General features: G+C 43.8%; 1 protein-coding gene across 3 annotated transcripts; it reads right to left on the reverse strand.

The window, feature by feature from the left end:
• Positions 1–23,028: 23,028 nt before the first annotated feature.
• On the reverse strand, positions 23,029–172,644 carry plod2 (procollagen-lysine, 2-oxoglutarate 5-dioxygenase 2). Of its 3 annotated transcripts, XM_080185963.1 has the most exons (20): positions 172,458–172,640; positions 126,934–127,025; positions 124,951–125,087; positions 99,990–100,153; positions 91,004–91,116; positions 90,748–90,811; positions 84,252–84,349; positions 81,853–81,954; positions 70,091–70,216; positions 68,487–68,605; positions 66,960–67,064; positions 60,405–60,530; positions 55,856–55,997; positions 54,177–54,239; positions 48,211–48,324; positions 39,335–39,400; positions 36,061–36,165; positions 34,489–34,635; positions 29,792–29,917; positions 23,029–23,297 (listed from the first exon to the last, which is right to left on the reverse strand). In XM_080185963.1, the coding sequence occupies exons 1-20, from the start codon at positions 172,561–172,563 to the stop codon at positions 23,142–23,144; spliced, it is 2,271 nt and encodes a 756-aa protein (XP_080042089.1). In that variant the 5' UTR covers positions 172,564–172,640; the 3' UTR covers positions 23,029–23,141. The 3 variants fall into 3 exon arrangements, with proteins under 3 accessions (XP_080042089.1, XP_080042090.1, XP_080042091.1); XM_080185964.1 differs by lacking the exon at positions 54,177–54,239; XM_080185965.1 differs by lacking the exons at positions 23,029–23,297; positions 29,792–29,917 and having other exon boundaries at positions 34,537–34,635; positions 36,029–36,165; positions 172,458–172,644.
• Between the last annotated feature and the right edge of the window lie 81,336 nt (positions 172,645–253,980).

The following is a 253,980-nucleotide window of genomic DNA, read 5'->3' on the forward strand; positions in this document are numbered from 1 at the left end:
GGGGGAAATTTTAAGGGAGACGTGCAGGGGAAGTTTTTTAGGCAACTGGTGGTGGTTGCCTGGAACGTGCTGCCAAAGGATGTGGTGGAAGTAGGCACATGAGCAACATTTAACAGGCTCCTGGATGGGTACATGAATAGGGAGAGAATAGTGGGATATGGACTGAGTAAGGGCAGAAGGCTTTCCTAGTTTAGATAGGGCATCATGATCAGCACAGCCATGGAGAGCTGAAGAGCCTGTCTCTATGCTGTACTTTTTTCTGTCCTTTGTTCTTAAATGAAGTTGAGAAACAAAGGAACTTGAGAGTATAAACACACAAATCACTAAAAGTAGATAATAAATGAATATGGCCAAAAAAAGTACAAGGGTTTATCTCTAGATGGATAGAATTGAAAGTGGAGAAGTTATATCAAACTTGTATTGAAATATGGTTAGACTACACTTGGAGTATTGCCTATTGTCCTTGTTACCACATTGTAAAAAGGAGACAGTCACGTAGTGAGGGAGTTATAAAGATTTACAAGGACGATACCAGAAATGTGAGGTTAGAGCTTTATAGGTTATAGCTATCAGAAAAAGATGAATAGGTTCACCCTCTTTTCAACAGAAAAGGAAAGGTTGAAGGTGACCTCATAGACATTCTTCAACATTTTCATCAGGTGGATTCAAAATAACTGTTTTTTTTCTACTGATTGGATATGGGTATGTAGGAATCATACAGTACCCATGGAAGAATTATACAGTAAATGGTAGAACCCTTAGGAGCATTGATAGGCAGAAAGATCTGAGTGTATATGCCCACCGATCACTGAAAGCGGCAATGCAGGTGCATAAGGTGTTCAAGATGCCATGCTTGCCTTCATTGGTCGGCACATTGAGTATAAAAATTGGCATTCTGCAGATGTACAGAACCTTAGTTAGGCCTCATTTGGAATAGAACATAGAAAACTACAGCACAAACAGGCCCTTCGGCCCACAAGTTGCACTGATCATATCCCTACCTACTAGGCCTACCTATAACTCTCATTCCCATTAAATCCCATGTACTCATCCAGAAGTCTCTTAAAAGACCCCAACGAGTTCGCCTCCACCACCATCTGCAGCCGCCAATTCCACTCACCCACCACCCTCTGAATGAAAAACTTACCCCTGACATCTCTTCTGTACCTACTCCGTTATTAACATTGCTAATGCATGTAACCAACACATGTCAATACTGTGTACAATTTTGCCACACTACCAGGAGGATGTGGATGCTTTGAAGAGGGTGCAGAAGAGGTTTACCAGGACGCTTCCTGGTCTGGAGGGTATTAGCTGTGAGGAGAGTTTAGATAAACTCGGTTTGTTCTCATTGGAATGACAGAGGTTGAGGGGTGACCTGATGAAGGCTTATACGATTATGAGTGGCGTGGATAGAGTGGATTGGCAGATGCTCTTTCCTCGGGTAGAAAAGTCAAGTACTAGGGGACACAGGTTTAAGGTGTGTGGGGAAAAGTTTGAAGGAGATCTGCGAGGCACGATTTTTACACAGAGGGTGGCAAATGTCTGGAACGCGCTGCCCGAGGAGGTGGTGGGAGCAGATACGATAGCGGCATTTAAGGGACAACTAGACGAATGCACGAATAGGATGGGAACGGAAGGATATGTACTCCCCAAGTGCACACGGCTTTAGTTTGGGCAGGCATCATGATCAGTGCAGGCTTGGAGGGCCGAAGGGCCTGTTCCTGTACTGTACTGATGTTTATTCTTTTAAATCCAGTAGCAAATTCATCTTTCCCCCTGAGAGTGATGAGAATGTGGGACTCGCGACCACAAGGAGCGCAGTTTGAGGGGAAGGCTAGACCATATGAAAAAATAAGGAATAGAGGGTATAGAGATTTAAATGAGGAAAGGAGGGAGGAGACTCAGATGGAATTTAAAGACCACCATTGTCTGTTTCTTTGCCGTGAATGCAGTGAAATATTGGACAAGGTGAGTGGCCAGTCCAATCCCACCAATTTCCCAATGGGCAGGTCAGGTGGAAATTAGTCAAGAAGCAAAATGAAATGCCAATGTAGAAAATGTGAATGATAAATACAGCAACAACAGATCAGTCAGCAAGCACCAGAAGACAGTGAAAGATGTGGGGAGACAAGAAACGTAACAGGACAAAAGTATTGTGACTGAAGAATTATTTCTAAATCTTCATGGCAAACTAGAATGGGCAACATCAACATTGATCAAGTTCCAGCAGACAAAGCAAATGTCATTTTTCAGAAGATAAACTGTAAAGTATAGCAATCCACAGTGATACATCCAATGAGGATTAACAATGGGTTGACAGGAGCATCGATTAAAATGAGCAAGAATCTTAAAAGACAATATAGGCGGCATGGTGTCACAATATGGGTGGCATAATGGCACAGTGGTTAGCACTGCTGCCTCACAGCTCCAGGGACCTGAGTTCGATTCCTGGCTTGGGTCACTGTCTGTGCGAAGTCTGCACATTTTCCCTGTTTTTGTGTGGATTTCCTCCGGGTGCTCTGGTTTCCTCCCACACCCCAAAGATGTGTGGGTTAAATGCATTGGCAATGTTAAATTGCCCCTTAGTGTCCTGGGATGCAGAGGTTAGAGGGATTAGTGGGGTAAATATGTGGGATTATAGGGATAAGGTTGAGGTGGGATTGTTGTCGATGCAGACTTGACGGGCCGAACGGCCTCCTTCTACACTGTAGGGTTTGTATGATTTCTTTGGCAACATTTTGTATTCAAGTGTCAGTCATGTAGGGACAGGTCCATAATGAAGTGAAGGATAGGTGGAGAGCGGGAGAATGGCGGGGATATTAATCATGTATTTTCCATCAGTGTCCACAATCGGAGTGGAAGCTCGGATTGTGTGGTCAAAGCGGTCGAAGTGAAATGCTACTAAAGCATTTACTCAAAATTATGGTTAAAAAAAATGAGGAGAACAGCAAATGTGAGCTGAAGGAATGAAAGCTCGTGTGCGTGAATGTCAGCTAAGAACAGGAGTGATCTCAGCTGTTATGTTCTCAGTGATCGAACATTCATTGGAAATTATTGTCAGAGTTTAAAACTTGAGCCCCTTGACACATCTGCACACTGTCCTTATTGAGGATGTTCACATTAGCTTCTCTGATTAGCATGGTCATTACTTTTTTGGGTGATTAAATTTTTAAATATGCATAACTTGGAGAGTACCTCAGAGCCCTTGCAATTCCTTTGGGACCAATGGCACAGTGCTGGGAAACACAGTAAGAAGTCTCACAACACTAGGTTTACCCCAGTGTTTACCCCAGTCCAACACCGGCATCTCCACATCATGACAGTGCTGGGAGGGCAGGATGAACCTACTCCACCAATATGAAGGGGAAATTAAAGAGTGGGTAACCAAGATCCATGACATTGGTGTTTGAGAGAGTGCGGTCTTCAACGTAGTTTTGAAAATTGGGAATCCAGTAGTGTCCATTACCCCATTTTCCCTGCTCTACCACTACCCAATTTATGTGTCATGGCAGAAGGAACTCCAGGCCTCAGTGTTCAGCTGACAAATGAAGAAGCCAAATTTGTTTTTGTTAATGTTTATTTATCAGTGTCACAAGTAGGCTTGCAATGTTAATGTGAAAATCCCCCAGTCACCACACTCCAGCGCCTGTTTGGGTACATTGAGGTAGAAGTGAGCATAGCCGTCGTATCTAACCAGCACATCCTTTGGAGTGTGGGAGGAAACTGGGGCACCCGGAGGAAACCCACACAGACACGGGGAGAATGTGCAGACTCTGCAATGATCCAAACTGGGAATTGAACCTGGGTCCCTGGTTCTGTGAGGCTGCAGTGTTAACCATTGTACCGCTGTGTTGACCCATTGGCTGAGATACTGGGAGAGAAGCATTGTTTCTGAAACTGTTCCCCAGCAGGAGTGAAGCCCTTCACGACAGACAGGAAATTTTGCAGAATAAATAAATAGTAATGGCCATATGGGTGATTTTCAAGCTACTTTTGTCTGCGAGGTATAAATGATCATCTGTTAGTATTTAATCAATTTGTCTTCTTCAAATATTAATTCCAAATGTTACATCGTGACGTTTGTTGACCGCAAATTTTGAGTGAATGCTCAACAAATTTTAACCTGGCATTTCTCATCGTAAGCTTCAATACATAAGGTCAGTATGCCAATAGGCAAACATTATCCCCCTTCTGCACACATGCAAATATCATGCCCTGCTCATTGTTGCTGGGGCAACAGTAGAGTGTGAATACAGCAGTGTCTGCCTGAGTCTGAGGCTTATTGTAGGCCATCTCTCCATCAGCCTGAGGTCCCAGTGGACCGCTTGCTGGATCCCCATTCACCGCCTGAAGGTCAGAATGTTGGCAAGGCTGCAGGAACTGTCTATCGGTACTTGTCCTCGGAACGATAATGAGTTACCTTCGACTTGAATCACTGCAGCTTGTGCATTGAAAACATTTCCACAATGCTGCTGGGTATAGCACTCAGCAATTTTGAATAGCAAAAGTGAAGGAATGGCGATGTATTTTCAAGTCACGATGGTGTGTGATACAGGGAATGATGATGTCCCCACATGCCTGCTGGCCTTGTCTTCCTAGGCAGTGGAAGTTGTTGCAATGCATCCTATAGATGGTACAAACTGTACACAAATGATGGAGGGGGTGAATTTTTAATTGTTAAAGGTGAGATTGCGACGAATGTTCTAAAACATTGTAATTATAAATAATTATTCATTAGTATTCTATGCTGAAGGGTGTGAATTCTGCTGGAGAACAGAGGCATTGACTGTCTTTATTTTTTCATTAAATGAAAACAGAAAAACTCGGTGGATCTGATAACATTTGTCGAGAGAGAAACCAAATCGATGTTTCAGATCAGTGATCTTTATTAGACAAAGTTAGAAATGTAAGAGGTTTTGAGTAAACATAGAAATTAGGAGCAGAAGTAGATAATTCAGCCTTACGAGCCTGCTTCGCCATTCAATCAGATCATGGCTGATCTCTCCCTGATCTCAAATCCATCTCCCTACTTATTCGCTTTAACCCATTTTTTAAATCAGAAATATACCTACCTCCTTCTGGAAACTATTTGATGATTCCAACTCCACCGAGCTATAGGGCAGCGAGTTCCACAAATTCCCCATCCTCTGCGAGGAGTAGTTCCACCTCATTTCAGTTTTAAATCTACTGCCTCTTAACCTATACCCGTGACCTCTTGTTCAAGGTTGCCCCACAAGGGGGAACATTTGGTCTACATTTACTCCATCAATCCCTTTTAATGTTTTACATGCCTCGATCAAATCCCCTCTCGTCCTTCTAAACTCCAGCAAGTATAAGCCCCAATCCATTTAATCTCTCCTTGTACATCAACCCTTTCATCCCCGGAGTCAAAAGAACATAAGAAATAGGAGCAGGAGTAGGCCATCTAACCCTTCGAGCCTGCCCCGCCATTCAATAAGATCATGGCTGATCTGAAGTGGATCGATTCCACTTTCCCGCTTTCTCCCCATAACTCTTAATTCCCTTGCTATCAGAAACCTATCTACCCGTGACTTAAATATATTCAGCGAGGTAGCCTCCACCACTTCAATGGGCAGAGAATTCGAGAGACTCACCACTCTTTGAGTGAAGAAGTTCCTCCTCAACTCTGATCTAAACTGCGCCCCCCCCCCCCGCCTTATTTTGAGGATGTGCCCTCTAGTATCCTTTCTAAGCAGGAAGAATCTCTCTACCTCTACCCTATCTAGCCCCTTCATTATCTTATATGACTCTATAAGAACCCCCTCATCCTTCTAAACTCCAACGAGTCCATCTGGCGAACTGAGCAAATGAAAGGGGGAAGGGTGAGAAGAGGAACAAAAGGGAAGGTTTATGATAGGATGGATGGTGGAGAAGATTAATGGTGAGAGAATTTGTTGTGTTAGACAGAAGTGGTAGAGGGGTGGGGTGCAGGGTAAAGGGACAAGTTAAGGAACAAAATATGTGTCTAGAGAGAGTGTGAATGGCAGATTCCTTGAAAATTCAATCACAAGTGAAAGAAACAAGAGAGAAACAGGAGAGACAACTCTAAACCAGCAAAAAAAACCAGGAAATAAATTGGAGGCCAGAGGTTACAATCTAAAATTTTTGAACACAATGTTGCGTCCAAAAAGATTTTTTAAAGTTTATTTATTGTTGTCACAAGTTAACACTACAATGAAATTACTGTGAAAATCCCCCAGTCGCCACACTCCGGAGCCTGTTCGGGCACACTGAGGGAGAATTTAGCATGGCCACTGCACCTAACCTGCAGGTCTTTCGGACTGTGGGAGGAAACCGGAGCAAACCCACACAGACACGGGGAGAATGTGCAAGCTCCACACAGACAGTGACCCAAGCTGGGAATTGAACCTGGGTCCATGGCGTTGTGTGACAGCAGCGCCAACAACTGTGCCACTGTGCCACCCGATATCTGGTGGAAGGTGCGCACTCCGTTATACATGGTCTGTCCATTTGGTGGCAGTTGTATAAACTACTGTGATTAAAATTCAGCTGTAAAATGAGCTGAATTGTTTTGTTGGGGAATTGAGTGTCCATACCTGCTGTCCAGCACAATTAACCATTGTGTTATAATTTCCAATCTATGCTGAAGGAACTGATTCAGTCAGGCTGGCAGCATAGGTGCAAAAAAAACCCCTGAACTTTAGCACATATATGGGATGGAAGAAAATATAAGACATTAAGCTCCTCCTGGCTGTTCAGTAGCCCCTCACAATGCTTCTGGTGGCACAGTGGTTAGCGCTGCTGCTTCACAGCGCTAAGGACCTGGGTTCAATTCCTGGCTTGGGTCACTGCCTGTGTGGAGTTTGAACACTCTCCCCATGTCTGCGTAGGTTTCCTGTGAGTGCCTTGGTTTCATAGAACATAGAACATAGAACATTACAGCGCAGAACAGGCCCTTCGGCCCACGATGTTGCGCCGACCAGTTACAAAAACAATGACCCACTAGCCTATACCAATCCCTTTTCGTCCATAATCCGAAAGATGTGCTGGCCAGGTGCATTGGCCATGCTAAATTCTCCCTCAGTGTACTCGAACAGGTGCTGGCGTGTGGCAATGAGGGGATTTTCTCTGTAACTTCATTGCAGTGTTAATGTAAGCCTACTTGTGACACTAATAAATAGACTTTAACTTTATTTACTCTACTAATCTTGTTAACCTACACATCTTGGGACACAAAGGGGTAAATTAACTAATCAACCCAAACTGCACATCTTTGGAGTGTGGGAGTAAACCCAGAGAAAACCCATGCAGACATGGGGAGAATGTGCAAACTCCATACAGACAGTGACCCAAGCTGCAACAGAACCTGGGTCCCCGGTGCTATGAGGCAGCAGTGCTAACCACTGTTCCACTGTGCTGCCCAGGCTAAATACTTTTAGTTCCAAAATCTCCATTGTCATGATAACAATGTTACATAGAAACATAGAGAAACTACAGCACAATACAGGCCCTTCAGCCCACAAAGTTGTGCTGAACATGTCCCTACCTAAGAGATTACTAGGCTTACCTATAGCCCTCTATCTTACTGAGTTCCATGTGCTTATCTAAAAGTGTCTTAAAAGTCCCTATTGAATCCACCTCCACCACCATTGCTGGCAGCCCATTCCATGCACCCACCACTCTCTGATTGAAAAACTTACCCCTGACATCTCCTCTGTACCTACTCCCCAGCACCTTAAACCTGCGTCCCCTTGTGGCAACCATTTCAGCCCTGGGAAAAAGCCACTGACTATGCATTCGATCAATACCTCTCAATATCTTATACACCTCTTTCAGGTCACCCCCTCATCCTTTGTCTCTCTAAGGAGAAAGGGCCGAGCTCCCTCAATCTATCCTCATGAGGCATGCTCCCCAATCCAGGCAACATCCTTGTAAATCTCCTCTGCGCCCTTTCTATGGCTTCCACATCCTTCCTGAAATGAGGCGACCAGAACTGAGCACAGTACTCCAAGTGGGGTCTGACCAGGTCCTATAAAGCTGCAACATTATCTCTTGACTCCTAAACTCAATTCCTCGATTGATGAAGGCCAGTACACCATAGGCCTTCTTAACCACAGCCTCTACCTGCCCATCTGCTTAGAGAGTCCTATGAACTCGGACCCCAAGATCCTTCTGATCTTCCACACTGCCAAGAATCCTACCATTAATATTATACTCTGCCATCCTATCTGACTTGCTAAAATGAACCACTTCACACTTATCTGGGTTGAACTCCATCTGCCACTTCTTCACCCAGTCTTGCATTCTATCGATATCTTGCTGCAACTTCTGACATCCCTCCACACTATCCACAACATCTCCAACCTTTACAATAGATCAATGAGAGAAAGTGTATTAAGTCCTCGGAGGCAGAAGTCCTTTCACCAAAATCCCTTTACTTACACTTTTGACAACAGCATACAGACTGCTTTCAGTCAACAGTCTGCACTCAGAGTCATGACGTGGAGATGGTGGCGTTGGACTGAGGTAATCACAGTAAGAAGTCTGGCAACACCAGGTTTAAGTCCAACCAATTTATTTGATGGTAAACTCACAAGATTTCGGGGTTGGCTCTTCGTCAGGTGAATGGTGACGAAGGGACAAACCCCGAAAGCTTGTGAGTTTACTATCAAATAAATCGGTTGGACTTCAACCTGGTGTTGCCAGACTTCTTACTGTGTTTACACTCGGAGTCCCGGAGGAACTGACACTCCTGGTTAGGTACAAAGCATGAAGCCCCCTGATTTTTCTATCAGTTTTGTCCTTAATCACAAGAGGTACCTCACAAGAGGTTATTGCAGAAGGTCAGGGGACATGGAGTTGGGGGTAGGGTGTTAGCGTGGATAGAGGATTGGTTGTCAAATAGGAGGCAGAGAGTGGGGGTCAATGGGTGCTATTCGGATTGGCGGTTGGTGACTAGTGGGGTGCCCCAGGGGTCGGTGCTGGGGCCTCAGCTATTTACCATTTATATAGATGATCTGGAGGAGGGAACCGAGTGCAGGGTGTCGAAATTTGCTGATGACACCAAGATTGGGGGAAAGGCAAATTGTGCGGAGGGTGTGGAGAGTCTACAGAAGGATCTAGATAGGCTGGGCGAATGGGCCAGGAAATGGCAAATGGAATTTAATGTTGGCAAGTGTGAGGTGGTCCACTTTGGTAGGAAGAATGGTAGGAAGGACTATTACTTACGTGGCGAAAAACTGCAGCAGGCGACGGTGCAGAGGGACCTCGGGGTCCTTGTGCATGAGTCGCAAAAACCCAGCTTGCAGGTGCAGCAGGTGGTCAGGAAGGCAAATGGGATGCTGGCCTTCATAGCGAGGGGGATTGAATATAAAAGTAGGGAGGTCTTGCTGCAGCTGTATAGGGCATTGGTGAGGCCGCAGCTGGAGTACTGTGTGCAGTTTTGGGCGCCGCACCTGCGCAAGGATATTTTGGCCCTGGAGGGAGTGCAGAGGAGGTTTACTAGGCTGATACCGGAGTTGAGGGGATTGAGCTATGAGGAGAGGCTGAATAAACTAGGCTTGTACTCATTAGAATTTAGAAGAATGAGGGGAGATCTCATTGAGACGTATAAGATGATGAATGGGATGGATAGGATAGAGGTGGAGAGACTCTTCCCGCTCAAAAAAGACAGTAGGACTAGGGGGCACAGCCTCAAGATAAAGGGGAGGCGGTTTAGAACGGAGTTGAGGAGGAACTTCTTCACTCAAAGGGTGGTGAATCTCTGGAATTCTCTGCCCGTTGAGGTGGTGGAGGCTGCCTCGCTAAATATTTTTAAGAAGCGGGTTGATGGGTTCTTGATAAGAGAGGGGATTAAGGGTTATGGGGAGAGGGCGGGAAAGTGGAACTGAGCCACAACAGATCAGCCATGATCTTATTGAATGGCGGGGCAGGCTCGAAGGGCTAGATGGCCTACTCCTGCTCCTATTTCTTATGTTCTTATGTTCTTATGTTCTTAATCAGGGAGTTCTAATTCTAACAGGCCTATCTCCATTGCCTGATTAATGTCGTTACAGAAAGGAAATGTAACAAGTGGCAGATCTGAAGCTAGAAATATAGAATGTATGGCACAGTTGGTACACAATGGTGCCGATGTCACAAAATATGTTAAAACTCACTGTCAGCCAGCATTCGAGTTTTACTGCAGAATTACCAAGTGATGGTGTGGCTGCTTCCTTCAGGATCTTTCGCACTGTTCCCCCCTGAAGAGACTCTGGGGTTCTACTAAACTTTAGTGTCGCTATAAAGTGAGAAACCCATCATCGCAATATTTAAACAGATTCTGCAAAATGGAAACATAACTGAAAGCATTCACATGGCCTTAAAACTTGGGAATGAGTACATTTTTCACACTGATATCACAACATATCAATGGGTTCGTCTTCTTTATGTCAAAACTATTATTTTCAAAATAATATAGCGAATGCCCGCTGCTCGAATGCTAATTCAGAGAACAAAGAACAGTACAGCATAGGAACAGGCCCTTCTGCCCATCTAACTTGTTGTGATCACATTGTCCTATCCAGACCAACCGCCTGTATCCCTCTATATGTTCAGCTATCTATCCAGGTTAGCCTTAAACGTCAGTAATGTAACTGTCTCAACTGCCTCACTTGGCAGTGCATTCCAGGCCCCCACCACCCTCTGTGTAAAAAACTTCCTCCCGACATCTCTAATGAATCTTTCCCCCCCTTACCTTGAACTTGTACACCCTTGTAATTGCCACTTCTGCCTGGGAAAAAGCTTCCCTGCTGTTTCCAATGGCAATTTCTCGTTCCGCAGTAAAGCCGTCAATAATTTTGAGTAATAAATTTGAATAGTTTAACAAGCTAGAAGCTTACCACTCCTTTCCAATATCTTCAAGCATGGAAATAGCAGCATTTAGTATATGTCTTGGGTGGAATCACTGAAAAAGATCTCGGAACCAAACAGTGACCCATAATTTTCACAGTGAAAAGCGTAGCAACATTTTACTTTGTTAATATTTGGAGCAGAGATATTACAGCCAAAACATTAGAGAAATTGAACCTTGACTGTGTTAACTCTGTATAGTTTTTGCATGCAAGTGTACGTATATCACGTAAAACGTGAAAGTGTAAGTGCATTTATTTTATCTACATAAAATTTATTTATTTGTGTCACAAGTAGGTTTACATTAACACTGCAATGAAGTTCTGGGGATATCCCCTGGTTGCCACACTCCGGTGCCTGTTCAGGTATACTGAGGGAGAATTTAGCTAATGCAATGTCTTTCGGACTGTGGGAGGAAACCCATGCAGACACAGGGAGAACATGCAGAATCCGCATAGCCAATGACCCAAGCCGTGAATTGAACCCGGATCCCTGGCGCTGTGAGGCAGCAGTGCTAACCACTGTGCCACTTGTAACTTTATTGAACAGTTATTCATGATTTATTTTTTCTCCTGGATCAGCCATCACCATTGGTTATCCAAGAACAGTAGCTGAGGAACACGATAATAATTAGCTGTGGCACCAGTTCGGAGGGAATATGCACCTTTACTAGCACAATAAGGCCTTTGTCAACCACTAGAAGGTGAGGCAATCATTTAGAGCATTTTTCAGAATGAAACACCAACAAGAGAGATGTTATTCCCAATTGTTTCCTGACTAAGTTCGACAAAATGAGAAAGAAAGTTTACTACTTGCAGACAGAGAGGCCTCCTCCCAGTATGGTAGGAACACAAGCTGATAACTACTTAATAAAATAAATGCCTGCCTGTTTCACAGGTAACATAACTTCTAGCTTCTGACACCTACAAAGGGCACAACGGCTAAGAGCAGTCACTGCTCAGCTGAATTACACCCCACAACACTCCTAGCCAGCCATTATTCTCCGGTATATATAACCAGAATTCTTTTAACACAGAACTGTGTGACAGCGATTTAATTTCCACTCCTGAGATTGGCTATAACTCACTTCTATAGTGTAGAGTTCTCACTGGTGAAAATAAATGAATGAATAAATAAAACCAGGGCACAATCTACTGTGAAGAATCTTCCGTCTTTCTGTTGTTAAGAAGAAATCTTTTGGAAATAAGAGCGAAAGTAATTTAAACCCATAATACTGAATGTCAATATACTTAAAATAGATTTGAAAGTCTTTTTGAAGTAACTTTATTAGCTCCATATTAAAAAAAAGACACAATGCAGTGTTAATGAATGATCGCTGTCACTTCTTTGGAAACTTGTTGTATCTCATTTGTTTAAGTGGCACTCATGGAGTTTGCCATAGGCCAAACAGAACCTCAGCCATTAATTCACATTGGATGACCTCCTGCTTACACATGATATACTCGTTGGATTATATCTTACATGTGGTCATGCCATTTGTCTTTAACAGTGGATAGCTATAGGGAGGTAGTGGATCATGAAAAATAAGCCCTTAATCAATGCTGCAGTATTTAGCACACCTGGATGGTGGCAAGTGGGCTTAAACTTACTTGACAAGCAGTGGGCTTTGCAGAGGGTGCAGAAGAGGTTTGCCAGGATGCTGCCTGGACAAGAGGGAATGAGCTATAAGGAGACGCTGGACAAACTAGGGCTGTTTTCTCTGAAGTGGCGGAGGCTGAGGGGAGATCTGATAGAGGACTATAAAATTATGCGAGGCATAGTCAGTCAGAATCTTTATCTCAGAGTTGAAATGTCTAATACTAAGGGGGCATGCAGTTAAGATGAGAGACGAAAGGTTCAAAGGAGATGCCAGGGGCAAGATTTTAACACAGAGACTAATGTGTCTGGAATGCACCGCCAGGGGTGGTGGTGGAGGCAGATGCAACAGGGACGTTTAAGAGGATTTTTAATAAGCAACTGAATATGCAAGGAATAGAGGGATATGCACCAAGGGCAGGCAGAAGGGATTAGTTTAATTTGGTGCCATATTTGAAAGATCTGTTCGTGCGCTGTACTGTTCTGTGTTCTGTGTTCATTCCCAGGTTAGGTATGTAGCACAGACAGGAAAAGCTCATTCTATTCCTCCCCAATCTCAACGAAACCTAGTTCACGTGCATGTATTCCTTCTGCTCTACTTTTTCACTTGTTGAGATCAGCCACGACTCACTTATTGTATGTAAGGTAGTTCTGCAATTTGTGGTAACAAGCGAATAATTGAAAATTAGCAGAGACTGTAGCGAAAAAGTTTTCATCTTGGTGCTGTCAGCGGGCAAATCAGGGTCGGTGTTTTTGCTGTCTACATCCTGTCGGAAATAAATTAAAAAGTGGCCCAAACTCATTTCATGTGGGAAAACTGCCAACAGTAAGCAGGAGCTTTCATCTGATCAATCTAAGAAGGGTTCACATGTCACGTCAATGAGGCATTTTTCTCTCTGACAAATTGCTTATTGGATTCTGCCTTGCTGTTAATATCACACACAGGGTTAAGGCCAGCTTCTGCTGATTGGTTCTGCATGCAACAGAGACTATGACTGTTGCGGGATGCTGTTATATCCAGTCAGAATTGAGCCGATTGGCTAATTTTCCTGTTAATCACACCATGAGCCAACACCATTGCAAATAGAATCTCTGCAGTTGGGGAGGAGACCATTCAGCCCATCGAGTCTGCACCAACCACAATCCCACCCAGGCCCTATCGACCCAAGCCCATGCTAATCCCTTTGACGCAATAGAGCAATTTACATGGCCAATCAACCTAACCCGCACATCTTTGGACTGTAAGAGGAAACTGGAGCAAACACACTAAGACACAGGGAGAAAATGCAACCTCCGCACAGTCACCGGAGACCGGAATCGAACCCGAGTCCCTGACACCGTGAGGCAGCAGTGTTAACCAGTATGCCACCGACTAGACACTAAATATATTGAGCTTGCAAGTGAGTGGGAAGCAGATTCATTCATAACCTTCAAAGGAGCATTAGATTACTTGAAGGGGAAAACAGATTGCTGGGTTGTGGGGCAAGGTTCCAGGTACATTGGGCCATATGGCCTCCTATGGTACTGTGTTGATCTATAATACTCAAATAATTTGTCCTCCACTGATTGCATTTTTCTGAGACTATCACCCTGTTTTTGTAAGGAGATGTTACCATTGTTTCAATCCTGAGTTCTGTTCATTTGTAGTCATAAAAAATATTTTTAAATGGGCACTGTAAACCTTTTGCTGTTGTCCATGGGTTCACCAGGGCCCTGGGTTAATGGATTTTGTTTGCTGCGAGATGCACTTCTTTTTCGTTCATGAGATGTGGGTGTCACTGGCTCGGCAAGCAGTTATTCCCCACCCCTAATTGCCCTTGAGAAAAGGGTGGTGAGCTGCCTTCTTGAAGCGCTTAGTCAATGTGGTGTGGGCACACACACAGTGCGGTTAAAGAAGCAGCTCCAGGATTTTGATCCAGCCACAGTTACCATCACATTACGCCCAGATTTGGAACTGATTCGAGAAATAACTTCTTCACCCAAAGGATGTGAATTTGTGGAATTCCCAGCGAAGCAGTTGAGGCTACCTCATTGAATGTTTTTAAGGCAAGGATAGATACATTTTTGAAGAGTAAAGGAATTAAGGGTTGTGGTGAGTGGGTGGGTAAGTGGAGCTGAGTCCACAAAAAGATCAGCCATGATCTTATTGAATGGTGAAGCAGGCGCAAGGTGCCAAATGGCCTACACCTGCTCCTTATATCAGCCAGACCAGGTAAGGTTGGCAGATTTCCTTCCCTAAAGGAAATTAGTGAACCCAATGGGATTACCCTGTTTGCTTTCTGTTAGTTAACCAATTCTCTATCCATGCTAATACATTACCCATAACACCGTGCACCTTTGTTTTATGCAGCAGTCTTTAGTGTGGAAATCCAGATACACCACATCCACAGGTCCCCATTACCCACTGCTCATACAATGTTCTCATGTTACATGTGACTCCAGCAATGTGGTTGGCTCTCAACTGCCCTCAGGAAACTAGGGGTGGGCAATAAATGCTGGCCAACCAGCGACGCCCATGTCCCACGAATGAATAAAATAAAAGATTGCAAGAGTGCTGAAGAAGGGTGTGGGGATCATGGTCAACTTGCACCTCTTGCTTCTAATTCAGGCAACACATGAAAAGCTTCATGCGTGGCAGGGAGAAATCCCTTAAAGGAACCTGCACCTCTTAAAGGGGAGGTACATTTTAGTTGGAGCAGGTAATAGAAGTCATTAGAAGTGATTTTGTTTTTAGAATTGATTTGTTCATTGGCTATAGGCTTCACTGGCCAGGCCAGCATTTATTACCCATTTGAGAATGCCCTTGAGAAAGTGGTGGTGAGCCACCTTCTTGAACTGCTTCAGTTCCTGAACTGTAGAAACACCCATACTGATGATGAGGAGGTATTTCCAGGATTTTAATCCGGTGATGGTGAAGGAACAGTAATAGTCAGCTTAGTGAATGACTTGAGAGGAACTTCCAGATGGTTGTGTTCTCAGGCGCCTGTTGTTCTTGATCTTTAACGTGGTAGATCGTGTATTTGGAAGATACTTTGAAGGAGCTTTGGGGAGTGCATCCTGTAGATTATAGGAGTTGCCATTGTGTGTCAGTGGTGGAAGGAGTGAACTCTGAAGATAGGGTGCCAATTAAGTGGGCTGCTTTGTCCTGAATGGTGCTGAGCTCCTTGAGTGTTGATGGAGCTACAGAGTATTCCACCACACTGCTGACCTGTGCCTTGTCAATGGTAGCCAGGCCTTGGGGAGTCAGGAGGTGATTTACTCGCCATGAGCTTCCTAGCCTGTGATCTGTTCTTGTAGCCACTGTATTTGGATGGCTGGTCCAGTGATTTTATGAACAACGGGAAACCTCTAGGATGTTGAGAGGGGGAGATTCAGTAATGGTAATGCCATTGAATGTCAAGAGGAGATGGTTTGATTCTCATTGGTGATTACATGGCACTCATGTTATTTGCCACTTATCAACCCAAGCCTGGATATTGTCTGGCTGTGCTGCATATGGACGTGGACTGTTTTTGATGTGAAATAGACATGAATGGCACAAAACGATAAGCAGATTCTAAGCTTTCACAACGGTGCACTAAAGATATTTGGTATAGAAGATGGAAGGGTATGAAGTTATTATCTACCGAAAGGAGGCTGCAATACCCTCCAGACAAATTTGTAAAGCACTGCGACCAGATAACTAGCAAATGGCAGGGGTTTAGCCCAGAAGACCTGGATACACTGCCGTTCAAACCATTGACCTCATACGAGTGGTAAAATTCAGTGAATGTATCAAATTCCGCATCCCACCAACTGTGCCAACAGCCTCACACACTGCTCAGTATCTCCTTCACTCTTCTAGCAAAACTCAATCGATCATGACTCATTCATAACGGTCAGTTTCATGTCTCCACAAACCTCAAAACCACATCTCATAGGCGGGGGACATTCGAGTATAACAAGGCACCTGAGCCTAACACGTTGTGCTCTCCCTTGCAGGGCAAAATGTGCAGAGCCAGAGGCAACAGTCTCCATCTGGCAGGAATGGGCATGACCAAAGGTAATCACTGCCATTGGAGAGACTCTGCACATCATCATTGGAATGGTCATGACTGCAGCCATGGCTCAGGACTGAAAACACTGAGGATGATGGCCATATTCATACCTAATCTTCCTCCTTAAATGGCACCTACACTCCTCTGATCCATGAGCTGCAAATAGTGTAATATGGGAGGCACGGTGGCATAGTGAATAGCACTGCTGTTTCACAGCGCCAGGGACCTGGGTTTGATTCCCAGCTTGGATCACTGTTTGGGTGGAGTTTGCACATTCTCCCTATGTCTACATGGATTTCCTCTGGGTGCTACGGTTTCCTCCTACAGTCCAAAGCTGTGCGCATTAAGTGGATTGGCCATGTTAAATTGCCCCTTAGTGTCAGAGGGACGAGTTGGGGTGATAGCATCTGGATGGGATTGTGATTGGTGCAGACTTGTTGGACTGAATGGCCCCCTTCTGCACTGTAGGATTCGATGATTCTAGGATTCTTTAATCATGTACCTCCTCCTTCACCACCCTCCTCCCCTCACCACACCCTTTAAGGTGCCCAAGAACCGCAGCCAAGTCCATAAGAACATAAGACACAGGAGCAGAATTAGGCCACTTGGCCCATCGAGTCTGCTCTACCATTCAATCATGGCTGATTCTTTCTCATCCCCATTCTCCTGCCTTTTCCCCATAACCCCTGATCCCCTTATCAATCGGGAACCTATCTATCTCTGTCCTAAAGACACTCAATGACCCGGCCTCCACAGCCTTCTGAGGCAAAGAGTTCCACAGATTCACCACTCTCTGGCTGAAGAAATTCTTCCTCATCTCTGTTTTAAAGGATTATCCCTGTAGCCTGAGGTTGTGCCCTCTAGATTTTCCTACTAGTGAAAAGATCCTCTCCATGCCCACTCTATCCAGGCCTCGCAGTATCCTATAAGTTTCGATAAGATTTCCCCCTCATCCTTCTAAACTCCAACGAGTACAGACCCAGAGTCCTCAACCGAGTCATGCAGTGGTGGAAGCGATGGAGATGAAGAGTGGGAAAATGATGAGGAAGGAAGACATCCCTCTTCCCCACACTTGCAGCACCAGTTCAGAAGCTGTATGTACTTTAGACTAGAGAATTAGGAAAATAGAAAATGCTGGGAATACTCAGTGGGTCAGGCAGCTACTGAGGAGAAAGAAATGAAGTTGACATTTCAGGTCAATCTCTTATCAAAAGGCACCTATACTAACCCTCCCCCAGCTCTATCAGAATTTTATAACGGATAAAAACAGCTCCGATCCCAAATTTTCTGCATGCTTCCAGGTAAGTGTTTATACATTGACAGAAATCAAGAATTCATAGCTTGCAGTCAGAATGAGGTCTTGGTGAAATGCTTGCCAAATGAAGAGAGAGATGTGACCTTCTGTCATTCACTCTATTTTATCAGAGACTTTTATTTAGGAATCTTTCACAGATTAAACTGAAATTACTTTCGCACAAGCCTGAGAGTTTGTGTCTGTATTCAAAGGACAAACTGTGCCTGTTCCCAACGTTACTGAGTGCACACAGAGGTCTGAGAACAAAGATTCTTTCACTGGTCTGAAGGGCCCCTTTCAGAAGTACCTGGACTGATGCACGCAGACACGATCAAATCACAAGGTCTTAGGACTTATGTGTTTATATATAGACCATTTCCAGCTTACATAAGTTCCAGTTTGGACAATGTCCCATCAGCAAACCTTAAAGAAGTTTGATCTTCAGCTGGAACTTGTTTTTCTGTGTGTCAGCACTGCATGTACAGACAGATACCGGCATCAATGCACAAACTGACCCTCCATGTACTGGCCCTGCTCCAACACAGCAGTCACGTTTCCATCTTCATAGAATCCTACAGCGCAGAAGGAGGCCATTCAGCCCATCGAATCTGCACTTACCACAATCCCACCCAGGCCCTTTCCCCATAATCCCATACATTTATCCTAGCTACTCCCCCTGATACAAAGGGGCCATTCAGTATGGCCAACCCATCTAACCTGCACATCTTTGCACTGTGGGGGGAAACAAGAGCACCTGGAGGAAACCCACGCAGACACGGGGAGAATGTGCAAGCTCCATACAGGCAGTGACCCAAGCCGGGAATCGAACCTGGATTCCTGGCACTGTAAGGCAGCAGTGATAAGCACTGTGCCACTGTGCTGCTCGTGGGTGGGTGATCTTGAAGGGTGATCTATGGATATTTATTATGCAGATTTGATTAAAATATTTGTTGTGCTTAACCTGTGGAATGGCATCTTTCTGTGGAAAGGAAAATGGGTTGTATTATCACATTCAGCAGGGTTTGATGCTTGGCATCAAATTGGCTAGTATTAAACACCTTTCCATTGACTTTAACATCAAGCACTTTCAAGATTTTGCCAATCATTCAGAGACACAATGTAGTCAATCCTCATTTAATATTCAGGTTGAGTTCTTTAAAACTGCAACTTTAAGCAAAATGTTACCTGAATCAGATTTTACCACAAGAATTAATGTATTAGCTTATTTATTTATTAGTCACATTAACACTGCAATGAAGTTACTGTGAAAATCCGCTAGTCACCACACTCCAGCACCTGTTCAGGTACTGAGGGAGAACATAGTACGGCCAAAGCACCTAACCAGCACGTCCTTCAGACTATGGGAGGAAACTGGAGCACCCAGAGGAAACCCACACAGACACAGGGAGAATGTGCAGACTCTGCACAGACAGTGATCTAAGCCAGGAATTGAACCCAGGTGCCTGGTACTGTGAGGGAGCAGTGCTAACCATTGTGCTACCATGCCGCCCAGCATGTGCTGTACATCGATAAGCTGCCTGTATCTTAATCTTCACAGTACTTTTATTCTCTGCTAGGTTGACATTTCTACTTTTGCTCCAGTTACCCTTGATCCAATTGACATCAATTACATCAAAATGATGGCTTGCTTTCTGCTTTAGACTCGTTCTCAACATTTTCTGATCTGGACAGTATTTCAGATGCAGGATGGAAAAAGGTTCCAGTTTAGAAAAATGGGAGTTATCCCTGGTGTCCAGGCCAATAATTGTCCCTCACTCAACATCACAAAAACAAACTGTATGGCCATTATCACTTTGCTGTTTGTGGGAACTTGTTCTGTGCAAACTGCCTGCTATATTTCCTCTATTCCAACAACAATTACATTTGAAAGTACTTAGAACATAGTACATAGAACATTACAGCGCAGTTCAGGCCCTTCGGCCCTCGATGTTGCGCTGACCAGTGGAACCAATCTAATGACCCTCTAACTCTTGGTTGTAAAGTGCTTTGAAATATTTGGCAGTAATGAAAGGTGTCACACAATTGTAAACCTTTATTTTTGGCTTGTGCAAGCTGACTTCAAGGTTTTAATAGCAGTCTAGCTGGGAAAACCACAATCATTTCAATCAATCAGGTCAGACCCCATTTGGAATATTGTGAGTAGTTTTGCGCCTCATACCTAAGGAATGATGTACTGGCCTTGGAGGGGGTCCAGAAGAGGTTCACAAGAATGATTCCAGAAATGAAGAGCTTGTTGCATGAGAAGCGGCTAAGGAGCCTGGGTATATACTCGATGGAGTGTAGGAGGATGGGGGAGAGGGATCTGCTTGAAACTTACAGAATACTGAAAGATCTGGATAGAGTGGACATGGAGAGGATGTTTCCACTGGTGGGAGAGACTGGAATTCGAGGGCACGAACTCAGAGTGAAGGGACACTTCTTTAAAACTGAGATGAGGGGGAATTTCTTCAGCCAGAAGGTGATGTATCTGTGGAACTCTCTGCCACAGAGGATTGTGAAGACTAGATCATTGAGTGTCTTTAAGACAAAGATAGATGATTCTTGAGCAATAAGGGGGATCAACGGTTATGGGGAGAAGGCAGGAGAATGGAGATGAGAATCATATCAGCCATGATGGAATGGCAGAGCAGATTTGATGGGCCAAATGGCCTCATTCTGCTTCAGTATCTTGTGGTGTAAACTGAAACTCTATTGCAGGAATTACAGAACCACCAAGTTTCCAATGCAAATTCTATTTCAATAAATCAATCAGACAGATTAAGGCCACAGTGGTGTCAGTCCAGGACACTATAGGCTTCTAAATTAAACACATTAACTGATAATTTGTGACAGCTTTAACTTCTTCTTGGCTCGTCATTCAGTAAGTGCATTGAACAAGATCAAGCCCACAACAAACTAATGCTCGAATATCTTCAATACATCAAGCGACACAGACAGATCTCATTTTTCAACACATTATTTTTATTTAAAATTAAAAATGCTCGGCAGAATAAGTTAATTTGTCCTCCAAAGGCAGGTTGTGCACAGTACACTGTACTGTGGCCACAGTTGTCAATATTTTAGCTTCACCGAGCAAATTTGTTCTGGATATTTATCACCGGTTTAACACTGTTAACTGCCAGGAGGTTTAATTTTTCAAACAGTACAATTTTGAGTTGTGTGTAGAGGTAAAAAAAAGACATAAGAAAAACAATATTTGTAACACTGGACCATCCTTTAAAAACTCTTCTAGCTTGATGATACCAAAATTGCAACGCAAATTCTTTTCTTCAAAAAAAAGGGCATACTGTCAAATGAAAAGCTCAAATTAAAGGAAGCGTAAGTATAAGACACCCGTCTCTTCCACACTACCAGAAAGACGTGGAAACTTGGAGAGGAAGTTGAGAGAAAAGTTTACCAGGATGTTGCCTGGACTGGAGGTTTTTGGGTTTGAGGAGCCATATGAGGGATGGCAATGATGGCACGGTGGTTATTAATGCTGCCTCACTATGCCAGGGACCCATTCTGGCCTCGGGTCACTGTCTGTGTGAAGTCTGCACAGTCTCCTTGTGTCTGTGTGGGTTTCCTCCCACAGTCCAAAGATGTGCAGATTAGATGCACTTGCCATAGTAAATTGCCCCTTAGTATGAGGGGAATTTGCTGGATAAATACAGGGATGGGTGGGATTGGCTTCTTTCTGCACTGCAGGGATTCTATGGTTCTATGGAGAGGCTGGGTAAACTTGTGTATTTTTTAACACTGGAAAGACGGAGGCTGAGGGGAGACCTGATAGAAATCTACAAAATTATGAGAGGGTAGATAGTCAGAGGCTTTCTCCCAGGGTTGACCACAGGAGGGCACAGGTTTAAGGTGAGAGGTGGGAAGCTTAGGGGAGACATACAGGGAAAATTTTTCACACAGAGATTGGTGGGTGCCTGGAACGTGCAGCCAGAGGGGGGAGGTGGAAGCAGGCACTATGGCAACATTCAAGGTGTCACTTGATAGACACACGAACGGGGGCAAACAGAGGGATAGAAGCCATGTATCGGCACAGGCTTGGTGGGCCAAAGGGCTTGTTCCTGTGTAGAGGGCGGGAAAGTGGAACTGAGCAGCGACAGATCAGCCATGATCTTATTGAATGGCGGGGCAGGCTCGAAGGGCTAGATGGCCTACTCCTGCTCCTATTTCTTATGTTCTTATTGTTCTTTGTCTGCACACTCAGCAGCTTTCTCTACTTAAGGTCTCATATCCTATGCAGGTTGGTATTTAAGTCAGCATGTTCCTCTAATCATGGTGGTGTGAAGCCTATCTGTTGCCGCTGAATTGCATGGAGTTGATCTGTTTTATATGTCAACATTGTGAGCATCCTTTATGTGTCCAAGAATAGGTATTATAAGCTAGCATGTAAATGGTATAAAATACTTCTATGCAGTTTGTAGACAAATGGTATTTTTCAGCAGACTTGTTCGTGTAACATAAGGCTCGTACAACATGGGCTTCCTTCCATTGGAAACCCTTCCGCAAGTGATTACTCAACAGCAAGAGGTGGATTCTTAAACAACATGATGGAACATTCCTGCCAACTATGCCTTCTCAATGATACTTGCCTTTAATGCAAATAGTCATTCAAACTTATTAGAAATGTGATTTTAAAAAAATTACTAAATTCTAGATCATCACAAGGGAATTCAAGCATTTGTTTCAAAAATATTGGTAGAAATTCATCTTAAAATGACAACACAGTATAGGATCTGCCACTTGTTACTCAGAGGGCATCTGATATTCACCTCTAAAGCTCAATGGAATTTCATATCAGATGCAGCGGCTGGAATTCTCCGGCCATTCACGCCTGCCGCGACCAGCAAGGATGGAGGAATTGGTGCTCAACAAAATCTTGAGTCACCGCAGCGAGACCAGAGAATCCGCTAGTGTGAATGGCTGGAGAATCTCGCCCAGTATATAATGAGTGACTGATCTGTTAAGGGCTGCCTTGCGTTTCCATCAGAGACAAATTCCTACATCATTCTATCTTGATGTGAAGATGCCGGTGTTGGACTGGATGGGCACAGTAAAAAGTCTCACAACACCAGATTAAAGTCCAACAGGTTTACCTGGAATCACGAGCTTTCAGAACATTGTCCTTCCTCAGGCGACTCACCTGATGAAGGAGCAGCTCTCTGAAAGCTTGTGATTCCAGGTAAACCTGTTGGACTTTAACCTGATGTTGTGAGATGTCTTACTGTGCCCATTATATCTTGAATTGGAGGTCGGAAGTTTCAAAAGACAAGCCTCTAGTCATACTCTTTTTGTGTTCATTTGGATGCACAGACATCAGAGTTCTACGGATCAACAAAAGACACTGCAATGTATCGTGTTCCATTTGTAGTCGGAAGCCCTTCGTGGAGATGAGTTAATCTTCCTGGGTGAATGAAACTCCAGCCTTTCCTGGGGGACTCGATAAGGCAGTTATATCGATGGAATTTGCAACCTCCACCCTGTAATGAAAAAAGGATAATTTTTTAAACATTTTTGAGCAGCTAGAATGAATTTCAGTATTCAGTATTGAGAGAAAAGATTATTGCTGGAGTTATGTGTTAAGTGTCTACACACATATGCTCAGAAGGATCCGTGCTTTCATTTTTCTCAATGACTGTCACACATCTGTAGCAAAATATGAACATTTGAATGGTGGACATAATGCATGAAATCTTTCTCTATAACTAAAATAAATATGCAGTGTTGAAGTAAACACTTTTATGAGGATCAACTTTGTCCCAAAACAGAGGTAAACCATGCTGGAATATGAATTGTGTTACAGACCCCAGAAGAATTGAGGAGGAACTTCTTCACTCAAAGGGCGGTGAGTCTCTGGAATTCTCTGCCCATTGAAGTGGTGGAGTTAACCTCGCTGAATATATTTAAGTCACAGGTAGATAGGTTTCTGATAGACAAGGGAATTAAGGGTTATGGGGAGAAAGCGAGAAAGTGGAACTGAGCCACTTAAGATCAGCCATCTTGTTGAATGGCGGGGCAGGCTCAAAGGGCTAGATGGCCTACTCTTGCTCCTATTTCTTATGTTCTTATGTAGAATTGAGTTGTGTTTGTGTGCATTAGGAATAAGATATTTTAAGTTTAATTTAGTTTTTCTTATTTGTGGGATAAAAAGGTGAAACCTGGCTTTAGCTTCATGTTAGAGTGGAGACAACAAGTCTCGAGCTGTTTGTACAATTTGTATTTTAATTAGGTTTTATGACCCTTGAAGTAGTTCAAAGTAAAGTTAAAGTTTATTTATTAGTCACAAGTAAGGCTTACATTAACACTGCAATGAAGTTACTGTGAAATTCCCCTAGTGGCCACAGTCCAGCACCTGTTCCGGTCAATGCACCTAACCAGCATGTCTTTCAGAATGTGGGAGAGAACTGGAGCACCAGGAGGAACCCACGCAGGCACAGGGAGAACCTGCAGACTCCGCACAGTGACCCAGGATCAAACCCGGGTCCCTGGCACTGTGAAGTAGCAGTGCTAATCACTGTGCTACCACATGTTTGGGGAAGTTCAGAGAAAAAAGAAGAGAAAAAACTGCTATTGCCTAGCAACAAAGGTTGAGAAAGAAGGTCCCATGTAGATAGATCAGTGGTTTTTAATTCAGTTAGTGATTATTCTCTAAAGTGAAGACAGCAGTTTACGTTTCCCATTTCCTAACCAACCAGCAGATTGCTGAGAAAAATAAGTCTAAAAATCTTAGATGAGTCACTGTAGAGTTCAGTAAAAGAGTTCAGCATCTCAGTAGAGATACCAAGTTTTCAGCAATGTAGTGGGAGGGGGAACTGTAGGGAGCAGGTCCTGAAGTACAGGAGTTGGCAAATCATGTTGCAGCTTTATAAAACCTTGGTTATGCCACATTTGGAATACTGCGTGCAATTCTGGTCACCACACTGTTAGAAGGATGTGGAAGCTTTGGAGACAATGCAAAGAAGGTTCACCAGGATGTTGCCTGATCTCCAGGGTGTTGGCCATGAGGAGGGGCTGAGTAAACTAGGATTGTTTTCACTGGAAAGACGGAGGCTGAGGGGAGACCTGATAGACGTCTACAAAATTATGAGAGGCATTGCCAGGGTGGATAGTCAGAGGCTCTTCCAAGGATTAATTACACAGGTTCAAGGCGAGAGGGGGAAAGTTTAAGTGAGATGTGAGGGTGACGTTTTTCACGCAGAGAGTGGTGGGTGCCTGGAACGCCCTGCCAGAAGAGGTGGTGGAAGCAGGCACATTAGCAACATTTAAGAGGCACCTAGATGGGTACATAAACAGAGAGGAAATAGAGGGATATGGACTGACTAAATACAGGAGGTTTTTAATTAGGGCATCATGATTGGCGTGGACTTGGAGGGATGAAGGGTCTGTTCCTACGCTGCACTTTTCTTTGTTCTAAAGGAAAAAGAAGAAAGGTCCCAAGAAGACCTTTTCTAAGTTATGTCAAAGTAAAGGAACAGGAATCTGGAAAAGGTCCCGTTAAATCAAGGCATGAGTGAGTAGCAGACGAAAGCTCCAGATTTAAAGAGAGGAAACGACTTGAAGCAAACCAAAGCACTTGGAGGAAACTCACACGCCCATGGGGAGAATGTGCAAACTCCACACAGACATCCAAGGCTGGAATTGAACCTGGATCCCTGGTGCCATGTGGCAGCAGTGCTAACCACTGTGCCACCATGGTTAAGTTAGCTATTGTTGGCAGCAGAGCAAGTTATCTGGATAGGATCTGAAGGCTTTAATGGTTGCTTACACTTTACATCATTAGCAGATAATGCCAACTGTCTTCAGCATTCTTCAGGGATGATGAATAAAGTCTGTAATAGCATTGAAGATATATGGATAATGTTAATCAGGGAATTCTAACCGCTGTCACTAGTGATCTTCAGGAGCATTGTGTACAGGGAGGGTGGGGAGAAGAGGCTCTTTCATCATCTGCTTCCAAGGGCAGCAGCCTGTTAATTGATGCAGTAATTAACAATTTAGCTATTTATTACTAATTTCTGTTATTGGACAATATCTGTGACATAGAATCTTCACTTCTGCTATTTCAGTGTCATTTTACACCATCAAGCTGACACCAGACAGATTGGGGGCAATTTTAACCAAACATCTCCTTTATAAAAGGAAAGTAAAGATGTAAAATGGGTGTTACATCCAAACCAGTCAGTTTTGACCAAACAGGTTGGGTTAAAAATTACTGGCCAGTACAGTTCAGTTTCTGATCGGATGTTGCTCAGGGACATTCAGTGATGGTAATACCATTGAATGTCAAGGAGTAATGACTAGGTCTCGCTGGAGATGGTCACTGTCTGTGTCGTGAATACTCCGTCAGATGCTACCGTGATATCACGGGCAGTCACTCTCACTTCACCCCTTGAGTTCAGCTCTTTTGTCCATGTTTGAACCAAGGCTGTTATGAGGTCAGCAGCTGAGTGACCCTGGAGAAACCCAAACTGAGCTGCTGTGAGTAGGTTATGGCTAAGTGCCACTTGATAGCACTGTGATGACCACTTTCAACACCTACTGATGATCGAGAGGCTGAATGGGTGTTAACTGGCCGTGTTGGATTTGTCCTGTTTCTTGTCTACAGGACATACCTGGGCAATTTTCCATATCGTGGTTAGATGCCAGTGTTGTAACTGTACTGGAACAACTTGGCAAGGGGCACAGCAAGTTCTGGAGCACAAGTACTATTGCAGGAATGTTGTCAGGGCCCATTGTATTTGCAATATCCAGTACCACCAACCATTTCCTGATACATGTGGAGTGAATTGAATTGTTTGAAAACTGACATTTGCGATGCTGGGGACCTCCGGTGGAGGCCAAGATATATTATCCGTTTGGCACTTCTGGCTGAAGATTCCTGCAAATGTTTCAGCCTTATCTTTCGCACTGATGTGCTGGGCTCCACCTTCATTGAGGATGGAAATATTTGCGGAACCTCCTCCAGTAGTAGTTATTTAACTGTCCACCACCGTTCACGGCTGAATGTGGCAGGACTGCAGATATGTGATCTGAGCCTTTGGTTGTGGGATAGCTTGGTTCTATTATTTGCTGTTTGGCACCCAAGTACCCTGTGTTGTAGCTTCATCAGGTTGGCCCCTCATTTTTTTTTTAGATAAACCTGGTTTAGCTTCCGGGAGGCCCTTCTGCACTGAACCAGGGTTGACCTCCTGGCTAATGGCAATAGTAGAATGGGGGATATGCTGGACCATGAGGTTACAGATTGTGGTTGAGTACAATTCTATTGCTGATGATGGCCCACAGCGTCGCATGAATGCCGGGTCTTGAGTTGGTAGAAATCTATCCGATTTAGCACGATGGTAGTGCACACGATACCATGGAGGATATCCTCATAGTGAAGATGGAACTTGGTCTCCACAAGGACTGTATGGTGGTTATATTCGCCATCTTCCAATCTGATGGAACCCACCCCAAATCTATGGAATTTTGGCAAATTAAAATTAACACATCAACTATCGCAATAGCCACTTCTTTCAGAAAAGCAGACCAATAGCAAATAAGTCAGGTCACGTGGTCTAGATTTTCTGAGGAGGAGAGACACTGATAAATGAAATTTGCTTTGACTGTTAGGAGAGAAGTTTTCCTGTCCCGCCCGTCAGGAATTGTAGTGGGCGAGGGGGGGGGGGGCAGGGACCATGCAAAGGTCTGTTGACCTGGGGTGGGATTTTCCAGTTTGGGGCAAGTGCGTCTGGAAAATCCCACCCTTGCTCTTTGTGTTCAATTACTCTCCGCAAAACACAAACTGTTAAAATGAAGCTAAATCCCATTTCAAATGGGAGTGTGAAATGAGGCAAACCCAATTGACTGCCACCAGATTTTTACAATAAGGAAGGATATTTCATTAGTGGGTTCAGCTCATCGATTTCAGTGTGAGCCCACTGGGGCCTTGGAGACTGTGGGGAGAAATAAAACCACACAGCTCATTAGATAATGAATCTTTCTAACCATGCAGCAACAAAACTTATAATGAATGTTGACTAAATCAAGATATTGGGTCATAATGCATTAACATAATAGACACGACTATGTTTTGCCTTACAGCCAGACCTTCTATGTTGATGTTCCGTTCTGAGAGGGGCATTCTTTTATTAAGGTCCAGTTACCTCTGGGCCTCTGTGCACCACATGCTGGTGTAGCCAAACAGGCCATCTAAAATGGCGTTTTGTAAAGCACTCTGGGACAATTGGGCAAGAAACTAAACTGACAGGCTGCAGTTTAAAGGCAGAGACAAACAGGCTGCAACCCTGATGAATGAATAAACAGGATATGGGCCATCTCCAGGATGAGAGAGACTTTCTGGTCACACTGGGTTGTGTGCCAGATGTAAAGGCACCGTGAATCCTTATTTAGGAGGAAGGTATGTGACCTATGTGCCTACATCACCTACAGACATGGCTGCCGGGGACACGGCCAGAAATCGGTGTGGTAGCACCTGATTGGACTCTTATCGATCAGGGTGATCAAGTCCTGATCGATTGATTGGCAATGGCCAAAAAGGGGCACGAAACCAAACGGGGTATAAAAGGTGCTACACAGCCAGGAATCTCTCTCTCTCTCCCTCTGACCCCATGAACAAGCTACAACAATGGTGAACATTGCCAGCAAGAGGAAAGCCACCACACCCGAGAAGGAAGGAAAGGAAGATCAGAGCCAGAGTGCCACACCAGACCAAAGGACCCGACCACACAGACGACTACCAAGACCAGCACACAGATAAAGGCCAATATCTGTTTGGGTACTTGTCAGTCACGCAAAGTTAATTCAAGGTCTTGTATTGTACTTGAATTCGAGTATTTTCCTGTAGGATCTCTTATTGTTGGTAGGGTGGGTGATTATTGATTGTGTGGGTTTAAATAAATATTGGTTGTACTAACAAGACGTCTACTCAAGTTATTTGTCCACCGTATAAGGGTTAAAACAGACTGAGGCGGCAGGCAATACTGGTCTCCCTGAGATCGCGATTGTCCTCGTGGCAACTCCCCAAGCATTCCTCAGCCTCCGTGCCCTAGGACCCCAGCCAATTACTTTGTAGGTAACTGCGGGAGGTGGGGGGGGGGGGGGGGTGGTGGTGGCGGAATGGTGGTAGTGGCACGTTGGCATAGTAATTTGCACTGCTGCCTTACTGTGCCAGAGACTCAGGTTCGATTCCCCGGGTGACAGCCTGTGCGGGATTTGCATGTTCTCCCCGTGTCTGCGTGCGTTTCCTCCGGTTTCCTCCCACAGACTGAAAGACGTGCTGGTTAGGTGCATTGGCCATGCTAAATTCTCCCTCAGTGGGCCCGAACAGGTGCCAAAGTGTGGCAACTAGGGGATTTTCACAGTAACTTCATTGCAATGTTAATGTAAGCCTACTTGTGACACTTAATAAATAAACATTAAAAGTTGTCCTTCAGGTCCCAGGATTTAAGCTCAGGGAGCTTTGTGCAGTACCTCTTTTGGCCACGGCTGAGCTGTTGCTGGAGGGGTTGGCCAGTTGCCGGCCACTCTGTTTGGCAGGCAGCTCTCCAAGGTGAGAGTTCTTCCTGAGTAAGGAATGCAAGTCGTGTCTAATGCCAATCGCAGCTTGCTAGAGCGTAATACGGCAGCGGGGATACAGGAATTGGCATTCCCAACCAGCCCTTGCCATCCTAAGCCCAATGCTGCTGAAGGAACTGGAGGGAATTGGTGAGGGTGGAAGAGGTGAGAGAGGTGGAGGAAAGTGTTGGCTAGTAAATAATGCATGAACACGATCTCCAGATCCCTTTCAGTATGCTAAAGATCCAGCTAAAAAAAAAATTCAACTCAACTCAACTCTCACTCTGACTTCTCCTAACCAGAAAGTAGGCATACTGAAGGTAGAAACCTAAATGCACTTAAGCTTAAGACCTTTAACGAAACTTCAAGTGGGAAGACAAGGTGCTGGAATAAAATAACACAAGGAACATGTTTAACCCACCTGATAATCTATTCCTTTATTGTTTAGGGCGATGTTTATCGTGAATGTAGAGGAATCGTGATGAGGTCTTAGATAAGCTTGTCTTTCTGGTGTATACTTTACGACAAAGTTCAGCATGGCAAAACCCTGGAAAGAAAATAAACCAACAACGTTCAGAACTATCGAGTTGCTTCATCGTTTTTGTGGCAGTGTGCTCTTGGAGTGCTCATTAGTTCAAGGGTTGGATTAATTCTCAGAAACATAGGAAAACTACAGCACAATACAGGCCCTTTGGCCCACAAAGTTGTGCTGAACATGTCCTTACCTTAGAGATTACTAGGCTTACCTATAACCCTCTATCTTACTAAGTTCCATGTGTTTATCTTAAAGTCTCTTAAAAAGACCCTATCGAATCTGCCTCCACCACTGTTGCCGGCAGCCCATTTCACGCACCCACCACCCTTTGAGTGAAAAACTTACCCCTGACATCTCCTCTGTATCTACTCCCCAGCATCTTAAACCTGTGTCCTCTTGTGGCAACCATTTCAGCCCTGGGAAAAAGCCTCTGACTATCTACTCAATCAATACCTCTATCAGGTCACCCCTCATCCTTCGTCTCTCCAAGGAGAAAAGGCCGAGCTTCTTCAACCTATCCTCATTAGGCATGCTTCCTAATCCAGGCAACATCCTTGTAAATCTCCTTTTCTATGGCTTCCACATCCTTCCTGTAACGAGGCGACCAGAACTAAGCACAATGCTCCAAGTGGGGTCTGACCAGGGTCCTATATAGCTGCAACATTGTCTCTCGACTCCTAAACTCAATTCCTCGATTGATGAAGGCCAGTACTCCATTCGCCTTCTTAACCATAGTTCAGTTGGCTAGACAGCAAGTCCGTGATGCAAAGTGATGCTAACAGTGCGGGTTCAGTTCCTGTACCGACTGAAGTCATTCATAATGGCCCTGGGTGGAATCTCCCCCCTCTGTTTGCCACAGGAATCATAGCTGAGTGATTTTTCCGGTTTTGGGGCTAGCCTGGTTGGAAAATCCCACCTCCACTGCCCTTGTCTTCTCAACCTCACCCTTTGCCTGAGGTGTGGTGGCCATTAGATTAAATCACCAACAGTCAGCTCTCTCTTACAGGGAAGAGTGGCCTGTGACCTCCCCTCCGACTGTGGTGACATTTCACTTTAATTTTCACTCATTAATTGCCTTTCAGCCATTAGTTTTTGCCAAATAAAATTGATGGTTTTGTTTAAACCTCTCACTTGCTGAAAACACATTTCAAAGGACTGTCAGAACCCACAAGACTAAGTTAAACATTAAAAATGTGATATTCTGATGAGCGCTATTTTAACTGAATGTATAATTAAAACCAGCCACTGGTTCAGACATTATAATAACCAACTGGACAGTCCAGCCAATTGTACATCGTTGTTAGGTTGTTGCCAGCCTGTCTCCTTTCAGTCAAGTTTATAAGTCTGTTGACAGTCTTTACTCAGCTAAATGTTTGTTGGGGAATATATTAACAAACATGTGGAAACACTTCTGTCAGTTCCAGTAATAAAGAATTATTAGTTGCTTGGAACCAAAATTGGCAGAGCCAATCTCCTCAGTAAAAGCTTCCAAAATTTGCACTATCGAAAAAATGTCGTTTGAAGTGTTTCTGGCTTCTGTGTTTGATATTCCCCTTGTAGCTGGAGAGCATTTGCAGCTATCAGCAGCTCCCCCTCCATAACTTTTTTTCCTTTCCTCTTACTGTAAAAAATAAAATGCCTATGGCTCCTGCCGTACTGTCCACTGGTATGATTTAAATTAGGGGCTCACAGGGAAAGCATAGGTTCTGTTCTTTTCCTATCACTTGTGAACATAGTTGTGAATGTAGCCCAGTCCATGACACAAACCAGCCTCCCATCGACTCCATCTATACTTCCCACTGTCTTGGAATCAAAGACTCCACGTACCCCAGACATTCTCTCTTCCACCTTCTTCCAACAGGAAAGAGTTATAAAAGTCTGAGGTTGCATTCCTACCAAATCAAAGCAGCTTTTTTCCTGCTGTCTTCAGACCTCTGAATGGACCTACCTTAAATTGAGCTGATTTTTCTCCACACCCTAGCTATGTCTGTAGCACTACATTCTGCACCCTCTCCTTTCCCAGTCCTTGTTACAAACGTAATGTTTTGTCTGCATCGTGCGCAAGAAACAATACTTTTCACTGTATCCCAATACATGTGACAATAATAAATCAAATCACTTCATGGTCAGAATTTTCCAGGTATCTCCACCCCACCCACCAACAACAGATCTGGCAAGCCATTTAAGTCTCCATTCGTAAAGGTGGGACTGGAAGATCTCGCCAACATGAAGGGCTGGAAAGTTGTGGCCCAGGATGCAAGTTGTTACAGCATTCCAGAAAAAGTAACAGAGATGGAGCCATAGTGGAAATGTGACTGGACTCAGACTCCAGAGGCTCAGGCTCATTGCCTGGGGACGTGGGGACAATCCCGCTATGGCAGCTGGTGGAATTTAAATTGAATTACTATATCTGGAATACAAAGCTCGTCTCAGTAACGAGGTTTGCATGAAACGATCACCAATTGTCGTGCTTCAGAATGGAAATCTGCTATCCTTATCTGCCATAGCCTACATGTGACTCCAGACCCAGGGCATGTGGTCGACTCTTGACTGCCCTTTGAAATGGGCCAGCAATCCAGGACATTAAGGAATAAATGCCAGCGACAGCTACATCCCGTATAAGAATAAAAAGACTCATTGGCCTAGGTAATACCTTCACTTACTCTCCCTTTAGGTGCTAACATCTCCCTTTGTACTTTACCCTTTCTAAATGTACAATGGCAAACTTGCTGTATTTATTTGGGGAACTTAAGTGTTTTGCTAGACTAGTTCATGTTTGAATCAAGTTTTTTTTATATTTGTGGGACATTTATTGCCCCTCCCTATTTGCCTGAGGGCAGTTGAGAGTCAACCACATTGCTGTGGCTCTGGATTCACATATAGGCCAGACTGGGTAAGGACGGCAGATTTCCTTTCCTGAACTACATTAGTTCATAGATCATAGATTCCTATAGTACAGAAAGAGGCTGTTCAGCCCATCGAGTCTGCACTGACCACAAACCCACCCAGGCTCTACCCCCATATCCCAACATACTTTACTCGCTAATCCCTCTAACCTACGCATCTCAGGACACTAAGGACAATTTTAGCATGGCCAAACAACCTAGCCTGCATATCTTTGGACTAGTGAACCAGGTGGATTTTTGCTGACAATTGTGGTCATCAGTAGATTCTTAATTTCCAAATTTTTTTATTGAATTCAAATTCCACCATCTGCCGTGGCAGGATTCGAACCTGGGTCCCCAGAACATTGGCTGAGTTTCTGGATAATACCACTAGGCCATTGCCTCTCCCAGTGTTTAATATAGGACCATGGTATCAAACATCTAAATGAAAGCAATCCAGAATTACCAGCATTACAGAGACATTCCTTCAATGGAAAACCCTTTTCATTTACACTAATCTACATAGTCAATAGTGCAAACAATTACTAATTAATTAATTGATTGATCAGTACCATGGGTACCCTGAGTAACTCTCCTCAGTGTTCACCAACACATTAAGCAGCTGAGCAACTGATTAATGGGTTTAACCTCTTCCCATGAGTGTTCTCACTCACCTGTTTAACAGCCAGCTACACATCAGAGTGACAGGAGTTAGAACGGGCAAATGAAAAGAATTGCTTTCAGAAGAATAATTATTCTTAGCAGCCTGATGGGATGGAGAACCTGGGGGAGTACAGTGGGGCGGACAGGCTGAGTAGCTGATGATAAATGCTTTTGGTTAGCGGGGCAGTTATTAAGTGATCATCAGGATTCACTGATATTGTAACGTCTACGGTTAGCTAAGTTGTAACAGAGGCAATGGGCTTTGAACAATGGCATTGCTAGTAAATATTAGTACATCAAATGCCACCAATTAAACAATCACACTTATGTGATATTGAAAATCAGATTTTGATTGTGATCAGTTATTCTAGATTCCACTATTCCAAAACACCGAGGAATTTATGGATGCGCTGTAATACCTGTTATTTCTGACAATATCCGGCTGACAATGGCTGGCGGCACAATGGCACAGTGGTTAGCACTTCTGCCTTACAGCGCCAGGGACCCTGGTTCAATTCCAGCCTCGGGTGACTGGGTGGATCTTGTACATTCTCCCCATGTCTCCATGCTTTTCCTCCCACAATTGGAAGATGCACAGTTAAGGTTGAATGGTCTTGCTAATTTGACCATTTGTGTCAGGAGGATTAGCAGGGTAAATATGTGGGGTTGTGGGGATAGGGCCTGGGTGGGATTGCCGTTGGTGCAGACTCAAGGGACCGAATGGCCTCCTTCTCCACTGTAGGGATTCTATGATTCAATATCTTACCAGCCAACGTGACTGAATAAGTGGCCACACCCTTCCTTTGTCAACGAGCACCTGGAATACACTGACTAACTGGATCTGTAAGATGGTAAGAAAATTACACTCTAGAATATGACAAATAAGAGAAAACTTTCGCTGAAATCGACTCTACTCATCAGCTCCTTCCACTGTAGCACCTCTGCTTGATTCAACTGATGGGCAGAAACCTGATCTTGTCTCAAGCTACAACTCACCCTTCCTTTTTCAATGACACTTGTGAAAGAAGACCGTACCTTAGTGTGATAACCAGAGAAAAGCTTTAATGCCACTGGCGCAATGTACTCCCGAATGAAATGCAGCCACACCTGGTCCAGTCCGACCTGGGTCATGTGAATATCGTCAGTGGGAACATTTTCATACCCACCCACTAGCCGCTTGTCCTAAAACAGAAAGGAGGAGTTAGCAGGCAGGGATCTTGCAGTTTGAGAGAAGGTAAAACACAGACAGGGGCAGGGATGCAAAGATGCCATGATCCCCACGTTCCTGACTCAATTCAGCTCAAAACAAACCCTCAGTTTTTGTTAGTGTACAAATCAGCAATTTCTACAATGATACAAAGGCAAATTACTGCTGGGTGCTAGAATCCGAAACAGAAACAGAAAATGTTGCATTATCTCAATAAGTCTGACAGTATCTACGGAGGGAGAATACAGCCAACGTTTTGGCCGGAATTTTAACGCCATGCCCGCCTCGGAATTGGGACGGACGAGGCTCGCAGAATGGAATTCTCTGTTGGCCTCGGGCATGATCTTATGAGCCTCGCCCTAGTGACGTTGTAAAATACCAGCCATCGAGTCTAAATGACCCTTCGTCAGAGCTGCAATTTCTACAATGGATAAAAGCAAATTACTGTGGATGCTGGAATCTGAAACCAAACAGAGAAAATGCTGGAAAATCTCAGCAGGTCTGGCAGCATATGTTAGGAGGGAAAAGAGCTGACGTTTCGAGTCCAGATGACTCTTTGTCAAAGCTTTGTCAAAGCAGATGACAAAGGGTCATCTGCACTCGAAACATCAGCTCTTTTCTCTCTTTACAGATGCTGCCAGATCTGCCGAGATTTTCTAGCATTTTCTCTTTTAGTTGCAATTTCTACAATCTTGCTTTCACTTTTTACCATCATGTCACATTTATGTGGCACCTTTAATGGACTGAAATGTCCCACGTAACTTCACAGGGGTAATGAGTGAACAAAATTTGACACTGAGCCAAGATACTGCGCAAATGAACATAAGCACAGTTAAAGAGGCAGGTTTTATGATGGAGAAAGATGCGGGGTGGCAGAGAGCTTTAGTGAGGAAAGCTTTATATCCTGAGCTCATACGAATGAGTGACTGTACTGTAAAATGAACAAGACACAAGTTTTAAAATTTTTAACGTTTATTGATTAGTGTCACAAGTAGGCTTACACTAACACTGCAATGAAGTTACCGTGAAAATCCCCTGGTCGCCACATTCCGGCGCCTGTTTGGGTACAACTGAGGGAGAATTTAGCACGGCCAATCCGTCTAACCAGCACGTCTTTCGGACTGTGGGGGGGAACCCATGCAGACACGAGGAGAACGTGCAGACTCCACATAGACAGTGGCCCAAGCTGGGAATCACCTGTCCCTGTGAGGCACCAGTGCTAACCACTGTGCCACCGCACTGCCCCAAGCGTGTGGAGGGGAGTGACAGAAGTATTCAACAATAAAGAAACTAGAAAATAGGAGCAACAACTGTCTACTGCGATATCTACTTTTTAAAAATACGTAAGAGTAAGACAGTGCGGCCTACTGGAACTAATGCACGCCAATCCAAGGCTTCACCTCATTCTTTCCACCAGACCAGATACCATAGTGCTCCACTTCGTCCACAAGTTGATCACAGGTTGTCTCTGAAAATATGGGGAACCAGAAGACATCTGGGCATGGCTGCCAAAAAGAGCAAGGAAGTCCGCATTAAATAGCTGGAGTGGAAGGACAGGCTGTATATCTAACTGTGGATGGGGAAACAAAACTATAGCGATCAAAATGACATGGCAATTTGGTGCCGCAGTTAACGGTTATAATCAGATCTGCGGGAGTGAATTACTGCCTGAGCTCACTGCTGACCTTGAGTCATTTTTATATTACTGTAATGTCCGGACATTATTTAAGGATAGTTTGATCCCTGACTGAAATCCAGCAGAGCTCCTTAGCATGGTGGTGTGGTGGTGATTTGATTTGACTTGATTTAATTTATCACTGTCACATGTATTAGTATGCAGTGAAAAGTATTGTTTCTTGCGCGCTTTCCAGACAAAGCATACCTTTCATAGAGAAGGGAAACGAGAGAGTGCAGAATGTAGTGTTACAGTCATCGCTAGGGTGTAGAGAAAGATCAACTTAGTGCGAGGTAGGTCCATTCAAAAGTCTGATGGCAGCAGGGAAGAAGCTGCTCTTGAGTCAGTTGTTACGTGAGCTCAGACTTTTGTGTCTTTTTCCCAACGGAAGAAAGTGGAAGAGAGAATGCCCGGGGGTGTGTGGGGTCCTTAATTATGCTGGCTGCTTTTCCGAGGCAGCGGGAAATATAGACAGAGTCCATGAATGGGAGGGTGGTTTGAGTGATGGATTGGGCTATATTCACGACCTTTTGTAGTTTATTGATGTGGGAAGCTCATTAAAGGGGTAATGTTTCTTGTGTTTTTAAAACTATTGTACAATAATGACAATAATGCGCAAGATCTTCCAACAGGTTTTATTTCCTCCTCCCTGCCCCCACCCTGGCACACTTTTCTTTATTGAATATTTAACTGTGAATATCAAGGAACCTCAGATATGCAGCAGGGTTATATTGATAAACAATAGACCTATGGAGTGGGATCTTCAGATCCAGTGTTCCTGCTACACATTGGAAGTACGGATTTAAAAAAAAATCCTTCTGATCACCATATTATAGGAAGGATGTGATTGCACTGGAGGGGGTGCGTTGGAGACTCAGGTTGCGTTGCTGCCTGGGATGGAACATTCAAGTTATGAAGAGAGGTTGGATAAGCTTGTGTTGTATTGTTTTGGGGATCTTCCAGGTGGTAGTGTTCCCAGGTATCTGCTCCCTCTGTCCTTCCAGATGGTAGCGGTCGTGGATTTGTAAGGTGCTATTATGAGGATTCCCAGTGAGTTCCCACAGTGCATCTTGGAGATGGTACACACTGTCGCTAACTTTGCGTTGGGGTGGAAGGATTGAATGCTCATGGGAGGGATGCCAATCAAATGGGCTGCTTTGTTCTGAATGTTATCAAGCATTTTGAATGTTGTTGGAGCTGCATTCATCCAGGCAAGTGGAGAGTATTCCATTACACTCCTGATTGAAACTTGTAGATTGTGAACAGACTTTGCGGGGGCTGGAGGTGAGTTACTCATCAAAGGATTTCTAGCCTCTGGCCTGCTCTTGTAGCCATAGTAGGTATCTGGCTAGTTCTGTTCAATTTGTAGTCAATGATAACATCAAAGATGTTGATGCTGGGGAACTCAGCGATGATGATACCATCGAATGTCAGATAATGATGGTTAGATTCTCTCCTGTTGGAGATGGCCATTTGCTGGCACTTATATGGCGTGAATGTTAATTGTCACTTGTCAGCCTAAGCCTGGATATTACACAGGTCTTGATGCATTTGGACATGGACTGCCTCAGATCTGAGGAGTCGTGAGTGGTGTTAAATATTGTGTAGTCATCAGCGAACATCCCCAATTCTGAAGGAAGGTCATTGCTGAAGCAGTTGAAGGTGTTTGTGTCTGGGACACCACCCTGAGGAACTTCTGCACTGATGTCCCGGAGCTGAGATAATTGACCTTCAACCACAACAACCATCTTCCTTTGTGCCAGGTATGACTCTAGTCAGAGGGGAGTTTTCCCTCGATTTCCTTGGACTCTAGTTTTGCTCGGGCTCCTTGACGCCACACTCGATCACATACTGTCAGGATATTGCTATCACCTCACCCCTCGAGTTCAGCTCTTTTGTCTATGTTTGAACCAAGGCTGTAATGAACTCAGGAGCTGAGTGGCCCTGGTGGAATCCAAACTGGGTGTCAATGAACAGATTATTACTGAGTAAGTGCCTGATGGCTCCTTCCATCACGTTACTGATGAGGTGGCAATTGGCACAGATAATGAAATTGTGGGCCTAAAGTCTTATATTAGATGGTAAATTAATTTTAAATTAAATGAATTATTCTGTAATTAAACAGAACATTTCACAATATGCAATCCAGGCAGTATGCTAGGGGCACTGAAATGTAAAGTCCCACCCATAGGATCTTCGCTGCAGCATCACAATGAATGTGAAATTCAAGAAACAAAGAAAACTACAGCACAGGGCTAGGCTTTTTGACCCTCCAAGCCTGCTCCGTCCATGCTGCCCATGTGAATTAAAACCCCCTACCCTCCCGGGGACCGTATTTCTCTATTCCCATCCTATTCGTGTATTTGTCCAGATGCCCCTTAGAATTTATTATTGTATTTGCTTCCATTACCTCCCCCGGCAGAGAGTTCCAGGCACGGCCACCCTCTGTGTAAAAAAACATGCCTCGTATATCTCCTTTAAACCTTATTCCTTACACCTTAAACCTGTGTCCCCCTAGTAATTAATTTTTCCACCCTGGGAAAAAGCTTCTGACTATCCATCCTGTCCATTCCCCTCATAATCTTGTAGACTTCTATCAGGTCGCCCCTCAACCTCTGTCATTGCAGTGAGAACAAACCAAGTTTCTCCAATCTCTCCTCGTAACTAATGCCCTCCACACCAGGCAACATCCTGGTAAATCTTTTCTGTACCCTCTCCAAAGTCTCCACATCCGTCTGGTGGTGGTTGACTATGTTTTGATAATGGGCATATCATTTGTGAGGACTACACAGTCAGATTAAAAAACCTGTGTAGTGTGCTACTGAAGATATACTGGTGCGTTTGGAATATATTCTACACTGTGGAATGGGCCTTGTGTGTTAATGTATACAGATACACTCACTGCTGGTTAAGCAAATGGAAAAATTTGAACAGTTTTCAATGATAGCTATAAGGGGATCTGTAAGGAACAGCAAATGTTTGAGTGGACAGAGACATACCTCTTCAACCACATTCCCTGTGAAGATCTGGGAATAGTTTGGATGAATGTACTTTTCCTTCCAATCCTGCAAAACAAAAATTGTATTAGTCAGGAACAACTGAAAAATGAAGCCAGTGCATTTGAACAGCAGGGCCGCACACAGCAGGCTCTCCCTTCAATCCTTTCTCCCCAGAGTTTAGTGCTTGGTCTGTATCAGGCTCCTGTCCAGAATTTAACACCCAGCTGAAACTCAGCACTCCATTTTTCACCAAAACCTTAGAGGAAAGCAAGCTGAATGATGAGGAACCTTTTGTAATAACAGCATGAACCAGAAATGGAACCACACACAAAGAATTAGGGAGACTGGAGTACGTCAGAAAGAGAACGTAACCATCAGAAGCAATTCCATTATTTCCATCACCTGAAAAGACTCACATTCCAACCATTATCTTGCAATTGTGTCTCTGCCTATATATGCCGTGTTTGTGAAACTGACCTCTCCACTCACCTGATGAAGGAACAGCTCTGCTCCGAAAGCTTGTGATACCAAATAAACCTGTTGGACTTTAACCTGGTGTTGTGAGACTTCTCACTTTGCCCACCTCAGTCCAATACCAGCTACTCCACACAATCATTTGGCGTCAAGGAGCAATAAGCCATGCCAGAATAATTTGTGGGGATGGGTGCTGAACCAAGTGGAAACTATGCTTTCCTTTTAACCTTCCCTTTCCTGGAAGCTGTGAGAAAGGATCTCATTGGCTTTGAATGGGTGCTTGCTGAGGGAGGAAGGGGCAAGGGGATCATAGTGGCATGAAGGCAGAGGAATTTTATTTGCTTATGTGCTTGATCTTTGATGGGTGGGTAGGGTTCAAAAATTCTGCAGTGTTACCATACAATTTTTGCTTCAGTTTTGAAGTGGTCACACAAGTAGATAGGGTAGTAAAGAACAAAGAACAAAGAACAACACAGCACGGGAAACAGGCCCTTCGGCCCAACGAGCCCGCGCCGCCGTCCCACTGTCTCAGTGACCTATTCATGATTTTAGTCTACGCTTAATGTGCGAGGATCAGGGAGGTCCAATATAGGGACAATTTGTTACCCAATCAATCAGCCTAAAAGCACATCTTTGGGATGTGGGAGGAAACCAGAGTACCCGGAGGAAACCCACGCAACCACAGGGAGAACGTGCAGACTCCCACAGACACAGGCCCAAATCCATGTGTCCGCACAGCAACAGAGATAGTCTCTGAGCTGTCATGTTGCCCTCGAGATGGTCCAGTTTAAGCACACTAACGACATGAAGCAATAGGCAACTCCCGAAGCAACGTCCAAGAGCAGCCCACTACAACCTGCCGCATGCATGCCCCTTGCTGGACTTAAATGCCTATGGAGACAAAAAATTCATTATTAAAAGACGGCATATAGCATGCTTGCCTTTATTGGTTAGGGCACTGAGTACAAGTGTTCGGATATCACACTGCAGCTTTACAAAACTTTGATTAGGCCGCACTTAGAGTATTGTGTTCAATTCTGATCGCCACTTTACAGAAACAATACGGAGGCTTTGGAGAGGTTTACCAGGGTTCTGCCTGGAATAGAGGGTTTATAAGCTGTAAGGACAGAATCATAGAACCCTACAGTGCAGAAAGAGGCCCTTCGGCTCATTGAGTCTGCACTGACCACAATCCCACCCAGGCCCTATCCCCATATCCCTACACATTTACCCACTAATCCCTCTAACCTACACATCCCAGGACACTAAGGGGCAATTTTAGCATGGCCAATCAACCTAACCTGCACATCTTTGGACTGTGGGAGGAAACCGGAGCACCTGGAGGAAACCCACACAGATATGAGAAGAATGTGCAAACTCCACACAGACAGTGACCCGAGCCAGGATTCGAACCCAGGTCCCTGGAGCTGTGAAGCAGTAGTGCTAACCACTGTGCTACCGTGCCGCCCTGAGGCTGGACAAACTGGGGCTGTTTTCTCTGGAGCGGCAGAGGCTGAGGGAGGACCTGATAGAAGTCTATCAAATCGTAAGAGCATACATAGGGTTGACAGTCAGGATCTTTTTCCCAGATTTGCAATGTCAAATACTACGGGGCACGCACTTAAGGTGAGAGGGGCAAAATTTAAAGGAGATGTGAGGGGCAAATTTTTTACACGCAGAGACTGGTAGGTATCTAGAATACACTGCCATGGAGGGTGGTGGAAGCAGATATGACATGGGCATTTAAGGGGCATTTAGCTAAGCATGAATATGCAAATAATAGAGGGATATGGGCCTGTTCCTGTGCTGTAATGTTCTATGTTTAATGTGCAGTACCACCCCCAACTACATAAATGCAAGCTGATGTTTTTGCATCATTAACATATTCCTCAAAGGATTCAAATGCTGTGTCAAGGCATAAAAGATAATGTGCAGCATGAAACACAAGCACTTTCATTTGAATTACTTTTTAACTTCACAATTTTTCCCGTTTCCTTTCTCTCGCAGCAAGGCCCCATAGGACAGCAAATTAATTGGTCGTGGAGCCCGCAAACGTTAACGTTACAGCTTCACATCTGGCTCTCCCACCCTTTTGTTATGAAGACATTTCTGTTCCCTCTGCGCTACTCCACAACTGCTGATTAAGTGCAGCACATCAAGCCAAGCCTGTTTGTACTAAAAGGCGACTGTTGCAAATTACAACTAGCACAAATGATAAAGGGAGAAATAAGGAAAAGAAATTGTTCTCAAAATGAAGTGGAAGCTCATGACTTAACCGTTGTATCAAACAAATGAATATTGAATGAAATTCATTGTGGAAATAAAACTTCTGCATATTTATAACAGCACATTAGATGCTGTGAAACCATATGGGAACGTTGGCAGCTCATAGAGTCATAGAGGTTTACAGTGTGGAAACAAGCCCTTCAGCCCAACTTGTCCATGCTGTCCAGTTTTTACCAGTAAGCTAGTCCCAATTGCCTGCATTTGGCCCATTTCCCTCGATACTTTTTCAGCATTTTCTGGTTTATTCCAGACTTCCAACATTTGCAGTATTTTGCTCTTAGAATAGAAATTTTAATTTGCACTATGTGGTAGTGAGATTACTAGTGTAACATAAGAGGGGAAACTGTTTTTAAATTGTGCTAAATTCGGATGAAAAGCAAGTATTGTCTTAAACGTGTGATCTGAATTGAACATCGTAGCAACATAGGAATTAGGAGCGAGAGCAGGCAATTCACCCCATTGAGCCCACTCCACCATTTAACATGTCATAGAGTCATAGTCATAGAGGTTTACAGCATGGAAACAGGCCCTTCAGCCCTACTTGCCCACGCTGTCCTTTTTAAACCACTAAACTAATCCTAATCGCCCACGTTTGGCCTATATCCCTCTAAACCCACCGTACCCATGTAACTGTCTAAAAGCTTTTTAAAAGACAAAATTGTACCTACCTCTACAACTACCTCTGGCAGCTTGTTCCAGACACTCACATCCCTCTGTGTGAAAAAATTGCTCCTCTGGACCCTTTTGTATCTCTCCCCTTTCACCTTAATCCCTAATGGTAATGATTAATGAAAAAAAATCATGTTAACAAAACATGATTTCAGCAGCTGCTACATGGGGTTTAATCCCATTCAATACACTAACTCCTAACACTGATTGTCCAGCTGTATTTGTGCACGTACACACTTGTGCATAAGCATTCAGTTCATATTGCATTCAGCAAGTATGTGCAGTTTCTACCGCCACTGATGGGGTGGTATGCCTTCATCAGCCAGTGCCCGTACTGGCTTGTGTCTTTGCACTGTGATGCCTTCACACGCCGACAATTGGCAGCTGCTCTCTCTGGCTCTGGGCAGCTGTGTGTGTCCTGGTTGCTCTGCCTCCATTTCTTGCTGCTTGTAGCTTGGAGAAGCCATCCAATCTGCCACTAGCCCAACCCAAGGTGACAGCCTACTGGTATCATCTCCAGACTAATAATCCAGAAACTCAGCTAATGTTCTGGGGTCCTGGGTTTGAATCCCGCCCTGGCAGTTTGTGGAATTTGAATTCAACAAAACAAAATCTGGGATTAAGAGTCTACAGAAGACCTTGAAACTGTTGTCAATTGTTGTAAAAAATTTTTCTTTATTTGGTCTGGCCTACATGTGGCTCCAGAGCAATGTGGTTACCTCTCAACTGCAACTAGGGATGCGACGTCCGTGTCCCATGAATAAATTAAAAAAAACCCTTGCCTGCACTCAATACTACTCGATACTCCTTGCCCTGGCCATAACCAGCTGCGGTCCATCAGGCTCTATCTTGCGTCCTCAGACTCCACATCTTGCTTTATAACCAAGCAGATCTTCTTCCTTCTCAATGTTTCTCCTGGATCTGTGCTATTTTTGATGCAGTAGCTGTCTCGGACATCACTGGCTTTGGTGTTACGGGCACTGTGAGTACGTGCGTGGGAAGTGAGCCTTTTGCAGTTGCAGCTTCAGACAGTAATGGTTAGAGGCACCTCCCCAATGCCCCTCACCAAAATCCTTTGGGGAATACGTTTCATGTGCAAAAAAAACATCAACTTGCTGGAAGTGGTCTTGCATATTAAAGACAAAGCAAAACTCACACGGTGACACAGTGGGAGCTTTTAAACAAAGTTTCTTTATCCAAGAGGAAAAGCTGATTGCAACTATGAGAACCACATTTTCTGGGATGTGAGGGCAAACTTGTAATCATTACTGAGTTTAAAGAGAGATTAGAATCCCACCTTGCAACTGCTAAAAGTAACTTGCATATTTAAAATTAATTATTACATCTTGTAAGTGTCAACTACAAGGGACACAGTGAGGAGTCTCATAAGACCAGGTGAACATCCAACAGGTTTATCTGGAATCACAAGCTTTCGGAGCGCTGCTCCTAAAGCTTGTGATTCCAAATAAACCTGTTGGACACTAACCTGGTGTTGTGAGACATCTTACTGTGCCCACCCCAGTCCAATGCCAGCATCTCCACATTATAATTACAAGGGAGCACAGGTTCAAGGTGAGGAGGGAATGTGTAAGGGAGATGTGCGATGGAAGTTTCTCACGCAGAGAGTGGTGGGTGCCTGGAATGCTGTGCCAGAGGTGGTGACGGAAGCAGGCACATCCGGATGGCTACTTGAATAGGGAGGGAATCGAGGAATACAGTCTGAATAAAGGCAGATGTTTCTTTCAAGTTTTGTTGGGGCATCAGGAATGGCATGGGCCTGAGGGCCAAAGGGCCTGTTCCCGTGCTGTACTTTTTATTCTTTGTTTTTATTCCCATGCAGCAATATTTTTCAGCACTGAGAAAGCACCTACAAATATGAAGTTTCGTCTCTGCCGCGAGCTTTATTTAATAGGCATTGGTCTGAAATAAAGGTCAAGGCCGGGATGTGCCGACTGCCCCCTCTCAGAGGGGGTTTTCTGCTGGCAGAGGTGGCTCACCTTTCCTTCGGTCTCACCGAAACTAATGTCCATTTGCGCTGCTCGATGGTTACACTGCTGGGGAACACTCTTGGGGGACTGGGGGTCATCTGCGGCAGGACCAGAAGTTCCAGCCATGGGAAGAGCTGGAATATTCAGCCGGAAGTCATGAACTTCAACTTGACCTTCGGAACAATTTGCCTTAAAAATAACATTTCAATAAAATTCAGGGCATTTCAACTGTTCATAGGTGTGATTCCTGACAGAATGGGAAGCCTCACCATTCGGCAATTTTTACAGTATGCAAAATGCAAGATTTTCTTTCCTTTCATTTATTTTGAAAGGAAACTCTGGTTCTGAGCTCAGATGTCTCCTATTCTCCTTATTAGGATCAAACATTTCTGCTGTAAGCATAAAAAAGACTAATATAACTCTAATCAATAGAATTACATATGTATGTTTAGGATATAATACTATATTGAGAGGAGGGTGGCGCAGTGGCACAGTAGTTAACACTGCTGCCTCATAGCAGCAGTGACCCTGGTTGAATATCGACTTTGGGTGACTGTGTAGAGTTTGCACATTCTCCCCATGTCTGCACGGGTTTCCTCTGGGTGCTCCAGTTTCCTCACACATGCCAAAAATGTGCAGGTTAGGTTGATTAGGTAAATTGCCTCTTGGTGTCAGAGTAAATATGTGGAGCTACGGGGATAGGGCCTGGGTGGGATTGTTGTTGGGTGCAGACTCGATGGGCCAAATGGCCTCCTTTTACATTGTAGGAATTCTATGATTTAAAAATCAGGGTGGAGACCTCAACTTTCAGTATCTCCCTCATTAATGTCTTTTAATAGTCTTTCGGTAGCTTTGTAATCACAGAAGCTTATTTATTTTGTTTATTAGTATCACAAGTAGGCTTACACTAACACTGCAATGAAGTTACAGAGAAAATCCCCTCGTCACCACACTCTGGCGCCTGTTCCGGTACACTGAGGGAGAATTTAGCATGGCCAATACACCTAACCAGCACGTCTTTCAAGCTGCGGGGCGAAACCAGAGCACCCGGAGGAAACCCACGCAGATACAGGGAGAACATGCAGACTTTGCATGGACAATGACCCAAGCCGTGAATCGAACCCGGGTCCCTGGCGAAGTGAGGCAGCAGTGCGAACCATTGTGCTACCTGTGCAGCCCTTACAGCATAGGAGGCTGGTGTTCACTCCATCATTGTTATGCTGGCTCAGAATAAGTTGTCGAATTAGTCCTGCTCTCTTGCCCTTTTTCCTTAGTCCTGCAATTCCCCACCCAACCATTATATACTTATCCAACTTTCTTTTAAACATTACAACCAATCTATTTCCACAACCCTTTCAGGCAATACAACCCAGATCACATGTTACATAAAAGAAATCCTCATCTCATTTTGTCAACTGCCCCAAGTCTGTCTCCCTTGCATGATGAATACGTTAAAACTATTTTCTCCTCTTAAGAGAGAAAATTACCAGACTCTATTTCATCAGGAATGTAATTACAAAAAATTCCTTTACCCATTGGCTTTCACCTGCCTGTGAAAATGATGCACGCGTCCATTTTATTATTCCTTTCATTCATTGCCGGTTGGCAAAAATGCAGCATGTAATGCAGTACATAAAATATACAACAGTCAACAAAAAGCCCAGTGAATCATAAAACATGTCTCACACTTCATCATAAATACCAACAGATTACTGTAAAGGAAATGCATTTTAGTCAGCTCCATAGTTGATAAAAAGATCGAGAAGAGTGTTGAGCTATCCGTGAAATAAACATTTTCTTTTCGAGTATGAAACCTTGGTCTTTAAATGCTTAATGTTTCTATCCTATATATCCTGGCAATGTGCAAGGTTTTTCAGAATGACGTTTATGACTTTTCTCAATCTAAGTGAGGTGTGCATCCTATATCTTAATCTACGCCAGTGTGCCAAAACATAAAATAAATATATCCAACAACTGGTTGATCTGTTACACATTACACAGTGGATGAACAGCCTTGAAAATTATAGCAAATGACAAAACATCCATATCATTGATCATTTCTACAATAAGAAGTCTCACAAAACCAGGTTAAATTCCAAGAGGTTTATTTGGAATCACGGGCTTTCGGAGCACTGCTCCTTCATCAGGTGAGTGGAGGCAGTTTCACAAACACAGCAATATATAGACAAAGACACAATTACAAGATAATTACAGGTGGGAATGTTGAGAATGATTGGGCTGTGATTCTTTACAGGTAATCAAGTCTTTACAGGTACAAATAGTGTGTATGGAGAGAGGGATAATTACTGGTTAAAGATGTGTGAATAGTCCCAAGCCAGCACCACCTCATTTCTACAACAGGAAAGTGCAAGTAAAATCTATAGTCCAGTAACAATTCTGAATTCTTTAGACCGTCACTGGACTAATCCAGAGGCCCGAGTAATGCTCCAGGGACTGGGTTTCAAATCCCATCACAGAGAATGGTGAAATTTGAATTCAATAGAAAAAAACTAATCGAATTAACTAATGATGACCACAAGCGGATTGTCGCAGTACTCGGTGGAGTTTAGAAGGACGTGGTGGCAATCAGATTGATATGTACAGAATACTGAAAGGCCTGGACGTGGAGAAGATGTCTCTATTAGTAGGAGAGACTAGGATCTTGAGGGCACAACCTCAGAGTTAAGGGACAAAGACTTAGAATTGAGATGAGGAGGAAATTCTTCAGCCAGAGGATGGTGAATCTGTGGAATTCATTGCCATGTAAGGCTGTAGAGGCCGGGTCACTGAAGTCCATTGAAGTATTTAAGACAGACAGACATAGATAGCTTTTTGATTGGTAAGGGGATCAAAAGTTACGGGGAAAAGGCGGGAGAATGGGGTTGAGAAACATATCAGCCATGATGAATAGAGGAGCAGATTCGATGGGCCGAATGGCCTAATTATGCTCCCAATTACTATGGTCTTATCGAGCATACTGGAAGACTGTGCAGTCGCAGCAAGGTTTACAGGCACCATAATCAGCACTAATTATCAAAATAACCACTTACGTTAAACAGTCATGTGTTAGCATTATTGGTTAAATCAGGTGTTACAAGGCATTTATGTAACTTTAGGTTTAAATCGTTAGAGTGTTGTTCTGAATGCCGTGTGGTTATTTCTGAAGGTGTCAAGTTTACTCACTGCCTCATTACTAATTTACAAGTACAGGTCATCATCTGCGCAACACACTCATGTTACAGGTTGTACATGTTAAATAATGCATTGTGATGAATGTATTTTCTCAAATCATTGAATAAATGAAAACTTTGCAACAGAACATAATCGATTACCTGAAGCAAGTTAAGTGTGGATAATTTGTTAATGTTTGGAATAAGAATATAATTTTTTTTTAGAAAATCGGACTTCAAAACGCACGCATCAGATTCAGAACTTCATTAACAATTTTAAAATACTCACCAGTGGGTTGTCAAAGATTTCCCATAGGTCAGCGTGCACGTGTGAGGCATTGTAATTTTCTGTTGGAAGAAGCCGTCCAAATTCATGCTGGTTGCTAATGTACATGAAAATGCCCTATGTATCAAAATTTTAAAAATTACTACTTCAAAGTGACGATGATTGCAAAAGAAAAATGAAAACTGGAACAGTCAAAAAAAAGCTGAAATGTTCTACACGTTTCTTGAATGAGTGTCTGTGTTCCGACAATTAAAGGTCGGTGTTAACGTGACGACTTGTGTGAAAGGTTACGCGGCAGACAGACACTATAGAATTACAGAGAAAAATGAAAGACTTCTCTCGATCTCCAGAGTGCTCAATAATTGTGCAAATTTGATCAAGAGAATTCTTGCAAGAGATTGCAGTCACACTCCTGACCACTCCCCACCACCACCCCCACCCACCGCCCCACTTCCCCCCACAGCATCTCCCTAAGGTTGTAGTACGAGCCAATTCCAGAAGGGATGAATGCAGGTAAGGGTCAGCCTGTCAAATGCATCTGCAAAGTGCCTTTTGTAAGGAATTTCGTTACTCCATTAAATTTGAGGCTTGATCTGACTTTCAAACAGAAGATGGTGCTGGCTAAGAATGCCTAACCAGTTAGTGCTTGTTCTTCAAATATCATTTCATGCATAGGAGATAATCCTTTGTGCAACAGACTCTGAGCATCGAATAGCGATGTTATTTTCAAGGGAACCTGATCTCAGAGATGTTGCCTTAAAGCATCAAATTCCTGCTTCATTCTACCTGGAAATAGACAATACTATTCAACCTGTTTTAAATAATTAAAACATGTAAGCCATAATTGGACATCACAATCAGCTTTCTGGAAATAGACGAAGAATAGTGATATTTATAATTATTTTAAAAAAAAGGCCAGGTTTTGATCTTTTGAATTATCTCTTTGCTACAAAATGACAGATCAGAATATAAACTAACGCAAACATAACATAAATACCCATACATTAGCTTAAAACAATTTCAACCCAGATAGATAGTTCATCAAAATATTTTGCATCTTTACAAAAAGCAAGACATATGGATCAAGTCCAAAAGCACTGAGCATCCTTGCACATCCTGATACAATGCAATTTCAGTGTATACATTTAACAGAGCTTTAGCTTATCTGGGTAACAAAATACAGCAACCTCTGCGTCCATCTTTGTAGCAAGGGGTGCAAGGTTAGATTTCAGATGTGACTTGTTAAAAACCTGCCTGTTTCGACTGGGAAAGTATCCATGGAACAGATCCCTCGAACTGATGGAGATCTATCCATTGATAAGCCGACAAAAGGTGCCGTTTATTGCTCAGAGCCTTACCCACTGACTAGAAGAATACTTTAGGTGGCATGACTCTGACCGGATGAATATAACGGGGTCTCAAACCTACTGCATTCTTGAAATGTAAGAATTTAAAAGAATTGACTTAATTTCTCAATAAATAAAAAAAAACCTGATTTCATATTTAAAAAAACAGTGCCATTGGTGAAATTACACAGGATGTTCTTTAGTAAGACCAAAGTCATCTTTTCACAAGTGGTCACATTGGACAGATTTATAACCGATCATCTTCATTGACCTGGCTTTTCTTTCTTTGGTTTTATGTCCATTAAAACAGACAGCAAAGGTTTTGGGGTGGGGCGAAATCACAGGCTGGCGAGTGCAGTGAACCCAGAACGTCATAGATGATGAAAACATTTCCCATCTCATCAAGGTTTACAGCATGGAAACAGGCCCTTCGGCCCAATTTGTCCGTGCTGCCAAGATTTGACCACTAAGCTAGTCCCGATTGCCCACATTTGGCCATCTCCCTCTGTACCCATCTTACCCATGTAATTGTCTAAGTTCTTTTCAAAAGACAAAATTGTACCCGCCTCCACTACTGCCTCTGGCAGCTCGTTCCAGACACTCGCCACCCTACAAGTGAAAAAATTGCCCCTCTGGACCCTTTGTATCTCTCCCTGTTGCACTTTTTTTTTGACATGATGCAAGGTTCGGCAGAATCCTTGCATCCTCGATTAGAAAAATGAATCTATTAAAGGGGAAGCATGTTAATGCTACATTAACATTAGTTCAAATATCCGACCCATTTAAAGCACAGCTTCACAGAATAACAGAATCCCCACAGTAAAGAAGGAGGCCATTTGGCCCATCAAGTCTGTACCAACCACAATCCCACCCAGGTCCCATCCCCGTAACCCCACACAATTACGTTGCTAATTCCCCTGACAGTATGGTCAATTTAGCATGGTCAATCCACCTAACCTGCACATCTTTAGATAGTGGAAGGATACTGGAGCACCCGGAGGAAACCTACGCCGACACAGGGAGAATGTGCAAACTCCATACAGACAGTGACCCGAGGCCAGAATTGAACCCGGGTCCCTGGCGCTGTGAGGCAGCTAATCACTTGCCACCGTGTTTTATGATTGTGTCAAGTGACTTTACTCCCAAAGGCAACATGCTTGCCATAGGGAGGACCAGGTCCAGTACCACACCATCAACATATTGCAAATGGGAGAGAATATGCCCTTGTCCTCCTACTGGTTTAATGTGTACATTATGTCATTTGATAATGGAACAAATTTATTAATGCCGTGCAGTGAACAGGTAGTATATAAATGAACCAATTTTTGATTCTATGTTATGGGATGGAGGTTCAAAACTAATGATTAAGAGGGCATCTAAATAGCAGCAGCAGGGAACATGGGGGATGGGGGGAAAATTTGGTAGGATTACCAGCATCTGCAAATACTTTTGAATAGAAATCTTCATCATTCTGCTCTGATGTGATACAAAATGTGAAATGCAGCAGAAGTTGCCATCAGACTTTTGAATGGATCTACCTTGTATTAAATTGATTCTTCTCTACACCCTATCTATAACTGTAATATGATATTCTGCACCTTCTTCTTTCCTTCTCTATGAATGGTATACTTTGAATAGCGCTTCCAACTCTTCAACCAACTCTTTAAGAAGTGGATGAAGGACCTCATAACTTGGTTGTCTTTTAACCATGTAATATAATTCCTTTCCTGGTGTGAGAAAAGCTTTCTGCAAACCCCCAACAACCCTCTAAATTTGAGAATCTATTTGAACACTGAATAACTAGAAAGAAACAACAGTATTGATGTACTAGGATTCTGCTATCATGCCTGTTTCCAATTCAGGCTTAATAAATCACAGTATGCTATACTAGTTTCCTTATTATATATACTGCAGACAAAATACCATCTACAATGGGAAAACTGTGATAAATGAACCTTGCTCCCACTGACAAGACTTCTATTCAAATACTTCCTCTTTTTGAACTGCAGTGTTTATAAATATGCTTGCTTTTACAGGTCCAGGCTATATTAAACAGCAGACACAAGCTTTCACTTTCTCTTTTTTAACTGCTGTGTTTGTAAACATTCTTATTCTTAACTGAGTTGTTTATAAACAGGCTTGTTCTTTGATCTGAAGATCTTGGCTTTTTTTCCCCCATGATGAGACTTCTTTAACCAACCACAGCATTCCTGCACTGGAGGTAGCTTTCAGCTATAGAAGAGGCTGGTACCACTTCCCCTTGTGGCAGTGACACCCTGGCAGTGACCACAGATTGTCATGCCAGGGGGTCTGAGGGCACTGCAAGCTTGAGACTGCCAAGGGATCTGAAAGAAGGTGGGCCTGAGTGAGAGGTTAAAGGGAAGGGTGGGGGCTGTTGCCCTTTTCTCTCTTGTTGGGTTGGGGATCAGCCTTCCAATTGGTCAGGGGGGAGAGGCGGGTGTGTTCGGGTCAGGTCACCCGCATGCCTGGGTGGTGTCGGAAAAGGGGGTGGGAGGAATGTGACCTAAACATTTACTGGTGAGGGTGTGGTTCCCCCTCTACAGGAAGGGTTGGGGTGCTCCCCTTGTCTGCTGTGGGAGACGGGGGTGGAGGGAATGTACTCTGTGATCGGGACGCCCTTTAAAAATGGTCACCTGATCTCCGTGAAGCAAGGTTGGCCAGCGTGTTTTACATTCTGCGTACGTTTACATTGTAAAAGTGGTTGAAATCCAGCTGCCAGACAATGCCGTAATTGAGGTGGTGAAGCAATGCTCAATATATATCCAACAGACTTGGGGGGGGGGGGGGGGGGGGGTTGACTCTAGACAGACATTGTTCTGGGCATGATGGGCAAATTTGGAGAACTGTTAAAAGCCAACAGCTCTCCAAGTTTTCCAGTCCCACCCGCGATGATATCCACAGTGTCAGAGCAGGAAATCATGCCCAGGGTGTAAGACAGTTCACGGTGGAATTTTGGTCTTCCTAACTTGCGGAATAAGCCCAATTATTTATCTGAAGTTTTCCGACCCTGGGCCTGAAGCCCTTTTCGAAAGCAAAATAACGAGGAGTATTTTTATTTGTTCTTCTATGTCCTGTATCCACCTACTGTTCAGTTTTAAAGTAGTCAAATCTTCCCCTGTTTATTTAATAAGACATAATACTCAAGTGTTCTCCGTGTAGTTCTAAACTCCAGCTCACTTGCATGATGAGCGTAACGTCCCAGGGCTTGTCATGGCACACTCACAAGATCTTCTTGAATGACAGAACAGCTTGGGATCCTGGAGCTCCTCGAGTGTTTCAAAGTTTTCCACACTTGAAGCTAAATCACGCTGCCCAAGAATTCGTTACCGATCCACTGTATCCCAGCATCCCACACAGCATATACACAGAGTTTTCTTCACCGATGGGATTAAGTTACAGCATTCCAGAATGTTCTGCTCTTTATTCTCACTGCAAGAATATTCAAGAGGCTTGACACCCTTCAGGACAAAGCAGTTGGATTTATTGACAAGGCCATCTCCTATCTCCAACTCTGACTCTTGTGTGTACGATCTATAGGATCCACAGTAAACGCACACCAAATAACACCTCCCAAGCTTGCGACCGTTACCATCTAGAAGGACAAAGGCAGTAGCCACATGGAAAGATCTGAGAGGGTTGGGGATGCTCCATCATTAAGTGCATTTAGGGCTGAGATAAATAGATTTTTGGCCTGTCAGGAAATTGAGGAACATGGGGAGTGGGCAGGAAGTGGGGTGAAGCCAAAAATCAGCCTTAATCACAATCAATGATGGGTCAACTCTTGCTCCTATTTTTGATATTCCTTATCTAATCACCAACTCCAAATTCTCCTTCAAATCACACACTATCCTGATTTGGACATTTATCGTCATTCCTTCACTATTGCTAGATCAAAACTCTGGAAGTCCAACCTAACCAATTGGTGGGAACATGTTCAACGTGGCTCAAGAAGGTGGCTCTCCACCAGATTTTCAAAGGTAGCTATGGATGGCAATAAATGCTGCCTTGCTAACAGCACACAGCAGGAAGGTCTGAAAAAATTATTTCTCGCTTGTGGGTTAGATACAATCTCAATACCGCCTGCTATGCAACTCCAACTTTGAATCACGCAGAGTAGAGCATTGTACCAGCATGCCCCACGGCGTATCAAGGTCACCCCTACTCGCGATTTGGTCAGATTCCAAGGTTCTCCGATGTGCATTCTATTCACTGCGCACAAACACAGACAACGTGGCTATTCTAATCATTCACTTAACAAAACAGAGCAAAGCACAGTAAAATCAAAAAGCCATTTGCCCTCTTCAAAAGAAGCGTGACTCCTATTAAACTGTAATTTTTGAGGAAAATTTGTAAGACAGTCTTCAAATTCAAATGACTTTTTTTTTGCCTTCTGCGCTCGTCCAACCAATTATCAAAGTAATAATGGGGCAATTATCACACTGCACAACTGACAATGGACAACAGAAAAGATACGTTCACACAAGTACAGCACTCACACAAGTGCAGGATTTAAACAAAGACTTCATCCAGCTGGAAAGATCTCGTTGGATAAAGCAACATTACAAGAGTTTCTCTTTTTAAATGTAGGAAACAAACATAAACCTTTGGGGGCTTGAACATATGGCAACTTTCCGGAGTAGGGGAGCCTTTTTCCTTTTCTATTTTCTAAAATAAAGGAGAAGCACTGGGTAAGATTCATTATTTTGTTTAAAATAAAATGTCTGGAATACATTTTCGGAGGAGAGAGACAAGAGAAAACACCAGAGATTTACAAGGCCAGCTTAAGTCACGTGTTGCTGACAAAGCTTGCCTGGCTAACATCAACAGGCAGTTGCATGACAAAAGCTACGGAAAACAAGTGGCAGACAACAACCTGCTCATTCAACATTGAAACAAAAAAAAGAAAATACACGGCGCAGCCCTTTCAGTTGATCGTTGCAACATCAACGGGGCCAGTTAGTAATGCAGGAATAGGGTTAGGGTCAATACATGCAGAGAAGGGTTAGTCAAGGCAGTGCAGTCCAACACCAGCCACGTAATCCAATTGGCACAGGAATACGGTGCACGCAGATGCACAGAACAAAACAAATCGCTTCCAATCGTGGGGTCAAAACCGAAAAAAGATAGACGAATTGTCAAAGAGATAACAGTTACATCTTAAACAGAAACAGGAATATCGTGCCTGATAGGGAACAGCATGTGCATATACAGTCAGTGCCACATCAATGCTAATACAGTACTTGCCAACTCTCTTGATTTGAGGTCAGTAGGCTTTCCTCCCACCTATTTGCTCATCAACGAAAATGGTGAAATCTGCTCATCTCTTTTCCAATTTAAGCAATTGTCATATAAACACAGTGAAAAATGAAAAGCTCACAGTATTGCTTTGTTAACAGTAGATAAACGTAAGAAACAGCAACAACAAAAAAAGAATGAAGCCTACGCAGAACTTTGATAAGTTTCTTACAGGAGTCCCAGGACTCTGAGCACGTGAGGCAGTTCCTTTTGCTTTTCTTCTTTGGAATTTGATATTACATCATCCTTCCCGTCTTCATATCAGGGTCCAGATGGAATGGAACAGGATATGGCTTGAACTAATGAACATGCTCGCCAATGTAAACTTACAGACCAACAATCTACAAATCTCTTCAATATTATTTAATTTGAAGTCATTCCCCATCCACAGCTGTGAGAAGTCCCCATTGGCTAACTCAAATAAACAGAAAAGTTGGCAAGTTTTTATAAGAAATAATTTTTTTTTACCTTTTTGAGAAATGTAGAAATAATATTGCAACAAAAATCATTTACAATATTTTACAGTAAATTATCCAATAGTTTTCCCCAATACTGCTTCATAATATTCAACTAAGAATTGAAAGAGTATTTTTCCATACTACATTTATATCACGTGCATTTGTGAAATGGTACATTAAAACAGTGACCCCATCTCACTGAAACATGCATTAAGAGACTCATTCAAAGCAATTAATCTAAGGGCTGATTTCCCCTAAAGGGTTCTATGCATTACTTGCATTGCTACAACTGGTAATCCATTGAAATTGTTGTAGCACATTGTGAGTGTAGTTAAATTACTAATTTAGTGAATTTATTTCAGCCTGATCTTATAATTGATATTGTATGGAATATTTCATTTGCTAATTCTTCAGCATATTGCCACACTTGCCTAAACCCCTTATTTGAGATTGATTCTTGTACAAAAGTCTTCCCAGAATTAAAAATAAAGAGATTATTGCCCAAATAGAATGTAGCTGATCCCTTACCTTTTCCCTGAGATTTCTGCAAAGTGACATGTCAGGATCCATTGCGTCCTGCTTAAAATAGTTTTTCTCTTTTAGGTCGGTTCTCAAGGAGGCTCCTTTGATAAGGTACACGTGCGCTATGTAGGGAACATTCCATATACCTCTACACAAAGAATGTGAAAATCACCACCATTTCTAAATAAATGTCTTCAGGTCAAACATGGCATGCAACAAAACAATTCGCACGGCGTTTAGAGATAGTCCTAAACACAGAAAGCCATTCAGTCAAAATGTTCCAGTCAACAGAGTTCCATACATCCTGATCAGAAAAATAGATACTCCAGTGGCACATTTCATATCAACTGTCTTGCATTAAGAATGGTGCTCCCCGATGGTCATAGGTCCTGTTCCAAAACAACTTGTAGCACTTATACTATACAAGTCTATTGTTGTGTCAGAAGCTCAGACACATTGGACATGATTTTATGGCCTCACTGGGGCCAGAGAGGAATTCCCACCCGAGGTCAATGGTGATTTCTGTTGTCGGACCCTTGCCCACTCCGATTCATCGGTGGGGATTGGATTTTACAGCCTTGCTTGTCCCGAAATATAAAATTCTGCCCGAGGTCAACAGACCATTCTGCGGTCCTCCCCTCACCCACTCTGATTCCTGTGGACGGTGGGATGGTAAAGTTCTGGCCCTTACTTTTTACTTGTTTGTATGTCAATGTTAAGTGATACAACTCCAAAGAGTGGGGTTAGGTGGATTGGCCATGATAGATTGGCCCTAAGTGTCAGGGGGATTAGCAGGGTAAATACGTGAGGATAGCGCCTGGGTGGGATTGTTGTCAGTGCAGACTTGATGGGCTGAATGGCCTCTTTCTGCACTGTAGAGATTCTATGATTCTAACTTTTTTAAAAAATACAAGGTTAAAATTATTAATCAGCAGATCAGGTAGCATCTGTGGAGAGAGAAACAGAATCATCATTTCGGTTTGACAAGGAAGTTAGAGATGAACCAAGTTTTAAACAAGTACAGAAGCAGGGAAAAGGCTGAGGGGGAAAGAACAGAAGGGAAAATCTGTGATAGGCTGGAAGCTAGAAGAGTTTGAATAGCAAAAGCGATGATGGGGAAAGGCAAAAGGAGACGGTAATGGCATAATCAATCAAGAAACAAGAGATGGATGCCAGTTAGCTGTGAATGGAAAAGTAGAATCATCATCTACCATCCAAAAACATTTTTAAAGAAACCCAATAATGAGGGGAAAATAATGAGGGCACAGGTTATGATCTGAAATTGTGCAAATCAGTTTTGCAACTGGAAGGTTTTACAATGTCTAAGTAAAAGATGTGGTGCTGTTCGTCAGAATGGAAGCTTGAGGAGCAGCACCCCATCTCACAATTGGGCATTTTAAACACTTGGACAATTTCAGCTCATAATCTCTGCTCCAATTCTTCTGAGTTATTCCTGTTTCAGGTGACAACTGTTGATGATGATACTGCTTTTGCCATGTATCCCTCTCCTGAGACTCGCTTGTTTCTTGACTTGTCCAGTTACCATCTCCTTTTGACATTCCCCATCAGCCCTTTACTCCTTCCCAGTTTCCAGCCTATCATGAGTCTTCCTGTTGGTTCTCCCCCACCCCTGTGTTTAAAACCTGCTAAATCTCTAACCTTTTCCAGTTCTCACAGAAGGTCATTGACCTGAGATGTTAACTTTTTCCCTCCAATGTTTTGGCGAGTATTTCAGCATTTTCTGGCTTTATTTCAGTCTTCCAGCATTTGCAGTATTTTGCTTTTAGGGTAGAAATTTTAATTTGCACTACATGATAATGAGATTACTATTGCAATATAAAAGGGGAAACAGTTTTTAAATCATGCGATATTTGGACAAAAGGCAAGTATTATCTTAAAATGTATTACCTGACTTGAAAGCTGTAGGAACATAGGAATTAGGAGCAAGAATAGGCAATTCAACCCCTCGAGCCCACTCCATCATTCAATACATCATAGAGTCATAGAGTCACAGCTTGGAAACAGGCCCTTCAGCCCAACTTGTACATGCTGCCCCCTTTTTTAACCATTAAGCTAGTTCCAATTGCCTGCATTTGGCCCATATCCCGCTATACCCATCTTACCCATGTAACTGTCTAAATGCTTTTTAAAAGACAAAATTGTATCCAACTCTACTCCTACCTCTGGCAGCTCGTTCCAGACACTCTGTGAAAAAAACTGCTCCTCTGGACCCTTTTGTGTCTTTCCCCTCTCACCTTAAACCTCTGCCCTCTAATTTTAGACTCCTGTACCTTTGGGAAAAGATGTTGACTATCTGCCTTATCTATGTCCTTAATTATTTTCTAGACCCCAAAAAATCACCCCTGAGCCTCCAACACTCCAGTGAAAAAGGTCCCAGTCTAACCAGCCTCTTCTTATAACTCAAACAATCAAGCCCTGGCAGAATCCTAGTAAATCTTTTCTGCACTCTTTCTAGTTTCATAATATTCTTTCTATAATAGTATGGCCAGTACTGTACAGAGTATTCAAGTGTGGCCTTACCAATGTCTTCTACAACTTCAACAGGACATCCCAACTCCTGTATTTAATGTTCTGACCAATGAAACCAAGCATGCCGAATGTCTTTGACAAAGCTTTGACAAAGGGTAATCTGGACTTGAAATGTCAGCTCTTTTCTCTCCAGATGCTGCTAGACCTGCTGAGATTTTCCAGCGTTTTCTCTTTTGGTTTCAGATTCCAGCATCTGCAGTAATTTGCTTTAATACCAAATGTCTTCTTCACCACCTTGTCTACTTGTGATTCAACTTCCAAGGAGGTATGAACCTGTACTCCTAGATCTCTTTGTTCTGTAACTATCCCCAACAACGTACCATTAACTGAGTAAATCCTGCTTTGATTCAATCTATCAGCCATGTTGTGGGTTGATCTTACATCCATAGTACTGAGGACATAGATATAGTGGATGCAGTGGGGGTCATCTTCTAAGATTCTATAAACTCTGAAAGAGTTCCTACAGGTTGGAGGGTAGTTAGTATAACCCCAATATTTCAAAAGGGAGGTAGAGAGAAAAGAAGGTTCAAGGTTATTGCAGTGGAGGGTTATTCAGTAAACCCCGCTGAAAACTGTATGGGGATGAGAACAGGAAGGGTGATACTCTTTGTGGCAAAACATCATGCTGTCTATTGCTATCACAATTGGAAAATAGTACCAGGGCCAAGTAACAGCCACCAAGGATGGACAACTATAGGCAGCATAGGAGGTGAGCAGACTGGGCAATAGGACACACAACAATTTCACTTGTATTAATCTTTCAAATAATATTTCTGCATTCCATTTGAACATCTGGGCAATTCACGTGTTCGTGCCAACATTTTCTGTTCTGAAGTGTTATGGTAACATCTCCTCTCATTTTTGCAATGTCAAACGTCACAATGTAGTTTAGAGGTCTGACCACTAGGTGATGCTTCTGAGCAACTTCCTAAAGTCACTCCTCCAAATTTGAGCCAGATGTTACGTTCCTCTCGCCGATCGATATGAAGATGCAGCAGGACCAGTAAAATCTGGCAGGTGGCCATCCTGCCATTTACCCACCCTCTCCCAACCTGTCTAGAAATATCATGGGGGTGGGGGTGGGGGTGCGGTAAGTGGAGAACTTACCTTTAGACCATTGATAAATTATTGGTCACTTAAGGGTCTCATTTGCTGCTGCCAATATTTCACCCGTGGCAGAGGAGAGGTGCGTGAGGCAGGTCACGCGGGAAGCCTAGCGCATGCAGCTGGCGGCGGACGAGGGGCGGAACACAAAGGCGGCACGGTGGTACAGTGGTTAGCATGGCTATCTCATGGCTCCACATTCAACTCCGGCCTTGGGTGACTGACTGTGTGGAGCTTGCACACTCTCCTCGCCTTCTGCACAAGTCTCCTTCGGGTGCTCTGGCTTCCTCCCACAATCTAAAGATGTGCAGGTTAATTGGATTGGCCATGCTAAATTGCCTTTTAATGTCCCAAGATGTGTGGGTTGGTTGGATTAGCTACGGGAAATGTGAGGAATTCCAGGGATATGGAAAGATGAAGGTCAGGAGGCTGAATAAACACACTGTCAGAGACTCGGTACAGACTTGATGGGCCGAATGGTCTCTTCCAGCCTCTTGAACTACCTACCACCCCAGTGCCATTCTTGGTGAGACCCCAAACCCCAGCTCCTTGGCAAAATGCCTGTAGTCCCAGTGCTGGTCACCATTCTAAGCTGGTGGTGCTGGGACCAGAGACGTGTTAGCCATCCAATTAACCATTAGCTCTCTTAAGGTGGGACTCCCTCCTGAGATAGGGTGGAAGTCTTACCTTAAAGCAAAGAATCTGCAGGGCAGCCTTGGGGATCATGGACAGACTCCTCCCTACCCTCCCGACATTTTAACCAGGATAGGTGGGGGCCGTGGCATCTTGTGAAGTCCAGCCTTATGTTTTAGTTATATCGGTCACTATATTCAATAACTGATAACTTAAAGCTACACTTTAAACAACTTTTCGTACAGGACGGCAATAAAAAAAAACTTACACTCGATTTCCTTCGACAATATCAACATAATCCTCGGAGCGTGCATAGTAACCATCTGGAGTTAACGCACCCCAGAAATTGGACCACAGCTTTTTATACTGGGTAATCATTGGTGCAATTATCCTCCTATGAAGGTTAGAGAGATATGATGATTAACCAGAAAAAAAAAATCACTTTGCAATCAATTTAGTTAAACATTTGACAGTTTGGGGGCAGAGGGAGACTTTCCAGTTCTGTCCTCCCTTGTAGCAATTGGGGGGGTGGGGAATGGTCCACTGATCTCAGGCAGGATTGTCCAGTTTTGGAGTGAGCGTGGCTGAAAAAACCTGCCCAAGATCACATAAAGAACTCATTTTCCTCTTTTGCAGATTTATCCATCGCCTGATCGTGCTGATAATGCCAAGGTCGCAGGTTCAACCTCGATACTAGCCAGTCATCTTTATGGGCAGCACGGTGGCACAGGGGTTAGCACCGCTGCCTCACAACGTCAGGGACCTGGGCTCAATCCCCAGTTTGGGTCACTGTTTGTGCAGAGTCTGCAGGTTCTCTCTGTGTCTGCAAACGTTTCCTCCTGATGCTTCGGTTTCCTCCCACAGTCCAAAGATGTGCGGGTTAGGTGCATTGGCCATGCTAAAATTGCCCCTAAGTGTCCCAGAATGCGTAGTCTAGAGGGATAAATAGGTGGGATTATGGGTATAGGGCGGGGTTGGTGTCGGTGCAGACTCGATGGGCTGAATGGCCTCCTTCTGCACTGAAGGGTTTCTATAAAACCCCGTTATGACCCTCTTGCGAGTTTTAGCCATTGTAGCAGGACTTGTGCCCACATAAAACGGACCCTGAGAATCCCACCCTGGAGCCATGAAGAAGAGCTTTATGGATTTGAAATGCCAATTATATTTTCTCCCTCTACCAATGCTGCCAGGCTTGCTGAGTTTTTCCTTGCTCTTGTTTCAGATTCCAGCATCTGCAATATTTAACTTTTGTCCCACTGCACTGAATTTGACTGACTAATTCAAAACAGCCTTTGTGTAAGACAATGTGGAGAGTCCGGTTCAACATTCCAATATTCTGCACTTAATTTCATGAGCACTTTTACAACACAACTTTATTGTACCTCAGGTGGTGTGTAAATTAAATCAACATTTAAAAAAGCCCAAGTTGATTGCCTAAGCTTCCTAAATGCTTACTACATTGAAATATAATAAGTTCACCAAGATAGAAGCCCCTTCACCAGAATGTGTTTATTTACAATTCCAATAGCAGTACCCAGAGTCCTGGTAGTCAGCAGGATACCTTTGGGAGTGCCAGAGGAACTGACACTCCTGATTATATACAAAAGTAAAGTGTTCCCTGATTGGCCCATCAATTGGCCCCTTAAGGGAGTTCGTATTCCAACAGACCAACTTCAATGGCTTGATTAAAGTCATTACAATAATACAGCCATTAGTTTAATTAAAAGGCATTGATCTTGTCGGTGTAGCTTCAATTAAATGCATTCTCTATTCAACGTTCAATCTTGCTGATTGTTGTGTTCAGGTCCACTGAATTATTGAAAAGTTGGCATTTCAAATGGATGGGAGTAAGTATAGCCAAACTGGTAATAATTCAGCTCAGTTTACACATCTGGGACACAGAATTTAGTTCATTCAACAGAGTTTGAAAGTTTATTAATTAGTGCCACAAGTAGGCCTACATTAACAGTGTAAGCAGTCCCACAACACTAGGTTAAAGTCCAACAGTTTTATATGGTAGCACGAGCTTTTGAAGCATTGCTCCTTCATCAGGTGAGTCAACATTAACACTGCAGTGGAGTTACTGTGAAATTCACCTAGTCGCCACACTCCAGCACCTGTTCGGGTACACGGAGGGAGAATTTAGCATGGACAATACACATAGCCAATTCTTTTAGAGTGTGGGAGGAAACTGGAGCACCTGGAATAAACCCACGCAGACATGGGGAGAAGGTGCAGACTCTGCACAGACAGTGACTCAAGCCAGGAATCGAACCCAGATACCTGATGCTGTGAGGCACCAGTGCTAAACACTGTGCCATCGTGCTGCCCTTACTCCAGGAGTGAGGAAACGCAAAGTGTTTGGTGTCCACTGGGTGGGGCAGGAACATGTAAATTAACTGAAGAGATCTTGCAAAGGAAGAGAAGTCTTTAGGCAGATGGAGAATGCAATGCGTTGAAAACTGTCGCACCAGGTTTTCATCCTGCTTTACATTTGATCAGAAGCATGATGAAAATGGGATGCATTTGTGCAAATTCAAAGGGGTTAATGTGCATTGAAGAGAATGCTGGCCTGAGTTTAAAACATAGAACATAACAGCGCAGAACAGGCCCTTCGGCCCACGATGTTGCGCCGACCAGCTTTTTTAAAAAAAACAACACTAACCCACTAATCTAAACCAATCCCATTTCGTCCATAAACCTATCCACAGATCTCTTAAACGCCCCCAAACTAGGCGCATTTACAACTGCAGCAGGCAGGGCATTCCAGTCCCTCACCACCCTCTGGGTAAAGAACCTACCCCTGACATCAGTCCTATAACTACCCCCCCTTAATTTAAAGCCGTGCCCCCTCGTGCTAGATTTCTCCATCCTAGGAAAAAGGCTATTGCTATCCACCCTGTCTAAACCTCTAATCATCTTATATGTTTCAATAAGGTCCCCTCTTAGCCGCCTTCTTTCCAGCGAAAACAACCCCAAATCTCTCAGTCTCTCCTCATAGGATCTCCCCTCCATACCAGGCAACATCCTGGTACACCTCCTCTGCACCCTCTCCAAAGCCTCCACATCCTTCCTGTAATGTGGGGACCAGAACTGCACACAGTACTCCAAGTGCGGCCGCACCAGAGTTGTGTACAGTTGCATCATGACGCTGCGACTCCTAAATTCAATCCCCCTGCCAATAAACGCCAAGACACCGTATGCCTCCTTAACAACCTTATCTACTTGATTCCCAACTTTCAGGGATCTATGTACACGTACACCTAGATCCCTCTGCTCCTCCACACTATTCAAAGTCCTCCCGTTAGCCCAATACTCAACACATCTGTTATTCCTACCGAAATGAATTACCTCACACTTCTCCACATTAAACTCCATCCGCCACCTCGCGGCCCAGCTCTGCAACCTTTCTAAGTCACCCTGCAAACTATGACACCCTTCCTCACAATCTACCACACCTCCGACTTTGGTGTCATCAGCAAACTTACTAATCCACCCAACTATACCCTCATCCAGATCATTAATAAAAATTACAAACAGCAGTGGCCCCAAAACAGATCCCTGAGGCACACCACTCGTAACTGAACTCCATGACGAATATTTACCATCAACCACCACCCTCTGTCTCCTATCTGCTAGCCAAACTTGCACTCTTTTCTGACTGGCTGGAACAAGTAAATTGCCAAATGCTACATGGCAAATATTTGATCATCTATTGGGAAAGTGAGCCACCGCAAACTGGAATTTTAAAAATTTATTCATGGTTCATGGGCATCGCTGGCTGGCCAGCATTTATTGCCCATCCCTAATTGCCCTTGTACTGAGTGTTTGCTGGGCCATTTCAGAGGACAGCTAAGAGTCAACCACATTGCTGCGGCTCTGGAGTCACATGTAGGCCACAGCAGGGAAGGACAGCAGATTTGATTCCCTACAAGAACATTAGTGAACCAGACGGGTTTTTCTGACCATCCACAATGGCTTCACGGTCATCAGTAGATTCTTAATTCCAGATGTTTTTTATTGAATTCCTGTGGCGGGATTCGAACCCGGGTCCCCAAAACATTAGCTGAGTTTCTAAATAAATAGTCTAAGCCGTAATATCACTAGGCCATCGCCTCTGCCAAAAAGATCGACAAAAAGAAATGAAGGTATATTTAGAAATAACTTTCTGAAAATAGGTAGCCATTTAAACTAAGTGTGAACAAAGGAACAAGAGTAAGCCATTTCAGCCCCTTAACCCTGTTGTGACATTCTATACCTCTAACATATTTGTCCATTTGTTTCCATGTTCCTTCATTTCCTGACTAGCAAAAATCAATCTCTCTCTTAAATTTTCAAATATTCCGGTTTCCAGAACTTTTTGGGCAGCATTCCAGGATTCCATTGAATTCTGTGTGAAAGCTGCTGCCTGATTTCGCTGTCAGATTAATTTTAAGATTACACCTCCTCATTCTAGATTCCCGCACCAGAGGAAAGAGTTTCTTTCCATTGAAGCTACAGAAATGTTTTTCTGTTTAAACAGCTGTTACATCAGCCCTCAGCTATGTAAACCCAAATCCCTTTGCCCCTGCACTGCTGCTGGTCTCTCGCCATTGAATAAATTTTCCGATTTGACTTTCTGTAAGGGAAGGATGGGGAAGGGGAAAGCTTCCCGGGAATGGTTCCAGGGATGAGGAACTCCAGTTTCGATTGGAGAAGCTGGGGCTGTCCTCCTTGAAGAAGACTACATTACGAGGAAATTCAATCGAGGTGTTTCAGAACGATGAGGGGTCTGGACCAAACATACGGAGAGCAAATATTTCCACGGGGGAAAAAGACCAAGCGGCAGAGGGCACCAATTTGAGGTGCCTGGCAAATGAAGCAACAAGTTGAGGAAAATCTTTTTTAACAATGATTTGTTAGGATCTGGAATGCACTGCCTGGGAGTGCAGATTCAATCGAGATCTTCAAAGAGAATTAGATAATTAAGAGAAGAGAAAAAAATTGACGCGTTACAGGGAAAAGGGTATGGAAATGGCTCTAGATGGAACTGCTCATGCTGAGAACCAGCGTGGACATGACTGGCCAAATGGCCTCCTTCTGGGCTGTAACCATTCCATGATTCCACTTCTATCTCACAATTTCCTTCTTTTTTTTGAAGATAGGAGTAGGAGGAGGCCATTCGAGCCTGTTCCATCATTCATCACAATCATGGCTGATCGTCCAACTCAGTAGCCTAATCCTGCTTTCTCCCCATAACCTTTCGCCCCAAGTGCTATATCCAGCTGTCTCTTGAATACATTCAGTGTTTTGGCATCAACTACTTCCTGTGGTCCACAGGCTCACCACTCTTTGGGCGAAGAAATGTCTGCTCACCTCCGTCCTAAATGGTCTACCCCAAATCCTCACACTCTGACCCCTGGTTCTGGATTCCTCCACCATCGGGAACATTCTCCCTGCATCTACCCTGTCTGGTCCTGTTAGAATGAGGGGGGATCTATGAGATCCCCCCTCATTCACCTGTACTCCAGTGAAAACAATCTTAACCTAGTCAATCTCTCTTCATAAATCAGTCCCGCCGTATGCAGAATCAGCCTGGTAAACTTCGCTGCATTCCTTCGAGAACAAGAACATCCAGAAAAGGAGACCAAACTGCACACAATATTCGAGGTGTGGCCTCACCAAGGCCCTGTATTGCAACATCACTGTAGTCAGAACCTCTCGCAATGAAGGCCAACATGCCATTTGCCTTCTTTACTGCCTGCTGCACCCGCAAGCTTACAAGTTTGGCCTGTTGAGAAAGAGGTCACTGCTCCCACACTTGGATTGCAAACCAAAAATGGTGTCCTTGGGCTCTCACATCTAAACAGGACACTGGTGATTGTGGCTTCACACCCACTGCTCAAATAGTGAGACATAGTTAATATCAGAACTTGACATGGGATCAGGGAAGCTCAAGAGAAGGATCTTATTTTAACTGTTTCCACTCACAAGGAGGCAATGGCCTAGTGGCATTATCACCCGACTATTAATCCGGAAACTCCGCTCATGTTTTGGGCACCGGGGTTCGAAACTGCCAATGGCAGAGGGTGGAATTTGAATTCGATAAAAAATATCTGGAATTAAGAATCTGCTGATGACCAAGAAGCCATTGTCGGAAAAGCCCATTAATGTCCTTTAGGGAAGGAAATCCGCCGTCCTTACCTGGTCTGGCCTAAATATGACTCGAGAGCCACAGCAATGTGGTTGACTCTTAACTGCCCTCTGAAATGGCCCAGCAAGCTATTCACTTCAAGGGCAACTGGGGATGGGCAATAAGTGCTGGCAAAGCTCACACCCCATGAACAAATAAAAAAACCTTCCTGGTAAGGGTTGAGGAGAATCATTGGGCCAGTTAAAAATCAGCTTCTGAGCGTTTGATCAGTCTCGACTGATTATTGGCACTTTTTTCCGTAATTAAGGGACTTTTCTGTTATTAAGGGACCACAACATGATAATCTGCTTACGGCGCATGTTTTGACTCTACCATTTCAGGTCTGGATCACAATTTCACAGGTGTGGCTACAAAAAGGTGACTTTTTTTTAAAAACTAATGTTTAATGGCCAATGGGATCAAAGGTTATGGGGAGAAAGCAGGATCAGCCATGATCATAACAAATGGGGGAGCAGGTTTGAATGGTCAAATGGCCTCCTTCTGCTCTGACTCTTTATGTTTCTGTTAGGATTGATTGTGAAAACGTTACCTTATTTCCATTCAGCAGCAGGAAAAAAAAGTACAAGTTTTACAGCGAATCCGCCTTAACCAGCACACAACTAAAATATTAATCGGGAGTAAACTTGTTACCTGTTTTGCTCAATTAAAAGCTTCAGTGTATCTGGGTTTGTCAATACAACATCCGCATCAAGATTGAAGTAATAATCACATCCTGGATTCTGGCGACAGTAATCCCTAGGTTGGGAATACAAGAGGACAGTATGAGACAGTTAAATTATACTTCTCTTGTAGCCACAAAGCTGACCTACTCTAAAATCACTGTCCTTAGTAACGGAAATGATCATAACCTTCTCTTTTTTCCCACACTGAGAATTTGCTGAAGTCATTATGTTTATTTTGGCAAGTTTAAAAATAGAAGAAAAAGGACTTTCAAACTTCCAACAAAAACCTTTGAAGGAAATCTGCTCGCCTGATGCTTTTGTACTTCCCTCTTTGAAGAGCACAAATATTTTTATGACTTTTTGGTCGGTCAGCCCTCAATCAGACTGTCTGCTAGTTGGGAAAGGGAATAAAGATGTTCTGAAGAGGTCCGTCCATCAAGTTCAAGGCTATCTACATGTTGCCAGTATTTCTGGGATTCCCAGCCACTGTCAAGGCACCTCTGCTTCCTTTCCCATCAAAATCGAGGCCAATGTTTCCCAAAGGTTGGCGTTGGGTTTGTGCCATTTTGGGTGCAGGCCATACCGTTTGGTTCCGGAGAAGCTCACTGTGGTCTCCGTGATAATGCCCCATTCTAACTCTGGCCACTTTCAAAGATCGTAACGAATGGCGCAGCAGATTTAAAAGGTCAAATGGCCTCCTCCTGCTCCTACCCTCTATGTTTCAATGTGACACACATTGACACAAATGGGTCTGTGCTATCACTTCCATCTGAGCAGCAACAACCAAGGACAGCACGGTAGCAGAGTGGTTAGCACTGCTGCCTCACTGCGCCAGGGACCCGGATTCGATTCTGGCCTCGGGTCACTGTGTGTGTGGAGTTTGCACATCCTCTCTGTGTCTGCGTGGGTTTGCTCCAGTTTCCTCCCACATTCCAAAGATGTGCGGGTTAGGTTGATTGGCCATGCTAAGTTGGCCCTTGTGTCAGGGGATTAGCAAGGTAAATATGTGGGATTACAAGAATAGGGCCTGGTGGGATTATTGTCGGTGCAGACCTGATGGGCTGAATGGCCTCCTTCTGCACTGTGGGATTCTATGCCACATTCAAGGTGTGACACACATTGACACGAATGGGTCTGTGCTGTCACTTCCGTCTGAGCAGCAACAACAAACCAAATGGTGTCAGTAGAACACAGTTAGTTTCTAAACTTAAGAAAATAATGGTAATTTTATATCTGCCATTTAAAACCTAACAAGAGGAGAAACATATCAAAATGACAATGGTGGAAGTCAAAAACAAGGGTCAGTTTTTTGCGGATATTCTGTGCACCCTCCAAAATAGCAAATAGAACCCCATTCCAGAATTCCCATTCCCATTCCCAATGCCCTCCAGTTTGTTTTGGCACAGGAGAAGAGTGCATGCAGTGGGCATTCCCAATCTGGCATCATGCTATTCCAATTTAGCCATGGATACAGCCTTTGAAAGCAGAAACTCACATTCCCATATTCCTGGCATCGCCTTCGCCCAGGATTTCCTCTGGACCCACAAACTTCACTTGGAGTTCACCTTTGTGTTTCTTCCAGAACTGGTGCAGATGTTTCTCGTGGTAAACTTCCTGGAGGAGAACAGAGTTTAAGAAGCAGAATTAATGGACTGTATTTTGCAATCAGCAGCAAATGAATGACACGCTGAACAGTTGCTGAGAGACTTCAATTGTGTGGGAAGGAGGGGTCATGAGGGAACCCTCTGCAGTTGACCTGGGACAGACATTAATGGGTGAGCAGCCAATCAGTCCAAGGAGTTCTGACTGGCCCAGGAAATTTCAACAGGCCTTTGAAGAAAGACTCGGGGAGGAAAGCGAGAACATGTTATGTCCGAAAGGAATGCTGACATATCCTTGCATCTTCCCGCTTTTCCCGTGGGTAGCTCAGGTGGGAAAATTCAGCCTCAGAGTCTGAACCTGGCTGTGCCAAGCGGAATATTTAATCCAGTGTGAAAGACAGCTCTTTCCACTCTCATATATTTCAATGGCAAATCAGTTGGTGAGGTACAGGCATAGCAAATCTTGTGAATGAGGGGGAAACATTACAAATCAGACAAACCTTCCTGATTTCCTGTGTTTTATTGTGCATGTGCAGGCACTGCAAGCTTTTGTATCATTTATTCCATCATCACGGCAATCGCTGATCACCTCATTGTCACTGGTACAGCAAAACCTAGGACAATGTTGAAATCACTGGACATCAAATAGGGACCAAAAAAAGATGTTATGGGTGGTGAGCCAGCTTCCCCCATAAGTAGGGGAGTTCCAGAACTAGGGGTCACAGTTTAAGGATAAGAGGTAAACCTTTTAGGGCTGAGGTGAGGAGAAATTTCTTCACCCAGAGTAGAATTCACTACCACAGAAAGTAGTTGAGGCCAAGAAGGAATTAGATATAGCTCTTGGGGCTAAAAGAGTCTAGAGAAATGGGCAGTGGGGTGGTGGTGAGATCAGGATATTGAATTTGATGATCACATTGATTGGCAGAGCAAGGTCAAAGGGCCAAATGGCCTATCCTGTTTCTAATTTCTAAGTTTCCACATTTTATTATTTTATTCTTAAAAAACGAACCCATCGACTTTTCTTTTATTCAAGAATGGGACATGGGCATCGCTGGCTGGACAGCATTTATTGCCCAACCCTAGTTGCCTTTTGTGGGGGGGGGGGTAGTTGAGAGGCAACCACATTGCTGTGGCTCTGGAGTCACATGTAGGCCAGACCAGGTCAGGACGGCAGATTTCCTTCCCTAAAGGACATTAGCGAACCAGATGGGTTTTTCTGACAATCAGCAATGGTTTCATCGTCATCAGTAGATTCTGAATTCCAGGTCTTTTTTTTTAATTGAATTCAAATTCCACCCTCTGCCGTGGTGGGATTTGAACCCGGGTCCCCAGAACATCAGCTGAGTTTCTGGATTAATAGTCTAAGGAGAATGCCACGAGGCCATCGCCTCCCCAAACTAAACTGCAGGCTATGTTAAATTTATTATCATTTCCATTTAATCTACGCTGGGGAGTTTAGAGAATCAGAGGAGTGCACATCCACAAAGGGAAAACTCACTTTGTTGTGAATAAAGAAAGTAAGCTTCTCCCTTGGATAATCGAGGGTCAGAAGCCTTTCCAAAAACTCTGGAAGAAAAGGTGTTGGCTTTTCAATGAATACACCGACAGTCACACTGGGGTATTCCTGAAAGACAAATACATTGAATCAAATTAGTTATAATAAAACCTCCTCTGCACACCGTTAGTTAAACCCAGACAGAGAACAATCAAATTACACAACATCACCAGGAGGTACTTTAACCTCACTGAATCTTTAATCCAATAGACAGCATTCACTTCCACACCGAGCAAAATGGACTGCATTTCTAAATGAAAATTGAAACTTCCTATTAACCTTTCTACGAAACAGCGATGAAACAAAAGTGACAATTTCCTTTCCAGGATGCAAATGTTTTCTTTCTCGCCCTTGGACAGAAATTTGCTCAACAATCAGCTCAGTCTCAAGGATTTAGGTTGTGCTACAATAAAGCAATGGCTTCTTCAAGATAATCCAAACAAGTAAAGGAATACAGTTGAGGAAAACAGAAATATTTGCGTGGTGCCAGATGCATAGCAGAATTTTAAGGCAGGTAGGCTTGCAGGTGTTGGTCACCATGAAGTGCCATGATGTCTTTTCTGGCTCTCACCCTCTCTTCTCCTGTCCCCACTGCAAATTTACGAGCAGCAGGCGAGATGTGTTTGGTAGGCCGTTTGCCCTGGAGCCAAATGAGGCCCTTAAATAACCAATTAGTGGTAACTCGCGGGCCACTTACTGCCTTCATTGCTATTTCCATGTGGATTGAAGCAGGCAATAAGTCAGAAACCCAGCTAGTAACAATCCCAAGCATTAGGCTCCAAACACCCCCACTTTCCTCCTACTTCTCTACCCTGTCCACTCTGGCTCCCAATCCCTCTTGCTGGGGCCTTCAGCCTGGCCCAGGTCATACCCACACCCCTACCCAGATCTCCATCGCAGATTGAACTTGCATCTAGTACTGGTAGGGAACATTGTGTGGCACTGCATGCAGTCCCAGCAATGGCCACCACACCCAGTGGCACTGCTGGGATCAAAGAGCTGCTATTGATCTCATTGGCTGTGTTTGGACCCTGGCCCAGAATCCCAAATTACATCAGGAAGCCAGACTGGTCTCCAAATATCTTTCTATTTAGGCATGAATCTGAAGATAGAATGTTTAGTGTTAGATTTTTTTAAAATTAATTTATTAGTGTCACAAGTAGGCTTACATTAACACTGCAATGAAGTTACTGTGAAAATACCCTACTCGCCACACTCAGGCGCCTGTTTGGGTACACTGAGGGAGAATTTAGCATGGCCAATGCACTTAACCAGCATGTCTTTTGGACTTTTGGGAAGAAACCCGAGCACCCGGAGGAAACCTATGCAGACATGGGGAGAACGTGCAGACTCCATACAAACAGTGATCCGAGCCGGAAACCAAACCCGGGTCCCTGGCGCTGTAAGGCAGCAGTGCGAACCACTGTGCCACCAACCAAATAAGCAACATTCTTCTTAAAACTCAAAACCTACTTTAAATACATTTAGCAATCATAAATATACTTGCTATAATGAGTACAAGTTGCCTTGAACCTTTCAGAGAAAGATCTTGAGAACAGAGCAGCTTGCAGACATCTGTCTTTAAACAAACCCTAGCTAGAACTCTCAGCCCTTCTTTTCTCTCTGCTACATACCTAGTTCCTCCCATTAACCACATTCTCACATGACCCTGTCAATCCAAACTCACCTTCCATTCCATTAATCAAAATCCCCATGTGACCTTTTCTTTTAGTAACTGAAAGTTCATTAGCTCTCTCCTAAAGAAATACCACATAGCTCAAGTTAGTAATTATCCTGCTTTCCCAGCATCTGAGCTGCCAGACATACTGACTGCCTGTAGGAAAAAATTGAATTTTAAAACAATCCCCTTCAACATAAAAAAAGTTATGTGTATCTATCGCAATAGTACACAGTGGGCAGCTTTCTTGCCAGTTATGGGCAGAAATCTGATCTCAAGGTAAGTAACACCCCAACTGACATTAAATTGCTGTAGAGGCATGGGACTGGGGAGGAGTGGAAGATATGGCCATGCCACCACTCACTGAACATAAAATCCAGCCCAGTGAGCTGGTGGTTCACAATGCAGGACAGCCTTACAACTGACCATTGACCAGTCTGCTCCACAATCACAACTGGGTTTAAATGATTTGCACTAGTTTACCATCTCAGGGAACTTTGAATATAAGTAAAATATTAATTACTGATTAGGAACAGTCAACATGTAAAATAACAATAATTTGTATTACACCATCTTTAACCTTCCCAGAACATCAATCAGGAATGGACAATAAATATAACCTTGCTATCCATCACTAACATCACAAATACTTACATACAGGTAAAAATAATTGCCAACTATGTAGAGTTTGAGAGCTTTAAAATGAAATTGAAGAACTGGCAATGGTGTCCCCGAATGGGGTAGAAACTAGTCAGGGGATGCTCATTTCCTATATAGAATCCTACGGTGCAGGAGGCCTTTCAGCCCATCAATTCTGCACCAACCACAATCCCATCCAGCCCCTAAATCCCCATAGCCCCATGAATTTGCCCTGCTAATGCCCCTGATACCAAGGGGCAATTTAGCATGGCCAATCAACCTAACCTGCACATCTTTGGATTGTTGGAGGAATCTGGGGCATCCGGACGAAACCCATGCAGACACAGGGAGTACGTGCAGACCCCACACAGACAGTGACTCAAACTGGGAATTGAAGTCCAATCTCTGGTGCTGTGGGGCAGCAGTGCTCACCACTATGCCACCGTGTCACCCTACATGGGCTCATTCCCATCATCCATCCTTTTCAAAGCTACCAAGTAATTGCTCTCTCCCTTCAACAACATCTGGTTTCAGTCTCCAAGTGATGCTGCACCCTAACCACTGCCCCAACTGCAACAAATCCCAAAGCAGCTAAATATTCTAAAGTTCCATAAACCTCTTCTCCATCGCTCAACATTGAGCCCCTTCTCAATAATTACAAAGCTCAACGCTGCTCAGAACCTTCAAAGATCCTTTTATATTATATGTTACAGCTTTTGCTATCCAAAGACCCAAGAATTCCATTGCTCATAAATCATGGAACTATCTTCATATTTCAGTACTCCAGCTGTTCTTCTTGGTTTTGCCAGACCTAAGGAGCATATGAATATGTTCCTCAAACTTCCAAGACCCCACTGCCAAAGGTTATCCATATGGATTTTCAGACCGTCCGTCTTTGACCGAGCCCTCCTGGCAGAAACATGCAGTGACCTCACTAACATAGTTAAAGAGGGGCTAGGTTGAGGTTAGGAGCCAAAGGAATTCTGGTACCAATTAACAGCACTCTCTTCACAAGTCTGTACAACGAGATGTTAACTTGCGGCTCTACTTAGAAAGGGGTTCAGAAGCTTCAGTCAGGCAAAGCTGCAAGAGGCCAGGTGGTTAAGAATATTGTGCAGCATTAATGCCAACAGCATGTGTTCAAACTTACTGGTTAACCAGGATCTTGGGGTCTACCTTCACACCTTTCGCCATCATCATATGGTATAAGCCATGATCAGCAACCCTCGGTGGGCTGAAATAAGTTCATAAGTTCACAAGATATTGGAGCAGATTTAAGCCATTTGACACGTCAAGTTTGCTCCGCCATTCAATCATGGATGATATGCTCTTTATCCCCATTTTCCTGCCTTCTCCCCACACCCCTTTAACTCATTATCAATTATATATCTGTCTAACTCCTCCTTAAATTTACTCACTGTACCAGCATCCACCACACTTTGGGGTAATGAATTCCACAAATTCACAACCCTTTGGGAGAATTAATTTCTCCTCAATTCCGTTTTAAATTTGCTACCCCTTATCCTAAGGACTGTGACCTCTCATCCTGGAATGCCCCACAAGAGAAAGCACCCCCTCCAAGTCCACTTTATCCATATATTTTATCACCTTGCTACACCTCAATTAGATCTCCCTCGATTCTTCTAAATTCTAGAGAGTATAGGCCTCAACTGTTCAATCTCTCTTCATCTGACACACCCCTCATCTCTGGAATCAATTTAGTGAATGGTGAAAGTAGAGAAACACCCTGGTCATCCACTGCAGATGCCAAGCAAACCAGATGTCTTGGAGCCTCCTTGCTTCCAGGATCACGGGCATGAGGAACTGAGGGTGTCGGAGCAGCAGCAAGCAACAAGTTCCTTTGCTTAGGTTCAGCTGGAAAACGTGTGCTCTCTGAAATCACTTACAACTTGGATAAAATCCAACAACCAGAAGTCTACTGCTAAAGCCAGAAGCCATTTTTATTCATTCATTTCTTTCTTGGGATATTTGAGCCTTTAAGACTTCTTGATGTCAAACTGCTCATTGGCTGCTTTGTAATAAATTTCACCTCTCTACTCCACAGCACTGTATCAGTCGACGAGCCCAATGGATTTGACCTTAGGACAGACACCCCAACTCCCTAAAGGGCAGCAAGACAGCAAAATCGACGCCTGCTGGTTTTAGCAACTTTACTAATACGATTTTTGTTCAGGATAAAGTGAGGCTCTCATTTTCACAAACCATTCAGGGGCACAACGCTGAATTAAAGATATGGCAAAATACTGCAGTACATATCTCCAACTGAGAAGTCTTGGAGGAAAGGTCAGTGAGGATGAGTGGCTCATTTTAGTCACAGATTGACAAAATGCAGATGTTTACACTTCTCTGACCTTCATTCCTCGTACTCCCCCACCTGCCCCCGCCCCAGACACCAGTAATTCAGTTTGTGGCCAGCTTCCGGCTTCAGTTATTACCTCATGAGCCTTGATCTCAACAGAGGCTAGAATAAAATTATCCTACAAAAATGTTTTGAAATTAATACAAGCTGAAGCTTGGCTTCCGTCAGCCACATCTTTACACAGTTCCGTCGGAGCTCAGCTGTATTCTATCCGAGCAGAAACCGGATCTAAGTTTAAACTTATTTACTCGTGTCACAAGCAGGCTTACATTAACACTGCAATGAAGTTACTGTGAAAATTCCCTCATCATCACACTCTGGTGCCTGTTCAGGTACACTGAGGGAAAATTTAGCATGGCAAATGCACCTAACTAGCACCTCTTTTGGAACGTGGGAGGAAACCGGAGCACCCGGAGGAAACCCACGCAGACATGGGGAGAACATGCAGACTCCACACAGACAGTGACCCAAGCTAGGAATCGAACCCTGGTGCTGTGAGGCAGAGATGCTAACCATTGTGTCACCATGCCAACCCCAACACAGTTAGCAATGGATTTTAATCTGTCCTAAAAAAGAGGCTAAACTGCACAGCTTTCCGGATACTGGTATATCTCCACATGAAAAAAAATGCATACATTACGCAGGTCAAAAAATTGATTGTTTTACATTATAAAATCGGAGTAACCTCAGGAGAGTGTGCAATTCCTCTCACAACCAACAATAGCCTGAAATAAAAAGGCTTTGTCAATACATTTTCCAAGGATTGCACCCTTAAAACCATTCAAACTACTCAGCAGAGATCTTGAGATAATGTTCCTCATGCAATTGCAATCTGTTTTATTTGACTAACAGCCCATGTGAAATATCAAGCAGTGAGGGGTCACTTCACAAATCAGCTTTGAGGAACGAGAACCCTCTACGACCCAGCGTTCAAAAGGAAGCACATTTTTCCACTCGCACCGCTCGACAGTTCAACAGGTCAAGAGCGAGTCGCATTCCTAAGTTTCTGCTGCAATTCTTCACGCTGCTATCACAGCACTGCCCTCACCGTATTTTAACACCCAATCCTCTACACACTTGGCCTCAAATCTACTACCTCAATCCCAGTGGAAATAATAACATCTTAACACTAATCACTGGTTTGGAGAAGCTCGTCAGTACAATTATGTCCAGCAATGCTGCTGACAGACTTTGAAGGCAAACGTATATACTATAGCGTAGAAATGGTTATTCTGATGCCAGCATGTTTTGCACTTGATTACTGACTAGCGGGAAGACTTTCTGATCTCGGATCTGGTGTTGCAGGATCAGTGAACCGAGTTTTAGGCAGTCAGGCTCGACAGGAGCAAACACAAATCCCCACCCACCCCCTAGCTGGTGCAAACAGCCCCCATTCTGTGCCAGCTGTCAGTTCTGGGGCTGGGATTCAACTTCACACTGCAGCTTTACCAAAGGAGACACCGGGTGGACTTTTATGGCCTCCCCTGTCATCAGGATTTTCCAGTCCCGCTGGATATTTGAATGACTTGCGGCATTTCCCAGTCCCACCCCCACTGCGATGGGGGCTACAGAATTCCACCCACAGTGTGGATTACACGCTGAAGCTTAAAGGGTTGCAATTGCAATAAAAGACATAGTGGTTGCATCAGGACAGTGTTTGGGGGGAGTGGCAAAAAGCCCAAAGCCCATTTGATAGATAACAAGGTGCATGTTCCTCTTGACATGCCAGGGTCACACTATTAAATGCTTTGCGTTGCCAGAGCCAATATTGCGTTCACTATCCATAGGCACTGAATATAAATGAAAGGAGATTTTTTGACTTCATGCCTTACACTTTCTCTGGACATTTTGATTTGATTTGGTTTATTATTGTCACATACATTAACATACAGTGAAAAGTATTGTTTCTTGCGCGCTATACGGACAAAACATACCATTCATAGAGAAGGAAATGAGACAGTGCAGAATATAGTGTTACAGTTATAGTTAGGATGTAGAGAAAGATCAACTTAATGCAAGGTAAGTCCATTCAGAAGTCTGACAGCAGCAGGGAAGAAGCTGTTCTTGAGTCGGTTGGTACATAACCTCAGACTTTTGTATCTTTTTCCCGAAGGGAGAAGGTGGAAGAGAGAATGTCCGGGGTGCATGCGATCCTCAATTGTGCTGGCTGCTTTGCCAAAGCAGCAGGAAGTGTAGGTAGAGCCAATGGACGGGAGGCTGGTTTGCATGATGGATTGGGCTACCTTCACGACCTTTTGTAGTTTCTTGCTGTCTTGGGCAGAGCAGGAGCCATACCAAGCTGTGATACAATCAGAAAGAATGCTTTCCATGGTGCATCTATAAAAGTTGGTGAGAGTCGTAGCTGACGAGCCAAATTTCCTCAGTCTTCTGAGAAAGTAGAGGCATTGGTGGGCTTTCTTAACTATAGTGTCAGCATGGGGGGACCAGGCCAGGTAGTTGGTGAACTTGACATCTAAAAACTTGAAGTTCGTGACCCTTTCTACTTTGTCCCTATTGATGTAGACAGGGGCATGTCAATGATTTCTATAATTCAATGATCAGTGCAGTTACTGTGGTGACATAGGTGGATGTGGAAGATGTCAGACCTGTGGGTATTATCAAATAAACCGGTTGGACTAAAACCTGGTGTTGTCAGACTTTTTACTGCAGCAAGGTGGCACACTGGTTAGCACTGCTGCCTCACAATGCCAGGGATCCAGGTTTGATTCCAGGCTTGGGTCCTGTCTGTGCGGAGTCTGCAAGTTCTCCACATGTCTGCATGGGTTTCCTCCGGGTGATCTAATTGCCTCCCACAGTCCGAAAGTCATGCTGGTTAGGTGCATTGGCCATGCTAAATTCCCCCTCAGTATACCCGAACAGGCGCCCGAGTGTGGTGACTAGGGGATTTTCACAATAACTTCATCCTAGTGTTAATGTCAGCCTACTTGTGATGCTAATAAATAAATAAAATGTCCTTGCAGCTTCAAAAAAAGATCAACTGCCTGTTGGCTGGAGTAGAAATAAAGTTGCAGATTATTTCTCTATTTTCTCCTGGGGAAGAACATAAAGGAATAAGGAGGTGTAAAGGAGAACATGTCCCTGACTACATCAACAGGGACGAAGTAGAAAGGGTCAAGAGCTTCAAATTTTTAGGTGAAGAAGCACAGAAACAATACTTCTCACTGTGTGTTAATACATGTGACAATAATAAATCAAATCAAACCTAACAAGGAATGATACAAGGTGTACAGAACAATATAACTGTGTGTTTACTTACTCTCCATTCCAGTCATCTTTGAATTTCCTCATGGGACTCCAAAAATCACCAATTATAGAATCATAGAATCCCTACAGTAAAGGAGGCCATTTGGCCCATCGAGCAGGCACCATTAACATCCCACCCAGGGTCCTATCCCCGTAATCTCATGTATTTACCTTGTGAATTTACCTTGACATAAGGGGCAATTTAGCATGGCCAATCAACTTAACTTGCATACCTTTGGACTGTGGGAGGAAATTGGATCACCAAGAGGAAACCCACACAGACATGGGGAGAACGTGCAAACTTCATATAGACAGTCACCCAGAGCCAGCATTGAACCCGGGTCCCTGGTGCTCTGAGGCAGCAGTGCTAACCACTGTGCCACCGTGCCACCCAATTTGTGATGTGAACATGATCAACTTTCCCCTTACAAAGGATGGCCAAGTTGTTGACTGCGTGTTATTTCTTAAAATTCAAAACACAATTGCTGGAACCCTACCACCTCACCCGCCTCAGAATCGGAGCGGGCGGGGGTCCAGCAACAAAAATCTCCGTGGACCTCGGGCGGGAATTTCCAGTCTCGCCCAAGCAAGGCCATAAAATCCTGCCCAATGAACACCTGCAATGAATGTACTATTCCTATTCTCTATTCACTGCTTTAATTTATTGACCCGGGTGACTGACTGTGTGGAGTTTGTATGTTCTCCCCATCTCTGTGTGGGTTTCCTCCGGGTGCTCTGGTTTCCTCCCACGGCCCAAAGATATGCAAGTTAGGTTGACTGGCCATGCCAAATTGCCCCTTAATGCCAGGATAAATTAGCAGGGTAAATACATGGGATTACGGGGACGATGGATGGGATTGTTGCATTTGAATTTAAAAGCTAGCTTAAAGAAAACCTGCGGTGGGGCTGCTTACTTTATGGAAAATGGCACAGATCCAGTTTCTACCTTAGATGAAGTTCAATGATTACAAGTTCACTTACAAGCATTTTGTAGAAGAATTACAAGCATTTTAAACAGAGGGGCAATTAAACAGACCAAGCTTCCACACTATCACACAATTATATGGACATTGCAAAGTGGAAATGTAACATTGGAACGAGCTCTAACATATGGAGCTGCTGTTAGGGTTTGACACTCCCTTGCTGGAAGGATAACAAAGCTCATGCTTGCACTGATGTTTCAGAAATAGCATAATCTACATTGCAAGCCTACCAACTGTTTTTCCAATTCCCCCTTCTTCAGTAGGTACTTACACTAATCCCCTGGGATAACTAGCTTCAGATTTCTAACAGATAGATCTGGCAGAATATCCACTAGGCAGATTAAAAAACAATTACCTTCAAGCATTCAAAATGATATGTTTACATGCTGTACTCACACCAAACTGACCTAAATCAAAAGTTTCTCTGAATTCCCTGTTTAAAAAGACACTTTTTGTAGTCTGCTATATATAAGCTGCAGTTAGGTACTGCAATGTTAATTATAATTTCTGACTCCCACTTCCCGAGTGACTTGCTCGGCTATTTCAGAGGATAGTTAAGAGCCAAGCGTGTTAGCCAGGAGTCATTTATAGGCTAGAAAATGTAAGGTCTACTTCACTTCAAACCAGCCTCCCATCCATTGACATGCACTCCCTGCTGCCTCCGCAAAGCGGCCAGCATAATTCAGGACCCCACGCACCCCGGTCATTCTCTCTTCCACCTTCTTCCTTTGGGAAGAAGATACAAAAAGTCTGACGTCATGTAGCGACAGACTCAAGAATAGCTTCTTCCCTGCTGCCATCAGACTATTGAATGGACCTACCTTGCATTAAGTTGATCTTTCTCTACACCCTAGCTACGTGTGTAACACTACATTCTGCACTCTCTCATTTCCTTTTCTATGAACGGTATGCTTTGTCTGTATAGCGGACAAGAAACAATACTTTTCACTGGATGCTAATACATGTGATAATAATAAATCAAATCAAAATAATGAATCAGTGGGATTTTAATGACAATCTAATAGCTTTAAATTTGTAGATAGATTAGGAAGAATAGAAAAATATTCAAATGGAGAGTGACTGCAGAACGCAGCAATGCAGATGGATCTGGGAGCTCTTGTACATGTAACACAACAAGTTATCATGCTGGAGTAGCAAGTCATTAGGAAGCTAAATCCAATGTTAGCCTTTATTGCAGAGGGCAAAAGGTAGGATGACTTCTTAAATGGTAATGGGGGGGCAGGGAGGGAGGGGTAAGTGGTTGATGGGTGGTACAGGGTTGCATGGTGGCAGTGGTTGGCATTGCTGCCTCACAATGCCAGGGCCCAGGTTCAATTCCCGGCTTGGGTCACTGTCTGTGCGGAGTCTGCATTTTTTTCCTGCGTCTGTGTGGGTTTCTTTCGAGTGTTCTGGTTCCCTCCCACAGTCTGAAAGACGTGCTCGTTAGATGCACAGACCATGCTAAATTTTCCCTCCGTGTACCCGAACAGGCGTCGGAGTGTGACAACTGGGAGATCTTCACAGTAGCTCCATTGTAGTGTTAATGTAAGCCTATTTGTGACACTAATAAACAAATTTTAACTTTAAAAACTTGACAAGACTGCAGCTTTCTTATTTAGGGAGGAATATGTGAGGCAGCTGAGAGAAGTGTCACAAAGATAATTCCTGGGATGAAGGGGTTGTCCAATGATGAAGTGTTCAGGTCAGGCTGAAACTTATTGGGAGTTTAGAAGAATAAGCAGTGATTGTATTGAAGCACATATTTCCTAAAAGGCTTGACAGGGTCTATATTAAGAGGTTGTCTCCCTGATGGATGAAATATTGGAGCACTTGAAAAATATTGCTAATTGTGCTGTTTAATAGTTGGAAACCATTCTACTGTAAAATTAATATTAAAATTTGTTTTTGTCCAAGTTGGACGATATTTTAGATATATTTTGCCCAGTCATAGCATTATTTTTGTCAATCGTACATTGAATATCATTGGAACAAAATCTTCACACGGGATACAGAATCATAGAATCCTATGGTGCAGAAGGAGGCCATTCGACCCATCGAGTCTGTACCGACCACAATCCCATCCAGGCCCCATCCCCATAAGCCCATGCATTTACCCTGCTAGACCCCCTGACACTAAGGGGCAACTTAGCATGGCCAATCTACCTAACCCGCACATCTTTGCATTGTGGGGAGAATCCGGAACACCCCTGGGAAAATTCACAGACACAGGCAGAATGTGCAAACTCCACACAAATAGCGACCCAAGCTGGTATGATCGTCCTGAAGTTGCTGAATCTCACAGCGACATAGTGGTTAGCTGCCTCACAGCGCCCGGGACCCGGGTTTGCTTCCTAGCTTGAGTCACTGTCTGTGCAGAGTCTGCATATTCTCACCATGTCTGCGTGGGTTACCTCCGGGTTCTCCGGTTTCCTCCCACAGTCTGAAAGACGTGCACAAAGAGGCCATTTGGCCCATCAAGTCTGCACCAACCACAATCTCACCCAGGCCCTACCCTATATCCCTACATATTTACCTGCTAATCTCGCTACCATTCTCTGCATTGGCCGCGTTAAATTTTCCCTCAGTGTACCCAAATGTGGTGTGGTGACTAGGGGCTTTTCACAATAACTTCACTGCAGTGTTAACGTAAGCCTATTTGTGACACTAATAAATAAACTTTAAAACTGTAAATCACACTTTGCTGTACTTTGGCTTCTCTGCAGGAAGTTGAAGTGGAGAGTAAAATCAATCAGAAACTCACATCCAGCGTTGAGAGATCCAGCAGATCTTCATCACAAACCGTACAGCCAGTTTCAGAAGTCCAGGCATCAGGAACATAGTTACCAAGATAGTTCAGCAGGTGCTAGGTAACGCGCAAAAAGGAATAGAAACAGAGGCATCAGTACATTAAACCAACGGAAAGAATCTCCAGGACAAAAGGAAACTATTCAACGTGCATAATTAAAATTCAGTCTACTTACAAAATGGGAACATTGGCACTGAAACCATCTGATTCTGCATTTTATGCACAATTACTGACTTCAGTACTTAAATCCAAGCAAAATACATTAATCCCGATTTAGACCACTTAGTTGGCCTCTAGGACAAAGCCAAACTTTGTACATGTGGCAGTCTTTGTCTTCAGTACAGGCTGCACGACCGCTTTTGGCGTCAGGCCTGAATTTAGTTGAGGGGAAGAGCGGGAGAAGAAATCTACTGGAGTTCGGGGGTACTGAGCGACTCCTGCCTTCTTTTGTGGATGCCAGATAAAGAAAGGCTCATTTTGGTTACACCGAGGCCCCTCTTCTCCAAAGTTATCAAGACTACCAGCACTTCACATCTTGGTTCACGTTTGGAGAAGAGGTACAAGTAGCTGCTGCCACTTGAAGAACTAAAAAAACTAGCATGCCTCAAGACCAAAGAAAACTTTAGAAATAAACAATGTTCGTTCTGAAACATTACTTTGGTTATCTGGATATTGACATGAATAGAATCCCTACAGTGCAGAATGAGGCCATGTAGCCCATTGTGCCTGCATCGACTCTCTCTGATAGAGTACCTTCCCCAGGCCCTCTCCCCCTACCCTATCCCCTTAACCCCACGCATTTACCATGGCTAATCCATCTAACCTACACATCTAGGTTTACTAAGTGGCAATTTAGCATGGCTAATCCATCTAACCTGCACATTTTTGGATTGTGGGAGGAAACCAGAGCACTCAAAAGAAACCCACACAGACATGGGGAGGATGTGCAAACTCCAAATAGACAGTTATCCAAGGCCAGAATCGAATCGAGTGCCTGGTGCTGTGAGGCAGCTGTGCTAACCACTGTGCCACTGGCACACCCATTATTTATAGTATTAGATCATGAGAATGTATATAACTCGCAAAGAGACCATTGTCTGGAATTTTCAAGATTGGCTGACATTAGAATGAAGATTCTAGTCAGCAGGCCCAGATAAACAGGATGAAGGCCAAGAATGGTCAATTATGTTCTTTGTTGGAAGCTTTGCTAAGGTTAAAATAGGAAATGGAGAGCACCCTGTGAGAATTCTGACTCTGGGTGAAAAAGCATACAAAAATCAAAACTGAAAAAATGAAAGCAAACAACCCTAAATAGCTGCACTCCAGATGACAAAAATCTGGGCCCACGCTGCGGGCTGTTCAGGGATCCCTGGATGATATACCTCCACCTTCAATCAATCCAACAGGACACACATTGATCAGGCTGAACTGTTAATATGAACAGAGGAGGTGGACTCTGAGAACGAAATGGTGAGATGTTGGCTTTTGCCACTCTCCAATGTCAGACGTGACATGCTGCTTTACTCCCCGGCATGTGGAACATTATTCTCCCACACCTCCTCGGGGATCGGAGTGCCACAGGCAGAACTTTGGCAATCCTTTGGTGCTTGCCTCGGGAATTGTGAAAATGTTGGTTATATTAAATGTTGGTTATATTGGTTATATGGCTCCTGCTCTGACCAAGACCAAGAAACTACAAAGGGTTGTGATCAAAGCCCTGTCCTTCATGCAAATCAGCCTCCCATCCATTGATTCTGTCTACATTTCCTGCTGCCTTGGAAAAGCAGCCAGCATAATTGTAATAAGTCCTCGGAGGCAGAAGTCGCTTCACCAAAATCCCTGTATTTATAAGTCTGACAACAGCGTACAGAGTGCTTTCAGTTAGCAGTCTACACTCAGAGTCCAGAGGAACTGACATTCCTGGTTAGGTACAAAGCATGAGGCACCCTGACTGGCCCATCAATTTGGCCCTTAATCAGAGAGATCATATCCTATCAGGCCCACCTCCATTGCATCCTGGACATTCTCTCCTTCACCTTCCTCTGTAGGGGAAAAGAGACAAAAGTCTGAGGTCACAGACCAACCAACTCAAGAACAGTTCCTTCCCTGCTGCTGTCAGACCTTTGAATGGGCCTACCTTATATCTTTCTCTACACCTTACCAATGACTGCAACACAACATTCTGCACCCTCCTTTTCTTCTCTACGGTATGCTTTGTCTGTATGGTGCGCAAGAAGCAATACTTTTCATTACATCCTAATACATGTGACAATAATAAATCAAATCAAATCAAAATAAAGTACAGGAAGAGGCCAGACACTCCCATCTGGATATTTAACAGTAAACTTCCATACTTTGGTCTGTTTATTGCCGTGGATTAGTACAGGCAGCGAGTCGAATATTATATTCCTGGTTCTGACCCTTGTAGGTTCAAACTGCAACTCAACTTCATCTGCGAAGAAAGGAGATTTAGAAGAAAGTTGATGAGAAAAAGGCCAATTTTATTGCAGGTTGCATACATTTTCAATGTGTAATCAGGAAGCTTATGATGGTTAAATGACCATTAAAGCTGTTGGAATGAGGGACCAGCAGGTGGCCATTCGGGCCATCTAACTCGTTCTTCTCTGGACAGACACAGAAGGAAACTAAGTGGCTTATTCTGTCTGTACTGACTCTCTGAGCAGCAATTAATCCCACTCTCTTCTCCCCACAGTCTTCAATCATTTCCTCTTCGCGTAATGATTGAATTCCCGTTTGAAGCTGACTGTTGAACATACGTCTACCAGACTTTACCCAAATGCCTTCCAGATCATCGTAATTCACTTGGCCTTTTGGATTACTAGACCAGTAACAAAATCAGTACATTACACACTATTCAAATATTCTCATTAAAAAAACCCATCTGGTTTAGTCATGGTATTAAATACTAGACAATACTAGCACTTTAAACATCTTGGTGCTATTACTTTCGTAGAATTTGCAATGAGCCAAGAATTATTCCAAATTTATCATCCAGAAACCCATGACTTCTCAGAATGCTAGCAGCCACGGACATTTTGATGTGTGTAAGCAAATCTAGTTTATTAACCTCTCTGAAAATCAGTCAGGCATTTTTTTCACTTTGAGGTTAAGTTACACAATTATGCGTTTTGTCATATTGGTTATTTAATGTTTAATTTTCTCCCACCCCATAATATTACTGAGGCCATTATAAACCCATCTATTACCCCATATACAGCAGGAGGAACTGCACTAAACCAAATCTCCCTAGACTAGCAAAAACACACAATTTCAGGAAATCACGTTGTTTGGTAAACCTGACAACTTTTAAGCAAAAAACCAAAGTAAAAGTTGAACATGACGAATTTTGTAATTTGTTTTTGTGACACAAAAAATGCTGCATCTCACCAAAGTTAAACAGTATTTCAATTGGAGACACACGTCTTTTAGATGAAAGACATTATCACAAACAGTGTTTGTTTCTACTGGACAATTTCCATTTTAAATCTTTCCGTGTTCACTCAAAGGATGTGAGTGCTGCGAGCATTTATTTCCATTTATTTCCCTAATTTATTTATTAATGTCACACGTAGGCTGGCATTAACACTGCAATGAAGTCACTGTGAAAATCCCCTAGTCGTCACACTGCGGCACTAGCTCGGGTACACTGAAGGAGAATTTAGCATGGCCAATGCATGTAACCAGCATGTTTTTCGGACTGTGGAAGGAAGCCAGTGCACCCAGAGGAAACCCATGCAGGCACGGGGAGAATGTGCAGGCTCTGCACAGTGTGGTAGCACAGTGGTTAGCACTGCTGCTTCACAGCTCCAGGATCCTGGGTTCGATTCTCAGTTCGGGTCACTGCCTGTGTGGAGTTTGCACATTCTCCTCGTGTCTGTGTGGGTTTCTTCCGTGTACTCCGGTTTCCTCCCACAGACCAAACATGTGCGGGTTAGGTTGATTGGCCATGCTAAGTAATTACCCCTTAGTGTCCATGGTAGCGGAGGTTAGAGGATTAGTGGGTATAATATTGTAGGGATATGGGGGTAAGGCCTGGGTGGGATTGTGTTCGGCGCAGACTCAATGGGCTGAAGGGCCTCTTTCTGCACCGTAGGGTTCTATGATTCTATGAAAAGTGACTCAAGCTGGGAATCAAACCTGGTGCTGTGAGGCAGTAGTGCTAACCACTGTGCCATCCCTTCAGAAGTCTTCTTGAACTGCTGTTTTCTAGATGGTGCAGGCCCACCCACAGCGTTGTTAAAAAAGGAGTTCCTGGAGTTTGATCCAAAAATGGTGAAGCAACACTGATATAATTCTCACCAGGATTCTGTATGGCTTGGACAGGATCTTGCAGATGGTGGTATTCAGTTACATCTGCTGCCCTTGTCCTTCTACATGGTGAAGGTCAGGGCTTTGGAAGGTGCTGTCAAAACAGGCTTGGTGAGTTGCTGCAGTGCGTCTTTGTAAATGGTACACACTACTGCAGGTATACATCAGTGGTGGAGGGAGTGAACATTTAAGGTGGTCAATGGAAGCCAACCAAGTGGACTGCCTTCTCCTGGATGTTATTGGTCTTCTTGTGTTCCTGGAGCTGCATTCATGCAGGCAACTGGGGAACATTCCATTACATACCTGACGTGTGCCTTGTAGTCAGGTTCTGGGGAGTCAGGAGGTTAACCTGCTCTTTTAGCCACAGTTTTTATATGACTGGTCCAGTTAAGTTTCTGGTCAATGGCAACCTCCAAGATGTTGATGGTGGAGATTCAGTCAAGACATTGACGTAGAATGATGATTAAGTGATTTTGTTTGGAGATAGTCATTGCCTGGCACTTGAGGAGCGAATGTAACTTGCCACTTGTCACCCCAAGCTGAAATATTAGCCAGGTCTTGCTGCAGGCAGACATGATCAGCTTGATACCCGAGGGGTTATGAATGGAACTGAATATCATCAGCATACATTCACAAATCTTGACCTTGTGATGGAGAGAGGATCATTCATGAAGATTCCTGGGCTTAGGATACTGCCTTGACGCAGTGATGTCCACTGGCCTCCAATCATTAGCATCCTTTGTGTGAGATGTGACTCTAATGAGTGCAGACTTTTCCCTCTGATTTCTATTGACTTCAACTTTGCCAAGGCTGCTGACACCACAATTGGTCAAACGGTACCTTGATGTCCAGGGCAGTTACACTCACATCACCTCTTGAATTCAACATTTTTGTCCATAGTATGCATGGCGGTGACCCTGTCTATTGGCTGAGAATTTGGAGGTGAGTCTTCCTGGGATACTATGAATGGACTCAAGCAGTCATCAGACATCAGTTACCGGAGGTCAAGGCTATCAGCCTCATGGGGCAGGATGTCCCCAGAGCTGCCAGTCGATAGAGAAGGCTGGTAACTGTCTAGTCCCAGCTGCAGCTCTGGAAGCTGTGGCCACCGAACTCTGACATGGAGTCATGGTGCAGAAAATACTGTGAGTTAACTAAAATACCAGCAGAAATAAGGGCAATAGAGGGTCATCTATTATCAACTCTGATAAGATACCAATTCTAAGTGATGGGCACAGTACCTGTTGCCGTCCTACCTAATTTTACACCCCCTTTCCCTCACCCTCAATATTATCAGCTATTTCTGTGCAGGGCATCAAATAGGAGTCCATCTGTTCACCAAAGTTGGAATGAAGTCTGGAACGGAGTTGCCCAAATGGGAACCAAACTAAGCATCAGCTGTTGACGAGTAGGTGCTGCCGGGAAGGTAATGGAAGCAGATACGATAGTGACATTTAAGGGGCATCTTGACAAATAATGAATAGGGTGGGAATGGAGAGATACGGTCCCTGGAAGGGTAGGGGGTTTTAGTTCAGTCAGGCAGCATGGTCAGTGCAGGCTTGGAGGGCCGAAGGGCTTGTTCCATTGCTGTAATTTTCCTTGTTCTTCATATCAACGGATCTCCTCCACCGCTTTCTTGTTGTCTGAAGACAGGCTGATAGGCCAAAAATTGGCGAGGTCGGATTTGTCCTGTTTTGTTCCACTGTGGATAGGTCACACCTGACTGGATTATAAACTATACACATTTCAAAATGATCATATTTAAATCTCTTAATTAGCAAGAATGATTTTATCAAACAAGGACAAAGGATTTGTTTAGGGTTTTCTTTTTTTAAACAACGGTATTCTTCTGTTCCAACACTGCACCTCCCTCAAATGTATTAGGGGAGATGATGGCCTCATGGTATTATCACTAGACTATTAATCCAGAAAGTGTTCTGGGGACCCGGGTTCGAATCCTACCATGGCAGATAGTGGAATTTGAAATCAATAAAAAATAACTTGAATCTACTGATGACCATGAAACCATTGTTGGAAAAACCCATCTGGTTCATTAATGTCTTTTAGGGAAGGGAATCTGCCACCTTTACCTGGCCTACATGTGACTCCAGAGCCATAGCAATGTGGTTGACTCTCAACTGCCCTCTGAAATGGTCTAGCAAGCCACCAGCTTCAAGGGCAACTAAGGATGGGCAATAAATGCTGGCCAGACAGAGGCACCCATTTCCCACAAATTAATTTTATAAAATCTAAGAGATCAGGGCAGAAATCTATTAAGAGGTTTGTTTAATTTTACCACTCAACAACAACCCTTGAAGTTGTCGCAGCATAGTTTTCCTAACCCTTTTCATAACCTCTAGCTGACAACCGAGTAAGTCAGTGTCAGGAAACTGAGGTAGTTTTAAATCACCTATATCTGTATTTGTGGGTATTAGAGGAAATAGATTTAAGTCAGTTCAATTTTGCGTTTCTATATTTGAAAGGGTTAATGACTTCAGTTGGGTTTAGATGCATGCGTGGGAGTGAGGATGTACAGCACGAAAGCAAACGGACTGAAAAGAAAACTAGGTTGCTACTTAGCAACCAGAGGTCACCTTAGAACAAAAAGAACTTGTGAGTTAGTTGAAAGCTAGAACTAGGAGAAGCTGAACAGAATCAGGGAGCTGCGGAGAGCAGGAACAAAGAAGCAAAGAACAAAACGCTGAACAACAAGATGTCTAGGAGAATTCAAGTTAAAAAAAAACTGAGAAATTGTTCTCAGTTGAAGTGATCGTGGCAAGAACCAGATTTAAAGTCAGCTGAGTGAGAGGCCAGGCATCCAAGGTAAATCTAAAGCTTGCTGACATCTTAATACAGCCTGTGAAACAATAATGCTGTGTTGGCATGGTTGGGCATCTGAGAGATTGTCTGGAAGCTTGAATGCAATCCAAGGCTGAGGAATACTGAAGGGAGAGACTGAAATCCTGGAAGAGGATCCTTGGTGAAAACATTTGAGAGAAAACATTGATTGGGAGGAGATTCAAAGATGTATCTTTTCAAGAGTGGAGTTTGGAAACAGTCATGTAGAACCCAGAGTTCCAGTTGGCTTAGAGTGTGACAAGCGCCTGGGGGGGTTTGATGAGAAATACAGAGAATTTGTTTTGGGTGGCATCTATCACATGGTTTCAGAATGTGGTTTATATGGACTGTGTACTTACTGAGAACATTAGAATACAAGATATCTTTTGTAACTTCTATAATCCTTTCAAATCTATGCACATCTGTAAAGATATAGCTGGGATGAAGGAATAGTGTGCTATAGTTAACATTTTATGTTTAATAAATGTTTTATTCTTTTGTTAAAAGTTAACTGGCAGCCCTAATTCTGTCAGTCCACATCACTATACAAGTTCTGATTTGTTGAATTGAGCTTCCATCCTGGGGTCTAACTGTCCGGTAATGACATCAGCTGGGACCAGAACATCAGTTATAATTCTTTTACCATGCGGCGTAATCAAAGTTAACTCAGTCTGAATAGAATCTGAGCCCAGAAATAAATCTATGACAAATTTAGTCTGACACAATAGTTAAGAAAGGCCAATGCCTCTACTTTCTCAGAAGACGAAGGAAATTTGGCATGTCAGCTACGACTCTCACCAACTTTCACAAATGCACCATAGAAAGCATTCTTCCTAGTCGTATCACAGCTTGTTTTGGCTCCTGCTCTGTCCAAAACTGTAAGGAACTACAAAAGATTGTGAATGTAGCCCAATCCATCAAGCAAACCAGCCTTCCATCCATTGACTCTGTCTATACTTCCCGCTGCCTCGGCAAAGCAGCCAGCATAATTCAGGACCTCATGCATCCCAGACATTCTCTCTTCCACCTTCTTCCTTCAGGAAGAAAACACAAAAGTCTGAGGTCACGGACCGACTGACTCAAGAACAGCTTCTTCCCTGCTGCTGTCAGACTTTTGAATGGACTTATCTTGCATTAAGCTGATCTTTCTTTACATCCTAGCTATGACTGTAACACTACATTCTGCACTCTCTCATTTCCTTCTCTATGAATGGTATGTTTTGTCTGTATAGCATGCAGGAAACAATACTTTTCACTATATGTTAGTCCATGTGACAATAATAAATCAAATCAAATTAAAGTTGCTTAAGTTAAAAAGAATCAAAGAGAAAAAGTCATCAACACGTTAAAAACATCACTACAGAACCAGTAAAAGGGGAAATGAATGCATTTTTTAAATGTGTTTTTTGATGGGATGTGGAGGTTGCAACATTTATTGACCATCCCTAACTACCCCCAAGAACCGCTGCAGTCCATGGTCAATTATAAAACACAGTTTATTAAAACGAGTTACAAATCACTTTAGTAACTTCAACTGATTACTGAGAACATGACATGTACTGCTATGGTTCTTCGGGTAAGTGTTAAGTGGCAGAGAAACATAACAGGAATGCATTGACGTATCAATACTCGCAGCTCACAAACATGAGGCACTGATTTCCCCAGCAGAAGGTCAGAGCTTACCTACAGCCCCATTCAAGTTTTGGAAAATTTTGCTTTTGTGATCCAGAGTTATGTTGAGAGAAAGCTAGAAGAATACAAAAAAGGAAAATTAGTCTTAAAAAAACATCATGCGCCAAAGCAATTCTGACACATGCTTTTCAGTGTCTGGAAAATCGCCTGAAGGGCAACCAACTGTTATGGAACTATCATTAACACAAAACAATGAGATCATTTAGAACCTTACGCCCTTATCATCTCGTTCTCATAATTTACTTACTCGCTGCAAAGCATCCACATAGATTTTAGTGTAGAAGAGCTGGTCATCATCGTTATCTTGCAGATGCCATTTCTCTACAATGCGATTTAGAGAAGAAGCATAACCAATGATACCTGGAATAAAAAGGTTACAATGATTGCAGCACAAAGTCACCCACAGAAATGAAGCAGTCAAAAAGGCGTCTATAGCTTTGCACAAAACAGTTGAGAATCTACACGGTGGAAATGGGACAATATCATCTTATTGACCTACTTGCAAAATTTTATGACCAGAAGCTGTACATCTAAAAAAGTTATGTACCCTCAATTTGCATTCTTTTTTTCAGACATGACTGGGCAATTTCTTCAAACACCCTGTCTGATCACCACACTTGTATGTAACCATACTCCACTCACTGAATTTTGTTAGAGAAATTATCCTTGCTTTTTTCAGGAGATGTTTCTAAATTTTCTGACTGCAATTTTGCTTGCTGTAATCCATGGATACTCTCTTTAAGTAGACACTGTAGACTGTTGTAGTGTGCTATTTGAGCACCATGGCTGGGATTTTCCAGTCCTGTTCATTATGGGATCCGAAATTCCCTCCCCAATGAACCTCAGGCTGCTCTGTCAAAACCTGCCTGCGGAGAGTTCTGCCCTGTTTGCGAATTAATGGACTTCACACACTGTTAAATACATTGCTTGCTGTGAGCCTTCCTCATCGCCAACTCAGTGGCTGACAGAGTGCTGTAATGAGACACACTGCAGTTTTGTTGGTGGGTTGTAGCAACCCAAAGGTTTCATGAATAAATGTAATAAAAGTTTATTTATTAGTCACAAGTCGGCTTACATTAACATTGCAATGGAGTTACTGTGAAAATCCCCTAGTCGCCACACTCCGGCGCCTGTTCGGGTACACTGAGGGAGAATTTAGCACGGCCAATGCACCTAACCAGCACATCTTACGAGCTGTGAGAGGAAACCAGAGCACCCAGAGGAAACACATGCAGACATGGGGAGAATGTGCAGACTTTGCACAGACAGTGCCCCAAGACAGGAATCAAACCTGGGTCCCTGGCATTGTGAGGCAGCAGTGTTAACTAAAATGCGTGCAATTACTCAACTATGTAATCCATGAGATGCCAGGTTAAAAATTCATGTCTGCTGAATTGGCTGATCTCAGCTTGGACAATGTTTGGGACACTGCAATTGAATGTAGATGTGAGCTTCTCTTAGAGAATAACATCTTGTCTTTGCATCAGGTAAGTTTCTATCTAAACTTTACACCAGGAACTCAGCATGTTCATTGTGCCTCCACTCCTTTCAACAACCCCTAAGTTTACCTAAGAAAGGCTCCTTTAAAGAGCACATTACAATATTTTGGAAAGACTATTAAAAAGAATTTTTACAAAATACAACAAAGAGTGTTCATAGAATCCCCACAGTGCAGGAAGAGACCATTCAGCTCATTGTGCTGGCACTGACAACAAACTCACCCAGGCCTTATCCCCATAACCTCACATATTTACCCTGCTAATCCCCCTGACACTAAGGGGCAATTTATTAGCATGACTAGCCCACTTAACTAGCATATCTTTGGACTGCAGGAGGAAACCGAAGCAACCGGAGGAAACTTACATGGCGAAAAACTGCAGCATGCGACGGTGCAGAGGGACCTCGGGGTCCTTGTGCATGAGTCGCAAAAACCCAGCCTGCAGCTGCAGCAGGTGGTCAGGAAGGCGAATGGGATGCTGGCCTTCATAGCGAGGGGGATTGAATATAAAAGTAGGGAGGTCTTGCTGCAACTGTACAGGGCACTGGTGAGGCCGCAGCTGGAGTACTGTGTGCAGTTTTGGTCGCCGCACTTACGCAAGGATATTTTGGCCTTGGAGGGAGTGCAGAGGAGGTTTACTAGGCTGATACCGGAGTTGAGGGGGTGAACTATGAGGAGAGGCTGAATAAACTTGGCTTGTACTCGTTAGAGTTTAGAAGAATGAGGGGAGATCTCATTGAGACATATAAGATGATGAATGGGATGGATAGGATAGAGGTGGAGAGGCTCTTCCCGCTCAGAAAGGATAGTAGGACTAGAGGGCACAGCCTCAAGATAAAGGGGGGGGCGGTTTAGAACGGAGTTGAGGGGGAACTTCTTCACTCAAAGGGTGGTGAATCTCTGGAATTCTCTGCCCGTTGAAGTGGTGGAGGCTGCCTCACTAAATATATTTAAGACGTGGGTTGATAGGTTTTTGATAAGCGAGGGGATTAAGGGTTATGGGGAGAGGGCAGGAAGGTGGAACTGAGACACGACAGATCAGCCATGATCTTATTGAATGGAGGGACAGGCTCAAAGGGCTAGATGGCCTACTCCTGCTCCTATTTCTTATGTTCTTAATCCCCCTGACACTAAGGGGCAATTTATTAGCATGACTAGCCCACTTAACTAGCGTAACTTTGGAATGCGGGAGGAAACCGGAGCACCCGAAGGATACACATGCAGACACAGAGATAACGTGCAAACTCCACATGGGCAGTCACCCGAGGCCAGAATTGAACCCAAGTCCCTGGCGCTGTGAGGCAGCAGTGCTAACCACTGTGCCGCTCTACATCTCCTCAAGAGAAATGCAGTGAATGGGGGATGGTTCCATACAAATTATTTGCGTAAAATTGATTCACTTAGAGCAGAGCTGCTGTGCGCAGGCATGATTTAAGAAGAAACTGCCCAATCATTTACACTCAGGTTGGCAATCGAGGCAATGAGGAGTTTTGGGGGAACATGTAGCTGGAGTGACCCATTCAATAAACTGCCACCGAATGATCAGGGAGCTACACAGTGGCTGCAGAGTGTTATTCTGGAATATAGCCACCTTATCTTGTACACTGTTAACCATTAGCTTTATTGCTGCAGACGTTATATACTGTCAGCTGTTTGCCACATTTAGAGAGGCGGATTGTAAATCTGCTCCTGTCTGAGTGGGAAATCAAGGCTGCTGGCTTTCAGCTACTCTCAAATGTCGAGCTGCTCATTTTAATGAGGGGCAAATTTTTGATCAAGGTATCAAGAATGCTAAGATTAATCAACGTTGGCATTTTATCACTGTGTGCTAATGGAAATCAAAGCACTGCACCAATCGAAATCAAAACACCCTGTTTGAGTTAATTGTAATGAGGCTGCATCACACTGTGACTGGGGATGCTCGGCCTGGGCCCTGGCATTTAACCAGTAACTTTATGAAATTTGCCCACATCTCCATACGATCTGGAATGTCTGCAGCAACTTCTCCCTGTAAGGTTTTGCGAGTGGCTGAGTAAAAGCTCATACTGAAGCTTCGGAGTCATGCCAAAGATCTGAGATACAGCGTAGGCCAGCAGCTGGGCTAAATCACTTGAAAGAAACATGAAGGATTCGCAGCATCTCGGTGGTTGCAGTAACTCCAGTAAGGCAGCGAGCACTGCTTCTAATCTCCTCGCGTTTCTCTGTGTGTTTTTTTTAAGAAAAGTCTGTTTTGCAGGGTAGCACGGTGGCACGGTGGCTAGTGCCGCTGCCCCACAGTGCCAAGGACCTAGATTCGATGAGTCTGTCTGTGTAGAGTTTTCATATTCTCCCCATGTCTGCGTGGGTTTCCTTTGGGTGCTCCGGTTTCCTCCCATAGTCCGAAAGACTTGCTGGTTAGATGCACTGGTCATGCTAAATTCTCCCTCAATGTACCCAAACAGGTGCTGGAGTGTGGCAACTCGGGGATTTTCACAGTAACTTCATTGCAGTGTTAACGTAAGCCAACTTGTGACACTAATTAATAAACTTAAAAGTCGGCATCCTCTTTTGCTGGTCAGTTTTGTAGGAACAAAGGCCCTGTTTTCATTGGCACACCCGCCTGGGCACTGGGGAGGGAGAGGCTCGCGGAACGGCATTCTCCATTAGACTGGGTGCAATCTTATGAGCCTTGGTTGCGCATGTTAGTAAAATTCCAGTCAAAGTCACATTCATGACATATTCCCTGTTTAGGATGGTGTTCTTCCCAGGATCTCATTCCAACGTGGAATCATTCAGGTGCACACTACAATCTCCGAGACAATGCGTACAGTAAATATGGCTACCTTTCTAATGTCAACTAAGAACAGCAAGCATCCATCCAAAAAAAAAAATTATTGGAGGCTCAAAATGATTAAATGGATCCCTTAGTTCTTTAGGTGTTAAAATACTGAGAGACATTATTTCGAAAACACAGATAAATTAGTGCTGAGGGGAGCAGGAAATTATAAAACGACACAGACTAAACATATAGTCAAGAAGTCATCGTGTTTCTGGACAAATAATCCACAATAGTAGAGTTCAAGTCCCATTAAATTTAGTTTTAAAAGAAAGGAAATATAAAACTGGTGTCGAGAGAAGTAACCATAAAGCTGTCAGATTGTTGGAAGGAACTAAAACAAAAGCAAAATACTGCAGATGCTGGAAATCTGAAATAAAATGATTTGCTGGGCAAACGCAGCAGGTCTGGCAGTGTCCATGGAGAGATTTAAACTTCTGACTCTGTGTGACTTTATGGACAGGATTTTCCCATCCTGCCCGCCACAGGAATCATAATGAGCGGGACACGGGCCATGCAAAGGTCCATTGACCTTGGGCCGGATTTTCCAGCTTTGGGGTGAGTGTGGTTGGAAAATCCCATCCTATAAAACTATCTGATTGCTATTTTGGGAAGAAGCTTTGCCATCATCCGGCCTACAGTAAGTTCATGCCCTACATGAGCGCTGTTCACTCTTAGTTCCTCTGTAACATGGCTGAGAAAGGCACTCTTCTGTATAAAAACACAGACTGCAGTTGTTCGAAAAAATGATTCACCATCACCTACTCAGGGAAACGAAGGGTGCTTTTAATTTTTTAAATTCGGGACATGTGGGTACCAGTGTTGGTATAGCCAGCATTTCATAGAACCCCTACAGTGCAGGAGGTGGTCATTCGGCCCATCAAATCTGCACAATCCCACCCAGGCCCTATTCCCCTTACCCCACAAATTTACCCTACTAATCCCCTGACATTAAGGGGCAATTTGGCACGGCCAATCTACCTAACCTGCACATCTTTGGACTGTGGGAGGAAACCACAGCACCTGGAGGAAACCCATGCTGACACGGGGGGAAACTGCAAACTCCACACAAACAGTGGCCTGAGGCAGGAATTGAACCCAGGTCCCCGGTGCTATGAAGCAGCAACATTAACCATTGTGCTACTGTGCCGCCTGTGCCTGCCATTGAACTGAGTGGCTTACTAGGCCATTTCAGAGAGTGGTTAAGAGTCAACCACTTTGCAGCGAGTCTGCATGTCGACAGCCCGGGTAAGGATGGCAGATTTCCTTCAGCAATGCACATTAGTCGACGAGATGGATTTTTACAGCAATCAATAATGATTCTGGAGGCCAGTTTTCAATTCTAGATTTTACTGAGTCACTTTCCCTTCCACCAGCTGCCATAATGGGATTTGAACCCATGTCCCGAACTCACTAACCTGGGACTCTGGATTAGGGGTGGCACAGTGGTTAGCACTGCTGCCTCACAGTGCCAGGGACATGGTTTCAATTCCGGCCTCAGGTTAATGCCTGCGTGTGGAGTTGCATGTTCTCCTTGTGTCTGCGTGGGTTTTCTGCGGGTGCTCCGGTTTCCTCCCATAGTCCAAAGATGTGCAGATTTTGTTGATCGCTATGATAAATTGTCCATTAGTGTCAAACGAGCTTAGCAGGATAAATACATGGGGTTATGGAGGATAGAGCCTGGGTGGGATTGTGGCCGGTGCAGACTCAATGGGCTAAATGGCCTCCTTCTGCACTGTAGGGATTCTATGCTTACGAATCAAGTGACATGACAATTACGCCACCAGTCTCCACCTTCCCCACCACTGAGAAAATTCCACGGCATCAGGGAGGCAATGGACACTCGGTCTCTCCACTGCCCATCCCTCCCTTGCAATCCTCCAAGCACCCACTGCCTGCCGCCATGTTTCTGTGGCCTCCATTGAATTCTAACCCATGCATTAACAAGTTTGTTATTAAGCATGGAATGCAACTTATAAGCAGGCCTAAGGTGAGAATGTCTTCTCTGACAAAGGAGCTGATGACATTAAAGCAGATACCTGATGGACTAGAAGCTGTTAACCAGGCTAATTACATTTATAGTAAATGGAAGCGATCGTGAAGGCAATATAATTGTGGACCCTAACAGGTCAATATGACAATAATAACAGAATGATTAAAAGGGACTTGGAAGAATTAAGTGCAGTCTTTTGACTCATCATTGTTATTCTGATATTATTTTTATTTATCTTTTGTGTATTATGAAGGGCGTAGATCAAAAGTAGAAATAGTATAAGAATTGCGAGTGAGGTAGTATGTTAAGCTCATCGTGAGATCATTACTGAGATCGCGCTGATGGATTGTGAAGTAACAACTCAATGGGATTTCATGTACATTTCTTTGTTATTCTTTCACAGGGTGTGGATACTGCCAGCCAGTCCAGCAATTAATGCCCATTCCAAATTGCCCAGGAATAGGTGATGCAGGACGGTCTTCTCAAATCACTGAGCTCACGCAGTGCAGGAACATCCATAGTGTTAACACGGAATTCCAGGGTTTGACTCAGCGATAGTGAAGGAACGGCGATGTAGTTCCAAGTCAGAATTGGGCGTGGCTTAAAGGGGAATTTGCAGATGGTCATGATCCCATGCTGTCCTTCATATGTTCATAATGTAGGAGTTAAATTAGGCCATTCAGCCCATTGAGTCTGCTCTGCCTTCTGATCCTTTCTTAAGATGTTCACACTTAAGTCACTGTGCATGTCTTTGATTAAGAAAATCAGGGGGTATTTCCATCCTACATGCTCTCTTAAAATAATCTCTTAAAAGCAGTCTCCATCATCACTGAATTGACTGCACCTTTTGATTGTGCAAATATTATCATAGAATCCCTACAGTGCAGAAGGAGGCCATTTGGCCCATCGAGTCACGTTCATAAGGTATAGGATCAGAATTAGGCCATTTGGCCCATTGAGTCCGTTCCACCATTCATTCATGGCTGATTGCTCCTCATGGCTGCTTTGTCCTGGATGGTTTCAAGCTTCTTTAAATTCATCTGGGCAACTGGAGATTATTCCATCACACTCCTGACTTGAGCCTTGCAGGTGGTGGCTAGGCTTTGGGAAGTCAGGAAGTGAGCTACTGTCCACAGAATTTCCAGTCTTTAACCTGTTATTGTAACCACAGTATTTATATGGCCAGCCCAGTTCAGTTTCTGGTCAGTGGTAATTCTCAGGATATTTATTATGGGCAAGTTCAGCCGAAGTGTTGTCATTTAATGTTATGGGGGATGGTTAAGATGCTCTCTTGTTGGAGATGGTCTTTGCCTGGTTGTAAATTGCAAGTTACATTTGTCCACACAGCTGCCCAAGCCCAGGTCCTGCTGCATCTAAAAAAGTCATGAGTGGTGCTGAACACTGGGCAAACATCCCCACATTTGGAGGGAAGGTCTCTGAGAAAGATGACGATGGTGGGGCCTAGGATAGTACCTGAGGGACTCCTGCGGTGATGTTCCGGATTGAGATAATTGACGTCCAACAACCACAAGCATCTTCCCCTGTACTAGGTATAATTCCAACCTGTGGAGAGTTTCCCTCTGATTCCCATTGACTCCAGTTTTGCTGTGACACAGTCAAATGCTGCTTTGATGTCAAGAGCAGTCATTCTCACTTCACCTCTTGAGTTTAGCTCTTTGGTCGATGTTTGCGTCAAGACTATTCAGAGGTCAGGAGCTGAGTGGCTTTGAGGAACCCAAACAGAGCAGTGACCAGGCTATTGCTTGATAATACTGATTTGCTGTCTTTGAGAATGCTTCCACGTGACTGACAGCTTTATCCTGCTTGATTATATCACAGCTGCTCGATACAGCAAAATCCTCTTGACTTGGTGCGAGTTCAAACTAATTTCAGGAAAGGGAAGATCCACACTGAAAAGATCACTAGAGCTTTATCGGGAGCTTTCTTCAAAGTCAGTGACAAAGCTTCTTCCCCCTAGAAAACCAACTGGAGTTCACTTCAATCATAATTTTGTGTCAAAGCACAATCCTATTTATTTCTGTCACAAGTAGACTTACGTTAACACTGCAATGAAGTTACTGTGAAAATCCCCTAGTTGCCATACTCCGGCACCTGTTCGGGTACACTGAGGGAGAATTTAGCATGGCCAATGCACCTAACCAGCACGTCTATCAGACTGTGGGAGGAAATCGGAGAGAATGTGCAAACTCCACACAGACAGTGACCCAAGTTGGGGATCGATCCCAGGTCCCTGGCACTGAGAGGCAACAGTGCTAACCATTGTGCCACCATGCCTCAGGTATTCTCTTTTGAAAGTGGATTGGGAGAGAGAGGGTGGAAGTAGGTCTGTGAGACAACCTTTCCTCTTCACTCCAGCTCATTATTTTGATCCCAGTAAGCCAGGCATCTGCATGGCTGTAGCTTGTTCTCAGGTTTAAACCAATGCTTTTCTTCGACAACCTACTGGAACACATTCACATCATCAGTTTGCTATTGACCTGGTAGCAACATTCCAATCAGCAACCAACAGCATTTCGTGCAGAGTCGGAGAAGGAGCAATGCAAAGCTGGGCCTCGATTTTTACATTAAAAATACACCCAAGATATATTTTCAGGAAAAAATTAGACATTTTACTGCACATCAACAAAAACATTCAGCACTTTCACATCACTGCAAACACACAGCATTCAGTCAGATGTGGCTGCTGTTTTTAACTTTGTCTTCGAAAACTTCTGTTATTCAATTTGAAACAGCAGGATTACTTAAAGCCACTGGAATTCTCCAATTCGGGGAAACATTTTTCACAAACCTCTGACCGTCCCCTGGTTTTCTTCTATTTGTTCAATTTTTAGGCCAACCATTTCAGTCCTTACAAAGCATGAGGTGAGGTAATGTAATGTTTGCTCTGGCTCTGGAGCTGCTCTTACCTCCTGAATTAAGGAATCGTTTTCCACTGCGAACATTGGGATACTTGTCGGCGAGCCTGTTATCAGGCCAAATGAGCGCTTCAGCAGAGAATACCACCTTGTGATTGAACTGCTGGAACTTGCTCAGCAACTCTTCTGGACCACCAGCAAAGAGGACATCATAACTGGAAAACACAATGAGAGGGGTTCTCATTAACACTCTGGAGCGGACACACACGTACATTTTATGTCTTACCCAGTCCCTATGATTCCAACAAGAACATAAGAACATAAGAAATAGGAGCAGGAGTAGGCCAACTAGCCCTTCGAGCCTGCCCCGCCATTCAATAAGATCATGGCTGATCTGTCGTGGCTCAGTTCCACATTCCCGCCCTCTCCCCATAACCCTTAATCCCCTCTCTTATCAAAAACCCATCAACCCGCGTCTTAAAAATATTTAGCGAGGCAGCCTCCACCACTTCAACGGGCAGAGAATTCCAGAGATTCACCACCCTTTGAGTGAAGAAGTTCCTCCTCAACTCCGTTCTAAACCGTCCCCCCTTTATCTTGAGGCTATGCCCCCTAGTCCTACTATCCTTCCTGAGCGGGAAGAGTCTCTCCACCTCTATCCTATCCATCCCATTCATCATCTTATATGTCTCAATGAGATCTTCCCTCATTCTTCTAAACTCTAATGAGTACAAGCCTAATCTATTCAGCCTCTCCTCATAGCTCAACCCCCTCAACTCCGGCATCAGCCTAGTAAACCTCCTCTGCACTCCCTCCAAGGCTAAAATATCCTTGCGTAAGTACGGCGCCCAAAACTGCACACAGTACTCCAGCTGCGGCCTCACCAATGCCCTATATAGCCGCAGCAAGACCTCCCTACTTTTATATTCAATCCCCCTCGCGATGAAGGCCAGCATCCCATTCGCCTTCCTGATCACCTGCTGCACCTGCAAGCTGGGTTTTTGCGACTCATGCACAAGACTCAACAAGAGTCATACACCTCTGTATGATTTTGTGTTCCTAAATGATAAGGATAAGGATAGAGACCATCAAGCTCAAATGTTTCTCTACGTATTTTTGTAGTTTATAAATGAGTACAGGTAGCACAGTGGCCTCACAGGACCAGGAACCCAGATTCAATTCCAACCTTCGATGACTGTCTATGTGGGGTTTGCATGTTCTCCCCATGTTTGTGTGGGTATCCTCTGGGTGCTTCAGTTTCCTCCCACAGTCCTAAGATGTGTAGGTTAGGGGAATTAGAGGGGTAAATATGTGGGGTTGGGGAGCTAGGGCTTGGTAAGATGCTCTGTCAGAGACTCTGTGCAGACTCAATGGGCTGAATGGCCTCCTTCTGCACTTTAGGGATTTTATGATTCTATGACAGTTTTAATCTGCTTCCCCACTCTGTAAATTAGTGACTTATTAACACAGACAAAAATAATATTTCATAATTTTAATCACCTCAGTGAAACTTATTCTGATGCAGTAAAAATGTGATCACGGTCAATCTCGTGCAATGTGCCTACGGTGACTTTTGGATGGCTCAAAGGCATGCAGCGCGCACTAACCACATTGTCACCATCAAGCCGTGCACACAGGGATTGTTGGACTGTCCCACAACAGTGCAGCCAGTTCTCTGGGGCACAAGCTGCACATTGTAAAAATGGGTGTTTGCTTAACATGTGCAGCAGGGACCCAGGCTGCAAGGTGAAGGCAACATGACTCAGTGCAAACAAATGAACAAACCAGGGCTTTGTTGTTCTTTATGGCATGGCGCCAACGCAACAACTATCAGAGGGAGTGGCACAGATCATTTTTATGAGCCTTTCCATAACTTGTGCTGTAACATTCAAAAAAGGGCAAACTGCAAATGTGATTTATTTAGAAAAACAGAAACGTTGGCTACATACTCCTAGGATTTTCCATGTTAAGACAAGAGAAAGTCCCCATAGAGTTTTCAACAGCATTTTGTTCATGCAATGAATACTGCAATGCAGAGCATTCTTTGAGGATAGTGTACGAGACTCCAGTTACATTTCCTTCAGTTGAATGTGTTGTATGTTCAGTGTAACAGAACAGGGTATGTACATATACAGACAATTAAACAATTCTTCCTACATTGCATTTCCTCAACTTTCAATACAGAAGGATAGAATCTCTACAGTACAGAAGGAGGCCATTCAGCTCATCGAGTCTGTACCGAACAAAATCCAACTCAGGCCCTATTCCCGTACTTACCCTGCTAATCTCCCTAATACTAGGGGCAATTTAGCATGGCCAATCAACTTAACTTGCACACCTTTCGGACTGTGGGAGGAAACCGGAGCACCCGGAGGAAACCCACACAGACATGGGGTGAATGTGCAAACTCCACACAGACAGTGACCCGCAGCCGGAATTGAACCTGGATCCCTGGCGCTCTGAGGCAGCACTGCTAAATACTGCACCACCATACCGTCCAAAAACTGGAGGAACATCCGAAATACTGATTGGACCCGAAAACAAACCTGCAGATGCTCGGTATTTCATAACAGTGACTTTCACACACAACAGGAACATCTGTCAAAAACTTTAGTACAAATTTAACTTGTGATTCCATCTACTCCTTCCACCACTAACTGAACAAATCTTGTCATTCTGTTATGTACAAGCAGTTTCCTGGAGCAGTCTTAAACATCCAGAGTGTACTTCATCTGCATATTTCACAAAATAATTGGCACATTCGAATGCCTCGGATAAAATCTGATTACAGATAATGAGTCATTTTCATTTTCCTCAGAGGTGGTTACGCTGCAGATCAGGAAAGGAATGTTACAGCTTGGCAGCATTTCCTATCCTTCCAGTAAATCCTTTGCCCCTTCCATTGTCCAAATCACTCTGGATTTTGAAATGATTTCTCATTAGTGTTGCAAGTCCATATGTCAGTGGTTTGTCATTAAAATGGGAGCGATTCTGCGCTATAAATATTCTGCGAGTTGAGAAATTGATGCAGTTTAAAACAAGTAACTCTTTTGTGAAGACTACTGCGTGACATAAAATAGCCTTTGAAGTCAGACTTTATAGATGTTCACTTTATACTTGCAGCTTCAACACTTAAAAATTTGATTTATTGAATTAATGTTTGTGATGTGGCTTATACTGGCAAGGTTGGTATTAATTGCTTATTCCTCAATGCCTTTGGCAACCTGGTTGATGCAGCAAGATCTGAGCATGTTGTTATACTGCGCTCTCCGTTGCCCCTTCTGTCGGGGAGGTGTAAAATAACGTTTGTACAATAATGGCTGCCTGTAGTTGACCATGTAGGGACGGCATGGTGGCACAGTGGTTAGCATTGCCACCTCACAGCTCCAGGCACCACAGTTCGATTCCAGACTCTGGCCATTGTCTGAGTGGAGTTTGCACATTCTCCCAGTGTCAGCGTTGGTTTCCTCCAAGTGCTCTGGTTTCCTCCCGCAGTCCAAAGATCATAGAATCCCTATAGTGCAGAAGGAGGCCATTCAGCCCATTGAGTCTGCACCAACCACAATTCCACACAGGCCCTATCCCTGTAATCCCACATATTTACTCCGCTGATCCTCTAACACTTGGGGCAATTTAGCACGGCCAATCAACCTAACCTGCACACCTTTGGACTGTGGGAAGAAACTGGAGCACCCGGAGGAAACCCACGCAGAGATGGGGAGAATGTGCAAACTCCAAACAGACAGTGACCCGAGGATGGAATTGAACCTGGGTCCCTGGCGCTGTGGAACATCAATGCTAACCACTGAGCCACCATACCACCCCCATGCATGTTAGGTGCATTGGCTATGCTAAATTGTCTATCAGAGGGATGAGCAGGATAAATATGTGGAGTTATGGGGATAGGGCCTTGGTGGGATTGTTGTAGGTGCTGGCTGAATGGCCTTCTTCTACATTGTAGCGATTCTATATCTGTTGGCTGCCTTTGCTGTACATGAGCGGATGAATACATGCCCGCTAACTTTATTGGGAACATATGTGCAGCAGGATGCATATGTGGTCCTCGCTGGCTCTTGAATTGCAAAGACACGGAGACAGAGAAATGTCCTTATCCTGAGTGTCCGCCCACCATGGGGCTCAAGAGCACTGAATTGCTTGAAATTTCAGGCCAGCCGTTTAAGTAGCTCAGAGGAGTTGTTCATTTGGTAATGTATTTTTTTGCTGTATAAAACATGTCAAGGGTACGTGGCAATGAAATAAACTGCCTAAAAGAAGCCGTCACAATTTATGAGGGTGGGTTTATGTTGCCTACAAATGACAACAGAGGATTCGTCACATACGCTGATGGCGGCCATCTTGCCTTGGCAGGCGACACAGTGAACATCTGTTAACCTTAGTGCAACAGTGATGGACCTTCTTCTGGATCTACTATAGTTCATGTAGTATAGCTGCTTCTGCAACACTGCTAGTTAGGATTGTGTTTCTGTGACAAAGGAATGTTGATAAATGTCTAAGTCAGAATGGTTTATGACTTAGAAGGGGACTTAGAGATGATGGTGCTCCCATGCATCTGCAGCCCTTGTCCCTACTGGTCCTGGAGGTTGTGGATATGGGAGGTAATCGAAGTCTTGGCAAGATTCTGCAGGTTCAGTTGATGGGAAATACTGCAGTCACTGGTGGTGGAGGAAATGGACTTTCAAGCATCTATGTGGCTTGTTCAGTTGAGGTTTTGGTCACTGGTTAACTTTGACGATATTGACGGTTATGGACAATGCAATAGCAATGACTTGCCTCCCCATAACATTGATTCAGGCTCTCCCTTGTCAGAGATGGTAATTGCTTGAAACTTACATGACACACAATATTTGTACCAATATCAGCCCAAACTACGTTGTCCAGGTCTTGTTATTTGCAGATATGGACAATTTGACCATGTGAGGAACTGTGAATGGAGCTAAACACTGCAATCATTGACGAACGGATGAATAACGGATATAACGCAGGAATAACGGATGTGTAGAGTACAGGGCTAACGGTAGGACTCTGAATAGTGTGGATGAACAGAGGGATCTAGGTGTATGTGTGCATAGATCCCTGAAAGTTGGGAATCAAGTAGATAGGGTTGTTAGGAAGGCATACGGTGTCTTGGCGTTTATTGGTAGGGGGATTGAATTTAGGAGCCGCAGCGTCATGTTGCAACTGTACAAAACTCTGGTGCGGCCGCACTTGGAGTACTGTGTGCAGTTCTGGTCCCCACATTACAGGAAGGATGTGGAGGCTTTGGAGAGGGTGCAGAGGAGGTTTACCAGGATGTTGCCTGGTATGGAGGGGAGGTCCTATGAGGAGAGACTGAGGGATTTGAGGCTGTTTTCATTAGAAAGAAGGCGGCTACGAGGGGACCTTATTGAAACATATAAGATGATTAGAGGTTTAGATAGGGTGGACAGTGATAGCCTTTTTCCTCGGATGGAGAAAGCTAGCACAAGGGGGTGTAGCTTTAAATTAAGGGGTGGTAGTTGTAAGATGGATGTCAGGGGTAGGTTCTTTACCCAGAGGGTGGTGAGGGATTGGAATGCCCTGCCTGCTGCAGTTGTAAATGCGCCCAGTTTGGGGGCGTTTAAGAGATCCGTGGATAGGTTTATGGATGGAAAGGGTTTGGTTTAGGTTAGAGGGTCATTGTTTTTTAACTGGTCGGCGCAACATCATGGGCCGAAGGGCCTGTTCTGCGCTGTAATGTTCTATGTTCTACGAACTGGACCTCATGATAGCAGGAATAACTTTGAAGCAACTGAAGATATTCAGTCAAACATAAAGCCCTGAATAACTGCAGCAGGGAGCTTCTAGGGCTGTGATGTTTGTTTTCCAAAGAGGTGTCAGGTGTAAGTCCAACTACTGGAAAGCATTTCGACTGATCCCCATTGCCTTTGATTTTACCAGCGCTTCCTAGAGGCACGCAGTCAAGTTCCACTTTAATACCAAGGCCTGTCTTTCTTCACCTCCAGAAATCAATCTGGGCCCAGCTTTGGATCAAAGCCTGGGGCTGACTGGGCCTATATGAGCCCAAACACACTGCTGAATGCTGATGATGAAATGCTGCTTTAAACCATTAATAACGGCACCTTGTGTGACTTTGCTGATGATTGGGAGGAAGCTGATTGAGGGGTAATTTTGTTAGTTCTATATTCGATGAACAAAGAAGTCCTGGATACTCTCTTTTCATCAATCACAAATTAGTTTTAGGAACAAAGGAATGGGAAAAGCTCCTCAAGCTAATCCCACAAAACAATTAGAACATGGCTGATTTCTATAATAGACCAATTTAAGGTATAGAATTGGATACACAATCCCTACAGTGCAGAAGAAGGCCATTCAGTCCGTCGAGTCTGCACCGACAACAATCTCATCTAGGCCCTATCCTCTTAACTCCACAAACCCCTCTAACCTATGCATCCCAGGACAATTTAGTATGGCCAATCGATCTAACCCGCATATCTGTGGGCTGAGGGGGGAAACCGGAGCACCAGGAGGAAACCCATGCAGGCACGGGGGGAACATGCAAACTCCACACAGACAGTGACCCGAGGCCGGAATTGAACCCAGGTCCCTCGCACTGTGAGAGGCAGCAGTGCTAACCACCGCGCCATCACGCCGTTCAAATGAACTGCCTCGGTTTTGTAACACTGAATCCCCTTGCTGAACAAAATTCTAATAATCTCAGTTTAATTGACCTCGAACCGCAATAACGTTTGAGGGCAGAGAGGTACAGATTTCCATTGCAATCTGTGTGAACAACTATTTCCTGACATCACCCTTGAAAGACCTTGCTTTGAATTGTAAGGTTATGCCCCGTCGTTCTGAACTCCCCACTTAAGGATAACAGCTTAGTAATTAGAAAGTGATAGACAGGGCAGCAGCGAAAGGCTTGAAGGCATTTTCCAAGACAGCAATTAGCCAGGCTGTTCAGAATGTCAGAGTTCACTGGAAATAAGAAGACTTTCACTGAAATAAATTGTCTGCTCCCTTAACGTCAGCCAGCTATCAGGCAAGTCAGGACTGCAACTTGAGACTCTAGCACTGCACCGAGATTACAATCTGCCAGCTTTACTTTTTAAGAACAGTAACATTGAGCAAAAATGCTCTGCCTCTTACCACTGCGATAAAACAGAACATTACAAGCTGCCAGAAGGCCATTTTGTCTTTTTCTTAAAGAGATTGAGTTCACCAGAAAGATAGGGGTCAGTCAATGACGTGTTCTAATATATCCTGAGAAAATGTGAGCTGCTTTTTATTTTAAAGTGTAAGCACTTGGATTCCACATCCTGCTCCGAGTGGCTTATCACATTTACCCAGCGAGTTTTTAAAATTCTTTCATGGGATGTGGGTGTTGCAAATGGGAGTAAGTTTGTTCCCATCTCTCATCGCCCTTGAACTGAATGGCTTGCCAGGCCATTTGGAAGGGCAAGTCAAAAGTCAATCAAGTTATGTTGAGATCACGTGTAAGACAGAGCCCCACCCACCCCCATGACCCCCGCCAGGTAAGGATTGCAGATTTTCTTCCCTAAAAGACATCGGTGAAACAGATGGGATTTTACAACAACCAATGAGAATTTCGTGGTCACTATCTCACGTTACTAAGCCATAAAGGATCACAAGGTAACTATCAACAAGGAAGGCCATTTGACCATATTTTTCCAATCTAGAAAGATCCTAAAGTCTCCCCAGTTCAGCATCCAACGATATCTTAAATGATTCTGGAGGTTTCTGCTTCCACTTGGAAATGCATTCCCTGTGTTCTTCATTTGTGTGAAGAATAACTCTGTTGGGTTGAAAAAGTTACGTGGAGACATATTCATAGAATCAGAGGAACACAGGAATTAGGAGAGAGAGTCCGGAATTCAGTCCTTTGAGCCCACTCCGCCATTCTATATGATCATGGCTGATCTCCATCTCATGTTAACTCCACTTCCTTGCCTTTTCCCTATAGCCCTCTGTTCTGTTTCTGATCAAATATTTATCAATCTCTTTCTTGCATCCATTGATCGATTCTGCATCCTCTTTACACTTCGGCCGACACCATAAAAAGCACTCTTTCTGATTGTATCACAGCTCAGTATGGCTGCTGCTCTGCTCAAGACCACAAGAAACTACAAAGGTTCATGAATGAAGCCCAGTCCATCACTCAAACCAGCCTCCCATTCACTGATTCCGCCTACACATCCCACTGCCTCAGAAAAGCAGCCAGCATAATCAAGGGCCCCCCAGACATTCTCTCTTCCACATTCTTCCATCGGGAAAAAGATACAAAAGTCTGAAATCACGTACAAACCAACTCAAGAACAACTTCTTCCCTGCTGCTGTCAGACATCTGAATGGACTTACCTTGCACTAAGTTGATGTTTCTCTACATCCTAGCTATGATTGTAACACTACATTCTGCACCCTCTCCTTTCCTTCCCAATGTACTGTATGCTTTGTCTATATAGCATGCAAAAAAAAACTTTTCAATGTATAGTAATACATGTGACAATAATAACTCAAATCAGTGAGTTCCATTGATTCACAACCCTCTGGGAGAAGTAGCTTCTCCTTGTCTTTATATGTGCGGTTATGGGGATAGGTGTGGAGGGGATGGGAGGTGCGGGATAAAATGCTCTGTCAGAGATTCAGTGCGGACCCACTGGGCCGAATAACCTCATCTGCATTGTAGGGATGAGTTTCTACGACAATCAAATGATGCTTTCACCTTCACCGTCACTGAGGGTAGCTTACAATTCCGGATTTTATTAAATGAATTGAAATTCCACCAGCTGCCATGGTAGGATTTGAACCCATCTCCCCAACGAGCTAGCTTGGGTCTGCTGGATTACTAGTCCACTGACATTCCCTCAATGCCATCATCTCCCCATAGCTCCTTGCTTTCTCCAGTGCACAGAATGAAGGTAGCACATTTTAACCCTAGCACTACACACAGCAACAGCAATCTCGGCCTAGCAGCAGAAAGAGAAACAGCCAGAGTGGTCGTCTGTTTGCAGGAGAGTCTTGCTGGATATATACACGTGTGTGTGCATCTGAATATTTGCTATGTATAAAATCGTGATGACTGCTGACTCCCCGAGGGCCGAACAGCCTGTTTGCATTCACAACGAAGCTTCATATGAATAAGGAGCACCTAGGCAAAAATGGCCTATTCCAGAATAACAACATCCCTGGGGACAACTGCTGACTGGAGAAAACAGGCGAGGAAAAAGTGCTTTATTTTATCTTTTTTATTTTGAAAATCAAATCAGCCCCTGTAGAACACCATTTTTGAACCTGACTGATGTTTTTCAGTTGAACTAATATAATCAAACAGGTGAGAGATAAAGAGAGGTGCGAGAGAAGTCTCTCGCAGAAATGTAGGGATGGGAATGGAAGATAACAGCAGCTAAACTGACAAGGATCAGATGTTCTACTTAAATCCTGTAAGCTGAAATACAACAGCCTTATATGGCTGCTGCTTACTCACTTTCAAATGCTTATATAGAGTTTTTTTGCATTACACTTTCACCCTGTAGATAAGAGAAATTGCTCTTCAAGTTTTAAGTCCTACATTTTTCAAGATTACTGAACATTTGCTCGCTGACAGCACAGAGGATCCAGCTGCGACATGTTTCTGAGTTTAACTTTCACAATCCGGAGGCCACTGCACCATATGGTTGTTCTTCTCTGTGTTGCACGCCACAAGGCAGATGCTAAGCTGAAGCAACTTTCCTCCTCCCTCCCTCAGAGACTGAAGTATTGAGCCCTCCCTGGATTGACCTTTCACAGCTCAACCCAAACAGTTCTGCAGCAGTTACTAGTGTAAGCAGAAGTCAAGGAGAAAACTGCTTGCCTATTTACTGGTCTGCAGCATAGGAGTTAAGGATTTGGAAAGAGTCTCATCCTGAAAAAGAGGAGAAAGGAAAGAAATACATAACACAATGCCCCAATGAATAGTTGAAATATCAGATATTCAATGAAAGAAAAGTAAATGCTGGTATGACGTTACTGTTCCTTTAAGTTTTTTTTAAATCATGATCTCTGCAGCCATAAGTGATGTCATTGGTGAAAGGAGCAATAAAAAAAACTGTGTGGTCAGGTGACAAGGGTTGTTTTTAGTTTCGCTTTGGCTGCAGTGTTAGAAGCATAGGTGAAAGAAATCCCTGTTCTGTATTTATTTTGAAAGTTTTACCAGTTCGCTAAAAGCACATCTTGTTTAGCCATCCTGCAGTAAAGAATATCTGTTTTTGGCGTTTTGAGGAACTGATGACTTTAAGCTGTTCTGAGTTTTCAAGGTCATTTGAAATCAGCATTCAACCCAGGGAAGTGGATTGCAATATAAAGTGAGCTTTAGCCTATGTAGTGATAAATCTGTTTAAAGGGTTTTGTTTATTGGATTTTAGTTTTAATTGGAACACATTAGAGATATTTATTATGAGTTATACATTACAGTGGTTGTTTTGTTTCTTGTTTGTAATTGATAAAGTTCTTGCTAATTTTCTTACTATACATGATCACTATATTGTTAAATAAACTTTGTTTGATAAAAGCTCCCTAATGTGTTATTTGAATCACACCTGAAGTGAAATATTTCATGCTTATCCTAGCTAAATTCAAGATTCAAAACTTATGATTCAGACAGGCTTTATAAAACACTTTGGAGTTTCTGACTTGAACCATAGCACTGGAAATACTCAGGCAGTCTGGCAGCATCTGCGAAGAGAAATACATGAGTTAATGTTTCAAGTCAAAGGGGGGAGGTGATCTTACCGGCTTGGCCCATCGGTCGATTGGTGTGGCAAGCTGGTAAGATTGGGCAAAAGGTGAAAAATCAGGTTTGCACTGAGTTTCTCCTCTCTCGTGATGTTACCAGCACCAAATTGCTAGAGAAAACAACTTTGAGTCCATAAAGGCCCATCTCCCAGTGCGATGGTGCCCCTTAAGCTCAGTAGCTGGCTTCCTGGCTAGAATAGGCTACTCCCCCTTCCCCTGCTGGCAAGAGTCACATCTGGGCCCTTTTTTGCCTAAGTGCCATACAATCGCGTATCGGATCGCACCCAAAAAAGGGACATAAATCTCTCCTGTTTTCACACTCGTTCGGGACTAAGAATTTTAATTGTAAGATCATCCCCTCCTTCCCCCTGCTCCCCGCCCCATGTGGACTTTTCTTTAGTTTTGAAGAATGAAGCCATGTTAAATTTTCCTCCAACAGCGCCTGCCAAACATTCAGTTTCTAGGTGTAGCAAAGAGAAAAAAAGAGGCAGAATTTGGAAACATTGGGTTTCCACCTCCCTGGATTGGCCTGGGGTTTGTTTGAAGTGATGGGACCAGTTCCTAAATTGGGTAGAGGGTCAGCATTGCAATGGTAATGAGATGGTGTTCCTGGCCTCACATCATACTGGGAAATCAATGGAAGCTCCTGTAGAGGGCTTTGGGGTGCATGTTGCTTGGTGAAACCCACTGGTAGAGCTTGTGGAAGGGCCCCTGTAAGGTGTAGGGATCCTGCTGGAGGGTTGGGGGCTACAATCTTTGAGCTTCAATGTCTTCTTCTACCTGCCATCAGGATTTGTCCTGAAAGTTCCAATATCATGGTTACAGACTTGGTTACAGAGCTGTGCTCCTGTTGACCTATTCATTTATGAGTGTCACAAGTCAGCTTACATTAACAGTGCAACAATGTTACTGTGAAAATCCCCTAGTTGCCACATTCTGGCGCCTGCTCGGGTACGCTGAGGGAGAATTTAGCATGGCCAATGCATCCAAGCAGCACGTCTTTCAGACTGTGGGAGGAAAGCGGAGCGCCTGGGGAAAACCCACGCAGACATGGGGGAAACGTACAGACTCTGCACAATGACCCAAGCTGGGTATCGAACCCAGGTCCCTGGTGCTGTGAAGCAGCAGTGCTAACCACCGTGCCACTGTCCTGCACTGTGCCCAATGAGAAAAGTGTAGTGCCAAACCATGAAACAGCGCAGCAGACCAGGAGACACAAGCGAAGGCCGTTTCGCAGGCTCCTTACTGGGCGCCATGGCCTCCACCTATCTCTGGTACCCTCAGCCCCACTCCAGAAATCGGCACGAGCATGATAATTTATTCAAACTAGAATTTACATCCAATTAGTAAACATGGGACTGAAATCTCTGGGCCCATTAGCCAGCAGGGTTTACAATAGCTCCTCACTTGCGGGGAGCTGGCGACCTGTTGGAGTGAAGGGGGACCATGGATGCCCCCAGGAGGTCAGGGGCAGTGCCAGCCTGCTCTCCTGGCACTTCCCAAGGGGAAATGTGGCAATGTACTGAGGGCATTTTGGCACTGCCCACCGGGGTGCAGAGCTGGACTGAAAAGTGGCAGATGGAGTTTGACCCTGATTCATTTTGGTGGGTCAAATTTGAATGCGGATTACAGGGTCAGCGGCAGGGTTCTGAGGAATGTGGAGGAACAGAGAAATCTTGGGGTTCATATCCGCAGATCTCTGAAGGTTGCCACTCAATTGGATAGAGCTGTGAAGAAGGCCTATAGTGTGTTAGTGTTTATTAACAAGGGATTTGAGTTTAAGAGCTGTGGAGTTATGCTGCAACTGTACAGGATCTTGGTGAGACCACATTTGGAATATTGTGTGCAGTTCTAGTCACCTCACTATAAGGAGGATATGGAAGAATTGGAGACAGTGCAGAGGAGATTTACCAGGACGTTGGCTGGTTTGGAGGGTAGGTTTTATGAGGAAAGTTTGAGGGAGCTGGGGCTTTTCTCTTTAGAACAGAGGAGGATGAGGGACAACTTGATAGAGGCTTACAAGATGATGAGAGGGAATAGATAGAGTGGACGTTCAGAGACTATTTCCTCGAGTGGATGTAGCTGTTACTAGGGGGCGTAACTACAAGATTCATGGTGGGAGATATAGGAGGGACATCCGAGGTAGGTTCTTTACTCAGAGAGTGGTTGGGGGGTGGAATGGACTGCCTGCTGTGAGAGTGGAGTCGGACACTTTAGGAACTTTCAACCCACGCAGACACGAGGAGAATGTGCAAACTTCACACAGACAGTGACCCAAGTCGGGAATCGAACCCAGATCCCTAGAGCTGTGAAGCAGTAGTGCTAACCACTGTGCCACCGTGCCGCCCACTGTGCCTCAGCTCAGTTCTGCTGAATTTGCTTGTGATTTTTTAGGTACATGTATGGCGCAAACTGCAGCTGAACAAGCAGATGAGGTTGTTTTTGAATGCCTGAAAGATGCTTAAGAGGGAAATTTGGCTGATTGGATAAGTAACTGGCTATCTCATAGAGAGTGTGATGGAAGGGAAATTTTCAGACTGGAGACCAGTTAGACACATGGAGCACACCAGAATGATAGGGAGTGGGATAGCCTGATCTTGGTTTTGGACAAAGCTCAGCACAACATAGAGGGCCGAAGGGCCTCTACTGTGCTGTACTGTTCTATGATGATTACTGGAGTGAATCTCCCACACTCTGTGCACTGCAGAGTGCACCAGCTTGAATCCTATGAAAAGTCAATGGGAGAGGCCAGCAGCAAGTGCTGAGCAGGCCACAGTGCATGCATCATCTGTCAGCGCCAAGACTGGCGCAGGTACAGTAGTCCCACATTGTTGCCCTCTAGATTGCTGGCCAGGTCAATCGCTGGCCCCTCGGACATTTCCGGGCCAGCCTTGAATCCCCTTAGCCCAATCCACTTCGATCTCTTCCCCCTCTACCCCTGCAATGCAGCCTCAATATCACCTTTCCCAACACCGCCTCCCCCCCCCAAACTCAATCCTAGCCCCGATCACTGGCCACCCTCCCTCTGTCACTGCTGAGTGGCAGCGGGACCCCTACACCTACCGATTGCCCCAGAGGCCTCCCCCTTCCCCTGCTGGCAAGAATCACATCTGGGCTCTGACTTTTCTAGGTGCCACACAACTGCGTATGGGAGCTCACCCAGAAAACGGGTGTAATTCTCTCCGGTTTTCCCATCTGCCACTTTTCAGCCCAGCTCTGCACCCTATCAATGTCTCTTTGCAGCCTACAACAGCCCTCCACCTCATCCACAACTCCACCAATCTTGGTGTCATCAGCAAATTTACTGACCCACCCTTCAGCCCCCTTCTCCAAGTCATTGATAAAAATCACAAATAGCAGAGGACCCAGCACTGATCCCTGTGGTACACTGCTGGTAACTGGTCTCTACTCTGAAAATTTCCCATCCACCACTACCCTCTCTCTTCTATGAGATAGTAAGTTACTTATCTAATCAGCCAAGTTTCCCTCTAAGCATCTCTCGGGCATTCAAAAACAATAATCAACCTCATCTGCTTGTTCAGCTGCAGTTTGCACCATACATGTACCTAAAAAAATCACAAGCAAATTCAGCAAAACTGAGCTGATAGCATTCTATCAGCATGGTGGCACAGTGGTTAGCACCGCCGCTTCACAGCTCCAGGGACCTAGGCTCGATTCCTGGCTTGGCTCACTGTCTGTGTGGAGTCTGCACATTCTCCTCGTGTCTGCATGGGTTTTCTCCGGGTGCTCCGGTTTCCTCCCACAGTCCAAAGATGTGCGGGTTAGGTTGATTGGCTATGCTAAAATTGCTCCTTAGTGTCCTGAGATGTGTAGGTTGGAGGGATTAGTGGTTAAAATATGTTGGGATATGGGGGATAGAACCTGGGTGGGATTGTGGTTGGTGCAGACTCGATGGGCTGAATGGTCTCTTTCTGTACTGTAGGGATTCTATGATTACTTCAGTGAAAGATTTCATAAAGTATCCAGTCCAATGTGACTCTTTTTCAGAGTAAGCAGAATGGAGTTCCAAGGAAGTTATATTGGACTCATCATGCATACTCTCATCTCCCTCTCTCTCCCCAGAGATGCTGCAAGAAGCCAGCTCACTATCATCTTTCCAAGAGCAGTTAAGAGCTGGGCAGCAAATGGCTGACCATGCCAGCGATCCCAGTGTCCCATTAACAGATATATAATTCACCACCATGTGTGACTCATGACAAGCAGCAGCGAGACGAGAGCACTGGTATTAGCTGAATTCCATTCCGACGTCAGTGCCTTCAGTGGAAAGAATTGCACAATAGAAACAAAGCAGCAGTTCAGACCGGGTGGAGGGTCATTTTCGTTCACCAGAGTTATCAGAGCGTTTAAGTTTCCTGGTCCTCAGGAATCCAACTGGAATGCGAAGGAACAGGTCGCACAGAAGGAATCAGGGTTATTCAAAAGTTTCATGCGGTCTCCCCATTGTTCCAGAATTCTGCTTCAAAAACAGGAGCCCAAAACAGCCTCGGATTCTTTACGATTCAGCAAACTCATTTTCTTTGGCAAGCTAAGCAGACATTTGTTAAGTTGAGCAGACACCGGTTGCTCATTTTCTCCCTGTCTGAGCAAGTTGCTTCAGGGAGTGACAGGAGGTGGCCGAAAGCAAAATGTAAATCTAACAAGAAAAGGGGGAAGAGCGCAGCAACGTAGCGTTATCAGCCTTTCCTGTTTTTTCTATATATTTCAGCTCGCCGGCATTCACATTACTTTGCTTCTTGTACTTGGCCAATTCCCAGCCACATTTCATGCATGTTATTTTGAAATTTGAGCTGCGAGAGTCCAGATGACTGTGGAATTCACCCTCAGCGGGGACTGAGCCTGAGATAAGAAACCACTGGCCTGACTTTTCTCCCCCCACTCACTTCTTCCCCGTACCATCCGTGTAAAATATGGATTGGGAATTTGATTCTTGGAACTGTTTGGTGCCAATGGGATAACATTTTGCAATTTCAATTGGACAACAAAGGGTGCAAATACAAGGTGCCCCTTTTTGGATGTCTTTGGAATGCAATATCTTGAATTCTCCAGATATCACTACATCAGAAAATCAAATCTCTGGAACAAGGATTCAGAACAACTTCAGAAACAATTTCCCACTCAGCAAACCCAAGGAAAAGGTGTTTCTGGACAGTGAGAAAGACAATGATGGATATCTCAGGATTTCAGAGGCAGATGGAGAGAATGGGGTGACCATCTGCAGGGGCAGCATGGATGACACAGGACTGGTAAGCACAGGGGACTATCCAATAGATGTGTGGCATTGAACAGGCATCAGTGGGGCAACTGCAATGTCTCAGAATCGTAGAATCCCTACAGTGCAGAATAAGGCCATTCGGCCCATCGAACCTGTACCGGCAACAATCCCACCCAGGCCCTAACCTATTAACCCCACAATTTTACTCTGCTAATCCCCCTGACACCAAGGGACAAATTAGCATTTTTAATCCACCTAACCGCACATCTCTGGAATGTGGGAGGAAACGGGACCACCTGGAGGAAACCCACGCCGACACAGGGAGAACATGCAAACTCCACACAGAAAGACTGGAATCGAACCTGGGTCCCTGGTGCTGTGAGGCAGCAGTGCTAACCACCATGCCACCTTGGACAGTCTTCAGCAATGTTATACTGCTGTGGAGCAAGGGACAAGTGGATGGTGAAGGAATTGCCTCTAAGAGAATGGTATTAATCATTGAATCCTACAATGCAGAAGGAGGCCATTCAACCATGGAGTCTGCACCAACAACAATCCCACCCCGTAAGTCCACACCGTGTCCAGCTAATCCCCCTGACACCAAGGAGCAATTTGGCATGACCAGGCAGCCTAACCTGCACATCTTTGGAGTGTGGGAGGAAACCAGAGGACAGCACGCAGACACCGGGAGAACGTGCAAACTCCACACAGACAGTGACCTGAGGCTGGAATTGAACCTGGGTCCCTGGCTCTGTGAGGCAGCTGTGCTAACCACGGAGTCTTTCACAGGAAGTTCATGAATTGTTTGTTGGCAGCCACGGCTGGGATTGCTGTTTGGTCTGATGTCTCCCTGACAGGATGGAGGATGTCATTAAACATTTGGAAAAACCACTGGAAAGGGAGGTGAGTGATCAAGGTTGTGGTCCATCTTGGACCCAATCTCAAAGGTAGAATTACGTTTCAGATCCTGCATGGTTTTTAAAAATTACTTCTCATATATAAGTTATGATGATACGTGCATCATTGGCATTCATTGTCCATTCCCAGTTTTCCTGAATTGCCTTAGGGGAAGCGATGGCCTAGTGGTATTATTGCTAGACTATTAATTCAGAAACTCAGCTAATGTTCTGGGGACCTGGGTTCAAATCCCACCATGGCATTGAAATTCAATAAAAATATCTGGAATTAAGAATCTACTGATGACTCTGAGACCATTATTGATTATTGGGAAAAGCTCATCAGGTTCACTAATGTTTATTTATTAATGTCACAAATAGGCTTACATCAACACACAAAGTTACTGTGAAAATCCCCCAGTCGCCCAGTGCCTGTTCAGGTACACAAAGGGAGAATTTAGCATGGCCAATGCACCTAACCAGCACATCTTTCAGAACCCAGAGGAAACTAACACAGATAGGGTGGAGGGTGGGGGGTGGGGGGTGGGGGGTGGGGGGAGTGTGCAAACTCTGCACAGACAGTGATCTCAGCCAGCTTGGGTCCCTGGCTCTGTGAAGCAAATGTCCTTTAGGGAAGGAAATCCGCCACCCTTACCTGGTCTGGCCTACATGTGACTCCTGAGGCACTATAATGTGGTTGACTCTAAAATGCCCTCTGAAATGATCTAGCAAGCCACTCAGTTTCAAAGGCAACGAGGGCTGGACACACATGTCCAATGAATGAATAAAGAAAAAGATCACAGTTCATGTGGTACGCATAGAATCCCTGCAGTACAGAAGGAGGCCATTCAGCCCTGACTGCAATCCAAGCCCTATCCTCATAACCCCATGCATTTACCCTAGCTAGTCCCCCTGACACGAAGGGGCAATTTAGCACGGCCAACAAACCTAGCCAGCACATCTTTCAGACAGTGGGAGGAATCTGGCGCACTCGGAGGAAACTCATGCAGACACAGGGAGAATGTGCAAACTCCACACAGACAGTGACCCAAGTCGGGAATCGAACCTGGGTCCCTGGCGCTGTGAGGCAGCAGCGCTAACCACTGTGCCACCTTAAATCAGTCACTATATTGGTGGTCGGCAGCATTTTTGTGTATTGAAGCTACCCACTTTCCTTCTTCTCCAGTAACCAATGAGTCATTTCCTTTGCCTTGAAAGGCTCCACATTTTAGCTCATGTGTTGAATTTGACATAGAGATAAAACATCTCAGACCTGCTAATTGCTTTCATTCACTTACGCTATTGATCTTTCTTCCACTTCGAAATAATCTTTGGACTGTGGAAGGAAACCAGAGCACCCACAGGAAACTCACACAGACACGGGGAGAACACGCAAACTTTGCACAGACAGTGACCCAAGCCAGGAATCGAACCCAGGATGCTGGCGCTGTGAGGCAGCAGCGCTAACCACTGTGCCACCATGCCGTCCCAGTCTTTAGAATGATTTGATAAAGCAAGTGGTTTGCCAGCAAATTTCAGCAGGCAGATAAGACATATTGGCATGGAACCAGTAACACACACACACACACAGCTGGCCGATTTTCTTATTTAACAGGACTTTAGGGAATCAAATTTGACTGCAATCTGCAGCTTTAACGTCACATTAACTACCTTTTCATTTCCAGTTATTTTCCAGATGGAATTCAGATTTGCTGTTGGGAATTTCACTCATATTCCCTGGAAAACAAGATACTGCAATACTGGAAACCTGAACAAAGAGCAGGACGGGCGAGGAAAACCTCAACAGATGAGATTGCAACTGGAGACAGAGAAAGAGTTAACATTTCAGGTTAATGACTGCTTGTCAGAACTGTTCTAGTGAAAAGTTACTTTCCTGAAACTCTATTTTTCCTTCTGGATTACCAGTCAATTAACGTAACGATGGCATTACCTTGCTCTGGATCACAGACAATAGAGAAGAATCTCAAAGTTTCCAGGAATCTCAGAAAATGTCAAGATAAATCCTAAAACTTAGGATTTTGATTAGAATTTTGGTAATGCTAATTTTGGTAATTGCAAAGATATAATTAGAACCAGCAATTTTCTCCTCCAGTCGCTCATTCCAACAGTCTTTATTGATACATTTCTTCAGTATTATGTTTAGAAGGACAAAAAAGGAGACTACACTATCCTGCATAATTTTTCTGAAGTATCATTTATTAGCAGCACTGTCCATGCCCATCATTTTACAGATGTAGTCTACTTAGAACCAAATGTTTTGTTTTTTTTTTATTTTGATTTGATTTATTGTCAGGTGCATTGGGATACAGTGAGAAGTACTGCTTCTAGCACGCTATACAGATAAAGCATACTGTAAATAGAAAAGGAAACTAAAGAGTGCAGAATGTAGTGTTATAGTGATCGTTAGGTTATAGAGAAAGATCAACTTAGTGCGAGGTAGGTCCATTCAAAAGTCTGATGGCGGCAGGGAAGAAGTTGTTCTGGAGTCAGTTGATACATGACCTCATACTTTTGTATCTTTGCCTGATGGGAAAAGGTGGAGGAGAGAATGTCCAGGGTCCTTAATTATGCTGGCTGCTTTGCCAAGGCAGCGGGAAGCGTAGACAGTGTCAATGGATGGGAGACTGGTTTGCGTGATGGATTGGCTGCATTCACGACCTTTTGTAGTTTCTTGCAGTCTTGGTCAGAGCAGGAGCCAAACCAAGCTGTGATACATCCAGAAAGAATGCTTTGTAAAAGCATTCTTTGTAAAAGTTGGTGAATTGTGACTGACAAAACCTCTCCTTTCAGTTTTTAGTTGAAAAGTAGTTGACAGTGATGGTGGGTGTCATTGACTAAGAGAAGAAAAACAAACTGGAGAGTTGAGTCAAAACTATGCTTCATTCTAGTTATTGAAGACACTGATCAAATGCTCAGCTTTTCCAGTGAAAGAGAAAGCGAGGCCAGCTAATCATGGAAAACCTCAATATCCATCAAGGTGCTTCATTTTTCACACTTAAAATCATAGAATCCCTACAGTTCAGAAGAAGGCCATTTGGCGCATTGAGTGCGCACTAACTCATCATCTTACCCAGACCTTATTCCTGCAACCCTACATATTTACCCCACTAATTCCTAACATATATCTAGGGACACTAAGGGACAATTTTGCATGGCCAATTCACCTAATCTGCATGTCTTTGAACTGTGAGAGGAAACCGGTGCGCCCGGAGGAAACTCACGCAGACACGGGGAGAATGTGCAAAGTCCAGATATAGTCACCCAGGGTCCCTGATGCTGTGAGGCAGAAGTGCTAATCACTGTGTCACCATGCTACCTGTGAGAACTCCAGTGAAAGATGAAAATCATGTCATTAATCACTTTGCAAATTTATTGGGTGAATGTTGCTTCTGGATTTCAACGCTACAACCCAATACAAGGTGAGACCAGATCCTAGTCTCTGGTAATTCTGTTGAGCTCAGCAATGCAGGTTTCGTTAATTAGCTATGGTATCTCTAGTTTGGAAATGAGTTGCTGAGAAACAGAGAAGCCAAGTTACCCAATCATCTCTTCTGGAAGTGTCTGTAGGACTGTAATAAGTTCTGGGAGGTAGAAGTTCCTTCACCAAAATCCCTTTATTTACAAGTCAGACAACAGCATACAGAGTGCTTTCAGTTAGCAGCCTACACTCAGAGTCCCAAAGGAACTAACATGCCTGGTTACGTCCAAAGCAGGAGGCTCCCTAATTGGCCCATCAATTTGACCCTTAATCAGGGAGTTCCTATTCGAACAGGAACACCTCCATTGTCTGATTAAAGTCATTCCAAGGACAGAATTGGATTCAGGTTGTCACTATTTCTTCTCGACAAAAAACTTACAAGCTCCATCCCGGACCGCAGAATGCAGCCCCACGTTCAGAGGCCTGCATAAAACATGACCAGGTCAGTACGGCAGAATGGAAGCAAAATAAAGCTGCATCTGCTTTGATTCACAATGCTTTCAGATCATACCAGAGTGGTGTTTTACGTTTCTCAAAGTCATCTTTGTGGTCCTTCTCCGCAATGGTGAGCGTCTGAATGAATCTGACAGACAACCTCGTGCCAAAGTGCAGCTGGAACCAGTGATTTACCTACTGTGGCACGTTACAATTAGGACAAATTTGGAACACGGCGCCGACACGTAAGCAGGGGAGAAAACCGGGTTGATTTCTCTGGAGCGAAGACAAAAACTTGGACGTTGCCAGCATAACCGAGCGTGCACATAATTGAAGTGTTAACCAAGCTTGCATTTAATTGAGCTGTTAACAAGAACACTTTGTACATCTGGAGTTCCTTTGTGTACACTTGAAGAGTTCATATTTCACCAGAGCTGACAAGTGTCTCCAGAATTAGAAAGCATAATGGAAGTGCAATTGTACTTTGAACATTTCTGAGGCAGACAGATCAGATCAAACCTGGCTTTCAAGATGAACAGAGCAGAATGAACTGATTAATAGAAAATTAACAGGGTAAAATTCCTGCAGGGGTTTCTTAACCGCCTGCTGTAATTTTGGCAACGCTTAGCAGAAAAGTGGAGCAAATAAGGACCAACTCCTACGGAAATAACTGGAATTTTTTTTTTACATTATAGGTATCACATTTTAAAGTTTGTTTAATGCCAGGGTAAAAATTATAACTTTTAGAATGGGCTAGCACGGTGGTTAGCACTGCTGCTTCACAGCACCGGGGCCTGGATCACTGTCTGTGTGGAGTCTGCACATTCTCCACATTGGTTACCCTGGGTGCACAGATTTCCTCTGAGTTCAAAGGTATGCGAGTTAGGTGGATTGGCCATGCTAAATTGACTCTTAGTGTCCCGAGATGTGTAGGTTAGAAGGATTAGCCATGGGTAAATGTGTGGGGTTACAGGGATAGGGCAGAGGAATGGGGCTGGGTGAGGTACTCTGTTAGAGAGTCAGTACACACTCAATGGGCCAAATGGCCTTCTTCTGCACTGTGGGAAGTCTATGAATTAATTTTTTTAATTTTAATTCACTTTGCTCATATTGGGTAGAGCAATATGAGGTTGATTCCTGGGGTCAGAGGGCATCGTTATGAGGAATGAATAGATAAGAGGATGTTACAGAGGTGTGTTTACAAAGGAAATGTGAAATGGTATTTTCGATAGGCTAAAGTATTAAGACGAATGGATCCAGGTTCACAGTAAAGGATGGATTTATACAGAGAAGAATGAAGTAATTCTCGATGAACTGGCAGCAAGTTTACTTCAAGACACCACAAAAAGCTTATCCAAAGACTTCAGTGAGAATGTGACGGAATGATCAGTAGGCCAGAAGGACAAGGTTAAATGAACTGAATTGAACATACGAACCTATGTATTACGGGCGGAGGTAAACCATTCGTCCCTTCAAATCCGCTTCACCGTTTGACAAGATCACAGCTGATCTGCGGTGTTTTGAATTCCACCTCTGCCCTCCCCACCCCCGCCCACTTTGAGGCCTTTGTCCAACAGAAAAGCCCAGCTTGCAAATCAAGCGACGCGTGATCAAAAAAGTATAATGTTACTGATATCTTCTTGATATTGGCCAGAATTTTACCACCCCACCCACCACGGAAATTGTAGTGGCAGACCATGGAAAGGTCTATTGACTTCAGGTGGGATTTTATGGTTTCAGGATGAGCGAAGCCATAAAATCTTGCCCATTATAAGCAATATACATATGTATTATTACATATCCTCGGGGTAGGCGATGGCCCAGTAGTATTATCAGTTTACTATAAATCCAGAAACTCTGCTAATGTTCTGGGGCCATAGGTTCAAATCCTGCCACAGCAGATGGTGGAGCTTGAATTCAATAAAAAATCTGGAATTAAGAATCTACGGATGACCATGAAAATGTTGTTGATTGTCGGAAAAACCCATCTGGTTCAGTAATCATAGAAACCCTACAGTACAGGAGGAGACTACTTGGCCCATCGAGTCTGCACCAACAACAATCCCACCCAGGTCCTATCCCTATAATCCACATATCTGCCCTCTATTCACTCTAATTTATGCATCCCTGAACACAAAGGGGCAATTTACCTCCTTTACGGAAGGAAATCTGCCTTTCTTCCCTGGTCTGGCCTACTTGTGACTCCAGACTCAGGCAACATGGTTGACCCTCACCTGCCCTCTGAAATGGCCTAGCAAGCTATTCAGTTCAAGGACAACTCGGGATGGGCCACTGATGTCCAGGTCCCACGAACAAATAAGGGAGGGTCAGAGGTAACTCAAAAATGACATTAATTAGGTCATGCAGCCTCATGTCAGACCCAGTGCAAAATGACTTTGAAGGAAAACCACCAATGCGAAGCAGAAATATGAGGCACACTAACTGACAGAGGTTAAAGCAGCATGACTTAAAATGGGGCAACTTAAAAGTCGGACATATTGTAAAACATATTTCTACACGGCATCAATCAATTTGGAGATGCTCATTGATTTTAGAAGCTGCCTGATATTATCATTTAACTGCTTAATCATTCAGTTCCTAAAGTGCATTGGATGCAAACACATGACAACATGGCAATTGAGAATAGCAACCATTGTTTGACATCTTCTCACCCCACCTCCAAAGACACACTTTGAACTGTTCAAACGGTCACAGTTCTCTTCGGCTTGTCTTCTAAAGTACTACAAGTCAAAAAGATTGCCTGAATGTCATCAATAGCTTCTGCATCTAGGAAAAGAGTTTATTCAGTTTTTTGGACCATTCTCTTGGATTTGATTCCCAGCTTGGGTCTGTGCGGATTCTACAAGTTCTCCCTGTGTCTGTGTGGGTGTTCCCTGGCTGCTCCGGTTTCCTCCCACAGTTCAAAAGACGTGTTGGTTAGGTGCATTGACCCGAACAGGTGCTGGAATGTGGCGACTAGGGGATTTTGCACAATAACTTCATTGCCGTGTTAATGCAAGCCTACTTGCGACACCGATTAAAAAAAATAACTTTATAAACTTTTAGAAAAAGTTCCCTGTCAGTTTTCAAGGGAAGCATACTTAATGTACGCCTACACTGAGTGAGGTTCTAAGGGAATAGCACTCAACAAAGAAATAGTCAACATCTGGGACTTATCCACAGAGTGACTGCAAAAATAGCATCGAGAAAATGGGGCACAAGAGTGTTAATTAACACACTAAATATGGTATTTAAACCTTCTGATGTCTTGTTCAGTGCTACCTCAAAATAAAGCCACAGAAAGTTAGTTATGGAAAGAAAAATCAGTTTAAAGAGTATTTTAAGATGTCTAAATCAGTCAACGCAGATGGGATGAAGATTTCCTTCTTTAGTTAGCTGGTTGATGTGTAAATCAAACATGCAATTCAATATTTGCCACTTTATCCCAGATAGTTCGGATATGCTGCAGGTAAGCAAAAGTTTAAACTTAAAGTTTATTTATTAGTGTCTCAAGTAGGCTTACATTAACACTGCAATGAAGTTACTGCGAAAATCCCCTGGTTGCCACACTCCGGCGCCTGTTCGGGTTCACTGAGGGAGAATTTATCATTGCCAATGCATCTAACCAGCACAAGTTTCGATTACTGTTCAATAAAGGAGACATGAGTCCTGCGTCTTCATAACCGATATCTTTGATCCCAACTCCATGTACTATTCTCCATCAACACCCAGTGCCATTTGTAGCCCCCTTATATATCAATGACTTCTATTGAATAATTGACATCACATTAGGACTTAATTGGAAGGTCTGGTAACCCCCTCCTAACATGTAAGAGGCCACCCAAGTACTCGAAGGAAACCCACACAGAGATGAGGAGAATGTGCAGCCTCTGCACACGCAGTGACCCAAACTAGGAATCGAACCGAGGCCCCTGGTGCTGCAAGGCAGCAGTGCTAACCACTGTGCCACCGTGACACCCTCAATCGTGACAATAAGAGCTGCAAGCAACTTCAACATGAAAAGAACTGGAGCTAACCATCTGCATTCAATGGATCACCCCATCCCCCATTGCACAAAATTGTTCACCCAACTTCCACTGAACAACGTGCTTTCCCACTCAATCAAAACAGCTAAGAATAAAGCTTCAAGCATTGTACCTGTCTGTGAATAACACGACCAGATCATCACGGTCAGCATAATTTTTCATCTCTTCCTTCAGTAATCGCACTTTCTGTCCTCCGCCAATCGAGTGAGGTATATTTCCTCCACGCCACTCCTCCTCTGTGCCAAGTACCTGCATGGAAGGGGAAATATTCCACTTTGAAACCACAAGGCAGCAAAGAGTCTAGACAGGACAAGAAGTGTTTCCTTGTTGAATCTTAGTCGTCTGCTTCTCATTGTTTTCACCAACACCAGACATTGCTGGGACGATAGCCCAAGGTGGAAATGGACGATGATATACTGGGATTGGGGAGGAGGTACTTAAGGCACAAAGCTGTCCCAAAATTCAACAGCATTCAAACAGCAAATTGCCAACTTCCAGCGTCCAAGTTATGCCTGTTCTGTGGGCTGTTATACAGCCTGCATTTATCTCTGAGGTGAGCTGTTTCTTGAACAGTATTGTTTAGCAAACCTTTAAAACTCAATTGTGAAACAACTTTTTCTTGTAAGATTGACTGAAGCCTTGTTTGTCCAGGCAATTGTGATGACTACTGCAGTGCCTGCAATATTTCACTTTCACTGGGTAAACATGCTGTCCTTAACCCTCAACCCATGAAGATTTTTTTTGTCAGAGGCAAGAGATTTTTCTTGCAAGCTGAAGAGAATAGAGATGAAGAATGGAGCTGGGAAATGAAAAATATGCAGCTATAGAGGGGATAACGGGATTAATAACAAGATGGCACACAGAGTAAGGAGGAGACAGAAGGAAAGGCAACACTCTTAATTTGAAATTTGCTCATTTTTTTCCAAGTCCAATTAAGCATGTTCCTCTAAAGTTGTCACAGGTACACTTGCAAAATACAGGCTGGTAGGGTGATTCATTCTGGTAGGACAAATTTGAATGCGGATTACAGGGTCAATGGCAGGGTTTTGAGGAATGTGGAGGAACAGGCCCTTTCTCCATAACCCTGCTTACTTACCCAGCTAATCCACCTGCCCCTAAGGGGGAATTTAGTATGGCCAATCAACCTAACCTGCACCTCTTTGGATTGTGGGAGAAAACAGAGCACCCGAAGGAACCCCAAGCAAACATGGAGAGAAAGCGCAAACTCCACCCAGGCAGTGACCCAAGCTGGGAATCGAACCCAGGTCCCTGGTGCTGTCAGGGAGTGATCATAGAATCCCTACAGTGCAGGAGGAGGCCATTTCACACTGATCATAATCCCACCCAGGTCCAATCCCTGTAACCCCATCTATTTACCTTATTAATCCTCCTGACACTGAGGAACAATTTAACAGGATCAATCCACCTAACCTGTACATCTTTTGGATTGTGGGAGGAAACTGGAGCATCAGGAGGAAAGCCATGCAGACATGGGGAGAGAGTGCAGACTCCACACAGACAGTGATTCAAGCTGTGAAATTGAATCCGAGTCCCTGGCGCTGTAAGGCAGCAATGCTAACCACTGTGCCACCCACAAAGAGATCAGAGATACCTTTATCTTTGACGGATATGATAGGAGTAGCAAAGCCTCTGGATGATGTACAGTCAAGGGGGTGACACTGAAAACTGGTCAACAAATATTTGAAAATTTCTTTGTAAACCACATTGCAAGTAGAGACTATGGCCTAGTGGTATTATTGTTAATCCAGAAACTCAGCTAACATTCTGGAGCTCTGTGTTTGAATGCCCCCAAGGCAGGTAGTTTTGAAATTTGAATTCAATTAAAAACATCTGGAATTAAGAATCGACTGATGACCACAAAACCATTGTCGATTGTCGGAAAAACCCATCTGGTTCACTAATGTCCTTTAGGGAAGGAAATCTGCCGTCCCCATCTGGTCTGGCCTACATGTGACTCCAGAGTCACAGCAATAAGGTTGACTCTCAACTGCCCTCAGGCAATTAGGAATGGGCAATAAATGCTGGCCAACCAGCGATGCCCGTGTCCCATCAGCGAATGAAACAAAGTGCCTACCTTGACCGTGTAGTTGAGATGTTTTGCTGTTTGCATAAAGCGCTTGAAGCCATCTGTTTCTTTTGTTGCTACGGTGAGCACTAAGAGATTTTCTGAAATGAAAACATTTAGCCGATCAGAAATCTGGTGTGAGGAGGAGCAGGAGCAATGTATCCAGCTAACCAAACTCAAAGAGGAAATATGCAGTCAACAAACATCGAGCTAGTCAGCATTCAACTCAGCATCAAAATGTCATCATTAACAGTGAAGTATTTCACATAAGTGGGTACTCTGTGAAAAATAAGACTTTTCAGAACAATTCCTAGTTCTGCATTTACCAAAAAGAGTATTAACCATGGCTTAGTTGGTCGAATTCATGTCTCTGAGTCAGAAAGTTATGGGTCAAGTCCTATTGTAGCGTTGCTCACAAAATCTTGGTCAACACTGAGGTACAGCACTGAGGGAGTGGTGTGCTGTCAGGAATTCTGTCCTTCAAATGAGCAATTAAACTGAGTGGATCTACAAAGCATTTCTTGAAGCAGAGGTGGATGCTACACCCTCCTAATGATACTCAACATTTAGCTCTCAATCGATATCACTAAAACAGGTTATCTGGACATCATCACAGCGTGGTTTGTGGGAGCTTGCCGTGTGGAAACTGACCATTACCTTTTCTGGGAGGCGATGGCCAACTGGTTTTATCGTTAGACTATTAATCCAGAATCTTAAGCTAATATTCTGGGAACCCAGGTTTGAATCCCACCACGGCAGATAATGGAATGTGAATTCAACAAAAAAAAAAATCTGGAATTAGGAATCTGCTGATGACCATGAAACTATTGTCAAACCCATCTGGTTCATTAGTGAGCTTTGGAAAGGAATCTGCCATCCCTACCCGGTCTGGCCTACATTGGACTCCAGAGCCGCATCAATGTGGTTGACTCGTAACTGCCCTTGGGCAACGAGGGATGGGGAATCATGCGCGTGAATGAATGTTTTAAAAATACAATCGTAGGACAAAACCCTTTGGGACATCTGGAGATTATGAAGGATGTCAAACAAATTCAAGTCTTTCTCGCTCAATACAAAATTATTGATGAGTTTGTGAGAAAATTTTACAAAGTAATGAGGCTGCAATTTCTAATACCTCCAGTCTTTCTATGCAAATACACATACTTGGAAATGACTGTTCACAACAACATTTCATAGTTTGTACGTTATTCCTTTCCTATTTAAGAGGGTGACCAGCTCTGACAAAGCAATGTTATTTGAACATATTATCTGGTAACATTCCCAGCTATAACTGTGCTGGGGAGGAGGACGTGGATAACTACATCACCTGTCATTAAGTGCTCTCAAGAAGACCGTAACCTTTGAAAAGTACTTATATTCCATCATCAGGTACTTACAGTGTCAAGATGAAAAACAATGTTAGTTTATTAATATTTGTGAGAAACTGAAATGTTTATTTGGAAATCACATAGTCAACTCTGAATTAGAAAAATTGCAGCAGATCAAGCCAGAGACGACAGCGTGAGAGCAAGGTAGAGAATCAAAACCACAGGCCACAGGAAGCACCAGGGTCATGCCTGCCATCAGAACAGAAGTGTTCCCCAAGTAGTCACCCAGGCTGTATTTGGTCGCCCCTATGTACAGGAGATCACACTGTGAGCAGCGAACTCTAGACTAGATTAGAAGAAGTGTGTTTGGGGTCTTAGGATGTTGAAAAGAGAGGAAGTAAATGGGCAGATGTTATATCTCCTGTACTTACATGGGAAGATGCAGGGGGAAGGGGATGGATGGGCTGTCGGGAGTGATGGAAGAGTGGACCAGGGTGTCATGGAAGGAACAGTCCCTTCAGAATGCTGAAAGAGGAAGGGAACCAGCCTCCCATCCACTGAATCTGTCGACACTTCCCACTGCCTCAACAGAGCAGCCAACATAATTAAGGACCTCCGCCCCCCACCCCCGCCCCTGGACATTCTCACTTCTACCCTCTTCCATCAGGAAAAAGATACAAAAGTCTAAGGTCATGTACTAATCGACTCAAGAACAGCTTCTTCCCTGCTGCCATCAAACTTTTGAATGGACTTACCTTGAATTAAGTTGATCTTTCTCTACACCCTCGCTATGACTGTAACACTACATTCTGCACTCTCCCCTCTGTGAACGGCATGCTTTGTCTGTACAGTGCGCATGAAATAATACTTTTCATTGTATACTAATACATGTGACAATAATAAATCAAATCAAATCAAGGAAGGTGTGTTTGGTGGCAGCAGGAAAGGCCATTGTATAGAGAGGCTGTTGTGGTTGAAGAGGAGGAGAAGGGAAACTCTACTATCCGAGGAAATGGGAAGGAAGTTGGACAGAAGTGTGGGAAATGTAGCCAGATTTGTATTTTTATGGGATATGTGGCAGTAAATTTGATGAACCCCTCTTCATTTCTGAGCAGGTACTTAACAGTCTTCAGGATTCAACAATGAATTTGACAATTTCTGATCACAATCTCTTGCTCTTTTATTTTGCTTCCTATTCCTGACACATTTTGATTTTTCTCCTTTGCTGTCAGCCTCACACCTGTACCAGGCACATGTTTTTCTTCTCTTCTTGCCTCATCATCATTTCCTTTGGTCACGGAAGACTCTTTTATTCATTCAATATTTCCTGTCTTCCACCCTGTCATAGACCTTCCTTTGCTCCTTTGCCCCACTTGCTCAGAAGCCTGCAACAACTCTTAACATGTCCCCGCTCTGGCGCAAGGTTTGTGACTTGAAACATTAACTTTGTTTCTCTCTCTCCAAAGATGCTGCCAGACTTGCTGTATATTTCTGGTATTTTACAATCTTTTTTCCAAATTTCCAGCATCTGTGGTACTCTGCTTTTCATACAGTCAGCATTAATGGGTGTGACATCTTTTAAGCTTACGAATGTCGCAAGTAGGTTTACATTAACACTGCAATGAAGTTACTGTGAAAATCTCCTAGTTGCCACACTCCTGTTCGGGTACATTGAGGAGACTTTAGCATGGCAATGTACCTAACCAGATGTCATTCCAACTGTGGGAGGAAACCCACGCAGACATGGGGAGAACATGCAGACTCTGTGCAGGCAGCCACCCAAGCCGAGGATTGAACCTGGGTCCCTGATGTGGTGAGGCAGCAGCGCTAATATAAAAACCCTACAGTGCAGGAGGCCAGCGTTCGGCCCATTGAGACTGCATCAACCATAATCCTACACAGAGACTATTCCTGTAGCGCCATATATTAACCCTGCTAATCCTCTGACAGTAAGGGGCAATTTAGCATGGCCAATCAAATAACTTGCACAACTATGGACTGTGGGAGGAAATTGGAGAACCCGGAGGAATCCCATGCAGACACAGGGACAACGTGCAGACTCTGCACAGACAGTGACCCGAGCCAGGAACTGAACCCGGATCCCTGATGCGGTGAGTCAGCAGTGCTAACCACTGTGCCACCGTCAGATGGATCTACCACTACTTCAAAGCTACCCTATGTCGTAAACACAGAGTCAGCGTCATGAAACCTGCAACTAAATTCGAAGACAGTTCTAAATATACAATGTCTGTTGATACAAAATATCAAAACAGTCCAAGCATTGTCCCTTTGATGTGAAGGTACTCATTCTGCTATACAGTTTTTATATTATTGGTGCAGGCTCTAAGTATTGAAACACCACACCATTGGGTGTGCATTGAACTTACTGGTCCGTGTGAAAAATTGTTAAGTTCCTTTGAAAATCTCCGTCAAAAAGCAGCAAGAAAAAATGCTGGCTTTCACATCTGGTGGGGTAACCAGGAGCTTTCCTGCAACGTGCAGTTTGCTCAGAACAAAGAGCCCGTCTCAATCCCTGCTCGAGGGATCAGATTTGCTGATACAGAAAGCTTCTTAAGACTAAACAAACAGGATTTTCCTTGTCAGAAACGGGATCTTTGGACTGCAGAAGCATCCCTACGGACTCTGTAAACAAACAAGGATTGTTATTCAGCCCGTTACAGATTTTCTCATTGCACTTAGAACCCATATTGTTGTTTTTTTGAACCGTGTTCCTTTTTCGTAACTCTTATAATTTAATTGTTAATGGGGGAATCACTTGCTTTGGACCAGTAACTCCAGAAGATAAAATCTGCCGAATGCAGGAAAGTTTAGGAGATTATTCTGAGATTATGTTAAATCCGGTATGTAAATTTGAGAGCGTTGTAATTGTTAATTGCTTGGGTAGATGCCCCTGGTATGGGCAGGGTATCGAGAAGGAATGGCTTCTGGAAAGGAGATAGAAGAGGACTTTTGTCCCTCAACAACTTCATCTGTCAGAGCATTGAGTTGGGGGGTTAGGTTACAACTGTCCAAGACGTTGGTAAGGCCACATCTGGGGTACAATTCAGGTCGCCCTGATATAGAAAGGATGTTATTAAACTGGAAAGGGTGCAAAAAATTATTTACAAGGGACTGGAAGGTTTAGAATTACAAGGAGAGTTTGGATAGACTGGGACATTTTTCCCTGGAGCATAGGAAGATGAGGGGTGGTGTGAAAGATGTTCATAAAATCATGAGGGACATAGATAAGTCTTTTCCTCAGGGTAGAAGAGTCCAAAATGAGAGGGCAGAGGTTTAAGTGAGCGGGAAAGGTTTAAAAAGGGACCTGAGGATGAGCTTTTACACACAGAGGGTGATGCATGTATGGAATGAGCTGCAGGGGAGGTGATAGAGGCAGGTACAATTACAACATTTAAAAGACATTTGGACAGGTACATGGAGGGGAAAGGTTTACAGGGATATGGGCCAAATGCTGGCAAATAGGGCTAGTTCAGTGTAGGAAACCTGGTCGGTAAGACGTGTTGGACTGAAGGGCCTGTTACTGCCCTGTATATCTCTATGATGACTTCCAGCAGATTATTCCAAAAATATATAAATTTGACTGGTACAAAACATAAGTTACATGTAATTGAGGCTTTTAAAAGTGTAAGGATCTTGACCAAATAGATGCTGATGAACTACTGACTCTGTCTACACTTCCTGTTGCCTCGGCAAAGCAACCGGCCTAATTAAGGAAGAAACCCGGACATTCTCTCTTCCACCTTCTTCCGTCGGGAAAAAAATACAGAAGTCTGAGGTCACGTAGCAACTAAATCAAGAACTGCTGTTGTCAGACTTTTGATTGGACCTAACTTGCATTAAGTTGTTCTTTCTCTACACCTAGCTATGACTGTAACACTCCATCCTCTAATGTCTCATTGCCTTCTCTATGAACAGTATGCTTTGTCTGTATAACGTGCAAAAAACAATACCTGTCATTGTATACAAGTACATGTGACAATAATAAATCAAATCAAAAAATCAATTTTCTCTGGAGGGGAATACAGATGTGGAGATGCCGGCGTTGGACTGGGGTGGGCACAGTGAGAAGTCTCACGACGCCAGGTTAAAGTCCAACAGGTTTATTTGGCAGCACAGCTTTTGGAGCATAACTCCTTCATCTCCTGATGAAAGGGCAGTGCTCCGAAAGCTTGTGCTGCCAAATAAGCCTTTTGGGCTTTAACCTGGTGAGACTTCTTACAGAGAATAGAGAACCAGAGGCCACAATCTTAAAACTGGGGTTCAACCGCTTAGGAATGAAATCTTTCACAAGAAGGGCAACGGCAGAAGTGGATAACAAGGACTGATGAGAAATTCAGCCACGAACTAAATGAAGGGCAGAGCAGCTTTGAGGAGTTGAATAGCTGACTGATGTTCCTCTGATATCTCAAACCAAAAGAAAAGCCTCCATAATTAAGGAAAGCCAAAGGCCTTTGATGTTTTTGTGAGATTGATGTACTCCTATTTCAAACCTTTATCTGCTTTTCAATGCTTTGTTTTTGTGCCAAATAAACGATCTCCAAATTCAAAACAAAACCATAAGGGCCAGCTCAGCTTCAGTAAAACATAAATATCAACGTTTTCACTTCCTATCGCCAGATGCTCAATTCATCCACAACTCCAGAAATAGAACTTTACTCTGAAGGATTGCAGATGGCCAAAACTCTTGAAGTACACTGCAATGATTCAAGTCATCAATCACCCGTTCAAAGCAGTTCCACAATACGTGGGCTTAGTAAACCCAGCACTTGCCTTGTGCATCTATTCAGCCACACACCGCATCACGGAGGCACAGCGGTTAGCACCACTGTTCCAGGGACCTGGGTTCGATTCTAGGCTTAGGTCACTGTCTGGGTGGACTCTACACGTTCTCCCCCCATGACTGCGTTGGTTTCTTCCAGGTGCTCCGGTTTCCTCCCACAGTCCAAAAGCCATCCTGGCTAGGTGCATTGGACCAATTCTCCTAATAATGCAGGATTGTAAAACTAATCCCAGAATAAATGCAAATGACCCCACTTAAGAAGCAAGGACAATTCCAGTCAAGTCGGCAACAATGGCATCACTGAAGCCGTAAGCTAAGAAATCACTGAGATGGTGGGAGTTGTAGAAATCATGATCTAAAAAAAAAGACTTTCTTAAAGGTACACTAATAAGAACATAAGAAATCGGAGCAGGAGTAGGCCATATAGCCCTTCGAGCCTGCCCCGCCATTCAACAAGACCATGGCTGATCTTAAGTGGATCAGTTCCACTTTCCCGCTTTCTTCCCATAACCCTTAATTCCCTTGTCTGTCAGAAACCTATCTACCCATGACTTAAATATATTCAGCCAATGTCACACAAGATTGCAGAGCTCTGAGTTCAGAGGAACCTGGGTGTACTAGTGCATGAATTACAAAAGGCAGGTACGTCAAGTACTTAGGAAAGCTAATAGAATGTTATCGTTTATTGCGAGGGAACCTGAACTCCAAAGTGGGGAGGATATGCTTCAGTTGTGCAGGGCACCAGTGGAATCACATTTGGAGTACCGGGTATAGCGCTGGTCACCTTTTTAAGGAAGATTGTAAATGCATTGCAAGATTCAGAGGTTTAGCAGACTTGGAATGGTGGGGTGTGTTCTGGGGAAAGGTTGAACCGGTTAGGCTTGTGTCTACTAGAGTTTAGAAGAGTAAGAGGCACCTTGATTGTAATCTTGACAGGCTGGATGTGGGGAGGATGTTTCCTCTTGGGGGTCAACCTAGAACTGAGAGCTCACCATTCAAAAATAAGTGGTTGCCCATTTAAAATGGAGATGAAGTAAAAGAAGTTCCATTCAAGAGGGTTGAGAGTCTTTGGAACTCTCTTCCTGAAAATGTGGTGGAAGTGGAGCCTTTGAACATTTTTAAGCTAGAGATAGATAGGTTCTTGGGAAGAGAAGGGGATGGTAGGTTCTCAGGGTGGGCAAGATGCAGATTTGAGATTACAATAAAATCAGCCGTGATCTTATTAAACGTGGAGCAGGTTTGAGGGGCCGAAAGACCTACTCGTGCTCTCTGTTCATGTGTTTGCGTGCATTATAACAACAAAATGGTGCCAGTCTTTCTGAAGGCTTGATCCAGCTCCATTCACATATTAGGAAGTTGTGTGCTTGAACATTCAGCCTCTCCACTCAGCCATAACCATGAGCATTTTGGATGATGATACAGGATGCTGTTCCCAAGCACTGGCATCACTTACCTGGAAAAGCACTGAACCTTTTGCTAAAAAGATTTTAAAAAGGGTGGGAGCGGAAAGACACAGAGGGAATTTACACCAGGGTGCTAATGTATGGAACAGGAATGATGTGGAGATGCCAGCATTGGACCAGCATGACAATGTATGGAACAGGAATGATGTGGAGATGCTGACATTGCCTCTCTGTGCCTCACTCTGCGTCTCTTTGTCTCACTCTGTGGCTAGTCTCACAATACTAGATTAAACTCCAACAGGTTTATTTGGTTGCACAAGCTTTTGGAGCATTGCTCCTTCATCAGATATTTAACAATCATTTCCAAGATTTTCACCTTTGCAGCAACTGCAAACCAGAAAAAATGTTCTCTTAAAAGAGCAATTTGGAAAAGTAAACTTAATTATTCATTCATGGGATGTGGGCATCACCGGCTGGGCCAGCATTTATTGCCCTCTATAATTGCCTTGCGATGCCACTTCAGAGACCTTCTAACAGTCATGGAATCTCGACAGTGTAGAAAGAGGCAATTCGGCCCATCGAGGCAGCACTGACAACAATCCCACCCAGGCCCTATCCCTGGAATCCCACGTATTTACCCTGCTAATCCCTATGGCACTAAGGAGCAATTTAGCCTGGCCAAACCACCTAACCCACACATCTTTGGACTGAGTCATTGTGGATCTGGAGTCACATGTATCAGACCAGGTAAAGATGACAGATTTCCTTCCTTAAAGGACATTAGTGAGCCGGATGGCTTATTTTTTTTAAAAACAATCAACAATGGTTCAACAGTCATCATTAGATGGATTTACTGCAAGTCGATCGCATTCACTGAACACTGTTTTGGACCAAAGCTGATAATAAAATCACCATTTATTTATTAGCATCACAAGTAGGCTTATATCAACACTGCAATGAAGTTACTGTGAAAATCCCCTGATCACCACACTCTGGCACCTGTTTGGATACACTGAGGGAGAGTTTAGCATGGCATGGCACATCTTTCAGACCGTGGGAGAAAACCGGAGCACCCAGAGGAAACCCACGCAGACACAGACAGAGGACTTGCAAACTCCACACAGATAGTGACCCAAGCTGGGAATCAAACCCGGATCCCTGGCGCTGTGAGGCAGCAGTGTTAACCACTGCGCTGCCTTAAATCGGTCACTATGTTGATGGCCGGTAGCATTTTTGGGTATTGAAGCTTTCCTTCTTCTCCAGCAATCAATGAGTCATCTCCTTTGCTGTGAAAAGCTCCACGTTTTAGCTCATGTGTTGAATTTGACACGGAGGCAAGACACCTTCGACCCGCTAATTGCTTTCATTCACTTACACTATTGACTTTTTTTCAATTCGAGAAAATTCCAGCTGCGCGCACACAGGACACGTATTAGCCACCTCCGACTTTCCTTAGGGAATAAACGATTTCCATCCCACTGAGAAATCATTACAGAAAGAACTGAGGGCGTGTGGAAGGCCAGTCCGCTAACAGATTGCTTGGAACTACAAGTCGACATGCTTCAGTCTTTTAAAATAAATGTATGATTTTGTTTTAAATCCAAATGCTTTCATTACCTTCCTAACATAAACTATGCAGCAGTCAGGCAGTATTTCAGTGTCTCGGAATGGGTTTACAGATGGCCCATTGAGAAAGGGTTTAATTCCAGACAGAGGAGGACTTTCTTTCCACCATCCAGTAAACAAATGTACATTTCAGACAGACCACATTCACCAGAGGTCTGCCAGAATGAACCTAATGGAACCACAGATCAGGACAAGCTTGTATTCAATTTTATTGCTGCACCCTTTCCTCCGTAACAGTGAACCAACCAGGAAATTCGTGCAGGAGAATTCTAACCCGCTCAGAATTAATTCACCTTCAGAGTTAAAAATCTGCTCGTACGGAACTCTTTACACGTGCAATAGATTGAGAACAGCCAACTTGAGTGCTCAAATCTCTTAACACAATAGTTGGGAAAAAGATAGAAAAGTCTGAGGGTGCGAATCAACTGACACAAGATCAGCTTCTTCCCTGCGGCCATCAGACAGGGCCAGCATGGTGGCGCCGTGGTTAGCACTGCTGTCTCACAGCGCCAGGGATCTGGGTTCAATCCCCAGCCTGGGTCACTGTCTGTGGAGTTTGCACATTCTCCCCATATCTGCGTGGGTTTCCTCTGGGTGCTCCAGTTTCCTCCCACAGTCCAAAAGATGTGCTGTTTGGGTGTATTAATGTGAACAGACACCAGAATGTAGTGACTAGGGGAATTTCTTTAACTTTATTGCAGTGCTAATGTAAGCCTTATTTGTGACTAATAAATAAACTTTACTTTACTCTTGAATGGACCTAACTAGTATTAAGTTGACCTTTCTCTACACCGATCTATGGCTGTAAAACTACATTCTGCACTCTCGTTTCCTTCTCTATGTCCGGTATGCTTTGTCTATATAGAGCACAAGAAACATTACTTTTCACTATGTGTGTTAATACATGTGACAAAAGTAAGTCAAATCAAATCAAAATCCAAAGTGTGAAGGTAGTCACTGAAAGAAATGAGAATAATGATGCGGCAATGAATGACCCTTAACAACCCTCGGCTCAAACAGAAACAGAAAATATTGGGAAAAAAAACCCAGCAGTTCTGGCAGCATCTGTGGAGAGAGAAACAGAGTTAATCCTGACTGTTCATGCACCATCACTGCTGCCAGCAAGAATGGCTCTCAGCCACATCTCCATTTACTGCAGCAAGGCCAGAGAATCACAGTGGGCGGTCAGAGAATTCCAGCCAACATTTTGTGTCTGTAACTCCTTGGTTTAAGTTTGACAAATGTTAAATCAGTGCAACGGTGACTTACTGAGAGGCCAAGTCACATTCTGGGGCATTGTTTATACTTCAAACTTTTCCTCAGGTTTATTGTCTCAGCTGTGTGACCTCTGTTCAGACAACTTATCCTAAACGGGGTATGTACCCTGTAACCTTTGACAACTACCAACCCCGAATTACTGGATCAAAGATGATGCACTCAAAAAAACCATAGTTTGAGGAGAGGGAGAAAATAAAAAGGATGGAATTAAATGTAGAGAACATCACCAGGCTTTCAAACCACAACTTAAAACTGCCTATTTTGTCACCCTCAATAATCTGTGCCACAATTCAAGATTGTGGTTTCCTTAATTCCCTTTTAGAGGCCACAAAGGCATTTTCATAGAATCTCTACAGTGCAGGAGGCCATTTGGCCCATCGAGTCTGCACTGATGACAATCCCACTCAGGCCACATCCCCTCAACCCCACCTATTTACCCTGTTAGTTCCCCCAACACAAAAGGAGCAATTTAGCCTGACCAACCTGCACATCTTTTGGAATTTGGGAGGGAACTGGAGCACCTGGAAGAAACCCATGCCGACATGGAGTGAATGTGCAAACTCCACACAGACAGAGACCCAAGCCGGGAATCGAACCCAGATCCCTGGCGCTGTGAGGCAGCAGCGCTAACTTCTGTTCTTTTAATAGAATACAAGTTAATGTAATTAGAATAGCGAGAAGACCAGGAAAGAAATGTTGGTTTTATCCTTGTCATTACAAAAAACACTTTTTTTTTAGCAAAGGTAATCAGAGTGTTTGATAAACCTCTTTCTCACAGTTATGTATGAACATGTGAGTAGAGGCAGGAGTAGGTCATTTAGTCCCACGAGCTTGCTCTGCCATTCAATCAGGTCATGACTAATCTAATAATGACATTTCGACTCCAGCTGTAAACAACCTCAAGAGACAGTTCTCTTCCCATCCTTCTGCTCATGGAAACCTTCAGAACTGTCACCAAACAAAATCAACATAGTTTGTTGTTTGTAAGATATCAGAATCCATCACTCTGCTTTGCCTGCGGTAAGTTGGGTTCTCCAACTTTCCATCTTCCCATCGCCCACCACCACCCCACCCTGGCCCCAAGCCCACCATCCCACCTCACAACTCTATCCCTGCCAACCCGCCACTCCACCAAATTCAAGGAATCTTTGTTTAGGGCAGCACAGTAGCACAGTGATTAGCACTGCTGCCTCACAGGGACCCAGGTTCGATTCCCAGCTTGGGTCACTGTCTGTGTGGAGTCTGCATGTTCTCTCCGTGCCTGCATGGGTTTCCTCTGGGTGCTCCAGTTTCCTCCCACAGTCACAAAGACATGCTGGTTAGATGCATTGGCCATGCTAAATTCACCCTCAGCGTACCCAAACAGGGGCCGGAGTGTGGCGACCAGGGGGATTTTAACTGACTTCATTGCACTGTTAATGCAAGCCTACTTGTGATAGTAATACATAAACTTTACTTAGCCCAAAGCAAATTCACAATTATAAACTTTTAACTGTGTTAGGCCACATGTCAGCATCTCCAAGGTCTAGGGCCCATTGTTATAGCGGCTTGTGATTTAATAAAGAATATTGAATTAATTTGTTTTTGATTGAAACATTGCTTTAATTTTGTTCTTTACTCTTTACGAGATATGGGATTCACTAACATAGCCAGTATTCCTTGCCCATCCCTAATTACCCTCGAATTGAGTGGCTTGGTGGGTGATTGAGCTCAATTAAGAGTTAACCACTTTGCTATGGATTAGGAGTCACATGTAAGACTAGGTAAGAATGGCACATTTCTATCCCTAAAGTTTTATTGACAATCAATGCTAGTTTCAGGACCACAATTATTGAGACCAGCTTTCGAATCCAGACTTTGAATTTAAATTCCGCCCACTGCCATACTGAGATTTGAACCTGTATCCCCCAAGGATTAGCCTGGACCCCCAGATTACTACTCCTGTGACGTTATCACTGTGCTACCAACTCTCCACTGCGTTTGATCGATGGAAGAAATGCTCAGCATTAACAAAAGCAGTAGCATTGGAATAGGGACTGGATACATTTCTGCTAAATCAGCAGCATCTAGAAATACCATGACCAAACATGGTCAGGTACAACCCTTCATGAGGTCAATCCATTTGCAAATCCAAACATTTTCTGGGCTCTTGTACTTGCCACATCTGCCACGTCAAGGAGGAAGCTCAAATCCAAATTTAAAGCCACGTAAATGATGGTTTGCTTAAAATCAGAGAACTATGTCAGTTGTGCGAAAATGCTTCTTGTTCATCTTATTTCTAAAAAAAACTACAATAATTAACGCTTTCAATAGTGAAAACTCACTTGCTCCAACAAGTAAAGCCAAGAGAGCAGTGAAGTCTTTTAACGCCAACAAGCCAAGTAATTTCATGAATTTATGAGTCCCATTTTAGCAAAGCTATTCAACAGAAAGGATGATATCTTTCAGTTTTACCTGCCAAAGCTTTTCCTTCTATTGTGTAACCGGCATTTGTAATAGAACCATTGAACCTGTACAGTGGAGAAAGAGGCCATTTAGCCCATCAAGTCTGTACTGACTCCCTGACAGAGCATCTTATTCAAGCCCACCTCTCCCTATCCCCATCCATGTGCCATAGCTAATCCCCCTAACTAACACATCTTAGGATACTAAAAGGGGAATTTATCCACCTAACTCGCACATCTTTGGACTGAGGGAGGAAACTGGAGCACCTGGAGGAAACCCAAGCAGACACGAGGGGAATGTGCACACTCCACAGAAACAGTGACCCAAACTGGGAATCGATCTTGGTTCCCTGGCACTGTGAAGCAGCAACGCTAACCCACTAGGCCACTGGGCCACACTAAATGGTGGAATTTGAATTTAATAACAAAATATCTGAAAATAAGAATCTGCTAATGACCATGAACCCTTATTGATTGTCGGAAAAATCCATCTGGCTCACTAATGTCCTTGGAAGGAAATCTGCTGTCCTTACCTGATTTGGCTTACATCTGACTCCAGAGCCACAGCAATGTGGTTGACTCTCAACTGCCTTCTGAAATGACCTAGCAAGCCACTCAGTTCAAGAGCAACTAGGGAGAGGCAATAAATGTTGGCCAGTCAGCAATGCCCATGTCCCAGAAATCAATAAAAAATTGGGCAAACTCCACAGAGACACCCAAAGCCGGGTCCTTGGTGCCATAATGCAGCAGTAAAAAAAAACTATTCAAAAGGAGAAAAAACAATATAAGGTGCTACAAGATGTTGAAATGAAGTAAGGCTAATGGATGGAAAATACCGAGGTGAGACCTGGTAATGATAGTAATTGGATGAGGAACTGCTGGAAGCTACAAACTGGGCATTGAACAAAGAGGAGAAATTAAAAATCATCACCTCTAAGCTAACTTTAGTCAGATTCAGCCAGTCAATAACTATTGCTCGTTTTCTCTCTGAAAACTAAAATCCAATATTCCACTGGCTTTTTTTGTCAAATAAAAAGTCTCATCAACTTGAGTTGCTGCCTTTCATGCCTTGTAAAGCAAGAAGCAAAATCTCTCTTGTTCCTCCGCAGCACAGGGTTCAATTCCAATCAGGGCATAATTACTATTATTTTGCACAAAAATGTATCAACTTGCACACTACTACCATCTAGGATAAGGGCAGAAGATATCTGGGAACACTACCACTTGGCAGTTTCCCTCCAAATCATACACCATCCTGAACCCGGAAATACAGCACCGTTCCTTCATTGTTGCTGGGTCAAAATCCTGGGACTCCCTCCCTAATAGCACTGTGGATGTACCCATGACACCACACAGTCCTGCCGCAGCAATCTCTGCAAGACATGCCAGATCATTGAAACAGATGCCATCATCTCACGTGAGAACACCATCCACTAGTACATGACACATACTCTTGCAACTCAGCCAACATTTTCTAACTGATATGTTGCAGGAAAGGATGTCCTGAGGCATGGTACATTGGGGAGACCATGCAGACACTATGACGACGGATGAATGAACACCGCTCGACAATCATCAGGCAGGAGCGTTCTCTTCCTGTTGGGGAACACTTCAGCGGTCACGGGCATTCGGCCTCTGATCTGCAGGTAAGCATTCTCCAAGGCAGCCTTCACGACACACGACAGCGCAGAATCGCTGAGCAGAGACTGATAGCCAAGTTCTGCGTTCAAGGACAGCCTTAGCCAGCCTTGGGTTCATGTCACACTATCTGTAACCCCCACGACTTGCCTAGGCTTGCAAAATCTCTAACTGTCCTGCCAGGAGACAATACACATCTCTTTAACCTGTGCTTAACCCTCTCTCCACTCACATCATCTGTACCTTTACGACTTCATTATCTGTAAAGACTCACATTCCAACCATTATTTTGCAAATTGAGTTTGTGTCTTTATATGCCCTGCTTGTGAACAGAACTCCCACTCACCTGATGAAGGAACAGCGCTCCGAAAGCTAGTGCTATCAAATAAACCTGTTGAACTTTAACCCGGTGTTGAGAGACTTCTTACTGTGTTTATCCCAGTCCAACACCGGCATCTCCACATCATGTACCTATACCTCAGGGACCGCAGCAGTTCAAGGCAGCAAATCATCACCACCTTCTCAAGGGGAATTAGGGATGGACAATAAATGCTGGCTTGGCCAGCGATGTCCACATCCAGTAAACAAAAATACATCGAGTTCCATCTACCATGTTTCAAACACACATTCATTTTACCAACATTCTTCTGAATTCCCTATCGGTTTTCTATAGCAATAACTATACTGTATCCCATTTCCACACTTCAACAGCCTTTTAATCAGTTACATATACAATGCATAAAAATGGCCCCAGAACTGAACACTGTGACCCCACTATTACCCTCTCTAACTACTCTGAAAATTGCCCTCAACTCCTACTTTCTAATCTCTCCCTTCTTAATCTTCACTATCACTTCCTAATTCCATAACTCTCCTCTTGTAACCTCCTTTTTAATAGGTTTCTTACTGTCAGCTTAATTCCATTTTATTCACTTATGAGACTTGGGCGTCACTGACTGGGTCAGCATGTATTGCCCATCCCTAGTTGCCAGACTGCAGTTAAGAATCAATCACATTGCTGTGGCTCTGGAGTCACAAATAAGCCAGGCCGGGTAAGGACAGCAGGTTTCCTTCCCTAAAGGACATTCGTGAACCAGATGGGGTTTTCCGACAATTGACAATGGTTTCATGGTCATCAGTCGATTCTTACTTTTTATGGGATTCAAATTCCATCATCTGCCGTGGTGGGATTCGAACCCAGGTCCCTGGGACATTAGTTGAGTTTCTGGATTAATAGTCTAACACCTCTAGCCCAACACCTCCTCATTCATCATTTCAAGTGATTTCCTATGTGGTATATTGTCAAAGTTAATCTTCACAGCGATTGCATCCACTATATTTCACCAGCCACTTTGTCTGTTCCTTCTTCAAAGAATTCTATGGTTTTTCCAAGCACAATTTGTACTTTTGAAATCCAGGCTTGCTCCTTCTAACATGGTCATTTCAGTTCTAATTACACTCCAAAGTATTTTCTATTGCAGATGTAAATTTAAATGACTTGTAATTAACAGATTAGTTTTGTCTGCCTTTTCAAAAATAGCTACTATATTTGGCCATGTCTCCTGCTGTGCATTTACACTACATAGAATCCTTAAGTATAATTTCTAGGACTGTTACAGTTTCTTTCCAGCACCCCTTCAGCAGCCTCTCTAATCAGGGAATCCCTACCCTCCTCCCACCCCTCCCCCCAACACACGTCCTGTTCCCACCTCCCCCCCGCACCACCATGTCCTGTTTCTCCCCCCCCACCCCACCCTCCCCCACGTCTCGTTCCCCCACCCCACCACCTCCCGTTTCTCTCACCCGTGGGGTACATTCAATGAGAAACCCCATCGACATAGTAGGACCTTCTGATATTTGCTAGATTTCCTTAATTAACCCACTATTTCTCAAAATGACAATGACATTGCCCTAAATTAATGTTTCCAGAAGCCTCCCCACTATCAAGGATAAACTGGCTGACCTGTAGTTTTTGGACTTATCTTTTTTGACCAAAAGGCTGTTTGCAAATTTTTAAACCACCACTGGTTCGAAGGAAAATCAGAAAATTATGGCCGGTGTGTCTATAATTTCCACTCCCTTTTTCCTTTGTATCCGTGGATCAACTTTAAGCACAGCCAACGTATCCAATACCACCTCCTTATCAATTCTGATACCCCTCTGGTGTCTGACCTACCTCCCCTATCACAGCATCTTTTTCCTTGGTAAAGACAGAATGGAAGCTGTCAGCAGCTCTCACTTGGAAGGAACAGAAAGATCCTAATATATGAAAATAGTGGAAAATGAGGGGATTGACTTTTAAAAAATTCATTCATGGGACGTGGGCATCGCTGGCTGGGTCAGCATTTATTGCACATCCCGGAGGGCATTTAAGAGTCAACCATGTTGGATCTGAAGTCACATGTAGGCCAGACCAGATAAGGATGGCAGATTTCCTTCCCTAAAGGACATGAGTGAGCCAGGCGAGTTTTTACAAGAATGGTTTCACAGCCATTGTAATGACTTCATTCAGGCCATTGAGACTGGCCTATTAGAGTATGAAGTCCCTGATTAAGGATCCAATTGATGGGCCAATCAAGGAATCTTTGCCTCGTTCTTAACTGTTCCTCTGACACCCTTGGTGATAGACTGCTAACTACTAGCACTCTGTGTATTGCTATTAGAGTTGTAAATAAAGGGATTTCTGCCTCTGTAGACTTATTTCAGTCATTATTACCATGGCAGGATTCGAACCCAGGTTCCCAGTGCATTACCCTGGGTCTCTACATTATTAACCGAATGACAATACCACCACACCACTGATTCATTGATCATAGAACAGGATCTTCCGCCTCTCTGGAACTGATGGTTGTTCCGTTGTTAGAAATGCAATAGACGGCACAGACCTCCACTTCCACCAGCAGGCACTAAAAACTATGCCAAGCCACAATTTGATGGGCGAACAATGAGTTCCCTCAGTGTTTTGACCAACGCCCGGCCTCAACCAGCAACATCTAATTAACTGATCATTATGCTGTTTGTAGGGTGTTGTCATGTTCAAATTACCTGCCCATATTATAATACCTCCCTTTCAAAAAAACATATTCACGGTACTCATTTTCACACTGTGTTAATATTGAGAAAAAAACATCACTTCTCGCAATAAATTACTTTTGCAGTATAGTGATTTGTTTCAACAAATGTGGCAGCTATTTTGCACCAATAATACATGGCAACCATAAAGTCTAAACCAAATCCACACAGTCCGCAGTGGAGGCACAGAGTCTATCATTCACCCACACTATTCAAAGCCACAAAACAAACTCTGATCTGATTCTCAGGATCTCCATACACCCAGGTTCCAGCCACCACCAATTAGTTTGGTTACCAGCAACCTCAGATACTTGGCCATTTTGGTTCTAAGGCCATTTTCCCTTCAACCAAATTTCACAGGAAAGCTCTGGGCAATATGGGGCGTATCCAGGGATTCATGAGTTGAGAGGGGTGGGCGAAGCTTTGGGGACGTGAGGCGGGGGGTGGTGGTGGGGCCCGTGCTGTGGCCATATGACGCGATCTCTGCATAAACTAAAGTTCCTCAACAAGTCCACTTCTCCCAATAGGAGAGGGACATCCCTCCAACCAATCAGAAACCACATTGTTATACTGCCCTTCACTGACCAATGTTAGGGCAGCTGCGATCTGCGTGTCTCCTGATTGGAATGTGTGCAGCCATTCATTCATTCAGGCGTTAAGCTTCATGAACTTGAGACTCTTCTGAGATCACTGTTTACTTGGGGGAAAAGTATTCAGAAACCTGCAATGTGCTCATCCTACTTTAAGGCCACATGGACCACCACAAGAAGGATAATGACAGAACATCTAGCACTTTCCTCAAGTAATTGAGGAAACCTCAAGTCACCAAGGAAACTGCCACAACTAAAAGCATTGACAAACAACATAATGGAAGGCATTCAGCCCAGTGTGTTCTATGAAAGAGTTATCCAATTAATTTCTCTCCCCAGTTCTTTTCCTGGGTGGCACAGGGGTTAGCACCACTGCCTCACAGCACTGTGGACCTGGGTTCAATTCCTGCCTCAGGTTACTGTCTGCGTGGAGTTTGCATTTTCTCCCCATATCTGCATGGGTTTCCTCCCACACTCCAAAGATGTGCAGCTTAGGTTGACTGGCCATGTTAAATTGCCCCTTCATGTCTAGCAGGGTAAATACATGGGATTACAGGGATAGGGCCTGGGTGGGACTGTCATCGGTGCAAACTCGACGGGCTGAATAAGAACATAAGAAATAGGAGCAGGAGTAGGCCATCTAGCCCTTCGAGCCTGCCCCGCCATTCAATAAGATCATGGCTGATCTGAAGTGGCTCAGTTCCACTTTCCCTCTTTCTCCCCGTAACCCTTAATTCCCTTGCCTACCAAAAACCTATCTACCCGTGGCTTAAATATATTTAGCGAGGTAGCCTCCCCCACTTCAACGGGCAGAGAATTCCAGAGAATCACCACCCTTTGAGTGAAGAAGTTCCTCCTCAACTCCGTTCTAAACTGTCCCCCCCTTATCTTGGCGCTGTGCCCTCTAGTCCTGAATGGCCTTCTTCTCTACTGTAGAGATTCTATTCTGTGAATCTGCAAGCTGTCAAATATTTAGCCAATTCCCTTTTAAATGTTGCGATTAAATCTGCATCCATCACCCTTTCAGTCAGTGAATTCCAGATCATAACAAGGCGTAAACCCACGGTGTACAGTTTGCTCATATGTGTCAGCTCTGATTCTTTTGCCAATTATTTGAAATCTGGGTCATCTGGTTACTAGATCTTTCATCACTGGCAATGGTTTCCCACTATTTATCCTACTGAAACTGCTTTACGGTTGTCAACACCCGACCACCATTTGCCTTCTGGAGTCTGGCAGCCCATTCTCCTGTGGCTGCGGCCATTTTGTATTGTCTAGCCCAACTTCCCAGTTCTGAGGTGGGACTGTTCACTTCGAGTTCTGAGAGCTTATTTTGAAAGTCATGGAAGGTATTATAAATATCCGAGTCATTCCTTTTTGTGATAACATTTTTGAGAGGAATATTTTGGATCGTAAGCCCTTTAAAAGAAAAAGGAATAAGTTGCCAAATGTAAAAAAAAATTGGCTTTTCAAATTGGGAATTGGTTCAAGCCACAGTAAAAATTGACTTATTTTTTTCCACCTGTACCCAAACAGACAAATCCCAAGATCAGACAGTTCCACGTACTTTAGAATTCCTTCGAGAATGTTGATGGATGTACTGTTTATAACGATAAAAATGTTATACCGCATATTGATAACCACATTGCATAGGGAGTAATCAATCAGAACATTTGTCTCTCTGAGTTAATTCATTGAAAGAAAAAAAAACCCACACAAATAAAAATAACTTTGAGACAGTTTATCCCTTTTGCCCTGTTTACTAAACACTAGCTGCATTCACCATGAGCTGCGAGCTGCCTGCAACAGAGTAAAGAGTTACTGTGATGACATTATTGGAACTATATTTATATTGTGTAAAATCCTGCTATGGCACTCATTCCAGGCATGAGGGTTCTGCATTTCTATTTTCAACCCGTAAATAAACATGTTGTGATTTGCTAAGGCTGGAGGCCAGCAAAACCTCATTAAAAACAGGACATCCAGCCTTGACATATTCTGGTAAAGAGAAATCGGCCTTAGCGTCTTTCATGTCCGCAGGATTGTCCCCAATTAAAGAATTCTTTTTGAACTGCAGTCACTGTCATTGCAGATAAAGTTTATTTATTAGTATCACAAGTGGATTTGCATTAACACTGCAATGAAGTTATTGTAAAAATCCCCTGGTCGCCACACTCCAGCGCCTGTTCGGGTACACTAAGAGAGAATTTAGCATGACCAAAGCACCTAACCAGCATTAACCGAAAGACGTGACACTGATAAATAAACTTTAAAAACTTTAACCAGCATGTCTTTTGGACTGTGAGAGGAAACCAGAGCTTCTGGAGGAAACCCACACAGACACAGGGAGAACATGTAGACACTGCACAGACAGTGGTTGATCAGGACAACTACCGCACAGGATCTTTTATGAACTGCGGTTAAACCCTGGTTTACTGCCCTGACTTTTGGGAATGGAAACTATGACCCATACACCAGTATCCCAGTTGCTGAGTTTCTCAAACAGGTCCAACACCACATGCTAATGCAATTTGCTGCTGTTTGTTCTGAAAATACAACACTCTGTAAGTATGTACCAAGGTGTCAGTCTAGGCCATGTTTCAACTCATAGTGGGGCAAAAAGCCATAACATCCCGATACACAGTGTTGAGTGCTGTCACTGAGCTAAAAGGGACACAGGTTTCCTCAGTTGCAGCAGTAAAGTTATGAATTGCAACACATGTTGTCCAATATCAAAGGACTACCTCCTTTGACTGCCATTCTAATCCCCACAGTCATTTTCAGAACAAAAAATGACTAGATTGCCATGAGGTAAAAAGGATGTATGATTACTTGAAAGAACTGCAATTTCTTCTCTTAACCATTCCTCTCAGCAAGAGACTGTTGTAACGTATTACATTAAGAAGTCTCACAGCACCAGGTTAAAGTCCAACAGGTTTATTTGATACCACAAGCTTTCGGAGTCTCGTTCCTTCTTCAGGTGAGTCGTATGTATTACATAACAGAAAATGTGTAGGAATTAAATGTGTAAAACCTCAAAATTAATGTTGGTGATAAAAGTGGACAAATGCCAACCTGGTTCTGTGCCATCCAATGCCAATGTGGACATGAACTTTAAATCAGATGATGTCTTTGCTAACTAAGGAAATATCGAATAAAGTGTTAATCTGTGAATATCAACAGTACTTTCTAGGATAATATGTGTCAGCAGCCAGGCATTGTTTCCTTTGGGGCCCTGAGATAAGTATCAAATGTTTAAACGAATAATATCTTTCCCTGGATAAACTGTCCAAATTTCCATCTCATTCATGAGGTTGTGAAGGTACTGGAGCGAACATTCCTACAGGAAAAGCTCCCAAACTTACTTCATGTTTATTGAACAGACAAACAAACCAAGCCTGAGAACTGCAAACATTTCACCCAATTCACTGTTTGATCATTTGACCAAGCAAGAACTCTCCTGCACACATAACTGGCTGCTGCCTTGCCTCCTGAACTCAAATCAAAGAAGCTCCCAGGACCACTCTGCCACTGATTATTGCCCCAGATCCTGTGATTACTTAACCAGGCAGTACGGTGGCACAGTGATTAGCACTGCTGCCTCACAGTGCCAGGGACCTGGGTTCAATCCCAGGTTTTGGGTCACTGTCTGTGCAGACTCTGCACATTCTCCCTGTGTCTGCGCACATTTCCTCCGGGTGCTCTGGTTTCCTCCAACAGTTCGAAAGACGTGTGCCCAGCATACCTTCTAATTCTATCTTTTACTCTCGTTCTATGCTACTAAAACTTTATTCCAACTCTTTTAAACTCTCTAACAATGCTTTAATGCAATTTCTTATAGATTTGGCGATACTTCCCGCTGCGTCAGCAAAGCAGAATCCCACGCACCCCGGACATTTTCTCTTCCACCTTCTTCCATCAGAAAAAAGACACAGATGTCTGAGGTCATGTACCAACCAACTGAAGAACAGCTTTTCCCTGCTGCCAACAGACTTTTGAATGGACTTATCTTGCATTAAGTTGATCTTTCTCTACAGCCTAGCTATGACTGTAACACTACATTCTGCACTCTCTCATTGCCTTCTCGATGAATGGTATGCTTTGTCTGTATAGCGCACAAGAAAAACTACTTTTCACTGTATGTTAATACATGTGACAATAATAAATCATATCAAATAAATCAAATCAAATAAGTGTACCCGGACAGGCGGCGGAGTATGGCGACTGGGGGATTTTCACAGTAACTTCATTGCAGTGTTAATTAAACCTACTTACAACACCAATAAAAGTTCAAACTAACCTGTCCCCCAACAGCGGAATGCTAACTCACAGTAACCTCTCCTGGCTTTGCTAAAAATGATGGTGAGGCCATGCAACATCCCCATAACAGAGATCAGGGCACTGCAAAGATCAGGGCACTCAGCTGGCCAAACTGGAACTGGTGCAAGATTATTTTTAATTGGCTGCCTCTATCCCATTACTTAAAGATGGTGTTTTGGCATCAGCAGATCAGAGTAAAGCAGAAAATATTAAGAATAAAAATTGATTCCCTTGAATCGGTTTCCATTATACAGTTATTTCCACAACGGGAAGGTATACTTGAAAGAAATGTATCTATCACAACCATAGCTACAGTAGGGATAAAACGTGAGCCCACCAAGGCAAAATTCTTGAATGCATTAACCAGAAGCTTGAAGCAGCTTGGCAAAATAACACATGGATTTCCAATGCAGAAATCATGTTTGAACAGTTGTGAGCAGCAAGTCTTCAACAACAATGCCAGCTGTTACTGAAACAGCAAATGCTTTCCTCACAGTCAAAATACACAAACCTGTTGAACAGTCTGGTCAGTAAAGAGGGGAGGGGATGGAAAATGGGGGCTGGTGGAGAGAATGGGTCAAATAACTGCGATAGGGAAAAAAATGTCTTTGAACTGTGATCTCAATTTCTTGGGATTGTGGCAAAATACTCTCCATTTCACAGAGAATGTGTGGTCCAGTTACAACGATTCTTTAATACAATTTATTTTCTCAAATTACAAGAGGTGAAACTGGGTTGCTGTTGAGTCTGAAGATTTCCATATACCAGCCAACTCAAGAACAGCTTCTTCCCTGCTGCCATCAGACTTTTGAGTGGACCTACCTCGCATTAAGTTGACCTTTCTCTACACCCTAGCTATGACTGTAATATTACATTCTGCACCCTCTCATTTCCTTCTTCCTATGTAGTCTATAAATGGTACGCTTTCTCTGTATAGTACGCACGAAATAATACTTTTCACCAATACATGTGACAATAATAAATCAAATCAAAAAATTGAAAAAGAGGATTTTAGATGTTAATGAGACAGTTTTAATATTCTTCCATAGCGACGCTGGAATCAAGGTATTTTTGATTTTAAATTTCAGATATTCTTGGACATGCTAAAAATACATACGTGACTTTGAATCCTGAGTCACAATAAAATGTTTCCTACAGAGCATTTGCATTTCAACAGTACTTCACTGGCTATAAAGCACATTGGAACATTTTGGATCATGAAAGGCACTATCGCAAGAGTGTTTTGTTTTGACAGATCTGTAAATATTGCTGTGGTTCAGCTTAGTTGGAATGTTCTGCATTCAAGTGCCACAATAGACCTTAAATCCATTAATGTTTACTGCACTGAAATTTGCCAGCTGCTTGCTAGTGCAATCTAAAGTTACATCCATGCGGAAATTTCACCCAACCACTTCCCTCTCTTTGTAACGATTTTAAACTGAAGATCCCTGGCCTCACTAATAGCCTTTCCCCAATCATTCCAACAGAAGTTCTCAATATTTTAAAAGCAATTGAAGGGGTTGGGATTTTCGACTTTGAGGCAGATAGCAGGACTTGGGAAAATTCCCAGCTCAGCCCGCCCATCTTGGGAGAGAATGTCAGAAAAGACAGAGGACTGGAATTCTCTGGTCGTTCATGCCAGTGGATTTCCCTTATCTAACTGCAGTGAATGGAGGCTTAGGTGCGTGCCAAATTCTCCATCCTTGCTTGGAACGACAGCAAGGTACGAACGGTTAAATTCCGGCCAAAATTCTCATTCTGTGGGGGAAGGTCCAGACTGAAATTGGGCAGAGCAACCTGTAAAAAAGAGAAGTTTGGAGACAGCCACAGAGGGCAAATGCTGCCTTTGGAAAAGGTCCACCTTGGTGCTGTGTGGCTTCATCCCAGTTATAAAGAAAAAGGAAGGCTGCCCATTGATCCCACACACCCCCATGCCCCATTTACGCTCCCCCTTTGGCCAATGATCCCAAGCCATGGCACTTCAATGCCCATTCATCTATCATACATGTTAAAGAACCAACAAATCTTACAATGACAATGGGATGTAGGAAAAAAAATTCAAGGAACAACCTTCTACTCCTTCTACCAAAGGCAAATCGAAGAGTCCAACATCAAAACATTTAAAGTATCCATAGCAGAGACTGTAATCACTTGAATCCTCAATGTTGCGTTTCTGCAATTGACAGAAGAAATCGGAGATCCAGTGCTGTAAATCAAGTAATCTTTTCCCTGGGGTGCAGCAGTTTCTGCATTCAAACGAATTTCTGGACTCTTAGCTGAGCCTCATTATGTATTCTTGTTGGATGGGGGAGGGGTTGGGATAGCATATAGTGACATGCATAGGGCATGAGGAGGACCTTTGGAACTTACCTTTTAAAAGGTTCCCTCATGTAGACTACAATTCGTAGACCACACTGAGATGCCATGAAACATGACTCTTTGAAAAGCCCAAATCCATGAAAATTGTAGAGAACTGAAGTTTAAAATTCATTTATGAAAGTCACAAGTAGACTTACATGAACACTGCAATGAAGTTACTTTGAAATCCCCTAGTCTCCACACTCCGCTGCCTCTTCAGGTGCAGTAAAGGAGAATTTAGCATGGCCAATGCATCTAACCAGCACGTCTTTCTGCCTGTGGGAGGAAACCGCAGCACCCGGAGGAAAGCCATGCAGACACGGGGAGAACTCCGTAGAGATAGTGGCCCAAGCCAGGAATCGAACCCGGGTCCCTGACACTGTGAGGCAGCAGTGCTGACCATGTGCCACAGTGCTGCCCTTAGAACATGCCCATGCCTGCAATGGAACCAGCCAGGTTTAGGAGTCCAGGGTTCAGGCTCACAACCCAAACCAGCCCATATCCCGAAAATGAGAAACCCCGGGAGTGGGGTCAGGGATCTCGGAATCGCATCCTGACTGCCATTTCCAATCCTCCTCAGAATCTGCCTGACTCCATGAAAATCTAGCCTTAAATCTCCTCTAAGTCTTCCCTGCTGAAATGGAAGTAGTCCCATTATTTCAATTTGTCCTTCTCCTCTCTGGCATTATTCTGTCAAAGGCATTACCCTATCAAATCTGCTACCATAATTTTTTAAAAAGTTATTTTCATAATAAGGTTTCCAAAATTGAAAAATCGCATTTTAAATCTGCTTTAAAAACAAGAGTTTTTGTTGACGTAGCACCATTAGATACATGACAGGAAAGTAATTGAATGGCTTTTGATTCAGAGCTACATAAAGAGATATTGGGATGGACATACTATGACAAAAAGGCTAGAGTTTAAGGAATGTCCTAAATGAGAAGAGAGAGGTACAACAGTGAGGAGGGAATCATAAGAACATAAGAACATAAGAAATAGGAGCAGGAGTAGGCCATCTAGCCCTTCGAGCCTGCCCCGCCATTCAATAAGATCATGGCTGATCTGTCGCTGCTCAGTTCCACTTTCCCGCCCTCTCCCCATAACCCTTAATCCCCTCTCTTATCAAAAACCCATCAACCCGCGTCTTAAAAATATTTAGTGAGGCAGCCTCCACCACTTCAACGGGCAGAGAATTCCAGAGATTCACCACCCTTTGAGTGAAGAAGTTCCTCCTCAACTCCGTTCTAAACCGCCCCCCTTTTATCTTGAGGCTGTGCCCCCTAGTCCTACTGTCTTTTTTGAGCGGGAAGAGTCTCTCCACCTCTATCCTATCCATCCCATTCATCATCTTATACGTCTCAATGAGATCTCCCCTCATTCTTCTAAACTCCAACGAGTACAAGCCGAGTTTATTCAGCCTCTCCTCATAGCTCAACCCCCTCAACTCCGGTATCAGCCTAGTAAACCTCCTCTGCACTCCCTCCAAGGCCAAAATATCTTTGCGCAGGTGCGGCGCCCAAAACTGCACACAGTACTCCAGCTGCGGCCTCACCAGTGCCCTATACAGCTGCAGCAAGACCTCCCTACTTTTATATTCAATCCCCCTCGCTATGAAGGCCAGCATCCCATTCGCCTTCCTGACCACCTGCTGCACCTGCAAGCTGGGTTTTTGCGACTCATGCACAAGGACCCCGAGGTCCCTCTGCACCGTCGCCTGCTGCAGTTTTTCGCCCCGTAAGTAATAGTCCTTCCTACCATTCTTCCTACCAAAGTGGACCACCTCACACTTGCCAACATTAAATTCCATTTGCCATTTCCTGGCCCATTCGCCCAGCCTATCTAGATCCTTCTGCAGACTCTCCACACCCTCCGCACAATTTGCCGTTCCCCCAATCTTGGTGTCATCAGCAAATTTCGACACCCTACACTCGGTTCCCTCCTCCAGATCATCTATATAAATGGTAAAAAGCTGAGGCCCCAGCACCGACCCCTGGGGCACTGGGAATCCCAGTGGTTGAGCCTGGTTAAACTAACGTCTCACTCTCCAGCGATAGGGCACAGGAAGTCAGGGACCTATAAGTTGGCATAGTTGGAGAAAATTAAAGTTCTTGGTGGGTTGTAAGGAAAATCCAGAGATAGGAGGGGAAACGTTTTTGATTTGATTTATTATCGCATGTATTGGTATACCGTGAAAAGTATTGTTTCTTGCATGCTATACAAAGTATACCATTCATAGAGAAGGAAAAGGAGAGTGTGCAGAATGTAGTGTTACAGTCATAGCTAGGGTGTAGAGAAAGCTCAACTTAATGTGAGGTAGGTCAGTTCAAAAACAGCAGGGAGGAGGCTGTTCTTGAGTCAATTGGTACGTGACTTCACCCCTTGGTGTCTTTTTCTTGATGGAAAATGGTGGAAGATAGCATGCCCAGGGTGCATGGAGTCCTTAGTTATACTGGCTGCTTTTCCAAGGCAGCAGGAAACGTAGACAGTGTCAATGGATGGGAGGCTAGTTTGAGTGAGGGACTGGGCTTTGTTCACAACCCTTTGCGGTTTTTTTCAGTCTTGGACAGAGCAGGTGCCATAACAAGCTGTGATACAACTAGAAATAATGCATTCCATGGTGTAGCTGAAGAGAGTCATAGTGGACATACCAAATTTTCTTCATCTTCTGAGAAAGTGGAGGTGTTAGTGGGCTTTCTTAACGATAGTGTGGGCATGGGGGGACCAGGACAGGTTGTTGGTGATCTGGACACTTAAAAATTTGAAGCTCTCGACCATTTCAACTTCATCCCCATTGATGTAGACGGGGCATGTTCTCCTTTACGCTTCCTGAAATCGATGACAATCTCCTTCGTTTTGTTAACATTAAGGGAGAGATTATTTTTGCTGCACCAGTTCACCAGATTCTCTATCTCTTTCCAGTTTAGTATAAAATCCTAAATTCTTTTGCCCTTAAACCGCAAATCCCCAATTGTAAAACTGAAACAGTACGACACAACTTAGCTCAACACTTCAAGTTTAGCGCAACAAAATTAGAGGTCCTGACTTTCACTTGGCGCACGAGTCTGCCTGGTATGTGGTGCATGTTCAGGATTCCCTGGCACAATGTGAACTCCCAATGTCATGGCCAACATTTCTCAATCAAAATCACCATGAAACCTCCCATGTTAAGTTTAAGCTTATTTATTAGTCACAAGTCAGCTTACATTAACATTGCAATGAAGTTACTGTGACTATCCCCTTGTTGCCACACTCGGTGCCTGTTCGGGTACACTGAGGGAGAATATAGTATGGCCTATGAACATAACCAGCACGTCTTTGGCACAGTGGAAGGAAACCGGAGCACTTGGAGGAAACTCATGCAGATACGGGGAGAACGTGCAAACTCCACACAGACAGAGACCCAAGCCAAGAATTCAACCTATGTCCCTGACACTGTGAGGCAGTAGAGTAACCACTGTGCCACCATGCCATCCAATGTTAACAAATACTTCACTCACTTGTGAGACCTTTCTATGTGAAGTGACTACCATAGCTGTCTACACAATATATAAAAAGCAATCCATCAGTTGTGAAACAGTTTGCGTATTCATAAGAACATGATAAGGCCTTTTATTAATACAGGTGTAAATAAATTCCGGAAGGCAAAACATTTTAAAAAAGGTAAAGTCACCCTGTCTCTTTTCTCTGTGTCAAAGACACACACATATCTTGAAGAATGCAGTCGGGTTGTGAGAATCAGGGCATGTAGGATGTGAATAATGTAGCAAGTTCTTCAGCAAGAACATACTCAACTTCAAAGAAGCCAACATTTAAAGTTCAGGTGACAATATTGAAAAAAAGAGGCTGTTAATAATTGGCTTTAGTCAGAAATTGGCCCAGTTTCACCTCCCAACATTCCACAGGACATTGGAACTGGACTATAAAAAAAACCTTAAAGCAAAAGCATGCTGCCGATGGCACAGTGGTTAGCACTGCTGCCTCATAGTGCCAAAGACCCAGGTTCAATTCCAGTGTCAGGTGACTGTGTGGAGTTTGCATGTTCTCCCAGCGTCTGTGTGGGTTTCCTCCCACAGCCCAAATGTATGTGAATTAGGTGGATCGGCCATAGTAAACTGGCCTTCAGTGGGAATAAGGCCTGGATGGGATTGTTGTCAGTGCAGACTCGATGGGCTGAATGGCCTTTTTCTGCACTGTAGGGGTTCTATTAAAACCCAGAGCCAGTGGAAAGGCTGCTTGATTATATTGGTCAGAAAATGCCAGAGGCAATCGACATGATCATTTGTCTTGACTACTGAACTCCTGTGGCCAAACAATAGAATTGAAAATAGCATTTAAAATTCAATGACTGAGGGTTCCAGCATGTTCACATCCCTTGGAAATGCTAATCTCAAAAACTGTTTCATTGAAGTGAAATTCAATCACCAATCTGATGATGCTGAGAAGCCTGAATATTCCCCATTGAAACACTCCCAGATGTTAGTGGACTAACCATGAACCCACGACGTGGGGTTGTTCTAGGATTTAAGAAAGTATTATCATGTGCGAGAGGACCTTTCTATCAATCATTGTCATGGCTCTGAATCTTGAACTGCAAAAGATCTGTGTTTTTGATTTGATTTCTTATTATCACATGTATTAACATACAGTGAAAAGTGTTGCTTCTTGCGTGCTAATACAGACAAAGCATGCCGTTCATAGAGAAGGAAAGGCGCAGAATGTAAAGTTACGGTCATAGCTAGGGTATAGAGAAAGATCAACTTAATGTAAAGTAGGTCCATTCAAAAGTCTGACAGCAGCAAGGAAGAAGCTGTTCTTGAGTCAGTTGGTACGTGACCTGAGGCTTTTACATCTTTTTCTCGACAGAAGAAGGTGGAAGACAGTATGTTAGTTAAAGTTAAATTATTAATCACAAGTAGGCTTACATTAACCCTACAATAAGGTTACGGTGAAAATTCTGAGTCATCACACTCCAGTGCCTGTGCAGGTACACTGAGGGTGAATTTAGCATGGTCAATATACCTAACCTTTGGACTGTGGGAAGAAAGCAGAGCACCCAGACGAAACCCACACAGCCACGGCGAGAACATGCAAACTCCAGACAGACTGTGACCCAAACTGGAAATCAACCCAGGTCCCTGGTGCTGTGAGCAGCAGTGCTAACCACTGTGCCACTGTGTTGCCCTACCCAGGGTGCATGGGATCTTTGATTATGCTGGCTGCTTTGCCAAGGCAGCGGGAAGTGTAGACGGAGTCAATGGATGGGAGGCTGGTTTGAGTGATGGACTGGGTTTCATTTACGTCCTGGAAAGAGAGGAACTGATTGTAATGTTAACCATGGGCAGAACTGATCATCAGCCTTGAGTTTACTTCCATTATTTTATATTTGAATCTGAATTTTAAAAAAACAGAAAGACAATAATAAAGTGATAAATCAATCCTGCCCATTGTAAATCTGCTTTAAATTATGATTGTAATTGTTGAGCCATTCTCACTATCAAAAAAAATCATAGGAAGTTCTTGTTCCCAAATTGATGCCACTGACACACACAACTTCTCCTGACATTTGAAACCATCTGGAAAGTAGGTTTCATTGAGACTGAAAGAAAATGTGTCTGGTTACTTCAGAACAAAAATATCGCCTTGGGGGGCAACATTGGCTCAAGCACTACTTATTTAGTATTGGCATCATATACAGATGTGAATACTTGTTGGCAAGTAGCATTGCAGGAATGCAGCCAACACAAGTCAAACATTTGATTCATGGAATACTTACAGTCTCATTAAAAAGGGAAGTGACTGTTGTCAAACAAAGTCTTTTCAGATTAAAGTCAGGTACTTGGCTGAGGTAGACTTTGACCTGTCTCCTCAGCTTGTCCCCGAGGGTGAAAGGCAATGGCAGCCACTGACAAAATCTACCAAGGAAACAGCATCGATGAAGAACCAGCAAGTAATGAGCCAAGGAGCTGCCTTCAGGCAGGGAACATATTCCATGAACTTCAATGATGGAAGGAATATGAGGCTGGATTTTGCAGTGCCAGCAATGTGAAACCAGGGCAACATGGTGACACAGTGGTTAGCACTGCTGCCTCACAGCACCAGGGACCTGGGTTTGATTCCTGGCTTGGTTCATTATCTGTGTGGAGTCTGCACGTTCTCCCCATGTCTGCATGGGTTTCCTCTAGTTTCCTCCCATAATCCGAAAGACGTGCTGGTTCGATGCATTGGCCATGCTAAATTCTCCCTCAGTGTACCCCAATAGGCGACTAGAGGATTTTCACAGAAACTTCATTGCAGTGTTAGTGTAAACCTACTTACGACACTAATAAATAAACTTTAAACCATCGGAGCACACTGCCATTGCAGCAGTGAATCTGACAGCAACATGGGGAGTTTTCACCCATGCAGGATGATGGGGAAATCTACAGACTGCTATCAGTGAATTGACACTTCTCCAGTGTGCATACTGCTGAGATTTCCTCACTCCCCCCACATACAGCAACCCCGCCCCACCCATTAAAATACAATCAATTGGAAATCTACAAATTATCAGTCACACCCCAAAAACTCTGGAAAAGCTCTTCCACCATTTTCCTTTCCTTTTTTCTTCTAGTTTCTTCAAAAGCTATTTGCTGTTCTTAAAAAGACTAGCAGGCACAACAAATGTTAAATATCAGTCTCCAAGACAGAACACCCCAATGCATTTTCAAAGTTCACAATTAATGACAGTAAAATAATAGTATTTTAAAGCAAGATGATCTTTGCTTTTTATTATCAGTGTAAAGAGAACTTTTGCCAGATGATAGAAAATATCCCAAATGTTGGCACATTGTCGAAGATTGTGGATATTTAGGCGATGATGAAACTTAACAGGTTTAAACAAAGCACGGCTAAGTTATCAGATCAGTCAACCAATAATATGGCGGAGTTATTGTGCCATTGCGTGCCACACTGCTCATTTCTCAGACCAATGTTTTGAAATTTGGTGACCATAATTAAGTGTGTTTTCCTTTCTCTAAACAGTTTATTATTCTGCTAATCCATTTTCCACTCACCACATTAGCTGTAAAAAAAAGACTGCTGAACCCTGGCACTTGTTCAAGTCTCATTTCTGCTGAGTTGAAGACAGCCCCCACCCTCCACCCCTCCCAGCCATTCCACAGCTTGTACATGCATACAACATTACTTGCTTTGTTAGAGTTACAGATTTTCAACTGGTGGCAAAGCACCTACAATGTAAGTTGTGGAAACGTCCAAGGTTACTGTGGTGGGACAGCTCGAGCAATTAATGCACTACATCCAACAGCAAAACCGCTGTATTAATATAGCAACCTGAAAATAGAGAGAGGAGGGTGAAACAGTCAAATCTTAAGATCTTGAGGGGAATTGACAGGGTGGATGTGGAGAGAATGTAGAACTAGGGGTCAGCGTTTAAAAATAAGGGAGATGAGGGGAAATTCTTTCTTTCAAAGGTCGTGAGTGTTTGGAACTCCTTTCTTCAAAAATCAGCGGAAGTAGACTTTAAATATTTTTATGGCAGGCCTTGATAGATTCTTGATTAACAAGGGGGTGAAAGGTTATCAGTGGTAGGTAGAAATGTGGGGTTGAGGTTACTCTCAGATAAGCCATGATTTTACTGAATGGTAGAGCAGGCTCAAGTTGTTCAGCGGCCTACTTCTGCTCTTAATTCATAATGTTCTATATCCATTTCCGTTGCATTTAGAAACAGATGCACTCAGTTTATTCATTGGTGTTACAAGTAGGCTTGCATGATCTTATTAAGATTAGCCATGATCTTATTGAATGGGCTTGAGGTGTCAGATGGACGATTCCTGCTCCTAATGTACTTATGAACACTGCAGTAACGTTACTGTGTGTAATAAGTCCACGGAAGTGAAAGTCCCGTCACCAAAGTCCCTTTACTTATAAGATCCCACCATTACATACAGAGTGCTCACAGTGTTCTATCTGCATCAAGAATGCAGAGGAACGGACACTCCTGTTTAAATACAGGACATAGGGCCCCTGATTAGGCCATCAATTAGCACTCAATCACAGACATCTCTTTGTAGCTCTCAATCAGGGAGTTCAGAATCAAGCAGGACAACCTCAATTGCCTGATTAAAGTCATCACACTGTGAAACTCCCCTAGTCGCCACACTCCGGTGCCTGTTTGGGTACACTGTGGGAGAATTTAGCTTGGCCTCTGCACCTAACCAGCACGGCTTTCTGACTGTGGGAGGAAATGGGAGCACCCGGAGGGAACTCATGTAGACACGGGTAGAATGTGCAGATTCCACACAGACAGTGACCGAAGCCAGAGATCTAACCCGGGTCCCTGGCGTTGTGAGGCAGCTGCTCTAACCGCTGTGCCACCGATGTTTCATTTTTAAAGAAGTTTATTCCTCATCACCACTCACCAGAAACTCATTCCTTCCTTTCCACCCATGAAGACAAGGTTAATCAAAGCTGTAAAGATTTATCATTCTGCATCACAGAACTGCAGCAAGTGCTGACACTGATGGAGTGGGATGTGGTGATGAGTTTTTGTCTCGTTGGCCACACGCTGTACACCATGGAGTCTTGTGGAGCACTATTAAAGTTTAAATCCACCTTTCCCTTCATCTGCATACATTTCAAGCTGTTGATATTGGTATATTTTGGCAAACTAACTTAAGAATTTGTTTGCTAATTCAGCAGCAATGTCCGGTTTAGCACGTTTCAAAACTTCAGGACCACAAAACTCCAGTAGGACAAGCTAGCAGGGCCCAGGGGCTGCGCACCGATGGCTGTGAAGTCAGGTACGTCTTAAAAAAGTGAACACGTTCACACCTTGATATGACGTTTGTCGACGTTTGTGTTCAAAGTAATGTTTACAATGTAGGAATTCTTTGAACTACTTCACACAGGCAACATAAAAGAAAGATCATTTGTATTGAACAGAGCAACCTTTACACCCCCTGGGTCTCCCAAAGCACTTCGCAGTGATGTATCCAACCGATCTAGGTAATAGGAACATAGGAATTAGAAGCAGAAGTAGACAAATTCAGCCCTTTCAGCCTCCTCCACCATTCAATCAGATCATGGCTGATCTCTCCCTGGTTTCAAATCCACCTCCCCACCTCTTCCCCATATCCCCCTTTTTATTAGAAATATGTCTATCTCCCTCCTGAAACCATTCAACGATTCAGACTCCACCACGCTATGAGTTCCACAAATTCACCACCCTCGGCGAGTGGTTGTTCCTCTTCATCCCTGGCAATTACGAGGCAAAATACGACTCCTTAGAGCAGAGAAGGTGAAGGTACATTTCAAAGCATTGTTCAGAATCGAAATGGTTCCACTGGAAGGGTGTTCAGCATATCTTTCTGGTAGAAGAGAGGGTTTGTCATAATGAGGCCATGTTGAGCACACTTTGTCAGCAGGAGGACATTTGCACTAGCTTCTGCCACCCATTTTTCCAATGTTTCCTCTCCAAACATCAAGAGTCGCGACAGAGTCTGGCATTAAAATCCCGGAGAAGGATGGCCATTTTTACCTTTCGCGGTGGCAGTAAGGACTTCATCAAGGTCAGGATAGAATTTTTGCTGAACATCTTGGTCAGCGTCAAGGGTGGAGCAGTGACAATGGTAGCATATTTACTATGACTGAGATACAGGTGAAATATCATGAGCCTTTCACTGATGCACTTTGGGAGTCGGACAGCGTATCCAAGATCCTGGGGGGGATTCTCCGTCCCTGTGTTCGACAGGCAAGAAAACTGATGGAGGCAGAGAATCCAAAGGGAGTTACATACCAACTCTCACAACAACAATTTCTTCCCTCCTGTCATTAGACTTTTGAATGGACCTACTTTGCTTTAAATTCATCTTTCTCTACACCCTAGCTATAGCTGTAAAGCTACATTCTGCACCTTCTCCTTTCCTTCTCTATGAATGGTATGCTCTCTCTGTATAGCGTGCAAGAAATAATACTTTTTACTGCGTGCTAATACATATGACAATAATAAACCAAATCAAATGGTTTTTATACCTGCAGGAATTCCCATTTTGTTTGTCCCCAGACCCCATCAATGATATAATGGGGGAAAGGTCAGAAATCCGTTACCCTTCATTACCATATCATTAGGGGGTTTCCACTTCTATCATCCTCTCAAATTAGGGTTTCCACATGCTCCCCGCAATGCCCCTGTGTAACATCACATTGGCAGGGTTCACAACAGGTCCTGACACATGGGGACCCTGGTGAAGAGAACCCACTGGAGGCACACAGTTAAGTACAGCCCCCAGGGGGAGGGTCGTGCCTGGAAAGAACAATGATGTGGCGATGCTGACATTGGACTGGGGTAAACACAGTAAGAATTCTCACAACACCAGGTTAAAGTCCAATCTTACCAGAAAGAACCATGCCATTGTGGGGCAGTGCCAAGGGAGGTCGGGGTTGGGGTCAGGGTCGGGGAAATCCATGGTGGAGGACTGTGGGAGGGGGGCTCCCCATGTCCTTGAGTATGGGAGTGGATCTTTTTTTCACACTTTTTTTTAGATTAGGGCTCCTTTTCTCTTGCAGGCTGACATCACTGGTGGGGCAGGCTCATTCTGAGCGTGCTCCACCAATGTGGCAGTGTGGGACCCGCCCACAGCATCTTTTGTAGTTAAGTGGCAAAAAATATGGGCGTGAAGTGGCAGCAGCGAGTCCAATGAACTACACACCAGTTTTCCTACCTTGGTTGACACACAGTTGAAAAATGATAAATTTCAGATGGCAAAGATATCTGACAAGCACTCAGGCAAAACTCTTCAGAATAATTTACAATGGAGTGGTCGCTGTTCAAATAGCAGAAAAGCATCATCCTGCCAGGTGTTGCTTTTTCAATTCTCAAATGGCCAGTGTCCTAGGTGACGACTAAGGAAACACTTGAGGGAGGCAATGGCCTTGTGTTATTATCACTGGACTATTAATCTAGAAACTCAGCTAATATTCTGGGGACCCAAATTTGAATCCCGCCACGGCAGAAGTCAATAAAAAAATTCTAGAATGAAGGATCTACTGATGACCATGAAACCATTGTCAATTGCCCGAATTATCCATCACTAATGTCCTTTAGGGAAGGGAATCTGCTGTCCTTACCTGACCTGGCCTCCATGTGACTCCAGAGCCATAGAGATATGTTTGATTTTCAACTGCCCTCGGGCAACTTGGGAAGGGCAATAATTGCTGGTCAGCCAGTGGCATCCATAACTGAATAAATTTTAAAAAAGTATATTGATTGAGCAGAAGGGTGTGAGGTGCGCTAATTGAGTTCCTTAAGTGGACAATTAATGTCCACTTAAGCATCTCATCCCACCACTCTGGTACTTAATCAGCCATGAGCAGGGATCTCAAGACAAGTGCCCCTTAATGGATTTGCCTGTGGCCTCCCGGGTAATCAAAATTAGACCAGGAGACTTCATTAGTCTGTATTTACATTGGAATAAGCAGCCCTTTGTACAAGGAAATCTCTGTCTCACCCAGGAACAGGTCCAGCTCTCCCTCAAAGCAGAACTGCAAGTCATCTTTCACTACACGAGTCAGAAATCTGACCAGCTGATCCACTGTTCTCTGTGGAAGAGCCACACACCCGCTAACCTTGTTCAGCCGTTGTGTAACTTGTGAGCACAACTGCATTCTCATGCATTCAATTGAAATAATTGGTTCACAACCACAATCTAAATTCTTCAATTTTATAAAGCTGGATCAAGTCACATCCACAAAGAGTAATTTTGGAAAAGTTATTTCAACTCTGGGGTAATAAGACTTATATTTTCTAGCCCTGAGTGATAATAATTTGACACGTCAAAGGTACTTGAACATAAACTGTGTTAAGAATGAAAAGTATAAATCCTGTATTGAGTCTCATATTTAATATATAGAGGCTGCAAGGTGGCATAGTGGTTCCTGGGTTGGGTCATTGTCTGTATGGAGTTTGCACATCCTTCCTGTGTCTGTATGGGTTTCCTCCGGGTGCTCCGGTTTCCTCCCACAGTCCAAAGATGCGTAGATGAGGCAGACTAGCCATTCTAATTTGCCCCTTAGTGTCAGGGGGCCTAGCTAGAATAAATGCATGGGGTTATGGGGATAGGGCCTGGGTGGGATTGTGGACAGTACAGACTCGATGGGCCACATGGCCTCCTCCTGCATTGTAGGATTCTGCGATACTCTATTCTACCTACATATTCAGCTGAGTGCCACAATCCATGATTGACAAATGGTGAACATAGTTTCAAGTTTTTCTAAGATCACAGGTTGTTTCACTCACATCATCGGCTCAAAGCTCTTCCCAATTTATGCTGCTGAGACTTTTATTAGGTTTTTCAGGGCTTCATTGGATAAGCTTCAGTAAATCCTCAGTGAATATTGAAAGCTTGGAAATTTAGATTTTGCTTGCTGTACTTTTTGACTTTGCAACACACTTCTGGATATCTTTGGTACGGTACTGACAATGAGTTAGTGGCCTTATTGAGTTACAGTGGGTGGGAATCCATATTGACCACCGGGGGTTTTCCCGCCGGTTGAACCGTCATGGCTGATGGCACCACTGAAAGGAGTGTTTTGCTGCCTGTAAAGCATCCAGGAAGTGGTCAAGGCTCTTCGAAGGGTCCTGGCCAAAGATAATGAAGGATGGGATAGGGGTCGGGGTGGCCAGCTAGAGGGAATTCTGTGTCTCATAAGGAAGGGCAGGGGCTGACCATGAGCCTTCCCCCTGCCCCCCTCCACCCCAAAATTAAATCTGGGGAGGGGGCTATCCCACCCCTTACCCTCCCAACAGATCAAAACATTGTTCAAATTTTATTTCCCTAATTGGGCTGGAATTTGGCCTTGCTTTGCCTCTCCTACATGACTTCTAACATTCTGGATATTCACAAGGCATTACAGGATATAAATGCAAGGACATTCTTTCTTTCTTACTCAATTTATGGGGAGGCAATGGCCTAAGTGGTATTATCATTTGACTATTAATCCAGAAACTCAGTAATGTTCTGGGGACTCAGGTTTGAACCCTGCCACGGCAGATGGTGGAATTTGAATTCAATTAAAAAAAATCTGGCACTAGGAATCACCATGAAACCTTGGAAAAATCCATTTGGATCATTAGTGTCCTTTAGGGAAGGAAATCTGTTGTCCTTTCCTGGTCTGACCTACATGTAATTCCAGAGCCACGGCAATGTGGTTGGCTCTCAACTGCCTTCTGAAATGGTCTAACAAGCCACTCAGTCTGAGGGTAACTAGGGAGGGGCAATAAATGCTGGCCAGCCAGCGCCGAACATATCCCACAAATGAGTTTTAACAATTTGAAAGTTTTGTGAGAGATGCCAAAGTATGCTTGAGAAGGAGTTTCTTTGTCTATATATCAATGTCTACCACTTTGGGAAACCAATAATCTCATACAAGCACTAGCTTGACATTCTTAGAAAATTAGTCTTCCTTCCCCTCTCTTGATTGAGTGAATCATTCACTCCTGAGACTGCAGACTAAAATTCCAGTTAAGTTCATTCAGATATCTCAAAGAGATTGCTGTATTTGGCATCAATTCCCTCTTAGATAGAAGTGCTGTTTCCAGCTAATCAGGATAAATGCAACACAAGTCAAAGAGAAAACTTAAGGTGAGCTAAAGCTTCTTCGCACATTGCACTCAGCCAAAACCAAGTTAAGCTCTTGCCTGAGAAACTAGCCAGAATTCTCAAAACCACAAGTTGTTTGTAATAAAAGAAAATGGAGCTTAAGGTTATCTAATTTTTTTTTCACTCATTCATGGGCATCGCTGGCTGGCCACCATTTATTGCCCCTTCCTAGTCGCCCTCAAACTGAGTGGCTTGTTAGGCCATTTCAGAAGGCAGTTGAGAGCCAACCACATTGCCGTGGCTCCGGAATTACATGTAGGCCAGACCAGGAAAGGCCAACAGATTTCCTTCCCTAGTCACCCTCCTTGAATTGAGTGGCTTACTAGGCCATTTCAGCGAGCAGTTGAGAATCAACCACACTGCTGTGGTTCTGGAGTCACATGTAAGCCAGACCAGGTAAGGACGGCAGATTTACTTCCCTAAAGGAACCAGATGAGTTTTTCCAACAATGGACAATAGTTTCATGGTGATCAATAGATTCTCAATTCCAAATTATTTTTCACTGAATTCAAATTCCACCAGCTGCCGTGATGGGATTCGAACCCGGGTCCCCAGAACATTAACTGAGTTTCTGGATTAAAAGTCTAGCGATAATATCACTTGGCCATCGCCTACCAATAATTCAGTTCTTACTTTCTTTAATCAGATTCCCACTCCCTAATAACTGGTGTTTTAAACAATGCTATGCATTTTTTAAAATAGTTTTGAGGATTTAAAAAATATACATAGCTTCCTTCACCCTTTGCTCACACTTCAGGGATTCTAGTTGCCTGCAAGAATAAAGGACGACTCATTATTCAGAAAGTATCAGCGAAACAAAATTTCATGCATCAAACTTTAGTTTGAACCATCCAATGCAAATGTGGCTAACACAAACAAATGTTCCTTTTGGGAGTACCACGGAATTCCAAGGAAAATAGAGAGGGACTGGTTTAGGAAAGTTGTTCGCACTATGTTCTTATCTGATAAACAAAGCCACGGGTCTGCCGAAATCTAGCCACAGATACTGCTTCAGCCTGTTGTCTACTTACCGCTCGTACTTCGACGCTGGGTGTCATCTTACTGACCTTACGTCCCCATCTATTCTTCGGTGCAGCCACATCTGACATACACTCACATCTGTATCCCATAAATCAGTACAGCACAAAAGCAGTGACTCCATTTGTCCTATTGTGGATTCCGTAACACAAATGAGGAGGCTTTACTCCCAGCTTACTGAATGATTTTCTGTCAAAAATAGTTTCTCCACTTCATAGCAATGCAGAGTCGATTCTCTGCTGATCAATCATGTATCTTGAGGGAAAATGTTAAACTTTCACTGGGATCCATTAATTGCAAGAAAGAGCTTAGAAAATAATTCTGTTTCTCCTCCGACCTAAATTCTATTAAGTGTTCTTGGAAGTGTTAAGGATGGATTGAGGATTAAATTACACATCAAACAGCAGTCACAACATGACCTTCAATCCCAGGCATGTAGGTGTTTTGTTTCAGGGAGAGGAGTGTATTATAGGTAATAAGCTTATTGGCGACGGGGATACATTACTCAGTGGCATATTGGACTCAACTTGTTGAATATTGGTCATCACTATTTCTCAGACTTCTTCCTCATCCTTGCTATCATCTCAGGCTTAAATCTGTGTTGCATAAGCATATTCTTACCCTGTGGGCCTCTCTTGATGTTTTCCTTAAATTCTGCAACAAAACGCCCAAATCCCACTCATCTACACGTCATTACAAATCACATTGATTCAGAATCTCCCAACTCCCCAAATTTAAAATTCTCCCCTAATGTTTAAATCTATTCATGCTCTCACCTGTCTTTCTCTGCACCTTCTCCAGCCTGACAATGCCCTCCAAGATTCTCCACTGTTTCTACTCCAGTTTCTCCTTTTTTTTAATTCATTCGTGGGACATGGGCATCACTGGCTGGCCAGCATTTACTGCCCGTCCTTAGTTATGTGTAGGCTTTGGAGTAAAAAGTCTGACAACACCAGGTTTAAGCCGGCATATCCACATCTAAGCTTTGGAGGGTAGTTGACAGTCAACCACATTGCTGTACCTCTGGAGTCACACGTAGGTCCAGACGGGGCAAGGACATTAGTGAACAAGATGGGTTTTTCCAACAATCAGCAATGGTTTCATGCGCGTCGGCAGATCCTTATTTCTAGATTTTTTGAAATTGAATTTAACCTCCACTAGCTGCCGTGATGGGATTCGAACCCAGGTCCTCAGAACGTTAGCTGAGTTTCTGGATTAATAGTCTAGCGATAATACCACTAGGCCATCACCGCTAACCCTCCCATTGTCTCTTCTTCTGCATCCACTTCAACATTGGTGGCCATGTCTTCAGCCACCAGATCCCACCCTTATGGAATTCTCTCTCTGAATTGTACAGGGTACTGGTGAGGCTGCAGCTGGAGTACTGTGTGCAGTTTTGGTCGCCGCACTTGCGCAAGGATATTTTGGCCTTGGAGGGAGTGCAGAGGTGGTTCACTAGGCTGATACCGGGGATAAGGGAGTTGGACTATGAAGAGAGACTAAATAGACTGGGTCTGTACTCGTTGGAGTTTAGAAGGATGAGGGGGGATCTTATAGGGACGTATAAGATAATGAAGGGGATGGATAGGGTAGAGGTAGAGAGATTCTCCCCGCTTAGAAAGGATAGCAGGACTAGAGGGCACAGCCTCAAGATAAGGGGGGACAGTTTAGATTGGAGTTGAGGAGGAACTTCTTCACTCAACGGGTGGTGAATCTCTGGAATTCTCTGCCCGTTGAAGTGGTGGAGGCTACCTCGCTGAATATATTTAAGACACGTGTAGATAGGTTTTTGATAGACAAGGAAATTAAGGGTTATGGGGAGAAAGCGGGAAAGTGGAACTGATCCACTTCAGATCAGCCATGATCTTATTGAATGGCAGGGCAGGCTTGAAGAGCTAGATGGCCTACTCCTGCTCCTATTTCTTATGTAACTTGCCCGTGTTTTCAACTCACACTCATTCTCCACTCTTAAAACTCAACTCTTTTGCCAAGTTTGAGATCACCCCTTCTAATCTCTTCTGCCTGGGAGCACCAGCCATTTTCTTCCTGACTTCTGTTGTATGAAATGTATTGGGAGTTACTGCTACAATAAACCTGCAGAATAAATGCAACTTTGCAGTTGAGTAATACAAGCCTTATTTTGAACTAGTTTCCATAATTATTATTAATTTTTAATTTATCATTTTATTTATTTCATAGAACTTTAGTTCTATTCATTTCAATACATTATTTTCTATTCAGCAGTAAATATTCTCAAATTAAAGTATGGTACAGGATAAATGCATGATAATGTTTCTTTTATAAATTCATTTATGGGATGTGGATGTCGTTGGCAAGGCCACTATTATTGCCCATCCTTTGTTGCCCTTCAGAAAGTGGTGGTGAGCTGCCTTCTTGTAATGCAGCATTTCCTAACATGTATGTACATCCACAGTCCTGTTAGGGATGGAATTCCAAGATTTTGACCCAGCGACAGTGAAGGAACAATGATATATTTCCAAGTCAGGATGGTGAGTGACTCCGAGGGGAACTACCAGGCGGTGCTGTTCCCCTGTATCTGCTGCTCCTGTCCTTCTAGGTGGAAGTGGTCATGGGTTTGGAAGGTGCTGCCTAAGGAACTACGATGACTTCCTGCAGCACATCTTATAGATGGTACATACGGCTGCCATTGTTCATTGGTGGTGGTTGGAATAAATGTTTGTTGAAGGGGGCTACTTTATTCTGGATTATGTCAAGCTTCCTGAGTGTTGTTTAATGATGGCTGAATAACATACTTCATGCCACTCCCTATTGCAACAGCATAACATCCACCAAGGGTGAATCTGATACTTCACTATCGAATTATTTACAACTTTCTACTGTGAAACCACACACACAAGGAAAGGTGGAATAGTGGCACAGTATTTAGCACTGTTACCTCACAGTACTGGGGGCCTGGATTCAATTCTAGCCTTGGGTCACTGTCTGTGTGGAGACTGCACATTCTCCCTGTGTCTGTGTGGGTTTCCTCTGGATGCTCCAGTTTCCTCCCACAGTCCAAAGATGTGTGGGTTAGGTTGATTGGTCATGGTAAATTGCCCCTTAGTGTCAGGGGGACTTGCAGGGTAAATATGTGGGGCTACAGGGTTTGGGACTTGGTGGGATTGTGGTCAGTGTAGATTCGATAGGCCGAATGGTCTTCTCCTGCACTGTAGAGATTCTATGATTCTAATGAGGATTACTCACATTGAATTATAGATAGCAACAGAAATGCCTTCTATCCTGTTATTCTGGGCTAAATCTAAATTTAAAAGCATAAAAGGTGTTCAGTTTGTACAACGAATAAAGAATTACTTGTATCCACTCTGCTTAGTGGAATTTTGTGGGTTACACTGACAAACCAAAAGCACTACCAGTACTTCAGAGACAGAAACGAAGTGCTGGAGACAAGAGCAGGATTCATTATAGAGGCAAGGGTGGGAAAATCAGACATCCCTTCTCTTTCACATCACCCTTCCTACTCTTCAACTGCCACACGTCACCTTTTCATATCCCTCTCCCTTCCTATAGACACCTATCACCGTTCCTTTTCACCAACTCCCATACCTCTCTCTTAACCTGTCCTCTTACTGAGCTTTCATTTACTCATTGCGTTCTATTCAGACCAGAACCCTCAACAAAAACCACCATAAAAGTAAACATCCTATTTGTGGATTTTTGCTGGACATAAATTGGCTGCCATGTCTGCCTAAATTACAAGACTAACTACTGTTTAAAATAATTTATTGGTTGCAAAGCAAGATCACTGGATATCAAAGATACTCTTGTGTTTACAAATATGGAGCAGAAAGCATTACTTTATCAACACTGATAAAGGTTACTTTTAAACAGATTTACAAATAAGTATTCAAAAATAACACTTCAAATGTTTTTGCAAGTCGACAACTCAAATATCTGAGCTAAGGATTTGAAGGGCACTATATAAGATTTTATTTGTTTTGGATAACCAAAAAGGATTACAGGTGGCACGGTGACAGTGGTCAGCACTGCTGCCTCACAGTGCCAGAGACCCAGGTTCTAATCTGGCCTGGGGGGGGGGGGGGGGGGGGGGGGTGTGTGTGTGTGTGTGTGTGTGTGTGTGTGTGTGTGTGTGTGTGTGTGTGTGTGTGTGTGTGAAGTCTGCACATTCTCCCCACATCTGTGTGGGTTTCCTCTGCTCCAGCTTCCTCCCCCACTCCAAAAATGTGCAGGTTATGTGAACTGGCCATGCTATTTTACTCCTTAATGTCCCAAGATGCGTGGATTAGTTATGGTAAATGGTTTACGGAGATAGGATGAAGATGGAGTGGCGGGCTGTGCAAGATGCTCTGTCAGAGAGTTGATGCAGACCTGATGGGCCAAATGGCCTCCTTCTGCACTGTAAAGCTTTTATAAAATATGCAAAGATGTTGAAATCATTTGCAACAATGACATATCATGGCTCGAGAATCGATACAACCATTAATTAGCTCTTGGAACATAACAATCCGTGTCCTCTGCACTCCTCGTCTTAAAAGAGCCGCATCACAACAATGAGTTTATCTATTAGCGTCACAAGTAGGCTTACATTAACATTGCAATGAAGCTACTGTGAAAATCCCCTAATCACCATACTCCGGCATCTGTTTGGGTACATTGAGCGAGATTTTAGCATGATTCAGTGCATTGTGCAACGAACAGTTTCCTCCCATCTCTTTCAGACTGTGGGAGGAGACTGGAGCACCCGGAGGAAACCCATGCAGACGCGGGGAGAATGGGCAGACTCCACACAGACAATAATCCAAGATGGGAATCGAACCCGAGTCCAGGGCGCTGTGAGGCAATAGTGCTAACCACTGTGCCATGGTGCCATCCTAGATGAGTATATTTTTTCCATCACCTGTGCCAAGGTCAGGAATCAACAACATATTCAAGAGATGGTGACCACAAATCTATCTCCTATCACCCTGAGACATCTCAGCCATTTTTCTGTGGGCAGGGGGGGTTACGGAGGGGAGAAATAGTTACACCATAACTTGCATTTTTTGACATCATGGCAGTGAAACTACTTTTGTACAGTTTCATCGGGGAGTGAGGCAGCTTTGGGCATCATCTAAAGCCTATATACTATCTCCGTAAATCATTTACCAGTGTAAATGCCGACAATGACATGTTTCAGCGAGATGAGATAAAGCAGTTGGCATTGTTTTCCAACACAGTGACACAAATAAATACTTGGAAAATGAGAAAGGAACTCAAAACATTTAGCAGAATTACGTGCTGCTTTGCATGCAGACAGCTCAAATGCTCATCATTTCCATGATGAAGTCTGGACACTTGAATAAACACCCATGATTAAAACTAATGATCAGAGCAGATTTTACCACACTTCATTAGGCACTAACGTGCAAACTAATAACACAAGGAGCATTTATTTCAGGTGAGACATATTTGTACATTAGAGGGACATAAAGGACACCTTTGTGTGCCTCCCAGTGGCACAATTCCCTCCTCTTTCTACATGAACATTCACAGTGGGCGAGGACAGCTTCCACATCAAGAGTTTGGTTTCTTAACTTTTTTTCTGCTTAAGAAGGACAGAGCCTTTAGTCAGTCGTGAAAAGGAGTGGAGGCAGCCCCCTGCTAATGCATCAAAACGCAGCTTTGGAAATAACAAATGCAATGTTCAAACACCATATTTAGCAAAGGGAGAGGAATAAGTAAATAAAACTAACAAAACCACCCATCCTTCAATTTTCTCACAACTTCTAAACATTTAGAAAAATCAATATTATGAAACTTAACTCACAAAATCAATCAACACTAGTACAACGCAATGAAGCCTGGCACACAGAGAACAGAAACAGTTTTAGACTAATCCAAGGTGGGATCGACAATTTACTGAATTCACACGGACACAAACTTGTGAAGGAGGATTCGAGTGGTTCTATAATGATGTAAAGGGATAGAGAAACTGTTGCTCACCGTTAGGGATGGGCGGCTGATCTGAAGCTGCTGAGACCAGGGTAATGAGCAGGAGTGTGGAGAGGGGGAGAATGAGATGCCCGAGGCGATGCACAGCCATCTCCATCAGCTCCAGCGACAGACTGAGACACACAGACACAGAGACAGACACACACAGACTGACCCACCCAGAGCGCGCTCTCGCGAGACCAAGCGGGCACGCGCCTCCTAAAGAGTGAACAAAGTTTGGAAAAAGTTCTGTGTGTGGCTGGGAAAGTTAGCACAGCCCAGCCTGTATTCTTTCCAATCTCCAGACTGCAGCCGCTCCTGTCCTTGTGTATATTTATATGTAGATATTTCTGTGTGTGTGGCCGGGAAAGTTAGCACAACCCAACCACCGATCTATCTAAAGTAAGATCTAATAATCTCCAAGCTACTGAAACTCCTCTGTCTCTATATATTTATATATAAATATAAAACATATATGTGTATATGTTTTGTGTGTGCGTGTTTTTTAAAGAAACAAACAGAAGTTTGGCTCGAAGGATGACTTTCAATAGATCACAGCGAGATAGCTGCTCTGCTACTTACAAAACCCTGAGCCAGAATTCAAGTTCTGAAAGGGAGTTGGGGAAGGAAGGAGGAACTTTACCTGACTGACAGTTCCACTCACTCACTTGTTAAGCCAGCCTTCCCACTCCCACTTACTCCGAATCTGTTCTGGGAAGTGTTTGCTTTTGTCTAAATTAATGCTGACTCTAGCCCAAATCCCAGAAAAAGAATTTTAAAAATTAAACACCCCTGTGGGGATAAGTTAAGCTTTTGAAAGGCTTCCTAAGAAGTAAATCAGCATTGATTGCTGAGACTTTACTGTCTCTGGTGAGATCTACATTGACTTCTTGCGAATGCACTATTCTGATTAAAGTTCCCCAGCCCCGGAACTATTATCTCCTAAATGACTTCTATTGGCTTGTATTTTGAAATCTTTTTGGTCTGACTCTGGGGGTCTCAGGAAGCAGTACAACTCGCTGTGATGAATTTGCGTCTGGTAACATCGTGGCATTGCAAACTTGTCAGTACTTCTTGATATTATTGCAACTAAAATAAAGTTGGAGAGAGGACTTCTGACTGATTTTTCACTTCTGTTTGCTTTTCCTAAGCATTCCATTCCCCTACCCCGTCGTAACAAGGAGATAACAAGTTAGCTTGAACCGTGAACCTATCTTTATTCAGATGACGAGAGAACTCTTACTATTTTCAGTGTTTCCTGTGTTTATTTGTCAGTTGGTTCTCTCCTGTGTTATTTTTGAAGTGCATATTTGGCATCAATGCAACATTATCTTGGTTAAAAGCTCAATGCTAAAAGTTATGGCATGGATTGGGCAACTGCACACTGGGAGCGTGCAAAATGTAGTGTTACAGTCAAAGCTAGGGTGTAGAGAAAGATTAACATCATGAAGCCTGATGGCAGCAGGGAAGAAGTTGTTCTTGAGGTGTTTGGTAACTGAACTCAGACTTTTGTATTTTTTCCCTGATGGAAGAAGGTGGAAGAGAGTGTGTCCAGGATACGTGGGGTCCTTGATTATGTTGGCTACTTTCCCGAGGCAGCGGGAAATGTAGACAGAGTCAATGGATGGGAGGCTGGTTTGCGTGATAAACTGGGCTTCATTCACGATCCTTTGTAGTTTCTTGCGTTCTTGGACAGAGCAGGAGCCATATCAAGCTGTGATACATTTGAAAAGTAAGCTTTCAAACATGCATCTGTAAAAGTTGGTGAGATACCAAATTTGCTTAGTCTTCTTGGAGTACCCCACTTGGAGTACTGTGCGCAGTTCTGGTCGCCTCACTATAGAAAGGACGTGGAAGCTATTGAAAGGGTGCAGAGGAGATTTACAAGGATGTTGCCTGGATTGGTAGGCATGCCTTATGAAGATAGGTTGAGGGAGCTGGGACTCTTCTCCCTGGAGAGACGAAGGTTGAGAGGCGACCTGATAGAGGTTTATAAGATGTTGAGAGGAATAGATAGGGTGGATTCTCAGAGGCTGTTTCCCCGGGCTGAAATGGTCGCTATGAGAGGACACAGATTTAAGGTGCAGGGAAGCAAATACAGAGGCGATGTTAGGGGTAAGTTTTTCACTCAGAGGATGGTGAGTGAGTGGAATCGGCTGCCATCGGTGGTGGTGAAAGCGAACTCGCTGGGGTCTTTTAAAAGACTTCTGGATGAGTATATGGGATCTAATGGGATTGGGGGTTATAGATAGGTCTATGGCTTAGTAGGTATAGAAGTAATCAGCGCAACTTGTGGGCCAAAGGGCCTGTTTGTGCTGTAGTGTTCTATGTTGTATGTTCTGAGAAAGTAGAGGTGGGCTTTCTTAACTATAATATCCACATGGAAGGACCAGGACAGGTTGTTGATGATCTGGACACCTAAAAACTTGAAGCTCTCGACCATTTCCACTTCATCCCCATTGATGTAGACAGGGGCATGTCCTCCACTACACTTCCTGAAGTCAATATTTATAAAGTCAAAAATAAATCCTGGCAGTACATTGCACTGCCATGTATATATCTTTTTTAATCATTAAGAGGGATAGCTATCTGCAGCTTTTGATCATTGAATATTGCCTATTGAATCAGTGGCCAATAACCACGCATTTGCATTTGAATGTACATTCCTAGATTTCAATGCACCACAGCACTCACCTGCCTACACTGATGGAATAACAGAGCCACATTTTGTCACAACGGTGGAGGAAAACCTTGAATTGAATATCAACATATTGAACTTTGAAATAAGGCATATGGTTTTAAAAATGGACGTACGAGCTAAAAAAAAGTTGAGGATGTAAATGCTGGAAATATAAATGCAGTCATTGTTTGAATTGCTCTTGTGTGGGTTACACCAAGAGAGAGACAATGAAATACACATTTGAAAAGAAGAAACCATGCAAACATGAACTGCCATCTCCTGTGGAGATAATGGAAGCTGATTATCATCTCAGCAGGAACTATACCTGTAAGTTATATCCTAGACTGGTTTCAACTTCCTATAATATACAAAAGACTGGGATAAAAAGCCAGCTGCAAAATCTGGCGAGTGAGAACTAATGCTGGTTGCGTCAGAGTGGGTGATACTGAAACAAAAAGACACCTCAGTCTGCACTGCTCCGGTTAAAATACAAACCTGTCTCCCTCTCTCTCCAATTGCTGAAGCAAGCCAAGTCAGCAAAGGCACAGCTGAAAAGGAAGCAGAACAACTTCTCAAATAACCTGCAGGACTCTGGAACCTTGAAACCAACTACCCAACTGCTGAAGCCAGTGCTACTGGAATCACAAATCACAAACAGCTGCAACTTTTCACAATCTAGTCTACATGGGCAAGTCAAACACTGATTGTACATTTTTTATTTTCGGACTCCTCATTTCTATTCTACGTTAATATGTGTGCATGTGTTTTATTATATTCCTCACATTTAATAGCTAATAAACTAATAAACTTTAATTTTAAACTCACTTTTTTCTTAACTCAAGGAAGCCTGGTTAAACTAGCTTCTTTCAAAACATGAATAGAATCCATACAGTGCAGAAGAAACCATTTGGCCCATTGAGCCTGCACCACGCTCTGACAGAGTGACTCATCCAGGCCCTCTTCCCCAACCTATCCCTGAAACCCCATTCACTTCCCATGACCAATCCACCTAACCTGCACATCTTTGGAGTGTGGGAGGAAACTGGAGCACCCGGAGGAAAGCTACGCAGACATGCGGAGAATGTGCAGACTTCCCACAGACAGTGGCCCAAGGCCAGAATCGAACGCAGGTCCCTGACACTGTGAGGCAGCGGTGCTAATCACTGTACCACCATGCCACCCCTGGCGGCCAAGTATATTGGGTCTAGGAAAAGTTATCTGCAAGGGAAGGGGTCCATTTTGAAGTAATCTTGTTGCAACAAACCAAGGGGTTTGAATGAAGAGGGCCAGTACTCTTCCTTACCCGGGGGCATTACAGTTTTGGGGTATCCCATCTGGGAATTAATACATTGGAGCTTGTAATGAGATAACACGCACAGAGGGGACAGAGGGCAACAAATTTGGGGTCAAGGCCCAGGGATCAGTATTAATAGTTTACCCCTCTTGCTGCAGAATAAAAGTCTTAATAATTCCCTGTTATGGTTGTTGTTTCTCTTGATTCTGATTTGCCCAATTTTAGTTTGTGAGCTAGAATGAGAAGAGAGAAGTAATCATTGCCAGCAGAAAAGAATCAGCCAGATTTCTTTGGCAGAAAATCTCATCAATGGTTAAGATGTAGCTTGATTGGCAGTGAGAAAGGCCCTCCCTGTGAAACCCTTCCTATGTGCCCAGAACCATAGAAAGCATTCTTTCTGGTTGTATCACAGCTTCGCATGACTTCTGCTCTGTCCAAGACCACAAGAAACTACAAAGGCTCATGAATGGAGTCCAGTCCATCACTCAAACCAGCCTCCCATCTATCTATACTTCCCACTGCCTCAGAAAAGCAGCCAGCATCATTAAGGACCCCACGCACCCCAGGCATACTTTCTTCCACCCTCTTCCAGCAGGAAAAAGATAAAATAGCTTGCGATCATGTGCCAACCAACTCTGGAACAGCTTCTTCCCTGCTACCATCAGACTTCTGAATAAGATCATAAGACATAGGAGCAGAATTAGGCCACTCAGCCCATCAAGTCTGCTCTGTCATTCAATCATGGCTGATATTTTTCTCATCCCCTTTCTCCTGCCTTTTCCCCAAAACTCCTGATCCCCTTATTAATCAAGAACCTATCTATCTCTGTCTTAAAGACACTCAATGACCTGGCCTCCACAGCCATCTGCGGCAAAGAGTGCTACAGATTCACCACTCACATTAAGTTGATCTTTCTCTACACCCTAGCTATGACTGTAGCATTAAATTCTGCACCTTCTTTCCTTCCCTATGTATGGTATGCTTTATCTGTATAGTGCACAAGAAACAATGCTTCTCCCTGTGTACTAATGCATGTGACAATAATAAATCAAATCAAATCAAATCTCACTCAGTGTGCACAGCGCTCCCAAGGTGACTATGGTAGGCAAGAGATTGTTATCCACACTGCTGGAATGTACCTACGGAAAGAAGATCTGGAGAGAGATGCAGTGGTTTTTGTCAAGGCACATCCTGAGATGTTCCATGATGTGGGACTGTGCACTCTCAGGGACGGACACTGAGATTTAGGTTTGTTAACCCAATCCAGCCCCTCGGTCTACTATGGCTGAAAGGCCTCATTGAAGTGACCCTTCCCCATTGCACATCTGTTACCTTAATCCCAAGTTTTAGTGCGCCTCTCAGTAATTTGTCCCACATCATGGAACATCTCAGGGTGAGGCTGGAAAATGCCCTTTGGCCTGACCAAAACTTGCTGGGCTGTCCTTCACAGAGTGTCCTTGGCACCCGGGTTGATACGGTTCTTAAGAAGGCGTACGGTATGTTAGCTTTTATTGGCAGAGTGATTGAATTTCGGAGCCGTGAGGTCATGTTACAACTGTACAAAACTCTGGTGCGGCCGCACTTGGAGTATAGCGTACAGTTCTGGTTGCCGCATTATAAGAAAGATGTGGAGGCATTGGAAAGGGTGCAGAGGAGGTTTACCAGGATGTTGCCTGGTATGGTGGGAAGGCCTTATGAGGAAAGGCTGAGGGACTTGAGGTTATTTTCATTGGAGAGAAGAAGGTTACGAGGTGACCTGGTTGAGGCATACAAGATGATCAAAGGATTGGATAGGGTGGACAGTGAGAGCCTTTTACCTCGGATGGTGATGGCTAACACAAGGGGACATAGCTTTAAGTTAAGGGGTTGTAATTATAGGACGAATGTCAGAGGTAGGTTCTTTACTCAGAGGGTAGGAAGGTCGTGGAATGCCCTGCCTGCAGCAGTTGTGGACTCACCAACTTTAAGGGCGTTCAAATGGTCAGTGGATAGGCATATGGATAACATTGGAATAGTTTAGGTTAGAGGGTCATTAGATTGGTTCCACTGGTCGGCGCAACATCGAGGGCCGAAGGGCCTGTACTGTGCTGTAATGTTCTATGTTCTGTGAGTGCACAAAATGATGAGAAGCTTCATAGAATCCCTGTAGTGCAGAAGGAAGCCATTTTGCCCAGCAGATCTTCACCAGCCACAACCCAGACCCTATTCCTGTAACTCCACATGTTTGCCCTTCTAATCCCCCAGCACAGGAGTCAGTTGAGCATGGCCAATCTACCTAACCCGCACAACTTTGGACTGTGGAAAGAAACTGGAGGAAACCCACACAAGCAGGGAGAGAATGTGCAAACTCCACACAAACTGTACTAGAGCTGGAATTGAACTCCTGGCGCTGTGAGGGAGCAGTACTAACCATTGTGCTATCATGCCGCCACCTTGGATAGAATGGATAGTCAGAGTCTTTTCCCCAATGTAGACATGTGAATTACCAGGGGACGTAGGTTTAAAATAAAAGGGGGAAGTTTAGACAGGATGTGAGAGGCAAGTTTTTTTACACAGAGGGTGATAAGTGGCAGGAAGTTCAGAGGAGATGGTAGACACAGGTGCAATAACAATGTTTAAGAGGCATCTTGACAGATATACATGAAAAGTGGGGAATAGAGGGATATGGATTGGTTAGAGGCAAAAAGGTTTTAGTTTAGAAAGGCATCGTGTGTCAGCACAGGGTTTGGTGGGCTGAAGGGCCTGTTGCTGTACTGTTCTTTGTTCTCTGAATCTTGCAGACTGGCACATTCCAAGATCTGGGACCATCTCCTGAGGGGCACACGAAAAGTTGGGGTTAAGGTCACAGATGTGCAATGCGGAGCGGTCACTTCCATGAGGCCTTTCAGCCATAGTAGGCCGAGGGGGCTGGAAACAGTGTAAAACCTCTCAGTTCCACGCCCGACACAGAATGAATATTGTAAAACTCAGGAGCATTGCAATTGTATTGATGTACTTCCGGGTGGAACATGTTGTATGAGTAAGATATATTGACCTTGGAGGGAGCACAGAGAAGGTTCACCAGGATGACACTGGAGATGAGGAGAGATTAAATAGACTGGACCTGCACTCATTGGAGTTTAGAAGGCTGAGGGGGGATCTTATAGAGACTTATAAGATAATGAAGGGGCTAGATAGGGTAGAGGTAGACGGATTCTTTCCGTTTAAAAAGGAAACCAGAGCTAGAGGACACAGCCTCGCAATAAGTGGGGGGTGGGGTGCAGTTTAGAACAGAGTTGAGGAGGAACTTCTTCACTTGGAGGGTGGTGAATTTCTGGAATTATCTGCCCATTGAAGTGGTGGAGGCTACCTCGTTGAATATGTTTAAGTCACGGGTAGATAAATTTCTGATAGACAAGGGAATTAAAGGTTATGGGGAGCAGGCGGGTAAGTGGAACTGATCCACTTCAGATCAGCCATGATCTGATTGAATGGGGGGCAGGCTCGAAGGGCTAGATGGCCTACTCCTGCTCCCATTTCTTATGTTCTTATGAAGAGAAGTTACATTTTATTGCATTTTCTGTAATATTCAATTTGAAATATTTTATGATTTCTACTGTAAATGTTATGAATAAAGTATATTTTTGAGAAAATAATGTTTATTCTGAGGCATCTCGGAATTCATCATGTTGCATGGAGAAAATCTGAATTTTATTGCAATGTTTTATCATTTTTTTTAATAAGTAAATTATATCTTTGGAGTCTGAATTCAGGGATTCCCTGACATCACTGGCTTCTTCGCTTCTTTTTCTTTCTTTCCCTCTCTTCCTCACCATTAATTGTTACTTTGTATTCCATTTCGTTAACTTAAACTCTCAGCCCACAAAACCATATGGTAATCGATCAACTGCAGAAATCCCCAACAGATTGTTGAAATGAGATCTAATCTCACAGGGCCTGCTGTTATTAGTATCCCAACATTTTCTGAACATCCTCTCATTACTATTTTAGCCGAGGCACTAACTTGTTTATTACAGGTCTTTGGAAGAAACTATGCAAGATTGCACAATTTTTCCAGCAATAGACATTCCAGATAAATTAACGTTTGTGTTTAGATTCAAAGATGTAGTGAGCACATTATACATAGATCCCAGGATAAACATAAGCTGGCCACCCCAGATATCCATATACCACTCCACACTAGCTGCACAATCCTTAGTGTACATCAACCTACCCAAGGACTTTTCTCATCCAGCTGATTTACTGTCACAGGCTTTGCAGGTTCTTCTCTCCCTACTGCTGCCACCAATTTGTGATTCCTGTGATTATTTTGTAGAGCAGACATTAATTGTGTCTCCAGTGTATTCTTTATTTATTTATTGGTCTCAAGTAGGCTTACATAACCACTGCAATGAAGGTACTGTGAGAATCCCCGAGTCGCTACACTCTGGCTCCTGTTTGACTACACAGAGGATGAATTTAGTACAGCCAATACACCTAACCAGCACATCTTTCGGACTGTGGAAGAAACTCGGGCAGCAGGAGGAAACCCACACAGATACAGAGAGAACATGCAGACTCTACACAGACAGTGACCCAAGCCAGGAATCAGACCCAGGTCCCTGGCATTGTGAGACAACAATGCCAACCACCAGTCCATCCTGGTACCACTGCACCTACAATACCCCCATATTTCTGCTTTATTAATTCCATCCTTTTTGCATCTTTGGGGAATGGTGTGTCAATAAAAAGAGCTGCTTTATCCTAGATGGTGTTGGGTTTCTTGAGTGTTACTGGAACTCCACTCTTCCAGGCAAGTGGGAACTATTCCATCACACTCCAGGCTTGTGGCTTTTAGGTGGTGGACAGGCTTTGGGGAGTTAGGAGGTGAGTTACTCACCTCAGAATTCTTAGCCCCTGACCTGCTGTGGTAGTTCCACTGTTTATATGGCTGGTCCACTTTAGTTCCTGAGTCAATGGTAACCCCAGGCTGGTGGTGGTGGGATTCAGCGATGGTAATGCCATTGAATAACGTGGGGAAATGGTTAGATTCTCTCTGGTTATAGATGGTCATTGCCTGGCACTTGTGTGATGTGAATATAACTTGTTTATCAGCCCAAGCTTGAATGTAGTCCAGGTGTTGTTGCATATGGATACAGATTGCTTTAATATCTGAGGAGTGCAAATGATACTGAACATTGTGGAATAATGAACAAATAGCTCCATTTCTGACTTAATGATGGAGTGAAGATTATTGATGAAGTAGCTGAAGATGATTGGGCCTGCAGAAATGTACTGGGACTGAAATGATTGACTGCCAATAGACAACAAATATCTTCCTTTGTGCTAAGTATGAAACCAATTTGTGGAACACTTTCCCCAGATACCAGTTGACCAATTTTCCCTGGCTCTTTGATGCCAAATGCCAACAAGTGCTGCCTTGATGTCAAAGACACCACTCTCAACTCACCTCTTGAGTTCAGCTTTTTTGCATACATTTGGGTAAACACTGTAATAAACTCAGGGGTTGAATGGCCCTGGTTGGACTCGAAGTGAGCAGGTTACTGCAGAGTAAATGCTGCTTGATAGCACTGTCAAATACATTGTCTATCACTCTGGTGTTGATCACTAGATGGCGGATTGGGTGGTAATTGGTCAGATTTTACTTGTCCTTCTTTCTGTGGACAAGGCAATTTTTCACAAAATCAGTTAGATGCCAGTGCTGTAGCTGTGTAGGAACAGCCTGGCAAAGGCGTGGCTATTTCTGGAGCGCAAGGTGAGTGATCTTACCAAAAAGACTTTAAGTGCTGGAATGAGCATGAAAATAGGAGAGAATTGCACCCCCATGTACTGGAAGATCTGTCACTCTCCCCACCACACTCAGTCAGCATCCCCCATGCCCCCGATCTCCCGCCTGAACATCACTGTTGCCCCTCCACCCCCCGATTGCCCAACTCCCCTGATTGCCATCCAAGTAGATCACCACCTCCAATCCCCCAAGCCAATTGCCGCCCCTGATCCCCCCCTTCACCCCCCCCCTCCACCTCCCCCACCCCACAATTCCCTTGAAATCATATAATGAATATTTAAATCAACCTAGCATCTTTCCTGGCAGAGAAGAGCCAGTCACATCATGAGAGGTAAAAACTGGGTGCAAGCTGGTAAGTTTGCGTCACAAGTCTTCCTGGGAATTTTAGGAAACATGGTCTTTGTAGTATCCAGTACCTTCAACCATTTCTTAATATCACGTGGAGTGAATAGAATTGGATGGAGGTTTGCAACTGTGATGCTGGGTACCATAAGAGCTGGATCATCCACTTGGCAGTTCTGGCTGAAGTTTGTTGCAAACGTTTCTGCCTTGTCTTTTCCATTGATCTGTTGGGTTCCCCCATCATTGAGGATGGGGATATTTGTCGAACCTCTTCCTGCAGTTCGTTCTTTAATTGTCCACCACCATTCCTGACTCGATGTGCCAGGGTTTCCAGAGTTGCAGAACTCAGATCTGTTCAATTTGCAGTGGGATTGCTTAATTTTGTCCAGTGCATGCTACTTCCACTACTTGGCACACAGATAGTCCTGTTTTGTGGTGTCACCAAGATGTTGCCTGGCTTTTAGATATGCCAAGAGCTGCACTCTTCATTTTTCCAGTGTTGAGTCTCCAGCTTGGTGGTAATGGTAGAGTGTGGAACATACACACCACAATGTTATAGATTGTGATTGAATACAATTCTGCTGAATATGGCCTTCATCAATCGAGGGATTGAGTTTAGGAGTCAGGAGATGATGCTGCAGCTTTATAAGATCCTAGTCAGACCCCACTTGGAGTACTGTGCTCAGTTCTGGTCACCTCATTACAGGAGGGATGTGGAAGCCATTGAAAGGGTGCAGAGGAGATTTACAAGGATGTTGCCTGGATTGGGTGACATGCCTTATGAAGATAGATTGAGGGAGCTCGGTCTTTTCTCCCTGGGGAGACAAAGGATGAGAGGTGACCTGATAGAGGTGTATAAGATATTGAGAGGTATTGATCAGGTGGATTCTCAGAGGCTTTTTCCCAGGGCTGAAATGGTTGCTACGAGAGGACACAGGTTTAAGGTGATGGGGAGTAGGTACAGAGATGTCAGGGGTAGGTTTTTCGCTCAGAGGGTGGTGGGTGAGTGGAATTGGCTGCTGTTGGTGGTGGTGGAGGCAAATTTGATAGGGTCTTTTAAGAGACTTCTGGATGAGTAAATGGGACTTAATAGGATTAAGGGTTATAGGTAAGCCTAGTAGGTAGCAATATGATTGGCGCAATTTGTGGGCCAAAGGGCCTGTTTGTGCTGTAATTTTTCTATGTTCTATGTTCTATGATGGTCCACAGTGCTTCATGGATGTCCATTTTAAAGATGCTAGATCAATGGCTACATAAAAGTTGCCTTTTGCATCACTGAGGTATTCCGAAGATTATGGTGCTTGGTGGCACAGTGGTTAGCACTGCTATCTCACAGCGCCAGGGTCCCAGGTTCAGTTCCGGCCTTGGGTCACTGTCCGTGTGGAGTTTGCATATTCTCCCTATGCCCACACATGTTTTCTCTGGTGCTCCAGTTTTCTCCTACAGTCCAAAGATATGCAGGTTAGATTGATTGACTATGCCAGGGGATCAGCAGGGTAAATATGTAGGGTTACGGGAATAGGGCCTGGGTGGGACTGTTGTCGGTGCAGACTTGATGGGCCGAATGGCCTCCATCTGCACTGTAGGGATTCTATGATTCTGAGGGATTCTATGATCATTGACTAGATGGTGAACGGTCAGTCTGGAGTCCGCGTTCAATGTCACAATCTCCTATGTGGTTAACAACTGTTCAGATAACATACAAGAATCTTTACATTTCTGTGGCCATCGAGTAAAGGGAATTGAAAACATTTTTAAGAATACAGACAGAAAATTGTCGATACACTCAGCATGTTAGGCGACATCTTTAGAGACGGAGGAAGACTTAATGCTTCAGTCAATGCCCTTTCGTATCAGATTGTTTTGAAAATTAAAACCTTGAGAAATTGTTGGCTATTCGCACTTACTTATTGCCGAAAGAACATGTTATATAGATATCTCGGAAAATTACCATCTTTGTGGGATTTGTCTGTTTTGCTGTTCTTCAAATTTAATGTTAATCAGATGTTTTAAACTCAGGCCTTTTTCTATGAATGTCTACTTTTTTTTATTCATTCATGGGACATGGCTGGGCAGCGTTTATTTTCCAGCCAAGCGCAGTTGAGAGTCGATCACATTGCTGTGTCTCTGGAATCACATATAGGCCAGATCAAGTAAGAATGGCAGATATCCTTCCCTAAAGGACACTAATGAACCAGGTGGATTTTTCCAGTAATTGACAATGGTTTCATGGTCATCAGTTGGTTCTTAATTCCAAATAGTTTTTATTGAACTCAATTTCCACCATCTGCCATGGTGGGATTTGAATGCAGCTCCCCAGATCATCAGTTGAGTTTCTGGATTAATAATGTAGTGATAACTCACACTAGGCCATCACGTCCCCGTAAGAGAAAATAGTTAAATATAACCTGCAAAAGTTTCAAAAACAACTATCATGTTTGAACAATTTCACGGAGATCTTTGAGGAGATAACAGATATGAATGAGGGAGATAGAGTAGATAAAGAATACATAAAAAGTCATACAACAGGGGAGGTTGGTGGAGTAGGTCAAAGGGCACTGGGATAGGCGAAAGATAGCAAACTGGATTTATATTAATTAGAAGGGATAAACAGACATTAGATAATAACGTCTGTTTGGAGTTTGCATGTTCTCCTTGTGTTTGCGTGGGTTTCCTCCAGGTGCTCAGTTTCCTCCCGCAATCCAAAAATGTGCTGATCATGTTGATCAGCCGTGTTAAATTGCTGCTTAATATCGGGGGCTTATCAAGGTAAATACATCGAGTTACAGGGATAGGGCTCCTGCAGGTGGGATTGTTGTTGTTGCAGGCTCGATGGGCCAAATGACCTCCTTCTGCACTGTAGGGATTCTAAGCATTAAGGGTGGCTTCTCTAAATGTCTGGAAGTGCGGAGTGATGTCCCACAGGAATTGGTTCTAGGGTAACTTCTGTTCATCAAATAGATCACTGCTTTGGATAAAGACCGAGTGAGAATGAACGTCAGAATTTGGAGTTGATAGCAAAATGGGAGGTATAGTTAATTAATTTCAGAAGAGCAAAGGGAACTCAAAGACAAACAAATATTACAAATGGGATTTAATGTCAGTAAGTGCGAGATGATGGATTTTGTTCAGGGAAATCATTACAAGAGTAATTATGCTCTGAATGGAAGTGGATTTATGGAGTAAAGTGGAAGAGCTGGGGAACTTTTCTTCTCCAAGTTACTAATGAATCTGCTTCCACCACCCTTTCAGTATATTCCAGATCGCAACAGTGTCCTGCACAAAAACATTTCCCCTCGTGTTCCTTCGTCAGAATAATCTATATTAACACCCTTTTATTAAGTTTAATTCAACTCAGAAAGGGTTAAATCTGCATGCTGCAGCTTCAGGGAACGTGGATTAGAATCAGAAAATTTTTCTCCTTATCGCTCCCTTGTTGACCTTCTGCCAGTGGAAACTTGTTTACTCTATCAAAGAAACTTAATAAGAATTTTGGGCAACTCCGTTAAATCTCCTCTTAAGCTCATCTGCTCCATGGACAATCCCAGCCTCTTATCTTGGTGAGCGTTTGCAAAGATTATAGAGCTCCATAATGTGGCTTCTTGGCTCTCTTCCCAATGCACAGCCTGTCTAGTCTGCGACAAACAGCAGGGGCTGGGTCCGCTCAACAAATAGTTTAATTTGAAGATCAAACAACACATCTGTACTCATTCCTGTCTCCTGTATTCTTGCCAGTAAAAACCCTGGCTGACCTCCACTGTTGAAATTGTTACTGCACAGATTATAAAAAAAAGTCAACTCAGTTCAGTTGATATAATCTTCAGCTGACTCAGCAGCTTATGGTTTCATGGCCTAAATAGAACAAAAGTGCAGAATTTCAGCTGACTTTTTTTATTTGATTTGATTTATTATTGTCACATGCATTAGTATACAGTGAAAAGTATTGCTTCTTGCGTGCTACACAGACAAAGCATACCATACATAGAGAAGGAAATGAGACACTGCAGAATGTAGTGTTACAATCATAGCTAGGGTGTAGAGAAAGATCAGCTTAACGTGAGGTAGGTCTAGTCAAAAGTCTGACAGCAGCAGGGAAGAAACTGTTCTTGAGTCGGTTGGTACGTGACCTCAGACTTTTGTATCCTTTTCCCAACAGAAGAAGGTGGAACAGAGTATGTCCAGAGTATGTGGGGTCTTTAATTATGCTTTTCCAAGACAGTGAGGAGTGTAGACAGTGTCAATGAAAGGGAAGCCGGTTTAAGTGATGGACTGAGCTTCATTCACGGCCCTTTGTAAATTCTTGGGCAGAGCAGGAGCCATACCAAGCTGTGAAGCAACCAGAAAGAATGCTTTCTATGGTGCATCTATAAAAGTTGGTTAGAGTTGTAGCAGACATGCCAAATTTCCTTAGTCTTCTTACAAAGTAGAGGAGTTGGTGGGCTGTCTTAACTATGGTGTTGGCATGGAGGGGATAGAACAGGTTGTTGGTAATCTGAACACCTAAAAACTTGAAGCTCTCGACCATTTTTACTTCATCCCCATTTTTGTAGACAAAGGCATGCCCTCCACTGTGCTTCCTGAAGTCGATGACCATCTCCTGCATTTTGTTGACACTGAGGAAGGGATTATTGTCTGATCCACACATGGAGATACTACACTGCCTTCATTCACACAAAACATTGAACTTTTTTTATATTTGTTGATGGGTTTCAGTTGTGGCTCTGGAGTCACATGTAAGCTTGAGTGGGTAAGGGAAGCAGATTTCTGTCCCTAGAAGACATTAGTGAACTAGATAGACTTTTACCACAATCGTTACGTGGTTATCATTAGACTTTTAATTCCAGATTTTTGTTTCACCATCTGCCGTGGTAGGATTTGAACCTGGGTCCCTGCAGTATTATTCAAGGTTCTCTGGATTACAAGCCCCTTGACAGTACCACTACACCACTGCTTCAGGTAGATGCTAAAAATCCCATGGTGCTTTTCAATGAAGAACTATTCCCAGAAAAGCATTTTTTTTTCAATCAATGTCATCAAAAATCAAATTCATTGATTGTACACCCCATTGTTGTTTGTGGGATCTTGCTGCGCACAAAATTCTTGGAATTGTTTTAGTGCATAGCAAGTCACAGTGCTTGAGAGAAATTCATACATGAAATGCAACATTGCTGTTTAAACCAGCTGTTTCCAGAATGAATCATAGAATCCATACAGTACAGGAGGACAGCAATCCCACTGTATCCCAACCCCTCATATTTACCCTGCTAGTCCCCTGAAACTAGGGTCAATTTAGCATGGCCAACCAACCTGACCTGCACATCTTTGGACCATGGGAGGAAACCGGAGCACCTGGAGGAACTCCCCGCAGACACAGGGAGAGTGTGCAAACTCCACACAGACAGTGACTTAACCTGGGAATCGAGCCCGCGTCCCTGGCGCTGTGAGACAGCAGCGTTAACAACTGTGCCACTGTACTGCATGAGATTAAGGCTTGACCTATTTCTCCATTGTTGTATCTCAGGAGTGGCTATAAAACATTCCCTGCCACACTGGCTGAGATCAGTTAACCCAGCACAACAGCGGTTAAACCTGCTGTATTTTATTATTTCTGATAGCACACCCAATAGTTGTTTTCGCCACAGAGTCGTCAACAGTATCATGAGACCCAATTTAGTTTATTGATCTCAATGTAGGCTATGATCTCCAAATATAAGAGGTTAAAAGTTCCACATAGTGAGTGTTTCATTTAACCCCAGTAGAAAATAATTTGTGTCCTTTGATTTTCTTGGTCAATTCGTTCGTGTTTCTTTGGGAGCAGTAATTGGCGGAAAACCCATGCCAGATGGGTGTAATATTCTGCGGTACGTGGGAATTAGAGAGTAGTCTTTAGAAGGGCAGTGATCACAGACTATTGCAGTAACAGAGTTGGGAAACAGGGGTGAGTAAAAGAATAATTCTTATCAGAAAAACATTGAATGGTATCGAACTTCACTTGATGTCTCGTCATCATTGAAGTGCCATTTTACAAATACATTTATGTAAAGGAAATCTGGCAGAGGCAGGCAACGAAGAAAAAAGGGCACGGCACATAATCAGTGAAAAGGGTGCTAATTTTCTTAAGCAGAGAAGTATTGGGTGTTGGTAGCAGAATATTCACCAAGAATTGCTTCTGCCAATGGAGAAACTGAAATTGATTTAAAAGTTAAAGTTTTATTTATTAGTCACATGTCGGTTTACATTAACACTGCAACAAAGCCACTGTGAAAATCCCCGCTATGCTGTCATCTCTATGGTGGCTATAGTGGGATATGGGCCAAACGCAGGCAATTGGGACTAGCTTGGTGGTTAAAAAAAGGGACGGCATGGACAAGATGGGCTGAAAGGCTTGTTTTCATACTGTAAACCTCTATGACTCTATGGCTCTATGACTCTCTCCTTCCTTCCCCTTTTCATTTAGCACTGAGTGCACCACATTTAAAAAGCTTTCCTGCATTAATACAGGGTGATACCGCCCCAACATTACTCCAGTAAACCTCTAAGACTTGGCAGACAAATCTTCACTGCTGGTCACCACCTTATTTAGTCAATCCTGTTGCAGGACAAGGTGGCACAAAATGCTCACGAGAGACAAGTCAATAGAATGGATATTGCAAACTTCCAACAGTTCATTCCCAAGAGGAGAATGCCATCAAGCTTAGGCTTGCAGTTAGTGATGGTGAGGTCAGGGTCAGTGCTAGGTCAGGGACTCAAAATCTAAACTGATGTCCCCGTGAAGCACTATAAAGTCACAATCTCCCAATGCTTTCTCTGCCATTTAAATGACAGATGGATAGTGTTCTTTATTGGAGCATCACTGCTGTAGCTAGGAGCGCAGAAGGATGAAGTTTAAATTTAATTTTATTTATTAGTGTCACAAATAGTCTTACATTAACACTGCAATGAAATTACTGTGAAAAACCCCCAGTCGCCACCCCCGGCACCTGTTCGGGTACACTGAGGGAGAATTTGGCATGGCTAATGCACCTAACCAACGCATCTTTTTGACTGTGGGAGGAAACCAGAGCACCTGGCGGAAACCCATGCAGACACAGGGAGAATGTGCAGAGTCTGCAGAGTCAGTGACTCAAGCCAGGAATCAACCCTGGGTCCTTGGCACTGTGGCACAGCGGTGCTAACCACTGAGCCACCATGCCTACCACTAAAGGTGTGCTAATTCCATTTTCCTGCACTTGTCCCATATCCTTGAATATTATCACCATTACCTACTGTTGGGCTCAGTGTGGCTCTCTCAGTTTAAGCCCAGACTGAGTTAGCTTCCAGCAAATGAAACATTCACTAAGTGGATGACTTTATAGTTTCTGACAGACCGTCTGGTAAGTGTACATGCGTTAATTACACCTGAAATGTCAATAAGGTCATTGCCCATTTGGAAACATTAATTTAATTCGATCATGTTGTCCAAATATTTGAGTGCTTGCATCAACGGCACTTTCTATTACTCATCCTGGAAAACAACAGCAACAAATTACCTTCACAAAAGCATGGTGCAGCAATGGCATTTGTCTTCAAAGAAGTCTGATTTAATTATCTTTTCACTTCACCCTTCACCCTCACAGCCCATATATTGCTAAGATTTGCTGAGATAACATATCCTCCAATTTAAAAACACACCAATTTCTGCTGGAGGCTAAAGGTCATCCTGTTCCAGTGCAAAACACCACGGTGGCACAGTAGTTAGCACTGCTGTTTCATAATGTTGGGGACCCAAGTTTGATTCTACCCTCGGGTGTCTGTCTGTGTGGAGTTTGCATGTTCTCCCCATGTCTGTTTGGGTTTTCCCCAGGCACTCTGGTTTTCTCCACAATCGAAATTAGGTGGGTTGGCCATGCAAAATTGCTCCTTAGTCTCCCAAGATGTCTAGGTTAGATGGGATTAGCCATGGTAAATGTGCAGGGTTACGGGGATAAGGTGGGGGAGAGAGCCTGGGAGAGATACTCTGTCAGAGAGCCTGTGCTGACAGTGTCTGTGTTGGTGTTTATAGCTAAAGGAATAGGATATAAAGGTAAGAAAGTATTGTTGCAACTACACAAGGCAAAGGTAAGCTTGCACCTGGAGTATTTTGTATAGTTTTGGTCCCTTATTTTGAGGAAAAATGTAATGACGTTGGAAGCAGTTCAGAGGAGGTTCACGAGATTGATTCCAGAGATGAAGGGTCTATTGTATGAAGAGAGATTGAACAGTTTAGGCCTATACTCTCTGGAATTTAGAAGAATCAGGGGAGATCAAATTGACATACACAAGATGATAAAAGGTGAAGTGGATGCTCCTTCTTGTGGGGCATCCTAGGATGAGAGGTCATAATCTTAGGGTAAGGGGTTTTAAAAGAGAGTTGAAGAGAAACTACTTCACCCAAAGGATTGTGAACCTGTGGAATTCACTATCCCAAAGTGCAGTGGATGTTGGGACAGTGAGTAAATTTAAGGAGGAGTTAGACAGATTTTTAATTAATAACAGGTTGCAGGGTTATGGGCAGAAGGCAGAAAAATTGGGGTGAGGAGCATATCAGCCATGATCGAATTGCAGAATGGACTCGATGATCAGAATGGCTTAACTCTGGTCCTATACCTTATGAACTTATGACTCGATGGGCCGAATGGCCTCTTTCTGCACTGTAGGAATCCTGTGATAATTTTATCTATGATAATAAAAAGATGCAGTCAATTTAGGGATGATGAAGACTGCTTTTAAGAGACTATTTTAGGAGAGCATGTAGGATGGAAATACCCCCTGATTTTCTTGATCAAAGACATGCACAGTGACTTAAGTGTGAACATCTTAAGAAAGGGAAGTTTAGAGAGATCATTAATAATGTATGTCTCTATGACACAAACCAGCTATTGAGTAAAAATAGATCAGACACCAGAAGCCTTTGCTGTTCAATTTGCACTTTGCTGTTTAAAAGACAAGTATTTATTTAATGGGTAAAAATGCGGCTAATAGGCGTGAATTAAAAACTCTGATTCATAGCCTGTTGAATGGTTTAGGGTCAGGATAATTGTAGTATAGTGGGTCAATAGCTGTTTTGCTAACAGCTAAAAGGCATCATCAATCGTGCCAGTTTACATGTGACCCAGCGTAGAGGGAGAGACAGGGTCCTGGAAGAAGCCTTGTGGTTTTCCATCCCCGTATATAGCTGTCTAAAGTTAATAAATGTTTGAAGTTTCCTAAAGATCTTGGGCGGAATTATCCTATTTTGAGACTAAGGTTGGAATTCTCCAATGTTGTATACATCCTTCCCACCACCCCCCTCCCCCAACCCCTCCTTTCCTTCCTCCATCGCTTCCAGCGAGAATGGAGAATTTGACGCTCTGCCAAATGTTCATTCACAGCAGGCAGACTGGATAATCCCAGCCGTGAGTGAGGTTAGAAAATGCAGCTGTAACTGCAGTGACAGGCGTCTCCAGTAGTGCCTGTCCTGCTGACCAGAATGACAGAATCCTCAGCATTCTGTGCTTGGAGCCTCATTAATTACGCACAGGCGAATTCCTTTCTGATTGTGCTGGCAGCTGAATGGTCTGTTTGCATTCATTTAAGAATCATTTTTACTTTAGCCAAGAGCAGAACGCTGCAAAGCATCATGGTAAAGGGCATTAGGACAAGGCTATATTCTAAGAGAACACTGAAACCTTGGAAATATGCAAGGTTTTATCAGCAGAGTTTTGAATGATAAGAACACTCAGAATACTTAATCAAACTTCATGAATAGGGTTTATTCACTGTCCAGGTAAGATGGATGCATGCCCAGATGTGGAATCATGTGTTAGTCTGACTTGACAGTGGGAAATTTGTGAGAATATTAACTTTGAACTTGGTGGCCAAGTGTCTGGTTATGAAGGGATACAGGATGTTGAGTTAGACAAAATGGGAAGATACGTCCGGATTCTGAGGAATAATGAAATGCTGTTATGCCAGAAGGTAATTGGCTAAAGTATGTGAAAGTATTATTGTTGATTTATGTACATTGAAGATGATTTAAAGTTAATGAGAGGTGGGAGTAATTGATAAGAAAATCTGTAATTGATCTGTTTTGAATGATAGATATTGGAGTGTATTGGGGAGATCCAGCTGCTCATCTCAGGAGCTGCCCTGATCCTTTAATGATTTCTCCCAGTAGCCGCTGACTAAAATAAAGGCTATGTCTTTAGACTGAGACATTGACTTTGTGAGTCTTTCATTGTCTGAAATTTCTGAAGGTACCCTACAACCCCGGAAATCCCACTGACATCTCTGCCTTCCATTATTTGCCTTCTTCATCCATCTCTGCCTGCCATTATGAGCCATCTCTCTTCCACTCACTTCTCCTCCTTGCACAGCGCTTCCTTTCACTTTGCCCCCCTTGTCTTCATCTGTCCACAACTCCCCCCATCTCTTCATCTCATACCCATCCCCCAAGGAATTTTGGATCTTTGTTGTGGTGGATGCATGAGTCCCATTGCACAGTGCTGACCAGATAGACACTGGTGTCCCCATACTCACTAATCCCATGTGCAGTGATATAGGATGGTGCTCTCCATGAAGACCAACTCCACATGAAGATGGAGAACAAGTCCTGGTCTTCCTGAGCAGGGAGGTGGGCAGCACATCAGCAGCAGCACAGCACAATGGAAGCAATCTTTGTTGTACTCACCTCAAAGCCTCTTCCCAACTGAGGGATGCCTTGTGCATGCCACTCTTTAGCTATTGGGCTTGATGCCAATATGATTTCCTGCTGGTGTGATGCAGGATTGGAAAGTCTGGTGGGACACTAGTGGGCAGCTAATTCAATGGGTATTTATGAGCTGCCAGTGCAATGACCAACCTGCCATGAACCACCACTGGGAGATTTGGGAAGTCATTTTACACTGGCAAGTTTCTGACATTTTGGCTCCCACCAGATTCTCTGTGTCACCGATGGGCTGGGGGAATTCCACCAGAGATCAACAGACATTTCCATTGTCCACCCCGTCGCTGCCTCCAATTCTGTGTCGGGCAAGGTGGTAGCATTCCAGTGCTTGTGTCCAACAATCTGTTAAACACACCTCAGGACTATCAGTGAAGGTACTACCTGACCCTGTTTGCCATGAGGTATGCTTATGTACATGATTATGTTGATCAGAATGGAACGCTGGCAGAAACATGACACTGATGAGTGATTTGCAGTTTAGGGTTTCCATCTCTTTAAATGGCATTTCTGTGTTAAGGACCTCTGTGTGCAGGTGACAGTGACAGGCACATAATAAGTAATTTAAGCTTTACATCCCTGCAGGTTTTAAACATTTTGTCACAATATTTTTGCATGTGTTTGATGTTTATTACAATAACCATGCCACTCTGAAAAATGTCTCCACAATATCACAGCTTGTTATTGAGCTTCTTATTTCACTCCAAGAGCAACCTTTCCCTCCAAATGACACTGAGGTGAGGGGTCATCTGGCTGTCTCTCCGGTAGTGTGTGTGTGTGTGTGTGTGTGTGTGTGTGTGTGTGTGTGTGTGTGTGTGTGTGTGTGTGTGTGTGTGTGTGTTGTGTGATTGTTGTTACGGTGGTAATTGATATTTCGGGTTGGAGGTGGGCATCTCTTTCTCCCCGTTACAAAGCAAGTTTGTTTTTATTCATTCGTGGGACACAGATGTCGCTGGCTGGCCAGCACTTATTATCCTTTCCTAATTGCCCTTGAACTGAATGGCTTGCTAGGCCCTTTCCGAGGGCAGTTGAGAGTCAACCACATTTCTGTGCCTCTGGAGCCACATATAGACCAGACCAGGTAAGGATGGCAGATTTCCTTCCCTAAAGGACATTAGCGAACCAGATGGGTTTTTCCAACAATCAACAATGGTTTCATGGTCATCAGTAGATTCTTAATTCCAGATGTTTTTTTTCCCCGTTGATGGGACTACTGGAAGCGAAGATCCCAGATTGGAACCCTGTCTCAATAGACCATAACTTTTACCTTGTCTTCAGAAACTTGAATGCACAGAGTCATGGGACTGCTGACTAATTTTTTTTAACAAAAGAATAAAACATTTATTGACCGTGAAAAGAATTCAGCCCTCTCACCTATTTCCTCACAAATGTACACAGATTTTTTATGATAACACAAAATACAGAAGATATCTTAGACTCTAATGTTCTCAGTAAGTACACTGTCCCTGCAAACCAGCAAGAGTGGTCAGCTACCCACGTCAAAACCAAATGGCAGACGCCGCCACCCAATTGAATTTCTGTGGATTTCTCCTCAAACCCTCCCCTTTGATGATTATCACACTTTGAGCCAAATGGCCTCACTGGATTCTGGTTTCCACACAAGTGTTTCCTCACCTCCGCTCTCGATAAACACACTTTAGAATCTACTTCTATACAATGTTTTCCTCTGCGGTTTTCAGCAAGGATCCACCTCCAGAATTTCCATCTTGCCTCTTAGTATTGCCATGTGCATTCACACTTCCATATAATTTCTCAGGCAGCCAGCCACACCAATAGAATTGCTTTACAGGCTGTGGTAAGATGTCACCAAACTTTTTATTTACTTCTGCTGTCTGGTTCCACATTTTAAATCTCATTCATGCAGCTGTCTCTTTAACTTAGAGCATTTTCTCTACCTTTCACTTGAATTTTCCTGAACAGGACCTTGTTCAACTTTTTGTTCTTTGTTCCTTTTAACTTAACTGTCTTCCTGAAATATTCTGTTTGCCCCAACTCCCCGGTTCCTAGACTTAATTTTGTTATTGCAGCTCCTTTGTCAAGTCCAGTTGCCCTGGGTCCAGCTTACAATTGAATTCAAAAGGTCTTTCTAATTTAAATGGACCCTGGTTTCTAAGCAACAGCTCAGTAATTCCCAAAAGTCTGTTTGCTTTTCATATCATAAACTCTCGAATTACAATACAGACATAATTTGACATGAAACCAAAATGCTCATAAATGCAAACCTCTTTGTTTAATGTGAATCTAGTAAGAAGTCTCACATCAGTTGACTCACTTGACGAAGGGGAAAAGCCCTGAAAGCTAGTGGCATTTGCTATCAAATAAACCTGTTGGACTTTAACCTAGTGTTGTGAGACTTCTTACTGTGTTTACCCCAGTTCTTTACTCAGAGGGTAGTAAGGGTGTGGAATGCCCTGCCTGCAGCAGCTGTGGACTTGCCCACTTTAAGGGTGTTCAAATGGTCAGTGGATAGGCATATGGATAACATTGGAATAGTTTAGGTTAGAGGGTCATTAGATTGGTTCCGCTGGTCGGCGCAACATCGAGGGCCAAAGGGCCTGTACTGCGCTGTAATGTTCTATGTTCTGTGTTCTAACACCGGCATCTCCACATCATAACATGAATCTAACCGGGGTTTTAGCTTTCTTTACACAAACACAAAATTAAACTCACTAAAATCTATGCATTATTTCTAATGCCCAACAATTCAAACATTGGGCACTAAAAGCTACATTTGGGTGAGATTCTCCAGCCATTCATGCCAGTAGGATTCTCCTGTCCTGCTGCAGTGAATGGTGATTTGGCTGGGCACCAAATTCTCTATTGTCTCTGGCAGTGTGGCAGGATGTGAAAGGCCAGGAAATTCCAGCCTCTGTTTCCAGACACTTCCTCACTCACCTTCCCTCACTCCGTCATGGTTCGTACAACCAAGGCCTACCTCAGAAACCCAGTGAGTCACTTCACTTTGGATCTTCTTCCGTTCTTAACTACTGTTTCCAGTAATTATGTGTCTTAATATGCTCCCCCACTCTGACTGGTCATGGAGATATCATCAGTTGCCCTCCTACCTTCAACTGCCCCTTCCTCTTACCATTGGTCACCCAGCATGTCAATCATCATGGAGCCCTGCCTTCCAAAGGCTTTTCAATGTGACGCAGTTTTGGCTTTTGAAAAATTGGTCACCTTGTCTTTGATAGTGTCTGTGCTTCAGCACAATTCTTAATCTTAGAATCATACAATTCCCACAATGCAAAAGGAGGACATTTGGTTCATCAGTCTGGCATTGGCCAGCCAGTCTGCACTGGCTATCTGACAGGCCATCCCACCCAGGCCTTATCCCCCTAACCCCATGTATTTACCCCACTAATCCCCCTAATCTACACATCTTGGGACACTAACAGGCAACTTACCATGGCCAATGCATCTTTAGACTGTGGGAGGAAATCGGAGCACCCAAGGGAAGCCCATGTGGACACAGGGAGAGCGTGCAAACTCCACACAGACAGTCACCCGAGGCTGGGTCCCTGGCACTGTGCGGCAGCAGTGCTAACCACTGTGCCACCTATCTGCTCATTCTGGATGCCCTTTCCTTCTTCATGTCTCTCTAACCATAGGGAGGAAACAGGGAGGAAATTGAAGTCATCCCATTATTCCTGGTTCATGTTCATGTGATTAGAATGCTTGCCCTGCTGTGCATTCCTGCACACAAAGCAGATGAAAATCAGTCACTTTAATTTAAGTTGACATTCAAGGCAAAAGAATAGACTTGTGTGTGAAGGGATGGTGCAGGAATTTAGTGATTAATTTGAGATTATTTTCCAAAAAATAATGGCACCACATAATGCCATAATGGACTAACTGCTGAAAGATTTAGAAATTTTGAGACAACTGGACTTGTACTTAAATTGGAAGCTTCATTGACCTTTTTGATTTGATTCAATTTATTATTACCACATGTATTATTGAGATACAAATATTGCTTCTTGTGCGCTATACAAAGCATACCATTCATAGAGTACATAGAGGAGAAGGAAAGAAGGGGTTGCAGAATATAAGACGGGATTTAATGGCTTCTCACTGGAGTGTGGTGACTAGGGGAATTTCACAATAACTTAATTGAATTGCTAATGCACGCCTTACTTGTGACTAGTAAATAAACGATACGGTGAGAAAAATGCAACACTAATCATTCAAACTGGATTGAGGGTAGCCGAGTCCAATTGAAAATATTCTCAAGAGGTTCCATATGATGCATATCAACAAAGTAATAACTTAAGCATGACAGCAGGCAAAATATGATCATTTCTTCATGGGCAATAATTTTTGAAAATTATAAAGGACTAGTACAATATGGCATTGAAAGCAACTATATTAGATTGGTTCTTGCGATGAGAAGTTTGTCCTATGATGACAGGCTGAGTAAATTGAGTTTATATCCTCTGGAGTTTAGAAGAATGGGAAGGGACTTCATTCAAAAGTCTGATGGCAGAATGTTTCGAAGAGTTGGAGTTCAATTTTAAGAGCGTAGAACGAAGTGAAAGATGGAATGAGAGGGTATGCTGGGGACAACTTGCAAGAAGTCGCTTCGCTCCAATGTCTTTTTTTTTCAATACTTCCATTAGTTTCTGGTCTGGCAAAGATTGAAGTTCTCACCCTTGTTTTCAAATCCCTCCACTGCCTCATCTTGAGATCTTGAGCACAGAAATTTTGCTTAAGTTACCAGCAAATTTAATGACTGGTACATACACTTCTGCAAAGAATCAAGAATTGGGCTGCACGATGGCACAGTGGTTAGCACTGCTGCTTCACGGGACTTGGGTTCGATTCCCAGCTTGGGTCATTGTCTGTATGGAGTTTGCACATTCTCCTTGTCTGTTTCCTCTGGTTTCCTCCCACAGTTCAAAGATGTGCAGGTTAGATGGATTGACCATGTTAAATTGCCCCTTAGTGTAGGGGGACGAGTTAGGGTAAATGTATGAGGATTGGGCATGGGTGGAATTGTGGTCAGTGTAGACTTGATGGGCTGACTGGCCTCTTTCTGCACTGTACATAGAACATAGAACATAGAACATAGAACATTACAGCGCAGAACAGGCCCTTCGGCCCATGATGTTGCGCCGACCAGTTACAAAAACAATGACCCACTAGCCTATACCAATCCCTTTTCGTCCATAAACGATAAATGATTCTATGAACAGCATTTCTTATCTTTGCAATATCCTGAGGGTGTATTCTGCCCATGGTAATAAAATGGATAAACAAATAGACAAAATATTAGCATTTTTGCAAAGAAGGTAGAGTTCTCTATGGGAGCAAACCCTCTGAGAGTCGCAATGCAACACATCTGAAAACAGTGAGACACATTAGGGTGTGTACAACAATCCATGATGTCATTAAATGAACATTACATGGTTTATCATAATTATCTACATATGGCAGAACCTCTGATGAGTGAACTCCCCATATGAAAACACTTGTGCTACATGCGCTTTTTTTTCATGTATGCATTAACCAATCAATTTCAGGAGAGAAAATTGTAACTTTATTGCTTTATTCTCTTCCTTTTCTTAATCCTTCCTCAGCATACGCCAGTCGAGCCTTAAGCGGCTTCTGGGGTAAGGTGGACTTCAACATCTGTTACACTCATGTACTCAATGTCTGCCTTCAATTAAGGTAATGAGATCCTTGTGGTAACTCTGGAGTGCTCCTGTAAGATAACTGAAGTCAATCTGCTGTTATGTTTGATTAAAACAAGCAAGCAATCTGTGTTGTTATCCAGATACAATAACTTGTCCTTCTCTTTAAAAGGAGTGTGAAATTAATACAGCCTTTGGCCATTATGAGTCCAAACGTAATAGGCACCGAGTGGAAATATCTTCCTGTAGACTACAATGCAAGCTGTTAAGGTCAGCCAAAGCCCCCTTGCCGGGCTAACAGGAATGATCTGATGGAAGCTATATCGTTTGACTTGATTTCTGAGTGATTTGTCACACACAATTTGTCCTAATGAGCCTCTTCTGTCACTCACTGATGTCCGCTGTAAACAGATGTTTTGCCTAAATTCTAATCCATATTCTGCATTTCGTGAAGTTAACCCTCTGTGAGCTGGATATAACTTGATTAATACGACGTGATATAAATTACTGGGGACATAAGAGAGACATGAGGAAAATGTTTTTTTCTTTTATCCAGTGCCTTGTTAAAAACGGGAAGGCGCTGCCTGAAATGCTCATGCCACGCACGGCAACACACCTAGCAACAGCCATCACGGGAGTGGTACTGATAAAAGCAAATTACTGTGGATGCTGGAATCTGAAACCAAAAGAGGAAACAATGGAAAACCTCAGCATGTCTGGCAGCATCTGTAAGGAGAGAAAAGAGATGAAGTTTCGAGTCCAGATGACTCTTTGTCAAAGCTTTGATAAAGGGTCATCTTGACTCAAAACATCAGCTCTTTTGTCTCTTTACAGATGCTGCCAGACTTGCTGAGATTTTCCAGCACTTTCTCCCTCGAGTGGCACTGATCATTTTTATGATCTTTTTCAAGCTTTGCGGCTTAGCGTTTAAAAGGAAAATAAGAAAGGGCAAACAGCAAATGTGATTTTGTTTTTACAAGAAGGGAATATTGGCTGATTTGCTACATTCTTTTAGCATTTTTCATTTTAAGACAATTTGTTAATACCCCTGGAAAGCAGCCAATGCAGAGTGTTCTCTGTGGATAGTGTGAGAGACTCCAGCTGGTATACAGAAACCCACAGTTACATTTCCTTTGGGCTGCTACACTGAACATGTATTGTATGAAGACAGACGATTAGACACTGCTTCCCGAAATGGATCTTCTCTACTTTTTAGAAAGAAAATAGGAAGAATTCCTGAAATAGTCAGATAGTAACTTGAAAAAGGAATTGGATTTATATTTGGTTGGGTTTGGAAAGAAACAAAATGGCAGGTCTATGTGGGAAGGGAAGGGAAAGGCAGTGGGGCTACTTGGCTAACTACTCCAAAGAGTATAAGCAACGATGCAATGCAAGGTAGCCTGGTGGTACAGTAGTTAGCACTGCTGCCTCACGGTGCCGGGGATCTGGGTTCAATTCCAGCCTCAGGTCATCTCTGTGAGGAGTTTGCGTGTTTTCCCTGTGTCTATGTGGGTTTCCTATGGGTGCTCTGGTTTCCTCACACCATTCAAAGATGTGTGGGTTAGGTTGATTGGCCAATGCCAACTTGTACCTGCGAGTCAGGGGAATTGAACGTAAAACAAATGGGATTATAGAGAAAGGGCCTGGGTGGGACTGTTGTTGGTGCAGCTCAATGGACTGAATGGCCTCCTTTTGTACTGAATGATTCTATGATTTGCCCTGGACCAAATAATTACAAATCTCAAACGTTCATGAGAATTTGGTGGATAATATTGGGCCCCGCCACCATTTCCTGTAAGAATAATGTGGGAGTGTTGCCGTGATTATCCCTCTAAAATCAATGGAAAATTGTCCCTGGGATTTTCTAATAAGTACTGCCTGCACTCAGGGGGTTTTTCATAGTCTGGCTGGAACACCAGTGCTGCCATCAGAAATCTGAGACAATGTCCAGAATCTTAGCAAACAAAATTCACACTCTCATAATTTACCTCTCCCTGTCACAAAGGGCTAAGGAAATTTGGTGTGTCAGCTATGACTCTCGTCAAATTTTACAGATACACCATTGAAAGCATCCTTTCTGGGTGTATCACAGTTTGGCATGGCTCCTGCTCTGTTCGAGACCTCAACAAAATACAGAAGGTTGTGAATGAAGACCAGTCCATCATGCAAAGCAGCTTCCCACCCACTGCTTATACATCCCACTTCCTCAAAAAAGCAGCCAGTATAATCTAGGACCCCATGCACCTTGGACATTGTCTCTTCCACCTTCTTTTGATGGGAAAAAGGTACAAAAGTCTGAGGTAATGTTCCGGCCGACTCAAGAACACCTTCTTCCCTGCTGCTGTCAGACTTTGGAATGAACCTATCTTACAGTAAACAGATCTTTCTCTACACCCTAGCTATAACTGTAACACTACATTCTGCATTCTCTCCTTTCCTTCTCTATGAATGATATGCTTTGTCTGTATAGCACGCAAGAAACAATGCTTTTCACTCTATGCTAATATATGTGACAATAATAAATCAAATCAAATCATAGTCTAGGCTATCATTTCCAACTTTAGATAATTCAACCCTATTTGGCATTTGAACATAAGAACATAAGAACATAAGAAATAGGAGCAGGACTAGGCCATCTAGCCCCTCGAGCCTGCCCCGCCATTCAATAAGATCATGGCTGATCTGTTGTGTCTCAGTTCCACATTCCCGCCTTCTCCCCATAACCCTTACTCCCCTTGCCGATCAAAAACCTATCAGCCCGCGTCTTAAATAAATTTAGCGAGGCAGCCTCCACCACTTCAACGGGCAGAGAATTCCAGAGATTCACCACCCTTTGAGTGAAGAAGTTCCTCCTCAACTCCGTTCTAAACCGCCCCCCCCTTTATCTTGAGGCTGTGCCCTCTAGTCCTACTGTCCTTTCTGAGCGGGAAGAGCCTCTCCACCTCTATCCTATCCATCCCATTCATCATCTTATATGTCTCAATGAGATCTCCCCTCATTCTTCTAAACTCTAACGAGTACAAGCCTAGTTTATTCAGCCTCTCCTCATAGTTCAACCCCCTCAACTCCGGTATCAGCTTAGTAAACCTCCTCTGCACTCCCTCCAAGGCCAAAATATCCTTGCGTAAGTGCGGCGACCAAAACTGCACACAGTACTCCAGCTGCAGCCTCACCAGTGCCCTATACAGATGCAGCAAGACCTTCCTACTTTTATATTCAATCCCCCTCGCTATGAAGGCCAGCATCCCATTCGCCTTCCTGATCACCTGCTGCACCTGCAGGCTGGGTTTTTGCGACTCATGCACAAGGACCCCGAGGTCCCTCTGCACCGTCGCCTGCTGCAGTTTTTCGCCACGTAAGTAATAGTCCTTCCTACCATTATTCCTACCAAAGTGGACAACCTCACATTTGCCAACATTAAATTCCATTTGCCAGTTCCTGGCCCATTTGCCCAGCCAATGAGGAATAAGCCAATGAGCCAATAAGGTTTCACCTTATTCCTCATTGTTACCGTTGCTCAGTGAAAGTAATGGTAACACCATGTTATAGACTACACTGAGGGAATGTGTGTTTGCTTCGCCCTGTTTACTTCAGTCAGTGCAAAGAATTCATCTTAAGATATTTCTGCCTATCCACAATTATATTTAAATGCTAGAGTGTAGGGGGTAACTAACTCTGCTAAGTTGAACAATTGTAGCTAACTTGACTACCTGTAGAATCAGAAGGCATGTCTGGGTGATGTAGGGAGGGGTATTAGATTTAAGAATACCACCATGACGCTAACGTTAGAATGAATAATTTGGATTATGGGAACGTAAACCAGCCAGGGCTGTTGCCATAGAACACAGCTCTGCATATTTAACAAATTTAAAACATGTATTTTGAATTTACAAGATGGGTGTGTTTTGCTTTTGGTTATATTTTGTGAAACTTCAGTCGGTGACAAAATACAGGAAGAGAGACGGAACAATGGGTTCACTGAAAGCAGTAAAGCTATCAGCAGTGGTCGGGAACAAGATGGCTACCAATGCTAGCCTTATCAATAGGGTCATACAACTCCGAGGGGTAAGCAGGTAGCGAGCAGGCGTGAAGAATCTCTCAGGGTTGGACGAGAGTCACATGGGTTCAAGCCAGTGGGAATCATTCTGCCATTTCACTGTCCAGCGTCCCATATTGCTGGGCAACAAAAGAGAAGTACCATCCATAATTTAATAACAAATGAAATCCCATTAGGTCAAAATGTGTATTGTTATTGGCTGGGGATAATGACAGGATGATTATTGACTGATTTGTATTAATGTTTACTGGATAATGCCCACCAGAAAGGTGAGCAATATGATTTTGGAAATGTATAACTGCCTTTACAGGGGCATTGCTCTTCAGACTGATATCTGGCTGCCTGCATTCTTTATCTTGAGCACAGGGCTTCCTTGTATCATTCTCCCATTCGATTGTTTGATGAAATAAAGTCACGTCTTTTAACATTAGTGCACTGCATTTTTGAGTTTTTGTCTGTGTGGAGTTTGCACATTCTCCTCGTGTCTGCGTGGGTTTTCTCCGGGTGCTCCAGTTTCCTCCCACAGTCCAGAGATGTGCAGGTTAGGTTGATTGGCCATGCTAAAATTGCCCTTCGTGTCCTGAGATGCATAGGTTAGAGGGATTAATGGGTAAATATGTAGGGATATGGGGGTAGGGCCTGGCTGGGATTGTGGTAGGTGCAGACTCGATGGGCCGAATGGCCTCTTTCTGTGCAGTAGGATTTCTATGCTTCTATGTATTAGCTTTAGTACCTATACATAGCCTGGAGTGGAAACCCCGTCTACAACGGGCAAGCTAAAAACTGACTGCATGCCTGAAAGTTAAGCATTGCAGGGAAACAACAGTTTCCTATTACAGCATCTGTGGGGATTGTTTTCTAGATGGAGACAGCATGCGAAAAACACTTCCAATAATGAGATAAGGGTTGAAATATATTTTAATTTTAGAGTGTGTGAGTTCAGTTCAGCTCTTAGATCCCACTCATTTCCGAACATGTTTTTTTCTGGTTGAGGGCCTGGCCCAAAAGCCTGTCTCCAAGTTCGTTCTTTTGCTTCTGTCATGTTAATTCTTTATGTTCTTTTCAATAAAAGAAAACCAGTTCAAAACTTGTACCAGTGCTGTCCTCTCATCTCTGTAAGTGAATGAATGGACTCAACATGGACTTAAGTCTGGTTTCTGGAACAGTATTGAAGGAAGGCAATATTACGGACAGAATCTCTCTGGTTTGCTATTCTTCCAGTTGTTATCAGTGCAATAAGTAATGAAAAATATGTGAGCAAATCTTACAGATTATTATGCCTCTCTACCACCCAGCTGATGAGCGACATTTATTGAAATGCTGTGTAGGAATGCTATTGTCTCCATCTGACAGAGAGCGTTGCACTTCTTGCTAAGATGCTTTGCTTCAGTGGGATTGTCTGGTCCCAAGTCCCAGCATGAGACTGTGACAAGATTAATGTGGTCATGATGTGTACAAATGGCACTCATAATCTCACCCAGTGAATCAGGCAGCATCAACCTTAAAAACAACGATCTTGCAGATGTTGTTCATGCTTCATGTGTATCTCAAGATTGGAGGCACTGTGCAAAGCATTACGCAAGAATAATTTTAATTGCCACTGTTTTGTCTGATTTACCGCATGCCATCAATTGTGAGGTTAGTTACCTAATGCTGCTGCTGCAGTGATGAAGTCTCCTGAATGTAAAACAATTGCCCCAAAAAATGATAATATAAAACTAAGAACAAAGAAAATCACAACACAGGAATAGGTCCTTTGGCCCTTCAAGCCTGCATCGACCTTGCTGCCTGACTTAACTAAAACTCCCTTCCAGGGACTATATCCCTCGATTCCCATCCTTTTCATGTATTTGCCAAGGCTTCGCATATGCTGAGACTTTTAATCATCCGTCCTAATATCTCCTTTGGCTCAATGTCAATATTTTCTGTTTAAAAGAAACTTCCTGTGAAGTTTCTTGGAGACTTTTTCCAATGGTAAAGATGTTATGTAAAAGCAAGTTGTTGATGTAAGTTTGATCTCCTCCGATGCTAGGCTCATACTGCGAGCGCTGGGTTAATATCAGAGCCAGTCTTCGAGGAATCTTGAATATTCAAATGAGTAGTTAAGTAGATGTTCAAGGCGCAGTTAACCTGTATCCGAATGCCAATTTTTAACATTAGATATTTTCCAACAAAACAGTTTTACTTTTACTGGACAAAAAATGTCAGCTTTGTGTCTGAGTTCAGCCTTTATGTGGAGATTTATAGCATGTTTAACATGATTTTCTGATGATTGGGTCCTCCAACTCGATTTTTAAGTTTGCTGATGACACCACCGTAATGGGTCAGATCTCAAATGATGAGACAGAGTACAGGAATGAGATAGAGAATCTGGTGAACTGGTGCAGTGACAATAATCTCTCCCTCAATGTCAACAAAATGAAGGAGATTGTCATCAACTTTAGGAAGTGTAAAAGAGAACATGCCCCTGTCTACATCAACAGGGATGAAGTAGAAAGGATCGGGAACTTCAAGCTTTTGGGTGTCCAGATCAACAATAACCCGTCCAGATCTCCCCTGCTGACACTATAGATAAGAAAGCCCACCAACACTTCTACTTTCTCAGAAGACAAAGGAAATTTGGCATATCAGCTATGACTCTCAACAACTTTCACAGGTGCACCACAGAATGCATTCTTTCTGGTTGTATCACAGCTTGATATGGCTCCTGCTCTGCCCAAGACTGCAAGAAACTACAAAAGGTCATGAATGTAGCCCAATCCATCACGTAAACCAACCTCCCATCCATTGGCTCTGTCTACACTTCCTGCTGCCTCGGTAAAGCAGCCAGCATAATTAAGGACTGCACGCATCCCGGACATTCTCTCTTCCACCTTCATTCGGGAAAAAGATACAAAAGACTGAGGTCACGTACCAACTGACTCAAGAACAGCTTCTTCCCTGCCGCCATCAGACTTTTGAATGGACCTACCATGCATTAAGTTGATCTTTCTCTACACCCTAGCCATCACTATAGCACCACACTCTCACTCTCTCATTTCCTTCTACGCGAATGATAGGCTTTGTATAGCACACGAGAAACAATGCTGCAATACTTTTCACTCTATGATGACATATGTGACAATAATAAATCAAATCAAATCAAATTTACTCCCATGAGGCCATAAATAAAATACAAGATACCGATAGCATATAACATATAATATGGAGAATAATAATATATAGAGATCGAATTATGGCCTGTCAGCACAATCAACCAAAGACATGCTGAATTTTTATTTGCAGCTGTACTCAGGAGGAGTGCCTCAGGCTAAGGTCTTAAAGTGAGCCTGGCAACGCTCTTGCTTTGGAATCACAATACAATAAGTTTGATTACAGATTTGAGCAGCTAATCTTTGCTCACATGTATGTGCGATACTGGGAAAGACACTTAAAGCTGAAGTGGCCTGAGTACCCATTTAGACTGGACATGTGCAGGGGATGTTTTCCACACAGAGAGTGGTGGATAGACTGGAACGTGCTTCCAGAGGAGGTGGTGGAAACACGTAGTTTAGCAATATTTTGGGAGGCATCTGGATGGGTGAATGAATAGGGAGGGAATAGAGGGTGTGTTATGGTTGAAGTTTTTTCCTCGCCGTACTGGCCTAGAATTTAAGGTTAGTCTGAAATACCAGTGCTGCTCCAGAGTTGTGTAGCTACATGGTTATTAAAACCTCCACGGATTGTTGAGGCTTCAAATCAGTCTCATGGTATTTTTTGAGGAAGGGAGAACTGGAGGAAAATGAAAGTAGTTTTACTGAAAAGGCAGCTTGTGCAACACAACATTTTTACAAAAATGAAACTGAAAAGAATAATGTCGCCTTAGTAATTGGTGAATAAAGTTTGCTCCAGTGTGTTTGCAGAATTGATGCCAGGAAGTGATGGTGGTTTCACAAACTAAGGAGCTTTATTAAAGGGATGTGCCGAGCACAGTCTGTAAGCCAACTCTGCAAATGGCCAGTGACGTCACTTCAGGTGATAGAATACATGCATTATCTTAAAGTTCAGCTTAAATGCTGTCGGTAAGAAACTACGATAAAAACTATAAATACACAACTGACACGGTGGCGCAGTGTTTAGCGTTGCTGCCTCACAGGGCCAGGGACCAGGGTTCGATTCCTGGGTCACTGTCCGTGCGGAGTCTGCACCTTCTCCCCATTTCTGCGTGGGTTTCCCCTGGGTGCTCCAGTATCCACCCACAGTCTGAAAGACGTGCCTGTTAGGTGCATTGGCCATGCTAAATTCTCCCTCACTGTACTCGAACAGGCACCGGAGTGTGGTGACTAGGAGATTTTCATGGAATCTATAGTGCAGGAGGAGGTCATTTGGCCCATCGAGCCTGCATCAACAATAATCCCAGCCAGGTCTTATCCCTTGTACTCCATATGTTTACCCTGCTAATCCCCCTGACACTAAGGGGCAGCTTGGCATGACCAATCCACCTAACCCACACATCTTTGGCGTATGGGAGGAAACCGGAGCACATGGAGGAAACCCACACAGAGACAGGGAGAATGTGCAAACTCCACATCATCCCCCGAGGCCAGAATTGAATCCGAGTCGCTGGTGCTGCGAGGCAGTAGTGCTAACAACCGTGTCACCCCAATTCACAGATTTTCACAGCAACTTGATAGCAGTGTTAATGTAAGCCTACTTGTGACACTAACAAATGAAAACTAAAAAAGAAATATGCAATTTACAGAGACTGACTGAAATGCATGCATATTTCTGTTTACCACTGGGGGTTTTGTTTCTTTCAATGATTTACAGTGCATTGATACTGAATATTTGAAGGCATGCGGAGATGGAGAGGGAGGCAGGCGGGCTCATCGTTTCCTCACCACTATCTGTATGCTGATCTGCTGCAATGGCCCTGCCTCAGGACAGCTCTCACTGAGGCTGAACTAAAGGCTGGAGGTTTGCCTGCAGCAGGTAGCCACTTAGATCATTGCCCATTCAGGTCACTTGTCAGTTAAACGCTGCAGGACATCCAGGATACCGTTTCTTCATTACAACCTGCTCCCGCTCGCCACCTCCCAGCCCACTCCATCCCACTCCTTCGCTAACGTCCCTCTGGGTTAAAATTCAGTCCCTGGTCTCTTGCTGAATACAAATCAAATGGACTGTTCCCTTCTTAGATCTGTAGCAGGGTACATTGTAGCGGTGCATTCATCTTCACTTCAAGATTTGCACTGGTCCATTAAGTGCTTCTGCCCCACTGGGTTATCTTTGTGGCCATGGTCACTTGAATTCATTCCCACAAGATGGTGAAAACATGATGCCTGAAGGCTTTGCTTGCTGGAAATATAGACAGCTGCTCAAGGCATAGCATATCATTACACGTAAGTAGACAATCTCTTCACCTGCAAATGGCAACATTTGCTGAGAGTACTAATTGTCTGCTGGCCCTCCCAGAGTTGGCCAGAGAGTGAGACTCTTTCCTGTCAATTCCAATTGTCCAGCCATGCATCCACTCATTCCACAAATAGGCAACTTTCAGGCCTGCTAGATTGCAGGAATTACATTGAAAATGCCAGAACTTTCTTTTCTTTACAGACCTTGGCTGCAGAAGTGATGGGCGGCACGATGGCACAGTGGTTAGCACTGCTGCCTCTCAGCGCCAGAGACCCGAGCTCGGTTCCTGGCTTGGGTCACTGTCTGTGTAGAGTCTGTGTAGTTCCCTCTTCGGGGGAACCTCGAAAGCTTGTGAGTTTACTATCAAATAAATCGGTTGGACTTAAAACTGGTGTTGTCAGACTTCTTACTGTGTTTATCCCAGTCCAACGCCGGCATTTCTACATCATGTGTAGCGTCTGCACATTCTCTCTGAGTCTGCGTGGGTTTCCTCCGGGTGCTCTGGTTTCCTCCCACAGTCTGAAAGACATGCTGGTTAGGTGCATTGGCCATGCTAAATTCTCCCTCAGTGTACCCGAACAGGCGCCTGAATGTGGCGATTTGGGGATTTTCACAGTAACTTCATTACAGTGTGAATGTAAGCCTACTTGTGACTGATAAATAAGAACAAAGAACAAAAGAGCAAAGAAAATTACAGCACAGCAATAGGCTCTTCTGCCCTCCAAGCCTGCATCAACCATGCTGCCCGACTTAACTAAAACCCCCTACCCTTCCGGGGACCATATCCCTCTATTCCCATCCTATTCATGTATTAGTCAAGATGCCCCTTAAAAGTCACTACCATATCCGCTTCCACTACCTCCCCCAGCAACGAGTTCTAGGCACCCACCACTCTCCGTGTAAAAAATCTGCCTCGTACATCTTTAACAAACTTATTAAACAATCCTGAATGTGCAAAAGTTACATTTGACAACCAATTTAAGATTATCAGTTAGGCTTGCGGTGTGCTAGAATCTACAAATATTCACACACAGAACACTGTCCTCTGCAGACAGCAAAAACATGTTAACTTCAAACTATTCCCAAGGACTGGTGACTAAGGACTTGTCACAAACAATATGACTTCATTTACTAGCTGAGGAGCTATTACATGCTTGTACGCTGTCCATGCTCCAAAATGAATTCCCATCACATGACCCCTTAAGTAACCACTCCATTGCGTCATCCCATGAGCACTCGGTCTACAATGGTTGTAAAACAAACATCTGTGAAATCTATTACCGTGTGATTCCCTCAGTAAAGGCTGCCGACTCCTTGCAGACTGATGTTTCTTGAATGAGATTATTGTGTTTTTGTGGGATTTGAGCCTGATGCTCAGAGGGGTTAGAGCAGTGAATCAACATTATGTCTAATCACAACATTGGCAGAGAAATGTTTCAATGTTACTAAAGGACACTGGGAAGACAGAGGGAAATAATCTCCATTCTCTTCAATTCACTCTGCTTCCTCTCCAACCCTTGAGACTGGACCTGTGTTCTCCAGAGTTCAGGAGAATAAGTGGTGATCTCATTGAAATTTATAAAATCTGAGAAGCTGGGCAATGTAGTTGCAGGAACATGTTTCCATTGGCTGGGGAAGGGTCTAGAACCAGGGGACATGGCCTCTGAATAAGAGGCAGGCTATTTAGGGCAGACATGAGGTGGAATTTCTTCACTCAGAGAGTTGTAAATCTTTTGAATCCTCTATGGAGGCTCAGCCTTTGAAAATAATCATACAATCATAGAATCATAGAATCACTACAATACAGAAGGAGGCCAATCGGCCCATTGAGTCTGCACCGACCATAATTCCACCCAGACCCTATCCCTGTGACCCTATGTATTTACCTTGCTAGTCCTCCTGACAATTTAGCATGGTCAATCAACCCTAACCATCTTTGGAGCGTGGGAGGAAACCCACACAGACACGGGGAGAACATGAAAACTCAACAGATGACCCATGGCAGGAATGGAACCCAGGTCCCTGGCACTGTGAGGCAGCGAGGCTAACCACTGTGCCACTGTGCTACCATTCAAGAGAGAGGGAGGGTGGAAAAATCAGGCAGGATCCCAATATTTCTGGTGATGAGTTGATGCTGGGGTTTACTTGGAGCAGAGCATTCACTTATCTGTGTCAAGGAAGGAAGGGCTGAACGGAGGGGGAGCGGGGGTGAGACCCCACCATGAGAATTTCCTTAGTTCAGATCAGCACTGCCCTGTGATGAAGACAGTTGGAATGGCAGAACTAGGTCTCACCTGAGAGGGAGGGTGTGAGGCCTGGCCTGTGTTCTGACCTGGATCCCTAATCAGAATTCATGGGATGTCACTGGCAAATTCATCACTCGTTACCCATCTCTATTTGCCCTTGAACTGAATGGCTTTCAAGGCCATTTCAGTGTCAACCACATTGCTGTGCATTTGGGGTCACATGTAAACCAGATTCCCTTCCTTGATGGGTTTGAACAACGATCGATGATAGTTTCATGGTCATTATTCCATTTTTTATTAATTGAACTCAAATTCCATCAGCTGCTGTGGTTGGGATTTGAACCCATGTTACCAGACCATTAGGCTCTGGATTACTAGTCCACTGATATTACCGCCATTTCCCCATGGGTCTTGCCGAAGGCTTCCCAGTGAGTGGCTTTCCATTTTATTGATCTCACCAGGTCCCTCAGTTGGATGTTCAAGTGGCGTACATGGTGCGACAAGTGCCGGTTACCGGTACGCTAATTGGGTGAATCCCTTGTCCCAGGTACATGGACGGACGTAGGTTTGGAAGTCATCAGTGAGAGCCCTGCCACACTTCCATTAAGCTGAATAGTCCAATCTAGCCACCTCCAATGGCCCCGATATTTACTGGAGTGGGCTTGTGGAGTGGGGCAAGGGGATAGGAGTAATCAATAGTGGGGAAACCTGACGTGAGTGGAATGTGGCGGGAGGGTGTGGGGGGTGGTGGTGGGGGGTGGGGGAGGGTGATGTTTGAGGGCATGGGGAGGGTGATCGGTAAAGCATGGTTGCAGATTGTCCTGGCATCCACCACACTCTGGGGTAGTGACTACTACAGAAGCACCACGCTTTGAGAGAAATAGTTTCTCCTCATCTCTGTTTCAAACCTGCTACCCCTTATCCAAAAACTATGACTCCTTGTCCTAGATTGCCCCGCAAAAGGAAACATTTGCTCTACGTCAATACCTGTCAAAACCTTTTATCATTTTATAGATATCAATTAGATTTCCTCTCCTTCTTCCAAACATTAGAGAGTGTAAGTCTAAACACTTCAATTATTCTCTATTCCTGAAGACCAAATTATTAGCACATCACCCTCAAGCTGACCTTTAATTATTAAATAAATATCTCACATACAGAACAGCATACACTGATATACAATGACAAGTATATAAGGCCCTGAAACAGTACCCAAAAGCAGTGAGTATAATAACTATTACTGTCACCAAAGTGGAACACACTCCAGTCTTCACTTTAGTTTCTGTTTCATTGAAGGCCACTCTGGTGTTTGAACCCTTCTTGTTTTCCTACTACACCCCATTCCTTCCTTCTCTCGTTCTCTCTCTGTTCTCTCTTTTCCTCCTCCTCCCCCTCTCCTTTCCTCTGTCAGCTTTATCTTCTGTAGAACTTAGACTTCAATGGGTTCGTTAATCTTCAAACTACCTGGAAGGTACGATCACAGCTTAATGTTTCCCATTTCCAAGTTGATTGACCCTGAAATGAATGTTGTTCGCACCTCTCACATGAAGCCTTCCTCGACTAATTAACACATCAATATTATCTGGAAGTCAAGGATATAATTATGATGCTTTGTATAATAGTTTGCCCTCCCATCCCCATTTTAATTGATTGCCAAGCACAAAGGATGGAACTTCAAAGAATTGCCACACCAAGGCAGAGGTCAGAGAGAGCATCTTTATTCCCTTAAAATTATAAATAATTCATAATTGGTAGTCAATACTGGGATTCATTCAGAATATCTGCAGAAGTGAGGTCCAGTGAAGTGAGAAAGGTAACCAGAGTTTCCTCAAAGATGTAACAAAACCAGACTTCCAGGACAGGGGCCTGTTTATCCGCATTTTCATAGCATCCCTACAGTGCAGCAGAGGCCATACAGCCCATTGAGCCTGCACCAACAACAACCCTACCCATCTACTATCCCCGTAAACCCATGCTAACCCTACACATCTTGGGGCACGAAGGGGCAATTTAGCATTGCCAATCAACCTAACCCGCACATCTTTGGACTGTGGGAGGAAGCCAGAGCACCTGCAAGGAACACTCGCAGAGACGGGGAGAATAAGCAAACTCCACACAGACAGTCACCTGAGGCCGGAATTGAACCTGGGACCCTGGTGCCATGAGGCAGCAGTGCTAACCACTGTGTCGCCGTGCCGCCTTGACTTGTTGATCTTGTAGCCACTGCTCCAGTGGCGGGCCAGGCTGGTTCACTCTGCTGCCAACCCCTGAATCTCTAACATGCAAAAGCTACTCCAACCCTACCCCTCCCACCCCCAACTCTTCCACCCCCTCCCCCAGCCCTCCCCAACCTATCTCAGTTTAACTGATTCTGGCAGACACTGCCCAATCATATGTGAATAACCTGATTCTGGGGATACACTGGGGTCAGGCCCATATAACTATGCAGCATTCAGAGTTATAAGGGCAGTCAGGCAAGAGTTGGAGGTTCCAGGGGAAGATATATAATATAATTGAATGTAAATTGGGCTCGGGGTAGCACTGAGATTCGAAGCCTCAGCAGCCTGTTTACACTCCACACAACCTTCTCTTCCAGTCAGTGAAGAGTGATTGCAAGTGGCAGGAACGTTTAGCGCTGTGCGTTTCCTGGAACGTGTGACTGGCTTCTCCAATCTAGCAAAATCACAATTGTTTGTTGAGCGCTGTGTGACCAATTGTTGAGTAATGAGTTGGCAATGAACGCCCTCGCTACTTCTCACTGCAGCTCTCCCTCAGGGCTCCCCATCTGTCAGTGCCAAAGATGGCTGCTGGCCTGACCTCCTGAGACAATTCAACATTGGTATCTGTTGGAGGGTGTGGGAGTGGGAGGGACGGAGAGGGGGGGATGGTCAGCAAGATGTGCAAGGGTTAGGGGCCGGTGGTTGGTCGAGGGAGGAAGTTTCCTCCAAAATATGCCACAAAGAAAATCTGTTTTGTTGATTTGGTGCTGAGGGAAGAATATTGGTTTAGAAAGTGAGGAGAACTCTCCTGGTCTTCCTCGAAATAATGGCATGGTGCCTTTTGTGATCACTGGGCGCAGCACAGTAGCACAGTGGTTAGCACTGCTGCCCACAATTCAATTCCCAGCTCGATGACACTCACTGGAATTCTGCCACCTTGCCCGTCATGGAATTGGAGTGGGCGAGGAACAGACAATGGAAATGTCTGCTAACCTCGGGTGGTAATTTCTGGTTTCACTCGAGCAAGTCTATGCTTTAAAGTTTAAAGCTTATTTCTTATGTCACAAGTAGGGTTACATTAACCCTGCAATGAAGTTACTGTGAAAATCCCCTAGTCGCCACACTCCAGTGCCTGTTCAGGTGCATTGAGGGAGAATTTAGCATGGCTAATGCACTTAACCAGCATGTCTTTCAGACTGTGGGAGGAAACTGGAGCACCTGGAGGAACCCCATGTAGAAGAATGTGCACACTCGAAACAGATAGTGACCCAAGATGGGAATCAAACCCAGGTCCCTGGCACTGTGAGGCAGCAGTGCTAACCACTGTGCCACCGTGCTGCCATCTCCCAGTTCACCCAGTGTTGGCGTGGGATTCCTCCGGTGCTCCGGTTTCCTCCCACAGTGCGAAAGATGTGCTGGTTAGGTACATTGGCTGTGCTAAATTCTCCTTCAGTATACCCGAACATTGTGGGGGAACGGCAAATTGTGTGGAGGGTGTGGAGAGTCTGCAGAAGGATCTAGATAGGCTGGGCGAATGGGCCAGGAAATGGCAAATGGAATTTAATGTTGGCAAGTGTGAGGTGGTCCACTTTGGTAGGAATAATGGTAGGAAGGACTATTTCTTACATGGCGAAAATCTGCAGCAGGCGACGGTGCAGAGGGACCTCGGGGTCCTTGTGCATGAGTTGCAAAAACCCAGCCTGCAGGTGCAGCAGGTGGTCAGGAAGGCGAATGGGATGCTGGCCTTCATAGCGAGGGGGATTGAATATAAAAGTAGGGAGGTCTTGCTGCGGCTGTATAGGGCATTGGTGAGGCCGCAGCTGGAGTACTGTGTGCAGTTTTGGGCGCCGCACTTGCGCAAAGATATTTTGGCCTTGGAGGGAGTGCAGAGGAGGTTTACTAGGCTGATACTGGAGTTGAGGGGGTTGAGCTATGAGGAGAGGCTGAATAAACTAGGCTTGTACTCGTTAGAGTTTAGAAGAATGAGGGGAGATCTCATTGAGACGTCTAAGATGATGAATGGGATGGATAGGACAGAGGTGGAGAGACTCTTCCCGCTCAGAAAGGACAGTAGGACTAGGGGGCACAGCCTCAAGATAAAGGGGGGGCGGTTTAGAACGGAGTTGAGGAGGAACTTCTTCACTCAAAGGGTGGTGAATCTCTGGAATTCTCTGCCCGTTGAAGTGGTGGAGGCTGCCTCGCTAAATATTTTTAAGACGCGGGTTGATGGGTTTTTGATAAGCGAGGGGATTAAGGGTTATGGGGAGAGGGCGGGAATGTGGAACTGAGCCACGACAGATCAGCCATGATCTTATAGAATGGCGGGGCAGGCTCGAAGGGCTAGATGGCCTACTCCTGCTCCTATTTCTTATGTTCTTATGCTCTTATTTTCACAGTAACTTAATCACAGTGTTAATGGAGGCCTGCTTGTGACTAATAAATAAATTTAAACCGAGAGGACAGAGATCTCACTTTTAATGTCTCATCATACAACAGCTCCAACAGTGCAGCAGTCCCTCAATGTTGCCATGAAATGACAGAACATTAATGCCAAAGGATCAGCTGAAGTCCCAACTAATTAGTATAGCGTAGGCATTTTAGTGGCAAATTCTAGACTCCCTCCGCCAAACACCTCTGCAGTTCTCCAGTACTGAGTTGTAAAAGTCATTAAAGCAACTGCAACTTGTTATTTTGCTATGGCTTTGGGAAGAAAAGCCTGTAATGATAGCTCCAAGTTGAGCCAGTGATGTGAGACGTTAAATTGTGACAGAGAGGATCAGTCTTGATAAAAATGATGCCACATGGAAGTTTTCTCCTGCTCCGACCGATACAAAGAAGATTTTCATTGGTTGACGGAGCCAGATTATTTACGCTGTAACTCCTCAAAGAATATCAACATCAGGACAGCAGCAGAATGCACAGCATGCTCTGAGAATCTGCAGAGACTGTTTTCAGATTTGGTTCTGAATGGTGAGTTTCACCAGTGCTATCTGCCACTCTCCCGCTGCTTAACCAGGTGGTGCCTTTAGTCCAACTGTCAGAGAAATACATCTTTAAAAAAATAAAGGGGGCTATAGGACTACACAGTAGGTTGTAAACTGTTTACATTACAGCTGTTGTTCAATGATTCGGTCCCTGTTTACATTCTAGATAATATTTGACATTGCTATCTTATCATTGAGCTTTATCGTGCAACTTCTCCATGTAATTCCTGTTAAGAATGTACCAATGTATCTGTACTCATGTTACTTGGACCTTTTAATAACCAAATCGTTAAGAGAATGAGGCAGAGAATCAAACCTGCTACACTATGGGCAGCCTGTGGCACAGTGGTTAGCACTGCTGCCTCACAGCGCCAGGGACCTGGGTTTGATTCTCCGCTCGGGCCACTGTCTGTGAGGAATTTGCACATTATCTGCACGGGTTTCCTCCAGGTGCTCCTGTTTCCACCCACAGTCCAAAGGTGTGTAGGATTGATAGACGAACTGGGGTAATGGGATGGGGCCTGGGTGGGATTGTGGTCAGTGCACTCGATGGGCTAAATGGCCTCCTTCTGCACGGTAGGATTCTATGATTTCATTTATTATTGTCACATGTATTGGGTACAGTGAAAAGTATTGTTTCTTGCACGCTATTCAGACAACGCATAACATTCATAGAGTGCATAGGGGAGAAGGAAAGGAGAGGGTACAGAATATAGTGTTATAATCACAGTTGGGGTGTGGAGAAAGCTCCATTCAAAAGTCTGACAGCAGCAGGGAAGTAGCAGTTCCTGAATTGGTTGGTACGTGACCTCAGACCTTTGTATCTGTCTCCTGATGGAAGAAGGTGAAAAACAATCCGGGGTGCCTGGGGTCCTTGATTATGCTGACTGCTTTCCTGAGGCAGCAGGAAGTGCAGACAGACTCAATGGATGAGAGGCTGGTTTGCATGATGGACTGGGCTACATTCACACTTATTATAGTTACAAAGATATAGATACAAAGATATAAAGAAAAGGAGAGGCTGAATAAACTGGGCTTGTACTCGTTAGGGTTTAGAAGAATGAGGGGAGATCTCATTGAGACGTATAAGATGATGAATGGGATGGATAGGATAGAGGTGGAAAGACTCTTCCCGCTCAAAAAAGACAGTAGGACTAGAGGGCACAGCCTCAAGATAAAAAAGGGGCGGTTTAGAACGGAGTTGAGGAGGAACTTCTTCACTCAAAGGGTGGTGAATCTCTGGAATTCTCTGCCCGTTGAAGTGGTGGAGGCTGCCTCGCTAAATATTTTTAAGACGTGGGTTGATGGGTTTTTGATAAGAGAGGGGATTAAGGGTTATGGGGAGAGGGCGGGAAAGTGGAACTGAGCAGCGACAGATCAGCCATGATCTTATTGAATGGCAGGGCAGGCTCGAAGGGCTGGATGGCCTACTCCTGCTCCTATTTCTTATGTACTTATGTTCTTATAAGAAATGGGAGATAGAATAATCCATTTGATCCTTAAAACCTGCTCCATCATTCAATAGATCACAGCTGCTCCTTTTTATCTCCACTGCACCTCCTGGATTATTCCCATACCCCTTAAATGCCTTAGTCCCCAAAGACATATCCACCTCAGGATTCAATCTTTTCAACAATTGAACATCCCCACTTCTCTGGGGCAAAGGATTCTAAAGATGTACAACTATTTTGAATGACTTCTCAGTCCTAACTAGCCAATACTTTATTCTGAGACTGAGGTCTCTTGTTCTAGATTCTCCAGCGAGGTAAATCATACCCTCTATCATGCCAAACCCCTTAAGAATTTTGAGCAAGATTTCCTGGCCTCCAAGCAGGAATTCCCAATCATATCACCCCATGACAACGGGAAACATGCGGAAGAGATTATGTAGGCGGTGGGACCGGAAAATTCCAATCTTTCCGTTTCACATTATATCACGACTTATTTCTCCATACTCTTGGGATATATGGGCACAGCCTACTCTATATCTCCCCTTAGGACATAGGAACATGGAAGATAGGAGCAGGAGGAGGCCTTTTGGTCCCCTGAGCCTACTCTACCATTCATTACTATCATGGCTGATTGTCCAACTCAATAGCCTAATCCTGCTTTTTCCCCACACCCTTTAATCCCATTCGCTATATCCCAAGTGCTATATCTAGCCACCTCTTGAATACACTCAATGTTTTGGCATCAACTATCTCCTATGGTAATGAATTGCACAGGCTTACCGCTCTTTGGGTGAAGAAATGTCTCCTCACTTCCATCCTAAATGGTCTACCCTGAATCCCCAGACTGTGATCCCTGCTTCTGGACTCCCCCACCATCAGGAACATCCCTCCTGAATCTACTCTGTCTAGTCCTGTCATAATTTTATATATCTCTATGAGATTCCCTCCTCATTCACCTGAACTCCAGAGAAAACATAAGAACATAAGAAATAGGAGCAGGAGTAGGCCATCTAGCCCTTCGAGCCTGCCCCGCCATTCAATAAGATCATGGCTGATCTGTCGTGGCTCAGTTCCACATTCCCGCCCTCTCCCCATAACCCTTAATCCCCTCTCTTATCAAGAACCCATCAACCCGCGTCTTAAAAATATTTAGCGAGGCAGCCTCCACCACTTCAACGGGCAGAGAATTCCAGAGATTCACCACCCTTTGAGTGAAGAAGTTCCTCCTCAACTCCGTTCTAAACTGCCCCCCCTTTATCTTGAGGCTGTGCCCTCTAGTCCTATTATTCTTTCTGAGCGGGAAGAGTCTCTCCACCTCTATCCTATCCATCCCATTCATCATCTTATACGTCTCAATGAGATCTCCCCTCATTCTTCTAAACTCTAACGAGTACAAGCCTAGTTTATTCAGCATCTCCTCATAGCTCAACCCCCTCAACTCCGGCATCAGCCTAGTAAACCTCCTCTGCACTCCCTCCAAGGCCAAAATATCCTTGCGTAAGTATGGCGCCCAAAACTGCACACAGTACTCCAGCTGTGGCCTCACCAATGCCCTATATAGCCGCAGCAAGACCTCCCTACTTTTATATTCAATCCCCCTCGCTATGAAGGCCAGCATCCCATTCGCCTTCCTGATCACCTGCTGCACCTGCAAGCTGGGTTTTTGCGACTCGTGCACAAGGACCCCGAGGTCAATCTCTCCTCACACATCAGTCCCACCACCTCTGGAATTAGCCTGTTAAACCTTTGTTGCACTCCTTCGAGAGCAAAAACATCTTCCCTTAGAAAAGGGGATCAAAATTGTACACAACACTCTAGGTGTGGCCTCACCAAGCCCCTGTATAATTGCAACAACACATCCCTGCTCCTGTACTCGAAACCTCTCGCAATGAAGGCCAACATGCCATTTGCCTTCTTTACCGCCTGCTGCACCTGCATTCTTACCTTCAGTGACTGGTGCATAAGGACACCCAGGTCCCACTGCACACTCCCCTCTCCCAATTTACAGCCATTCAGGGAGTAATCTGCCTTCTTGTTTTTGCTTTCAAAGTGAATAGCCTCACATTTACCCAAATTATACTGCGTCTGCCATTGATTTGCCTACTCAGCCAACTGCCCAGATCATTCTGAAAGACCTCCACATCCGCCTCACAGTTCACCCTCCCACCCAATTTGATACCATCTGCAAACTTTTAGATGTTACATTTTGTTCTCTCATCCAAATCATTAATATATACTGTGAATAGCTGGGGTCCCAGCACCGATCCCTGTGGCTTCCCACTAGTTGTTGTGTGCCAATTTAAAAAGTACTCATTAATTCCTACTCTTCGTTTCCTCTCTGCCAACCAGTTTTCTACCCATCTCAAAGCCCTTCCTCCAATCCCATGCACTTTAATCTTGCACGGTAATCTCTTCTGCTGGACTTTGTCAAATGCTTTCTGAAAGTCCAAATATACCACATCCACTGGCTCCCCCTTGTCAACTCTACATTCCAATAGATTTGTCAAGCATGATTTCCCCTTCATAAATCCATGCTGTCTCTGCCTGATCCTACCACTGCTTTCTAAATGCTCCACTATAAAGTCCTTGATAATGAATTCAAGAATTTTCCCCAGTACCTATGTTAAGCTTACTGGCCTATACTTCTCTGTTGTCTCTCTACCTCCCTTGTTGAATATTGGAGTGACATTAGCTACCCTCCAATTTTCAATCTGGGACTGTTCCTGAGTCTATAGATTCCTGGAAGATGACCATCAATGCATCCACTATTTCTAGAGCCACTTCCTTAAGTACTCTAGGATGTAGATGATCAGGTCCAGGGATTTATCCACCTTCAACCCCATCAATCTTCCCAGCACCACTTCTTTCCTAATATTGATTTCCCTCAGTTCTTCCCTCTCACTAAATCTTGCATTCTCCATCATTTCTGGCATCTGATTTGTGTCCTCTTTTGTGAAGAGAGAATCAAAGTATGTATTTAGTTGCTGACCAGTTCTTTGTCCCCTATTATACATTCCCCCAATTTTCTCTGTAGGGGACCTACATTTGTCTTCAGGTATCTTCACAAACATCTTCCTTTTCACATATTGATAGAAACTCTTATATCAGTTTTTATGTTCACTGCAAGCTTATTTTTATACTGTATTTTCCCCTTCTTAATCAAGCCCCTTGTCCTCCTTTGCTGAATCCTAAACTGTTCCCAATCCACAGACCTATTATTTTTCTTGGCCAATCTGCATGCTTCTTCCTTGGATCAGATACTCTCTCTAATTTCCCTTGTAAGCCAAGGATTGACCCTCTTACCTATTTTGTGCCAGACAGGAATAAACAGTTGCTGCAGTTCCCCCATGCATTCCTTGAATGTTTGCCATTGCCTACCCACTGTCATCGCTTTAAGTAACTCTCCCCAGTCTATCAATCTATCAATTCATGCCTCATATCCTCGTAGTTTCCTTTGTCAAGACTCAGCACCCTAGTCTCTGAATCAACTACTTCACTTCCCATCTTGATAAAAAGTTCTATCATGTTATGGTTGCTCACTCCAAGGGGTTTTGTACAGTGAGATTGGCAATGATTCCCTTCTCATTACAAGGCACCCAGTGTAGGATGGCCTGCTCTCTAGTTCATTCCTCTACATATTGGTCAATAAAACCATCCCGTATATACTCCAGGAATTCCTTTTCTATGGCATTCTGGACAACCCCATCTTTACAGTAACGTATCCTGTGAATTTTGCTTGCACTCCCTTCAGAGCAAATATGTCCTTACTTGACTAAGGGGACTGGAACTGTGCACAATGCACAAAGGTGTCCTCACCTTTTCCCTGTCGGATGCTCGGAATTTCTTCTCCAAACCCCCTGTGAGCCATTGCTGAAGATTTACCCTCTGACCTTTGCCATCAATTTTTTGGTATCCAGATGGCTCTTTTGTGTGTCTCTCTCTGTTCCAATCTTTTGCCAGCTTTAGACCGCAACTAATTTGTTTCATAGAAATTCCAACACAAAGACATCAACATTGCTGTTATTTCTAGCTTCTCTATGGTGCATCTAGCAAGGAATGCCTAAAATGATTCGTTGTCTGACCAGTAACCCTTTCCTCACCTCTGGGGTTGCAACACTTTCCTCAATCCCCTCCAGCACAAAATGTCCTTTTCCTAATTTTGGTCATTTGAACCTATTCTTCTCTGAAGCTCCATATTGACCATCCTGCATTCCTTCCCCCTCTTTGCATTTTCATTACATTGGAATTGGGAACTGTGGCATTGTTTCCTAGATGTCCTTTCAAGGCTTCTGCATGTATGGTCAGGAGCAGGCGATATGATACTTACTGTCAGTCTGTTTCACCATTTTGTTAGCATTGGGAACTCTATGGCTGAAAGATTTGATTCCATTGCACTGGTCGTTTCAGAGTAGTTAGTGCCAGTTTTTAGAGTGTTTGCTCCTCTCCCCTCCATTTCCGGCACAACCCAGACTGAATGCCACCTTTTTGAAGGGATTAGCGCAGGCGTTAGGACCATGCGCCAGTGGTGCAGGTGGATCTCTGTTTGTATTTCATGCTGATTTCAGCTAATTCTCTCTCTTAAACATGCACAGCTGAATCTGTGTTCAACAGCACAAGGGAACTCCCCCACCCACCCTGCCCCCACACCAGTGTGATTTAAGGGGATTGCCACTAATTTGCAGATGAATTTTTGATTACTTCCCACTGACCCTTGCTGAGTTTGGGAGAGGACTGGCTCTCTTCAGATTGGTGCAAACTTCGGGGGTTAGTGCTCCTTGAGAGAAAGGCATTGGTTGTTGCTGGAAGGTTTCTGGGTCAGACTATTTGCTCCCAGTAATAGGCATTTTAGGTTAAGCCATAAGTGAGGGATGGAACAGAGGCAGCAAAGAAAACACAGAAGGAGGAGCAGGAGGGTGAGAGGAGACCTTGCCCACTTGGAGCCTTCAGGAAACATCTCTTCCATCTTTATCAATACTGGGATCAGTGAGAGGCTCGTGTTGCAGTTGGTAGAATAAAGCACAAGGAGATGGTTTCACTGACCTTAACCACACATGTGAGATCATTAAGATTCTTGCGGCACTACATCCTGGTCCTCAAGGGTAGACTGCTGGTATTTACTGTGATGGTGACCAATGACCAATAACTTCTCAGTTCTAGCCTGGAGAACTTCTTGTTATCCTAAGGAGAGAACCTCCCTTTTCCTGTCATCCTTCTGATCAAGGCTTCCTACATAACATCCAAGAACCTTATGGCACAGATGCTTTGCTATTTCTGTTGCTTCAGCTTGGCCTTCCACTCTTCAAGCAATTTCAGCTCCCGCTGTAGCCAGCAAGCACACCCCTTTTAAGTGGAGCAAACAGGTTCTAAGAAGCGCAGGCTAGCTTTTAATGGTGCTGACCCTCCACACATGTGGCACCCCTGCTGAGGTGGGCAGTCACTCAAAGTGTTTTCAGTGCTAGGGTTGCATGCAACAATCATTACAGGAAATACCCCTGTCCACATTGAAGTAGAAGTGATTGAGAGCTTCAAGTTTTTAGGTGTCCAGATCACCAGCAACCTGCCCTGGTCTTCCCATGTCAACACTATAGTTCAGAAAGCCTACAATGCCTCTACTTTCTCAGAAAACTAAGGAAATTTGATATGTCCAACCTTTACAGATGCACCATAGAAAGCATTCTTTCTGGTTGTATCACAGCTTGGTATGGCTCCTGCTCTGCCCAAGAGCGCATGAAACTACAAAGAGTCGTGAACAAAGCCCAGTCCGTCTCTCAAACCAGCTTCCTACCCATTGACACTGTCTGCACTTCATAAGAACATAAGAACATAAGAAATAGGAGCAGGAGTAGGCCATCTAGCCCTTCGAGGCTGCCCCGCCATTCAATAAGATCATGGCTGATCTGTCATGGCTCAGTTCCACATTCTCGCCCTCTCCCCATAACCCTTAATCCCCTCTCTTATCAAAAACCCATCAACCCGCGTCTTAAAAATATTTAGCGAGGTAGCCTCCACCACTTCAACGGGCAGAGAATTCCAGAGATTCACCACCCTTTGAGTGAAGAAGTTCCTCCTCAACTCCGTTCTAAACCGCCCCCCCTTTATCTTGAGGCTGTGCCCCCTAGTCCTATTATTCTTTCTGAGCGGGAAGAGTCTCTCCACCTCTATCCTATCCATCCCATTCATCATCTTATACGTCTCAATGAGATCTCCCCTCATTCTTCTAAACTCTAACGAGTACAAGCCTAGTTTATTCAGCCTCTCCTCATAGCTCAACCCCCTCAAGTCCGGTATCAGCCTAGTAAACCTCCTCTGCACTCCCTCCAAGGCCAAAATATCCTTGCGTAAGTACGGCGCCCAAAACTGCACACAGTACTCCAGCTGCGGCCTCACCAATGCCTTATACAGCTGCAGCAAGACCTCCCTACTTTTATATTCAATCCCCCTCGCTATAAAGGCCAGCATCCCATTGACCTTCCTGATCACCTGCTGCACCTGCAAGCTAGGTTTTTGCGACTCATGCACAAGGACCCCGAGGTCCCTCTGCACCGTCACCTGCTGCAGTTTTTCGCCACGTAAGTGATAATCCTTCCTACCATTATTCCTACCAAAGTGAACCACCTCGCACTTGCCAACATTAAATTCCATTTGCCATTTCCTGGCCCATTCGCCCAGCCTATCTAGATCCTTCTGTAGACTCTCCACACCCTCCGCACAATTTGCCTTTCCTCCAATCTTGGTGTCATCAGCAAATTTCGACACCCTACACTCGGTTCCCTCCTCCAGATCATCTATATAAATGGTAAATAGCTGAGGCCCCAGCACTGACCCCTGGGGCACTCCACTAGTCACCATCCGCCAATCCAAATAGCACCCACTGACCCCCACTCTCTGCCTCCTATTTGACAACCAATCCTCTATCCACGCTAACATCCTACCCCCAACTCCCTGTCCCCTGACCTTCTGCAATAACTTCCTGTGAGATACCTTGTCAAACGCCTTCTGAAAATCCAGAAAGACCACATCTACCGGCTCTCCTCTATCCACCGCCCTAGACACATCCTCATAGAACTCCAGTAAATTTGTCAGACACGACTTCCCTTTGAGGAAACCGTGCTGCGTCTGCTCTATCAAGCAGTTCTTCTCAACATGCCTCGCTATTTCCTCCTTGATGACGGATTCTAACATTTTACCTACAACAGACGTTAAACTAACCGGCCTATAATTCCCTGCCTTATGCCTGGCACCCTTCTTAAACAACGGCGTAACATTAGCCGCTTTCCAATCTTCCGGCACTTCTCCCGGAATCCAGCGACGTCTGGAAAATAACCACCAAGGCATCCACTATCACCTCCGCCATTTCTTTCAGAACCCTCGGATGCATTCCATCCGGTCCTGGGGACTTGTCCACAATCAGCCCCTCCAGTCTGTCGAGCACCACCTCTCTAGTAACAGTAATGTCATTAAGACCCTCCAGTCCTACCATCTTCCATCTCTAACACCCGGCAAATTATTCACGTCCTCCTCCGTGAAGACAGAAACAAAAAAGTTATTCAGGACCTCAGCCATTTCCCCATCCCCTACCACTAAGTCCCCCTTCTCATCCTCTAAGGGACCAACGTTCACCCTAGCCAGCCTCTTCCTTTTTATATATTTATAAAAACTCTTGCTATCCTTTTTTATATTAAGCACAAGCCCAGCTTCATAGTTTCTCCTACCCTTCTTTATCACCCACTGCCTCGGAGAAGCAGCCAGCATAATTAAGGACCCCAGACTTAATTTCCTCCGTCTTCTGTTGAGAAAAAGGTACAAAAATCTGAGGACACGTATCAATCGACTCAAGAACAGTTTCTTCCCTGCTGCCATCAGAGCTTTGACTAGACATCCCTAACATTAAGTGATCTTTCTCTGCAACCTCGCTATGAGTGCAACCCTACATTCTGCACTCTCTCCTTTCCTTCGCTATGAATGGTATGCTTGGTCTGTACAACGCGCAAGAAACAATAATTTTCACTGTATACTAGTACATGTGACAATAATAAATCAAATCAAATCAAGTTATATGGTGCAATTATTTGTTGGAAAAAAATCTCAAATAACTCACTAAATTGCTGCAACATTCCTTCACGCACAGGTCTATTCTTTTGCCTTGGGCCGCAACTTAAGGTAAAGTGATTGATTTTCATCTGCTTTGTATGCAGGAATGCACAAGAGGGCAAGCATTCTAATTGCATGAACATGAACCAGGAATAACGGAGTGACACCACTGACCTCAATTTCCACCCCATGGTTAGAGAGGAGGAAAGGGCATCCAGAAAGAGCAGAAAGGTGACACGGTGGCACAGTAGTTAGCACTGCTGCCTCACAATGCCAGGGACTCGGGTTCAATCCCAGCCTAGGGTCACTGCCTGTGTGGAGTGCACATTCTCCCTGTATCTGCGTGGGTTTCCTCCGGGTGCTCCGGTTTCCTCCCACAGATCAAAGGTGTGCAGGTTAGGTTCATTGGCCATGGTAAATTGTCCCTTGGTGTCCCAAGATGTTAGGTGGGTTAGAGGGGATTTGTGGGGTTACGAAGATAGGGCCTGGATCTGTAAATGTTGGTTGGGGTAGCAAGTTCTATAGTCTAGCCAATCTTAGAGTCCCTCCTGAATTCTTCATTGGATTTATTGATGATGGTCATACATTATTAGACCCCCCAATTCAAGTGAATGATCATTCCATATGAATCTTATTGCTTCCTTTCATAGCTTTAAACACCACAATTGATTATGTATCTTTCGTGACAGAGCTTTCCACACCTATACAATCTTGTTTTATGGAGGAAGCTGGTTTATTGCTCTCAGCTGGATAAGTTCTGTTTGAAATGATTCTCTCCTGGTTGCCCTTGTTAGATTTAGATAGCTACCCAGACACTGCAGCACAGAAACAGATCATTCAGCCCAACTATTCTAGGTCTCCTCCCATTCCCACTTACGTAACTCTAGAGTGGCAGGGCAGCACATTGGCTAGCACTGCTGCCTTACAGCAGCAGGGATCGAGGTTCAATTCTGGCCTCGGGTCATTGTCTGTGCGGAGTCTGCATGTTCTCCCCGTGTCTGCGGGGGTTTCCTCCGGGTGCTCCAGTTTCCTCTCACAGTCCAAAGATGTGCAGGTTAGGTTGATTGGACATGCTAAATTGCCCATTAGTGTTAGGTGGATTAGCTGGGGTAAATACATGGGGTTATGGGGATAGGATCTGGGTGGGGTTGTGATCAATGCTGACTCAATGGGTCAAATGGCCTCCTTCAGCACTGTACAGGTTCTATGGTTCTATCACCAAATCCCTTTTCTCCTTCTTCCTAAATTGATTAACTGGCTTCCCTTTTAATGCTATTCTCCTCAATTTCTCATTGATTTGATTTGATTTATTATTGTCGCGTATTAATATCGAGTAAAAAGCATTGTTTCTTGCATACTACACAGACAAAGCATTTATAGAGAGGGAGATGGCATAGAGAAGGAAAGAAGAGAGTGCAGAATATACTGTTATAGTCATAGCTGGGGTGTAGAGAAAGATCAACATAACATAAAGTAGGTCCAATCAAAAGACTGACGGTAGCAGGGAAGAAGCTGTTCTTGCGTCAGTTGGCACGTGACCTCAGACTTTTATATCTTTTTCCCAACGGGAGAAGGTAGAAGAGAGTATGTCTGGGGTGCATGTTATGCTGGGTGCCTTCCTGAGGCAGTGGGAAGTATAGACAGTGTCAATGGATGGAAGGCTGGTTTGAGTGATGGACTGGGCTTCATTCACAACATTTTGTAGTATCTTGTGGTCCTGGACAGAGCAGGAGCCATTCCAAGCTGTGATATAACCAGAAAGAATGCTTTCTACGGTGCATCTGTAAAAGTTAGTGGGAGTCATAGCGAACATGCCAAATTTACTTAGTTTTTTTTGAGAAAGAGTTTTGGTGGGCTATCTTAACTATATTCCAGTTAGTATCTGGTGGACTTCCTCCAAGACCATCTCATTAAGGTGCAGCACCGAAAACTCAGCGTAATATTTTAAATGCAGAAAACAGCACGGTGGCACAGTGGCACAGTGGTTTACACTGCTGCCTTCAGCTTGGATCACTGTCTGTGTGGAGTCTGCACATTCTCCACGTGTCTGCATGGATTTCCTCTGGGTGCTCTGGCTCCCTCCCACAGCCCAAAAGACGTGCTGGTTAGATGCATTGACCATGCTAAATCCTCCCTCAGTGTAACCGAACAGATGCCGGAGTGTGGCGACTAGGGGATTTTCACAGTAACTTCATTGCCGTGTTAATTTAAGCCTACTTGTGACACTGATAAATAAACTAAACTCGTGCTTCCTTCCAATTGTATTCCATACCTCATGTGAAGAAATCAGCATCCTATTAGGTTTTTTGCCCATGTTTCACATCTACAAGTTAGCTTTTAATAACTTATATATGTGGACCTTTAGACCTTTCTGTTCACCTTCAGCCACCAGTGATTCTTCATATAGATTCTATTCTCATTTAATGCCCAAAGTCTATTACTTTACACTTGTAACGCTATACCGCCACTATTTTATCTATTCCTTCAATTCAGCCGTTTCTCTTTCAATTTTTCATTCGCTTGCTCACAATTTAATCTACCTCATGGCTTCATATCATCTTCAAAACTTGTGCAGAATCTTTCTCTACTCCAGTTCAGTTAGCTATTTATATAAGAAACCAATTACAAGTCAGAATTGCTGGCAAAGGAGATTATCTCCCGACTGGGCTGATTCAGCTCCCTGTCAGAATGTTATTTAGGTTACATTTCCTTTTCCGAATACTTAATTACGATAGTGAGTATTTCCTGGGTGGCACAGTGGGTTAGCACTGCTGCTCACAGGGCCAGCAACCCAGGTTAAATCCCATCTTAGATCACTGTCAGTGCAGCCTGCACGTTCTCCCCATGTCGGTGTGGGTTTCCTCCCACAGTCTGATAAACGTGCTGGTTTGGAGCACTGGCCATGCTAAATTCCCCCTCAGTGTACCCGAACAGGTGCCTGAGTGTGGTGACTTAAGGGATTTTCACAGTAGCTTCATTGCAGTGTTGATGTAAGCCCACTTGTGCCACTAATAAGCTAAAAAAAACTAATCCTCTGCACCCATTCCCCCCTCCCCATTCTTTTAATTTGACCTCTCCTATCCATTGATTCCTCCTGTACCGTATACAATGATCAATAATGCCAGCTCTGAATAAGAGACACGTCTTTGGCTGAAAACAGCTCACAGGCAGTTGTAACTTCTTCAGTTCATCTGCTTTCAGCTCACGGTCTCCTCCAATATTTTTGGTGAAATCATCTGCCTAATTGAACTAACGACGAGAAATAGAATCAGCTCATTGTGGAACATGGAATGCACAATGAACAACTTTGCCCCAAGCAAGCAGTTATCACTTTCCTTCCTCCTGCAAGAGGGTGCTGGATACACATTCCTTCATTCAATTTACATTTTGTTTAAAGTTTTGGGATGTAAGAAAGAGGAGCTTCACCTGCAGTAACCATTGCTGGTGGAGAATAATAATCTCCTCTGGATGGTGAAGAATCATGATGTGGAGATGCCGGTGTTGGACTGGGGTAAACACAGTAAGAAGTCTCAGAGCTCCAGGTTAAAGTCCAACCAGTTTATTTGACAGTAAACCCACAAGCTTTTGGAAACGCTGTTCCTTCGTCTTTCCACACACCTGACGAAGGAACAGCATTTCCGAAAGCTTGTGGGTTTACTATCAAATAAACCGGTTGGACTTTAACCTGGCGTTGTGAGACTTCTTACTGGTGAAGAATCATCCAGACTTGGAACAAAGAACAAAGGAAAAAGAACAACACAGCATGGGAAACAGACCCTTCGGCCCAACGAGTCTGCGCCGTCATTTCAACATTGTGAGTCCCCTCTCCACCCATGACCCTTGTCTACGCTTATGGCACTCCACATTGGAAACCAGATTGAGGGGAGACTAATTTAGGGACTAATTTGTTACGCCAATCAGCCTAAGAGCACATCTTTGGGGTGTGGGAGGAAACCGGAGCACCCGGAGAAAACCCACGCAAGCACGGGGGGAACATGCAGACTCCGCACAGGCAGTGACCCAAGCCAGGAATCTGGGTTCCTGGCACTGTGAAGCAGCAGTGCTAACCACTGTGTCACTGTGCTGTCTGATGGGGATGAGAAAGATAGAAAGACTTGCATTTATATAGACTTATACAGTTCATAAAATGTAGTTATTGCTCCCACAAACAGGCAATGACGAGACAATCTGTTTTTTGTGATGTTTATTGAGGGATAAATATTGGCTAAGGCACCAGGCACAACTCTCCAGTTCTTCACAAAATTGTGCCATAGAATGTTTTTGCACCTTGCTAAGCAGGTAGGTTGTGCCTTGGTTTAATGTCTCACCTGAATGGTGGCATAGCCAAAAGAGCAACTTCCCTCAGTACCGCTTTGGAAAATTTACCTTGGCTTGGGACTTGAGCCCAGAATCTTGTGACTTAGAGGCAAGAGCAAGCCAACTAGGTCACAAATAACAGTAAGATGCAATGGAAAATTGCGTAAAAAGGCCTGCATAATTGGGTTAAAATTCCACAGTTTTGCATGTTTACAGGGGCTGGAATTGCCATAACTATGATAATCCACTAATGTAACAGTAGGTGGCCTACACAAAAGTCAAAGGTCACAGCCAAATTAGTTCCACACAATTTCTTCTGATGGCTGCTGTGTGTATTTAAACAATAAAATCAGGTCACTGCCTCTAGAGAAGTTTCAGTCTCATAGAATCATAGAATTCCTTCTAGGCATCCCTTCATTATTATCACATGTATACAGTGAAAAGTATTGATTATTGCATGCTGTACAGACAAAGCAAACAGAAGGAAAGGAGAGCATGCAGAATGTTGTGTTATAGTCATAGCTAGGGCGTAGAGAAAGATCAAGTTAATATAAGATAGGGAAGATGGCAGCAGGGAAGATGCTATTCTTGAGTTGTTTGGTACATGACCTCAGACTTTTGTATCTGTCCCAAGTGAAGAAGGTGGAAGAGAGAATGTGCGGAGTGTGTGGGGTCCTTAATTATGCTGGCTGCATTTTTGGATAGGATACCTCTGTAATTTGTCATATTACAGGAAATTAAAAATATCCTTCCATTAATGGCCACCAGAGGGAATCAGTATGCTTTTTAAATCTAAATTTTACAATATAGTATCAGGCCATAAAGAATTGTCTGTCTCCCCAATGGGGAGAAATGTCTATGATCCTTTGTGAATATGACTAATTACTTACTTACCTGATCTTCTGTATGAACAAATCCTCAGCCATCTGCTATTAATTAGACTTGCCCTCATCATAGAATCATAGGGTGCAGAAGAGGCCCTTCGGCCCATCGCCTGTGAACCAAGACGTGAGAAACACCTAATCCCATCTACCAACAGATTAATCATGGTGATATGTTTCACAGCAAGTTGCAGAATGTGTGAACTGGTAAGGACAAAGCTGGAGCAAAGCAGGGAAAGTTACTGTCCATCCCATTAACCAAACATTTGGATTGGATTGTGGGGTAAACAGCAACATGACTGAGAATGAGAGTGTTCAATTAGTATGAGTGAATTCAAAGTCAACTCAAATACAAAGGGAAATAAAGTAAGAAGTCTCACAACACCAGGTTAAAGTCCAACAGGTTTATTTGGTAGCACGAGCTTTCGAAGCTACCAAAGCTCCTTCACTCACCTGATGAAGGAGCAAAGTTCCAAAAGTTCATGCTACCAAATAAACCTGTTGGACTTTAACCTAGTGTTGTGAGATTTCATACTGTGCCCACCCCAGTCCAATGCCGGCATCTCCACATTAAGAGAAATAGAGGGAAAGAAAGATTCTATTGAGTGAGGAAGTAAGAGTCAGAAACGAAGGGATTAAAAAAAAAGTTCAAAATTTTATGCTTTAAAAATCTCCAATAACAATTAAAACCTTCTGGAATGACACCCCACAATTCCAAGATTTAATTACACTGTTAGAGAAGTTCTTTGGCAATAATTAGTAACCTGCCCATGTTAAAAGGGCACTTAGACTCAAATGGCCAAGATTTGACTTTCTGTGGTGAGTCTAGCTCACATCTGCCACACAAAATACATCAGCTTGTTAAATACAGCGTATCAGCGAGGCAGACAGCGAGAGGTTTCTTTTGCAAAGCTATCAGTGGAGCAGTACAGTTGGGACCGCAGATTCGAGATTTTACAATTTAATCAGTTTCCTGCTTATCCCCTTGTCTGAATTGCACGGAGATAATGGTGAGCCACGTAAGCCTCATTGTCATTCTAGCAGAAAATTAGGGACTGACAAGATAGCTAAAGAGACCAGAAGACAGGTACAACTCGCTGACATCTGTCTCTTGAATGGTCGCTCTGTATCATCAAAATACTGACCAAGAAATCCTATCAAAACTGACCAGCAATTTCAAACCTGGCCGTGCAACCTGCAACTGACAATACACAAATGGTCCAGATTATAAACTTGCGAGACACACCGCTTTCCATCAACTCACAGGAATATTGGGAAGCATTTTAACCCAGCTCTCCCACTCCATTGCAACTTCCACTGAGGCCTCAGCAAGGAAGAGAAGGTTGAGTTTTATTGTTCTCTTCTGTGCTTCATCTAGAGAACTACCCTGTGCCAGACTCATTCCAAACTGCAAGATCTCTGTGTGATGTCTCTGGGCCATTTCCTGTTGATTTCTTGTTGTGGGTGCTGGAATGTAAATGAATTCCCTGAGTTAGAGTAGACCAGGCCATGTTCCTGTGACATTCATTTTGCTACCCAATCTCCCCAAAGCTGTTACAACTGGAGTCACTATCTCCCTCTCCAATCTTTCCAGGTTAAATTGGCACTCATTTCTTCTGCCTTCAACTCAGCCTGATTCTTCTCTGCACCCTCCATCCCAACTCCAGCTGGCAATTTTTTAATTCATTCCCAGGATTTGGGCATCGCTGGTTGGCCAGCATTTATCGCCCATCGCTAGTTGCCCAAGGATGGTTGAGAATCAACCACATTGCTGTGGCTCTGGAGTCTCATGTTGGCCAGACCGGGTATGGACGGCACATTTCCTTCCTTAATGGACGTTAGTGAACCAGATGCGTTTTTCTGATAATGGTTTCATGGTCATCAGGTAACTTTTTTTATTGAATTCAAATTCCACCATCTGCCATGGTGGGATTCAAACCCGGGTCTGCAGAGCATTAGCTGAGTTTCTGGATTAATAATTTAGCGATAGTACCACTAGGCCATCGCTTCCATTGAGACCATGACCAGCCCCAACCAGAGAGAGATAGAGTCTAACCACATCTCCTTAACATTCTATAACATTACTATAATTTAATCATCTGTCACCATGCACTATCCTGTCACTATTGACCAGAATCTGAACTGCACCAGCTATCTAAATGCCGTGGCTACAAGAGCAGGTTGGAGGCTCAGAATTCTGCAGAGAGTGACTCATCTTCCAACTTCCCCAATCATCTCTATTACCTGCAATGCACACATCACCACCACCTGGATGTTCGCCTTCAGGCCTTGCACCATCCTGACTTGGAAATTTATCATTGTTCCTTCATTGACACTGGATCAAAATCCTGGAACACCCTCCACAATATATTGGGCGCATTTATTTATGTTTCATGGATCACAGAGATTCAAGAAGGTGGTTCATCACACCTTCTCAGGGGCATTTTTGGGATGGACAATAAATGTTGGACCAATTAGTGACATCCACAGCCTGTGAATTAATAAATTAGAAGAAATGTCAGCAGCGTGATGAAGTATGCTCTACTTGCCAGGATGAGTGGGCCTCCAACAAGGCTGTTAAGTGCTCGCACCATCCAGGACAAAGCATCCTGCTTGATAAACTTCCCGAGCACCAACTCAAACATTAACTCCCTCCACTCCAGATTCATATTGGCACCACACTGTATATGGTTGAGTAGTTAGTCTGGGCAATGCCTCTTCTCGGTTCAGCAAAGATATAGGTTTCAAATGCCTCCACAAATGTTTCTGCACTCTTGCTGCTGGTTTTCTAACCAGCATCGGCTTATAGGCTGCTAGCCGGACTGTGCGCTTCAGGCTTCTAGATAGTTACAGCCTCCTGCTTCACAAAGCCAATCATATTATCTCCCTTTGAAGATTCTCTCTCTATTTGGCTGTCTGTCCCCTCAGCTTCAATCCCTTCTAACATTAGAATACCTATGTCCTCCCTGAATGGTACCATCGTCTATCCCAAAATATTTCCTCAGTATTTCTTTTTGCTGGGTCTACAACTACCCACCTCATTCCTGGGATTCGTATCCTGTGAAAATAACCTTTGAAATGCTGGTGGCTTTGGCACTGCTGGCACATTCACAATACTTTTATTATCTTCCTGAATTTTCCACAGTATATTGATCAATCTTTGAATGACAATTCATGAGTAACTTACCTCTACAGTTTGAACACTTCCTTTAATTTTCTTATAAAGTTTTAGAAGAGGCAATAGTAGATGCGGCTACAATTTTGTCTTTTAAAAAATGTTTAGGCAGTTACATGGATAAGAAGAGATATAGGCCAAATGCGAGCAATTGGGACTAGCTTAGTGGTTAAAAAAAGGGCAGCATGGACAAGTTGGGCCGAAGGACCTGTTTCCTTGCTGTGAACCTCTATAACTTTGAACAGTCAGGTTCGATGTATCTGTTGAGCCGACATGGTTTCATTCTTTGCAAACGAAAGGAAAATGTTCAAGCCTCATGCATTTTGTGGATGAGGTGTGAGCTTGTGGAGGAGCACGTCCTTCATTGCTCTCTCCATGGCAATGTCTTGTCCAAACAGAGTTGACTTACCCACCAGTCAGCAGCCTTTTCTTGGGTAGTCTGAATTGTCATGATTGTTTGAAATTTGGCATTCTTGTGTCTGTCCTGATGAGTACGAGATTTGATCTGATTTGATTTATTATTGTCACGTGCATTAGTGTACAGTGAAAATTATTGTTTCTTGCATGCTATGCAGACAAAACGTATGGAGAAGGAAAGGAGAGTGCGCAGAATGTAGTGTTACAGTCATAGCTTGGGTGTAGAGAATGGTCAACTTAATGTGAGGTAGTTCCATTCAAAAATCTGACAGCAGCAGGGAAGAAGCTGTTCTTGAGTCAGTTGGTACGTGACCTCTTTTTATATCTTTTTCCAGGCGGAAAGAGAATGTCCAGGGTTCGTGCGGTCCTTAACTGTGCTGGCTGCTTTTCCGAGGCAATGCGAAGTGTAGACAAAGTCAATGGATGGGAGACTGGTTTGTGTGATGGATTGGGCTTCGTTCACGACCTTTTGTAGTTCCTTGCAGTCTTGGGCAGAGCAGGAGCCATACCAAGCTGTGATACAACCAGAAAAAATACTAAAAGATGAAAAGCCTCAGCAACACATCTCTCTTTTCAGTGTATTCACATGCTGAATACATGCTAGACTGGGCAATGGTTGCCCTCTTGCAGTCAATGTGAAGAAACTGCTAGGGAGTGAAATCTAGAGTATCCAGATCAATTCTCAAGCTAGAATCAGTGACCCTTCCCTCCTGGACCCCTGGACTACTTCTGTCCAAATACAAAATCACCACCAAAATGACCATGTTATTACCTTTCAGTTCAAATGCTTAAACACTGCTTACTTCACTCCCACCTCACCGGACCACCAGCCCCCTTGGTCACTCTTGGCAGTCTCGAAGAGGAAACAGAAAGATCGGTGAAACTGGAATACTGACGGAATTACCAAATTTCTCAGGATAGGGGAGGCTGACTTCTTATGGATCATACAGGCTGCATTTGATGCAGAGGGCATGACAATTCTCACTTGCAACTGGACAGTAGCAAGACCTCATTTCTGTTACTGTGGAAACCAGTTGAATGTGGCATTCCAGTGATTACACACTGTTATTTTGAAACTTAGCCAGTCAATGCAAGCAGCCAAACAGCTGCATGTTGAACCCACGTGGAAACCCCTATGATATAGGAGCAGAATTAAGCCATTCAGCCCATCAAGTCTGCTTCGCCTGCCCAGCAGTGAGCGGCAAAGTCATTGGCAACAACTTGCACATTTCTGAGGGACAGTCTCCAAATTTCACATTTTAATCACAAGTATACCTACCAGAATGGGTATGCCAGAATTTTACAATCCCGTTGTGGGGGGGCGCAGAGAGCTGTTCGAAATCCCATTGACTCAGGCAGGACTGTAAAATCTCGCAGGTGTAAAATTCCACCACAAGGGTAAGTTTTCCACAGGGATTGTCTTATGAATCTGCTCCTGATTAGAGGACGAGCTGTGGAAAACCAGGAAAAGCAGAACAAACAATAGGGGTGAAATTTGTCTCGGATGGGGACATTAATCAGGTAGAACATCTGGCACTCATTACAATTCATCTCTGAAATTCCATTTCATTGATCTCAGGGAAGGATAGCAGATGTGACTTGGTTTGATTTATGATTGCCACATGTATCGGGATACAGTGAGAAGAATGCAGGTTATACAGAACATAGAACATAGAACATTACAGCGCAGAACAGGCCCTTCGGCCCACGATGTTGCGCCGACCAGCTTTTAAAAAAACACTAACCCACTAATCTAAACCAATCCCATTTCGTCCATAAACCTATCCACAGATCTCTTAAACGCCCCCAAACTAGGCGCATTTACAACTGCAGCTGGCAGGGCATTCCAGTCTCTCACCACCCTCTGGGTAAAGAACCTACCCCTGACATCAGTCCTATAACTACCTCCCCTTAATTTAAAGCCGTGCCCCCTCGTGCTAGCTTTCTCCATCCTAGGAAAAAGGCTATCGCTATCCACCCTGTCTAAACCTCTAATCATCTTATATGTTTCAATAAGGTCCCCTCTTAGCCGCCTTCTTTCCAGCGAAAACAACCCCAAATCTCTCAGTCTCTCCTCATAGGATCTCCCCTCCGTACCAGGCAACATCCTGGTAAACCTCCTCTGCACCCTCTCCAAAGCCTCTACATCCTCCCTGTAATCTGGGGACCAGAACTGCACACAATACTCCAAGTGCGGCCGCACCAGAGTTGTGTACAGTTGCATCATGACGCTGCGACTCCTAAATTCAATCCCCCTACCAATAAACGCCAAGACACCGTATGCCTTCTTAACAACCTTATCTACTTGATTCCCAACTTTCAGGGATCTATGTACACATACACCTAGATCCCTCTGCTCCTCCACACTATTCAAAGTCCTCCCGTTAGCCCTATACTCAACACATCTGTTATTCCTACCGAAATGAATTACCTCACACTTCTCCACATTAAACTCCATCCGCCACCTCGCGGCCCAGCTCTGTAACCTTTCTAAGTCACCCTGCAAACTATGACACCCTTCCTCACAATCTACCACACCTCCGACTTTGGTGTCATCAGCAAACTTACTAATCCACCCAACTATACCCTCATCCAGATCATTAATAAAAATTACAAACAGCAGTGGCCCCAAAACAGATCCCTGAGGCACACCACTCGTAACCGAACTCCATGACGAATATTTACCATCAACCACCACCCTCTGTCTCCTATCTTCTAGCCAATTCCTGATCCAATTACCTAGATCACCCCCAATCCCATACATCTGCATTTTCTGCAGAAGCCTACCATGGTGAACCTTATCAAACGCCTTACTAAAATCCATATACACCACGTCAACTGCCTTACCCCTATCCACCTCTTTGGTCACTTTCTCAAAGAACTCGATAAGGTTAGTAAGGCACGACCTACCCGCTACAAAACCATGCTGACTGTCTCTAATCAATTCATTACTCTCCAAATAACTATAAATCCTGTCTCTAATAATCCTTTCCAAAACCTTACCCACCGGATAAAGTATACCTTTCTTAGAGTACATGGGGAGAAGGAAAGCAGAGGGGTCAGAATATAGTGTTACAGTAGTAGCTAGGGTGTAGAGAAAGATCAATTCAATTTATGGCAGGTCCATTCAAAAGTCTGATGGCAGCAGGAAAGTAACTGTTCTTGAGTTGATGGATACAAGATCTCAGACTTTTGTATCTTTTTCCCATAGGAAGATTGTGGAAGAGAGAATGTTTGGGGTGAGTGGGGTCCTTGATTATGCTGACTGCTTTTCCGAGGCAGTGGGAAGTGTAGACAGAGTCAATGGACGGGAGGCTGATTTGCATGATGGACTGGACTTCATTCACAATCCTTTGTAGTTTTTTGCGGTCTTGGTCAGAGCAGGAGCCATATCAAGCCACTAAGACATGCCAAGTGTCTGTCCAATGGTTCCTCGTCTCATCCATTCCATTGTGGGATTAGATGAGACACTGCGCAATGCAGCAGGTCAGTGGTTCTGAAGTGCTTAGCCCACTTCCTGAGTCATCAAAGCCTCTCCTACAAAGCTGAAGTTAATCGTGAGATAGAATTTGCCTGGATGGTTATCTGTCCAACACTCCACACAATCCAGGACAAGGCAGCCTGCTTAACCTGAAACTTGACGTTTGGTAGTTTAAATAATCCACCCTCTGCGCCATGGCTGCTGTGTTTTTTAAATTCTTTCGTTTGATTTCCAGGCTGGCTTTTGTTGTCCATCCCTCATTGCCTTTGAATTGAGTGGCCATTTCAGAGGGCAGTTCAGTGTCAAAAACAATACTGTGGGTCTGGATTCACATGGAGGCCAGACCGGGTAAGGACGGCAGAATATTTTCCCTCAAAGAGCATTAGTGAACTAGGTGGGTTTTTACAACAATCGATGTTAGTTTCATGGTCACCATTCCTGAGATTAGATTTCAATTCTGGATTATTTTTTAATTAATCAAACAAATTCAAATCCTACCAGCTATCATGGAGGGATTTAAACCCAGGCCCCCAGGATGTTAGCCTGTGGCTTACTACTTCTGTGACCATATCACTACGCCATCATCCTCCCCCAGCTATATACGTAGCCCAGTCCATCACGCAAACCAGCCTCCCATCCATTGACTTCATCTACACTTCCCGCTGCCCCAGTAAAGCAGCCAGCATAATCCAGGACCCCACGCACCCAGACATTCTCTCTCCCAGCTTTTGCTATCAGGAAAAAAATACAAAAGTCTGAGGTCACGTACGGACAGTATCAAGAACAGTTTCTTCCCTGCTGCCATCAGACCTTTGAATGGACCTACCTTATATTAAACTATCTTTCTCTACAACCTAACTATGACTATAACACGACATTCTGCACCCTCTCCTTTCCTTCTCCCCATGTACTCTATGAACGGTATGCTTTGTCTATATAGTACGCAAGAAACAATACTTTTCACTGTATCCCAATACATGTGACAGTAATAAATCAAATCAAATATTTACTATTCAAATGTTGCACTGCAGAAACTCAATGAACTTTCAGCACCTTCCAAACTCATACCCCACGGCCAGGATTTTATAATTGGGGATTGGGTGTGTAAAATTTAATTAACCAATGTTGGGTTGCTTCCTGATGTCATTGTACCTGGGTGTGCAAATTGGAGGTACAGTTGCCGACAATCAGAGGGCCAATTAAAGCCTTTACTAAATAAAAACACAAGTTATTTTACATCTCCTATGCGTCTTTCAGCTCATCACACGGGCAAAATGGGTGAGAGCTAATCCTTAATCATGGGTTTGTTAAAAGACCCATGAAGCAGCAGCACTTCCTCTGTTCTGTGAACTTGTTGTTGGGTGGTTACAGAATTTTGTAGCATTCCATTAGCTTTTCAAGCCTGCCTTTCATAAGAACATAAGAAATAGGAGCAGGAGTAGGCCATCCAGCCCTTCGAGCCTGCCCCGCCATTCAATAAGATCATGGCTGATCTGTCGCTGCTCAGTTCCACTTTCCCGCCCTCTCCCCATAACCCTTAATCCCCTCTCTTATCAAAAACCCATCAACCCGCGTCTTAAAAATATTTAGCGAGGCAGCCTCCACCACTTCAACGGGCAGAGAATTCCAGAGATTCACCACCCTTTGAGTGAAGAAGTTCCTCCTCAACTCCGTTCTAAACCGCCCCCCTTTTATCTTGAGGCTGTGCCCCCTAGTCCTATTGTCTTTTTTGAGCGGGAAGAGTCTTTCCACCTCTATCCTATCCATCCCATTCATCATCTTATACGTCTCAATGAGATCTCCCCTCATTCTTCTAAACTCTAACGAGTACAAGCCCAGTTTATTCAGCCTCTCCTCATAGCTCAACCCCCTCAACTCCGGTATCAGCCTAGTAAACCTCCTCTGCACTCCCTCCAAGGCCAAAATATCTTTGCGCAGGTGCGGCGCCCAAAAATGCACACAGTACTCCAGTTGCGGCCTCACCAATGCCCTATACAGCTGCAGCAAGACCTCCCTACTTTTATATTCAATCCCCTTCGCTATGAAGGCCAGCATCCCATTCGCCTTCCTGACCACCTGCTGCACCTGCAAGCTGGGTTTTTGCGACTCATGCACAAGGACCCCGAGGTCCCTCTGCACCGTCGCCTGCTGCAGTTTTTCACCCCGTAAGTAATAGTCCTTCCTACCATTCTTCCTACCAAAGTGGACCACCTCACACTTGCCAACATTAAATTCCATTTGCCATTTCCTGGCCCATTCGCCCAGCCTATCTAGATCCTTCTGTAGACTCTCCACACCCTCCGCACAATTTGCCGTTCCCCCAATCTTGGTGTCATCAGCAAATTTCGACACTCTACACTCGGTTCCCTCCTCCAGATCATCTATATAAATGGTAAAAAGCTGAGGCCCCAGCACCGACCCCTGGGGCACTCCACTAGTCACCATCCGCCAATCCGAATAGCACCCGTTGACCACCACTCTCTGCCTCCTATTTGACAACCAATCCTCTATCCACGCTAACACCCTACCCCCAACTCCATGTCCCTCGACCTTCTGCAATAACCTCTTGTGAGGCACTTTGTCAAACGCCTTCTGAAAATCTAGAAAGACCACATCCACCGGCTCTCCTCTATCCACTGCCCTAGACACATCCTCATAGAACTCCAGTAAATTTGTCAGACACGACTTCCTTTTAATGAAACCGTGCTGCGTCTGCTCTATCAAGCAATTCCCTTCAAGATGCCTTGCAATTTCCTCCTTAATGACAGATTCTAACATTTTACCTACCACAGACGCTAAACTAACCGGCCTATAATTCCCTGCCTTTTGCCTGGCACCCTTCTTAAACAACGGCGTAACATTAGCCGTTTTCCAATCATCCGGCACTTCCCCGGAATCCAGCGACGTTTGGAAAATAACCACCAAGGCATCCACTATCACCTCCGCCATTTCTTTCAGAACCTTCGGATGCATTCCATCCGGTCCTGGGGACTTGTCCACAATCAGCCCCTCCAGTCTGTCGAGCACCGCCTTTCTAGTAACAGTAATGTCATTAAGACCCTCCAGTCCTACCACCTTTCCATCGCTAACACCCGGCAAATTATTCACGTCCTCCTCCGTGAAGACAGAAACAAAAAAGTTATTCAATATCTTAGCCATATCCCCATCCCCTACCACTAGGTCCCCTTTCTCATCCTCTAAAGGACCAACATTCACTCTAGCCAGCCTCTTCCTTTTTATATATTTATAAAAACTCTTGCTATCCTTTTTTATATTAAGCGCTAGCCCAGCTTCATAGTTTCTCCTACCCTTCCTTATCAACTTCTTTGTCAATCTTTGTTGACATTTAAACCTCTCCCAATCCTCTTCTCGCCCACTACTCTTAGCTACTCTAAATTCCTCCGCTTTTAGTTTAACACTTTCCTTCACCTCCTTCGTTATCCACGGCTTATTACCTCTCCTCCCACTATCCTTTTTGACCATCGGAATAAATTTCTGTTGAGCACCAAGAAAGATCTCCTTAAAGATCCTCCACTGCTCCTCAACAGACCCTCCCTCCAACGCGCTCTCCCAGTCCACATTCGCCAATTCTTCTCTCATCCTACCGTACTCCCCTCTATTCAAACGAAGGACGTGTGTCTGGGAACCCACTTTCTCCTCCTCCATCTGCACCAGAAACTCCACCATACAATGATTACTCTCCCCAAGAGGATCCTTCACCACAAGGTCCCTAATTCTACCCGCTTCATTACATAGTACCAGATCCAAGATAGCTCGCTCCCTCGTCGGCTCCAACACACACTGTTCGAGGAAACTATCCCGGCAGCATTCCAGTATTTTTTTTAGTATTTCAGGATTTCAGTATTTCAGGACCTCATCTTCCCTGGAAGATTTTGCTGCGGACAGCAGCACAGTAATCCCTCATTTGCAAGGCACTGGGGTCTTTGTATCTGATCCAATGGGGCTGGTGTACTCTGATGCTGGGACCTCCTCTGAAGAGGAAGAGAAGGAGGGTGAGGAGGCCAGGTTAGCATGGGCAGCATACCATCCAGAGAGTTTTAAGAAGTGAGGCATAGGTTCAGTTGTGCAGGGCTGAACGGGAGGTCAAGGTGGGAGGGTTTACCGAGGATGCCATTACCCAATGGCTAAAGCGTACAGGCAGCGCTCCAAATATCTGAGGTCCATTGTCACAGTAGTCTCTGCCCTGCAGGGACACAGTAACAGTAATATGTCACATATGTCCATAAATTGCCTTTAACCCTATGGGCAAACACCCCATGGCAGTGACTCTGAAGACCTCAATGGCTCTCAAGTTCCATGTATCCAGTTCTTTTCAGGACTTGGTGGAGGATCTGTGTGGTGTCTCTCAATCAGCTACACACAAGCTCATAGCTGATGCCACCTCTTTACATATCCGTATGTTCAACCACTAGTGGCATGGTGGCACAGTGGTTAGCATTACTGCCTCACAGCACCAGGGACCTGGGTTCAATTCTGTGTCTGTGTGGAGTTTGCATGTTCTTCCCATGTCTGCATGAGTTTCCTCCGGGTGGTCTGGTTTCCCCAATAGTCCAAAGATATGCGGTTTAAGTGGATTGACTATGCTAAGTTGACCCTAGTGTCAAGGGATTAACAGGGTAAATATGTGCGATTACGGGAATAGAACCTGGATGGGATTGTGTTTGTTGCAGACTCAGTGGACCAAATGGCCTCCTTCTGCACTGAAGGGATTCTATGATTCTATGAGACCTGGGTTTGATTCCCGGCTTGGGTCACTGCCATTCTCCCTGTGTTTGTGTGGGTTTCCTCTGGGTGCTCCAGTTTCCTCCAACAGTCTGAAATACATGCTGGTTAGGTGCATTTACCAGAACAAGTGCCGGAGTGTGGTGACTAGGAGAATTTCACAGTAACTTCCTTGCAGTGTTAATGTAAGCCTACTTGTGACGAATAAATAAACTTTACTTTAGCGGGCAGATGGGGTGAACTAGGCAGTGAGAGAATGAGACTTTGTTCTGATGGCTGGGTTCCTCTCCATCCAGGATGTAATAGGTTGTACTCATCTGGCCATCAAGATGCCAGCAGGTGAGCCAAGATGGTGGACTCTTTGGCAGAGACTGAGGAACATGTCAGGAACATTGCACCCTGCTTGTGGTGGTGCTAACATCAGGGTATATCAAAGATATGGCTAAATGTTACAAAAAGCAGATGAAGTGGGTCACATAGACTGACCAGTTAGGAAGATGAAATGTGCATGGATGTACTGGTTCCACTGTCAACACAAGGCTTCATTACATTTCTATTAAATTTCATACCACCCCCGTGGTGAAGGATAATTGTCCTATAGGATTGTAAGTCACTGGGGAGTACCAGTTAGTTGTTGCCTTTGCTGGGTGCAGTGGCTAAAAACTGTCATCAACAACATTATGCAACACCCAGGAGCATTGGGAAGGATTAATAATTGGCCCAAATCTATCTTTGTTGGCAGCAGACGAACCTTACTAATCTCCCAGTACAATACCCGATGGTACATTTCCAACATTATGTTGTCAGGTGGAGCGTGGACCCAGTGGGTGGCTCTTGGAATCAGTGGCTCCATAGTCAGACAGACTGCAACAAAGTGGATTCCAGCTTAGATACGGAGTCAGAAATTTTCTGTGAAGGTTGAATCAACAGTGAGCTGCATAAAAGGGTGACAGGACACAGATCTGATTACTTCCCATCTGTTCCCACAAAGTATCTCACTTGCACTGACTCCTCCACCCTGAACCCGTGTCCCCAGACATTCTCATGGAGGCCATGTCATATTTGCTGATGACCTTGTTGACTTGCCCTCTCCCAATCTCCAGCCCCCAAACTCTCCGAGATCTCAGCACCTCTCCATCTCTGGCCTCTTATACACCACTGATTTAAACTGGGGGATGTGCTTTCAACTGCCTAGGTAATATGCTGTGGGATTCACTTCCTCAACTTTCCTGCCTCTCTACCTCTCTCTCTGCAACTGGAAACCCATTCCCTTCACCAAAAGTTTGAAAACATTCTACTGATGCATTTTGGGAGCTCAAACTATCTTAAAGGTGTTAAAAATTGAAAAGTTTCTGTTGCTGTTGTTGGGGAGCATCCAAACAGCAGACAGAAAAGCTGGTGAAAGCACTGGGCATATTACTTTAAGAATAATTGAATCATAAAACCATAGAATCCCTAAATTGCAGCAAGAGGCCATTTGGCCCATTGAGCCTGACCGACTCTCTGAAAGAGCATCCTACCCAGGCCTTTCCCTCTGGTCTATCCTCATGCTGGACTGATAGCTAGGGTAAATGTATAGGGTTATGGGGATAGGGCCTGGGTGGGATTGTGGTCTGTGCAGACTTGATGGGCTGAATGGCCTCTTTCAGCACTGTGAGATTCTATGATCTATGATAAAGCTGTACATTTTGGGACACTAAGCTTCAATTTAGCATGGCCAATCCATCTAACCTGCACATGTTTGGTCTGTGGGATGAAATCAGAGCATCCAGAGGAAACCCACCCAATCACTGGATAACATGCAAGCTCCACACAGAGTCACCCAAAGCCGGAATCGAACCCAGGTCCCTGGCGCTATGAGGCAGCATTGCTCACCACTGTGCCACAGTGCTGCCCATAAATTCCAGGGGTGACCAGTTCAGTGTGGCATTTACAGAGTTCAGAGGGCAAATTGCTCACTTTGCTCCACCAGTGGGTCATGGATGACCCACGAGGATCAAAGAAAAATAAGTCAAGTGGCAAATATTACAAACAACATCAGCCTGCACCTGTATCCCGCTGCTATCTTTAAATATTTGGAACTGAACAGTTCATTCACAGTTAAACCTTGATTAAAAGTTAACACATTATTATCTCTGTGCTCAATAAATCTCCGTACAATCATCTACAACAAATCTCAGTGTACTCTGTCACAATTAAGTTTGGATAAAATGCCAACATGTTGAATGCCTTAACTATTCAGTGAGTGGTGGGATTTACTGCTCTCTCCGGGAAGGTGGGGGAAGTTATAATGAATGAGAAGTATGTGGTGTAGAGCCTGCCATCTTCGCAACTCCCTCAACTAAGTCTAATTCACTTAAGAGATGTGGGCATTGCTGACTAGGCCAGCATTTATTGTCCATCCCGAGTTGAGAAGGTAGTGGACAGCTTTGGTGAGTCAAAGGGTGAGTTACATGCCACAGCATTCCTAGCCTCTGACCTGATCTTGTAGCCATAGTATTTATATGGCTAGTCCAGATCAGTTTCTGGCCAATGCTAACCCCCAGGATGTTTCCAATGAGGGATTCAGTGATGGCAATGCCATCGAATTGCATAGAGTCAAAGAGATTTACAACATGGAAATAGGCCTTTTGGTCCAACTTGTCCATGCGCCCTTATTTTTTTTTAAACCCCTAAGCTAATTCCAATTGCCTGCATTTGGCCCGTATCCTTCTATACCCATCGTACCCATGTAACTAACTAAATGTTTTTTAAAAGACAAAATTATACTCGCCTCTACTACTACCTCTGGCAGCTTGTTCCAGACACTCACCACCCTCTGTGTGAAAAAATTGCCCCTCTGGACACTTTCGTATCTCTCCCCTCTCACCTTAAATCCATGCCCTCTAGTTGCAGACTCCCCTACCTTTGGGAAAAGATAGTGACTATCTAGCTGACCTGTGCCACTCATTATTTTATAGACCTCTGTAAGATCACCCCTCAGCCTTCCATGCTCCAGAGAAAAAAGTCCGAGTCTATCCAGCCTCTCCTTATAACTTAAACCATCAAGTCCCGGTAGCATCCTAGTAAATCTTTTTTGCACTCTTTCTTGTTCAATAATATCATTTCTATAATAGGGTGACCAGAACTGTACACAGTATTCCAAATGTGGCCTTACCAATGTCTTGTACAACTTCAACAAAACATCCCAACTCCTGTATTCAATGTTCTGACCAATGAAACCAAGCATGCTGAATGCCTTCTTCATCACTCTGTCCACCTGTGACTTCACTTTCAAGGAGCTATGAATATGTATCCCTAGATCTCTTTGTTCTGTAACTCTCCCCAATGCCCTGCCATTAACTGAATAAGTCCTGCCCTGGTTCAATCTACCAAAATGCATCACCTCGCATTTATCTAAATTAAACTCCATCTGCCATTTGTTAGCCCACTGGTCCAATTGATCAAGATCCTGTTGCAGTTGGAGATAGCTTTCTTCACTGTCCACTATGACACCAATCTTGGTGTCAACTGCAAGCTTACTAATGATGCCTCCTATGTTCTCATCCAAATCATTAATATAAATGACAAATAACAGTGGACCCAGCACTGATCCCTGAGGCACACCACTGGTCACAGGCTTCCAGTTTGAAAAAACAACCCTCTACAACCACCCTTTGGCTTCTGTCAAGAAGCCAATTTTGTATCCTTTAGATATCTCATCCTGGATCCCGTGAGATTTAATCTTATGCAACAGCCTATCATCTGGTATCTTGTCAAAGGTCTTGCTAAAGTCCATTTGACAGCTTCTACTGCAATGTCCTCATCTATCTTCTTGGTTACTCCTTCAAAAAACTCAATCAAATTTGTAAGATATGATTTTCCACTCATAAAGCCATGCTGACTGTCCCTAATCAGTCCTTGTGTCTCTAAATGCCTTTAGATCTTTTCTTTCAAAATACTTCCCAACAATTTACCCACTACAGATGTGAGACTCACTGGCCTGTAGTTTCCAGGCGTTTCCCTGCAGCCTTTTTTAAACAAAGGCACAACATTTGCCACTCTCCAATCTTCAGGTACCTCACCTGTGACTATCGATGATTCAAATATCTCGGCTAGGGAACCCACAATTTCCTCCCTAGCCTCCCATAATGTCCTGAGATACGCTTCATCAGGTCCCAGGGATTTATCTACCTTGGTGCATCTTTCTCTGTAATTTTTACACTCCTCAAGACATCACTATTTTTTTCTCCAAGTTCCTAACATCCATGCTTTCCTCAACAGTAAATACTGATGAGAGCTATTCATTTAGGATCTCACCCATCCCTTGTGGATCTGCACATAGATGACCCTGTTGATCCTTAAGAGGCCCTATTTTCACCCTTGTTACTCTTTTGCCCTTTATATATTTGTAGAAGATCTTTGGATTCTCCTTTGCCTTATCTGCCAAAACAATCTTGTGTCCCCTTTTTGCCCTCTGATTTCTCTCTTAATTCTACTCCTATACCCCCATACTCTTTAAGGAACTCACTTGATGCCAGCTGCCTAGGCTGGGATCATGTGCCTCTTTCTTCTTCTTGACCAGGGCCTCAATATCCCAAGTCATCCAGTTCCCTATTTCTACCAACTTGGCCTTCACTCTAAGAGGAATGTTCTTACCCTGAACCCTGGCTAACATTTGAAAGCCTGCCACTTACCAGGCATCCCTTTGCCTTCCCACAGACTCTCCCTATTAAATTTTTGTCTGATACCATCAAAATTGGCCTTGCTCCAATTTAGAATTTTAACTTTTGGGCCAGACTTATCTTTCTCCATAGCTATCTTAAAACTGTCAAGGGGCAATTATGTCCAGTTGAAGATGGTCATTAATTGACACTTGTGTGGCATATATATTACTTGCCACTTGTCAGCCCAAGCCTGAATGGCTTTTCTATCCCTGACACCCTGAAAACTGGGGTAAACCTGGGTTGTTTACCCCAGTCCAATGCCAGCATCTCCACACACTGAAAGCTGGCATTGAAACTTGCCATTCTGAATACGTTCATTGCTTTTCTTGGGAGTAACATTCTTGATGAATTCTGTTAAGGAGAATGGGGTCAGTTGAGTAACAATATATGGGAGTAGAGCTCTAAGGATCCTTGCCAACATGGTGGCACAATGGTTAGCACTGTTGCCTTCCATCACTAGAGGTCTGGGCTCGGTTCCAGCCTTGGATGGCTGTCTGTGTGGAGTTTCTATGTTCTCCCCATGTCTGCACAGATTTTCTCTGGCTGCTCCTGTTTCCTCCCACAGAAATGTACGCAGGTAGGTGGATTGGCCATGATGCATGCAGGGGGTTACAACGATAGAGCAGAGGAGGGGTTGGGCCTGGATTAAACACTCTTCTAGAGAGTTGGTGCAAACATGATAGGCCAAATGGCCTCATTCTGCACTGCAGTGTTCTACAGATCTTTGGAAATATTAACTATTAATTTGATTTATGTGATTTTATGGCTTGTTGCCTCATTGACTGTTTTAAAAGCACTGAAATAGTTTTAAATATATATTTAATCAGAGTCAGCTTTTAGGGATGATGGAATTTTTCTTTTACATTATTAATGATTGATTTCTATATTATTTTAATGAATAAGCACCCACAATGAATTTCCAAATGAACATTAAAATTGGAATTCAATTGAATTGATGTAGACAAAAAAAGTTTCATGGGGATTTCAAAGAAACATAGAGAAATTATGGCATAGATGGAGGTTATTTAACCCAAAATACATATATGGGATGAAAAATGTTACTAGTTTTTCCCAATTTCAGGCTCTTGGTATGAATCCTCAAAGTTTGCAGCATCTCAACAGCATTTTCATACATATTTTTAAAAGACGTGTTGAGGGTGCCCTGCCTATTCCATCCCATCAAGTGCCGAGTTCCAGATCTCCACTATACCTCAGGTGAAATCATTTCTCCTAAACACTCTCTCATTCTTCTACCAGTTACTTTAAATCTATTGTCCCTGGTTATTGACTATTTTATTTTATTCATTTGTGGGACATGGGTGTTGCTGAATGGCCAACATTTATTGCCCATCCCTAGTTGCCACTGGAGAGCAGTTGAGAGTCAACCACATTGCTGTTGCTCTGGAGTCACATGTAGGCCAGACCAGGTAAGGATGGCAGATTTCCTTCCCTAAAGGACGTTAGTGAACCAGGTGGGTTTTTTCCGACAATGATTTCATGATCATCAGTAGATTCTTAATTCCAGATTTTTTTATTGAATTCAAATTCCACCAGCTGCCATGGTGGATTCAAACCCAATTCACTCGAGCATTTGCTGAGTTTCTGGATTAATAGTCTAGTGTTAATACCACTAGGCCATCCCTTCCCCAAGGGAACAAAGTCCCTCTTATCCATCCTACCTAGATTCTGCATAAGTTTCAACATTTCATTTGACTTGCCCGCCGCCTTCTTTTTTTCTAAAGAAAACAACTCCAGCCTTTGCAATACTTCCTCACTGCTAAAATTTTCCAGTCCTGGCAACACCCCTGTAAATCTCCTCTGTGTCCTCTCTAGTGCGATTATATCGTTCCTGTAGTGTGGTTACCAAACTCTACACCGCACTCCAACTGCGACCTAACTAGGTTTTTATACAGCTTCAGCATCTGCTGTTATTCTGTGTCTCAGCTAATAAAGGACCATATCCATCTCCGCAGCTATTGTTGGCTCCGGCTGTCCCTCCAATCAAGGATCCGGTCTACTCAGGAGTTGTGGGCTCCTGCCATTGATCATCATGTGATTGAAGAGGCTAATTCTTGATCCATGGGGAATGATATCCCATGTGGTAGTGAATGTAGGAATTCCTTCTTTTTCTGTCCTTCAGTGAGACTGCTCTGCCTCATCGTTAAGAAGTTTAATTGCCCACTTAACTGCCAATTAAGGCACGAGGACAAGAAGATTGTCCAAGGATCTTCCCTCCACGTTCTTGATGGGTTGGATGTAGGAAGGTCCCCACCTGTTACCCTCTTACTGATTCAATGAGTCCAGGCACCAAATTCCCAACCGGAGAGGGCATTAAATTCTACCCTCAGTAACAGAAATCGCAGAAGCGTAAGGCACACATTTCTCCAGGAGCTTTGGTATCTTTTTGCGAATAAACCATTGGGGTTATATTTACCAGCTTTCCAAGATTATCCTGAAATCTTCAGGAATTAAAGTTTAACATCTTGTTTACTTCTGTGATCAAGCTTTACTAGTTATAGCTAACAACTAAATAACTATTAGTTGTAATAACTAAATAGTAACTAATGGTGTTTGACTGGGTATGTTGGTTGGAGGCAATGTGATGGAACTTTTTTTTCATTCATGGGACATGAATGAAAATTTCGGATGTGTTCGGATGGCTGGCCAGCATTTATTGCCCATCCCTAGTTACCCTTGAGAAGGTGGTGGTGAGCTGCCTTCTTGAATCGCTGTAGTCCATGTGCTGTGGGTTGACCCACAATGCCATGAGGAAGGGAATTCCAGGATTTTGACCTAGCAACTGTGAAAGAATGACGATATATTTCCAAGTCAGGATGGTGAATGGCTTGGAGGGAAAATTGCTGGTGTTGATGTTCCCATGTATCTGCTCCCTTGCCTTTCTAGACAAAAGTGGTTGTGGGTTTGGAAGGTGCTGTCTACGGATCTTTGGTGAGTTGTCTCCAGGAATGTTTCCAGGAACTGGAGCTGTCAACAATAATTGGGTAAACACAGTAAGAAGTCTCACAAAACCAGGTTAAAGTCCAACAGATTTATTTGGTAGCAAACGCCACTAGCTTTCGGGCCTTAATAATTTAACAATAATCTAACAATAATTGGGGCAGCAATTCATCCTAGATGTTCATAAAGGTGACATTTGGGCTTAGGTCACCTGTTGAAAGGCCTGTTTGATCTTCAACTTCAGTGAGGTGAATAGAGTGGAATATTGGGCAGGACATATAACAGACTGATGCAATGCTACCTGTTCTGTGCATGGCTGATGATCAAGTTCTATGCCAATATTTTGTGCTGGTGATATGACCATATGGCAGTGTGTAAGTGTAACAATTTGCAGGAAGGGAAGCTGCTAAAACATTACTGACAACATACATTTGCTGGCTCAATGCTGTTGACAATAAATCAGTATGCAAAAAGGCAGAAAATATCACCTTGATAGTGGGATGTCTCCCGTGAAGGGAGCATTCACTTCTTGAATCATTGTCTAATAACCGACTGGTTATTCACTATCAGGGATCACTTGAATCCACCCAGATACCTCCACTTGGTCAATTGTAACAGCCCTTGTGTAGAATAATCATGAAATTACTGCAGGTTGAGTATTTTTTATCTGTAAATCCGAACACATCCGAAAACTGCACCTTTCTGGAATCTTGCCGATAAGCACGGGAGGTCCCTGGTCTCAGCCGATACAGCCCGAACCGACACGAACCTCGGCGACTGCGCCTGGCCTGCCATGTGGGAAGTCTAGCTGTTCAGTTGCACTGTTCACCTCGTGAATTTTCTGGTGAATGTTAAGATAGCCATGGTCATAACTTGCTGGTTCCCCAGCGTCCGATTCTGGGGGGGGGTACCCTCAATGATGTGCTGGGGAATCCCTCAGGAAGTCCTCATGCAAACATTTACCTGACAATTGCCCAGAAATGTTAACTTCCTCTGGACAAATGTGATGGGCTAGGACTCATCTGATAGTGGCGATTTATATCACTAACTCTGGTTGCTTCTGCTACTTTTGCCCGGGTAGTTATTCTGAAAGAGTTAGAAGAGAAAAAAAAACACTTCTGACTATTTAAAACCAGACCCAGCCTCACACAGGAAACCTCCCAACACACACACAGGGAAACTCCCCAGGGGACTCACAACAACAACAACCACGACCCCCCCTCCCCACCCCACCATCCCCACCTCCACCTTATCACCCCGTCTGGCTCTGGCACCCTGTCAATACTGTCAATACCCTCCCCTCCCTTCAGCTCCAAACCCCCACCCCAACCCTCTGCTCCAATCTTCCATGAGTCTGTGCAGACTTGATGGACCGAATGGCCTCCCTATGCACAGCAGGGATTCTATGATTCTATGACCAGGAGTGTGTTAAAATTTGTCATGGTTAAAAATAAGAAAGGCATGAATGAGGGTTTCAGCAGCAGATGAGATGAGGTGGTGGATTATAATTGAAGTCACTTTTTGTATTAATCCCAGTTAAGGCATACCTTTCTGATGATCCCTCTCAATTAGGTTGAGAAAGACAAGTTTGAGAGATGCTAAATGGGTCTGATAGAATGAGACTAAAAGGATGGAGTCTGCTTAGCGTCTTACCATTCTTCAGGTAGTCTCTTTAACAAGATACAGACTGATTAGACTGTCCAAGATGTTATTAGTGTCTGGTAATCAGCCTTCAGTAATATATAGCCACCCCACCAAAGAGGGCATAGATTTGGGTTTTTGACTTAATAATACAAAAGTGTATGTAAGACAAAATAAATTCTAATATATATATATGTTTATTAAAGAACAAAACATGCAATTCACAGTGAGAAAAAAACAGATGATTGCAACGTTTAAAAATTCTGTGAAAAGAGAGAAAATGCAATCTTATTTCTAGTAGAGAATCCAGCTTTTAAATTCAATTATTATCACAGTAAAATATTTTAAGTAAAATATCCATCGATTATCAAAGTAGCATTTACCTTAATACCTGAGTAAAGACTACACAGTTAGCAAGATGATTCTGTCCCAGTTAAGGAGAGGACATCACATGGCCTAATAATCTAATAATTATACCTTTACCTTGAGAGATGTTCAAGTGAGTTAAGCATAGTGAAAAATCCAATGTATTCTCTCAATATTTATGGTCTTCCTTGGGGTTGCATAATTAATTTCTTAAATGTAGGACTGGTATTTTGGATTGTGATCAGGTCTATCCTCTTTATGGTCCAAATATGGCTTGCATCGCTATTAACTTCTAAGAATATCCAGCCCTCTTTGATTTCTAGGAAAGAAACTATGAATTTTTAAGTCATGCTTGGGCCTAGTTGATTTGAGGGAAGCCAAGCTTAGACCTGTGATGGTCAATTTTCCATTAATCATGTGTCTGTGCTTTAAGACTTTAATATAGTTCTTGGGTTTGGCTTCAATTCTAAAAATTGTCTTTCGACCAGTTCTACCATTATCAGCATAGATGCATTGTATCAAATACTAACTGAGGTGGTCTCTCTGACAGTTTGCAAATAAATGTGTATCTCTTGTTTTTTGCTTGCCTTTTGATCAGGGATTCTTTGAATGTTGCCAGGAGAAGCAAACCCTTTCACGCAGAGTCCCTTAGCTATGCGGTGTGAACTGTATTTAATCTTAGAAAAAAGAACCCCTTGTAATTCTTCAAGTGTTCATAAACCTTTTAACTTTATAACCCCAGATTTGGCGGGATTTCTTTACACAAATTCCCTTTCCAGTGAAGCTGTTGGCACACTCAAGATTAATCAGCAGGTGGTGCCCAATCACAGAATCATGTCTAACAGTAGAGATTTTGGGTGGGATTTTCTGGCTACACTTGCCCCAAGATTGGAAAATCCTGGTCAAGGTTAATGGAACTTTGCATGCTCCCTGTCTCACCTGCTACTGCTTGGGTTTTACAATCGCATACTGATTTAATACGGTCTGGACTCTGCCTATTATGAACAACCAAAGGCACATACTGTCCGATTCAAAAGTCAATCACTGGGGTGATATGTGGCTTACATGCCTGGCATTGGCAAGCCAATGTTTGCAGAGCCCAAGTTAGGTGTGATTCCATAATTGGACAACACTTGTTGAACAATTCTGTGAGCGTGACTAGCTACAATAACAACCAATTTAAGATTGTGAAGATTATAGTGTGGTTCTTTTACACTTGCTAGAAGTGATATCCATTCATATGTAGGGATCTGTTCTCTACGAACAAAAGGAATATGTTCAAACCTTGTGCCTTTTATGAACTGCTCAGGGGTTTAGGGAGCCTGTAGTTCCTGACCTATGTCTCTAGGGCAGCACCTTGGCCAACAGTGTTGACCATTCAGCACTCTTTTGTCCTACAGTACAAATTGCTGTGATCATTTAAAATTTGGCATTCTTGCATTTGTCCTGATTGAGTGCAAGACAGAAAGGTTTAGCAACATGCCTCTCTCTTCAGCAATATTTCAAGTTTCGTGACACCAAGTGATTGATAACGTAGAACTTCAGAAAAATGTCAGCAAGTTGGCGGAAATGGGCAGACAAGTGGCAGATGGAATTTAATACAGAGAAGTGTGAAGTGATTTATTTTAGTTGGAGAGAGAATATAACATGAAGATTACAATTCTGAAGGGGTAGAGGGAATGGAGAGACCCAGACGTACATGTACATTATGCATTGAAGGCAGCATGACAGCTTAAGCAAATGAAACATAGTGCATCCGAGGCTTTGTTAATAGGGGTGCAAGGGTATAAAAGCAAGGAAATTATGTTAACTTTGTGTAGAACACTGGTTCAGCCTCAACTGGAGTACAGTTCAGTTCTGGGCAGCACTCTTTAGAAAAGATATGGAAAGACTGCAGAAAAAAGAATCACAAGAGTGGCCCCAGTGATGA

This window comes from Carcharhinus amblyrhynchos, chromosome 3, assembly GCF_965287045.1.
Source record: "Carcharhinus amblyrhynchos chromosome 3, sCarAmb.v2.hapA, whole genome shotgun sequence".
NCBI lineage: Eukaryota > Metazoa > Chordata > Chondrichthyes > Carcharhiniformes > Carcharhinidae > Carcharhinus > Carcharhinus amblyrhynchos.

Coding starts and splice junctions, on each gene's coding strand:
- plod2 (XM_080185963.1), bottom strand. CDS start 172,563: ATGGAGATGGCTGTGCATCGCCTCGGGCATCTCATTCTCCCCCTCTCC. Junction 60,531..66,959: donor CTTTTAATTGAGCAAAACAG/GTAACAAGTTTA, acceptor TAACCTTCATAG/GAGGATAATTGCACCAATGA. Junction 34,636..36,060: donor GGTCTGGTGGAAAGAATGAG/GTGAAGCCTTGG, acceptor TTTCTGTTTTAG/GACAAGCGGCTAGTGGGTGG.